The 202,390-nt window shown below is 31.8% G+C and overlaps 1 protein-coding gene and 1 long non-coding RNA gene across 4 annotated transcripts; one reads left to right on the top strand and one right to left on the bottom strand.

The window, feature by feature from the left end:
• Positions 1-19,981: 19,981 nt before the first annotated feature.
• LOC129985321 (uncharacterized) lies at positions 19,982-196,734 on the bottom strand. Of its 3 annotated transcripts, XR_008785551.1 has the most exons (5): positions 196,573-196,734; positions 173,980-174,064; positions 35,470-35,644; positions 23,080-23,160; positions 19,982-20,342 (listed from the first exon to the last, which is right to left on the bottom strand). It is a non-coding gene; the product is annotated as an uncharacterized LOC129985321 (long non-coding RNA). The 3 variants fall into 3 exon arrangements; XR_008785553.1 differs by lacking the exons at positions 173,980-174,064; positions 196,573-196,734 and adding an exon at positions 77,218-77,426; XR_008785552.1 differs by lacking the exons at positions 35,470-35,644; positions 173,980-174,064; positions 196,573-196,734 and adding an exon at positions 77,218-77,420.
• Positions 196,735-196,899: 165 nt separating this feature from the next.
• On the top strand, positions 196,900-199,451 carry LOC129983553 (forkhead box protein G1-like). The gene has a single exon (XM_056093079.1). It carries the CDS (start codon positions 196,912-196,914, stop codon positions 198,127-198,129), a length of 1,218 nt encoding a protein of 405 aa, XP_055949054.1. The 5' UTR covers positions 196,900-196,911; the 3' UTR covers positions 198,130-199,451.
• The last annotated feature ends 2,939 nt before the right edge of the window (positions 199,452-202,390 follow it).

The raw sequence follows: 202,390 nt of genomic DNA, 5'->3' as shown, positions 1-202,390 counted from the left end.
TCTTCTATCATATGTATCCAAAATAAATAAAATTGCACGCTAGCATTTTGATGCAATTCTTTTGGAAATAGTCGCTAAAAAAACGGAAAGCTTTTACCAAGCCAAATCGAACCAAACAGTGCAAGAAGACGCCAGAATTCGCTTTCATCAATTCTCCTAATGATAATTTGGGGCCAAGACTCGCGGTTTCGCGCCCAGTGATTAGCATCCCGCTAACGAATGGAATTTTAACGACGAATCGGGAGCTGTTTGATCCTCGTGAGGAGGAAAGGTGAATAAAAATAGAGGCGCGCGTAACAATTTGAGTGCTTTTCCACCTCATCACCCCGCGTAACAAACGTCATTGCGGCGAGGGCCCCGAGAGCACGCACGCATACATTGGGGCCACCCCTAAAAGCATCAAATGATCAGAGGGGGCGAGGGGGGGGATGTCACGTAAAAGCTGACAGCAAACGAGATTCTTTTAACGAGGTATCGCGCCGATTGGTGAAGGTGTCAGAGGAGAAATAACGAGCGGGCCAACCGGGTGGGGGGCTTGTTAATTCTCCACTCTTGCGGCGCGCCAGTGGCGGTAATTTATCGCCCTTTCTAGCCCAGACTGGAAGGATGGGGTTTTTAATGATTTGGCGACGAATGTTGCCACCTTCCTCCCCTTTACCTATCCTCCCTTTTTCTTTGTGACGAGCGTTTAAAAACTAAGTTTCCCATGGATTGTTTTCGCAAAAAGTGAAACACCCCCTTTGTTTTTTATTAATACTGGAACTAATAACATCAAAAATGAACGACTTTCGGTCTAATCTATTGCTACATATATCTATAGGTGTACTATGACATTTTAAACTGGGAATATGAGACTTGATATTTTTTTGAGAATTATTTTACGGAACTGTCATTCGAATTCACAATTTTTTTCACTACAAGTTGCGGTCCTCACTTTTCAGTTCATGCACTCATTTTTTGAACATCGGCACATGCATGGGGTCATTTTGACCCAAAATTCTGAGACACTTACCCCTTGTTTTATTGGTTATTTGTATAAAAATAAAATATGGTCAGAGTATATGAATATTTTTCAATGTAAATATTTCTATTTAAGAGACAAATCTGATTTTTAATAAGAAAAATCTAAAATTGAACTCAGCATTTTTCCCCATATTTTTTCTGTATTCATTTCTTTTTTCTATTCCGTTCATAGAAAACTTTTTATTTCTGAACCAAGTAGTCTTTTTTCCCTGATAAAACAATGTTGAAAGAATAAGAAAATCTGTATTTTACAAATAGTTTACATTTGAAATTTTTCGGAAGAGAAAAGGGGCTTAAACCACAACTTTCAACTTTTGTCTTTCATTTTTATATACCTACTCAAAAAAAAAAAAAAAAAAGTTTTACTTTTCGTCGTTCAGAATAAAAAGAATTTTTAACATAAATTTCAAGCCAATATATTCATATTATAAGCAAATGCATATAATATAAGGATTTGCTACTTTTTTCACTAGCAGGAAAAGACTTTTGATCAGATTTTCTTGAGCATTTTGTCCTGATTATGTGTCATGAACGCTTCCCAACATTTTTATCAATACCTGATGAATCTGAACTATCACCATTTTCACTGTCAACTGAAACGCTGGCGAGAAGATTTTGATCTCTGCTACTCACTTTCGTATGTTATCACAGAACAGAACGCCGTCTCATTCCCCCGTATCCGTAACCATTCTGGTCACTGAACGGTTTGATGGGCATGTTACGGGAATTTTATTAAATACGAAACTATTTACAGTAGAAAAAACAAAAATAGCTATGCACAGAATTTACAAATATATAAGAAATGATAATAAAAAGAAACTGTTTACAAAGATTTCCTACTTTGAAGTATTATAGAAAAGTTATTTGGAATAATAATATGCAGAAAGATATTTTGTATGAAAAAAAACACACACATGAATTCTGTGTTCATTTGTCATCATGACACAGTAGATGAGGACTAGGGATTGCAATACCGGATCAAAATTTCAATACCGGTATTCGGTATTCTTTAGATCTTAATACCGGGATACCGGTTTTAATACCGGTATTAGAAATTTTAGAAAAAGAAAGAAAACACAGGTGTTTCTTTGTTTTATTTGCCAGTTTTGTTAGAGAGTGTAAATATCACAAAAAGGAATTTGTAACTTATAAATTATAACAGTATATAATCACAAAAAAGTACAGGAACATCTCATTTATTTAAATCACAAAAAAAGTGTAAATATCACTATTAAGTCTGTGGTAATATTACAAATTTTTGAAATGTGATCTTAAAAAAACATAATGCATCAATTGTACTGTCATTAAGCCTGAAAAGTAATTTTGTGTAAAAATTATCAGCTTCGAAAACTCTCTTTCGTTAGCTGGTGGTACTGTTAGCAATGCGCGATATATTTTTTTCAAGTATTTACCTCTAAATCCCTCATCTTCAAATAAATCGATTTCTTGTCGGATGATTTTGGATATAGCTGATTTCTGTATTGTATTTTGGTTCGTTGAAATTTTTTTTATTTACCGCTAATTCTAATTTTTGTTCAAGAGACAATTCCTTTTCACTATCGACAGTAGTGAAAAGGAACATCATAATCTTCGATAATTGAACGGAATTCTTCTGATTGTAGATAAGTTTGTGCGTAAAAAATTTTAAGAAAATTTACTCTAAACTTAATCAGATTTGAATTGTTTTTTTTTTTTTTCTTTTCTTCTTTTTCATTTTCATTTTTAAAATCCTTATCATTATGTAAATACCATAAGACATTTTCTATTTCGGCATGACTTTCTTCTGTGCGATTTTTCAATGTAATATATAATTCTTTAGATAGTGATGTGTGCTGTTCTTTCAGTGACTGCAACATGAAATTTATTGTTACATTAGCTGTTAATAAATTAGAATCTCTCCGACATAATGCCTCAATAGTCAGTTTTATTGGAAGTAGAACTGATATAGTTCTGGATATTAAGTCGAATTCACTATCTGAAAAAATAATTTACAGGTTTAAGTCGATTATTGCTTTTTGGATTGGATTTCTCAGTTTCAAAAATCGTTCCATCATTTGGAGTAAACTGTTCCAACGTGTTTTAGAATCTAATATTAACATATATTCTTTTTTATTTTCAGTTAGTATATATTTTAGTAATATATCCTTTTTTATAGGGGAAAGTTTAAATATCTTAACAATTTTTCGAACTTTATAAATTATAGGAAGCAATTCTTGATAGATTAATATTTCATCGTCATTAGTAATATCTTCTTCAACAATTACATTGTCATTATCTTCATTGTCAATATCACTCTCACTTTTACTCTCTTCAAAGTTGGAATCTGAAGTTTCTATATCCACAGCATTTGGATACTTCTGTTCTTTATTTTTTTGGTATAATACATCTATTACTCCTAATTGAATTCCATGTGCATAGCACAACTGCTGATTTGCACCAATCAACTTTAAAACTTTTTTCATAATTGTTGCTCCATCAGTCGTTATGGATACAATATTTTCTTTCAGGGATAATCCATGTTTCTCTAATTTAGATTTAAGCAATTAATTAAGCCATTCATTAGCTAATTAATTTCGCCTGTTAGGGAGACATAAAAACAAAAATGTATACTATTTTGCTATGTTCGCGATCCCTGAACATATAGTGGAGACAATTTTAAAAATTTCTAGTAAATACCGAGAAACCGGTATTGAAACTTGTGAATACCGGTATTACAAAATTGTACAAATGGCTCAAAATACCGGTATTCGGTATCCCGGTATACCGGTATTGCAATCCCTAATGAGGACACAGCTATAAAAAATCAAATAAAAAATAATTTGGTTAGTGGCAACAAAGAAAAACTCTGTTTGACTGATATTTATGGATGCAAATGAACGATGAAGAAACTGTGAGGCTCTCCCCTTAGTCGTTGTGAGGACGACACTTGATGTTGAGAGCTGAGGGGGGGGGGAGGCAAGAAGGGATCTCTATTTTCACTGATATCCCGATCCTCCGGTAAAACATGAGCTACATTGTTTCATTGATTTCTGCTGTCATGATCTTCTTCTACTTCCATTATGAAGGTAACAGCAATAAAGGCGTCAATTTTGACACATTTCTAGAATTTCTGTACAAAAGGAAAAAGGATAGGATGAAAAAGATCCGCTTACCTTGACCGATGGGCTAAGTAGGAACACGACATGCATAATGTTGAGGTCGGGCAGATTTTGCAAACGTCTTCTGTTAGTTACTTCAATATCTGCAAGCAAAAGTTATTTTTAAAAAGTGTATATTATAAAACAATTATTCATATTAAACTACATTAAGAAACTGTTTTAATTTAGTTATTTTATTTTTATTATCTACTCTTCATTTTTTAAATTTATACATGAAGTTTGTATTAGCGATAAATGTTTCCCTTTGTTTCAAATAATGTTCATGAAAATAAATTTTAAATTATGTTTCTGGAGCTGCATTTTTTTATAACCCGATTCGATTAGATCGATTTATAGCTTTCTTTAGACGCTTAAAGCACAGAATGTTTATAGCATATTGTCGGAGAATTTTAATGGTATAAGTAGTAATTGAGTGAAGGAAAAAAAATCTTGGCTTAAAATTATTATGAAGAAACACCCATTTTTATGCTTGCTATTCTACGTGTCTTAACTCAGTAGGTCATTGGTGGCATATTGTGATTCAGCTGCAAAAGCCCGCGATATAGTATAATTCGTTTAAATAAATCTATAAGAACCTAAATTGCGAATTATATGTTGGACTGAGACAGTAACTTTACGTTCTCGGCGAAAGATAGGACCGGATTATCAAATCAGGAATCAAGCAAGTTCCTAAAGACCCGTATCTTTGGACCCGTATCTAAGAAATGAGATTTTTTTTCTACACTACCTGTCTTTGACGACCAGTTTGATTGCCTAGATTATTAACTCTTTAGGCGGTAAATTATTACTACAGAATGCATTTTTTTATTAAAAAAATTATTATTTGATACAAGTGAAAAGTATGAATTCAATATAGCCAATTTTCTGCAAATTTATTTTGCCTTTTTATATTACGAAATAAAAGCGGAAATGAAAATCCTACTTCTGAGTGAATGATTGGCAAAAGCACGAGATTGAATGTTTTGATGGGCGAGTATGAAATTCCATCGTAGAATTTAAAAACATTGTGCATACTGTTTCATTTATTTGTACATCAAAATGAATAAAACAGTATTTTTATAGTTAAGAGAAAAAAATTATACGGAAATGAGATTGATGTCATCAAAAATATAATTTTTTGAATCTTAAAAATCATGATAATTGTTTTTATTAGATATGAATATCAATTTTCATAGGCAAATCAGCAATTACCCATTTGGCGACGGTTAAGTCTATTTTTGAACTCGACTTCTTAACTATTTTATTAACTCTTTGCGAAGCACTGAATTCAGTTCAATTGTAAAAATATTCGGTGAAGCAGTCTGAAATTCGTAGGATAGTTTTCTTACATTTGATTTCTGCCATCGTCAATAAATAATAAAAGTGATTTCTATACCACGTACATTAGTATTTTATATATATGTTACGGCTAGGGATTGCAATATCGGACCAAAATTTCAATACCGGTATTCAGTATATTTTAGATCTTAATTCCGGGATACCGGTTTTAATACCGGTAACAGAATTTTTAGAAAGAGAAAGAAAACACAGGTGCTTCTTTATTTTATTTTCCAGTTTTATAAGTGAGTGTAAATATCACAAAAAATAATGTGCAACCTATAAATTATAATAGTATATAAAGAATCACAAAAAAGTAAAGGGACATCTTATTTATTTAAATCACAAAAAAGTGTAAATATCACGATTAAGTCTGTGGTACTATTAAAAATTTTTGAAATGTGATCTTAAAAAACATAATGCATTAATTGTACTGTTGTTAAGCCTGGAACGTAATTTTGTGCAAAAATTACCAGCTGTCGAAAACGCTCTTTCGGCATCTACGCTAGTTGATGGTACTATTAGCAATGCGCGATATACTTTTTCTAAGTATTTACCTCTAAATCTCTCATCTTCAAATAAATCATTTCTCGTCGGATGGTATTGGATATAGCTGATTTTTGTATTGTATTTTGGTTCGTTGAAATTTTCTTATTTATCGCTAATTCTAATTTTTGTTCAAGAGACAATTCCTTTTCACTATCGACATTAGTGTCATCATAATCTTCGATAACTGAACCGAATTCTTCTGAATGTGGATAGGTTTGTGGATAAAAAAATTTAAGAAAATTTACTATAAACTTAATCAGATTTGAATTGCTTATTTTCTTTTCTTCTTTTTCATTTTCATTTTTAAAATCATTATAATTATGTAAATACCGTAAGACATTTTCTATTTCGGTATGCCTTTCTTTTGTGCGATTTTTCAATGTAATATATAATTCTTCAGAAAGTGCTGTGTACTATTCTTTCAGTAACTGCAACATGAAATTTATTGTTGCATTAGCTGTTAATAAATTAAAAGCGCTCTGACATAATGCCTCAATAGTCAGTTTGATTGAAAGTAGAGCTGATACAGTTCTGGATATTAAGTCGAATTCACTATCTGAAAATTTTATTTACAGGTTTAAATCGATTATTGCTTTTCGGATTGGATTTCTAAGTTTCAAAAATCCATCCAAAAATCCATTCTAAGTTTCAAAATTCCATCATTAGGAGTAAACTGTTCCAACATTTTTTAGAATCTAACAATAACATATATTCTGTATTATTTTCAGTTAGTACATATTTTAGTAATATGTCATTTTTTATAGGGGAACGTTTAAATAACAATTTTTCGAACTTTATAAATTATAGGAAGCAATTCTTGATAGATTAATATTTCATCCTCATTAGCAATATCTTCTTCAACAGTTACATTGACATTATCTTCATTGTTAATATCACTCTCACTCTTACGCTCTTCAAAGTTGGAATCCGAAGTTTCCATATCCACAGTATTTGGATTCTTCTGATCTTTATTTTTTTGGTATAATACATCTATTACTCCTAATGAGTTCCATGAGCATAGCACAATTGCTGATTTCCACCAAACAACTTTCCAACTTTTTTTAATAACTATTGCTCCGTCAGTCGTTATGGATACAATATCTTCTTTCAGGGAGAATCCATGTTTCGCTAATTTAGATATAAGCAATTCATTCAGCCATTCATTAGCTAATTAATTTCGCCCGTTAGGGAGATATAAAAACAAAAACGTATACTAATTTGCTATGTTGGCGATTCCTGAACATATAGTGGAGACCATTTGAAAAATTTCTAGTAAATACCGAAAAAACGGTATTTAAACTTGTGAATACCGGTATTACGAAATTGTACCAATGGCTCAAAATACCGGTATTCGGTATCCCGGTATACCGGTATTGCAATCCCTAGTTACGGCTGTAACATATATATAGATTTTCAAGGTTATCTAATTTTGTGCTTTCATTTGATTTATTATGAAAGTGTCTCATTTTAAAATAAAAATATTGGTTAAATTTTAGAACTTTATTCTTAATATTTTGCGGTAGTTATTGCTCTGAAAATCGCGTGCAGAAAGGTTTTTTTGTTGTTATTGTTGCTCGATTTATTCAGAAGTCTGATACATTTGAATTTAAGCATTTAGAATGCTTTTTGTATGAATATGACAATTTTGTTAAAAATTTTATTTCATTTTATTTTTTCTTTACACGTCTGACAATGAAACCAGCTTCTGGAAGTCGTCCTGAATTAAATGTTTTGCTATTTTTATTTGCCGTATGTTCGTATGTATTACTTAAAAACTGTTTACAAAGGTAAAATATAGCACGAGGGCTTTTTGCAGCTCTTAATTAGGTAAATGAGGATTTCTTATGCCTCATGTTTTGAATTAACAAATCGAATAACCCCACTGAGATACCAAAAAATGCAACTTCTTTCTCTGCCGTCAACTGACCCTAAATGTTGGATTCAAGTTTAATGGCATTGGTCAGCCATCACACTTTGTAGCAGAAATGCTTGTCATTGTTCGATCATTTGACTCAAATGCATGGTGCATCCTGAAGCACAGGGGCAGATATTCAGTCGATCGCGATCGACCGGAGGATCACAAAAACATTTTGGGGTGATCGCCTTTTACTAAGACCTAAGATGCGCATACTAAAAGAAACATATTTATGGAACATCATATTCTCTTTATCTCTTGAGGAAAACGAAATTTCCCATTTCAAAATGACATCATTTTAAAAGCTCGTAGTTCAGAACCTAAGAATAACTTTTGGAATCTAATGGACGAAGTAAAGTATCCTAATTTAAAAAAAAAGTTGCACATCATTTATCATCGCTCTTTGACTCTACTACCTACCTGCGTGAACCTGCATTTTCAACGATGAGTGTAATTAAGACAACACATCGTTCCCATCTCACAGGCGAACACTTAGAATCCAGTGCAAGTTAAGCAGTTAGTTATTATACACGGAAATATGCAAGATTGGCGAACTGTAGCCTGATTCTACTAACTATAATTACAAGAACTAACTTTACATGAAAAATATTTATTTTCTAATGTATTTTGAATTGTTTAATAGTAAATGCATCATTTGATATTATTATAATTGTGGCTATTATTATATGTTTGTATCTATGTATTATTATCTACCTATTATTACTATGTTTGTAGTTGTGTAGGAAGTGCATATTCCATATTTATTATTATGTTATAAAACAAATATTGTAAACTTTCTTTTTTCAGCTCACCACACTTACACCACTGGGTGGACCGCAGCAAATTAAAGAAATCAGAAGCTGCCCGTACCCTGGAAAAGTTTGCCCACGCCTGTTGCAGCGCCCCCATTAAACGGCCTTGATTGTACTGCTACTCAGGCGAGTGAAAATTTTTTTTCCCCTCATGAATTCAAGGCAGTTTTAGTGTATTCCGATTTGAACTTTCATTGAGTGAACTTTCATTGATTTCGTTTCATTTCATTTCACCTCTGAAATACTCGATCGAGGTTCGAAACATCGTTTTTATGAGTGACATAAATATCCGATTTGAAGAAACTTTTCAATTCTGAATAATTTAAGGAATTTAGAAAATATCACTGCAACGAATGGATTCTGTATTCTCTAATTTATCTTAAGTATGAATGTAAAATTATTTCCCTAGGCCCATTCTTTGAAGATTAACATTTTTATTAAATTACTAGCCGCCTTTGGCGACCAACCGGTTCTCCAATCTAAATTCATGTTAACATTTTAATAATTAAATATTTTATGGAACTCCCATTTTAATTGCTTCTTTATTAAAATATTTTAAATCTTCAAATTTTAATAGTCATATAATTCACTCATAATATTATATAGGCCTTCAGCCATAACGTAATATGTATCTCTCTAATTTTCTGTTAGCTCCCGTAGAATATATGCTTTAAATTAAAGTGGAAATGATTAAACTGCAATCAATATAATAATATTTTTTTTACTGAAACGAAGCAATTATTTTAAATATGAGTACTGAAAACAGAGTCGTTGAGTATTTAAACCTTATGGGCACTAAAGAATATTTTTCTTAATTTATATTATATCTCAAGTAGTTTTCAACAAATTTTTCTCAGATTCATCATGAACAGATCGATTAATTAACGATGTTTAGTTTTAAATGCATCAAACACTAAAAAAATAAACAGAATCGTTTAAAAAAATCGGTCGAAAACAGGTTAAGCCTTCAAAACGTTCGTATCCGTTGAAAATAGAGTTGTCAACAATCAGAACACAATGCGCATGTGTGAACTTTCAACGCCAATTATGGTAACACAAATGCGTGAATTTTCTACTCCAGTTGGGGTAACGCTATGAAAATTAGAAATTTTTAATTTCCTTTATTCTGTTTTATTTTAATTCAAAAGTACTTTAGAATGAATCTGAAAGATCGATTCATTAACAATGTTTAATTTTAAATGCATCAAACATTAAGAAAATAGAATCCTTTGAAATAATCTGCCATGAAATTTCGTAAGCCTATCCTCTTTAACGTGGAAAAAAAAATGAAGCCTTACTTATTTGGCGGTGGGGAAATGAAAAGATTTTTTGGCGGGGAAGTTAGTTTTTAATTAATAATTAAAATTCTAATTAAAAATTCAAAAAAAAAAGGATCCCAGGCGCACATTCCCGACCTCCAAGGTATGCATGTGCCAAATTTGGTAGTTGTGGGTCGAACGGTCTGGCCTGTAGAGCGCACACGCAATCACAGTACACACACAAATTGAGCTTTATATAAGTATAGATTTATGTTTGCCAACGTTTTTTCCCCCATTTGTATTTAAAAATTAATGAGTCAGTCATGATATTGAGACTTAAGTTGATTCATTTTTTTCCTTCCTTTTTTTTAATGAGCTTACATTATCTCGTGTCTGGAAATAAATTATTTCCCTTTCCTTGCGTTAATTACTTTCGTCAATTACTTCCATTAATTATCTTCTTTATAATTATTTCAAATAATTGCATCTTAATATAACAGATAATTTAAAGGAATGTTTCGGTAAAGAATGATGGAAGTAGATATTAATAACTTATTTGTTCATTTATTTAAGATATCTTATTAACTCTTTTTTTAATCATTTGTTTCATTATTTATGTCTTTTCCAACCTCAGATTTTCCATTTCTAAAAGATACAAAAAGCCCCCTTTTTTTTTTCAAAATGAATAAATTTATTTTTTTATATCAACATAATGCATGCATTTTCGTATAAAAGGCTGAACAATTTTCGTGTGCTATGTTCTCAGTCTTTTCTTTCATTGATATCTCTTGAAAGAAAATGTTTAATATTCATTACAAACTCCAAACTTTAAAAACTCTACAATTTCTGATCTACATAATATCCTTGCATTTTACTTTTACTTGAAAAATAAATTAAGCAGTTTATATTACAGAACATCAATAAGCACCAATGAAAGCATTTCATTGGATCTATTAAGGATGTTTTAACTGTTCTTCCTGTTGATAAAGGAGACTAAGTGTGTGTATGTTGGCATTCTGTACAACAGACTTAGAGCTATCATATTTAGACAGATATATTTTATTAGGAAGAGAATGTGGAGAGTTTTTTGAAATTTTAGTTAATAAAACTGAGATTTTGGTGTTTTTACGCTACAACTTTTGGAAATATTATTGCGCAAAACTAATTTTTACACTATTTTAAAATTTAAAAAGTTGTCTTTTAAAGATACTAATTTAATTGTAGCGAAAACGTTTCTTAAATTTTGACTTTAAAAAAATATTTTTTCTGCACAATTTTTAACAAGTTTACATTATTGTGCTGAAATTCAAACCATTTTCATTGTTTGCTCAAATATTAAAACGTGAAGTTTTCTTCCGTTGTTGAAATCTGTGAAAGAAATATCCTGTTTAATATCAGTGTAATTTATATGACGAATAAGAAGGTAAGAGAAAGCTAAAAAGTTAAAAAATTGAGGAGCCGGTGACAGTTACGTTTCTAAGCGTTATATTGTCACGGGACCTGATTTTATTGGGATAGTTCACACACACACAATGAATAAGATAGTTGAGGGGCTACTAAAATAACATTGCATTGGTGTTTGTCACAATTTCATGCTTACAAATATTTTCTTGAAAGAGTTATGAGCCTTAAGTTACGCATAAGAGGGTTAATTGAAACTAAGTACAACCAAAATTCCTAGCGAATCAGCTGATTATCGAATCTAATTATTACAAAATATGTGATTTATTTTTGACAGGTTATTGTCCTATTGTATTATCACTTACTTCGCTTCAAATCAGCCAACACACCAAATTGTAAATAAGGTTCGAAAGGTAATGGAGACAGTTATTTTTTAATAAAGAGTTGTAAGAGCAATGCAATGAAAACGTATTCTAGCAATTGAATAGTCTAGCAATGATTCTAGCAATGAATAAGAATTTTAGTCAATACTTAAATTTACAGCTTAACATAATTAATTTTCGAGGCCGGTAGATTTTTCATGCTCGCAGTCTTGTGGCATCGTACTGACATCGTTTCATTCTCGCAGTCTTGTATCGTACTGACATACTTTGGATTGGCGAGGAAGTTGGCGCTTCGTTGGAGCACTGGCATTATTAGAGAGTGTTACAGAGTTTCGTTAAAATAGGTATAGTGACGAAACAACGATGGGCTTGTGGTAACTTCATAAAGCCAGATAACAACCTCCGGAAAGGAGTGTACCCCTTTTTCTAGTGGTCTTGTTACTCGGCTACAAACCCCAACATTGCAAGTCGAACCTCAAACTTGCGCATTGGTGACCCTAGTTCTGAACAACCGCATCCTTCGTTCAGCTGTCGTGGCTCTATCTACCGGCAGCAACCACTCACACACGCTCGCCGTCGCCCGCCATAACGCTTGGCGCGATAATCACGTTCGTCGCTTGCCATAACCGGCGCGATAAACTCCATCGATTCACTGGTGGGCGAGTATTGTGTTGATGATTTCATAAAGCCAGATAACAACCTCCGGAAAGGGATGTACATTTTTGTCTAGTGGTCTTGTTACTCGGCTACAAACCCCAACGTTGCAAGTTCGAACCTCAAACTTGCGCAGGCTTTTAAAATGTAGATTTACAGAAATAATTTAGTGAAGTTAAAAGAAATTCTAAGAATTTCTAATTGCATAAGCAATGAACTTTCTATGATAGTGTTTTTTTAGAAATTTGTTTATCTAGAAACTTGGCTAATAAAATTTTTTTAATTGGCCATCGTACTTTTCCTGCAGCTAATCGGCCATAGGTAGCTGCCTTGTCTACAGTTGGAAATCTATCACTGTTACAAGCATTTTTTCCGAGTTGGACTCTACACCTCAAACCAAGGTGATGTATGAAGGCAGAGTTACCTTGATAATGAATTGCTTTACTGACTAAATCAAGTAAAAAGTGGTTGCTGAAATTTAAAAATTAATAGTTTGGGTCACTCTGGTGGAAATTTGACGTTTAAAACGTTTAAAGATTTCTAAAACTCGATAAACTTGATAATTGATTGATTTACTGACTAAATCAAGTAAAAAGTGATTGCGGAACTTTAAGAATTAATAGTATGCGCCACTCTGGTGGAAATTTGGCTCGATAAACTTGATAATTGATTGATTTACTGACTAAATCAGGTAAAATGTGGTTGCGGAACTTTAAGAATTAATAGTTTGGGCCACTCTGGTGGAAATTTGGCGTTTAAACCTTTTCCAAAACTTGATAAACTTGATAATTGATTGATTTACTGACTAAATCAGGTAAAAAGTGGTTGCGGAACTTTAAAAATTAATAGTATGGGCCACTCTGATGGAAATTTGACGTTTAAACCTTTTTCAAAACACGATAAACTTGATAATTGATTGATTTACTGACTAAATCAGGTAAAAAATGGTTGCGGAACTTTAAAAATTAATAGTATGCGCCACTCTGGCGGAAATTTGACGTTTAAACTTTTTCCAAAACGTTTAGAAAAAAATGTACTGTATTTAATGTACTGTATATTTTTATGTACTATACTGTTTTTAATTACAAGGTATATCAGTCCCCAGCTCCATCAACCTCGGAACGCTGGTTTTCTAAATCAGTTTCTGTTAAGGGGAGCTAAGGATATATTACAATTTTTTTATATACTGCAGAGAGAAAAATTGAAATTAGACAGAAATAAAATTTACTTAGTGCAATAATCTTTTAGTGATATAGTTGTTTTACTGATTGCAAAATTACACTCAGCTGAATTATTTGAAAGGACTTCAAAGTATAAACAGTAATTTTTTTAAACTAAGTCCAATCACCATTTTCAAATGCTCTACTATTATTAGTAACCCGGCCTTTGTTTTTGCTTATACGATGCAAAGTATGAGGTTGATACAATATCTCCCAAAACTTATATGAAGTAAATTCTCTCTTCGGTCCCTTAATAAATTTGGAAAATTCTGATTTAGTTTTCGAAGTAGGATTTCTTAATGAAGAAGAAAAATAGGATATCAATGTATGAATCGATATTTCAATTATAGAAAATTATACATTAAATTTAATTTAAGCCAATATAATTCTCGTTAAAAATGAAAATGAATATAATAAGTATAATTTACAATCAGATTATTCTAAATGAATATCCCCTGAAGCTTCTGATTTTTTTTTCTGTTTGGGTCTGATTTACTCGTCTTTAAAATCAGTCTAAGTTTATAAAGCGTTTTCGACAGTCTAATGTCATGGTCAACGCCATAGTTTTAGCACGAGGGAAAGTGTATTATAATTGTTCGTTGAGCCAAAGGTTTTAAATATGTTTAAGATGTTTCAATGGCTTTAAACCAAGGGTGGGCAGACTTTCCCAGGGTGCGAACTACTTCTAATTTTTTCATGGTGTTGCGGTCCACCTAATGGCGTAGGTGTGGCGAGCTAAAAAAAGAAGGTCTATAATATTTATTATAACTTAACAATAAATACGGAATATGTACTTACCTACATAACTAAAAACATAACAATTATAGCAAGATGCAAGCATAATAATAATATCCACAGATATAGCAATATCAAAATAAGCATTTAATATCAAACAATTCAAAATATATTAGAAAATAAATCATTTCCATCTTAATTTTTTTCTCGTAGTTATAGTTAGAAGAAGACTTAGTCTACACACTGTCAGCCAATCTTGAATATCTCGCTAAATAATTGCTAACTGCTCATCTTGCACTGGATTCTATGTGGTCTTCTGTGAGACAGGAACTATATGTTGTCTTAATTATATTCATCGTTGAAGATGCAGATTCACACAGGTAAGTAGAGTCAATAGAACCATATTAAATGATATGGAGCTATTTTTTAAAATTAAGATATTTTACTTTGTTCATTAGATTCCAAAAAATTATTTTTAGGTTCTAAACTAAGTGCTTTTAAAATTATATCATTTTGAAGGAGAATCCGTTTTCGTTTGAGGAGAACTTCGTTTTCCTCAAGAGATAATCAAAATATATAATTTATATTTTCAGCTATTTCTTCCACATCAACATGAATGTAACAATTGATTCTAGTCTAGTACATTCTTGAAAACATCCCTCGAATTCGGAGTGAAGTTTACTATTTCATTATAATATTCATTTGAAATTTTTCGTCGGTGTTCCATAAATATGTTTCTTCTAGTATGGGAGTCTTAGGTTTTATTAAAGGCCGTCACCCAAAAATGTCTTGGCGGTTCACCGATCGATCTCGATCGACTTAATGCCCATCCCTGTTTTAAACGCATGCCTTGTTCCTGTGAAATATATTTTGGTTTTAATATTTAATATATGCATCCTGGATGGTTTCAGATATTTTTCCTTTTTATTTTAGTGGTCTCTAAGTATTTCGTTTACTATTGTTTAATTTTCCGAAATACGACATAAATAGCCAGTTCTGCAAGGCATTTTATTGATTTTATTTTTAGAGAAAATACTTTTGATTTTTTCCAAGCGGTTTTTGGTCAAGTTAAAGAATTAGGTATGTAATATACTAGTTCTCCCATAAATGAGACTTCCAAGTATTCACCAAAAAACAGAAAAAGTAAAATGTAAGCAAAAAAATGAAAGCACATTGTTTTAATAGCTAAAATGTTTTCCTAAAGATCTTTTAATTTTTTTCTGTTTTTTTTTATATATATATATTTGCCTTTGCTCTCTATCAGCAGATGGTATTTATAGTTCTGGAGCTTCCTTTTGCCTTTTGTTATTATAAATAAAATAAATAACCGAAGATAAATTTTTTTGATTTAAATAATCCTATGCTATGCATATATACCAAATTATTGTAATTCATCGACAAGTTGATAAATGAAGATTAAAGTGATGATTAGGAACTGGAGATAACATATTCAAATAATTTAACTCATTGTTGTTGTCGTGTTCATGAAAATGCAAAAAGTGAGGAAAGACAGTCTTAGATATCGTCAAACGCCTAGAGGACAATTGCCGCCAGCTTCGGTGCTTTAGGACTGTAAAGGGTATCCCGAAGTGGATACATCAGCGGTAACCAGCCAAGCTTTAAGGCATCTGCGGTAATAGATGGGCACTCGAAGGTGTGTCTTGGTGTGAGCTGAGTTTCCGGGCAGTTCTTGCAGAAAATATAGATTCTTGTACCATCAGGAAGGATCTTCATTCCCTTATAGTGATTTGTTCTTAGTATAGCCAGTTTAGTTGTTACATTTCTAGGGAAATCAAAGTCAGTGATTAAAGGCTTTCTAGACGGTTGGTTTATAAGTCTACACCTGGCCACAGTGTTCGCATTTGCAAGTGTAATGGTAGAACTAGTTTGGACAAGATTTAGAGCCTCTTTGGCCAAAGTATCAGTACACACATTACCCTCGATGCTGTGGATGTGCAGGTATCCACTGTGGCACACAAGATTTACTCTTGCAATGCAGTTGATCGAGTAAGTCATTTATGGTAGAGGTGATGTTTGCGTCTCCATTTCCGATGGCTTCTAAGGCCTATTTAGAGTCTGAGGAAACAACCAATCCCTTAGAAAGCTCCATAGTTTGAGATTTAGTGAGTTGAAAAATTAGAGCTTCTTTGACTGTCAAAAGTTTGCTGGTGAAATTGAAGGCAATCAAACTTGCGTTAATTTTAAGATTGACTTTTTCACCAAGTGGAGGAATGAAGAGGATGCCTGCTCCACCTCTTTTGAGGAATTTATCTGAAGAACCGTCGGTGAAAGCAACTGCCAGGTTCTCCTGGGAGAGCTTTTCTATGGTTTCTATACCCTTTTGTCTGAGTATAATTGGGTCCTCTTTTTTAGAGCAGGGTTGAAGCAAGTTCATATTAGTGTTCGCCTGTGGTGATCTTGGAAAGAGAGGTTCTAGAAGAAAATTTAAGGATAAGTACTCCAATTGGGTCAGTTTTCTAATATATCTATCCAACTGGAGAGAGTCTTTTAAGCCCGGTTGAACATTTCTAATCACTGAAAAGTCTGGTAGAAATATGATCATTGCTCTTGCAGCGAAGTCTATTGGTGAACTTGATGGTGGCAAGATTGCATCTACTCTGTATAGAGGGTAGACCACATTCCTGTTCCGCCTTTTCATTGTTGTTGGGGAGATGGCACCAATTGTAATTTTTGAGGCTCTATGTTGCACGGAATCCAATTGTTGTTTAATAGAAGTTGAAGCCGTAGCCCAAACTGGGGCAGCATACTTTGAGTACAAGTCTAATAATAGTACAGCATGTACTTTTCAAGGTTTTAGATCTTGAACCCCACATAGTTTCCTAAGAATATTTAATTTCCCAAGACTTTATTTGAAATATGTTCAACGGGTTTCGTAAAGCGAAGTTCTGGGTCCAAAATAATACCTCGGTAAGTAGGGATCTTTACAATTAGTTTGTCTTTGATTTTGATACTTAACCCGAAAATGCCTCTATGATGTGCATCAGTAGAAAAGATGCAATAATCCGTCTTACTTGCATTGATGGACAGTTTTAAATCGTCTGCCCATGTAGCGATGCCCTCCAGAGTTTCGTTCGGGGCATTCTCTGACACCCAACATTTAACACATTTCTCTGTAATTTGTAAAGAATGTGTAACCGGAAGTTATAAATCGATTTGCATAAAATTAATTTCTTTATTCTTAAAAAAAGTGAATATTTAACAACTAATATATAACTAGTATATAGAAAGAAATTTTAAAATGAAAATAAAAAAATAGAAAACAATACATTCTCCCCCACTTATTATAGCTTTTATGCGTCATGCGAGAGTAGAAGATATCAATCAAATTTTTTTTTTTTTTTATCTCGTTCTATTTCTTAGCATTTCAATTTTTCCATGATATAGGGACATGAAAAAAAAAGCGATTTTCGTTTTAGCGTTCTGTGATGTTTAGCATTACCAATGCATGAGATTTGGAAATGAGAAAGTTGGAATGGGAGCGCATAGATAACCCATGTACTTCGAGATTCTGTGTTATTTTACTGATGTCATATAATATTTGTAACGTTTCAGTTATATTTCTGAATTCAAATTTTTCGTCATTTTAGTCAGTGATATATTCCTAGAGTAAATGAAATTTAAAAACTCTAGGTTAATATCCATTCACGAAACAGCAGAAAAAAAACACAATGATACCAATACGACAGATTAGGAACTAAAAAAAATTCATCTTTATGATTTATGGTTGAAAAGATACTACTTCTACGTTTTCAGTAAATCCATCGTTTTAATAAAAAGTCGTTTATAGTTACTCACTTGTGAATTTGACGGTTTACAACGAATTTAATTAGATAATTAGATTACAAAAGATCATTTAAAAAGAATAGAAAATCAAACTTAAATGTTTGATTTGGACCTTTCACAGGGCGTAGAAGTTAACAAATTCTTCAGAAATATAAGAAGAAATATATATATATAACTGAAGAAATAATGATAGGTGAAGGAATGACGAAGAATTATGCTTGTTTGGAGTTGTTTCCTTATTGTACAGTTGCATCCAAATAACGTGCAATTCCAGGAAAACCATTCTTTCCTTTCTTCTGTCGATATCTTGAGGCGAATTTCTGACAGTCCGCTAATGATTAAATAATATAAACCTTACTTTGAAAAACGATTTTAGTTAGCTCCTTGCTGAGATGTACGCGTGAGCGAGTTTGATACAATTTAAAAATAGTACTTTCCCGAAGGTATATCACTGCGTGCCAAACCTCTACTCAATGCGTTTAAAGTTCTCTTTGTGCCTTCTTCAATCCATCTCCCGCAGGCAAGAGTTGCGAGTCTCTGTCAGCTCTTTTCGCGGCAACCGTAACTGTGTTTGTACTGCTGCCTTCGAAGAAGCCAGCCAAAGTTTGCACAGAAACAAAAACCTCCGTCCTATAATATTGAATAAATTGCAGCATCTGGAGAGCAAAAAACGTGAGGCGCCCTCTCCCCACAGGGCTGCGCTCCTCTGTGTTGATCGGGCAACCCAATTCTCCTCTATTTACGACAACCCTTGGCCGGACCGGGGCTTCACTAATGACAGGGGCGCCCGCGGTCACAGAACGCGCGCGTGTTTTCCGCCTTATTGACGCAATCAGTCGGCCGATGTTTGTGACAGCCCCGGTGTTAGGCAACTCGGGTGGCTGCAAGGCTCCAAACACGCAGACCAAATACGCCACCACGCAAGGGCGCAACCCTCGGGGGCTTCAATCTCTCTCTCTCTGTGCCATTTGATCTCTTCCCTTTGTGAACCAGGGCGATTAATTAATACCACAGGCGCGTTCATTAAGAAGCAGAGCCGGGGCGGGAGTTTTATTTTGCTGGGATGTAGCTTTGTCTTTGTGTGCGGCTCGCTAACGATCATTTCAGCCCTATTGACGGAGGATTGGATTTTTGGGCGAATACTCTTTCGCACTTTCAGGAAAGAGAGGGAAAGTTTCAAAAAGAAAAGGGATTTTTTTGTTGACGAAATAAAAGGAAGGGAAGAAGAAAGTCGGTCAATAAATTGCTTTGATAACGACTGAAAAAAAAGGGAAAATAGTTTGTTAGGTGCAAATGTTAAGTTCTCATATGTCTCCCAGATTTCAACAACACACATTCCTAATGGCGATTTTCTTTCCTTATAAGAGAGGATTTTAATAAAAATCTTCTTAAATTTTTATTGTTTAAGACCAATTTCTTTTATAGCTGAAACGGGTTATTTTTGCAACTCTATTTTTGATAGTAAAGTTTTGCCAAATTAGTCAATATTGATTTAATTTATAATTAAAAGAATAATCTAACTATTGAATAACTATTTCTAAAGATAACACTTGAAATAATTATTCACCAAAACAAATTACAGTGATATCGTTTAAACCTAGGCGATTTTCTTAACAGGCAGAAGAATTTTAGTGAAGAAGGAACTTCGTCACTCAAATATTTTGTTACACAGCCCTAGTTACGCTCATGGTCCACTTTTTAAAAAGACCCTTTCAGATTAAGAGCAGAGACGATTAAAGAGACCAAAGACATGAGGAAACAAATCTTTTATATGATTGTTTTATGATATCGTTTATATCGAAAAATTGAATCAAATAAAAAAAAAAGATTTTTATAGATTATAGAATGTGCTTTATCAATTTCTATAGGCCGCGGTTGCCTGGTGGTAAGGTCTCGGCTTTGGAACAGGAGAGCTTCTGGTTCAAGACATGATTCCACCGAAGAACCATCGTGTAAGCAGGTCTGGTGCACGTTAAATCTGTCGGGGCCAAACGTCCTTCCGCTGGTGTGGTGTGGAAGTTTGGAGAGGGAGTGCCATCTCAGGTGTCGTCTTTGTAATCTGGCTGTGGTTCAGAATTACAATGCCCATCCCAAAATAGCCTTAGTGTTGCTCTAAAACAGAAACGTTAATTTAACTAAATTAAAAAAATATCAGTTTCTTTTCTTATGATGAAATGTAGTAAATATTGGATATTCAAAACGAATTTGTAAATCAGCTTTGAGATACTTTAAACACACTTCTATATTAAATAAATTATTAAATAAAAATTTCAGTTTGGGCATTCGATACATTTTGCTTAGTAAAAGCACTCATATATTGTTCTCATGACAAAATGTGTGATAATCTTTTGTTCGGTAAAATGATTTTAGAGTACCTGGATATAGTCTAAGCGAATTGTCAGGAAAAACATCAAACTATGAAAAAAATTGCATAACAACAATATTATTAGAGTGGCCATTCAGAACGGGTCAGTAAATTTGTTCCTGAATATCTGACTGTATAAGAGAATGGAAAAGCTGTATATATCTCTTTTTTTGTGCTCAAATAAAAGGCTATTAATAAAAAAAGAGACTTAAAAAAGAAATTTATTGGTAATAAAAAAGAATGTGCAGTGAGCTATAGAACTTTAAGATAGTTCAATTAGGTCAGAAGTCATTTTTTTAAAGCTTATATTTGGAAAATCATTTTAATTTCTTTCTTTTTTAATTTATCAAATTACATTTAATTATATGTTTTACAGAAGGATATGCGTGGTAAAATTTTTTATCGACATCTGCATTATTTTTTTGAAAGATTCAGCTCGAGGAAAACTGTTGAAAAAATGGAACTTTCGAAAAATGACTTTAAGTGCTTTTCTAATTCCCGGACCGAAAAAAAATGGTCTTATTCTGAAATGTACTGATATGCGATTTCAAACAACGTTATAATTTTTATCAATCATTATCAATTTCCAAAAATAAATAAATGAAATTAAAAAAAAAAACTTTCCTTTATGGCGAGGGTTCACGAAAAACGTTTGTAAGAATGCAGGAATATAAAAGCATTTGCGGAGGAATCGGTACGGTTTACCATTTTTAAAGGACTGCATAGAAATCTCAGAACTAAGAAAATATCTGAAAGTTGAAAATAATGACTTAAGTACAGTACTGATGGTACCAAGTAATCTTAAAACTCTGAAGGACATGACGTCAAAAATTAGCAGTTTTTTACCAACTGTTTGAAAATTTGAAAGTGTTCGGATTTCTGTTGTTGTGAACGAAAATTTGGAGATATATTAAGAATTTAGCGGAGATTTTCTTTTAGTGATGGTTTAATAGGAAGATGAGGAGGAAGGACAGTTATTGACCTCTTTGTGGCCAATTCCCCCGAAGAGAATGTCAGTTTGACAAATCGGTCAATGTAAGAATGGACAATGCTAAAGTCAGAAGTCGGTCACCACAAATCCTGTCGATACTGCCTCGTTCGGTGGTTCGTAAGAAGAAGGTTCACGAAAGACGTTGAAGAGTGGGGCTCATTATTTTTATGGAAATTGAAAAATAAATTCAAACATTAGACAAACTGTTAATTTGAAATTTAGTTTAATTTTCACTTTTTCTGTAGATCAATCATTATAATACCATCTTAAATCATAGTAATCTTAACATTTTTTTTTTGTCCATGAAATCAGACAAATAGAAAAGGGCTTAATGGTATTTTATTTTTCGAAGGGTGCATTTTTTTGACAATATAGAATGTTTCGAAACATAATGCTTATATTGATCTGAAAATTGTACATTCATTTTCTTCTGTGTAATACTTAGCATTTAAGTGGATTTGCCGACATTTTACTCAAGTTAAAGGAAAAAAAATATATATTTTCAAAAATTTAGACTTTTTAAAATTTATTTCTAAATTATTTAAGTTATTTCAATGTTTGACCACTCATTGTATAAGCCTTTTTAATATTTATTCTTTTTTATTTGAATTCTTTCTCCCAGATTTATGACCTTTATCTGGGAGCAAACAAAATGGCCTGTTTTGGATATAACTCAGAAATGCGAGATGAACTTTTTCTGTTATTGCATTACTCTCCCTATGCTCCTTTCTTATGCGATAAAACAAACATTGCCTGTCTTAATGAAAATTGAATCATTTCTAGGGGCAATACCGCCTCATGGCAAACGTACATATCTGCGTTTTGACAATGATGCTTTGTTAATGCGATTGACATTTTGCATAAACTTTTTCAGATTTTGATTATTAAAAGTTGTAGGATCAATTTATTCGAAAGTGTTCTTTAGTTTATTCACTATTTCGGAGTTATTAAAGTCATGGATTGTAAAGGATCGAAGAGATTGCATACCGTGTTCTTTTATGCACAAAAAACTAATCTTACACAAGAATGGACACATTTACTAACTTTTTACTAAAAACAAAAATAATTAAATAAATGATTTCAGTAAAAAAAGTTAAATATATGACACATTCAAGAAATTTCAATACAATTTCAGTTAGAATTTCTTCTTTAATATCAAATGCTATTCTAATGTAAACAGGAAACGCTATTAAATATATTAGACAAAGTTTAAAGGCAAATAAACTAAATTGAGTTCTTAATTTAAGAACACTATCTCTGTAATTAAAAATATAAAGAAAAATTTAATTCATTCGAACTGTTGAAAAATTATTCTTGATGGTACGAGCAGCAAAGGCAAAATGTACACTGGATTCAACATTTGAATTGCTACGGTTCTTTCATATTTGCTACAAGAAACTGAACTGACCTTAATATGACGTCTAATAGAATAGATTCTTTAAAAAAATCATTTTTCGCTTTTGAGATTTTAAATCATCTTCAATCATGTTTACCTGCTTGCAAATGATCAGTCCAATTTCTTTTGATGAGCACCAGGAATGTGTGGAAAGTTGTTTCTCTGATAGTAGTAGTACCTGCGTAGCAAAAACATATTTACAGATTTCATGATCTTCACTCAAAGGCATGTTTTATAAAATGGTTGAAAACTGTTAGATCAATTATAAATAAAAGACATTTTTTCATAAACCTTTCGGCAAGAAATTAATAGTTTATATTATGAAAAAAACTATGAGCTTTAATGTTTAAATTGGTAAGATTAAATTAAATTCGGAAAATAAAATACTTACCACGATCTTTCTACTTTTTTAAATGCGGAGTATACAAAGAGTACGTTGGATACTGTATTCGACAAACCAACAGCAGTGATGTACCCAAAACTTTCTCGCATATTTTCTAATAAACCTGAATTTGTGTTTCCTCCAAATTTCTGTCACCAAAATTTGACAAAAACTATCATTGTATTCATAAAATTGCATACCAAATTCGATATATTTAAGTCATTACGTTTTTGAGAAATCGCTTTTACATGTTTTTGAAAATACGTACCAACAGACGGTCAATCCGTTTTGAATATGGCTGACATTTTGATCTGTCTACATGATGGATTTTAAATTTGTATACCGAAATTTATCCATCTAGCTCTTTTCGTTTTGTGCTAACTTATATTCGACTTTCTTCTGGATGGATTTCACTCAGAATTTAATAGAAAACTACCTATTTGGTGTAAAAACCATTTACCTCATTTCATCTAGTCTGGCGTGAAACATTTTGGAGTTTTCTTTGTCACAAACGGACAGCCGTAATGCCAAAAATGTTTTTTTCGTTCTCAGAGAGGTAAAATATATTGAGATTCGTGAAAATCTCGAGTTCAAACAAAATTTTTTAACGATTACATTACTTTCTCTGTACTTCATGCATTAGAAACTAAAAGTCCAGAGTCAAGATTTTCACGAATCTCCACTTTTAATCCGAAAAACGAGGTCTTTCTCTGAAGATGATCATTCAAAGGCCTTGAGCTAGACGCACGAATAAATTTGACTTTACACCAATTTGTAGATTCCTTTTAAATTTTGGATGAAATCCAATTGAAAGAAGTTTGTTTGTGTTAGTGAACAAAATAATGACATAACGCAAACAATGAGATGAAGGAAACCTGGTACAAAATATAAGCATCTAACGTGTAGATCCGTACGAAATTTTGAACTAAACCCTTTGATAGGATAATCACCTGTTTATTTGTATTTTCTTAAGCATATAAACGCGATGACACAGCGATTTAAATAAATGAAATATAGATGAAATGATAGTTCTGTGACAAATTTTGGTTACAATCAGTCAATGGGAAACGGATAAAATGGCACTCTCGTTTTTCTTCACAATGCTACGAAGAACAAAACACTTATGAGCAAGACACTGAAAATAATAAAATCTGATAATAAGTCCTCATTGATGATAATAACTCCTACACTGATAATAAGTCCTCATATCTTCCTACATTCTTGACAAATTCAGTCAAAATTTGACACACATGTCCCCCATCCACTGCGCTCATAAAAAATTTCTACGACTCTCTAAAGGGGATGAGATGGGGTTGAAAGTTGCAAAGATTTTCTGTTATAAAATTATAAGCAAAACAACACAAAAATATTTTCATGCCATCTTAAAATGAGAAAAAAATTGATTTTAAAGTAACATCCATTTTTCATTGAATTATTTTTCACTCATTTTTAATAATTTTTTAAAAGTTAATATAATTATTATTTTTATCATTTCCGTATTTTTTATCGAAATATTAAACCTATTTCTCTGTTAATCATATATATCATTCGCGTGCTTCTCCCAATGTTGATGTAAAGTTATTTTATTTTTATTTTTTATTTTTAATACCTGCTAAAAGTTTTTAGAAGCACGTACAAAATTAAACATTATCTCTTATAATTATTGCAGTTCCTGTCTTTCTTTCTTTCTTTTTTTTTTGATAGTTCAACCTAATTTTGTCTCATATTCTGGCAACTTTTAAAATTTTTTAAATATCACATATAGGCTCTCTCTTTTTTAAAAAAAAATTTTTTTTTTGTTTTCAATACATGGTTTTATTTTACATGATACATTTGTTAGACAGTTTCACATTGTTATATGCCGAATGGTGGAATTAAAATTATCGTTTGCCTTTAAGTTTTAGAGAAGTAGTTCATTATTATTAATTAGGAGTAAGGGGTTTGATGGCGCTTAAAAGACTGATCAGGAGAATTCGAAAATTGTTAGAAATAAAAGACTATGTTTTGTAATTTATTTTTTCGTATTCGAAGATTTTTCTTACAAACAAATAGAATAAATGAACGCAGGTGGAGCTACCGGTTCTGAAACTAGTATTTTTTAAAATTTCATTTATATGGCAACTAACTCATTTATATGGCCAATAACATTTTTTAATTGACCTACTCGTTGTTACCCTTAACCTAGCAGCCATAGGGTACTGCCGAGTTGACCCCTCTTTACGTGATTTTTTCTTTTTCGTGAAATAAATCAGGGTGATATAATTATGTTTTAAATTAAAGGGAAAATGTTAAAAAAATCCTAGTATAAATATATAATATAAAATAATTAAAAAACAGTATGACGGAAATATCTATCGTCATGCAAATTTGCATGTTAATTTAGGTACAAAATCTTCTGTGCTCCTATTCTAAATTTCTCGACTCATTATCGCTTTTATTATCAAAAAAATCTCAGATAAGTTACAAAAAAATATTCAAGAAATCGCACGTTTCTTCCAACCACAACAACAGCGGAATGATAAGTTCAAACCCGCTATAATGATTGTAACATTTGATTTTTTTTTTCATGACAGCTACATTTCTTACTATGCGATAGTCGTGAAGAAGATGCCAGCAACAACCCATTTACAATGCAGTTTTGAGCACAAATTTATATTCACTAATTTTATGATGGAAATTTGCTTCATCATGCAAAGAAGGGTTAAAAATTCATCTCTGCCTACAAATTATATTGAATTAAAGAACTTGAAATATATTTAGAAAAAGAAATAATCTCTTTTAGAGATTATAAACGTTTAAAAAAAGATACCTTAAAATGAATCACCATTTATACAGAATCCCTATTATAATCCCTTTGATCCCTATTTATACGGAATAGTTCTGTGATAATGGGATGACTGGCTGTAATTAATTTTTTTTAGGTTGAAACACCAAATATTTTGAGCGAATAACAAATGTATGGGAATAAGAAATCGGAGAGAAATTAAAAAAAAAATGTTTTGCTTAAGTGAGACCTCGGAAACCTCCAAGGCTTATACATATTTATTTTTTCGTATTTCGAAGATGCAAATAAAATCGTCATTCATTCCTTCAACACTAGAGCAGCCAACTCAGTTTTTAGTTTTAGAGTATTCATTGGCTCTTAGGGAGGAAAAAACTCGAACCAGAAAGTGTCCAGAAGACAAACTGAAGTACAATACAAAAATTTTCAATATTGTAGGAATTGTAAAGATTAAAGAGACAAAAAAAAAAATTGTTATGCTTAAGCAGAGTTACATTAAATATAAAATATGTTATAAATTTGTGCAAATAAAAACAAACGCTGCAAAAAATAAGCGAATTCCATGAGAATTTTATTGTAAGATTGGAAAACAGTAGAAACAACTAAACTACTGAACAATGAACCAAAAATAAAGTGTACTAATGAACCAAAAATAAAGTTTTTACAACACCACACAAAAGGCGAAATAAAACGTGTCAAATACTCAAAATTGAACAAACCAAATACTAAAGTGCAAGAAAGTAAGAAACAAAATCACGTTTCTAAAAAAATAATTTTAAAAAATCTAAGAACAGACAAAGCAAATCTTGAGATTTTGATGAAACTTCACATTTAAGGTTTTTTAAATCTCTTGAAATTTTTGCTATGCGTTCTTGATAAAAGAATTTTAGACTTACTTCAAATTTCGAAGCTAAACAATCAAAAGTAAAAGATTCAAAATGTGTAATCAATTTAACTTTTCAGTCTAAATTGTATCTAAATGATTCAAAATGATGTAAGTATACAAAAAATTCGAAGGGCAAATGCTTCAGCCGGTTATTTAAAAATATTTTTCTACAAAAGATTGCTAAGTTTAAAGAAGTATTTAGCTAATGACAATAAAATATTTTGTAAGGTTGATCATTTGTAGAGGGGAAAAAATGCATTCGATTCTTACTGTTATTATTGAATTGTAGTAATTATAGAATTGCAGCTGTAATAGAATACATATGGAATGAATTCTATAATAAGGAATTAATTTAGCGAAGCGAGTTTAGCTAAAAATATTGTTTCATTTATTAAGATTGATCAATTGAACCTTAAATCCGATGTTGATTTTAATTGTTAAATGGAATATTTTTTCAACAAAGAGTTTTTAAAAATCTATGATAGCCAGTATCTGCAAAAGACCTTTGCAATTAAAGACTTTTCCTAAGTTTTCTCTGCAGATTATGTTCGATTACAAGCGAGAGTCAGTTTTTGTAAATAGAGAAGAAAGAATGAAAAGTTATGAGAAAGATTATCAGAATTAGTTTTTTAAAAACGAATCAATTTTATTCAGAAGGTATGGTTAAAGTTCTTCTTAATTTCAAATACTTTCATTCAACTTGTTATATTTATAAAGATCGAAAATTGTATTCGATTTTTCACCCACTTCTTGAAGTGCTAGATGTTCAAGACTTCCATACTTATGTATTCTGAACAATTTTATGCTATTTTAGTATTTTCAGAGCACAGTTATTAATTATTTCAGAATTTTGTTAAATTGTAATTCCATACATGGCGCTACCTGGTGGTGAATTTAAGAAGTATTTAATTTCAAGATTCAAATGTATGTATTATAAAACTTTTGAAAAATTAAATAAAATAAAAAATATTTGCTTTTTAACATACCAATAAAATATATTTTAAACACTATTCCTATTAAATTTATTTTAATTATATACTTAAAAAAATTTATTTACAAAAAAAAAGCTAGATTGCTTATCATTGTGATTGTAATTTTTCTTAGTCATTAATTCACATTATTTTTCTTAGTCATTAATTTCAACAATCAGATTCAACATATTAGCAATAGCTTTAATATACTTTATCCAACCGTATACAAATCGTGAAGGAGAAATCTGAGCCAGTTCAAAGAAAATTTTGATCCTCACTTATTTAATCCTTTAATTTCTTATTCCGGGATTTCCGTGAATTAGAAATCTTTTTTTTTCTGCTGCCTTTCTTGATTTTCCCCTGTTTCTGTGTTTTATTATCAGAGATTTGAATTATGTCATTTATTAACAGGTAGTATTTAACAACAGTTCACATCATTTCAAAAGTATTGAACTTATTTGTTGAAACTGTTTCTAAATAGTGACATATAAAAAAAGTCGCCAGTCAGAGGGTTAGTGCGCATCAGAGTTGTTTAGCGGAATCAAATCTAGATCTCAAAACTCTCTGCAGCCGAAAATTTATTTTCTGGCCAATGAAGTTCCATATTTAGTAAACACAGACTTTAAACAAAAAAGCGTTAAAAGAAAACTCAAAATATACTGTCACATCACTGACTCAAATTATATATTAATTTGTAATTTGATTTTATTTTGATGTTTTCTTTCCCTCCGTAGAAAATTGGAAGCAATGTTTTTAATATCGATAATAGAATTTTAGAAATAAACTAAATCTTCTCATTATTTTGCAGTTTTGAAACGAACATTCCAACCTGTATTTTTTTAATGAAGTGAAAAAGCGAATCGCACCAGAATTACCGAAACCAACAAGCATCACAAAATAACTTCATTACTAAGCATTCACTCATTTATTTCTGAGAACAGATATTATTTCATTTTCTGTTTGTTAAAATTTAATAACCATTCCGCAAATTTTTCTTTCGATAAAAATATTTTCATTTCGGACCATTTAGTAATGAATTGGCAAATAAACTCATTTAACTGTAACCAATTTCCCTTTGTTCCTTCTCTTTAATTGAAACGAATGATGTGTTCGTTCCCAAGCTCATCCATCGTCCGCCAGGGGGCGTCGGGGTACCGTGAGAAGACACCGGGCAGATGTTCGGAAGCAGGCTTTCTAATTGGGCGACTCCGTGGTCTGCGTCGACTGGGGAAAAAAATAATGCACATATCTGCGCCCATAATCTGTGTGGTACCCATAACAAGCAACCTTTTAATAGTGCGACGGATTGTGTCATTAAATTTTATGATATCCAACAGAAGGGCGCTTTTGACATGGGAAAAAATAGAGCAGTTTTGATAATGACGCAGGTGAAAGTATTAGTAAGGCATCCCCATTTTTCTGGGGGTTTGTTTTGTTTTATTTGTTTAGGTTTATCTAGCACTTCTAAACTACAACGCAATGAATAAATATCAAAATGTATTATTATTTGACTGATATTACAGCTGGAACGTTTTATGTCACTCAACTGCGAATTTAATTTGTGCATTGTTTATGCTGCCCAACTGTAAACTGTGTAAGTTTTATGACATCTAACAGAAAGGGTGCTTGGACAAAGAAAAATATGGTAAAGTAGAGAAATTCCAATTATGAGCGAGAGATGTTGGCCGTTTGTTTAGTTTTTTTCTTTAGATTTATTATTTAGATACGTATGATTTCTTTAGATAATTCTAATGGACTGAATTAAAGTAGTAAATATAAATCAAAAATCGTTTCCTTATACTGTCAGTCGTCTAATATTCGTTTCTTTTGTATGTTTTTAGATAGAAACTCTACGTACGATGAGTATGTTTGAACTAAAACACTAAAGCATGCCAAATAAATGATCTGAATTTTCGTTCGGAGGCAGAATTGCGATTCTCTGATGTTCACAGAAAAGACCAGAAAGAGATGGTGTTTTTTGTTTAGTTTCGTCATAAAATGAAGGCTATCGAATATGCGTTTTGAATTCTTCTTTTGATAGATTGGAAGAAAAATTCGATTAAGTTCTACAGTTTTGGTGTTGATATAATATGCCAAATTTCATTTTTCTTTATTGTTAGATTGCTGCATTTTACACAAGAGTTAAATTGCAGCAATAGATCTTGATAATGTGACGCGGATTTTTATGTGTTTGTATCCTTCCCATTGCCACTATATAAGTAGAAAAGATTTTAAGGCTCACCAACATCTCGAGTCACGAAACGAGTAGCTCTATAACGAGTAGCGATTGTACAAAAAAAAAAAAAAAAAAAAAAAATCAGCACTAATAAATTTTTACATTCTTGCTGAAAGATTTAGCTCACAAAATAAATGATATCAACAATTTCAGTACAAAGACTGTGTTTTAAATCCCACCTGTTTAAATCCCACATATAAGCAGAGCAAGTGACAGATATATTCTATTAGACAAATTTTGTCCAAAACTGAATGTAAATATAAAATTTTTGTGTTCAGTATTATCTCAAATTATATTTAAACAATAAACATAGGGCATTCAGATCAGTTTGAAAGAATTAATTGGCAAATAAAGCTAGAGAAGCATGCGTGTTTGTTGTCAAAGAGGTTCCATTCTGCGATATTTTTCGAAACTTTGGATAGACGAGGAGTAAGACGATGTATTTAGGAATTATAAATATTTACATGAAATGAGCACTCGAGGAATTGGTACAGTGGCTGATGTGTGGTAAACTCGTTTTGTGAAAGTGAAAAAGGACAACTGCGAGCAGGCGCAGGCGAGGGGCTTCTATTAATTTCTGTTTCATTTCTCTTGCAGTAGTTTATTTTGAGGATTATGGCAACTGTTTTAGTATTTAGATAGAATAGACCCATAGAGAAGAACCTTGACTTTTCATCTTCTTAATACAGACGGAAAAATCTTCGTAATACTTAACCCTTCTTTGCTTGATTTTTGTTTTCTTTTTTAGTGAAATAAATCAGGGTAATATAATTCGTGTTCTAGATGAAAGGAAAAATGTTTAAGAAATCGTAGTATAAATATATGATATAAAATAATTAAAAAACAGTATGACGGAAATATCTATCGTCATGCAAATTTGCATGTTAAGATCAATACAAAATCTCCATTGCCTCTCTCTTCAAAATTTCTCCACTCGTTATCGCTTTTATTAGCAAAAAATTCTCAGATTAGTTGCAAAAAATATTCAAGAAATCGCACGTTTCTTCTAACCACAACAAACAGCGGAATGACAACTTCAAACCCACTCTGAGGATTGTGATGTTTGATTCTTTTTTACAGCTACGTTCCTTATAACGCAATAGTCGTGACAAAAGTTGCCAGCAACAACCCATTTACAGTACACCTGTTTTGAGTACCATTTTTTGTTCACTAAATATTATGATGGAAATTCCCATAATCATGCAAAGAAGGGTTAAACTAAATAATTTGAAATCTTAAAATTGTGTAAATTTCTATTGGTAACTATTTGTAAAATTCAGATACTTCAATTTTACTGAATTGGCTTTCAAGGTATCATTTCTGTGGATTTAAAACTCATGTGTTTAGGTATAATTTTACGGTGATTGAGAAAGTGCGAGAAAACTTGCATATTAAAGATTTAAAAACTGCAGCCTTTACTTTGAATTCAATTTTAAGTTTTAAACCGATTTTCTCTTAATTTCGATATTATACCTAGTCTTATCTATTTTCCCTAAGAGATTGCAATTATGTATATATTTAAGAATTTCCAGGAACCTTCCTATAAACTCAGAATTTCTATCAACTTATTGAATGGCAATCATTTCGCTAGCTTTGAATTAAATAATAGAGCAGTTGATTTAAAAAACGCATAGTAAGAATTGTTATTACATTAGAAACATAATATCCAACGAAAAGAAAGCGTTGAAACCGTTAGAGAAATTCAGCCTCGAAATATTGAAGATTCTACATGCTTTAGAGCTCCCTCAACCAAAAGGCTGGTGTGGAATGGATGTTTAGAGGGGGATGCCAACTCAAGTGTCGCCTACGTCATCTGATAAGGGTTCAAAATGACAAGGTCCGTCCCAAAATAGCCCTAGTGTTGCTTTAAAATGGGTCGTTAATATAACTAAACTGTAACTAAAACCCTCAATTGGGAGGGGGGGGAGAGAGAGATAAATTTGGAATTATGTTGCTTTTCCTGTGAAATTCGAAAACGGAACAAGCTGGATGAATGGACTTTAGTATATGACCTATATTAAAATTATAAACAGTATTAATTTTTATTTTTTGAACTTTTTAGCACTTTGAAGAAATTTTGCCTAAAATCTGTCAGCAGAACTTTTATTCAATCGTTTCTTCAGCTCAAAGTCATTTTTTTTAAATTTTATTATTATTATTATTATTATTTTTTTGCTTTTATAACATTTCTTTTGTTTACTGTATATATGAGAATGTAAAATAATACTTCATTTCAAGTTCTTATAAAAACAAATATATTTTGTGTAATTCAACCTTTTTTAAAATTTAATCTCCGAAATTTATATATATTAATGTTAGCCAATCAATTTGAGAAAAAAAAAATCCGTACTTCTCTTCTAAAAACCGTTCTTATCTATTACTGAGTTACTAATTTCATCTTAAAATGCAGCGCAGATGAAGAAAAATGTAATGCAGAGACATAATGCATTACCCATAACATGCATCTATTATCTAAATATTTCGGTGCCATTATCTCTATGCTCAAAACTCGAACTGATCTGTACGGATAACGTGAGATAAATTCTCTCAGAATGTATACATCCATTCCTCTATTCTCCTGCCGATAATGGCATAAACAAGATGACATGAGATAAAGTGACAACGAAAACCTTCTGCTTTGCTCTTTTGAGCGCCATAAATGGCCCTTCCATTCTCCGTCATAATGCACCGCCATCATTCCATACATGCAATATGAGAGATCCCGCAAAAAATGGACCCTCTTCTGACAAACACAAAAGCAACCCGGGGCCATAGGTTTTATTATTGGTGTTATCTGTTGGCGAGATCTGGTCGCGTGTGCGATGTTTATCTGGCGATGGTTGCCCCGCTGCTGAGAAAGCCATTTCATGCAAATAAAAGTTGAAGTGTACATCGAAGAGAAGGTTTGCTTTTGAGATGCTATCGCTAAGGTGGTGTTATTAATACATGAAAATTGGTATCAAGGGCCCGTTGCATGCATAGGGTCCCCTCTTCTTTTTTATGGGCCCATCTCAGTTTACAAATGAACGGAAAATATGTTTTGAGAGAACATATAAAAGGAACTTACGAAAGATGATTTGGGAGATTACGCCTTAATGCTTTTATTATCAACGTAAAAATGAAGAAGTATGGTTCTCATAACGTTGGGGTCAAATATATTTTAGGCTGAAAAAGAAGATTCATAGTTCCAGAATCAACATTAGTCAGAAAAAAAAAAATGCTTAGCGTTTCATTTACTACCGTTAGAAGAATTAGAACAATGCTTCATAAGTCTCTTAAAAGCATTTCAGAATAATAAAAAAAGTATACCTATTACGGTAATTATGACTAACAGGTTATTCTTAATAATAATGGGTGAAAATGATTAATTGATTTATCATATGGCCGGTTATCTCTAATAATAAAGATGAATGTGTGTGTGTGTGTGTTGGCTTTGTACAGGCCAGAATGGCATATAGCAACAAATTTGACACATATATACTTGTGGAAAGTGGGAATGTGGGCTTCGAAATGATTTTAAATAAAATTTTAATTAAAAATTTAAGCTGAATTTTTGTATTTTTTCGCTTCTAAAAATAGTATTGTGCAAAAATAAATTTTATAACATTTTAAAATCTAAAAAATAAAATTAAAAAAATTGTTTTAATGATACCAATTTAATAGTCATACGATTTTTCGATGAATTTTGGCAATTTAAAAAAATATTTTTTTAATTCTTATTTTCATCAATAGATTTACATTGTTACGCTGAAATTCAAACCATTTTCGTTGCTTCGTCCAATATTAAGTCATCTAACTTCTTTCCTTTGTAGAAATCAAAAGAAGAAGGGTTCTGTATAGTTTTTAAGGCGGATAAAAAAGTGAATTGACTTCAAAATTTGGCGCAAAGTATAGTTGCAGTCAAAGATACCGAATATTATTGATTCAAGTTATTGCATTTCTGAATTATTACGTTTGCATATAGATAAACAGAAGGCTCAAAATTTGATAAGTGTCTTTATTTTCGATGTTAAATCTGTGCACTAAATTGCTCTTTACTGTGGGAATGTATCGAGTTAACTTATGCTCTGAAGCCGGACTTAATGGGAATGAATTACTTTCAAAATTTGATAGAAATCTACCCTTTTGGTTGTATATCAAATTTTCTCCGTCTTGTTCAAAGCGTTATCATATTGACAGATAGAAGGCCAAAAATGTGTTTTTCAGACTCAGAAGATCTGAAATGTTGAGATTCGTCAAAATCTCCGAACATTTAAACATTAGAATATTTTCAAATTTTTATTTCTTCTATACTTCGTATACGTGAAAGTAAAAACTGAAGATGGATCGGGAATTTTGCCTTAACTTTTAATAGGTTTAATTTCATATTTAAATTATTGTTGATAATCTTATTAATTTAGAACTTTTCAAAAACCTTTGATATTTCGTCCATTCACATTGACTATATTTTGTTTGTTTATTTAGTAGAGGGAAAAAATTATATCCCCATTTTTAATGATACGATGAATTGGCATGCATGCAATATGATACATTTCACATCCTCCCTTTTCTCTTCTTCTTTATTGCTGTTCATGATATTTATCTGGATTTCTTGATATTTATATTATTAATTTACACCGCTATTTTTACTATGTTTTTCTATTAATTGATAATATTTGTTTCTGCATTCAAACTGCCACATTTTTAGTATATTTTAGGGTTTTGTTGAATTATATTACGTAATTTATTATGTTCAATTATTCTTTTCTCGAAATTTCTTTTCTTTATGTTTTGAAACAAGAAATGATGCGTGGGAAAGTGACTATTGATTGCTAATTGGAGAATTTTTTTTACATAGGATTGCTTAATTAAAAATACAGGGTGGTCACTAAAAAGTTCTCTGAGTCGTCATTAACTTAAGAATGGCGACAACTATTGTCAGAAACTTAATGTCTAGATGTAATAAAATGATGATGCGCTACACAATAAGAACGCATCCAGCGCCATCTGGTGGCAAACAATGGAATTAGTTTTTCTATCTCAAAAATCAGTACAAGAGACGGGGGAAAAAAGTCAATGACGGAATTTTTTAGCCCCTTTGTTTTAGTATGGAAAAAAGACGGCTCTAGCGCAATAACGCTGAAAACATGTGTGAAGCGCACATTTTTTTTTCTCTCGAAATTTCTGAAATTGTAAAGTCATAAAAAGTTTCAAAAGATCAAAGAAAAAAATCATAATTATGACAAGATACCTTTATTTATGGGTGTCAAACTTCTCTCCGTCGTCTATAATGTAGATTTGGGCCCTTGTTTGTTTTTCACGTCTCTATGTTTTTTTCATATGAGTTGAAATGTGTTAGTAGAAACAACAGAAATATGTTGTAAGAAGTATTGTAATGTTGGCACAAACCTTAACTTAGGTTATTCCTGCAAAAAAAGTATATTGGGTCATTTTCTTGTCAGAAAATAATATTTTCCCATTTTGTCCATGACTTATGACATCAAAAGATGTTACAACTCATGGACAAAAATGCGAAAAACAAATATACAATTTAAGTGCCCCGTTCTTATTATTTATGTGTACATGATGCCTTCTTGAACTAAATCAGAAACTCTTTATAACTTTTTAATTCATTTCCTTTATTTTGAATCGTTTTCAAGGTAGGAGCACTCATTCCGTTGCGTGCCGTCAGGGGGTGCTATAACCGTGTCTTACCGTGTGATGCACTCACTTAACTAAACCTAGACACCAAATGTATGGTATGGTTGTCGTTGTTTTCTACTTAATTTACTAGTTTAGTTTAAAATGTAAAGATAATAAAGTTTAATAACTAATTAAAATTTGCTAGTCTAGTTTTAAAACTATGTAGTTTAAAATTGGTTTCTGTAAAGTTTAGTGCTCTATGCCGCGAACGCATACACGCACACGCACACGCACGCATATATTAATAACAGACAGAATTACATTAGTGGATACCCTGTATATGTTATGAAGAAAAATTGTGTTCTCAAAGTTGTAATTCTAAATATCAATAATACTGGTGCTCTTCGAAAGTGCGAGAGGTCAAAATTCGAACGCTTGTAAGGATAAATCAAATTACCAAATTATATCTATTTCCTAAATACGAAATATACAAAAAAAAATGTATGATAATTGTCAAAAAATTCAATTGACAGCGTTTGAAAAATGTTTGTGTTTTAAGACTGCTTTGAAATGAGGAAAGAAAAAATAATTTGAAAGTAAGTCTGCCTGTTGTTGGGTCGTTTAATTTAAAAAATGAAGCAAGCTATATATATTAAATTTGGTTCATGATATTCATACCAATGTTATTAATCTGCATTAAATTTTGCATAAAATCAATCTAAGGAAAATCTGGCCATGTGCAGCACTGGTTCAGCATTTAACCAAAATAATTTTGAGGCCCCCCATTCTTTAATAAATCCTATGTAGGTGCATATATTTAATCTTCAAAAGGGGTGGAGTACATAAGCATCTTTCGATATAATGTTCATTTGAAATGTAATAGAAGATTTTTAAAAAATCGCATATTGGATCAAAAATCGTAAATGGCGCACAGTTCTCGCTTCATTTTTTTTTAGACTCTAGGAGATTAAATGCACAAATTCAAAGTAAGAAATAAGAAATCTGTGAAATTCAGGCTTTAGTGAGAGGTCCGTGACTCATCCCAGAATATTCGTTGATCAGAATTAATTACATTTAGCAAGAATTAAATACTATATACTATGAGTATTATCGCGCAAAAAAAAAATAATAAAAGAGAATGTATCCGCTTATAAATAATTTTTACTTTTTCGGATACAAAGAAAGAGTATTAGAATTCTTCAAAAAATTTAAACTCGAGATTTTGATGCATCTTCACGTTTCAAACTTCTTCGAACTTTTAGCGCTCATGTGTGTCAGCCTATAAACACGATAACTCACAAAAGATTTGAGCTACTTGGATGAAATTCCATAAATGAACAGATTTCTATCAAACTTTGAACAAAATTCACTCGCAGGCAATCTCACCATTCGAATAAAGATCATTTCAAAGCGCACAGAGCCAGATGGATACAATTTTAAATTAAATCGCACAGGTTTAAAATCTGAAGTACAGATGCTCATCAAATTTGGAAAAAATCCGTCGACGAGCTGAGCATCTGTCGGTTTGTATTTTTACAAACATATCAACTCTGTACTAACAAACATAAGTCCTTAAATAAATGAAATACGGGAAGTGGTCGTGTGAGTACAATAACAAATTGTACACATTTTTGTTTCAGTCGATTAGATAAAAGGTGTTCTAAAAATATCCGATTTTCTGGTACTTATGTTTGAATTGCTTATCTTGATGTGGGTTCTGCTGATGGCTCTTTCTCATTTTTTATATCCTATAACGTAACAGCCGCATAATGCGCATAAGTGATTACTAATGAACATCACATTTTGATCCTTGAGCCGCGAGTCAGCCCTAAACACACACACACACACACACACACACACACACACACACACACACACACACACACACACACACACACACACACACACACACACACACACACACACACACACACACATTTATTCGCGGAATTCTTTCGATATATCGAAACTTTTTCTAATAAAAATACAAGGTTGTTGAAAAAAATGGGCGTATCGAAATTTCCATGTATGGAAGTTCAATATCTTGAAATAATTTTTTCGAAAATAATCAGAAGTCCCAGCTTTTCAAAAATTTTAAAGTTTTCTATGCAGATATAATATTTTAACAACTTTTAAATTATCTGCTTACTTAATATTGATTTTGGGTTACTTAACAACATAAGTGTAGTTTCGGTAATTAACATTTTCTATAAATAGATAAATAAATAATATGACTTTTTTTATGTTAGAGCTACCCCTAGGTGTGAGTGCAATTTTGTTTTACTATTTTGGGTTATTTTCTAGTGGAACTGAGGAACATAAATCAGAAGAGAAAGGTTATGCCTTCTTTCCTCTGAATGGATTTCTAACTACCTTTGTTCAAAAACTGGTACACCAATATGCTCTTTCCCGATGAATTTTGCTCGCTTCAATTTTATTAGCTGCTAGAGGATTTCCCTATTTTCCTCAAGTAAATTGCAGATAGCGTTTTCTTGAAAGGTCTCACGGAAGGCAACCTTCCCGAGATATTGGACTAAGTCAGACTTTAATTTTGGATGTCACTTAAATATTCTAAAATCGTTTTGACCCACAGAAGTCGCCATATTTCAACCTTCATTTCGATCCTCTGACTTTTAGAGTTGCCCAGGTAAAATGGATTGAAATCACACAGAGCTTTCTTTTAAAAAACTGCCTCTTGAACGAATTTTCTATTTAAGATAAGATTTCGATTCCCGTGATAAGATTTTGGAAAACTTTCTGCACAGCTTCTCCGATCATGGTCCGATAATAAAAGAACGTAACTATTTTCCGCTTCGTTTAAAGGCCTGGATAGCCCAGTTGGTCGGGCGTTGGATTCATATCCCTTGTGTTGCGAGTTCGAGCTCTGCTGGCAAAAGACTCTGCGCGTGCTACATAGTGGCTGGTGTGCGTATAAATCTGTCGTAGCCATAAAGTCCTCCAAGTCGAGACAGTACCGCTGGGGGAATTGGATCAGATTGATCGTTCCCTGATTCAAGTCTAAATTACGATTAGTGAATGAAATGTATGAATGAAGTCCTCCCGGTGAAAAGAGCTGTTTCTCATGGTATGAATGAAGTCCTCCCGGTGAAAAGAGCTGTTTCTCATGGTATGAATGAAGTCCTCCCGGTGAAAAGAGCTGTTTCTCATGAGTAGCTAAGTTGTGTGCTTGGCTCTAGATAGCGCTACTGAAGCAAGAGGCGCTAAAACTCGTCTCAAAATCGCCGTCGTCATCACCAGCCTTGTTTTTAACAAGCGCTATGAACAATTTAAAAATGCAATAAATAATGAAGATATTTTTACATTTATCTTTAGTTCAAATATGAAATAAAGAATTAATTTCAGAAGAGAGCAGATAAATTGAATCAATCCCACACATACAGAAGATACATTTCTTAAGGCTTGAACTGCCGAGTGATATTTTGCAAGAAGGATGAAAATGTCGAAAAATTCTCAAATGGACGGATAATTCTAAATAAACAAAACAGTCCTTACCATAACACTTTACTGATGAAAATTTTCGAAACCTGTTTAAACTATGTGATGAAAGTTTCGACGACTTATAAATTAAGGAGCGAAGAAGGATTTTTAACCCCTTAACTTCCTATACTCCTTTTCCCTCCTTGTGGATTGGGTAAGTTCTTTCCAGTTGCATTCTCTTCTGCCATTCTTTCACTCACACAGTTCAATTTTTAATGAAGTTGGAGAAATTCTTTCCATTTCCCTACAAATGGAAAGAATCTCCGACTAACCGAAAGGATTTCTTTTTTAAATCAAAAATGAGTTTGTCAAATAAATAGTTTCTTCCTAAAATTAAAAAAAAAAGCAATAAAACATTCGACCTTTTTTTACAGCCATGATTCATTCTCCTGTGCCGCTCATTATTGGATTCTGGTTTTGAACATGACTTTGATTTAATAAATATTAATTTTTCCGACTCCAACCTCCTTTGATCTCTTGTTGATTGTGAAATGAGGTAAGTTTAACACGTCAAAAATCATCTCCCTCTCCCCTCCTTCCCAGTCAGGAGATAAAAATAAAAATCAGTACACCCTCTCGCAGATGAGAGGGTCAGCCGTCAATCTGTTGAACCTCCACTCGGGGGTTGGGCGTGTGGCCCTCTCAGGTGAAATGACGTCGGGATGCCCCCTCCGGTGGTCACGTGCTCGTAGGTCTCCATGGGAACTGTCACAGGGGGCACGCGACTCCTGATTCGGAGTATTTATGCGGGGCCACGTTCGAGTCGGCGGCGGTTTTAATTTGAGCATCGTGCTTTCTTTCAATTCCCGGCCAGGAAGCGTCAACTCGTGTTTGGAGTGGACCCATTGCGGGGAGAGAAATGGACGAAGAAAAAAAATCTTTTTATTTATAGTAATATCTGCCAGTCCTCGGATGAGGGACATTTTCGTATTCTTCTTCCGTGCCTTCCTATTCTCTATTGAAGTTCCATTTGGTTTTTTTGTTAAATTTAATAATGGGAAATGAAATATAACATATCGAAAGATATGAAAGACGCGTTTGCAAAATTTTATTGGAGCATGCTTTATTAGATTTTAATTTATTATATTAGAGTTTAGCGGCATTTAATAGTCAGTATTTAAAAATTAAATATTTTTTCGTACATTTTGTTTTTTTAATCAGTATCATGACCATTTTTTTATTATTTAGTTCGTTAGAGTGAAAAGACGATTGTGTTTGGAAAAGGGGCAGATAAATAAATAAATAAATTAAAAATTAAATACAACTGAAAATATCTTTTTAATTTACAATATAAATGAAATATGAAATAAAATCTCAAAACAATACATAGCATATGCCTGTACATATTCTTGAAATCGATATGAACAGATTTATGAGAGAGGGGAAAGCTGCAATGATAATTCTATGATCTATCTTATAAATAATGTTATCCCTATGCCCTATGATCTCTTCATGTTTATCATTCATTATATGCCTACCGTGGTTGGTCGATTCGGGCGAGTGCTTAGCTACTAACGAGCAATCGCGTGGAAAAATTGATTTTTGCTATTTTACACATATACAACATATTTCATTTATATTGTAAATTAATATGTTGTATATGTGTTATTGTATAATTTTTATTGTATAATTTTTTAATGTGTATTACACATTAAAAAAAGGTATTTTTAGTTGTATTAAAGAAAGCATTTTTTTCTAATAAAACTTTTTTTAACTGAATAAAATAAAGGAATGTCGTATAAAAAAATTTTTAAAAAATTATACAATAAAAATAGTTTATTGTTTTCAAAAATATTGAATAATTGTAGAGAACATGATAACTCAGTGAGATTTCTTTAGTTCGATTTTAACAATGTGTAGTTAAAATAAAAAAGACTTTATTGTTTTTGTAATTCTTCTTAGTATAAATTACTAATTACAGAAAAAGCAAATGTGCCAGTTTTTTTCCATCAGTTTTATTTCATATTATACTTTGTAGTTTTTCAAAAAATGGGCACTATCGAAGTAATTTTCAAATTTTTGTTGATAATCGAGAAAGAGCTTGGGAAGCTTGAATTTTATGATTTATTTCTAACATTTTTCAGCAAGTGTTGTCAGTTTGTTTAGACAAGATGTTATCAAGGAAGTGAAACTCAGTGCTTATTCAGGAAGTGGTTTCTTGTTTGCATTCATTATTCTTAAATATTCATCCCCACTTGGTTAACCGTGGGTCAACACTGATGATGAAGGAAATGTGTGTGCACTTCAGTTGACCAAAGAGACTTCTGTAGATAATGTCGCCATGGTCACTTCAAAGCAACCTCAAATGGATGCCGGATTTCGTTCCACGTCAGCTTTTAGAAGAACTTTCCATCGAAAATGATCCAATTTAGGGCTTCTTCTGAAAAAAGACTAGGAAAACCTCCAGTAACTAGCTTGAGAGAAGTCAGCAGTTGGATGTTAATGAGCATATTTTACTATTTTCAATTAGTGCTGATTAAGAGCACAGTCAAGAAAAAGAAAACCACGACCTTTTTCATTTAACTCATGTTCTTCATTCATGCCTTATTTTAACCCACTAGAGCTCATTTATAATAACTTTAAATAAAATTCAAAAAATTGATGCCGCAGATGCGATAAATCTCCAATTTTCTGTCCGTGCATTTTCAGGCTTCAAAAACCTCAAACGAAAAAAATATCCTATTCTTGCATGATTAAAAAAAAAAAGAAGCGAAATCTGCTATAGCAAATTTCAAGTGTGAGAAAATTATTATTTCTTTTAAGTCATTAATCAGCTTAAACCGGTTTGAAACAATCACGTGACTATCAGATTACGCATGTGTCGATATTTAGAAAAAAGATTTTTTTTTTTCTCTTCATTTCAACATCGGGCAAGCTCCAAAACTTTTTCTTAAGACTCACAGGTCTTGAGAAAATAAAGTTTAAACTTTTTTTTTTTTTTTTGCAAAAAAAAAAAAAAGTAAAACTTATTATTATTATATATATATATATATATATAAAGAGAGAGAGAGAGAGAGAGAGAGACCTTTCCATACCTCTCCTCGCTATTTCGTGTTGATTCTCGTTTTCATTTTTGTGTTTTTTGGGGCAATAACTTCTGACGACCCTGTCTTTTATTGTTCAGACAGGAGAATCGCGTACATGGTGTACATTCGCGCCAATTCTTTTTGATGGCGATAAGTCACTAAATGTGACAATCTCCTTTATCATTTTCTAATAACCCTAAAAGCGAAAAATTGATTCTTCAAAAGTGATAAATCGCCAATTTTTCTGTCCGTGCATTTTGAGGTTTCAAGAACCCCAAACCAAAACAACATCATGTTTTCATATGACAAAAATTTTTTGATGTTTTTTTTCTTTTTATATTTTTCCAGATAGCAAGAACAAATATAAAGTTATCTCACAGCTATTTGCATTTACTTGGCTTTGGGTGTTCGTTCTTTTGCTTGCTTTATCTTTCACGATTCAGATAAACTTCTTTAAAAAAAAGAAAAGAAAAAAAAAACTATTGAGAAAATTTTTTAAGGCATGTAACCATATTCAGAATGAATTTTTTAAAAATATTTTGTAAAAAGGTTTAAAAGAATATCGTTTCATTTGAAAAATGCTATTTATTTTTTTGTATTTTTGTATAAAATCGATTAAAATATCTATGAAATCAAAATCTATAGGTGAAAAGCCAAAAAATTTTTAAATTTGAATTTTTTTTCCCTAGAAAGAAGAAAAAGCAAAAGCTTTCTAAATAGAAATTTTTCAAATTATTAGTTTAAAATTTTGCAGCCTTAAGAAATGTATTATCTAATTTCTGAAATAAGAAATCGGTAGTACTCTTTAAAGACTGGGGTACCACTGAATCTTCGTAGCTACTCTCTGCGGTCTCTCCAAACGCCTGCAATTCTTCACTGTCTTTTCGCTTTAGCTGCATCCAACTGCCGACTGACTACTCCAAACACGACTCGATGCTTTTTCTACAATAAATTACAGGACTGGACACACAGCTCAATTCAGAAATTGCTTGAGCTCTACATAATACCTGTGCTTCGCTGAACTGATACAACTAATTTGCCACTGACTCGCTATCGACTCTCTCGATGACTCTATACTCGACTGTCTGCAGCTTAGACTGCTGGCCTTTTTATAGTTCCCGCAGCCGGGCAGAGAAGGTTCTGGAATAATCAGACATATCTCGGCTGTTCCTATTGACTCTATCACCAACATTCTGGAAGTCCTTTGGACTCTATCACCAAAATTCCAGTATTATCTATTTTGTCACAAAATTCGTAGCTAAGTCGCCAATGGTTGCCATGTTCGTCTCCAACCCTTAGGTCACTGATTCGGCATCCGATCAGCATCCAACAGAGCTGATCGTAAAACGGTCTTTCCAATGACTGAACTAACCATGCCGAGAAGCAACATTGCAGATTTGTATCAATATTTAATTTAAAAAATCGATATTTTAGACAAAAATGAATTTTTAACGCGGTTCTTAAAATTATAATCTTTATCTATCTTTCTTACCAGCTATAATTAATTACCTTAAATTGCTGTCAAAAGATGAATGGATTACTATAAATTGAAACACTTTAATTTTCAGATGGAACATGATTTAACATTTTCTCATTCAGTCAATCAGTCGATGGTTAACCATCTATCAGTCCGAGGTACCATCAAGCACTTGATAGCCGCAGCCTCCATTTTTCGTATTTATTTTCCTTGCAGAATAAACGACAACGTTTCCGCATTAGGTGCTCGAAGGGACTCCCCGACCACTTGCATATGTCACTCATCACCGGCCCCCTTTTCGCACGCTCAGTGGCCGTCGCCCCTTCGAGAGGTCCCGCTGCAGACGACCGATATTACGAGCGTTTACATTCGACGTCGGAGGGTCGAGGGCCCTCATAAGTGAGCGAAGGCCCTTGGCGGAAATTTTGTCGCCAATTGAAAACATGTTCAACTAAAAATTGAAATGATGGGAACTAGCAAAACCTGTGCGCTCAGCATGACAATAGCAATAAAATTAATCAATTTTTATGAACACTCATTCCTCTAGTTGATATGGGTGGGACTTCTAATAATAAGAATATATCATACCATACATATATTATAAGACATATAATTCTTTCAAATTCAATTTATTGTGGTAGAATGTCATTGTTGGCATGCAGAATGCTATAGTAGTTAGAAGTTAATTAAAAAGAAATGTCATTAATTTTGATATATAAAAATTTTGCAGTAAAAATGTAAGTATAGTGTAGGCTTAGAATCGAAACAGAATATTTGAATGCGAATTATAAAATTAAGCAGAGGATGAGGTCTCCCTAAAACTGTCACGCATATTCTCTAATTACGTTATTATTCTTGCCCCCCCCCTTTGACCTTGTACCAGGACATGAATACTACGAGTGTTTTTTATTTTCACACACGAGAGTTTTGCACTTCGTCCTACACAAAAGAAAGCCATTACTTGTGAATTCATTGCATGTGCTCTTTGATGAACAATATTTATGAAATATTGATCTTTGGCATGAATCTAGTGCTTGTGCTGAAACCTCCATTCAATAAATGACAATTCTTCAGTTCGATTCATTGCTGGAATGCGTTTAACACACAAGTACTAGAAAACCGAACGTGGTTTTTGGTGCCTTTTTTCCAGATCGATTGAAACTAAAATTTGACATAAAATCGCAACTGCAGTCACAAGACCTCATACCAAGTTTCGTTTCTTCAAGTCACTGTGTTTTTGAATTATTGTATTTACATTGGCTATTCGACAAAGGGCTAATCTTCCTGCAGATTTGGTTCCTGATTTGATACGACCTATCCTTCAGATTACAAAAATTGTGAGATATTTTCTGTCTTGCGTTTTGTAGCTATCGCATTTACTTTCATTCGAACAACTGAACTTCCTCTGAATGGCCTTCGTTCAAAATTTGATAGGAATCCACAAATTTGGTACGAAGCTCATGCATCAAATTTCATCTATCTGCTCAAAACATTTTTGAGTTATTGCTTTCACAGACAGATAGACAGATATAATTCCAAAAATCTTTTTTTTTTTTAACTCAGTGAGGTCATATTCATCAAATCTCGAATCACAATATTTTTCTTCGTAAGCATAAAAGAAAATAAAAGAGGTTGCGTAAGCAAATGTGGAGTTCTTAAATTTCACGTATCGAATCCATCGCATTTTTCTGTTATCATATTCACTTATACATGATCCGACAGACTATAAACTCACAAAAGTTATGCCCGAATTTTGAATTTTAGCGAAAGGATTTATTTTGAAAGTTTTACTTCTTTAAATTGTGGTCTCACAGAAAAACAGACATAATTTCGAAACTAAAAAAAGCTTATCTGCTTGATATATATATATATATATATATATATATATATATATATATATATATATATAAACTCAATTTTTTATACACCTCTTGCTTGCCTTCACAAAGGGCGGGATAGTCTTGTTGGTAGGGCTATGGATTCGCATCCCTTGGATTGTGAGTTCGAAACCCGTCGACCGAGGACCCACCGTGTTCATGGTAGCTGGCGCATATATAAATCTGCCGTAGCCATTAAGTCATCCGAGTCGAGACAATACCACTGGGGATACTGGATCAGTGGTGATCGTTCTCTGGGGCAGGTATAAATTACAATCTGTAGATGAGTGATTGAAATGTATGAATGAAGTCCGCCCCTTGAAAAGGGCTGTCACGTATGAGTAACTAAGAAGGACTCTCGACCCTAGATGGCGCTAGTGAAACAATCCAAGCTAATATTCGGCTTAAAATCGCCGACTTCGTCAGCAGGATTGTCTTTGACAAATGACATAAGCAGCAATAACATTTTCGATAAAAATGTAGTGAGAGGCGTTTAAACAGATTCAACGGCAAGAGGAGGTTGAGCAAATGAAAATGGCTGGGCTCATTTTGTGATGTGTGTCAATCAATACTTGAAAATACCTTAACTCTTTGGGTACACATTTATTTGAAAATATTTTTGCACTTGGAGCGATTTTCATTTTGTTGGCAAGTAAGAGCAGTGCATTTTATGACGTATCAGAACGTCATGCGCATGTTTGCCCAAACAAATGCAAACGTACTGATACGTCAAATGTAACGAAAGCGTACAAACACAGTTCGACTTGGATATGATGATCCGCAACTAACTATTTTGCTTTCAAATGATAAATTCGATTTAACTAGATTAATTAGAAATGAGTAGAATGAAACGTGATAATTACTGGAGAAGTACTAACTCGGAAATTTACAAGCTAGTTAAAGAGCCAGAAATTATTAAATGTATTGCAATACAGAAGATTATATGGGCAGAGCTCCACCATTCAAGCCACTGAAAGGACCTTCTTGTCTAAACCATTTGGTGCTCGAAGCCCAGCATTACCTTTTTTTTAAAATCTTTTTTTATCGAAGGCGACCAAAACTCAGGTTGAATGACTATTTGGAAAAATGCTTGAAAACTATTTAGGTGACAAATCAGAAAATGTTCTTCAGGTACAAGATGGAGCGTAATAGAATTCTGAAAAGTCAGGACCCATCCACGGCTGTGACACCAGTGAAAAATTAGAATTAAGATGGAGATGCATCTAAGAAAATAACAATATAGTTAATTGTCATAAAGAAACCAGCATTGAGTCTCTTGTCAACTCATTTCCTGTATTTTATTTCCTCATATACAACGGAAAAATACTATAATCAAAAAAATGGACAGCAAGATTTTGACTCATCTTCCCATTTCAGAAAAAACATATTGCAGAAATGATGTCCTTTTTCAAAGAACACGACAACTGAAAAACGCCTTTAGCTAGACAGATGAAATTTAGTATGTAGTCTTTAGACTCTTTTGTACATTTCTACCAAATTTTGAAAGACATTCATTCTCAAGAAAATCGCAAATCTATCTGTCAGTCCGGGTGCAAGTGGGCAACAAAATGCAAGAAAGGCTACATTTGACAGAAAATTTTAGCATCTAAAGTGTATCAAATTTCAAACTGTCGGACTTCGATCGGTACATTTTCATACAAGTCAATGCGGTCACTAAAAAACGTTTTAAATTCGGTAAATAAGATTTGATATAGGAATATGCTACTGAAAATTGCTGTCTTTGCCCTATTTTGGGTTCAATGAGTTGTAAAAAAAATGTGTCCAAAATACCCATGCATACCCGGTTTTTATAATTATATTACGAATAAAAAAACTCTCATGTATGGAATTTTGAAAATAAAAATGTGAGCGTCCAGAATTTTTATGCCGGAAAAGGGTGATTGTTAAAGACTCTTTTATTAGGAAGATTGCCAGAAAGTTTCCTTGAGACTATTTTAGCTTTTTATCAAAGACTAGAATGCTAATTTACAAAAACTTTGAAAGCTATAAAACATTGAATTTGATTGAGTATTTGAGTGAATGAATCAAAATAACGAATCAACCTCCTTCAAGATTCCCGGAACTCGTACATTCTTACTGCAGAGTGCGATTAACTAGCAACAAGTTTTAAACAAGACATGAAAAACATTTCATTTCTTTACTTCGAATTCTCAGCATCAAATCACTACCAGATAAATTATGAAATTCTAGCCCGAAATCCATTTTCTCCTGATCAGGTACCGAGTCGTGTTTTTTTAAAAAAAGTCTCCACAACTGAAAAAGGGCGCTCTTTTGGAAATAAGTTTCTCCGATGGAAACGATGCTTGAATTTAAATTAAATTCTACAGACGATTTCAAATGAAAAAGCGTATCCAGTGGTCGAGAATTTAATTTTACGTTTTTCATCTAAATAAAAACGAAACGAAGTTCTTTCTATCCGCTAGAGCTGTTTTGGTGAAATGCTAAATCAAAGTTAAAAGAAAAGAAAAAATATTTCTCCTCCACCCCACTTTTAAAAAAAATAAATAAAGAAAATATAGAAGAAGATTTCAATGTTTACAGTAAAAACGAGTCATTCGAGTCGGTTGCTATTTTCTGAAATCAACGTTTCTCTATGTTGCGGAGGGTTGCCGAACAAAAGCGCCAAGGAACGCCAAATGCAATCATTTTTTTAAACTTAAAAAGTATATGATGTACTTTTAAAAAAAATTTAATAAGCCTGCATTTAGAATAGTAATAAATATGATTGTAAAAATAAACTTAATAATTATTAGGCAAAATCGCCAATTTTTTTAAAAATAGGATTGATTCCACATATATTTTTTGAATGCATGAACATAGGATTTTTAAAAGCTTTGTTATTAAAATTTCAGTTTCCTTAATCATTAGCATAATGGTTAGATAAAATTTACTTTAAGTCAAATGCTCTTGTCATAGAGCTTTTGAATTAAAAAAATGGAGGATAAAAATTCTGTGTACTACAAAGTGTGAACATATATATTTTTGTTAATTAAAAGCGTATTACATCGTATTAAATATTTAAAAATGTTTAAACTCATTAGCAAAGAAAACAGAAAATGCATTCATCTCGAAATACATCGAAATTAGACTGAAATAGACTGTTATATTAGGAAAGACTTTTAGTAGAGCTAATTAAAAAAAAAAAAGATTTTAAATATTCATAAAATGACAAATTAAATAAGTAATTAACAATTTGAGATGGTTGCCCATCGTCTATATGCATTGCAAATACTATTCTGTGTTTTGATTGGAGGCATAACAGTTGCCAAAGTAGCATCATTCCAAAAGAAATATAAGGATTAATACCTTTAAAAAAAACTGTTTGCTATGAATAAAATATAGACTAAATATTTTTATGCATCTATCTTGCAAAATAAATTTTGTTACAAATTATATTAATATTTTTTTACCCTTGATGAGCAAAAAAGAAACCCTAAATTGCTACTGACATTACTCATTTTGAGTAAAGCATAGCAATCATATGCTGGCATTTATAACTTGAGGTCAAAATGGATGGACACTTAATAAGTAAGGAAACGTTGTCGAGTTTAGTTTTAGTTATGTTAACCTCCCTTTTTTTCAAAGCAACACTAGGGCTATTTTGGGACGGACCTCTCCATTTTGATCCACGGTTAGATGACGAGAATGACACTTAAGGTAGTACACCCTCTCCAAACTTCCACATCTCACCAGCGGGAGGACATTTGTTCCAGACCCACTTACACGATGATTCTTCGGTGGAATCTGGTCTCGAACCTGAATCTCTCCGGTTCCGAAGCCTCAAAAAATGGTGGAAATCAGACAAGGAGCAAACAGCACGGGGAGTCTTATATTTATTTCCGCACTTGAATGATGCCTGCATCGCAGTAAAGTAAAGAAAATCGGTAGTTGTATATTTACCTGTATGCGATTTGCGAAATATAGTTACGGAAGATCGATCTTTGACATGAAGCTAGGTACTGCCTTTAACAATGAATCGTTGACATGCGGTTGATATACAAGTACCAAAAAATCGAATTTAGTGGGTCGCCTCCCCCCCCCCCAACTCCTTTGAACCAAAATTTGATATAGGACAACAATTATGAAATCACATATTAAAACTCATTTATTTAAGTCCTTTTTGAGTTATCCTTTGAGTTATGTATAATGAGTTGAGTTGAGTTTTGAGTTATTACATGCATGAGAAAGAATATACCTACAGAAGTTGAACAGATTTTGTATCAAGTTTGATCCTTTCTTACATCGTAGATTCTTAACCTGTGTTTTGAATTTCGTTTTGTAGTTATCACGTTGACTTAGAGTCGAGCAGAAGGAGAGACAGATTCACTCCAAATGGATTTCGCTTAAAGCTTGATAGAACCAAATTTCTTGGAAAGGCTGACAGCACATCCCAATGGCCCGAAATTTTTCCCAATTATCGAGCTCACTGATGGATATAATTCCAAAAATTTGTTTTTCGTTCTCTTGGGGAGATCCGAAACGATCAGGTTCCTCAAAATCTCGAGTGGGATTTTTTTTTTTTACCATTATATTATTTTCCTCTTTATACCTTGCATACGAGAAAGAAAATTTGAATGGAAGTTCGCCATACGCATGAGTATTATGCCCTCTCTGCAATATAGGTCTACCGTCTACTCAAATCCTATTTATCTCCTACAAATAAAAAATGGTTCTCATCTTGAAATTGTGTATAAAAAAAATCTAAATGTTGATTTGGTACTCTCTTTTTACGAGTTGACATTCATCGATGATGTCACAACATTTCAAAATAGTCATGGATTGGTATAATCTCAATATTAGCTAAAAGTTTTATGAAATACTTTTAAATTAAAAAAAACATATAAAAGCCGTAATCAAAGACCTTTATAATAGGATCGCTTAGTAAACTCTTGTAGATGAGAAAGTGATGCTTAAAATCTTTCCAAGATGCGAAAATAGATATTTGGGGCTTAAAGGCCATGTTGGTTTAGTTTAGTTATATTAACTCTCCGTTTTAAAGCAACACCAGGGATATGTTTGGACTGACATCGTCATTTTAAATCGCGGTCAGAAGACGAGGACAACACCTGAGCTGGCACTTTCCCTCTCTCACACCACGCCAGCGGGAGGGCGGTTGGCGGAGACGGATTTGGCCGAGACCAGATGGGCTTACATGATGGTTCTTCAGTGGATTGGAGTTTCGAATCGTCCTGTTCCAAAACCCAGATTTTATCACCAGGCCACCGTGGCCCGCTATATGTGGTTGTAGAGGCACTGAGTGTATGTGAGAGAATTCTGGGATGGTTCTAACTATTCCGAAAATCAGCCGTGCTCACTTTCTTTAGACTGATTCTGGGAGAAACTCTGAGCAGATATCTATCTACAGGTCATTCAGTCGTGCTGTCAGATATTCTGTACCTAATATCTAAATATAATGAATACGTGCTTGAGGCATGCGCAATAAAGGAATTCCGATTACGTAGCTGCCAAAGGGCACAGAGCTGTGGGGAGGAGCGGTGGCATTTCGCTTAAAAAATATCATTAGTCCAGTTGACGAATAACTAAATTTGTAAAGAATACATATACTATGAATTAAAGAATAGTAGAATTATAATATGTTCTAATATTGATCTATTAAAATAATTATTAAAGAATTTAAAGTATAATTATTTGCGTATTTATTGTGGAATATTAATTAATTATTTAATCGGTTATGTTAAATTTCAATTGACAGGTTCTATAAAATAATAATTTTAATGCTATATTTCCTACCTGATATGCATTTTAAAAAATAAGCAGAAGCATTTATTTTCACAAAATTGCTAGAATTGCCATTGGCACATTGATTAAGATAAAAATATGGTAAAACGTGAAACCAAATTGACTAGTTATTAAATGAGGGCAAAATCTACCATCCCTAAGAACGCAACACTCTGAAATTCACCACTGGATATGCAACTAGTAATGCTTTATATGGAATGCAAATAAATAATTATTTCAGTTGAAAGTATTCTCTATTTGTCATGCTATCCAAGATATGCAATTTAATGCTTTTCGAATTCCTGTAGTCCTCTTCAGAAATGTTTACATTTATAAATTTTTTAGTAAATGTGGTCGCATTTTTAATGGGTTATTAATTCAGTTCTTTTAAAATTTTGCAAATATAATCTCACCAGTCTTGTTTCTAACTGATTAAATGGCAGGCTGATAAAGCTCAGTGCTTAACAACCTGCTGTTTAAGGCCAATAAATTTTATTATGAATACCTCGTGATTTCAACTTTATTATCGTAAAACAATTGTAAAAAAAGCACGCAAAAACGGATTCAAGGAAAGAAAGTTTAATCGAATAAGAAATAAATGAAAAGCTCAATCAGCGGGACGGTATTAAGACTAGATTCCTAATGAAATGGTTATTACTGAGTGAAAATTTCGTTACACGTTTTGTCATTTCACATGAAAATCATCCAATTTGCCTAATAGAATGGTCTTTAAATTTTTTTTTTTTACAGTAAACTAACGCGAATTCAGTGTGAGTGTGGAAAACATAGCCTAAACAGGCGATGAAAAGCGCCAAATGGCAATCTAGTTCTTGAATATGAAAGAAACAAGAACCTCTAATCATTATCTGTTAGAGACTGATTTGAACTGGAACGTATTCGATTACTCGCAAAAATGTTTAGAAACCACCAAAATGCCAAAACAAAAGGTAATTTTTTGACTTTTTTTTGCTGGAATTTTTTTTTATAAACACATCGAGGAAAAAACAACAACAAAAGGTTTCATATAAAATAAGAAATTTTATTCTGAAAAACTCAAAAACAATATTTCAGATCTTGGAGGAAAGGGCAAAACAGAGGAATATCTAGATCGGGTTTCTCGTCTTTAATCGAAATAAAGAGAGCGGGTAAAGAATTAATCATTTTTCTTCTGCTTTAGGGTTTTTTTTTCCTGAAGGATTCGTCTTCACGCTTGCGTTAAAAATAAATTACCAAAAGGAATTTAATCTCCTATTGAAGTGCAAAAGAAACGCCATCTTCGCACAGAAATGTTTACGACGATCATGTTTTCCGAAGACTTTATCTGTAAACAACGGATTCGAATATCACTGGATTTCTAGTTAAATATTTTTAATTGTTTCGTGTGTTAAAAGGTTTTTGTCGAATTAGAAGCTCCGAGAAATATAAAGTTAATTAACTGTCTTATGTTTTGTTTTTTGCTTTCTAAGACGTTTTTTGTTGCGGCGTCATTCAATTTATTTTTTTGCATTTCTTGATGACTTATTGAGGATAAATTAATGAACCGAATACATCATGTACTAATTAATTTATTAAAAACATTTGGCAATTAATGAAGTAAAGAATGCCGAACTTATCGAATAAATTCTACAGTCAATTAAAATCGAGTTTTGGAAGTTACGATAAGCATTCTTTCCCATTTTTTTAACGAAAGCATTCAAAAATTGCTGTGAATCATATATTAGCATACAGTACACTCCCGAGTATCCGGCCTAATGTGACAGAAAGACTGGCCGGATAGTAAAAAAGCCGGATAAGCCAGAGTTCTATGAATTCTTTCTTTGCCCACCAATACCAAAAGATAAAGTTTTTGTACCAAAACTAACTGTTATACTACGTATTTTCTCACTACTTAATGTGTTCTATGCCCTCCATTTATCACAATGTGAATGCTGTTGCGGCACGGTGAATCATAGAAGCAGCTGCCGGTTAACGTGTCGAGTTAAAATAGAAGGCTCTGTATTGGTAGTTTATATATGTTTATATACTGCAATGCACGTTTCAAGAATTGATTAGAGAAAAAGTAAGTTAAAGGACATAAACTGTTCACATCGTAACATAAATTCTGCAATGCCCAATTTAAATGCAGGAAACATAAACAAAACATTAATATAAATCGTAGGTATAGTTCTTAAGAAAATTGGCTTAAATTAATTTTATTTTTCATTGATAAATGATTATACAGAGATGAAAAAATAACCCTAATATAAGAGTCAAAACTTACAGTTTTAGGTATTGAGAAAGTCTTTAATAGATGACTTAATAGACGCCTTGTCTTCCTCATTTACTTACAATAAAAGAAAACTAGACCGGATAATACTGAGGTCGGATAATCGAGAACCGGATACTCGGGAGTGTACTACATTTTTATTTATTTTATAAAAAAAGTGATGAATTCGCGTAGCAGTGTTTTGAAATCTCAAAAATTCTCCAGTTCACTTAAAGAAATTCTTTAATTTTACTAACTAAAAGTAACAAGGAAAATTATCTTAATTTAAAGTATTTCATTTCCACTTACTAAATAACTGTAATGAACTAAAGAGCCTTTTCATTTACGTATACGTGCTGTTGATTTAAGAAAAATACCTTTATTTTCATCCAAATGTTGATTTAAGATCTCATAAAAGAATTTTTCCTGTAAAAATAGGAACATCCCTTCTCCTCCCCTACTTTTTTTTAATTAAAAAGGTTTTTATAATGAAATTTTATTTCCTTTTTTTAAAAGTGTTGCTAAAGGAGTTATTTTTTTCTCCAATTCAAATAATAAGCGAACCATAATAGCATGAGGGGAAAAACTCGAAATATATGGGAAATTCGTTCTTCGAGACTCCCACCTGAAGGATCTTCCTTCATTCACACGGACCTACTATTATATGTTAAATCAAAACACTGAAGTGATCAGTGGTGGATTCGGGCATTCTGAAGCCCCATTTGCAACAGCATTTTTTTAATTAGCCTGTTTCAAGCTCCTATTAGCAGAAGTAAGTGGAACTCCGTCAATCGGTCAATTTTTTGAGAGTTCATCTTGCCATCACTATATAGCTGCCGTTTCTTTTCTTTTCGCTACACAGCATCCCCGAACTTGGAATTTCTAGAATTCCCTGTCGGTTGAATGGATATAAGGGCAAAATTTATTAAGAAGAAAAAACTTTTAAAATTTACATGCGATACACAAAAAATTACTATACAATACAATGATGATAAAGGGAGTGTTCGGTGGGAAGTTCCCATAAATTTGATCCACCAGAGTCGTTCGAGGTCTTGAGTGGGTTTGTTAAAATGAAAAGATATAATGAGAGGACATCTAGTGTCATAATGACAGGGATCACCTACTTCATCGAAGTCCCAGTGATCCGATCGTTTAGTACGAAATCGCTTGAAGCCTATTCCAAGATGATGGGGTAAAGTAGACTTTGGGGATAAGTTGATAGATGTTTCTGCTAGTTGAGCCGTTGTCCCATTCTTTTTGCCATTGCTGTAGACTCAATTTATTTAATACACTTTTAAGATGACTTCTCGGAGCTGGATATTGAACGGGTGTACCTGTAGATTAGCCTGTTTGGTTAAGGAATCTGCAGCCTCGTTGCCATTATGGCCCACATATGCTTTTACCCATCCTAACTGAATGGAAGGTTGGTGAAGTAGAATGGCTTGAACATCCTGTACAATTGGGTTTGAGGTGGAAAATGAGCAGATCACTTTTAAACTGGACTCACTATTGCTCCATATTTTTGCATTGTGATCGAATTTGCTAGTTCATTTACATGCTTCCTTATGGCCAGCAGCTCACTTTCGTTTCGCCTATGCGTCGAATATCGCATATCGCCAAAGATGGATGCTCGAAGTATAGAATAAAAATTGGAACACCATCCTTGGCATCTAATTGTGATTTATAGTTCCAAGTTTCCATGTTGTGTATTTTTAACCCCTTAACCGCCGTGCCAGCGTGTCTTACGTTTAAGGCCGGTTTTATCACTTCAACTTATAAGCTGAAATTAGATTATTTAAAGCATTAGAATTCGACACAAAAACTATATATATAAAATTTTATAAAACGCTTCAGGTACTCAAAGAATTCTTAATTGAAGAGATGGGACAGCAAATTTCTGATACAGAAGGTGTCATCCAATTAGATCTAATATATAAAAAGGAATTTTTGTTTGTTCGTATTTCATGCGCTGCCATGCCATTCATCCGATGGCGATAAAACTCTGCCAACTTATTGCTTTGAATTAGAAAATCCATGTTTTTCACATGGCCAGTTGCATATTGGATGCTCACGAGTCGAACTGCCAAGGAATTTATTTGTTTTTGCAGAAAACGGAAAAACAAAAATATATTATCTACCCTAAAGTATACTTGAATAATAAAGAAAAAAAATATTTATATTTCTCTTTTATATATCATTAAATTTCAATGAACTTATTCCTTGTCGATAAGGAAATAAAATATCATTTTTTTTTATCATTCTTAATTAAAGAAGATAGCTATTTCGAATTTCAAACGATAATTCCAAAATTATTTCTTCTGCGGCAGCAACGCACCTGGTACCAGCTAGTAATAAAAAAAATCGATAAGGAGTTAAATGAGATTTAAAAATAATTAAAAGAAAAAGCAAGGGATTAAAAATATTGATTTTTATTTTATTTTAGTAATAGCTTTCATTTGTGATAAATTTATTTTTCATTATTTAGATACTAAAATGAAAGCTCCGAAGATGCTGTCTTGTCTGCACAAAGACGAGTGTAAACCCTGACGAATGTTTAGTTTAGTTTAGTTATAGTAACGCCCCGTTTCAAAGCAACAGTAGGGTTATTTTGGGATGAACTTCACACTTTTGAACTCCGGTCAGCCGACGAGGACGACACCTGAGCTGGTACCCTCCTCTCCACATTTCCACACCACATCAGCGGGAGAACGTTTAGCCCAGACGGATTTAACGTGCACCAAATCCGCTTTCAGATCTCAAACCTAAAACTCTTGAAGATAATTACAGTTCAGCAGACGTCACAATTTTCTTAATTTCCTTCTGTTGAAGTATCGGTTTCGGAACTGGAGGGCTTCATGCTCGTGACCCAATTCCACCGAAGAGCCGTCGGATAAGCGGGTCTGGTGCACGCTAAATCCGTAGATAGCCAAACGTCCTCCCGCTGGTGTCGTGTGGAAGTTTGGAGAAGGGAGGTGCCTGGTCAGGTGTCGTCCTCGTCATCTGACCGCTGTTCAAAATGACGAGGTTCGTCCCAAAATAGCCTTAGTGTTGCTTTGAAACGGGTCGTTAATATAACTAAACTTCTGTTGATATTGAAGTATTTCCAAGTCTCAAATTGCTACTTGTAGTTTTATATTTGAGTGATGGTTTACTATTTGTGCTATAGTGAATTTAATTTGTAATGCTGTAGATTTTGTGAGATCACTAATCGGAATAAATATTCTGCGAGATTCTAATTACAACGAGAACCTGACGGCGCATTTAGAGACATAGAATGTTCTAATTGATGATATTTGTTGCAGATTTGAAATAAATAGCTAAACTCTTGTACTGCAACTATGCTTCTGATACATTCCGTAATAGTTTCAATCACTGCCAATTTAGCTTCTCAGCAAAATCAGTTGCTGACTTGGTTTGCCTTCGCTTTTGGATGGCTCACAAAACCATTTTGGATAAACAAGAGATAAGAAATAAATGAGCGCTCAAGACCAAGATGCATATCTAATAAAATAGTTCTTCTAATTTAGCCAAAACTTTCTCAACTTTAAACAGCGAACGAACCTATGTACAAAGAGTACTGCTTAAAGGGAAATGGATTCAATTTTTCATTAAGAAAAAGACGCTGAAAATCAATTGCCCTCTAACTTACCACTATAACTATTGATAAGGTTAAGGCTTAGGCTATTTAACTCTAAATAATTCTGGAAATTGTACATAACATTATTTTCCTTCCCGATAGAACAAGATTATCTATATATTAAAAGGATATAATAAAGAAAAACCAATAATCAATTACACCAACCCCAAACACAGAATTCTAAATTAATTTTGCTTTTATTTTAGAATTAATATTGCTCACTATAGACAGACTAGCTGTTGGAGATTTCCAACAAGCGAAATGCAAATGCGGGTAGATATTTTCCCGAAAATGTTGATTCCCTCCTGGGAGGCATTTTACCCCCCACATACTCGAACTAAAATCTGATATTTATCTCAAGTGACCTGAGGTTACTTTGATTCACAGAAGCCGCTCTTGTACTCCGAAATCTTCATCAACTTGGATGACCGACAACAACAATCATTTCATAATTCAAATAAAATCTAGCTGGAGTGCTCTTCCCAAAACTTTATCACATATTCTTTAATAAAGACGAATTTGTGTTTTAGCACCATTTTTCCCAACCAGGTTAAACCAAAATTTGACTCAAAATTACAATTGCAATCAAAAATCATGTACCAAATTTGATGCCTTTAAATCGTTGTGATTTTGACTTATCGCGTTTACATGCTTCCGAAAATACAGGTCGTCAGACTTTCAATCCTTTTTGGATTTGATTCAAAATGGGATATGAGTATAAATTGTAAATGTTAAGTCTGCTTACCGAATTTCATCCATATAGCTCTCTTCTTTTTGTAGTCATCATGCTCACTTATATTCCGACAGCAGAACAGACGAATTTCCTGCTGCTGAATTTCATTCAAAATTTGATAGAAATCTACAAATTTTATTTAAAGACCAAATGACATGCGCACAGATCAATGCGTTTTTGAATTGTCTTTGATCACAGACAGACAAATGGGCAGATAAACGGAGATAAATTTTCCAAAAATGAGTTTTTCGAACTAGGAAAGGTCTGAAGAGAGGGAAAAATGAAACCTTTGAATGAAACGTTTCTCTGTATTTCTTCTATGAGAAAATAAAAAGAAACTTTTCCTCGCATTAAGAATGCACTTTTTTCAATATAATCGAAAGAAAAGTTTCCTATGAGCAAGGAGGCCGTTTGATAAAACTTGAATGGCCCACACTGTCATGCATATCAACAAGAGCTTTAAAAAGCATGTAAAATATACCTCGTTTCCTTCACAAGTGGTAAATTCAGTCCATCGGTGATTAAGCTGTTAACCTGTATTATTTTATTGTTACAGGAAATGTAAACTAGCTTGCTTCTTCTTCTTCTTCTTGTGTACAATTCACCACCCCGTCACCCCGTGAACGTAGCAGTATCGACAGGATTTGCTGTGGCCGACTGCTATCCATAGCTGAGTCCATCCGAAACACTGACAGATTCATCCAACTGACATCCCCTTCGAGGCAATTGGCTTCTAGCCGCAAAGTGGTCAATCACTGATCTTTCTTCTTCTCTTCTTGTTCACCATTTATTTATTAAACGAGGAACAGGCCATTACTCGAAGAAAATCACTTTGAAATTTTCAGTATTTCTCCCTATTCTCGTTTCACAACAATAAAAATCTAAACACTTTCCGACTTTTAAACAGTTCGTAAAAAAAAAAAAAAAAAAAAAAAAAAAAAAAAACAATTTTTAACATCATGCCCTTGCTTGCTTATACTTAATTCCTTTCTCGATGCCTTTCTCTGATGGGATCTATCATTTCATAAAAAATCTGCCTGGAAGAAATGCTTTCAAATATCAATCACTTTCAAATTTGGAATGGAAACGTGTTGTTCCGCCTTTCGTCAGGAATTCTTACAAGCTCCAGCTAATATACGTAGTTTTCATCATGGTTTCTATGAGCTTTCTATTATGTCAATACATTTTCTCTATTGTAATGAAGTGTCTCTCCTTTAGTTGTTTGGTTGATATCAAAAGCAACATCCACTGAAAGACTGACGGACGTTGAAGAATGAGATCAGTTAGAGTGAGATGTTTCACAATCAATGGCAATTGAAGTTGACAACGCCGGAAAAGCCATGTATGTTATTCTGGCCAGTAAACTTAATATATTTAAAAGTAATTAATATGAAAGATCCTAATTCAGTTTTTAATGTTATTAATCAATATGAATGAATTATGAATTATTACTTTAATGAATCTTTATATTAATTTCATGGGGTAACCCAAATAAGTATTAAAGCGATGCATTCATTTTATGGCGACGCAGCTACCTATTCGCCTGTAATGTCGACTTGAGATATTACTGACTATAAATTATCTTATTGAAACTAGATTTTATATCAAGGGTGGGCAAACTTTTACAAGGTACGAGCTACTTCTAATTTTTTCAAGGTGTTGCGGTCCACCCAATGGCGTAGGTGTAGTGAGATAGAAAAAAGGGTCTACAATATTTATCACAATTTAATAAGAAATACGAAATATGTACTCAACCTACATGAGAACAAACACATTCATAATAGCAAGATACAAATATAGCAATAATAGCCATAGATATAATAATATCAAATGATGCATGTAATATCAAACAATTCAAAATACATTAAAAATCAATCATTTTCTTCTAAAGTGAGTTCTCATAGTTATAGTTAAGTAGAAGACTTCGGCTATATACTGTCCACTAATATCCCGGTATATTATTACTAACTGTTAATCTTGCCCTGGATTCTAATTCTGGATCTGGTCGTCTTTTGAGAAGGGAACGATATGTTGTCTTAATTATATTCATCGTTGAAAATGCAGATTCACAAAAGTAGGTAGAATCAAAGAACGGTGTTAAATGATATGTAACTTTTTTTAAATTAGGATACGCCCCTTAAATTCCAAAAGTTATTCTTATGCTGTGAACAATGTGCTTTTAAAATGATGTCATTTTGAAGGAGAAAAACTTCGTTTTCTTCAAGAGATACAGAGAATATATCATTTATATTGGTGTTCCATAAATATGTTTCTTTTAGCGTCTTAGGTCTTCGTAAATACGATCATCCCAAAATGGCTTGGTGTAGGAGAAAAACCTCGTTTTCCTCAAGAGAGAGTACACTGTCCCATAAATACGTTTCTTTTAGTATGCGTGTCTTAGGTTTTAGTAACGCCGGTCACCCCAAAATGTCTTGGTGGTCCACTGGTCGATCGCGATCGACTTAATGTTTTATATGTTACACACACAAAATCATATATCTCGCCTTGTAATGAAAGGAAAGCCACGAAGCTACCTCTAAAGTATCAGAAAGAAATAAGAAACGTTAAAAGACGCACGTAAACGCACAAATCGACGTAAGAGGCGCTATCATCATTGTTTCTGTTAAATTTCCAGTTTCCAAGTCATAGTTGTTTATTCATTTTGAAGAAAAGATAAACATTTCTCACCAATTCTCTCACATGTATAATTTTTTAAAAACATATTTTATTATTATTTTCCCAGCCTACTCTCCCTTTTGGAAACAATGCGACAGTTTTGCGTCTTTTTCTTAATTAATTATTTATCGTGTGGAAATTCCTCGAGGAAACCCTAACGAACCTCTCCATCCTTCAGGCAGCTCGAGAGAGAGAGAGGCCCTTCCTTTTTTCGGTCGTTAAATCCGTTCGCAACAAATATGGCGACGAACTAATTACTGGAACGAGTGAGTGGAAGGCGAAGCGAAGAGCTTGTTTGGTTGTTAACTCGGCTGCCTTCTAATGTGTAGCAAACAACCTGACACCGAGCATTTTAGGCGCGGGCACCACCAAGCAAGCGGCCCGGTGCCTCAATTTACGACGTCTATTAAGGTATTACGTTTCGGGCACTTCGTTAGCGCACCGCCGGAAAATCGATGCTCGGTTCGTCGTTAAAGGACCTCTCTGTTTACTGACTCGGCTGGGGCTCAGGTAAGATTACAGGCAGACGGCGTTAACGAAGCTTCCAGCGTCATTGTTTATGCAGCCAGGGCTGTAATGAGGGAAGCGCCCCTGCCTGCCTCCCTTTTGCCAATTATAATGAAAATTTTCGTCAAATCGTGGAAGCTGGGGCATTCTGGAATGTTATTAGATTGTTATTGCGAAAGACGAGTCAGGTTCCTTGCTTCGCACGAGAGATGAGGATGGGATGGGGGGGGAGATGCAAGAAAGGGGTAGTCTCCTTGGGAGGAAGAGGAGTTTTTGATCTTTTGGTGAGGTGAGCGAGTTTGCACGGGGAACGTGTCGAATGGCGTTTAATAAAATTAGGGTGAAAATGGTTTTTGATCAGTGGAAATGTGCGGAAATTCTATTTTCTGAAACGAGTACTTTATTTCTAGATGAAATTTATTGCTTTACAGGCTGTCATGCGCCATAAAGAGAGAAATACAAGAAGAAATAAAACTCTTTGATTTGAAACTTCTAAAGTGCAAATGAGAGCTCATTAAATTATGTTAAAGAATTTCTATTAAGAAACGAAAATTACAGCAAATGCAACCATTCTAAGCGAAATGGGCGAACAACAGTTCATCAAATGAAGCTAATACGCGTCTAAAGTTCGATAACGAATATGACATCTCATATGAAATGGAATGTATATCACTAAAAAAGATAAACAGAAAAATAAATATCAAGTTTTCTTTAATTTGCTAGTTATAAAAGAAAATAAATAGAATAATGTTTGCTTGTGAAATAGTTTGCCTTCATAAAAGAGGCAACTGTCAATGCATCTGTGGAGACAAATGAATAATTAAAATATATGAACATTTCCGGTAATTTTTTTCCTTTTTTTTAAATGTTTAAAATGCATTAAAAATATAGCATATCTAAACAGAAAAAAAACAGACATGCATGATACAGCCATAAACCAATAATGATGAATTTAGGTCGTTTGCTTTACTGCGCTTCAAATTATTCTCATAGTATTAAATAATGAAAAAAAAAAAGAAGTTTCTTATTAAATAAGAAACTTTATGCAAACTGCGTTATACATATTTGCATTCATTTTGATGAAAAACGTTGTTCTGCCTTATAAATTATTTCTATTGAATATTTTGGTTGTTAACGAATGTATTGTAAGTGTGTAGGGATGGGATCTATGGCAGAAAGAGAAATGGAGAACTATAGATGATGATCGCCGATAAAAACTAAAAAAACACCAACCATTCATTTTCTCAATACAATGTGTTTCATTAACGTAATGAACATATTCATTGCTTGATCTCTTAAAATTTAAACGTAAAGAGAAAAAAGTAATATATTTTTTGTCCTAAAGTATAAAAATGAAATAAAGAAATCAATATTCATTTCGAAGAGCAATTGAGTGTACGATATTTTTTCTCAGTTCGTCTTTAGCCAACGCAAATAAGCTCGATAGTTTGCCCACGCGAGAACATGCCACGTGTGAAAAACAGGGTGTGCCCAAATCTAAGCTGCAAACAGACATCGTTTGGCCTTGCGACTTATTGATTGTCACTGCGAATGTGAATCTAATAGGAAATTGAACGCGTTTGAATTCGATTGGCACGTCTGTGAGAATCATTGGAATCTTAATCATTGGCAGCAAAACATTTTCGACTCGGAATTCACCGTTAAAAATGGTGGCTTCGATAACGTTTTTCGTCAATTTTTTAATGACCAATCGCGTGTCATTGCACAGCCATGGTGGGTTCAAATTCCGAAGTAAAATAACCGGAGATCCAACTTTCAGTCGTAGAAGGTGTGGTGACATGCCTGACAAATCCAGTGAGTTCAAAAACTCTGTAGGATAATTTACAGCTTCGTTAGCATCGCAAACTGTATCGATCAATTTGTATCATACCAAGTCGTCTGGCAACGATTGCTGTATCTTGAAGTTTAAATCGTCGACGTCCACATTTTTTGCTGCAAAAATGGCTCTTTCTGCCAGCCACGCATGATTTATGTATTATGTGCGTACATCTGGAAATATGTGGTCAATGAGAGCATTTTGCGAATCAACGACAGTGCAGAAATGAGTGGGCAATTTTATGCATCCAGTATTTTCATACACAGCAACTTTTCCATCACCGATATATAACAATTGGTCCGAGAATGTGTCAGCAGATGGATCTTGTAGCATTTGGACGCTCATGTTTATTTTTAGCTGGACATTTTCAACATTACGCCACAGTGGGGATGATTTCAAGCAAGCGTTGATCTCCTCATTGTACGATGAACGTGGATAGGAACACCCTAATTACCTAGCGTTGTGAAATATACTTTACGACCTATTCTCATACCTACCAAATACACATAAAAAATTTCATGAAAATCGGTCAAGCCGTTTCGGAGGAGTACGAACACAAACACCGTGACATGAGATTTATATATATATATATATATATATATATATATATATATATATATATATATATATATATATATATATATATATATATATATATATATATATATATATATATATATATATATATATATATATATATATATATATATATTTCTTAGACAGTTAAGAAAAATATGTATATGAAATGTTAAATTAGAATTAATAATTTCTTTACTATAAAGGAGAATGCGTGTGATTATGGGTGCCACTTGAACAGATTGTCTCATTCAGAGCTAACAAAGGTGTTTGACAAGAATATATTTTAGACGATAAGAATGCCTTCCTCAAAGCCATTTTATTAAAACTTTTAATCATTAAAAATTAGAAATCTGATTAATAAAAAAAGCGCATTTCGGATGTTTTCCAGAGTTAGCATTTGAAAATATTTGATCATAACATTTTTTACACTATTTTGAAATTCAATGTTATCTTTATAATAAATTTATTTCCCACGTCATTTTATTTCCGAATTAGAACAATTAATAAAAAAAATTGCCTCATTTTTAACAGTAGATCTTATTGTTGAATTGAAATTCAAATCGTTTTCATTCTTCCATCACATATTTATTCACGTGATTTTTTTCCCCACTGTTGAAGAATACGAAAGAAAGATTCTTCAATTATTTGGGCAGTTTACACGAAGAATCAGAAAGTGAAATGACTTTATTTAAAGAAGAAGTGCAGTTTGAAAGAGATTACCCAGACCCTTAAGTTGTTAATAACCATTTGATATCTTGAAACTCGACTCTATTAGGGGGTTCGTGTGTACAGATGTAGAATTATTCAAATAACACGTCTTTAAATTTGTCAGAATTTGATTTTCGAGATATTTTATAGAGGAAATCATACACATCCAGTTAGGCATAAGAGATGTGTTGTATTCATACGCTATTAATATTCGCAACAACCAAACTGTTCATCTGAAACGGATAGCAAAGAATAAAAGTTTTAAAAAATGCCTTTATCAAATCTCTCTCTAATAATAATAAAAATAAAAAAACTCAGGAAAAGAATGAACATTATTTAATTTAAATACCGTGAATTTACATCTACTTCTTTACTAGGTATTAGACATGGCTCATCTAACATAAGGTAAAGAAGATAACATATTTATTTTGCTCTTTGAAATGAGTTGTAAATGTTTTCCTGCCCCTATGTCTATTTTCATAGATTTTTAAAGATAGGAAAATCATAATCTCATTTATAACATTTTTTAATTTTTATGTGAGGAATATTTGGTATTTTTGTTTCTTATGATGCCCATAAAGAGCCTTCTCTTATTATTTTGTGAGCCTCACACTAGTACACGTTTTGTTTTGATTTTCAAAAAAAAAAAAAAAAAAAAAAAAAAAATTATCTTATTTTTTAATGACGCGGTTTAAACACTTTTTATACTTATTTCTTCTAGTCTTTCATGCTTACACTAAATAACAACAATTAAAAATAATACTGTCTTCCTTTCTCCATTTACCTGGTAGCCAATGTCAGTTTTAATCTTTCATAAATAACAAGAACTTCGCCAGGAACCGAGTTTATTCATCTTGCTTTGCAATGCTATGTGCACACCACATGACGGAAAATTCTCCTGTTGGTTATTTTTTTTATTTGTTTATATGTAAAAAAAAAAAAAGAAAAAACATAATAGTGAAACGAATTTTTCTAAATACTTGTACACTAGTTTCCAGAAAATATCTCTTTGAATTCTTGAATATGATTTATATGACATGGAATCATCGTTTTGTGACAGCGCAGTACTATTGATGTAGCAAAGGAATCAAAATCTGTCCATTGAGGACAAAATATATAATATCGATCATTTTTCAATGAAAACCAAATACATTTTGAAGAATTTTTGCCTTTCTTTTAGGAATCCAATTTATGTATAGTTTTTCATAAAATTTACATCAACTTCAGTCCTTTTGTATTTTACAAGATGCCTCATAAATAGATTTTAAGTTTAAATCAAATACACAGAATGGTCATTTTTGATTAAAAACATGTAAAAAAAGTCCGAAACTCAAGGAAAAGGGCCTTACATGTGCTATTTGCCGGCGAATCAAGTGAAAAAAAAGCAAATATACCGTATTGAATATACGACATAGATTTAATGGAATACAAATTTACAATAGCCAAACAGTATAGTTGTATGAGTAGCAATGCGAGAAAAGTGTGTCTATTTGAATACTTAAATTAAATTGTATTCATATGTCTTCTTGTCTTCATCGTTCTGCCATGTTTTTCGAGCAACAGCTGCGCTATAATTCAGAATCCTCTAAATCTGCGTTGTGCAATGTTTCATTTTCTTAATTCGCTTGCTATAAGAACGGTGATGTAACAACTGGAAGACAAGGGAAGAGGGTATATATATATATATATATATATCCCTGGCACCTTCCAGTGTGGGAGCTTTGAAGATAATACAAAGGTGGGCATTAAGTCGATCGCGATAGATCGGTGGATCACCAAGCCATTTTGGGATGATCGTATTTACGAAGACCTAAGACGCTAAAAGAAACATATTTATGGAACACCGATATAACATAAATGATATATTCTCTGTATCTCTTGAAGAAAACGAAGTTTTTCTCCTTCAAAATGACATCATTTTAAAAGCACGTAGCTCAGAACTTGAGAATAACTTTTGGAATCTTAATGGACGAAGTAAAGTATGCTAATTTTAAAAATGTTGCACATCATTTAACATCGTTCTTTGGTTGTATCTACCTGTGTGAATCTGCATTTTCAACAATGAATATAATTAAGACAACAATATCGTTCCTGTCTCACAGAAGACCACTCAGAATCCAGTGCAAGATGAGCAGTTAGTTATTATGTACAGAAATATGCAAGACAGTATGCAGACTAAATCTTCTGCTAATTATAACTACGAGAGCTAAATTTACGAAGACGAGACAAAACTAAAACTACGAGACGAAAACAATTTATATTTTAATGTATTTCGAATTGTTTGATATTAAATACATCATTTGATATTATTATGATTGTAGTTATTATTTTTATGTTTGTAATTATGTAGGTAAGTACATATTCGGTATTTATTATTAAATTATAATAAATATAGTAGACCTTTTTTAATACATCACTTCGTGTCAGAAAGACAAAGAGTAAAAAATGTCGGAATGAATCTATGACAAGTGATCAGTTTTTTCACGCCACATTCTACAAAGGTATGCGTAGTAGGAAAAAAAAAAAAAAATTACAGCGGCCTGTTGTTGTTCCGTCGGGACAAATACTTGCCATGAATCGAACAGCACTTTTCAGCCTTTCTACGCATGCGCTCGCTGCCTATTGGCTGAGTGTAAATCCACATTAAAAGCATTTCTTAAACAGAAAGTTACTCAATACAAAATATTCAACTGAATATTCATAGATTAATATGTAACAAAGGAAATAAGAACGATGGGATATTGGTAACAACAATGAACACGATTTGAGCTTTGCTTCAACAATGAAATACGCTGTTGAACAATAGAATATGCTTAAAATATTATAAAATATTAATTAAAAAATGAAAAACTATGCGCCATAAAAATGGATATCATTGGTATCCTTGGTATATAAGGGCAAAAAATATCATTTTTTGGAAATTATTATGAAGAAAGAGCAAAATCTCTTTCAATATTTAACTAATTAAAATTATAACTAAAATTTTCAAAAAGAAAATAGTTCCAAGATGTACACTTCGACCTTACAAGTTTATACCAATTGTAAAATCATGCCTATTTAAGAAGCACTATGTGGAGTGATAATCAATTTTTGAAAAGTACATTAATATTTTATTTAAAAGGTTTCGCATCATTTTAATTGGAATTTCTACCGCATCATTTCGGCGATCTTTAATCTATCTATACTTATATAAAGCTCAATGTGTGTGTGTGTTGGCGCTCTACAGCCCAGACCGTTTGACCTACAGCTATCAAATTTGGTACATGTATACATACCTTGGAGGTCCGGAATGCGCACCGAGTCCCTTTTTTGAATTTTTAATTATTAATTAAAAATCTAATTTTCCAGCCAAAAAAATCTTTTCATTTCCCCACCGCCAAATGGATAAGGCTTCAATTTTTTACCCACGCTAATCAGGTTAGGCTTAAGATTTTTCGGCCGATTATTTCAAACGATTCTATTTATTTTCTTAATGTTTGATACATTTAAAATGAAACATTGTTAATGAATCGATCTTTCAGATTCATTCTGAAGTACTTTTGAATTAAAATAAAACAGAATAAAGGAAATTAAAAATTTCTAATCTGCATAGGATTACCCCAACTGGCGTAGAGAAATTCACGCATTTGCGTTACCGTAACTGGCGGTGAAAATTCACGCATGCGCATTGTGTTCTGATTGTTGAGAATATTATCAACGGATGTGGACTTGATTTAAATTATTTTTAGATTAGTTGCATGCTTTTGTAATTAAATTGTATTTATGTCAGTTATATATTTTTTTGTATATGCTTATAGTTTTTACATCGTTTTTTAAATAGTTTTTTTAACCTGTTTTCAAACGATTATTTCAAACGATTCTGTTTATTTTTTTAGTGTTTGATGCATTTAAAGCTAAACATTGTTAATGAATCGATCTGTTCATGATGAATCTGAGAAAATTTTGTTGACAAATACTTGAAATATTACATAAATTAAGAAAGATATTCTTTAGTGCCTATTAAGTTTAAACGCTTAGTGACTCTGTTTTCAGTAATCATATTACAAAAAAGTACTTTATTTTAGTAAAAATTTTTATTATATTAATTGCAGATTAATCCTTTCCATTTTAATTTAAAGTATAAATTCTACGAGAGCTAACAGAAAATTAGAGAGATACATATTTCGTTATAATTGAAGGCCTTTATAATATTATGAGTGAATTATATGACTATCAAAATGTGAAGTTCTAAAATATTTTGATGAAGCTATTAAAGTAGGAATTGCATAAAATGTTTAGTTATTAAAATTTTAACGAACATTAAGATTGGCGAACCGGCTGGTCGCCAAAGGCGGCTAGTTAATGATAATTTTGAAATATTAAAGAAATCTTCTCCACTTTCAGTAAGTTCACGGACGTGCTTCAAAATCGTATCCTTAACTGCTGGAGAAATAATTAATTAACCAATCCATGGAACAGCAAAAAACAGAATAAAAGCTTGCTTTGAAAACAAATTTCCCTTTGAAATGTGTTATAGTAAAACAATCCTTTTCAAGGAAGTAAAAAAAACTTCCCGTCTGCCAGCGTTCTAAATGAAAATCAAGGTTTTCATAACTTAAACTCCAATTTATTAGCCACAAAGGACCGCGTCTCTCCTCCATCACCGTTTCGCAATCCTAAACAAAAGACCATGTGCTACCCGCATGCCCACAGATGGTGGGAAAGCAGACGAGGCTTTAAAATGATTCGTCCGCGGTGATTCGCTCGCTGTCAAGATGGATTTGAATTTCTTGAATCTGGATTTATTGGATCGTTTCACACGATTGTTGGTGATCGCTGAGAGCGAAATGCGTAGCGATTCTTCCAACTTCTTCTGATAATATTTGCAGGCTGGTTCCTGATTGCGATATGCGACATTCAGGGTGCAAAAATAAACTGTTGAACACTGCGCTACCAAATGTGGCTTATTGTTACCTCTTGGATAATGCGTGCTCATTAAGAAATTTTTTTAAACTTTTACAAATTAATTAATTAAAAATAATTGAAATATTAATTATGTTTTCAACATTTTCAGTGTATTTTATAGCTTAAGCATTTTAAATCATTTTAAAAAGAAAACAGTAATAATAATAATAAAGCAAAGCAAAGAAAGAATTTAGCTAAGCTATTTTTATTTTCGTCCAATTATTTCTGAAATTTTCACAAAGTTAAAAAAAAAAAAAAATACCACGTTTTTTTTATTGCTTTAGTTACTGTTATCATTGTGCTAATTGTTAGTACTGCTACTGCAGTACAATTACGAAATGTTTTAAAAATTCATACAGATAAGCGGTTGACGTATCACTAGTTGAAGAACTCATAACTAACGATTCTCAAAAGAAATATAAGGAAATATTTTGAGCGAATTGAGGACATTCATTTTATCAAGATAAATTGATTTCATGACATTTTGAAACCTCTTTAATGCCCATCCTGAATGTTTAATTTGGTTGGAGAAAGAAATCTTCCAAGCACATGCACGTCCGAGGGAAGATGATTTTGTATGCCGAGCCAACTAAATTTCTTTGAGGGGAATAACCAGCGCAAGGTATTTGTCACTATGCCACCAATATCCGTCGACTGAAAATCATTCTATTTGGTACTTGCATGTATTTTGATCAGAGACATCTATTGGTAAACATTGGAAGTATCCATATAAACGACAATGGTTTTGGTTTTACCAATTTACTATTACTTTAGTGTTATCATTTTGAAAGTTTCCCGTTTAATATGATTGAGTTATTCAGTGTATAAAGACCCCAATCGTGGAAGGCTCCAAATGGCATTTTCGACATTCATTGCTTTTTTTTAATTTGATTTGAAGAAATCTGCTGCCGAAGCCCATCAGACACTTTTAGAAACTTATGGTGGCGCTGCCCCGTCATATCCCAATTATCGGTTTTGGATTCATCGATTTAAAAGTGGCGATTTCGATATCAATGGAGAGACAACCAATTGCAGGTTTTTTTGGACAAAAAAAAGGGGAAAAGTTGTAGAAAATGATGGAAAATATTTTGATTGATATATATCGTACCCTTTTTTCTCAATAAATGCCTTTTTAAAGTGAAAAAAATGATCAAAATACATGCAAGCACCGAATATTTTCTGATGACAGATATTTTGTCATGCTCTACTCTTCTGCATGTTAAGAATTTATAATGTCATTGCATAAACAAGGAAACTAATATTATAAGTTATATTTAAATTCGAGGGAAAATAAAATCACGATCTCTGTCATAGAATCTTCTATTCACATAAAACGCTGAACTGGTCACGGAAGCCTTTTTTTTTTTTTTTTCATATAATCCGATGAACTGGTTTTACAATCTTTTATTGACAAAATCTGACTCAGTGAACTCGAATAATAGCATTATTCTGATCGATTCATTTTAACAACATTCACCGAAGTTTTCTTCCCCGGAAGTTTCTTAACGAGAAAATATACTTTTGCAGTACGGATATCCTGTCAGCGGTAAAACATGTTTCACCGTTAAGAGTTTTAGAATGAGTGTTAAGATTGTTTTAATGTAAAACTTAAAAAAAAAAAAAAAAAAAAAAACCAATGTAGTCAGGACTTGTTAAGCAATGATAGATGCGCTACAAATGATTTAAAATCCTAATGTCACAAAATATCTAACATAGGAAAATGCTACTCTTAAGGATTTGCCAGATAATTTTTGGTTGATTTTTTTTAGCTTTTTTTTTAAATGTTATGGGGCATGGCATCAGCAACTAAATATTTAAAAAAAATGCTTTTCAATAATTTTTGGTGAGATTATAATAATTATAACTTTTAAACAAGCGCCATGTCTACTTTTTGACATATAAACATTTTTTTTTAAAGTTAAGTATTTTAAAATGTTTTAGCAACATAATATAATTTCGCATTGATATTTAAATGCGAAATGGATATGTACTAATCAATTTCGTTATTTTTTTTAATAATAATATCCAAGCATTTTTGTGATTAACAATTAAAGCAATAAGATAACTTAAAAAAATTATTGTCATAATTATAAAATTGCGTATGCTTTGGTTATACAACAGAAATATAAATGCTATACTGTAAATGCATGTCTTAATCACATAAAGAACATTATATTTCAAGCATTTTATTTATTGAATTCAACATATAACAAAATTTGCATTAAAAACAGGCTGTTTTCTCAAAGCAAGAAAAATAAAGATTTTAGAATTTATGAGCTTCATTTTTTCCCTCCAAATTGTCTAAAATGCTATATAAGTATAAAACAAATTATAGAGAAGAAATTTTAGTATACATATAGAAAATATATTTTATTGTTAAGGTATATTATAGTTTTTATATACAGTAAATATTTTATAGTTATTTCCTTTCTTATCAAATACGGGTCATATTTTTTCCCCAAAATCAATACTTTCACTTTATTAGGCATTCATTGTGAAGTTTTCTTCTCTAACACAAATTTTAATCAACTGTTGTATAAAAATAGAGTAACCAATAAAAAAATTGGACTGTTTTCCAGTAATTTTAGATCGCAGAGGACATTTATCATAGAGGCTATTAGATGTTATTAAAATATTTTATTTATATTCATAATTTAAAAGCAAACAAATATCTTGCATGTCATTTTTATGGCATTCTTTTTAATTCCTGCAAAATTTAAATTGATATCTTGAAAAAAAATATCTTATAGGTCCTCGATTGTCTTAAGTAATTTCTCAACAATAGACCTGAAACGCATAGAGGTCAAGACATCAAACAAACATTAACTGAAACAATATTTAATCAAGTGCCTAAACATTGTTCATTTCCTTGGTTTTAAATTTTGCGAATCTTTTCATTGAATATGAAAAGAATATATTACGAGACGTGTACGATTTTTTGTCTTGCGATCAATATTTTTTTCCTTCATATATCAAGATTTAAAATGGCTTCACTCACAAATATCAAGATATAAAATGGCGCCACAAGGGGCAGCTTGTTGCAATCTCGTTGGGAATAATAACAACTTGCTCCGAATAAATTATAAGCTTATAATATACATTTTCCTTTTAAAATTGATACGAGAAACTATAAAAGAAAGAAGGCCAGGGACGGATTCGCAAAAGGAACAATTCTAAAGGCAGATGAAGAAGTGATAACTGAACTGATTTTTCATTTGTGATAGATGGTTGCTTAGTACATAATAGGCGGCTGATTGTCGTGAAATTAATTTCGCGATGATCCAAAAATTCTGCAGTAAAGTGCTGTTAATAATAAGTTGCAATTTTTAATCAACATCATTTTCTAATTCAAAAATTTTAGCGATGATTAAATGAATTAAAATTTAATTAAATACATAATATAGATACATTCTGTTAATTTTCAAAAATATTTCTGGGAAATTCTGCATATAAATTACTTTGAATAAACTGTTTTTATGTCATATCCAAAATAAATTATATCTAACACTGTCTTTAAAAAATACCGACAGATTTCAGCAAGTGAACAGGAAACAGAGTTTTATTATAATATATAGCCAGTACTTCAAAAATATGTTATGTTCTTTCGACTAAATAAGCATAAACTTTGACAAATCAGTCCGTAACTAAAAAATCAAATAAAAATCCCAATGAACTAGACTGAAAGGGAAAGCTCTTGAAGTGACCGGCGGTCAGCTTTTGGAATGAATAAACCATTAGTCGTATTAAGCATGCATCAGGCGGAAAACTTGGATAGATCTTTAGGAAACTCGGCAAAAACTAGTATTTAGCTGATACAAAATCCAGAATCAAGGTATTGTAACTTGCATTGCTAGACTGCATTGACAAAGGTTTAGAATTCCCCCCCCTCCCCTCTCCCCAAAATAGAACCCAAAGAGAATGAAGTTTTAACGTAAGCAAAGTAAGGCATTTTGTTAAGAATGGTTCTTGCTGTCAGAGACAATGGCACCTCTTTTCTTCTCTGAGTTGCTCTTTTCTTTGGTAGAAAACTTTTTTAAATATACTTCCTTTCAAACAAAACCTGAAAAAAGTGCAGGCTTACTGAATAAATTTTTGCAGATATTAGGGCAAAATTTTTAATGTCTCACGAGATATTTTTTCAAATATACCAAAGAAAGACCTATCATACTTCTTCTGGACAATCATCTGTGCCATCTTGATTTACAAATATTGGATCCCATCAAAAATATGGAGGATTCTTTTGATAAGAAACGTAAAAGATCACCTACACATAACATGAGTCTGTCTGTGCTTGGACCTTTCAAAATGTCCATCGCCTGAGTGAGGAATAGTTCTGTAAAGACTCTATCCGCGTCTGACATTTCTTCTACAGTGAAATAGGCCCTACCAAATGCTATAACGCTGTAGAAGTTTATGGCAAGCTTCTTCGCAACCGAAATTAAGCCATTTAATTAGGACTTTTTTGGTGATGGAGACTTTTAGACATCGGCCACTGCTGATCGCTCGCAGCCAGAAGTTTCTCCATGGAATGAAATGCCACAGAAGAAGCGCGAAACAATGATGCAAAACAGAAGGATCTTCTTTCATGTCGAAAAGAAGCCCTTCTGCTCCATAAGCAAGTTCACAAGTCTCTCTACTTCCACAAATGGGGAGTGAAGAGATTCGTGTGAGCCCATTTCCTGAAGCGGTAATACGAAAGTGATTAAAGCGGAAGCTAATAATAAGTGTCATTTTAACAAATTTGCCGACAAAAAAAAAATGTCTTGCAACCCTTAGTTGCAAAGTGACACACTATTAAGAGAAAGCACTGAAAAAAAAAAAGAAAGAAAGAAAGGGGGGGGGATTAACATAAACAAATAAACGAAGGAAAAGAAGTGCTCATCAATCATTTTTGGATGAAGAGGACAGCAATTGATACTGCATAGAGTTTTCTGAGTCAATCTTACCATTCAGGCTAGTTTCCATGTCGCAACTGATTAAAATAGGTTCACAACCATAGAACCCATTTTACAAACTACGTATTTGTAAAAACACCTTCACACATTAAATGAAGATCGCTTATCAGAATAATTTATGAAACAAGTGTATTATGAATAAACTTCGTAAACTTATTGTTGTTCCATAAAGCTTACAAAATAAATGAAGACACAAAAATATTATATTTATGTGTATTGTTAACATAAGGTATGTAACAAATAACGCCATGTAATATAACAACATACTCCATTGTGGGCAAGGGGCTGCAATATACATACATGTGTGTACAAAATTGTTAATATAGTTGAATAATCATTTAAAAAATATATTATATATCTTTAATAACTGGAAGAAGCTCTAAAAAGTGTTTCGTAAACATACTTGCAATCGATTCTTTAAAAAAATGAAGGAAAAAAAAGTGTAACAACTATTTCTAGTTACCCCTGTATCAATTTGATTCTTAATCCAATCTAAGCACAAGTCCTTGAGTTTGGACCTAGAATAAAGTTGTACCGCACAAGACCAACTTAATCTATGTACTGGGCTAGAACTTTGTAAGCTATATTCGGTATGCCCATATTTTTGTTTTCTGATGCACATTAAAACTATATGAATTTGATTCATAGTCCAGAGCAAGGAACATATTAAGTTCCTTATCTGACCAGGTTCTAACACATAGCAATTGGCCATAGTCCCATCCCCACCCCCGTCCCCGCAATTGTTCTAGTGTATAGCGTCCTATTGTGTAGCTTTAAAGAGCAATGTATGTTTGAAATAACGCATTTGAGTGCAATCAGCAGACGTAAATAATAATAAGAATTTCTAAATAGTTTAACGTGTTAACTCTTCCTCGTAATATAGTCACCCACATCGCTTACTGGCACAAATAAATAGAAACAACTGATAAATCATCCCACATATGCTTTCCTCAAAGAAAACAAAAATCATCTCCCTCCGAAATCACGTGATTTAACCTCAGTGAGTCACGGAGGCACCTCGTTAAAGCGGTCACAGTTTCCACATTCTGCCTGTTCTTCCTCGTAATGTAACACATATTACATTATATCCGGAGAATAAGGGCGGATTAATGAAATTTCCATTCACTCGGTTCGGCGGGAGGTTGCAGGTCACGTGGCCACCCCTTCTAACAAGTCCCGTCTCTTCGGACGGGTAGCGGCCCGCCAATTTTTCGGTCGGGTACCCCTTTTAATGGTGGGCAGCAAGAGGGTAGGGGGAGGTTGAGTTTCGGGAAGTTTATACCGGGGGGAGGGTGCAACAAGAGTCCTAAGTGGATCTGCTGATTGAATCCGGTGATAATCGGTAATGAAAAGCCGGCGATCGTCTGGAGGGTGTACCGGAAAATGATAAAGGATTTTTTTTAAACTTTTGTTCGGAGCATCTACCTGGTGTTTGATTTCTGGCATGCAATTTTAAAGATGTATCAGGTTTAAGAAAAATAAATTAGATAATTTCCGTTCAAAGAGAATGAGAATGGCAACGTGTTTACAATTGGAACTTTTAACAATCAAATCAATCTCTAATCATCCGCAACCATTTAAAACGTTACATGAGATCAGTAACAAACGATAATGCCTCAGAGTTGCTCTGTTCAGAAATACTTTCAAAACCAGGCACTATAATTTCATATTTTAAAAGGAATATTCGCAAAAATCACTTTTCAACAATTTAAATGATATATCTTGATAAAAAGCTTTCAAAAAATTTTATAAATTTAATCAATTCATCATTTTTTTCTTTGAAATATATATATATATATATATATATATATATATATATATATATATATATATATATATATATATATATATATATATATATATATATATATATATATATATATATATATATATATAAATATATATATATATATATATATATATATATATATATATATATATATATATATATATATATATATATATATATATATATATATATATATATATAATGGGTTTCAGAAAACAAGTGTCAAGAAAAGAATTAGAGCAAAATAACTTATTTGCGCAAGTTTTTCACACGGTGAGGTATTCTTCATATAATTGATAATTTTTCCTTGCACGTTAGAGGAGTTAAAAACTTAATTATTTGAGCTTATAATAATTTTACAGCACAAATTATTAATTTAATTAAAAGTCTAGAGTTACAAAATTATTCTTAAATTTCAATGTAAAATCACGAATTTTTAGAATTTTGTAACTCATTTTTTGAACTATCCTATTGATTAAAAAAAAAGAATCTTTCCGTAAAAGATTTATCTGGACAGAGAAAAGAGTGATCCCCCCCCCCCCAGTCTTAAGCAATAAAGGTACAGCTTGAATATGGTTTATGGTATTAAGATTACTTTTGGATTTTAAAATTGCAGAAGTAAAGGCGACATTTTTATCATGTTGTTTTATGCTTAATTTGATTTTCATTATTATGCTGTTTCAATAATGAGTCTTAAACAAATTTCATTACGTATAGAAGCATGAAACATACATAAGAATTTGGCTTGGCATTGAATAAATTAAATTAGTTACAAACTAAACTGGCTATAACAGAATTTTTACTATCACAATTATTTTCAAAATCTGATCACAAATCTTACGATACAATGGGTTTTCTCATAAACTCTGTTGATGAGACTTAGCTTCTTTAAGAATGTAGCATAAATTGTCACGATTTTCGCTATCAGTTTTCACTTGATATTTAGTAACCACTAAAATGTACTGACATTAAGGTAATAAAGATTGTATATTTGTGGTTATTAAAGTATAGAAATTATCATTAGTTTATTTGTTTCGTGTTATGGCAGCCAATAAGCGTAAAACGCACACACACACACAAAAAATAGTTTTTTAAGAGGTGAGCTTACTGTATCGGTTTCCGTGATTTCTTACAACCTAGGCAACCCTGCTTACGAAATCAGCTCCATCGGTATTCCGTACGGCAGCCCTTAACAAAAGGAGAGTATAACATGGATCCGCAAATTAAACGACAAATTTATTTGTTTCCCTAACAAGCGAACATTTGCGAAGAATGACGCACACATCACAGTTAAGCGAGTTACGGCATAGCGAGAGGAGGGAGGAGATGACGTCAACAAAAACGCCGAAAAGGAGAAACAAAGAAAATTGTTTCTCATCCGTTTTAATCATCCTCAGAACCCCCCTCTGAAAAAAAAAGGAAGAAAGTGTTCCAAGAAGTTAATTCTACCAGCGGCCGAACCACAGAATTACAAAAGGAAGAAATTAAATGAAACGAATGTGGAAACTCGCAAATCTAGCAGACGACTTTTAATCAGAGCGATTTAATTGGCGGTCGGTGATGACGTCAGGAAACGGCGCCAAAATAAATCTTCGTTCGTTATGATTTGAGTCACAACATTTTCCCAGGAATAACCGAAGGGAAAACGAATGAGCCTGGGAAGTAAAAACTGTTCTAGATACATGTCGACAATTTTGATCCCAATAAAATTCTGTAATCAAACATTGATTCTTTTTTTTTTTGAAAATTTTTTCTAATTGAAGCTATTTAGTTAAAAAAAATTTTTGTTGCCGAGATATGCCACGTTTAATTTCTTCAAAATTATATATCCGAATTTTTTTTTTTAATTTGTGAACACAATTTAAATTTGAAAATCTTTTTATCAAAATGTGTCTCAATCAAAAATCTGTTTTTTTTTATTATTTTTTTTATTCCGTAAACAATGAATGTACTAAATACTAACATATGAATTAACGTAATATGAACGTACTAACATAAATTTGTATAGGAATTTGATATATTTTTAAAAAAATAATTTATTTTAATTTTTATGTGATATTTCGGCATATTTATACTTTTCGTAAAATTTTAATGAATGCTTTTTCAACATTACAGATTGTTGAATCTATTATTTTTAGTTAATAATTTCAATGTTTAAGTTTTAAAAACATTTTTATTTAACGGAGTTTCCAGATTTTGACACCAAATTTTAAGTTGGTGTAAAAAAAAAGTTTTAAATGCTAGGAAAATATACAGTTGTAGTAATGTGATTAACTTTGAATTATAAATGATGAGCAAAAACTGTTAGCTGATAAATCTAAGAATTACACTCTTCTTTCTTTTGCCTTTGACCTCGAATTTTTAAAAGAGGAAGTTTTATGAGGTTTTACCATTGTTCAGAAGTTTTAAGGAATATTCATAATAATGAATTGAAAAAAAGAAACAAATATTCAATTTGAAATAAAATTCTAGTTCTGACAAACATAGTAATTGCAAAATCTGGATTTTTTTTTTTTTTTTTTTTTTTTTTGAAAAGGACAAATTTATTTCTTTGGAGCGGCTGGAATCTTAGCGAAATAAGGAATTCCAATGCCCCTTCTTCTTACAAACTAGGTGAATATACGGCAGTCTGTGCTGAGCATGTGCAGCTTTTACTGCACCAGTGCGCTCGTAAACGAAAAGAGTTGTTCGCGCAGTATTTAGATGGTGGTGCTGTTCATTTCCAAGTCCGGAATTGGACTTCCTCTCCATCAACGGCGGCTGTAAATAACTTTTTATACACTCGAATAATTAAGAAACAATTACAATGAGCTGGAACGAGTGTTTCCTCTGCGCGTATAATTTTAGAGAGCCAATAAAGTTTCAGTAAACGATCGCTTTCCCGAAACCACAATGACTTGGTGTCGCCAAGCTGCATTGTAACAGATCGATAATAATTTAGTGCGTTAATTGAAAGAGATGGATCATTTCGAACGCAGTTTCCTTGTCAGCATGGCGACTGATAGCTTTTAAAGGTTTGCAGCATTCATGATGGAAGACGGATCAAGTTTTAGTTAAATGAATTACAAAATTTTAATTGCGCAGCTAGAACACAATACTCATTATTTTCTGCATTTAAAACCATTTGTTTTAGGCATTAGAGTTAGCATTCAGAAATTTTAAAATTTAGGGCGCTTTAAAATTCGGGGGAAGTCTTGTTATAGGTTTAAAAATAGCTCAAAATATTAAGTGTGTTTTATGACCACTGAAAATTTAATATTATTATTTGTTTCATTAATATATTTTTGTTTAAAATAATTTTATAACTTTGACTTCACCCTCATTCAATTTTTTAAAATGCGCAATTAATTTCCAACTAAGTTTTTTTCTTTAATCTTTTTTTTTGTCATATTTCTTTATAATTTATTTTCTATGAAACAAAATATACTCGAAGAAAAATGCAATCATTGAAATAACTGACTTATAGATGTAAATATAGATCGAAAGGCAAGATGGAACCACTTATAAATTTATATCGGTATATATGTTCCGGATATGGTTGACACAAAAAGCAAAATAGGGGAAATAAGGTAAAGAATCCAAGCACGTATTTGGCAGATTTATAAAATTTTTTGCATCAAATATTTTAAGCGAACGAACAGGACTAATATATTCGAAACTTTCTCATACATTCCCTTGTAAACGTATTATCCTCTTCTCCCCCTATAAAAAGCGTGGACTCGGTCAAAGCCATAAAAGTCACGAGAACTCAGAGCATATACAAATTTGTGAGTTCTTTTTGATATCAAACAATTCCAAAAGTGCTTTCTAACTTTACAGTTTAAATAAATTAAAAAAAAAATTAAATCATGTTCTGCTTTTACTCTTGAGCTTTTTCCTTTCTCTAATTTCCTTGGTTGTGGCACAAAATAATGGCCATATTTATGTCATAATTTTATTATATCTAATATTGAGAAAATGAATTTACTCACTGCAAAAACGGGTACATTAACATTACTATAAAAGCTATATTAAAGAAAAACACCTTTAAAAATTTTAAGAATAAGTTTTTTTTTTAATGTGTTGCTTCAAGCATCATAATTTATTGAAATCCAACAAATGTTGTGCAGTAGCTTCGATGATATGATACGAAGAGGAGATTGGGTTTCGGTAGCAAAATTGACGTTCTCTGTATTTCAGATATCTTTGATAACATTACTTGCATATCAAAAATTGTCTACCTCTACCCTGTCTAAGGCACATGAATAAAATTGAACACTGTCGGGAAATGTGGTTGAGCCCTGAAGACCATCACCGACCACGGTTCAACCCTTCCTTTTGAGAAGTATGTCCCTTCATCGATGGGGGATAGCCAACCCCCCACCTTTTTTTTACCAACCAGGGTATCAAGAACCAACCACCATACTGGAAACTTCTCATCCTTATTTTTTAGGTGCTCCCCCCCCTCAATGAGAGATCTTATGTGTATATGTAAATTTTGATATTTAAAATCCCATGTTTATGCGTTCTATTTAAAAGTATCCTCGGAAATTAAATTTGCACTCACGAAAAAAAATAAGCAAAAGTAATATAAAAAATAATAAAAAAATCTAATCATTAATAATAATTTTTGTAAATATTTTCTGATAATTCAAATCATTATTTCCCTTCCTTGTGTATGAAAGACTAAGAATAGTAAAGACGAAATAATTTCCTTGAGAAGTTTGGTAGTTTCCTTTTCCTTTTTAGTCCATCTATGAATAGATGCTCTTGGCATGTATTTCGATACCTCGTATCAGAAAAACGGCATCTAAAATCAGAAATTACTACTGTGGTAATTTTTAAATGCTTTTTTTTATGTTTAAGAGCAAAGCGTTACAATTTTATTTCTCTTCAAAGGCTTAAAAAATTGTCATGACAACTGTAAATGAGTAAGTTTTGAGTCTCAAGTCTTAATTTGAATGTATTTAAAATGTGTTTGAAAGTAAAATTCAGCTGGAACTAATGAATTTTTCATATAAATAAAATTTTTCTTTTCTTTTTCATTTCTTTCTTCCTCAACGAGGATTGCCTTCAAACAACAACGTTTTCTTTCTACTCAACAAACATGATTTGTAAGTTTTCTGATTAGTTAAGCTGCTGGCACACTATGGAAGTTACGTCAAGGATAAGCCACTCTTTAAATGCTATGTGGCCTTGAGTGTAAGAGATGAAGACACCAATTTTCAATCCGACAATCGCAAAACGAAACACAGTGATAATTTTTATTGCTTTTTTAGACTACGAAGATTTTTTAGACTGATTACTAAATACAAAACAATATTCTAAAGCCTAGCTGATTGCAAATTAATAAATACTGTCTCAATTTTATGAACTAAATGATAATATATATATATATATATATATATATATGATAAATTTTTATGCAAAGTAAAAATGCCTTACTCGCAACTAACGTTGAATTTAAAAAATTGATTATTATGAAGCAATGCAGAATATAAATTTTTTGCTTGTTACACGACATTTTTACAATGTACTCTAATTTCATGAAATCTCTTTATATTATACTTCATGCTACGTCATTATTTATTCGTGAGCAACTGTGTACAAGACTATATTTTTAAATAGGTATAAGAGATAATTATTTAGATGCCTCGAAACATTTATACTATATTTTCAAAGTGATTTAATGTGGTATGTTCGTCAAAATTATCAAGCTTGTGTACTCGAACGTATTCAAAATAAACTCAAAAATCGCTTACATTTTGGAACGTTATTCACACATTTCTAATTATCACTTTTCAAGAGTTTTATATTATATTGCTTTATTGTATTTAAAAGTATTTTTTTATAATTTTGTACAAAATTACACTAAAATTTACACTAAGAATGTTTTATATCCAAGTTATTGAAACCAATTCTCTAGAACATGATTCATAATTAAAGGTTTTGTTATTTCAATTTGTCAAAATTTTCTACTCAAACTTAAATAGAGATTAAATTACGACGTACTTTTCCGCTTAGTTTGGCGATTTTTTTTTTGTTGGTGATTCGGTGAAAATAATTGAACTGTCGCCAACGGCCCCCAGAAGCGGAAAAGTACAAATTATAATTAATAAAAAAAATATCTGATTTGGAAAAATAAAGAAGGGATAAGGCAGCACCCAAATATGGAATGCTTGAAATCCCTAGGAAACATTTCTGTCCCTAACTATGTGATTTCCACCTAATTTTTACTTCAGAAAAAACTAATTTTCAGACACACAATAATTTAGTGTTTAGTTTTATTCGCCCATTTTCAATCGAGTAACTTTCCGAAAATGGCATCTTCCATTTTTTTGACGAATGATCGAATTATATTTTGAGAATTGCAAATATATGCTTTTGATTTTCTTTTTATTTTAAAAATATTTCTCCTGAAATATTTTAATATAATTTGTAAAATCCTATAAAGCTACCAGAATTCTTTTGAGGTATCTTATTTTTATTTTAAATGGTTGAATAACTTATTTTTTGCATATTTAAAATTATTTTTATTTGTTTCTTTGTAAATTTTCAGTAATGATAATTTTTAGCAATTTTTTTCAGAATTTAAGCAGCCAGAATTTTTACTTAAAAATATTTCACTTTGCTTATTAAATGTATTTTTTTTAAAATTTCAAACTAAAAATTGTGAAAAAAATTGAAAATTAATAAATTATTAACTATATGATTTAATATAAATAAATATTGCAAATTTTATCACATAAAAACAGATTTCATATGAAATTTAAATAAATTTTGCTTTGTAGTTTTAAATTTAATCTATCTGGATTAAAATGACTTGTAAAAACTTGTTTTTATTCATAAGAGGACCCAAGTCTATTTTTTCCTTTATAATCAGATAACTTGTGATAATACACTCAAGATATTTATATCTCAATAAATCAGATTTATTTTAAGTATCAAAGCTTATTTTATTTAGCTTGTTTGTATCTTTTAATCATAATCGTCCGGAATATGTCGAGTTAGTTTAGTTTAGTTATATTGACGTCCCGTTTTAAAACAACACTAGGGCTGGTTTGGGACGGACCTCGCCATTTTGAGCCGCAGTCAGATGATGAGGAGGATACCTGAACTGCCTCCTTCTCCAAGCATCCTTACCACACCAGCGGATCGAAATATGCCGAATCTGTTGGTCGGGCAAATTTTGATCATTTGAAAAGAGAGACAGAGAGAGGGAGGGAGATTTATGATATTTCATATGGCATTTTTTTTATATTATTGCGGCTATTCTGCTAATCAAAATTTATGTTGTATTACTAACCGGTTAATATATTTATCTCAACTCCACTAAAGAACAGAGTCCTTCGTAACTATTGTTTGCCAATGATTTACAATAATATATTAGTACTTTTATTATAGAGTATGCGAATAAGTTTCGTGGATTTCATTTCCACTATTTGAAATTTCCAATTATGGATATTTATTGGCAACAAAAATGACTAATGTGCTAAATGACTTGAAAAGACCCTTCTCCAATGACCTATTTCAAGTCATATAGCACCAGAACACCATTTCCTCTATAAATAGTAGCAAAGCATATAAATTTTAAATTATTAGAGGAAAGATTCTTTTTTGTTTTGTTTTGTTTCCGTCGATTTTCTTCATATGCATAATATTCTTGCTTAATTATATGCAAATGGAGTCAATCCATATTCAATGTTGTTCACATTTTTGAATGCAAAATTTAATGGAATTATTTTTTTAAATATTCGTCTGGTAGGTTTTCATATACTTGAAGAAATTATTTGAATTCATTTTCATGCTTAGAAGCCCTTACCGATACAATCAATTATTTAAACATACGAAAGGAAATCATTCTCCTGTTCAATACAAAATGAGTGACATTCACCTTGTCTCAATTTTGAAATGAATCATTGTTGGACAAGACATCTCTCTAAGTAGGGAGGATTTGCAGCCTAAAAATGCCCATTATTAGGAAGGAAGCATTAACTTCAACTGTTTCTTTACTCTTTTGATTCTCTCGTACACAAAGTATATAAGCTGAAAGTATGGTAACCATAAAAAAATAAAAAAAAATCAATCAAACTCGAGATTTTGCCGAGTTTTGAAGTTTCAAATTTCTCCGAGTAAGGAAAACACATTTTTTGTTTCTGTCCGTCGTTCTACCTGTCTAAACACAATAGCTCAAAAAAGCTTTGAGCTAGACGGATGAATTTTAGTTTATGGTCACCTAATTTGTAGATTTCTATCAAATATGGGGCAAAGATATTCAGAGGAATTCTGTCTGTTCGCCTATCCGTATATAAATTAACACGAAGAGTGCTGACTGGAATATAATTTGATTCACAGATTTATCATTTGAAGTATAGATATGTGTCAAATTTGGAAACAAATCCATCAAGAGTTTTATCATCTGTCGGTCTATTATTTCACATGCATATAAACAAGATAACCTGAAAACACAATGACTTAAGCATACCAAATTTGGTATTTAATTTTTTGACTATAGTTATAGTTCTGTATCAAATTCTGCTTTTAGTCGATCGGAAGTCGGTCAATGTGCCCATTCGATGTTCTGGTATATAAACCGCATTCCAGCGATTAATCGCCAAGAAACATCGGCAACTGTTGCACGTCAATAGGCTCTGATCAGAACTGTTGTTTCCCAATTGGATGTGGTTAATAATACACGTGCATATTATTAGAGAGTGTACGTGAAAGATTCGAAGAGTCAGTCCAGCTGGTTTGTACCGCATTTTCGGAATAAACTAAGAATCTATAAAAATGAAGAGTCTTTTTTTCCCCATAAATTAGATGTTAGCTATTTGGCCGTAGGAACATTTGGATTTGACAACTTTGGGCTAGATAAACGAAATTTAGCACATAATCTTGATATCTAGATTGTAACTCTCTATCAAATCTTGAATCCAGTTGATGGAAAATAAGACGGTGCAAATGCATACTCTATTCTTTTTCTTGTAAAACGCTTGAGTTTTTATCTTTGAGCTGGATAAAGGAAATTTGGCACATAAACTATGTACGACAAACTGTTTGACGCTCCGCAATGTTGCATAATCGAGCAACTCGACGGAAACTTATTCTTGCAATTAAAGTGATTTTGTACAGTATGCTCTGGTTCATGGCAGTATCGAATTATCAAACAGCAATACAGTTTTAAATAAGAGAAATACCGAAGAAAAATTTGATAAAGTACAATGGCCTTTAAATCAAGTTTTTTTTTTTTTTTTTTTTTTTTTGTATTATGGCAAGAAATACTACACTTGGGCGTTACTCTTTATAAAAATGGCTTTCATATAAGGTTGTATCTAGATCTCTTTTTCTTAATCTTTAAGGATTTTCTTAATCTTTAAGGATACAAATATATGAGTTTACCCAGCCTTTGATTGCTGATTTCGACAGTTTTAATAAATATATTTAATAATATATTAAGAAGCCTGTTCCCACAAAACTTTAGTTTTGTGTGCCATGACTTCTTCATCTTCGACCTTCCGAATATGGGTTTCTAGAAGGTTCATACCACTTTGAATGAGTCACTCGATTTGATCGCTAAACAACTTGTGCTGATTTCAATTGCTTCCGAGTACATTTTATGGATGAATTGTTTCGCAGAGCTTCTACCAAATCTAGTAGTCATGGAAAGTAGCGTTTTGGTCTCGACTGGAATTTCCATCATCAGTCTAAATAACCGATCGCGAAGAATCGATCAATGCCACATGAACGTGTCGACCTAATGAATGCGGTACTAAAGGTTGCCAATTGTATTAAGAAAATTCAATTGGCAAATTAGAGACTATGATAAATTAGAGGCAAGGCCAGAAGTTTGATTCAAGTAATTGAGTAACTTATGTCCACTCTTTAATCTATAATTTTTTTAGCTTGCTGCATCTGCAATCCAGCGCCAATCGAGCCGTCCACATTTGGATATTTGATTCAATGATGAAAATACGGATTGCTACCTGAACATGACTAGTAATGACCAGTTTTAAATTTGGTGGAAACTGTGTTAAACAGCTCTTTAGTAGACACAACCGGCAAGGAAGTAATCGACTTGATTGAAATCGACAAAACTGTACCAGAGATTACGAATAGATTACACAAAATATTCTTCTTCTGAAACTTCGTAAAGTCTGCTTTCAGGAAGTAGAATGAAATGGAGTAGAAATCAAGGCAGAAGAAAGTGTCATAGTAGATAACTCAAGATTGTGATCAATATGGTCATCATTAGACCAAAAGGTTCGGAATGCGATCAGCTTAATTGGTGTCGGTTACATGATATGATGAAGCCAGATTAAAGAGATCCAAATTGCGTATGTAAAAATACATGTGAGTCAATAACTTATCACAATTTCTGATTCGCGCAGTTTTTTAAAGTTGAATTTCTGATCCTCACTGGTTATTCTTTTACTCGGTACAATCTATGATATTTAATTTGCATTATTTGGTTTGGCATATTCCGTAATGTGACATCAAGTGAGAGGCTTTTGATGGGATATTTAGCCTAATAATGAAAATACGGATCACAATCTGAATGTTACTTGCAATGTCCAAAATATTATTTTAGATTTTGAAAGAGCTATGCCTAAAGAACACATTTGAAGATGCAATCGGTGACTGAATCGAAATTATTGAATGGAAATTATTAATTGAAATGGAATTATTGGAAATAGAATCGAATGGAAATTATTGAATCTAAATATTTTATGAATCGAAATTGGCAAAAAATGTCCGATAACTCGAAACAGATTACACAAAGCGTTGTGAAATCATTAAAAATATCAGTTCAAAGAGTCAGATAAAGAAGTTCTGGCAGATGAAGTTAAAATGCCATGGAAATAGATTGCTGATGCATTTAATACATTTATCAAATTTGCGGAGTCCATGTGTATAATCTGTTATGTTTAATGTATAACCATATGTAATCTGTAAAAGTACTTTTAAAAATATCAGAGATTTCTTTAAAACAATGAAGCTCAAGTATATCTTTCTTGCGATGCAACAGCTAATTAAAACTTGTTTAAAAATATCATTTTAATATATTATTTTGGCTTGAATATTCCCTTTGTCGGTCAAATTGGGTATCTAATATGTCCTTGATCTGAACTGCGAAGAATTAAGAAATTACTATTATACTTCAAATTTATTTTTTTAAAAAAAATTTCAGAATGAAAAAAAAAAAAAAAAGAATGAATTGAATTGATTTTGACTTTATTTAAGCACAGAACAGATGCATCTACAATATGATTTATTGCATGCTTTACTTCCATTTCTTGTTTTTATCTAGAAAATCTTTTGTAGCCAAATTTTAAATGTCAAACGCCATCGATTTTGCACCCGCATAGGAATGCGTGTTTTGAAGTGATATAATCTTCAAAAGACTTTTATTTATTGGTGTTTTGAATCGTTTTTTAAAAGCATTTGAAGCTTGAACTCGAAACACATATTTGGAATATATCATTAACAGGAAACAAAATATAAGCAGTTAAAAATACCAAAATTGCAAGTAAAATATCATAAATCGGTACACATAATCCGGTCAGTGCAGACACAATACATGGGGACAATGGGAAAATGGACCTCTCCTTACACGTGCCGTTCGCACGTTTTGTTTAGTCTGGGAATCATTTCCCTCCTCCTTTGCTTCACTTTCAATTATTGTCGTGATGTGCGAACAGAAGGGACAACAAAGCAAACTCTGCCGATCCAGATGCAGACATCATAACTCAAGCGATGGAGGAGGTGATAATTTGAAAAATGTTCTCACTGTAGAAGGCCGAAATGATGTTGTCTGGAACTATTTGAATTTAGGCATCGTTTGAAACAGTTCCCACTTATATACAACAGGTGCATAAACTTTAATCAGTTGTGATTGTCTTTTGTTCATTATTTCTAAGCTTAGTTATGTAAACATTGCTTTGAAATAATTTCCTATTGAATATTCAAAAATAAAATGCAGCGTATGTATTGCTCCGTTCGATAGATAATTATAATTGATTTAATTTCTTTCCTTTCCTTTTTTTTCTTTTTGTAGTAGGTGGTATCTTTTAAAAACCGAATTCTTATATCTTTGCTTGATTCACATGATAATAAAATAAAAGAATCAACTAATTGCCAGAATACTTGAACTGCAAAAAAAATTACAGCATTAAAGTGCTTATTAATTTTTTACATGAAAAATGTATTGGAATAGGCATGCTAGTAGTTTGATGCCTTGAATTGGTATTTTATTTCTGTGATTATATGCTGTTATAAATATACTATTTCTAGATAGAAAAGCATATTCTGCACAGTGTCGTTGAGCTCGTTCATCATTTCATTTATTTACTATTTTTTACTATTTTATCATTTTACTTGTAAGAGATGAATGCTGTGCAGTATGCACAATTATGATTCATATATGAATTGACTTCATTCCGGCACCAGGCAAACTGTATTCTTCGTAGATGCTGTTATTGTTATGCTGTTCTGATAACAAGTCAGACAGTGCGGAATTTCATTTTAAAATGCAATCTATGAATAATGACACACTTGAACAAAGATTAAATTTTCTTCATGAAGCCTATTATTCGATACTTTGTTTCAGAATTTTAATAAGTAGATAACGTAAGGATATTGTGCAATGACACAGATATATGATTTTATTTTGTCACATTGGACAATATCACAAAAGCATTATACGACACTCTTTGCTACTTGGAAATGTATTTTTGTTCTGTATATCAACACATATTAGCGCAACTTTTATATAAACAACAACTAATGAAATTTATTAGCAAAAATGAAAAACATCATCCAAAATCATTTCCACAGTCAATTTAATTTTTCAAAAAATAAATTTTTTTTGGACTTTTCTAGCGGACATCGTCCTGGAATTTTCAAAGCTCTTTTTATGATACTTTCCAATCATCATCGAGCCAAGCCCTATAATCTTACCAGTTTTTGATCAACTATTTCTTTCCCAATTGTCATATGTTTGTTTCGTTTACTACACGCATTTTGCATTTAATACTCTATTTTATTATTAAATTTTTAACTTCTTATCGTATACTTTATTTAAACGTCTTACATCCTAGCACTGCCGTAGGTTCTTGGCTTAGTTCAACAAATTTGCTAACGAAATGACGAAATCGTGCGCCATCTAATGTCACATTTTTAAATTAAATTCCCCTCAAAATTTAAAATCACGATTTCCGTTCCTTTTAGAGGTTTAAAGAAACTTTTCTATAGACTATTTCTTTTATTTATGCAGACATCATAAATTATTTTTACCTGGAATTTACAAAGAATTTTTTAAAACATTTTCCAGGCTTCAACGAAATACGCCATGCAGCCTATATTTAACTATTGGTCAATTCATTCGCAATTGTCCAATTCTTGTTTTATCTCTTGCATATATTTTGCATTTAACGTTCTGTTTTCATTATTAAATGTTAACCATTTTTTTATATATTGTTTATCCGTTTTATAGCCAAGAATGACCCTTTGGCCCTATTCCAATGCGGTCATATAACTTATTTCTTGGGTTACAGAGTTCTTTTTTTCACACCTCCACCAACATACACGGTTTACTAGCCTTCCAAAATACTCCTGTTCCCATTGTTGGGAAATATTCATGCTCTACTTGCAGAACATGCAGTGGTGTTAATGTTTCTCATATAAATTATCGACTGCGTTCGCCTGGAATCGAGCCTAGATGTGGCGGAAGTCTCACCCTGGAAGTAATGACGGTGCTCCAAGGACTGCAGGCCAGTTGATCCAACATCTCAACCCATGATTAGCTGTGCGCGGCATTTAATTGGGTGGCGAATCTTTTCCATGGGAACCGAGTCCTTTTCCCAGGGAATGGCTAATTGAGGGTCTAATTAAGTGTTTCATTCGCGAAACAGACGCGCCTAATGGACGGGTTGGACCGTCAACGCTCCGCTTTTAATTCGGGAGACCTGCCTTTTGTTTTGTGGGTGCTCACGCCGCTGGGATCGTGAATGGCAAGGAAGAGGTAGCCACGGACGTCACACTGCACTGCTGTCTGGTGGAAAACGAAAACAAAGAACGCAACCATTTCTTCTCCTATTGCACAGATGAAGAATGCGTCGTAAAAACCATCGACATACTGTACAAAGGAGATTCATTTTTAACTGGGCGGAATATGTTTCATACTGATTGGATGTCAAAATATATTTAATACCCTCATAACTGATATAATAACATAACTCGGATCTGTTTGTCAAACACAAATAACTGCAAAACTAAGGTTTATTTATTTTTTTTTTTTGTGTGTGTGTGCACGTAACTAGATTTTAATGTTATGTTGAATTCAGTGATTCAAAATGGAATATTTGTTTATTTGATAAAATGCAGGCAACTAAACTTTTGAATTCGTAAATTTTTTTAAGTTATAAAGATATTTCATGGTCCCATTTCTAAACTAACTTTTCCGAATCACTCAAAGTGGCAGAAAACCAAAATAAAAGAGTGTAGCAATAATGAATGACAAGCAAGAAATTTAAATATATTGTTTTGTAAAACGTTTCAAATCAAGGGTGCTTTTAAATCACATTTTGTTTACTTGTAAATTCTGCAGCGATGCTTAAAGACATCATTTTTTGTGACTCTACAACTTGTGGAAGCCACCTAGCTAGGAACAGTGAGCCGTATTTTAAATATAATACCAAGGAGAATGAATAATAATTATAGTATGAAGAAAATGGCTTTAACATATGCACCTATCACACGTATGGATTGTTAAGATTGCCAAAATGGTTAGGATTTACGTAAAGCGTATATCTACATAAATGAAAAGTGATTCATTAATGTGCGCATGGTAATCTTATATATTCTAGTAAATTATCTAGTTTGTCTAAAATTCCATTTCTAGTAAAAATCAGTAGTGCTGGGATACAACACATTGGTCCAGTGATAACTAGTATGTATTCATGATAACTTTCTTTAAAATTAAATTCATTTTTTTTTACCTGAAACTGAATTATATAAGTAACTAGTTGCCTTTGGCGACCTGTTGATACTACGGGGATATTGGTTATATTTAACCTCAGTTCTATTGTTTAGGCGTCATTTCCACGAATCCTTCAAATTGTCAGATATAAAAGTCATGTTATTGTCGTTGTCCTACATATGATCTATTTATTGCATACATGAACTTTTATGACGGAGACAGTCCCATGACAACTTTGCGTTGTTGAAAACGTAATGCGTAATCTATCTTCTAAATTTAGCATTATAGTAACTTCATTTTTTTTATTCGTTTTTTAAAACTATATAGATATTAAACAGAATCCTTCTTGTAATTATGAAAAAAAAATTACGCAATCAAATATTTGTTTGAGAAATGTAGCCGATTTGAGTTTCATTGACAACAACGAAAATATTATTATGAAATACCATACACACGTCTTTATTATAAAAGGAAAGAGCGATTCATTTTTTAATATTTGCATTCTTTATAACAAATTCATTTGGAAATATGTTTAAAAGTTTGTTAAATCTAGGCTAAATAATGATACTACTAAATTCACATCACTGAACGATAACTTTTTTGAACTTCAAGGACAATGAAAAAATAATTTTTGTGCGGAAATATTTACGAAAGTTATCACAAAAAGTTATTAAAATCTCATCTTATTTTTAATTAAATAAAATTTTAATTGAAATTTTAAAAAATGGCCCCAAGGTTCACATTCTCTCCCTTCAGTCTCTTCCAAATCTGAGTCAAACGGTAAGATCTGTAGAGCGCCATCGTTCACACACGCCCTTATAAATAATTATAAAGAGAAATAGCGATTCATTTTTGAGTATATTCGTTGTTTCTTATGAATTAAATTGTCAATCACTTTTATAGAAAGGTATTAGAATATAGATGAAATAGAACTTTTAAAAAAAGGGATATGTAGACCTGATGATGTGTCAGATCGCTTCCCATTTTTCGAATGATTGTTTGATATTGCGATCCCCTACTTTTTGATAATGACGATTTAATAGAAAGATCATTTGCTATGAACATTGCATCATGACATTTTCTGCAAAAGGGCGTCCATTTTAAGCCTTTTGCGAACTTTTATGAGATTTCTAGAATAAATTTTAATATATTAATATTAATAAATAAATATTTTTCCATAATGAGAAGTAATCATAGTTCATGACCTTTATCTTAGCATTATCTGTAATAGCATTATAATTCCATGTGCATTTCTAAATATTTGCTTCAGTCAAAGATTCTTAAATGATGGTATCCACTTCCTATGGGAGTCAGTGTCATAATATGGGATGCACTTTTCTTTTTTTTTTTTTCAAAGTACTTTTTTTTCCCAGATTCTTTTTTTCATGCATTTATGACAAAAAAAAAGTTTCTCAAATTTGACTTTAAAAGTAACTAAAACTAGTTAAGTAAGCATTTTAGCTTAGTTTTTATTTTATTTCATTCTTATTTTCAATTATTTCTTTTTATTAGCTTTAATTAAATCATCCCATTTTTAATTTCCAATTTATTGTATTTATTTCCTAATTTCAGAATCATGACAAACTTTTCACACGAAAAGGAGATTGGGAGGGAAAAAATCCTTTTAAAAAGGGCTTCGTTTGTACAAAGCTTAAGAACTTGTTGATTAATTAGAGTAAGCGTACAATCTCTTTCTGAAACAAAGAAATCCAATCGATGTTTATAATCACTGATTGCTAAGATTTTCTAGAGAGTTTTGATAATCTGTCAGAACTGTGCAACTTCAGGATATGAAACGGGTTATTTGTCAATCTAACGTCTAGCTTATGCCAATGTTTACGAGATTAGATGTGTTTCCCGCATGCATAGGAGATGCAAACATCGCCGTCGTGGGAACTAACCTCCAATACAAGCAGCGTGTTGTTGATTTCTTTGGCGTATTCCTGCCAATGGGTGCGATGAGGTGTCTCGAATCCAGTTGTCAACGAGCCGTCAAAATTGCAGAATCCAGTTCTCGCCGACCCGGCATGCGATGCAAACACTTCTGCAAATAGAACCATCATCTTGTATCGATTCCAGACATGTTCGGTAACTCGAACCCGCGGTTGTGTGTACAAGGGCCGGCTTTGATGTGTCAGAAAGCCAGAAGAATAAGATCTTTTCGAGACTAGGCAAGAGGAAAGCAAAGCAAAGACCCCCGTTTGGTGTTTGTTTTGCGGCCGGTCATGGCGTGTATCACGGTTGACAGTGAAGTCGGTCGGGACAACTCGGTCGATGTGTTTGTTTGCGTTTCAGAGGCTCTCAATCGCCTTCCTTTTCTCTGCAGAATTCCGCCACCGCTTTTTTTATATATTATTATTATTCCGTCTGGAAGATTCAGTTACACGCGGTCCGGGTGGAAATATTATTTCAGCTGAGATCGCTTGTGCAGTGGGTACCAACTCTGGGCAGAGTCAATTTGCTGGAAGGATTGCTTAACGCATTTTGACAGGCGATTCGGGTTTCACCCATTCGCCCCTCGCCTGATCTCCTTGCAAAACGGCTCATTGGGAAAGCGCGTGCCTAGCACAACGGACGGCTTGTGTGCAGTTAATGGGAAGCTTGTTCTGACCATCCGGCTTTGGGTGGAGTATTTCAAATAACTCCTGTGATTGCATTCAAACAAGGATCAACTAAAACGAGAAAACACTGAGCCTTGATTTAAGACAATTTCAATATCCAAATCTTGTGGATAGGATTTCTGCTATCTATGTGTAAAGCAGTGTTTGACTTATTATGGCTTCATGGAAGAATTCGGGACATGGAATTTATAAAAATAACACCAGTTCTTGATGAATGCAAATGTATCGAATAAACAGGGTTTCATTGATATTTTTATAAAACATGTTAATTGACACACAAACTGTAGAAGACTATTTCCAATACGAAAATACTTGAGCAATCTATGCAACAGTTCCAACACATGAGCTCAATACTCGTGAGTAAAAACACTGCACAATTAATTCAGGATTTGAAAAATTGAAAAAAAAATAATAATATTTATAACAATTATGTTTAAATTCTTACATTAAAGGGAAAAAGAAATAAATATATATAGCAAAAAGCAGTAATAAACTCTTCAATGTTGAAGAAATAAGGACGAAAACTAGAAAAGGCATTTAACATTTGTTACTTAAATGAACATTCAAAATCTTCAATCACATTAACACATTTTAATTCTCAGAGAAACTTTCAGACTTTAGAAAGGCTAATTTTGGTTTAAAATAAAACAAAGACTATTCATTCAAAATTAATATTACTTTGAAAGCTAGAAATTACAAAAACTAAATTCTCAGTAAAAAGATGATAGCCCAAAAGATGTTAAATATTTAAATAAAAGATTAATAAAAATTATATATATATATATATATATATTCCAAGGTTTATGTTCATTTAAATATGTGGATTTCTGTATTAGAGATATGCGATTTAAAATTTTTCACAACAAAATTTTTATTAATCTCAAAATATCTTAAGTAGAATCAATTATATATATATATATATATATATATATATATATATATATATATATATATATTATCTACGAATCTACTAGTAAATAGAAGAATGTTTCTAATAGAATATCATTTTTAGTAGAATGTCTAATCAAAGCGGCATTTTAAAGAGAGTCGAGAATATCAATAGAACTTCAGATCTCTAGATTAAAATCTAAATAAAAAATTTCAGATGAAACGCAAATATTATTGCTCGATGACGAGTAATCCCCCCCCCCCCACGAAACTTCTTTGATGAAGAACTTCCAAAGTGGCAGAGAAAGCGGTGTGAGTAATATCTTTTCTTCAAATGGATTGTTATTCTAATAAAAGACCGCCGCTATTGAAAGTAAGTTCCATTGAACATCAGTTGCTGGCAACAATGGAAAGACTTACGTGTCCAAACACCACTGATGGGTTCGGCGACATGGTCTTTTACGCACCAAAGTGATTGAGAATTGCCGTTAATTCGGTCACAGTGAATAAAACGAGCAGCAATAGATTGCTTCTTTTAACAGAGAAATAGTTTCTTTCTCCAGGCTCGCTTAATGAAATGAGAAATCAGCTTTTCTTCCATCAATCTGGCGATCAATGGATGGCTTTTTCGGACTGCATCGTTTTTGGAATGCTTTTGTGTTCCAATTAAACAAGCCGGAGTTTTTGCGAGTACGCAATGGTCTGTTCTTTTTCCCAGCCCGGATGAAACATTCCTTCCATTAATTGTCCTTCATTTACCCGACTCTGATTCTTCGCCACTTGACGGACCAACATCAAAAAGAATATATTTCAGAGTGGAAGGAAGGGGAGAGAGTAAGTGTCACCGAATTCGCGAACAATTAGCGACCGACAAGCGATGAGTAACGGTCGACTTTTTAACTGTTATCCGTTATCCCCGTGTCATTGACGAAACCATTTTTTCAACCTCTCTCCCTCCCCGCCTTCAAAAGACAGCGAGGCCAGGTTAATAAATAAAAAAGTAGAATGGAGACATGAAAGCAAAATAAAAAAAAATGGCGAAGCAGTAAAAGAAATATGGTGAGGGGAAAGAAAAGTTAGGGCTTCACAAATACTTGTCATATTGTAAGGAAACAAGTTAATGCCTTTTCACAATGGCGTTCTAATAATCCTACGTCAGATTTGGTAATAAATCTCCTTTTGGGCACCCTTTTTTTTTTTCTCGTCTCATATTTGGCGTTTGGAAATTCTTGGAGTCCAAACACGTTTTGATAGAAGGCGTCAACAAATTAGATTGACTTCTGCGAGCAGTAAGTCTTTTTTCGGTCTGTAGATTGTCCTTCTTCGAATGGCAACACTCGATCATGTGTCAAAAATCGTCTGCTGACAAAAATTATGCCTTCCATCTAAGTGCAACGGAATTGAAATACAAAATAGCCATTTCGCTCCTACTCACTGAAAGCTGTTATTAAACGCATCATTATATCTCCGTTATTTACGGATTATTGCATTTGTCACGTCAGTGCAGCGACGCAGATGGACAATCGAATAAAATGTGTCAGAGACGTCCAATCAAGAAAGGGAAATGTTATCTGCGATTACGCCTCAAATGAGTGGGAAAACTGAAAAGAAGTGTTTTAAATGTCAACACTCTTGTCTTTTGTTTGTTCAACTTAGCTGGCTCATTGCCTGGATCATTTTTCAATCTGCTAAAAATGAATTATTCAAATTATTGCTTTCTTTTTGTTGCATTATAAATTATAACAATATTAGTCGAGATGTTTTATAGTTCGAATTATTTGTACTTTTCATATAAAGCAGAAAACATATGCTTCTGTTAGTCTGTCGCACCAAAATGGTGAACGGTAACGATTTGAAATTAGAACACGGCATTCTTGGGCAATTCTAAATCATTTTTCTATTCTATTTTTGACTTTCAAGATTGATTAATTCTTAAGATATTTAATTAAAAGGTTAAAATTAGATAATTTTCGCTGCATGTCGCTGAGAACTACGCAACTATTTATCGCCCCAAAATTATATTTACGCCATTTTAAGGAGCACAGATTCTAATTTCATTACGATACAATTTTTTCTCTTAACAATAACAATCTTTTTCTCTTACGATACAATTAACAAATCCTTTAAAACTTATTTCAAATGCAATTTGTAACAATTAAATTAAACCAGTTTCTTGATTTTTCAAACAGGCAATTTATAGACACTAAGTTGCTGGGCAACGGTGAAAGTTTGAATCATTTTACCTCTATTTTTTGATATTTCCTTTTTTTTCACAAATATTCTTTGCAATACTTTTAATTGATTTTGAATGAAATCTAAGGTTTCTTCATTAAATCTAAAATATTGTTATTAAAAATCTCCTGCCTGCTTAAAATTTCAATTAATTAAAAATTACACAAGATTTTTGCGTTTTTCTGTGATATTTTCTAAAACTATCTAGGAAACTATTTTTTACACCATATTAAAGTTTAAAAAATTAGCTTTTCAGTGAGTTTTCATATGAATTCATTTCTGTATGATTTGTTTTTCTCATTTTAACAAATTTTTCAAAATTAATTTATATACAATTTGTAAAATATTTTTTATTGTTGAAGAATAAGAATACATAAGCAAAGTTCTCCTCCTTTTTGAATATGAGTCTTAGCTACGGAGCGCTTACAGTCAGATTGAGTCATCAAGGTCAATAGAATTTTGTTTCAGTACCAGTGGTGAAGGTAAAGAGTTGTGTAGCTAGTCTCGATGATGGTTTGAGCTGTAGGAAAGCAAAGGTACTGAGAATATTTTAAGGTGTTACAAGATGAAGGCTCCATTTACGAGTAACATACGGATAGGAATATTTTTTAAGGTTTTGAGTCATTTAGATTTTATTTTTCATAGTGGGATTTCTAGAGTTTCTTCTGAAAAATTTCCTAGAACACTCTTTAATGTAATTTTCTATTTTCGATATTTTTAAATCCTTACGGAGAACATCATTTAACATGAGCCATGGCTCATTTGTGAAGGTTTTGAGTAATTTGTTTTGCATAATTTGTGCTTTCATAAGATGAGTTTTGGCAGCAAGGCCCCAGATAGAGAAGCGTAGGACATAATACTTAATTACTGAGAGTGGGGAATTTCATCTTATTCACTAAATTATAGATATACTTCTGTTCAAAATTTATCAATATTGTATTTGGCATGATATTTTTAAAGTAAGCTTGCTATATAATATACTAGCAGAATCCTCACAACGTTGCCCGTGGCATAACATCCAAGAGGAAAAATTAGCTTTAAACTTAAGTCTAACTTCCACCTGATATGACATGGGCATGCCACGCAACATAAAACAAACATAAAAATACATTTAGAAATCATCAAAAATAATAACAAATCCATTTTTATAGCACACATTCAGAAATATTTGGACTGTTAAAAAGATAAAAATATGATATGTTCATAGACAAAACAATTCACTAAAAATATACAATAGAAAATCTGTTTTAAAATTTAAAAAAAGTAAGTCATTGTATTCACTTCCACACTTGTGCATCAACTCTGTATAATCTGATATGAAAATAAATTCAGCTTCCTTCCTAATATTTCTTTGTAAACTATACTGGTGGAGCGTTCACTTCGCTCCTCATGAGATTCATTCTGTCTCAATTGCAGTGCGATTTAAAGAGAGGCGGTTATTTCGCTCAACAGAAGACTTTCTTTCTCTAAGTTCTCTGATATTGGCTAATCGAACGTTTCTTTCTTTTACATTTTCATTATCGCCCAACAAACAAAGCGTTTTGGCATTTAATGTGCTCTGGCCAAGGTTGGATTCCCTTATTTTTTTTAGGGTATAATGAGTTTTGAATCGCTGTTTAAAACAGACGAAAACAAAGAAATGTATTGCATATGTATATTACAGCTCTTGCTATTTGCGCATACGCAGTTTGAGGTTTTCGCATCTGCAAAGCACAGATACTGCTGTTTTGCGCATGCGGGAATCGTAGTAGGAAAATAATTAAAATCATAATTATTAAACTCCTTTTTTATTTTGGCATGACTTCAATATACTAAAATCTTCCTCAATAAATGCCCTACGAGATGGTACAAATATCTTCAACATCAGTTAAGTATTTCTCGAGTTTTTCTTTTTCAAATATACAGACGGTTTCAGGAGACTTCATTTTATGTATGTATAGATAGATATACTTTTATATAATTAATAATTATATTTTTACATAATTTTGTTAAACTAAGCTCTAGAATAAAATCAACTTATTTATCCCTGAAAAGGTTGTTTTCAAATAAAGTAAAGGTTTGATCTTTTTTCTGAAATGTCCTTTGCGGAATATAACTACACAAGTTTCATCGGCATAATTACCATTTCTTCGATTACTGTAAGTCGCCGTTGGACCGATCTTGTGGCGTATTCTTTCTTTCATGAACCAAGATGGCTGCGTCATCAGCGAAGAAGCAGTTGGAGATATTTTTCATTTTAGAAAAGTTCTGTAAATCTTATAGAGTAATCGGCTCAGTATACTCCCTTGAGGCGTTTCCGGCATTGATGAGATCATCTTCAGAGACAGTGAGGTTTATTTTGATTTCAAACATATTTTTCAGGAAAAGAATGAGAGTCCCAATGAGGCAACGGAATAAATTGTTGGAAATAAGCTTGTAGGTGAAACCATTACATGATATATGATCAAAGGCTTTCCGAACATCAAGACAAATGGCGCTTGTAGAATTTGTTAAAACCACAAGCCAGTGCAGTTAGTAACTTATTAACGGGTGTTAAAGAATACAGTTGTGGCCTAGTCTAAAGCCATATTGTTTATCTGATATAATTTAGTGTTTATTACAATGATCTTTTAATCTACTGAGAAGAAATTTCTCGAAAATTTCGCCAAAATTGCTTAGTAAATTGATGGAGCGGTAATTGCCAGAAAATTTAGAGTTTTTGCCAGATTTTAAAAACATGACGACGTATGCTGTTTTCAATAAACAGGGGAATTGATGCTGCTGAAGGCATTTATTGAATATTTTGATGATGTCTGTAATCACATTCATGGACAACATTTTGAATATTTTATTTGGAATGCCATTTGGCCTAGCTGATTTCTTTTTTGCATGGACTTTCTTGAGGACGATAAGGATATCATTAGTCAGTTTAATATTGCTATTTTTGCATTTTTAAAAAAAAATAATTGGTTGACAGGATATTTTATTTTTGAACTATGGTTGTTGTCGTAAGGATAAGTTTAGACTGAAATGAGTTTTCAAAGAAAAATTTGAAAGTGTTAGTGTTGCCTAGAGGTGTATATTATAGAAATGTGTTTCACGCCGCACGTGGCCCGCGGTGGTTTGGTGATAAGGTCTAGGCTTCGGAACCGTAGATTTCAGGTTCGTGACCCGATTCCACCTAAGAACCGTCGTGTAAGCGGGTATGGTGCACGTTAAATCTAACCGGGCTAAACATCCTTCCACTGGTATGATGTGGAGAGGGGGGGTGCCGGCTCAGGTGTCGTCCTCGTCCGCGGTTCAAAATGACGAGGTCCGTCCCCAAATGGTACTAGAGTTACTTTAAAATGGGACGTTAATATAAATAAACAAACAAACAAATTCAGGCCATACGTATCAAGGATTGGGCGATTAGGTGAAATTTTCTGGTAGCTGAGTCCCTTTATTTTGAATTTGGAGTCGTAAATAATCTGCCAGTTTTTTTCTAATTTGATTCATGAGCTTGATTTTATAGTGATACTAGGATGTAAATTTCCTAAGCGGCCCGTTAATCAGTTTAAATTTTGAAGATTGGTTTATTGCCAAGAGGACGGTGTTGGTAAATGTTTTTATTGTTTCATCAATATCTTAGCATATTAATAATAGGGTTTTCTGCAATGAAAGTCTTTATTTATACTCTAAATTTAATCTAATTAGTGGTTTTGATAGTTTTAGAATTGGCTTGGATGTTTGCACCGATATTGATTTCGAAAAAAACAGGGTTGTGATTGCTAATCAATACATTCAAAGAGTTAGATAAAATGTTTTTAAGGATATCAAAGTTCACAGTGCAGAGCTATTTGTGCACTCCAGAAAATGGGTTGGTTCAAGAAGTGCCAGCAGAATTAAACCCTTACTGCTGATTTAGTCGTGGATTATGTTTTCGATTTTTCCTAATACTATTGCTTCGCCCCTTCGGGCACCACAGATATGGGGATAAGGAGCCTCCAGAATGATGGTTGCTTCTGGCCACCCAGCAGTAAGAACCAACCACACTAGCAATAGTGTGACGCAATTCTCCTCCACTGACGAAGCGACGTGCCTTCTATGGGACCTGATGACACTTAGGACTCAATCACCGATAATGGCACTTAGGACTCTATCATAGTTTCCGCCAATATTGCCGCGGCGGTCTCATGCGAATAGGAGTAGTCAGCTATGATTACTAATTAGCATTGCACCGGACATTATGTTCAGCGTTAAATTCGTCGATCGAAATGCATTTGTTGTTTGAGTTGAAGATGTTCTCGATGTTTAGTTTTTGAGTTGAAATATTCCTATGAGGGGTCAGGGATGTCTATAAATGTTTCAGATAGTGATTTGGTTACTGTTTCGAAGATGAATGACAACGGTGGTATTTTCAAAAGTTGGAGAAGCTATGGACGTAAGATGATGATCAAATGAATTCCTAATGAGTGGTTCCGATGTGGTTTTGACGACAGAGTAGCTAAGTATTTTCAGCTTATCTACAGGGTTAAAGTGTGTTTCTTGAGTGGCGAGAATGCCGAGTTTCCATTATCGGACAAAGTGTTTAAAGTTTTAATATTTAGCCTTGATACTTCCAACATTCCAGTTAATAATAGTTAAAGTACTATGACGTTGGCTGTTGAATTTTATTTCTATTTTGATCTTTTTAGAATTTTTCCGTCTGTATAAAGAATAAGGACACCATCGATGTCATCAGAGCTGATATTTAGCTTTAAAAAAAACATCCTGGTTTGATGGCGTTTTATTTGAAAACTGGATTGTGCGGTCTAGGAACTGGCTTAAATGGTTCATTTTTAGTCGGGCTTTTTTACACTTTTGGAAGAGCAGTTGCTCAAACAAGCATTCGGTGAACAGCTTTAAATTCAGAGGATTTGCCATGCACCCAGTCAAGTTGGCTGTGGGATTTCCATTGCAGTAGAGGCAGAAGGCTGGGATGCCCTTTGCTTTGGGGCAATCTCAAGAGCAATGATTACCTCCGCATTTTAGGCATCTTGGGTTGATTCTGCATCGATTATTATGATGACAGAAATACTGACATGTGTTGCATTTGCTTCCTTGCCTTCTTCGCAATTTATGCTATTCATTATTATGTATTATGCGAGTTATAATATTCGTCATTTATATTTGAAGTCCCTTCATATTTCTTTATTCTAAATTTATAAGAACAGTCCATTTTAGTAAGAGGAATGCATTTCAGTAAGTTTACCATACATTTCCTCTTTGTTTTTATGACTGTTTTACCAGTAGGGCATAATAAAGGCAGGTCTACATTTTTTGAACCTACTGTTCTATCTGTTTTAGATTTCTTAATATTAGAAACATTAAGTCATTTTCATATTTGAATTATATAGAGTGGGTTTTGACCATTCTAATATTATGCAACAACTATTCAGCCGATTTATTATGACTGCAGTAATCGTTATTTTTCTATTCATTATCTTTTGCATATTTTTCCAATGGCTTTATTTAGAAAAAAGCTCTCAGAACTTATTTAAATTCTATAAAATGGCACTTTACTTTGCAGGTTCCGACTATATCATGATGATGAAACGGTTTTAATTACATTTTGCTTGTGATTTAATAATAGTGATGTCTGAATCTCTTAGGCAAACGGCCGCTTACCAAAAATTTCATTTCAGTTCACTCAGATCTCATTTCTATGCGCACACATCATGCGCACATATATGAGTATGATGTTAAGCAAATTGACTTCTGAAATAATTAATTTATTTTTTCGACTACCAAAATGTTTTTTCATTAAAGGGTCTTGATTCTTACTCTTGTGGAAACTCGAATATAAAAAAAGATAGAAATATATAACGTGCTTTGACACTAAAAGGTGAAAAATTCAAAAAAGTGAAGCTATCGATTTGGCTCGTGAATGTTTCATCTCAATATATATTATAATACCCTAATGCACGTGGTTCAGACATCGTTCTTATTGCTTGTTGTCAAATCGCAACAATCCAATATAAACAGACGATTGTACGGATAATTCGTTTAACTAACAAGTGGGAATGCAAAATTTTATTAGAAATGACATGGTGAAAAAGGGTGTGTCTCCTAAACCATTCTGTCCGAGGAAAGATATGTAAACAAAATCCAAATTCTGGCGTCAAACAGAAAGTTTCATCAGATCCAAATGAGGCCTTACCGTCGCCAAGTAAGAAATGAAAACGATCTTTGACTTAAATCGTTAAAGCATAAAATCCATAATTTTATACAATATAAAATAATGAATTTCATGAAATAAAAAGAAATGACTGATAAATTATTTCATAAAATAATTAAATGATACAATTTAGCGGTAGTAAATGCTCACTTTAATTTTTTGTAAACTGCTTTTATTTTATTCATGTTTCAGTCTTATTAAATAACTAGTCATTTTTGGCGGCCAGCCGATTCGCCAGAAATAATAAAGTTTGAATGACATATTTATCATCTCAGTCTCTTAGAATGCAAAAAAAAAAAAAAAAAAAAAAAAAATTGAGCAAAATATTTTTGCAACTTCAAATTTGGATAGTCATATAACTCATACTATTATAGAAACTTTACGCCACTGTCTTCATTATGCTAAATATCTCTCTAATTCGCAGTCAGCTGCTGCAAGATTTAAATTTGAATTTGAAATGGAAGTAGTAAAACTTCAGTAAATATTAAAACTTTTTTTTGTAAAAAGCGAGTATATATTTTTTTAAAACATGACTCGAGAAAATCAAATCCTTCAGTATTGTGATCTTAGACGTACCCCCAAAAAATATTTTTATTAATTTAAGAAATATTTCAAAAGAATTATTCAATAAAATTTTCTCTAGTTCATCATAAAACTCAATTTCGTCTTCAAAAAGATTTAAATGCGGTAAATAGTATTTATTTTATTTCATTTCAATCCATAAATGTATTTCTGAAAAAAATTATGAAGTCTACATTTTATACAGTCCTTCGATTCTATAAATCATATTCGGTAAAATCGTCTTCTGCGGTAAAACCTGACCATTTCACAAAGCTTTGACTGTCCTGAATCTAAGAAGATCAACAATTTCTTTATTTCAGACAATCCGTTTTGGGGAAGGTCCAAGTGCTGATTTGCTGATTTTCTTTAAAACGGTCGAAGAAGAACTCTTTTATAGAATCGAGACATTCAAATTTTGATGCGCCAGTCAGTTTTATAAGCAAAAGAATGAGACTTCTTTTATTTAAAATATTATTGTCTCAAGATTATTTTATTAAATATGACTGACAGAATAGAGGATACGTACAAAAATTTCAAATTCGTAATGAATCACAACATTTTAATGATACTAGTTTTTAATAATACTAATTTTTTAATGATACTAGTTTAAATGCTTTGCTAATTTTTCCTGCATTTCAGCAATTTAAAAAAAAAATATTTTTCTTTAATTTCCAACAACAGATACATTGTCTTCCTGAAATTAAAATCGTTTTCATTGTTGTATCAAATATTTTATCGCTTTTTCTTTCTCCCACTGTTGAAAGCCAAAGAAGAAAATTCTGTTTAATGTCTGCTTAGTTTACAAGACAAATAAAAATGCGAACTTAGAAGGAAGATGAACCGAAACGCACTTTCTCTTTTTTTATAACCCAGTGATGTCAAAGAAATGATCTCCAGTGGAGAGATCGTGTACACAACGAGCGAAACATAATGAAATTAATTAATGTTTTTAATATTAATTTCACGGTAACAGGGATACAAAATTATATTTAAACGATTTAAATAAAATTAACTGTAACTAATACCCCCGGTGAACCAGCTAGTGGCCCTACGCGACTAATAAATAGATAAATATATCATTTGATCATGGCACTAAAATAATATATCCATAGCAAATTTGGGGGCCGTGGTAGTCTGGTGGTAAGGTCTCGGCTTCGGAACCGGAGGGCCTCAGGTTCGAGACCCGATTCTACCGGAGAACCGTCGTGCAAGTGAGCTTGGTGCACACTAAATCCATCAAGGCCAAACGTCCTAAAGGTGGTATGGAAGTTTCGACAGGTGGTACCATCTCAGGTGCCATCCTCGCCATCTGACCGCGGTTCAAAACTACGAGGTCCCCCCAAAATAGCCTTAGTGGTGCTTTAACTTGAGGCGTTAATATAATTAAACTAAATTAACCATAATAAATTTAGGACCCAACAGATCTAAAAATAAGAAATCCAAGACTGTTACTTTATTTTCTTCACTTCATTTCGAAATTAAAATAAATCATTCCATAATATGCAAATATATCGAATGTGGTGGGAAGAACACACACTGTTGTTGGTGAATTCTGTTGCTTTTAAAAGAAGTTGCAACAACTTTGTTAAAAAAATTTGGTTATATGCCCCGCAAGCATTCCTGATGTTCAACATTTCTTTTCTTTCTTTCTTTCTTTTTTTTTAACTTTAAAAGGTTTTACTTTCAATTACTTCTGTTTCTTTCGAGTGACAGAACCCAGTGCTAGGCTGGCGTGGGCGACGCATCCCCTCGCCCCTTCACTAGCGGTGTTGCTAGATTAGCCAGCGTAAACAGTGTCTGCTGAGAGCCGCGAAAGGGATGCCCTTGTCAGCAGGCGCGGAGTAAAATGTTTATGTGTTCAAGAGGTGATTGAAGCCCCGGCAATCCAAGTTTCTGTCGTCGATCCATTACGCGCCCGCCAACCCTCCCTCTATCTAACCCTTGCACAAGTGGAAGACATTAGCCCGCCGGAGAGGTAATGGACCTCTAAAAGTCACCGTAATGCACGAGGCTGAGAGAGAGGTCCGACCCATTTGTAGATGGGTGTCACCAAATTCTGCAATCTGTGTTTGTCCACTGTTTATTTTGAAGTAGAGATAGTAGATGGGCGCTATATTTCAGGCACTTGGATTGGATGAGGGGATATGATTTGAGGATGACAGCAACGCGAGAACCACATCGGGTGCACGGTCGAAAGGTATGGCAAAAAATGTGTCTGTTCAAAATTCCACCAATGAAATAATGCTTGATATCAAACTAGGAAAAAAAATCCTTATTATTCATAAAAATGATGACTTTTTCTTGGGTCAGAATGCTTTTAGCAACGGATAAACGTATTCATTCGTGCATTTTGTCTTGCGTACAATAATAATGACAAAAGGCTGTGGAAAGAAAGAATATATTGAATTTCTTAATATTGTCAAAAAAGGAAAAATGGTTTCTTGAAGCAATATTAGCAGCAATCTTTAGCTATCAGCGTGTTCGCTCAGATTTTTGACTTTTAAGGCCTAAAGCCTTTAATATGTAATGCATTTTTTAAAAACATTTTATCTTATTACTTAATACGAATGAAAGAAATGAATATAATTGAATTATTGTCTTACAAATTTGTATTAGGACAAAAAAAGTGTGAATGCTACGAAATGAAAGTGAAAATGAAAATCCTGTTTATATATTTTTATCATCATTTTAATGTTTATCACATAAAGCCCATGATTAAATATTTCGATGCACTAGTTTAAATTTCCTCATAACATTAAAAACATAATTACAGGTTGCAAATTGCATTTAAAAAATTTATGATAAAGGAAGGAAAAAATGGCAGAGAAATAAAATTGATTTTATTTGAAAAATAATTTCAAGATCATGCAAAAATCATTTTTGTGAAATAATAATTTTGGAAACTGTAATCACAAATTCACATGTAAGCCATACTAATTACGTATCTCGGGATGGATAAACCTATTTTAGTGCTCGGTAGAAGCCTCTGTTTGATGCCTATTTCGTGATTTCATTCCTCTGACTGAATAGAGCATTTGATGACACGGCACACACTCTCCACAGAATTTTTAACAATACTTTGCAGTTCCCACGTTCCAGAACTCCCTGAATCCGAAAAGCACCATTTTGAAATGATGTATGTCTTGCTATCTATGAACATAATTATTGAAAATGGTTTTGAACCTGCTTGACAGATGAAATTTGGTGCGTGCGTAGTCTTTCCCTCAAATTTGCAGATGTCTATCCAATTTTGGACGAAATCCATCCTCAGGAAGTCTATTCCTATGAGCGCAAGTGAACATAATAACTGCTAAAGGCAAAGAGTTAGTTAAATAAAATTTGGTGCTCAGATTTACCTGCTAAAGAGTCGATTTGCTTTAAATTTTAAGCCAAATCCACCCATGGATCTATCGCCTTGTAAACACGCAAATGCAATCTCATTCGCAATCATGCAAATTCTAATCTCATTCCCAAGCATGCGAATACAATAGTTCATAAAAGCAAAATTTTAATCGGTGATTGAAATTTGACTTGAAATCTTATTTCTAAAAGTGTAGGACTGTATCAAATTTTGACTTCAATTGATCAACGAAAAGGTGTATAAAATACATGCTCGATTTTCTTCGCTATAATACTTGGGCACTCGTATGCAGGACTCTGAAAAGAAAAATTGGCATGTACGTTGTGCATAAGTTTTAATGCAAAATGTATGTAAAATGTTTAAAACTTATGTCCAATGTGCATAAGTTTTAAAAAGGGCAAAGGATGGAGAATAGCGGCTCTATTAGGGTATGTGTTCAGCGGACACCACTCCCACTGATTTCAAAACGGCATAGATGTTTTTAAATGCCCTCCAATTATTCCTTCACTAAGGGTAGGGATTGGAGGAGAGAAAGGAATCGATCAATCTAGCCAGAAAACATTGTAATGGGCAATGAAATCCGATTTGAGACTTTTTTAAATCCTAAAGCTAATGCAATACATAGTTTCGACATCATCATGTTTACTTCGAACCTTATTTTTATAGAATTATTGCTTGATATTAAAAGAGAGCATCTGATTCGTTATATTTAATTTCCTTACACTAAATTAGATTGGCACAACATATCCAAGAAAATTCCTTGCATATTTGGTGCCTCAAATTTTTCATAATCACCGAATTTCGATGAACATTATACCCATCGTTCAATGATCAAACATGGAAAATGGTTTGAAAATTTTTAAAAATAATAAAGAATGACATCAAACAATTTTTTTTTCAAAAATTGATTTTTTAAAGAAAAAACTGCACTAAAAAGAACACTTTCTGCATCACTTTTTAAAGTGAACTGAAACTATAAACTGAACAAAAACCAAAATCTGCACTGCATTAATTTAATGTCCTTCCGTTACATGCCCCATTGTTCTTCTCAAAGAGCACAACCAATCCCATGAATCACGTCCAGGTGTCATTGTGTCTGTCGTCAAGGAACTCTGCATCCCTGAAATGACACTGAACAGAAAAATGCCCCCCCCCCAGCCAACACTTGCCTTTTATTCGTTTTTTCCATCCCATCCCTGCTCCCCCCCTCACACCCTGAGCACGCGTAATCTTTGTTTCTTCCTACAATGACACGAACTTCCGCTCGACAAAGCCTCTCACTGTTGCAATTCCTCACTTATTGCGAGAGCTCTCACTCTTTCTATCTCATGTTTATTTCTTCCATTATCTGCTAATGCAGCCCATTTATTTTCAGAGCTAAGTGCCAGACGGCCACATGATGATGGAGCTCTCGTTGACATTTTTAATTAAAATACCAGGACCATTGTTCGCCAACCTGCCTGCTTTTTTCCTTTCATGTTTCACTTAACATTTATTCTCTTCTTGGCGACGGTTTTTGTTTGTTTAATCTCAAAACTGTGCCGGGATAAATCGTTTGCTATTTGAAGCGGATGTGTTATTTAAACTAGATTTGTTATTCAGAACAAAACAAAATTAGATGAGTTTTCATTTCAGCGTTGATTAATTTTGCAAGTACAAAATAATACGAAGTTGCTCAAATTGCGATCAACATATTTGTAAATAACATATGATTTTGTTATTGTCAGTTCATGGCGGCAATGATTATTTTAAAGTTCTACATAAAACAAAATAGAGTTTACAAATCAAGTGATTCGTTCAGATTACAGAATGGCAGATTTTTCTTTTTTGAGATTCTCATTTTAAAGAGAAAATAAATAATAAATATTTCTCCATTAGAATGAGATTTTTAATAATTTTGTATTTTCCACTTTAATAAATGTTACAGATAACACAAACAAAAATCAATTTTATTCAGAATGCAGTTACTTAATAAAAATTGTTTAGCTATCGTTGAAACTTATCAAATGGACATGAAAAGATTGATTTAGGTAAACAACTTTATTAAGTTTAATAAGAAATTCTTTTATATCTTATGACTGAATTGTTCAGGTTTGTGATGCTTACAACGAGAAATTGATAAACTATTTAAAAAGAACATTTTCTGAATCTTATTTAATTTTCTTCTTTTGAAGTTCAAGCATGAAATTCATGTGTTAATAAATGTCCAAATAATAAATAATTTATTGCATACATACGTTCTGTTTTATTTATTGAAGAAATTTCATTTCTTATTTCAATTTGCTTAAAAGTACACAAAACATTTCAAGGAAGTAAGGAACATTTCATTAGACGAAATTACGAATTTGATATCAAAATAGCCGCCTTTGGTGAAAGCATGTTCATCTGGATTATTGGCTTTCTTGACTGTTAAATTATTATTTATCTTTCTTGTCAGAAAAATTATGAATTTATGCAAAAACGAATTATATTTTTCTAAGTTTTCATTCTAATAACATTTACGTAACATTTTTTGAAAGCTGTTGAAAGCTAAATAACCTATGCAAACTCAAATTTAACGTAAAAAGTAACAAGTTATAAAAAAAGGGATTTAAAATAAATCCAAGAGGCAATTACATTTCATTTACAAATTTCTTGACTTTAGGGTTAAGATCATTACTGCCGGATGGCAGGGAAAAGGAGAGGGGAGAGGGTACACTCTACTCGTCATCATAGTTAAAATTCCTTAAAATTCTAATGTCCGAGATTTCAAAAACTCCGCAAACATGTTCTTAAATAATTTACACAAAAATAAAATTGATAGCACAGCATCTATACCACTACAACACAGCATCTATATACCACATTTATACATCCACATACATTTATATACCACTACAGCTTTATCGTGTTATTTGAATCATAGATATTACAAAATAAAACACACACACACACACATTCTTTAATTAGCAGGCAAAGCTACAATGAAATGCCCGCTTTAGAATGTATACCTTTGAAGTGGATTGAAGAAAATGTAGTACAGTGTTATAAATATTTGTAATAATGGTACACAATGTAATAATAGCTCAATACAATAAATATAAATATTTATTGAATGTAATAAAATTTTATTCAGTGAATTGACTGTCTAAATCAAAATATCAGTTGGGTTCTACAAGAGCTAAAATGAGAGGTCATTTGAGACAAATATTACTATAAACAGCATAGGAAATTAAAATAATTTTAAAATGCAAACTTTTCAGCAGAGTATTAACCCTTATTTGTATAATTTCTTTTCTTTCTTTCTTTCTTTTGTGAAATGAATCAGGGAAATATAATTCCTGCCCCAGATGAAAGGAAAAAGTGTTTAAAAAAATCCTAGTATAAATATATGGTATAAAAATATTTAAAAAAACAGCGTGATGGGAATATCTATCATCATGAAATTTTACATATTAAGCTAATTACAAAATCTTTAATGTCCCTCTCTTCTAAATTTCTACACCCATTATCGTTTTTATGAGCAAAAAATTCTCAGATTAGTTATACAAACTATTCAGAAGATCGCACGCTTCTTCCAGCCACAACAAACAGCGGAATGACAAGTTCAAACCCGCTATAATCATTGTGACATTTTTGATGCTTTTGACAGCTACGTTCCTTATGAGGCAATAGTGAAAAAAGTTGCCACCCACAACCCATTTACAGTACACCTGTTTTGAGTACCATTTTTTTTTGTTCACTCATTGCTATGATAAAAACGTCCATCCTCATGCGAAAGAAGGGTTAAAATGTGCTCATCCTACGAAATAAGAGTCCTTCTGAGTACAACGGAAACAATTATTTATTACGATAACAGAAGATGCAGTGGATGGTGATGCTCTCGTTGCTTTTCTTCTTAGAAAGAAAGTTTACACAGATCAAGTATTAACACCAAGTTTTGTGCGGAAAATCTCTCTTCAGTGGCGTGGACATGATGACTCTGCCCTTACAATATCTTTTTTCGGCTTCCTTTTCAGTATTTGCTCTGGAAAGAGCAGTCTCGTGATGCAGCCAGCACTTTGTTATTGGACCGAAAGTATGCCTGAAGAGGCAAATTGCAAAAGCTTCTCCAGTCATTTTGTGCATTGATGTGTTTAGATTATTTTTCCAAGTAGACATTTATGGGATGAAAGATTTCTCTCAGATCCCGGGATAGGCAGTCGAATTCTTCTAAGTTGAATTGCAATATCAGGATTATGTAAGTCAGCCATTCGTACAGCTTACCAATAACCAACTTAGAATGAAACGAACAGGAGGTATCTTCCCCACACTTTCTTGCATGCTTCCTTCTAAAAGTGCCATCCCCCTCCTCCAGCATCAAAATGATGGTAAGAACATGAATGCTACGAACGGAAGAATTTAATTTTCACAATCCCGCCCATTAGCATTTTGTGAATTGTAATGTACTAAAGAAAATCGAATATGCTTTTTAAAAGTTTTTTTTTTCTTTTCAAATGATTAAAATTAAAAATGGATACAGAGCTTCAGTTTTAGCAAGAAATATCAAATACTTATTTCCGTTTTTTTTTAAATCATTGAATTTTTGTGTTATCGGGTTTAAATGCATGCAAATGAGCAGATCAATGGAGGGTCTACCCATACGAAGATGGAGTTCAATAGTTAATACGGATCTAAACTTTAAATGTTAAATCTATAAGACATATTTTATCCACTTACTTCTTTATATCAATAGGATAATTACATTTTGTAATTTATTATTAGTTATTTTAATATATATTTACTTTTAACAGAATGACAAATTTCTTGTGTTTGGATTTTTTTTTTCAAAATTTGATAAAATTCTACGAATTTTGTACAAAAATTCGTAGAATAAAATATACCAAACACGTAGTTTTATTTGCAGAATAAAATATATTTTAATTTTTTTAAAACTAAAAAATAAAATATGCCAAATTTTATTTTATTATTATTTTATAGTTTAAATGTGTTTGATTATCCAGTTTCTAGAGAGACTTAATTCTAAAAATATGTTTATGCCATTCAAAAGTTTCTGAAATGTGGTCATTCTTTAAAATCTAAGGCTTGAATTTTTTGAAAATCACAATTTTTTCCTCTCTTTTTGTGACATTTTTTATGGTTTTTTTTATGAATATTTTTTTTTGTAATTTTTCATTGTATCTTTTTATATAAGACAGAAAAAAATGCAATGAAAGAAAATTATTGGAAGTATGTAATTTCTACTGTAAATTAATTAATAATCCTAAAATATTAATTCTTTATACTTGCATAGACTTTGTAATTGCGTTGATTGGTTTTTTTGCATTAAAATACAATCAAAATTTATATTTATTTATTTATTAAAATTATTATTCATTTTACTCGAATTCTTAATGCTTCGATAGATTCCTTTTCTGCTTCTATACAACATTTAGCACATAAAAAAATAATCTGGACTCGGGTTTCACCTCTCTCAGCGTTTTTGAAATTATTTTAGTTCTGAATGGAGCCGAAACAAATGGAAGTTTGTAGGCTAAGTTTATTCTCTTACGAAGAACTATGACATAAAAGCAAAATTAAACTTCGATGCTTCCGGATTGGTGATGAAATTTCTTTAGACAGAAGTTATTCATTACCAAAGAAATTCGGAGAAAGAATCAATATTCATTTTAGAGAGGCATTCTATTTCTCTACTATTCTGTTATGATTCCTTTAAAACTCGCAAATGTAGCCAGCCGATTTTCCTAAATTGATTTCCACCCCCGTAAGTTGGCTTGAGTCCATCTTTAACAAGACATTTTTGTCCTTCCGTCTTAATCTTTTGTTGATATGAAAATATAAACAAATAAAACAAGAAAACTACTCAGGATTTTTTTTTTAAAATTTGCAATGGAAAAAGTTTTGAGGAATATAAGTTTCGAGGTGAATCACAAAAGATTTAAAATTAAGAATCCACGTGGAGCACAAGCATTGACTTCTCAACATTTTAATGCATTTGTTCCAACAGAAAAAAAAGATATTCGAAAGTCATTTTAATTTGACGCATTTCAATTCTCAGGTTCTTTTTTGTGGCGGTCCGGAAACAACTTTAAGGTGGACCACATAGTTTGGAACAATGGTCAGATGCCAGTATCCAACTTTCCAAATATTCCCGTCGCACCAGTTTGAGGTTGCCTTTATTAAATTTCTTACTATTTGTCTTTATATATATATATATCTTCCTAGTGCTTTTAGTGCCGATTTGTCTTTACTTAATGTTTTTTAAACATTTCATTTATCTCGACTCTTTTCATGCTTGCAAAGATGGAATTTTGTAACTGGTTTTATATCCACTGCTTGACGTGCTGAAGATTAAAAATCACGATTACAAAACGGTATTTTAAAATGTCTCGATCTTTGTTATCAATCAACTATTCATTAAATTAAATTTTGATATCAATATTAAAAGAGGAGTGAGATTTAAAAGTTCTGGTTTAATATGATTTGACATGTTGTATTGTTTTTGAATGTGATCGCTACAGTACAACAAGGAGTCTCAAATGCAAAGGGGCTCTTTGTCAGTCAATCAAATAAAGGAAACGGATACATGCAAGAAAAGTGTGCAATACTGGGTCGATGCAATTTAAGTTTGTGAAACCGGAACAACACAATAACATGAATAACGACACGAGAAGCGTGTACAGCTTCTGGCAACAAATCTTTTGAACACTTATTTTAAGTTTTCAATAGATTCGTTGTCAATACTTCGTCCTACTTACCCTTATATCCGATATATTGTGAGTGTAACAATGCTATTCGTGCGAATGTGTTGTTATGGTATTGTAAATTTGAATTATATTCCCACTTTGTGTGATATATCCATTTCAACCATTTGGTTCCCTACTGAAGAGACCATGATAGCCGGTGGAGAATTGAGTGTTGTTGTTTTTTTCATCTCTAGAATATACTGAGAGAACTTTTTAACAAAACGAGTTAGTTTCCCATTCGAAAACATTTTTAATTTGATCAACATGATTTATTTCAGGTTTATTTTTCATTTTAATAAATGTATGATGTTTACCTGTTTTATATTTTAATGAACATGTTTACGTATTACGACTCTATACACTACACTGACTCTATACACTTTGTACAAAATTTTGCAAATATCAAGCGAGCGCAATGCAATGGACAGGAACATGGTCAGTTATACTAGACAAAGTGTTAATATTATATTAAAAAAACAAATTATATTTAATATGATTTGTATTTTTAACAAATATATTTATTTGATAACTAGGCTAATATCATTTTTTTAGATGAAATGCATGTGACCTCCTCTCAACTCAGTAGTCATAGCTTAACTTATCAGAACGGAAATCCGTCATTGCCACTCATGGTCCCCCTTTGTATTTGCGACTTCTGTTTTAAAGATCGCTTGTTCTTATATGTCTGCCATATATTTAAAGTTTGTTCCGTGATTTCAAAAACACGCTATATTGGTCGGAAGGGATCCACTATCTGCAAACGTCTTCCTTATTTCTTGACATGCACCGAGCCCACGCACGGAACAAATTCCACCATAGTCGCGTGGGTGGTCGAAGGCCCTCCTATCTGATCACTGCTGTCCGCAAATTTCCTTCTCACTCACTCTGCTTAGCGTAATCTCTGTTTATCCGGGCTCCCAGTGTCCCCGCAGCCGCGTCGTGTCAGTGCGGGGCGATGACGCTGCGCGGTCCATCCAGATCTGATTGTGGACTCATGTTACACGAGCACCCAAGTGTTTTAAAACATTTCCCATCAGATTCACTTGTTGTTTGGATATTTAGGGGAGGTCGTCAACAGCGATAAGTGCGGCAACTAAGCGAGAAGCTGTCATTCGCACGAAAGCGCTGGGGCCTTTTCCTATTTTCACACGAAGAACCACGCAGTTCGTAAAATAAATAAATAATAAAGATAAACTTCATAATCAAACAGCAATTTTTCCATGACGTATGGTAAAACAACTCGATGATCGCACTTTTGGAAGCTGCACGAAGATACTGCTTAGTCACATTTATGACCCAGTAAAACCTCTTTTCACCTACAATAACGAAACAAAAGAGTTTTCATAAGTCCGAATGAAAACCTGCATTTATAATCATATGATAAATAAATACAAGTGCACCTTCAACTTCTGAAGAAAATTTTTTGTTTTCGTTTAATTTAGAAAGGTGATTTAGCTTAGCTTAGTTATATTAACATCCCGTTTTAAAGCAATAAACATTAGGGGTATTTGGGGACGTACCTTGTAATTTCTAACAACGGTTAGACGACGAGGACGACACCTGAGCTGGCACTCCCCTCGCCAAACTTCCACATCACTTTAGGATTTTGACATCCAATTTCTAAAGTGACATGAAGTTTATTGTGTGCCATTATATTTTTGAAATGCAATTAAACAAAATGAAAAACGAAAAAAACGAACAGGTATTTCCCTTTCTACAGGTAATTCCTTAAGAAGGCGAAAATATTTGATCCTCACTAAGATTACCATGTATTAGTTAGAAAGAACCAAAATGGAAATTGTTTTCTGAGTTCTAAACATTGTAATTTATAGCTTTTTCTTACTCTACCATGCAAAATGAATAAATAATAACTATCATAATTTACCATAATTTTTGAATTTTTTTTTTTAATTCTAAGAACTTTTCATGGATTTCTTTAAATCCATATACTGAGAATCTGTGCTATATAAAACAAAGAGTACAAAATGAGGGTTACATACAAAAAATTTATATTGTGCGTTATGTATTTTTATCATTGAATTATCTTCTTAAAATCAAATTTTTCTGAAGCAGTGAATCCACTTAATTCATTAAATAATGATTGTTTCTTTGCCGCTATTAACTGACATTAAAGATAGAATTTTATGTATTTATTTATTTATTTTTGGTGTAGTCGAGATGGATTGTTCCATTTGTTTTTCAAATAACTTGGTTACAAATTAATTTTGTTGCGCCAGTTCAAAATAGATCAGAGCAACAAAATTAATTTGTAAAAATAAGAAGTATACTTACTATTTTTATCAACACAAAATGCAGTTAAAAATTTAAATACATATATGCAAAATTCCATTCACAAAAAGGTTCTAAAACAATCGCATTACATTTTATGTATTCCATTCGATTCGATATCCTCGTTCCTAGAAAAATTCTAATTTAAATATTTTTGTTCCGAAAAGCTGTAATAACTAAACTAGACAGATTATCTGATTATCAGAATTTCATTGCAGCGTTTTTTGTATCCTTAGCTCAGTGCCCAGACTGAAAGATGATAATATAGGTTGTGAAGTTAGACAAAATCAAACCATGTATCCATGCACGAAGCAATAAATGCAAAAAGCTATTAAAACGGAAAAAAGAAAGTGCCAAAGATGGGGAGACATAGTTACACATGTGAAATAAAACATAGTTATATGCTTCAGTAAGTGTTTTATCACTTTTTCACGTTACTCTCAAAGATAAGAGTGATCATGCTTCATGCGTAATAAATGTTGGAAAGGGTCGATCTTCAGAAACTTTATTTTAGAAGTAAAACTTTTTTTTTTTTTTTTTTTACTTTCTCGTAAAGGAAGTTATATAAAGAGAAAATAACTAGATGACCAAGAAATTCGAACTCGAGATGTTGGCGAATCTCCACATTTCAGACCTTCCTCCCAGAGTTCGAAAAACACATTTTCAGAATTCCATCTGTTTGTTTGTAAACACGTTAACTAAAACACTTTTCGAATGAGAAAGATGGAACTCGGTATGTTAGTTTTCACTTTAAATGTGTAGGTTTCTTTCAAATTTGATGCGAAACGTTTTCGTAGGAAGTTTATTGCTTGAGTACAAGTGAACACTATAATTACAATGTTTAAAGAGATGGATATAAAAAATTTGGTCCACAACTGTAACATTTAAATCCACTTTAGCTCCGCTTACCGTTCAATCCACTTAAATTCACCATTAAATCTTACTATGGATAATCCATCTATTGATTTATAAATTCGCATGTATGTAAAAGCGATAACTGAAAGTCTCAACGACTTCGTTTATTATTGGTCCGGGCCCTTTAAACTAAAATTCTTTGTACATGCTCTTTTCTTTCTACTTCTTTTTTTTTCTCTAAAATTCTTTATTCTTATGCCCTTTATACTTCGGTGCGAAATGTTGGCTTTTTCATGTCAACAAAAAGGCATCTAAAATGCATACCAGTTTCTTTTCGCTGTACTACGAATCACAAAAACCGCATCACGTAATAACTTGTGAAATTCACGTTCTTGTTCGACGCTCTCAATTTTTATATGGGTTACGGAGAGATCTAAATTTAATACGAAATATTTATGTCAGTGAACACCGGGACGTTTGATATCTGGATAAAGCTGGAACAAAATGACTAGGTTCATCCCAAAACAGCCCTAGTTTTACTTTAAAATGGGACTTTAATATAACTAAACTAATAAAATAGTTAATAATGAAGCTGTTTCTTATTAATAGAAATATCTTAAAGCACCTAGAGTTTCTTTTATATTTCAACCATTGCTTCTTCTTTTGAAAGCAAATTTCTTAGTTTTATGCCTGAAATGGGAAAACTACGGTCTCTTGGAGGATTTATCCTGCCTTTCACAGATTTTAAAGTAATAATATATTAATTTTATAACTATTAGAATTTCTATATTTCTTGTAAAATTTAACTTTTAGAAATACAATCATAGTAGCAGAGTACAGTTGCATTAATAAAATTTTTCAATAATATTTTCTGTCTTTAATAACTTAATTATATTGGATTGTGAATGTTTTTGCTTCCTTCCTAAGAATGTTCGCCCATCCCTTTTCTATATTGAGGATATTTGCAATGAGGTATTTGCATTTAGGAACTTTTTCTTACTTGAAGTTAAATTTTCTTTGTTAGTTAAAATAAAACAAATTATAAGCAGTTTGACTGTAATGAAGCCTCCTGTAGAGAAAGAAAAGATTTTTATGGTTCATTTTAATATAATATGATAAAGTACATTCTTTTAGATTTATATATATACTTTTAAGTGTCCTGGAACTTCAATCATTTAAAGCATAGGCTTGAATTCTTATTTTATAGTAAAGATCTAGTCTTGAGAGCATTTAGGGAGGTTAGTTTAGCTTATTTATATTAACGTCTCGTTTTAAAGCAACACTAGGGCAACTTTGGGATGGACCCTGTAATTTTGAACCGCGGTCAGACGATGAGGACGACACTTGAGCTGGCACCTCTCTCCAAGTTGCCGCATCACACCAACGGGAGAGCGTTTGATTCCCGACGGATTTAACGTACACTAGACCCGCTCACACGACGGTTCTTCAGTGGAATTGGGTCTCGAACGTGAAACTTCTGGTCCCGAAGCTGAGATCTTACTACCACGACACCGCTGCCCCTGAGCATATAGGAGGGTGGAAAGGATAATTCATGAAGAAGAAAATCATTGGTTCTACTTATTTTATAGAAAGCTCATGATAAATTGTAACTTTAATCAATGATTTTGTTTATTATGAATAACATTTCCATGAAATTTCGTAAAAATAACACGAATATTCGGAAGGGCAGTTGAAAAAATTCCAAATTCAAATTTAAAAAATATAAATTTCTAGAAACCCCTTATCCCATAGAAGGCAACTCAAATTTGTTTCGCTGCAATGCGGATATCGTTTTTAGGATTTTAATAATATTCAATTAGAATTTTTATAGTTGAAGTTACAATATGTAAGTAGACTCAGGATGATATAAGAAAAAGTTTGTCATATTTTGTAATTGCGATGTTAATGATTTGCAACAATTATTCATTATTTCTTCGAATAAATTTTTGTATACTCTAAATATGATTTTTAAATTTGGAATATAAGAAAAATTTGGAATATCTTGAAAGTATCTTTATGTCTTTCCGAATATCCATGCATTTAGGGAAAATGACAACAAATAAAACGATTGCTGGTAGTTTATAAGCATTATAAGCTTAGTATATAAGCAAAGCATTATAAGCTGTCATGTAAGCAAAGTATATAAGTAAAGCATTATAAGCTTTGCTTATATACTTGCTTATTTCTAAGAAACAAGGTGAGTCGAAATAATTTTCTTCTTCGTCTTTTCTTCATTGTGAAATGAGAATTCCAGTATATTATTTACATAATTGAAAGTTAAAAGCGATTTGTTTAACCTTTCCGGAAAAATTTAAAAAAAAGTAAATCTGAGAGTCTTGATTGCTTTTTAATATACTGCATGTTTGTAATATGTTTAATATTGTGTATGTTCGTATAGTATATGTAATATAGTATTATGTTTGCATGTTTCAAGCAAAGCGGGTGGTTTCCATGTTGATTAGGTTGATATGTATTGGTGGCTGATGCTGTATTTGATGCTGTATTTGAGACATTTGGCGCATTCTACTTGAGGGCTTTGGAATTTATGCCAGTTTCCGATTTTCGGAATCGGGAAATGCCATTCGCGTGTTTCTGCTAGGTGGAATTGCTCTTTGCTGACATTATCTAGTATCCCCGTTTGCGTTTGAGTTGGTCCGGTTTTTTTTTTTTTTTTCTAATATAGTGTATGAACAAAAATATGGTGACATTAATAATTTTATTTTGCAAAAAATATCATTATAAATTTAAGCGTAAATGCAATAAAAGAAAAGAAAATGCTACATTTCCATGATACTAAATGCCAATCTGTTATGCAATATATTGGATGCCAAATTCTTTGAGCGGAGATATATGGGTGCAATTTTTTCTTTGTTGGTTTACTTAATTTTTCTTACACAAACGATCTTTTGATCGCCAAAGAAATAAAAACTGATATTATGGTGAATGGCAAGATTTGAAAGTTGTCTGATTCTTATCTGGGGGCGTAATGTTACGGTAGTTAGGTTACTCATAAACGTATATGTTTAAATTTTGCCCCACCTGTTTATTTGCCATATTTTCTTCATATAAATGGATAAAAGAAGTCAAGGGGGAAAAACCCATTGACTTTTACCACGGGAGAATAGTGGCTACATTTAGTACATAAAAAATGGGCTGTTTTTTTTTGTAGGAATTATTGCTATTCTTAATAAAAAATAAATAAGCGAAAATTAAATAGAATGATAATTAAATTTTCACCACTGGAAAGAATTTTCTTTTTAATTTTAAGATATTGTAATAATTACAGGATAATTATTATCTGCATTTATTATTAGAAAATATCAAAATCGCGAACCTCATTTCTGCAATGAACAGTACTGGGAATAGTAATTTTGGACGCATTTAAAACATTTTTGTCTGTACCATTTGAGAATATTTGGTTGTATAACAGATACTATGAAAATTGATTACAAATTATAAATGAGGTTCTAGATGCCAGCACACAATTAAAAGATTTTTTTCGACTCTTGATCGAAGGTTTTTCCAAACTGCATGAGAATAAAACTAAGATTGCAGTTAACCATTTTCGAATAGAATTTTTACACAAACAGTTAATAGTTATTAAATCGTATTAATGTAATATTATTTAATAATTATTTATTTAACAAATGCCAAGAAAAGGAATCAATAAAACAAGACAAAGAATAAGCTATGTACTAAGGGAATTCGAGGATGAAATATAAATTTATTTTTACAAGATTTGGTGCACAAAAGAATGGACTCATTAGAAACAGATACTTTAAAGATTTTTAAACAAGTTAAGGATTGTAAAACAGAGCATAATAACATGGTACGAATCCTTATTATCTTGGAGGAAGTTTTCGGTATGCTCTTAAATAAAACATTCTTGAAGGCTTCTCGCAAAACAAAATACAATTACTCAATTTCACTTTGAAGTGAAGTCGGATTTCTTGTGATCAACCAACCCATACATATAATCACAAAAAAAAAATGTGTACTTAGATTGTAAGAATGAAAAAAAAAATAATAATAAATAATAATCTAAACATAACTTGACAACATCCTGTCTTTGGTACACTGCATCGATAAATCTGAGATGAAAATTGCCAGCAAATGTATTTGAAAAAATAAATTCTGTAATGCAGCCGTTCTCTTGCAGCATCAGCAGTCTCGTAATTTCCATTTCTTACCAGCTAAAGAATTCCTTTGATTTTGTTAACTTTCTTTACCGTAAGAAAGGACCACCGCCATAAACATAAATTCAAAAATGAGCGCCAACAATGAAATAAAGGAAAAGAAAATATGGCTAGGAAGACAAAAAAGAAGACAGCAGAGAGCTTCACTAACATAAAAAGCAACTTTTAAAAGCATTCCAACTCTGCCAGAGTGATTTAAAGCGGCCAATATTGTGCCAACTTGGCGCAAAAAGACGCCATTAATGGCGGCGAATGTTTATTTGCAGATGTTTCTTTTTTTCAGCTACTGAAAGAGGGGGAAAGGGGGGGGAGAGGAGAAAGAGATGCAGATACAGTATATAATTAAAGAATTGAGCGAGCTTTGTTATGTGTCATGCTTGACAGCATGTTTGGATACGGCAACAAATACAAGATGGCTTCGACTTTTTTTGGAAACAGAGCGCGCGGTTTGTTTATTTTTGCTCCACGCTGCGAAGTTAATGCTGCACAGGAGTCAATCTTTAAATATAAATTATTTGAAGACGGAAGGACAGAAAATTGAAAAAAGGAGAGGAAAGGAGGAAAATGCGTATTTGGTGGAAAGAACTTGAATAAACAGTTTTGTTATGAATAAACACAAAGCACGCCATAAAGCAATTTCCGACGTTTGCTGTTCATATTGAGCTTATATATAATTTATCTAAACTTTTATTATTAATGTCGGCTGAAATTTTATTTATTTATCTATTTTTTTCTACTTATTTTTTTTTCTGCCGCTTTTAATAATTTGAAGGAAATTTTGAGAAGAAAGGCTATGATTCCAGGGCAAGAGCAATGCGTTAAGAAATGACTAAACATCAAGAGAAAATTCTTGATGGCCTTTCAGATGACTGTGCGCATGCCGCAAGACTTCAATCGAAACTATGCACAAAGACAAGAAAAATTAAACTTCAATCTTCAATTTTTTTTTTTTTTTTTTTTTTTTGCACATCTGACATGAATACTTTATTTTAATATAGCGGTCTATAGCGTCTTCAGGGGGAAATAATAATAAAATAAAAAAAAAACGCATTAAGATTCTGGTGCAGATTTATTGCTTCTAGTATCTAACTTAACACGATACTGCTTTTGCAAGGCAAGGAAAGACAAATCCTTGGTCTTGCGCATTGGCCCAGCTACTAGGGCGCGTAAAAGCATTTTCCAATTGAAAAAAAAGCATCTAAATATATGAAGGAAAAAAAAGAAAGAAAGAAAAGATTCCATTGTTTTATATAATTTTTTTACATGTTTTGTTCCTGTATTTTTTTAAAGCCATAGTATAAAAAGAATTGCGGTGGGTATTATTACATAAGAAAAAAGAATTAATTATCCATTTAGAGAATAACTTCTGATGGAACAAATCACTTAAAATTTACAAAAAAGTGTGATATTTCGATCATTTTCATAAATTAAAAAAAGGTAACAATTTACTTATTTGTTTTAGTGATTAAAATATTCCTTAAAATATGTCTAAAATTTTGAAATATGCCAATTAAAATGTCTACAATTTAGCTCAAAAGCCTTATTATTTGAAACTTGATTAAAAATCATATTTTATAAAAAAGTTAACTAGTGTTACGCGCAAGTTAAAGAATTGAAAAAACGCAATTTTTATATAAAAATTTATAAAAAAAAAATAATTTCAGTAAGATTTTTTCTTATTTCGTTACAGCTCTCATAAATTATTTTAACACTTATGTACTATCCTTAAAACGGCAAAGATCTCATCTGTCTACTGAAGTGATGCATGCATTCAAGGATTAAATTAAAATTTCAGAAGAAAGAAAAATCAGAGCATAAATACGCAGCACATTTTAATTTCATGCTTAGTCTTTGTTGTTGTTGTTGCTTATGGCACTTGTCGTAGAACAAGCCCTCTGATGAAGTCAGGGATTTTAAGTCGAGGCTTAGCTCTCTTGTTTCAGTAGCGCCATCTAGGCCCAAGAGTACGTCTAAGCTACTCATGCGTCACAGTCCTTTTCACCGGGACGGACATCATTCATACATTTCATTCACATATCCACAGACCTGAATCAGAAAACGATCACCTCTGATCCAGTCCTCCCAGTAAGTCCTCGACTTGGAGGACTTAGTGGCTACGAAAGATTTATACTTACACCAGCCACCCTGCACAAGGAGAGTCTGCGACCAGCGGAGTTCGAACGAGTAGCCTTTCAAAATAAACTATGCCTTCTCATCTTCATTCATGCAGAAGTAAGGATGACGTTTATTCTGTGTGGACAAAATAATTCGTGTGGTTTGAGTGTTATGCAACGAAACGCTGTTGACTGCTATGAATAAAATTTCTCTAAAAGTATCCAAAGTGACTTTCTCTATTGGCGGATTGATATTATGCTGTTTTGATTTTGAAATTCGGGTGCCTTCCCCACACAGCAAACCCAGCGTTAATCACGAACTTTAAAAAAGCTCCAATCAAAAGTAAAAATACAAATAATTTCAGTACGCAGTAAAGACTTTTAAATATAGAAACTTAGTATTTATTAAATCATAGTGCTTGTGCAGATCGTCTATTATAAACAACATTTGTTCAGACATTACTGCGTTGGGTGTGTTGTTGGGGGAGCTATACGCAATGGCCTTGGCAATATTGCAAATTCCACGCCTTGCCTTCCTCATTTCATTACGATAAAAGAAAACAAGGCCGGATACTCTGGAGTGTACTGAAATTAGAAGGCGAAAGTAAAGTCAAATGCTGGTTGCCTACTTTTAAGAAATATTAACATGGACAAAAAGATTAAGTTATTTTAATTTCAATTTATCCTCAGTTATTTATAATTTGTATTACCATTCAACTAGTTGATAATGTTAATATAAAGAAACGTAATCATTCCAATGCATATATAAAAATATATATCTTTATTTATAATAAAGATGAGTGTGTGTGTGTGTGCGTGCGTGTAAAATTTTTTAAATTAGGATTTCAATTAATTAAAAATTAAGTGAGATTTTGGCGTTTAACCGCGATCATTTCTTACAATATTACAGTACAAAACTGATTTTTACAGCATCTTAGAATTAAAAAAAATAATAATCTTTTCAATGATATAAATGCTTTTAACTATAAATTAATTTTCTTTTTTTTATGAATTTTTAAAAATATTTTTATCACATTTTTCAACAATCTATTTCGCACAAAATGGAAATAAAATTTAACTTGTATGAGCACGTTTTATCAATGCGTTGCCATTACGTTGTCAAAAACAAAGTGAAAGATTCAGTTAACTTTTACTGGAAATTAAACCTAGAAAAGAGTCACTTTGAGCACGTGTCTGCATAAAATGAAATAAAAATGAGAAATAATATTTTTTTAAAAAAATGAACACATGAAAAAATTTTCTACGATATTTTACAATATCTCTATTATAAATTCAATAAATTAGTTTTATTTTAAAGCAAGCATTGTTTAATATACGCAAGGTATTCACTCTATCATGGCCCAACAATTAATTTGTAAATCTTTAGAAATAGACATACATTTGCTAAAAAAATGGTTTAAATGAAATAAATAATTATATTTTATGTAACTTGAGTCAATAAATTCTCCGATGAATTACGAATTTTAAATTTTTACATAGATCTCCTGCCCTACGAATCATATTTAACAAAATATTCTTGAGACACTGATATCTTAAATTTCAAAAAAAAGTTGTACTCCAATCCACTAAATCAATCACTGAAACTGACAGATTTACGAAAATTTGAACATTACTATTTTATAAAAACGGACGATTTTAGATCTTTCCATTCACCAACTAAAAGAAAATACGAAAATCAGTGCTCGAAATTTTTCCAAGGCTGATGGGTCCAAAATTATGAATTTGTAATAACTAAAGATTTTGTGATGAAATAATTTAGAATGATAAAATTATATAACTACATAAAATTTTGAATTAAAGTTATATAACTAAGTAATGAAAATATTTCAACAGTTTTCAGATCATTTTATTTTGGACCAGCAAGGTCTTTCTTCTACCAGCCTTTCTTTGTGCCTTTGTTGCTATTTTTAAAATAATAGCATCAAACAATTTTGACTAACAAAAAAAAAATATTGAAAAAATTGCATTTCGGTTAGTTCCCTAATAACCGATAATCCTTTCAAGGCTTTTTATGCAATCTTAGAAAAGAAAAAGTAAGAATATAGGAAAAATGAAGTAGTTTCCATATTCATATTAAAACGTATCAAATGTGCAAATACACTGCGTGCAAAAAAGAGGAAGAATACTAAATATTTTTTGAAAAATTAGGAATCTTTTATTTTTACTGAAGTTATTTTTGTAAGCAATATTTTACAGATCATGTAAAAAAAATATCGGTTTCATTACCGTGATATCTTTATTAGTTACAAAGATGAATGTGTGTTGGCACTCTACAGAAGAGATCGATTGACCTGTAACTACCAAATTTGGCGCGTACATGCTTTGAAAAGTAAACATATGCCCCTCAGAAAGATTTTTTTGAAATTTTAATTAACTAAAAATTGAGCAGAAATTTGGATTTTATCCGCAATAACTTTGAAAATATTATCGCACAAGAATAAATTTTACATAGATTTAAAATTAAAAAAATATTTTTTTTTTCATGATACCAATTTATTGGTCTTCATTAGAAAGTTTTGAGCCCACAATGAGCGGAATATATGTAAGAATGTTGAAGTAATACATTTTTAATATCAAGTAGTTAATTCCACTGCATAATGAATATGAAATGATACATTGAACGATTTTTCTGAAATGAAAGATAACCGAATTCTCCAGCGCACCAGCTAGTCCCTAAAGGCGAATAATAGTGAATGGATTTCTGTTTAAAGTGTATTTTTAATATACGTTTGGAAATTTTGTTCAGATAACAACTACAGTTTAATATCGCAAGTAAGCTATGAACTATTTATTGAGAAGGTTCAGTTTTAAATATTGTATATTTACTATAATATATGTAGTTGTTAAAAATATATTGTCCTTTGTATCACTTGAAAACTGGTTTCTTAATAAACAAATTTGGATTTCTTATTGAAGCAGAGAAACAGTTATTGAATATTGCGATGTTTCCGAAACGATAGAAAATATCCTGACGTATACATAAAATTCCAATATTGAACGTTAATATTTTCTGTATTCATATATATATATATATATACTGCGTAAAAAAAGAAGAAGGACGCTTGATTTTGTAACAATAACCGAAAAATATTTTATTTTTACTAAAAATTTTTATTAGAAACATATAACAAATATTTCAAAAATACAATTTTAACATCAGAATTATGATGTTCAAACATAAAATATTAATGGCAACAAAAATGGTTTCTCTTTTTTTGAAACTTTGTAAAAAAAGTAGAAGGACAGCATTATAATGAATGAAAAAATAGTGACTTTAATAAGGAATGGTCTTCCCATTGGCCTTTATAACTTCAAATACTCTGTTTGGAAGTGAATTGTATAGAGTTTGAATTTCAGTTTGACAAAAATTGTCCCACGAGTCATTCAATGCTTCTCGAAGCTGAGTTTGCGAATCAAATTGCCTTCCATCAGTATAAACTCGACGAACTAGCATTGCCCAGATGTTTTCCACTATATTAAGGTCAGGACTTTTGGCTGGCTATGGTAGTCCACTATATTTGTTAGGAACAATTTTTGACTCCAGTCGCGGTGTGAATGGAAGCTCCGTCTTGCTGAAACTTCCACTCTTCACCCCCCCCCCATGTCAGAGGCATAAGGAAGAAGCTCGGAATTCAGCACTTGAATGTAGTCTGTATGTTTTTGCCTACCATTTAAGAAAACCAGACTTGTCCTTCCTCCGTATCCAACAGCCAACCAAACCATTAAACTCCCTCCTCCCATTTGTCGTGTTGAATAGTATTCGCCTTCAGTCCCCAGACAACGTCAGTAGTGCTGATATCCGTCTGGATCGTCTAAGTTAAATTTCTTTTCATCGGAAAATATCACAGAAGTCCATTCTGTAGTCCAGGACATGTGCTCCTTAGCCCACGCTAAACGGTTATCAATGTGAGCTTGTTTCCACTTAGGATGATGCTTCCGTTTTTTGAAAATGAATTTTTTAAATCTTTTAATATAGTTGTAAACTGTTTGTTTCGTCACATGATTAAGTCCTGCGTGATTTCTTGCCTTTGAAACACTTCCTTTGTTCTTCTTCAGCACACGAGCAAGTTTTCTTTCATCACGTGGTGTTAACTTCTTCGGTCTACCAGTCTTCTTTTTATTTCCATTTTTATAAGGATTTCTGATAGAGTTTGAAACTGTATTGGGGATCACCTGCAACAATCGAGCAATCTCTCTGACACCTTTACCATCATTTTGATATGCGAAAATTTGCCCTTTTTGCAAATCGTTCAAAGGTGTTCGGAGAAAAAACGTAACTTTTAAACAAATTAGATTTTTTTTGACAGAAAAGGATAAACAAAGTACAAAATCACTATTTAAATAAAGAACAACTCACTAAATTAAATATATTAGCAAGTGTCCTTCTACTTTTTCTTACGCATCGGAAATTATATATACTAATTTTCTTAATAATATTAGTAGTAGATGTTTAATTTTTGCCTAAAATGAAAACAAGGGTCATTAAACTAAATTTGCATAAATATCTGGTAGTTAGGAGAAAATAAGAGATATTAATTGGTAAAAAGACACTGTCCTTCTACTTTTTTTACGCAGTGTATGATTGGTTTCAGTAAAGAGTTTTTGTTTTAGCTGAAGCTTAATCACTTCTGTTTTCAAATTGCAGTTTAAATGTTAGGGAAAATGGCAGAGAATTAGGAAAGGCATTGTACAATGAACAGAACGGCGTAAGGATTCTAAAATAGTGTGAGTTATATGACTGTCAAAATTTGAAGTTTAAATTGATTTGCGGAGAAAGCCATTGCGACTACGCTACATGAAATATGTCATGGAATTTAAAATCTAATTTATTTAAACAATTAATTTCCTAACTTTTAGTTCAATTCAGCCCATATCAACATTTTAAAATATTTTCTTATCTCCCGATCCCATTCCACTTTTTCTATTTAATTAATGCAACAGAAAGCTCAGTAAAAAAGCTTTCGTCAGCGATTCCCACGCTCCGAGTGAAGGGATAAAGTCAAACATATTCTTTTTAAAAGACCCCTTGCCTGTGATTGACAGGTGTAGAAAATCCCTATCAAATAATAAGGAAATATAAGCACTAGGAAAATTATTTTCTCTCTCTTTTAGCTTTCCTCATTTCGTTTTGTGTCGTTCTGTGCTGCGCTCGTCGCTTTTGCTTGTTCATAAATCATGCCTATCTGGATGAAATAATAAAACGAAGTTAAAAATTCAAAATGTCTTCTCTAACATGGGCCACGATTCTGTTTCAAAAATTATATATATATAAAGAGAGAGCTCCTGACATTAATTAAATAAAAAAAAGTTGAAATTGGATCAGGAAATAAGAGAGCCTTTTAGAATAAAATTATTATGGGCTAAATTAAGATAAAAATTAGGAAATGAATTAGGATTTAATTTAGATTGAAAGGTATCATTACATACATACATACATGCACACACAAATATATATAAAGCATAATGCTTTGCCTGTGTTATATATTAACACGATAACTACAGAAATTCAGTGATTTGAATGAACTATGGTGCTTTTGATTAGATTTTAGCCAGATATTCTAAGAAATGTAAAAACCTCGAATGAATTCGTTGATAGGTCATCTGGATGAAGGTGGGGGGTAATTGTGGCATTTTCATTTCCTCATAACTTCCTTGAGATAGAAAAATAAATCAAATGAGCTGTTTTAGCGTTTCTTTATGACGAACAATGTTTGTATTTAAAGCCCCCTGATCTTGCCCCGTGTGTTTTCTTTTTAAACATCACGTTCAATTGTTAAAATGAATGAGATTTATGACAGCACATGCGGTAAAAATAAAACTTATAGATCAATGGATGGAAACGAATAGTTGGAAAAATGGAAAACTAACAGTTAATAAATAATGGAAAACTAATAGTTCAATGGATTTTCCAAAAAATAAGCAGAAACATTGCTTTGAAAGTAGAAAATTATTATGGAGCTTGTAGGGGTTAAAAACGGTGATAATATCAAATTTGATAGCAAAATTAAATTAACAAATTTTTAAAGCATTCATTACTTCAGTCATTTTCAAGCCACACCTCATATAACCTATCTCAAATCTACATCCCATTTGCATTTCAAATAAATTTAAATTTTTAAAATTTTCTTTTTAAATATAATTATAAAATTTAATCTTTCCCAACCAGTTGCATAAAAATGAAATTTCTCTGCGTTTCATTTCCGTATAAGTGAGTTTTTTTAAAAAATAAAAATAAATTCGAAATGCCAGTCGTATCTAGAACGACTGCTGGATGAGTGACATTCAAAATTCAGACGCTAAGTGTCCGTCAGAGGGCATGCAAACATGAAACAAAGAAGGCCACAATATTATATAAATATGAGCCATAAGAGTTATTTAAAAAACAATAATTAAAAGATCCTTTGAAGTTCGCCGGCGATCGTAGTCAAGACAATTCTTTTCCCAGAACGAAACAGAGTGAGGGGCTGAGTCAGGAAACGCTCGCCCATCAACAAGTGGATCTAAAAATAGAACGTTTTTCTTCCGCGAGGGTTGCCGGGACGGAAAAATCGGTCAGTTAACTGTTATGAGTCAGTCAAACTGTAGCTAGTTCAATTTAGAACTCATCCAATTCATTTAGATGTAAACGGTTCCAGTGAATCAATCTACTTTCTTCAAAACAATGATTTTTTTTCCTTCAAAAAAGTGATATACGTAAGTTGCTACGAATGTGTAAAAGTTTCAGGAGCTTTAAAAATAACAATTTTTTTGCAGTGAACAGGTTCTTGTGCGAAAAAAAAAATTCAGAAAAAAGGTGTTAAAAGCTTACTGTACAAGCGCAGTGTAAGTTGTACAGTTTACAGAATACAGTTGTACAGAAATAATGAATCTCACTCCAAAAGCAGCACTAAATAAAGAAATAGAACTTAAATTAAAATTAGGCTATAAATAAAAAAAAATCACTTAACATATTAAAAAAAATCTCAAATTTATTCTAGAGTATTTACACAACTCAATATTATCATCGTTCACATCCCTTTTATTATGTTGCCAGGGATGGTAAGTATTATATGGTAATAAAGATTAATAAGCACACGAACTGAACATTATATAAAGCAGGGATGGGCATTCGCGATCGACCACCAAGACATTTTAAAGTGGCCGCCTTTACCAAAACTTAAGATGCGCATACTAAAAGAAACTGTTACATTCATGTATTACCCATTTGGCAATGTTGATGAAGAAGTAACTGAAAACATGTTATATTCTCTTTATCTCTTAAGCGAAACGAAGTGTCCTCATTCAAAATGATACAGTTTTAAAAGCACATAGTTCAGAACCGAAGAATAATTTTAATCTAATGGATGAATCTAATGGATGAAGTAAAATGTACAAATTTAAAAAAAGTTGCACATCCATTAACATTGGTCTTTTGGCTCTACTTACCTGTGTGAACCTGCATTTTTAACGATGAATATAATTAAGACAACACATCGTTCCCGTCTCACAAACGACCCCTTAGAATCCAGTGCAAGATGAGCAGTTGTAGACTAAGTTTTCTGCTAACTACAACTAACTTTAGATGAAAATGATTTATTTTTTAATGTATTTTGGATTATTTGATATAAATGCATCATTTGGTATTATTATATTTGTGGCTGTTATTATTAAGCTTGTATCTTGCTATTATTATTGTGGTTGTAATTATGCAGAATATGTAGGTAAGTACATATTCTGTATTTATTATTGTTTCAATAAATATTGTAAACCTTTTTTTATACATCCTCACACCTACGCGAATGGGTGGACCACAGCAACTTGAAAACAATAGAAGTAGCCCGTACCCTGGAAAAGTCTGCCCATCTCTGATATAAAGGAATGGCGCATGCGCCTATAAACTATTTTCTCCTCATATTATATAAACATTAAATTGTGAAATCCTTTATCTAATAGATTGTTATCAGTTATTTCATAAAATAACTAGGAATTCAATTAAATAACTAGGTATTCGATGAAATAACTGGATTATGCAATTCAACGGTAACATACAAAGCATTCGAAACGTCATTTTCCTTGTTAGGCTATAAAGTGAAATAAATGGAAACAATATTGAAAATTTTAATTATATATGTATATTTTATTCTATAGCTTTTTCTAACCCTTTCTGTGCACTTTAATAGCAATGCGTGAAATTCGTTATTTATTTTGTGACTCAGTTTACCTTACAACGAGATTTTGCGTGAAAGTAATAATAAGTCATTATTATTATTTTATAACTCAATGATTAAAGTGGATTGTATTTACTTTCTGGAATACGTAGTATAAAGAAAATAGAGTGTCAAAAAATTCGAAGTGAAGTGTCACCACATTTTAGACCTACCTGATTTCGAAAAACACATTTCTGGAAAATTCTCGCATGTCTGTTTGTCTGCCTGTGACAAAGATAACTCAGAGACGATTTGAGCTAGATATCTGGTATACGGTCTCTATACCAAATTTGCAATTTCCATCAAATTTTGAGTAGAATCTGCTCAAAGTATGTTCGACTGCTCGAATATAAGTTGACACGATCAACTATAAAACGAAGAGAGCTTGATAGATAAGATTCGGTACTCAGATTTAACATTTATTTATCGCTACAATAATGTTAAATCCAGGTTAAATTTTGACAGATGTCAGAGAGTTTACCATCTGTCGGTCTGTGATTTCTGAAACATGTAAAGGCGATAACTCAATGATTTAAATGTATCAAATTTATGAGATTTTGTGATTACAAGTGCAGTTTTGTATGTCAACTGAGTGAGAAAAACGTGTCTAAAGAACAAATTCGGTTTTTGGATATTATCTTGCTCATACTTGGGATTTATAGACATGATAGATTAAGTAAAACTGCTAAATTCACGCTAAAACTTAACATTTCATAACTATTGTACTCTAGTGCAAGAGTGTGCAAGAAGGTTTTTATTAGACCACTCCTGTTGGTTCAAGTCTATTTGATTGCAAAAATCAATTGAGATATGTCAAAATAGACTTGGATAATGAATAATAAATTATTAAGATGACCATTAGAAAATAGATGATTAAAATTATATAATTAAAAAATGACTTGCAGAATCGTAGGTAAATATAAGCAGTAGATTGCTTTACAAGAGGATTCCGATTTTGCTCAGTCCAGCTCATGTGAAATCTTAGCTCTAGCTTTTCATCTATGCTCCCCTAAGCCGATGAATAATTTGTTTTAATAGGGAAATGTGAAAAATATGTCATTCTGTTGGATACTGTTTTATATATTAAATGATATATATTTTAAAAATATCACACGAATTAATGTGTTAAATCCTTTTAATTAAAAAAAAAATCAATGTAATAATACAGAATTATTAGCATTTATAATGATTAAATTCTTAAATCAGGAAATCCTACCATTACTAATTATGGAGAGGTTTCTAACAACATTTTCATTGCTTCTTAACTTTTTTTTCTTATTAGCTTTTTCTTCTTCTTCTTCTTCAAAGAAAAAAAAAAAAACGATTTTCTTCTTCGTCATTTGGTGAATAAGAAAAATTTACACGTTTATAATTGGACATATTAGGAACTCAAACTGCTTAAACTATGAGTTCAGAATTCTACACTTTTTAAAAATATAATACACTCCCGGGTATCCGGCCTAATGTGGCGGAAGATAACAAAAAACCCGGATAGGCCGGAGTTTAATGAATTCATTTCGTTGCTCACAATACCAGAAGGCAAGGTTTTTGTACCAAAATTCAATGTTATAATACGCATTTTCTCACTTATTATTGAGTACTAAGCCCTCCATTTATCTCAAGCCACGTAGAATGTGAACGTGGCATGGGGAATCATAGAAGCAGTTGCCGGTAACGTGTCGAGTTAAAATAGAAGGCTCTTTACAAGCAGTTTATATACTGCACTGCACGCTTCAAGAGTTTATTAGTGAAAATGTAAGTAAAAGGATATAAACTGTTCACGTTTTAACATAAATTCGGTAATGCCCAACTTAAATGCAGGGAACATAAACAAAACATTAACGTAAATCGTTGGACTCATTCTTAAGAAAAATGTCTCAAACTGATTTTATTGTTCACTGATAAATAATGACACAGATAAGAAAAGGGAACCTAAGATAAGAATCAAAACTTATAGTTTTTTTGGCTTTGAAAAAGTTCTTAATAGATGACTTAATAGACGCCTTGCCTTCCTCATTTAATGACGATGAAAGAAAACTAGGCCGGATAGTCCCGAACCGGATATTCAGGAGTATTCGGAAATTCAGTTGAAGGAATTATTCTATCTTGTGGGATATTCAGGACGAGATCTTCACACAAACAGGAGATCGTGTTGCTAACATTTCTTCAATTGTGCTTAAGCAGGGGTGAATAAAGTAAATCAACACGTTAATAGTTAAAAATATCATTTGCTGCAGAGTAGTAGTTTGGAGTCTGGTACGGTGAGAATAATTCTCTCAAAGGAAAAAATAAATTACAAAATTCGTCAGTTTTCTGTTTCGAAAAGAAATTTCTTAAATGATTTCTTAACAAATGCATGCTGTTTTAAATGGATTGCGCCGTATAATACAATTGGTCATTAATATTATCTCTAGAACTGGGCGTTTTTATATCAAATGCTAAGGGAGAATAAAAGCATATTTGAACTTTTGTTACTAGTTATAAAGTATGCATCAATTATATTGATTATTTAGAAGAGGGCTAAGGAGACTTCTCCACGGTAGGGTCTATTTCTAGTTTTTTCAAGGTGTTTCGGTCCACCCAGTGACGTAGGTCTACAATATTTATTATAACTTAATAATAAATATGTAATATGCACCTTACATAACTACAAATACTATAGTGATAGCCACAAATATATAATATCAAATGATGCATTTAATATCAAACAATTCACAATACATTAAAAAATAAATCAATTTCATCTAAAGTGAGTTCTTGTAGTTATAGTTGGTAGAAGACTTCGGTTGTATACTGTTCATCAATCTTGAATAACTTGATATATGTATACTAAACTGCTTCTCTTGCACTGGATTCTAAGCGATCGTCTGTGAGACGGAAACGATATGTTGTCTTAATTGTATTCATCGTTGAAAATGCAGATTCACACAGGTAGATACAGCCACAGAACGATGTTAAATGATATGCTACTTTATTAAAAAATTAGGTTACTTTACTTCTTCCATTAGATTCCAAAAGTTACTCTTAGGTTTTGAAATCTTTTTTTTTTTTTTTTTAATTATGTCACTTTGAAGGAGAAAAATTTCGTTTTCCTCACGAGACAAAGAGAATTTATAATTTATATTTTCAGTTTTTCCTATCACATTAACAATGCCGAATGGGTAACTAAGCTCATGAATGTAACAGTTGGTAACTAGTAAATTCTTGAAATCATCCCTCGAATTCGAAGTGAAGTTTTACTATTTCATCATAATCCATTTGAAATTTTTCGTCGGTGTTCCATAAATATGTTTCTTTTAGTAAGCACGTCTTAGTCTTTGTAAAGACTGTCATCCCAAAATGTCTTAGCAGTCCACCGGTCGATTGCGATCGACTTAATGCCCACCTCTGATTTAGAATTATCTCGTCAAAAGCATCGAATTAGAATATTTATTGTATGTAAAATATTGAAGTGATCATTTTTCTTTTATTTAGCTCCAATAAATCTGAGAAGTAGAATTTTTTAAAATTCTACAATAAATCTCCTCGATTCGGTTGTGGCTCTTCTATCAAACTCTTACGGTTTTACTCTTATATGGGAAATAAAAGGTTAAGAAAAATATAATAGAATAAGAAAATATCAAACATTTCAAAAAGTAATTATCGATCAAAATATTCATTGCTTGTAAGAAAGAATAGATAAAAATTCTTTTCTATTGATATTAAAATTATAATAATATTAGTTGATAAGAAAATGTTTATCGAAAATCAAAAACTTGAGTCGCTGTATCTTCGCATTCAACTCCTTGTAGTAAACTTGGAATATCGCATTCAAGTCCTTAATCCAGCTTTCATTGTTGAGAACACTAATGGCATCGTTATGTATATTATATCTGAGCATCAAGTTTTACTACTAAATTTTAGTTTCAACTAAATTCAACAGAACTTTAAAAAATTTATTTAAAAAGTAAGCAATGAATATACTTTAGGAATCCTTTTAATTTCACGTCAGATTCAATTATAAAGTTTTAGATAACCAATTCATTATGTTTTTCAATTGCCATTTGTTTTTTAACTTAGGAGGAAATAAGTAAGCAATATACTAAAACTTAAACCTGGTTTTCAACATTCAAACATAGTGAATGTACTAAATTTGGATTTTACAGGGGAGCTGTGCATGAAAATACGAATAAACTGATAACTCGAGTCAACTTATACTACCAAGTTTCTAAACAATTCTATTTACCAATTTTCGAGTAACTTTTGGGAGCACATTTCAGGTACTTAAGTCTCCTTAAGAATATGATTAGACATCGATTTATATTTTATGAGAAAATTAGGAAATAGGCACTTTATCATCTTAGTAAAACGACTGATTCTATAACATTAAGAAGACTTCTTTCAAATCTATAATTCTTGTTCTATATTCGGTTTTAAAGCTTACTATTTTCCTGAATATTTTCAGTAATGCGTATTTCATTCAAAATGAATTCATAGTTATGTATAAAAAATGAAAAAAATTATCTTAAAAATACGTTATTTTTGTTGGAACTTTTGTTACTTAGCGACTCTTTAGATGGACTTTAAATATATTTTTATTTCATTCGAAAATGCATTTTAGAGGAATTGCAAAGATATCGAAGCCATTTTTGTCATTTTACACAATCAAGCAAAGGTATTCTATTCACTCACATTGTGGAGAAACACTTCACCGCAATAAAAGAAAACATTATTTCTCAAGAAATCTTTCAGTCTTCTTTTCTTTTGGCGATTCCTCGTTTATCCTTGGCGATGAAACTTGCAGCTGTGATAAAAAAGAAGATAAAAAAAATGTTCTCTGGGAATGCTTTGCTGTCGAGCTGGTGATGCAATGAATCAATCGCGCCACCATCAAACGTTCCGACAAGTCAGAGGTCAAGCTGGGTGCACAGAAATTAAAACGTCGTCGCTTCGTTTGGTTTGACGCCTCGAACACCGTATTTGCATCGGCCCTCTATCTTTCCTAGGAACTTTTTTACTTCTTTACTTCCTTCCCATTTGTTTGAGTGTTGCAGCTCGTTACGGCTGCTTGTTTTCTGCTCATAAAATGAACTTCTTCTTTCCATCTAAATGGTTGCCAAACAGAAGCGGGCTGGATATCTGTCTTCAGAGAGGGATGCATTTGAATAACGAGCCGAGGCAATTCGAAGCTCACGTGTCCATTTCAGCACGCAACGGGAAATATTTACGGGACCCGAAAAAGAATCCGATCGCCTGCACTGGAAAAAATGAATCTTAAGAGTCATGAATTTTTGTTATCATGTTGTTTGATGAGCACAACACCAAAAATAAATATAAGAATGGATTCATTTTCAAAAAAAACATTACAAATACACTAACACCTGATGCGCAAAGTTATTCAGCTTTGTAATGATCGTTTCCGAACCAATCGTCTCATATAGTGAATACATTGTCTCTCATGTTAAGGTTACTCAGGTTGTAAAAAATAAGTTGAGCAGATTATTAAACCGTTACATAACGGATCTTTAAACCTGATCTCAGTACGGGTTGGCAGCTAATAGCAAACAGTTGAAATGTAATACTTAATTGAATCTTATGAATGTTTATCATTTAAAACTTGGTATACAAGTTCAGTTAAAAAGCGTTTTTTCGATGTAAAAAATAAAATTTCTGTGCAATCCTATTTTTTAATTTACAAATTTCAAGGAATGTTTGAGGATTTCAACCGTATTCCAGTTTGTACAGTATAATTCGGTAAATGAATTGACACGCTGCGTGTCAATTTTCTCAGTATAATTTCTAGTAAACCAAGACTAAGTGAGCTCGAACATATCTTTAAAGATGACCACGTGCTAGAACTATAACCTGTCACCTTTTGTGCCATGGATCATAAATGCATCCTGCCCCACGAATCACGGACCCAAGATAAATGATGGTAACCTGTCAAATGGAACGAAGGCACAAAAAAAAAAAAAAAATACCGGCAAGCTAGGAGGCAAAGAAAGATTTCTTATCATGTTAGTGAATGTTTTCCAATTCTTTTCGATTCTCAGACAAAAATAACGCAATATTACGTATGGAATCAACCATAAGCACGGATTTTATTGAATCATTCGGTATTTATTGCAAAACAGATCATATTAATGTAACATTTACCATAAAAATAAAATACAAACAGGTTTGTTCCAAAGTTTAAAATATATTATTAAGAGATTTTGAAGCGAATGCCAAAGTATTGAATCATTTGGTAAGAGGTAAAGATTTGACCTCCGCATTTTAAACATATTTGGAAAAATTAATTATCTATTGCAATGATTCTTCATTCCATTCAATGTAGACGATAAAGTTTCATGATAAAAATAAGTATTTAATGTTTGATTTTTCAGTAATGCTGGAGAAAAATATCATTTGCTTTACGTCATTAATACTGGAATTAAGATTTCATCTGTTTCATTTTTGAATCATTCAGCTATAACTATTAATAGGAACTGAAAAAGAATATACTATCAGTTTTTAAAATACTTGTGAGAAGGTTATAACGATTATCTTATTATTAATACGGTATATTCTGAGTCATGCGGCATCTATCAGAGAATAGTCAAGTTTACAAAAAGCTCCAAATTTACGACGTTCATTTAAAAGATCCATTAAAATAACAAAATTTATGTTTATTATACACAACCTACAGAAATATATAGAAATCATTCTACATGTCATCAATATGGTAAAATATAATTCAAAACCTGAGCAGCAGCTTATTTTATCTTTTGGCAAGATATTTGCTATCTATGTATATAGTCAATTGACTGATCATTATAAAAATCAGTTTCGTGACAAACATTTTCTTTGCATATCAAAATATTAAATCTTTCCGATAGAATTTAATAATATTTAAAAAAAGAAGCAACTCCTCAAGAAAGAGACACCTGCCAAATTTCAATGGTTTGGTCTTAATGGTTAGGAAGATTCTCATTTTTATGCACATTGGCACAGAGAAAATACAATTTTAGAGAATAATTTGATTTTATTTGAGACAATGAAATAAAAAGCTCACACTCTCGGTTAATTAAAATTATTATAAAATGCAGAAAAAAAAGAGCTGAAGAACGGACTGGAATGATTGAAGGTCGATCCTTTTCATATAATGATGCCAATAGATATGTCCCTTTTTTATTTAATTCATTTTCGTCAAGCTATTACATTTTAGTCCAAGAGAATAAATTATTTAAGGAGAATTATGGATAAATATAAAAAAGAATTATGAGTAAAAGTGATTTTTTTTTCAAAACTGGCAATATAGATGATATAAAAAATAGTTAAAGTTAGAAATTGAAAACAACATTTCAACCCTTATCTTCTGAGTCACTTCAGTTATCGAAAAGCTTTAACTACACAAACTGTTCGTTTTAATAAGACATTAAATCTCTTAACTGTTATCTATTGTTTTTCTATCCTCAATGGTTGGGAAATTTTGAAGAATTAAAAATGTCAATCCCCCCCCCCATTTCCACCCCGTTTAAGTTACTATATGATCCATTTACAAACACATCCGATATTTTTATCCTCTTCATAGCATATCCTAAGCCGATTAAAACTTAATCTAAGTATCCTGTTAGTGCGTATGAATCTGGTATATGTATATATGAACACACTCACCTCATTTGGCGAACCCATAGTTCTGCAAGACTGGTCATTGCTCAATTTTCAATTAAATATTTTATGTAACTTTATGGCAGCCTCAGCAAATAATTAAACTTCAAATTCTGATCATCAAGTAACTCATGTTAATGAAAGGTTTCACATCGTTCTATTCTGCCTAAATTTCTGTTATTTCATCTGGAATTTGAACAGTAAATAAAAATGGAAATGATTCATGCTGAAATTATACATATTGATTAAAAACTTGAGGATAAAAAATAGAATCATTTACCATTGAAATTTTATGTGTACTAGAAAGTGCATTTCATAATTTGTCTCGGAGAATTATTCGGTGGAAATTTTTCTAATTCAACAAAAATTCAGCGTGCTATGATAAACCAATGGGAGAGGGTCTTCCGAATTTTTCTCGCTTACTATTAAAAATGTTACGCTCCCCCCCCCCCTAGTTAAGAGCTCACCGTGCGCCACGAGTGCTCATCATTTTATTTTCGGAGTTCCTGCATCCGAGAGCTCTGTGTTAAGTAATATTATAAAGAAAATCGAATATGCATTTTAAACATCTTTCTTTTGATCAACAGAAAATGCAATATTTGACACAATTTTAGTAATAAGATATATAAAATTTCATTCATCTAAATTGTTGTGATTTTGAGTTCTCGTTTTCACATGCAAGTGAATATACAGAGCGAAAACGAATAACCTCTTGATAGATTTGACTTAAAAGATTTCTATTAAGATGTACACTTCAGATGTTAAAAATCTGAATCCATTTTTACTTATTTGTGTTTTGAGCAATCACGTTTACCAGCATGCACAGCACAACCGAGGGCGTATTTATTTGAATGTTTTATATCGATCTACATTTTTGCTGCTAAATCTGAATACCATATTTTATTTCCTTAGTTTTGTGTCTTGTTCCTATGTGTTCACTTGTACACCAACGTCCAATCAAATATAAATGTTTCCCGTGAATGAATTCCGCTCAAAATAAGAGAGAAATCTACAAAATTTGGGTATAAAGACCACCTTCTAAATTGTCTTGCTCCAACTTTTGTCGAATGATCGTGTGCAGGGTTAGGCAGATATAAATAAAATTAAAATAAGGATAATAAATCTCCTCCCCAATTTTGGGTAGATCTAAAACTTGTTCATTCGTAAATCTCACATTCTAATTTTTCAACGACTGCTGTTATTTTTATTTGAACACTTCGCGTCGGGGAAATAAAAGAGAATTTTCGAACGATGGGAAGAGTGAGGCATTTTTATGCATCCAATTATGTCATATTACAGAATAGTTTATATTTATAACGTTTTCATCATTGTTCACATGTGAAATTAAATATTACGTATATAGAAAACAAAATAAAAAAAAGAAATTAAAAGGATATTTTAAACTGAAACTTAATGAACGCACACACAAACACACACCCGTATTTAAATACAAGACGTATCTTCACACTTTTGTCAAAAGCAGTGGAAGAAAATTCCAGGATGAGACCTTCGATTCATGTAGATTATTCGATTGTTTTCTTGTAGAAACATGAAAACAATTTGATTTTCATGCTATCATTCTAAAATAATAATAATAATAATTTTAAAAATCAAAATAATAATGGCAATTTTCTAATGTATACCAACCATGTCATATTCAATTATGACAATTAAAATATTATATTATTAATGGCAATTTTCTAAAATCTGGGTCAAACGTACAAATACTTCTACCAATAAACTTTTACATGATGTCCATCACCATCATTCATTAAAAGAATCCATTAAAAATATTTATAAGTATTTATAGTCATCGAACGAATCCAGATGCATGCGAATCCTAATTTACATCACATGATGTCGGGTTGGATGATGGCAATTTTCTAATATATTCAATCGTGTCATATTCAAAATATCAATGGCAATTTTCTAATATTTCGATGAGCTAAAAACATTAAGGAACTTTATACAAAAATATAAACATAAAAATTGGGGCAATTGTATGTTGAACCGATATTTTCTTTTCTTTGTTGCAATATGAAAATGATTTGATTTTCATGTCATCATTAAAAAAAAATGGAGGGGGGGGGGATTTTTAAAAGGGTTATGGCATTAAAATTTAGTCTATTGAAAATACAATTTTTTGAATTTCAAGGTTCTGTAAAATATTTTTTTTTTGTGCTTCAATATTTTCGACATTTAAAGTGAAAAAATATAAAAACTTTGCTTTATTCTTAATTAATCAAAATTTTAAGTAAAAAAAAAAAAAAAAAAAAAATTACAAAATTTTTCAGATATACATTCCCACAGACCAAAGTATACTTGCATGATATTTTGTAGCTCTAGAGCTTATGATTTGCTCTACACATACATTGCTAACATACAAGCATTATTACTAAAGATCAACCGCTTTTGATGACCTACTGGTTCATCGGGAGTATTCATTGTGCTAACATTCAATTAAATCTCTTATGCGTAACTTAATGTACATGATTCTCCCAAGAAAAAGTTTTTAAACCTCAGATTGTGTCAGATATTAAAGTAAAGCTATTAATTATGTTACATACTATGGACTTTACACCTACTCTATTTTTTGTGCAAGTGAGATATTCTAAAAGAGTCGAGTTCCATAGTGACATGGTGTGCCTTTGAAAACGTAATTATCGGGATAATCTATTTTTTTAACTTCCGCGATAATGATATTTCACATGTACTATATTAAATCGAAATTTTCTTCCTCAGCTTTCAAAAACAGAAGGAAATCACGCGATTAAATATTTGACGGAAAGACGAAAATACTATCAACTTTGATCCAACGATAAACTTGCACAACAAATTAAAGAATTTGCGAAAAAAAATGTTAAAAAAAATTAAGAAAAAAGGAGCATAACATTTAATCTGGCATTGTTAAAAAGACAATATTTTTAAATTTTAAATGGGTGTAAAAAATCATTTTTATGAAAGTTATCGCAAAAAAGTGCTACATTTTTTCTTAATTTTTAATTAATTGAAATTAGAATTCAAATTTTGCTGCGAGGTGTGAAGATTCATTCCTATCGTGCGGATTGCCAACATACGCACCTCACCTTTATCGTGCATTCTGTAGTCAGCAAGCCCTGTCAGAACATATGAAAGGTACAACTAGAAATTGGATAAGAATTGTTAGTTCCTTAGTGAAAGTTAAAAGATTACTATTGGATTAGAAGAAAAACAGAACTATAAGTATCAAAAGCAAAGGAAGAGAAAGCGTGGAAGTTTTGCGTCATTTTTCAGAGGTGCTTTCATTTAATTGACTGTTGACTGAACTGTTTTGTCTAAAGAACTTGGGCACAAATATTGTCGTAAAACTTTCAGCAACTAATTATGATCTACACATCATAATTAGTTGGAAAATAATACTATGTTGTGTTTCGGAGAATGCGATTCTTGACATAGCCGAATTTAAAAGAATTATTTACGTTATAACTAAGAGCAATTTTTACTTGGGAACACAAGTTCAACTGAATTACTATCCTGTTGATTGTTGGACTAGACCACTTACAATCGTATCTAAAAAGAATAAAGTTTATTATATTTACTAAAGCCCGGTGCAATTAGTTTACATTTAATATAATTGATATAGTCATATTAGTGAGGGACAAGAATTTAATTCTTATATGTCTACCAATATTTCAGCATAACTCTTAACACATTGCGTATGGCGCTCTGCGCGCTCGACGCGCTACCAGGGTCCACACATTTTTGAACTCTCTAGAAGCATGTTGGCAATCAATAGGATGCATGTATGCACATTTTTAATTTGCATTTGTTACTGTATTTATATAAAGTATTATTAAATATTACTATAGATTTTATACATGTATTTGTTATATAAGATTTTTTTACATTTTTAAAGGCTGTTTCCTCACAAATTATAGCACGAACTTTGAAATAACAAAATGTACAATAATAAAACCCCTTTATAAGGTACAGTAAACGATCGGCACAGATCTACCGACGTACTGGCTATACTGACCGATTGCTTCCACATGCTTGGAATGTCGACATTCAGTTATTTTGCTAATCATCTGTCATAAGAATGCGTAAGACTTCGTTACCCTGGTAACGTAATAAAAATATTTGCCTCTGGTTGGTTATGCCTCAATTCGGCCGAAAAAACATTAAAAAGAGATATCTCGTAACCCGGCCACAGCGTTCGGCCTGCTAAAAACGAGAAATCTCGTGACCCATGCGCAATGTGGTAACTAACAAAGATTTGCTTATTGTTGAATTTGAGGTTTCGAAAAATTCAGGCAACAACTTTTAAACTTTAAAAAATTCAATTTTGTTTGGCACGAGAATATTTAAAATATTCTATGAACTGATATTTTTTGATGTTCTCAGGACTGATTTACTCTAGGTTTTCCCGGTATCTTTGATTGGTATGGTGTGGAAGTTTAAAGAGGGGGGCAGCTCAGATGTCGTCCACGTCATCTGACCGCGGTTCAAAAATACGAGGTCCATCCCTAAATAGCCCTAATGTTGCTTTAAAACGGGACGTTAATGTAACTAAACTAAACTAAAGTTCGGTATCTTTACCGTGATCTTGCTTATAGATGGGTCGTAGTCTGTGAATCATGTCAGAATTGATTATAAACCTGAAGAAATTCGGTAAAATGATTACGAATGTGGAGGACGATTTCCATTTTATTTGTGAATGACCTGCCGAAAGCGGAACGTGCGCGAAGCAGGGACCTGGCTGATGACCTGGAAATCCTGTGTATCAGTGCTCTTCCAAACGAGTGTTGGGACCCAGCGCTTCCATTCAGCTGATGAGGGATATCCTCACTTACTGCCAGAAGGTCGATGGACTTATCTCTCGTGCTCCCCTCAAAAGCTGAAATGAAGCTCACTTGCTGTAATAGGAATGCTTAGCCACAGAGGTCACATCTTTAACTTTTAAATGCAGAATGTTGTCATAACCCTTTATAGGGCATCATTCCGGGAAATTGACAAATAAAAATTTTTAGGGTTATGTCATGATAAATGGATGAGGTAAATACTAAAATATCAAAAGTTCGTTGATTCGTCATTCAATTTATAATATAAGGGGTGGTAAATATGCTTACCAGAGAGTGTTCAGGGGATTTACCACTGAGCGTGTTAAGGGTAAAAAAACATCATCGAATGTTCAATGGTAAAGAAGTAATTTAAAACAACTTTATTCAGTATTTTAGTTATAAATCACGGAATTGTTTGGAATTCAAATTCAGTATGTCTTACGTTAAAGTTCGAAGCTCATTTTGCGTTTTTTAGATGGCTGGGCAGATTGCATAAAAATAAAACTGTTCCAGTCTGATGCAGTTTTATTATTAATATCTTAGTCACGTCTTGCATTAAAAAAAATCTAAAATGTCGTTAATTATAATATTCAAAAGTAAATATATCAAAAATGAAATCAAAATATGCATAAAATCATTAAGTTGAAGATTACGAATTTTAAGAAATTCCAACTGCATCAACAGTTTTTGTTCATTTTTAAAAATGAATGTCGAAATTAAATTAAATAAATTCACTAACAAATAATGATAATTAAACATTAGAATATCTTAGACATAAGGAACACAAGACAGTGGTGTTGAGTTTTTGAAAACTTTTGCAAGTTTTAAAATTTAATGACAAATGCTGGAACTTAATGTCTCTGCGAAAATCTTCGCATCGTGAACGGGAAGCGACAAGCATATTTGCCACTTTTGAATATAAATGATATTTAACTGCAGATGTGATGCATTTCTGAGCATTAAGGTAGCTCGATCGAATTTTCGGCATCCGATTACCCTATTTATCATTTTAAAATACTTTTTTAAGCCCTCATAAAAATTTTTTTTCAGGTGATACCAGAGAACTATAAAGGGTTAAGCAAGCAATTTATGTTCTAAAATATGGCGAAAACAAAACTGAAGCTCCACTGTTTGTTGTGCAGTAGGAGACATAATAAAATGTTAACAAATCCATTTGCAGCGCGTTCATATTATCAAAATCATCCAGTTCTAAATCAATTTACATCCTGCAGCACGAGTACGGATAAAAATAAAAAAAGATTTATGTTTTTCATTCGTAACAATACGTCTTTTTTGCTCTGTTTATATAATTATGAACAACATATTTTATTTTGTAATGTGGAATTTAAAATTGCTATAAAAGTCTGTACATGTATCACAGTTGAGTATGGCTACAGCATGTTCAACATTTTTTTTTACTCAACTGAAGCCCATGGTCGCTTACTGGAAAAAAATCTGTTTCTTAACCGTAACTTAAGGGAAAATATAGCTTTTAAGGCAACTGTATTATGATTTATTGAAGAAATGAAAATCAAAAACAATCTTAAATCATTCATTTAACCCTTTGCAACCAGAAAAGTAATTCGATGCATAATTATTCACCTAATATAAGGACTTGTTTATTGCTCTGAAAAGTATATATATATATATATATATATCTGTGTGTGTGCGTGTGCGTGTATGTGTGTAATTGTTTTAAGTTGAATTTCCCCGAAAATTTAATCTACATCTTCTTAACACTTTTTAGTTATTTTTTACAATCAAAATTTAAAAAAAATAATTAAAAAACAAGTACCACCTTGAATGATACCTGAGAGAACACAAAGGATTAAAGGTTTATTCTGAATGAAAATAAAATAAAACGGTAAATGTAAAATGTCTTTTAAAAGTAAAATGTTTTACCCTAATTAAGTGGGAAAAAATGTTAAGTGAAATACGCATCTAATAGCTTTTTTAACATTATTTTTAGTTCGTAAAATAAAATGGACCTTAGTTATACTTTGCCAGCTTTTATGAAATAGTAATAAATAATTTAATAAAAAATAGCAATCGGAACAACATTTTTGCTTCATCAAGGAAAAGGGCGAGGAGAAATTAATTAACAAGACAAAGAAGACAAAATGTAATAACAATAACCAACAATTAATTCATTTTTACACTTCTAAATACTTAGGTCATGAAAAATGGCGTGGTCATAATGAGCAGGACGGTTTATATATTTGTATTTACATTGTTTCATTTTGATTTGCTCCTGTGGATGTTTAATGACATATCATAAACTTGTTAACTCATTTAGAACTCTGCCCCAATACAGACAACATTTTGCTCCCACACTACGAAAACTCTAATAATCCTGGCCTTGCTCATGAACTCAAATTGCAATCGAAATAATTTTAATAATATGAATGACTTTAATAATAACCATGCAGTGAGTTTCCCTTCCTCTTCTTACCAATTTGACTACCCATTTTTTTAAAATCTTTTTCTCTGCAATCGCGAAGAAAATGAAGACAATAGCTTCTGTATTAGACATATCTATTCGAATTTTTTCAAATGTTTTTAAACACCGTGGCTAGGACATGATGGTCAAATACACCAAAAAAACTACTCTTACTTAGATCTGTTTAAGCTGATTTTAAAAGGTTAGTGGGATGTGTATGTTCCGTTGGTAGTCAGAGGGTTAAGAGATTCATACAAATGGAGAAGTGGCTGACTTTAGAGATCTTGCAATGCAATTCCTAAGAAGTGAGCAGCTTCTATAGCAAAACTTAACACTGCATTTTCTGAAGTAAAAATCACCTGTTATTCAATAAAAATGACCACTTAGGTTTTTCAAAGCAGTGCGAGATAGCATTCTGAATAGTTTCCTTTTCTTTTGCGCTAAAAATGGAATTTTGATAGCATGAAACAAGTAGAATCAGTTCGCAACTCGTAAGTTATTTTATTAAATTATGAAATTGCTAGTTTCGCCTAGGAGCATTGTTTAAATTTCGAATTTCTTTTTTCATTTTCACACTTTTTCAATACCTGGCTTGCTTTAGATGTAAAAATTTCATGTTTTTAAAGATAGAGTTTTGTAATAGACTTTTTACTTATTAGATTTCTGAAATTTTTTGCACTTATATATTCTCGATGACATTGCAGTATTAAATCATTTTCAAACATTCATTTTCAGTTATTATGATTATTTTGACTTAAAATTTTAATTGATATAGAATTCGGAATCAGACAGGGAAAAACTTGATAGGGAGTTTGAATAACAGAAAAAAAGATTCCATAAAATGCGTAATGATGAATTTTGATATTTTTAAAGCAAAAATAACAAGACAATAATATTAATAATGACTTTAAAACAATTTAAAAAGATGATTTTTTTTAACTACTGAAAATTGAAAATGATTCTTTTTAATCAAAATAAGGGGACCGTGACAGAATTGAAAAATTTTAAATAACTTAGCAACCGCCAGAGCATTAAAAGCAAACAACAACAGAAAGAGGATAAAAAAAAAAAAAAAGATTAACGCATATTGTGAACAGGCCATCCCATTGGAGAGTCTAAAAATAAAAGCTACTCGAAACAAAAGCATGCAGGTTCTCAGGAAAAAATTTTCAATTAACAAAGAAATCTCAACAAGCAATTATAAACACCTTCATCTAATTATTATAAAGGGATAAGAAATTTTGTTTTTTATTATATTATTTAGTAAACCGCCTATATTTGCAGATGAAAATGAATTATACAAGACATTGTGTATTCTGGAACAAAATCAACGACGAGGCAATTAAAAATTGTATCAGATTGCATTTTTTTAAAGACAATTCCTTTGAAAAATAAAATCATGAGTAGGTATTTGAGTAAGTACTGCAACTGCAAGTGATCCTGTTATTATTACCATTATTATGCATATTAGCGTGGCAAGAGCGAAACCATTATGAAGTTTCGAATTTATGCGTCATATTCATTCTTCGTTTTAAGCTTAATGATGTACCCAGAAAATACATGACAGAAAGTAAAACCGAGAAAGAGAGATTCTGCAACTCTGAAAATAGCTTGCTACATCAGGAAGAAGCTAACGGGAGGAGTCATTGACACGGATAGCGGCGATTCCTAGAGTGAGAGTCACGGACAGGTGAATAATACATATTTGTCATTTCCTTCTATTCCTTTGACCAAAAAGTAAAGCGATAAACGAAAACGAATAATATCGAGAATAACAAAGGTGAAGAAGAAACCAGAGGGAAGGGCCTCTTCAAAGCTTTCTCGCATACTTTCTAATAAAGGTATTGTCTTATAGAACGCCTTACATAGTTCTGTGTACAATAGCTATTATTATTAGCTAAATATGAACCCTTGGCGTGAATTTTACTGAGTCTATCAGGTGATCGTTGGCGAGTTATTTGGCAATTAATCCCGAAAAAAATGCGTGTGTTAGACACGTTTTTCCCTATCCAATTGAAACAAAAAAATCTGACATAAAACCTTTTCTTGTCGTGTTCGACCTGCTAAAAGGAGAAATCTCGTGATCCGCACGCAATATGTTAACATCTTCTAAATTTTAGTTATGCATTTTGGTCAACAACTGAAAAAAATCTATACCCCTATGAAGTGTCTATAGAATATACTATGCCACATATTTAATGTAAATATATGAAAGTATATATTTTGTATGCAGAGAATGCCAAATGAAGCATATAGTGAATATACTGTATATGCAAAGAAAGGATTGAGTCATACAGGCAATCAATCTTCGGCACCGCATGTCTCTGGTACTCTACTTCCGAAATTTATTTTTCTTGGATTTCATTTCATTTCTCTATAAGCAGTTAAAACATGGCAATACTCCCAACATAATTTATATAATACTAATATTCTTTTTTAACTATAAAGTAAAGTATATTTTTTAAAGAATTAGAAATCAACGTGAAGTAAAACTTATAAAACATAATTCATTTTTAATGTTGTTATTATAAAGTTCAAAAATTGAAACGACATTTGATTTGAATCTGAGTAAGTCTAAATACACGGTCCTTTTCATTTTCGATGAAAGTATGAAATTAAATTATTTTGAAAGTACGGCAAAACATTCCGAGATCTTGATGCCGTTGGCCAGTTGCATATTTTCCCTCATTAATACTCCGGCCCTGTATATGCAATGTATATAAAATATTCTATATATGCAAGATATACAAAATAATCATAGAATATATTTCAAAAAATAGAATAAAAATAATTTTTATTCATATTAAAAATAGTAGAAATTTGACTTCTGCTCTGTTTTTCCGTTCATCCAGTCGTACATATAAAAATAGCTTTCGCGGCTCACAAATTTGAAATTTTGTAAGTTCGGCGTTCTTTTTGGGGTCCCCTGGCAGAGAGGACGGCGAGCTGTGAGAAAGTGGTCGGTTTTCTGGGAAAAACATCTGGGCCCGCTTCAACGAGCAATGAGTGGATCCATTAGACACAATTACAGAGCGGCTTCCGCAGTTCTTACAGCACCGACTCATGTCGCCCAACGCTTGCAAATAATAAAATTCGCCCTCTGATTTCATCGACACCCGGGGAGCGACTGCATAGCGCGACAAGCGGAGCCCTGGCTGACTTGCGAGGAAAACTATTTCCATTGACTCGAAAATTTATAAAAAATATATTATTAAAGAAAGCATTCGTCCGATTTGCTTTCTTCTAAAAGCAGATAAGAAAAGGGGGGGGGGAAGCATTTCAATTGTCGAACATTTAAACTTCTAGTTTTTATTTTTTTAAAATCTCTTTATCTTTTTGTTTTATATGTCCAAGAGTGCAAAAATAAGTCTCAGACTTTATATCAGCCCTTCAGGCAATACAATCCACGAACACCAAAAATAAAGAAATCTAGAAAATTAAAGAAAACTTGAGAAATGCTAAAGAGAACAAATGGATCAAATGAAACTGGATGAAGGCTCACATCGGAATATGCGGAAACGAGAGAGCTCATGAATATACAATGAAGGCTGCACAGAAAGACCAAATAGATATTGTAGTTCCGAAATCACTCCAAATGTTAAAGAAGGAAATGAGAAGAGAGGCGACTTCGCGGTGGCAGGATAGATGGATCGTGTCGAGTAAAAAACGCATAGCATATGAATTCATATCGGAACCAAAACTTATAAAAGGAATATTTCACCCGGTGATAGTGCAAATGATAGCGAGGTATGGAAGATTTCCTGAATACTTCTACAGATTTGGAAGAATGCAAGACAACACATGTATATTTGGGGAAATGGGCTTGGTTAAGCACTACATGACAGAATGTGTCGAGCTGAAAGAGACTAGAGGGAGACTCATTGTGAACAGTGATTTTAACACAATATTACAATACCCTGGGAATTTGAAAATATAAAAAGAAACGATGGGAAAGATTTCTAGCCTTTTACCAACAGTTTGAAGGTTCTTTGATCTTTCGTTGGCCGTTGTTTTCTTATGCAAAAATTTGGATAGTTAATGAGCATTACAGCCAGTCACAATAAGCCTTGTTTACACGGCTTAGTAATGGGGTGACTGGTTGTAATAAAAAAAGTATGAAATAAAAATAATAAAAACTACTTTTGAATATATCTGTCTCTGGACTCATTCATTTGAAAATTCAATGCGCTATATATATATATATATATATAACATTTGCATGTAATCTTTACTCTAAAACTTTTATCAAAGTTTACTAAAATTTAAATTTTTATCAAAGTTTGGACGACATTCGTCCCCAAGAAGGCTGTGCATGAGCAATTCCTCATGGATTTGAACACGATTTCTCAAAAATTCAATGAGCTTAGATGGCTAAAATCTATTTAATCATTAGAGTTGACGATCTTCAGATCAAATTCTATAATAGTTTGTAATTCTATAATAGTTGATTTTTATTTTCTGGAGTATGTGACTCAGAGATTTGGACAAATTGAATTCGCCGCGTCATCAAACTTATGTCTGAAACTTTCCAACCAGTTGATAAAAGTGCATATTTCTGGCTTCGTTGTCTTTCCATCGTAGAATGAACGAGAAGTTCGAAAAGGAAGGAACAAATTTCAGATGACGTAAAATGCAACGAATTTCATAATTTTTGTTAAAAGCTGCCTTTTGATGAATCTTTATAAGACTTCATAATATGATAATTGTATTAAAGGTAAAATGCGCGATAAACGGAATTCAATGTAAGAGAGACTTGAATCATTTTTCTCTTATATGACTAAAAATAACAGTTTACATTTTTATTAAACTTATAGACGTGACGCCTATTCAAATTAAGTTTACATTATCTATAAACATTAAGATAAGAGAGTTTAGTAAAAAAAAAAAGACTATAATTGCATGTAAAATGAATCACGGTCAAGATGGCTTTGTACATATTTTCTTATAATCCAATATGATATTGTTCTCAATCCTACTCTTCTGTTTCTAGATGCGTTGTAAAGGAAAAGAACCGAATCTCAACAATGCGAATTTGAGGTTTTTAAAGTTTCAACACTGATAAGGCTGATAATAAAGCTGCTGCTCTTGACAATCTAAAACCTTTTCTGACTTTCTAATGGATAACTTCGTAATGTTATAATTTTTCTTCAGCTGTTATTCATCGGTACCATTGGATAGGTCGATTTTTATTATTGGCACTGCAAAATAAGCCACAACTTCTTTCACTGTCAATAAATAGTTCATTATTGTCATATAGTTCATATTATAAAAAAACATTTAACAGTCAGAAAAATATTTTTCTAATATCATTCCATTCTTCAAACTTCGTAAAAGTCATTAAAAGCCTGCATTAATTTATTGTAAACTTAACTGTATTTTGTAACTGATTCTTCTGTATTTCTAGGATGTTCTCACAGAGGACACTCTAAATAACAGGACGAGAATCTTCCAGTACGGTGATTGGCCCTCAATTTCTTGGTAGATGCATAATTGAGCATATGGAGTCGAGTGACCTCCAGTCCTATGAAGGGACATAACTCCTACAGGAAAAATTATAATGTGGCCGGTTATTACAACTCAGCCTTAGCTTCCAACTCAACGCAGATGCAACGATTACCATTCAAGTTTCTCTATAAGGATTAAAGCAAATCAGAGTCGGGATGAGAAATCACCGGTTCAGTAATTGGTTCTCTCTTCCCTGACGGGTATAGCAATATTGCGGAATCGAATCTATCTTATCTTCAGAGAAGTAACTTCCCTCTTACGGGAAGGGTTGTGCCGTGACTGATGATGGCTATTAAGACTGACTTGTAAATCTCGTCAGCATGCTATCGCACTGGAGGTCACTCAACTCCCCCATGATGTTTTTGACAAGGAAGAGCAACTCCGAGAAAGTTATCCTGCATAAATAGGAATATAAGAGTAAATTTTTCAACAATCCTAGAAATTTGAATTAAAAAAATTTGCTACCAGAGAACAGCTTATGCCCGTATAAGGATTGATGATTTACTATTTAGAGAGTACAATAATCTCTCCTAAGCTGTTTTTATTGGTTCATTCCGTAAAAAAAAAAAAATCACTAGTTGTTAAATCGATTGAGTTGAAAAGTTTTCAATTTCGATGACCCTTTTTCATTTAAAGTTTGTTGTTACTATTGAAGTACAATAAGTTACTATCTTTTGAATTTATTCTTATTTTCTTTTTCGTTGTCTTTAAGCATGCATCGTTAGATGCTGAATAATATGTGGTATACATCCATTTCATTTAATCCAACCTAAATTCCATTAAACGGTAAACATACTGATAATATCTTTGAGTGAAACGTGTTACACGACATGAACAAACAATATGGAAACACTTACGTTTATGCCTCAATACTATTTCCTCAGTTCATTCGCTGAAAATAAGAAAATTTTACTCAGATGATGCAATCGCTGAGTCAAAGCAGATTTTCATATTGCGCTTCTTGTGTGGCATATTTGGGGTTTTTCTTTATTTGGAGATCAGCTGATCGCCTGCAACATTTAGTTAAAAATCACCCCTTTCATGTACACATTATATACATTACGTGATCAAACAAATTCAAAAATAAATAAGTGTTTTAAAAAAACATTAAATGAACAATTTTTTTTAATTTTCAAAGTGTCTTTAAATAAATATCATCAATGTTTAAAAAATTATATGCAGATAAAGATTATTCTTTTATGATTACTTATTTCATACCAATTCTATTTAAATCCTGTATATTTTTGTTGTACCATTTCCTATACAGCTTATTACTATAATGCTTATTGTCTTATAAAGCTAGAAGTTTCAAAAATCAACATCTTTCATGTACACATTATTTACATTACATGACAAAACAAATTCAAAAATAAATATCGTTGGTTTAAAATCATACACATAGAAAGAGAGAAAAAAAAAATGCTATATAAGTAAACTACAAAAATACTTCTTGCAGCGAAGCATTATATCTGCAGAATACCAAATTTGGCTTTTCGTTGAAGATCATTTTTATACTCCCAGCTGCATTACACTGTAGAAGATGATGAATTTGTAAATAGGATTCTGCGAGTGGATTTATGTTTCTTAGCTTGGTATCTGATTTCTCCACTACATTTAGTGAACACTTATTATTATTATTATCCAAACAACAATTATTAGCTCCAATGGAATGACATATAAACAGCTGACCATATCCTGTTTTATTATTATTATTATTATTAGAGTATAGAAGTGAGATCAAATGGTATACGAAAATAATAGAGACCCCTTCATTGGGGTGAATTAACCTTAGGGACTTACCGGGACATATATGTCCCACTGATATTTTTAAATAATACAAAGGGATAAATAAGTAAGTGGGGTATTTATTGAAGTGAATAGCCTAATTCTTTTCTGTGATTTCATTCATGTGTTAGTGTAATTTTTAACTACATCTTAGTAATAAAGTAGTAATAAAGAAACCTGAATAAAACCTATATGTGCCATGAATAAAATTACCATCTGTAAAAACTGCTTTGCAATGTATCATATATAGAAATATCATGAATAATGTTAGATATCTAATTGGTAAAAATTTTCTTGCAATAAAATTGTTTTAAAATATTATAAAAACTAGAGGTCCAACTTTTAACTGTATTTTATACGGTCACTCAACCCCAATGGGACACATGTGTCACATTCAAAAAGACCATTGGGACACATATGACCCACCTCAAAATTTTCAACCATAGTTAATTTTTGTTTTTATTTTAGCAGAATAGAGCTATTTATATTTTATTTGATTCATTAGAACCCTAAATTATCTTAATTTTGGAAAATAAAAAACTGGTGTTGGAAGGGTTCATTTCAGCTCCCATAGATGTAAATGCTAAAGCGGCATTATATTCCCGGATATGGAATCCATAAATGTTTGCTTCAGCAGAAGTATCACAGAGTAATTTCTGTAATAAATCGGGAACTTCTGATGATGTTGAAAGAGAAACTTTCCCATTGTGACAAATTTTCGTGTATTTTTTTGCTGCTGTTGATATCTTGTTTCCAATAAAGAACATTACAAAAAGTACACGCCTCAGACAAAATGTTCTTTGTTAATGTTATTTTGTTCTAATTAATGTTATGTTCTTAAATATCAAATTCCCTCGACAAGTCATTGCAATTATTTATCTAGCAACGATTAAGCCTGCTATCGCGGTCGATTAAATTTTCCGCTTGACGCTTGTTTCTGTCATTCAGATTTCTTTTTGATCTTCTTTCCTCTGATTGAATGGAGGTTTTCAGTCAAAGCTCTCTTGCGAGTATTCCTAATTATAATTTGCAGCTCCATTAAATAAGCATCGATACGATCCAGTATAAAAAGTTCGACTGAAGAAACAATTTGAATTGAAAAGATCGTAAGGAGAATTGTTTATGTTCGACGTTGGCATTCGGCAATAAGTAATAAGCCCAAATTCTGTGCCACATACGTTAGGGATTTTTATATAGAGAGTTTTGTCGCTCTCTTTTAAATTTTTGTAAGTTGAGCTTCAGAACAAAGTATAAAAGTAAATATGTTTAAGAGAATGTGAACACACATTTTCTTTCTAAGCATATTTATATATATCAGTGAGAAAATGCTTGCATCTGCTTAGCAAGTATTTTTTATAAAATACAAAAAATAAGAATTATTCTTAAAAACTCTTTTCGGAAAATGTTCCCAGCATTTTATATTACTCAACATGGATAATCACCCATTGGTTAGTTTTAAAACTTGATTGCATGTTTAATAAAATGACACAAGGATGCCAAAAGTGCCAATTTAGATTCGAATGCCTTTAGGAACGTGTATTGAGGGAATAAAAAAACTAGTAGATAAAAAAATAATACAAATTTTTATATTTAAATACATTTATGTGTGGATTCAAACTGATATTTTGCTAATACGCCTAAGAACAGCTTTAGAACCCTTTCTGCACTAAACAAATGGCATTTTTTTTTGTGAATGATACCTTTAGCAAAGCCGTATCATGCCATTAGAACCAAAATGTTGGTTTAGTAGAGCTCTTTTTTATCATCTTTTGTAAATTTTAGTGAATATACAGAATACCAGATGAACTGACTTACATTTTAATTAAAGGTTTCTAATTTCATTCTATCACGAAACTGAAAATGAGTGATTTCAATAACTTACATTTTTTTTTCGATACTTTATATAATCGAAAATATTTATATAATCGAATATATATATTATATTTCATTTATTTCACTTTTTCCACAATAACAATTTATCAGTGAAACGACCCAGAAATACACACAAAAGTCCATTATTAATTTGCATAAAAGTAATCTCACAGCTTGATATTTGAAATATCCTTCACGAATGGAAATGTTGCGGTATTGTTAATGAGATTCAAAAGAGCAAAAGTCGTTTTTTGGCAGATGGCAGGAAATCAGAATTCGATAAGCGAGATATAAAGTTCAGATTTGCCACATCTCACTGTCACTGACTGATAAAGCAAAATCCTTGTTTCCTGATATTAACCTTAGGATTTAGCTTTAAAAAGCTGATGAATGTGAATGTACACGGACTACAATATTGTTACGGAACTTCCTCCACTAAGTCCGCAAAGCCGAGTTCGATTGTAGCGGGTGTATGGAGACGCATAGTCAGCAGGCCTCGTCGGCCACAAACAAATCCTGTCGATACTGCTACATTCAGTGGTAGCGGGGTGGTCGGAAGAAGAAGTCAACAGGCCTCAGTAACAAACGACAACATATACACAGCAGAGAGTCTCATGGCCTTTTATAGACAGGACAGAGAAAGTTGAACTATTAAGCATATCTCGTTTCCTACTGACTCTATCGCCAAAATTCTTGCAAATTCCAGTATCATCCATTTTGTCGTCAAAGTCGCAAAATGGTTGCTAAGTTTGTCGTCAAGCCCGGGTTACTATTGATCTGACATCCAATCAGCATCCAATAGAGTTGATCATAACACGGCCTTTCCTGCAATGGAGTCAACCATCCCGGTAAGCAATATTATAGATTCGTAACAATATCTACTTCGTCAGGTTAAACTACAAGTTGAGTTAGTTAATACTTCAAACTCAAGCCTGTTGAGTTTGAATTGCTGATGTGACAACCCAGAGAGATAGATGTTACTACTTGAATTAAATCTATATTGAAATAACAGGTAGAGATATAGCTATGATTCCAAGCTAGTTTATTATTATTATTATTTTAAAGTAAATAAGATAAAATTGTTGCAAATTCTCAAAATCTGGAAGTAAATTTTCAATATTTATATTATTTTTCTTTTAAATATTTCGCGGCGCGTGGCAATCATTAAAGATAAATAAGTAATTGATAAATGCATTCAGAAAAACTGAAAACATTTTTAATAATATATTAATTAATATGTGATGATTTTACTTACATTTTATGCTCGAACAATGGGAACTCTATGCTAATTTTGATCCGAATTAAATATTGAAGTGAAGAAAAAAAATAATTTTTTACTAAAACTTGAGAATGATTATCATATATTTTGAAAAATGTAAAGCAAAATAATTAATTAGCTATTAAAAACATTTCATCACAAGATATTTTGCTTTAAATTTATTTATTTATTATTTTACCACCGAGCTCTTAGCCAAGAGATCAGTTGAGTATATTTTTCCCTGGGATGAAAATTACAAGCACTACATAGAAAACTATATTTTTAATAAAAAATAGATAAAATAATACAATCCAAATGAATGATCCGTTTTTGAGAATGGCGAATCTTTCATATGATACTGCTTGTCAGATAACATTGTGGCAACGCATGCCGTATCATTTTGAATCAAAATTCCGAAATTTGTCTTAAATAGCTCATTGGGCTGCGGTAGCCCGGTGGTAAGGTTTCCTTAAGGTGGTAAGGTTCGGAACCGGAGGGTTTCAAGTTCGAGACTAAATTCCATGAAAGAACCGTCCTGTAATCGGGTCTAATGCACGTTAAACGCCCTCCCGCTGATATGGTTTGGAAGCTTGGAGATGGGTATGCCAGCTCAGGTGCGTCATCGTCATCTGACCCCGGCTAAAAATAGCCCTAGTGTTGCTTTAAAACGGGAAGCTAAAGTAACTAAATTCAAGTAATTCATTGCTTGAATTTAAATGGGAACTCGTAAGAGAATGCTTTAGTTACCAAATGTAGGTTTTAATGGCGTGATGAGTTATTATAATGGAAGAGCTTCCAAAAGGAGCTCTTTTGCTCCACAGTCGTCACAGAGCAAATAATTGTTAGAAAATATTGTATACCATTTTGAGTTGAGAAATTACATCTTAATTGTAACATTGATGTTAAGATAAATATTTGCATCTTTAACTAAGCTGACTATTTTATATCTAAAGAGGAAAAAAAAAAAAAAACATTTTTTCTTTTAATTGTACAGTTTCCCCATTTTTTTTTAAATATGCTCAAATACAAAACGCGCACATGTAAATTATTTCTATTTCTATCTGACGGAAATAAAAATCCCAACACCAAAAAAAATTATTGTAGAGTAATGAAATTTGGACAATGCATTTGTCTAGTTAACATGTTTAATTGCTTTAATTTTCAAGGTCACAGGTTAATTTAAGCTCAAGAAGATGCATTTAAAATGTGAAATGCTGTTACATTCATAGCCGGTGTAACCTCCAGAATTTTGAATGCAAACGGGCATGCATTGTGTCATACAGATGCCAAATGGTATGGAGTTCCATGTTTGTTGTACTCGTTCTGTCTATACTGGGACGGTAAGTGTTGGCTGTGGATGATGCTGGAGTTGTCGCCCAATGATATCCCATACGTGCTCAATTGGATACAGGCCTGATGATCTCGCAGGCCAAGGTAACTTGTCGACACTCTGTAGAACACGTTGCGTTACAACAGCGGTATGAGGACAAGATTATCCTGTTGGAAAACTCTGCCTTGAATGCTGTTCACGATTGGCAACACTACAGGTTGAATTACTAGAGTGATGTACAAATTTGCAATCAGTGCTTTTGGGATAACCATGAGAGTGCTTATGCTGTCAAATGCCATGACTGCCATGAGAGTGCTGCTCCTGAAATTGCTCCCCAGACCATGACTCCATCTGTAGGTCCAGTATGTCTAGGCAGCAGACAGTTTGGTTGCAGGCGTTCTCCTGGCTTCCTTCTGATCAACACACGGCCATCACTGGCACCAACGCAGAACCTGCTTTCATCAGAAAACATAACAGATTTCCACTCCGTCCACCAATGAGCTCTGGCTTGACACCATTGGCTTCGCAAACGGCAGTGACTTAGAGTCAGTGGAATGCACGCTATAGGGCGCCTGGCTCGGAGCTGTCCTTGAAGTAACCGATTTCTAACAGTTCGTTGTGTCACTGTGAAACCAACTGCAGGTCGAATTTCTGCCGCAGACACAGTACGATGCGCCACAGCCGTACCCCAATACTGCGATCTTTCCTCTCAGTAGTGTCACGTGACCGTCCAGAACCCGATCTTTTTGAGGTAGTACCATCCCTTGACCACTGCTCCCAACAATCATGCAAAATGGATACATTCCGACCAAGTGTTTCTGCAATATCATGGGGAAAAAAATCCACCTTCTTGTAGGCCTATTACACGACCTCGTTCAAATTCGATGAGCAGTTGATAGAGACTTTTTCGTCTTCTTAAAGGCATTCTTGGCTATCATCCACTCAATACGCCACATTTCAAAGATAAATAACGCTCACGAACTTTACAGCTCGCCTTTAAAGCAAACCTGATATGCAAATTCTAAATGATGCCACATTTATGCGCGAAGCGCGAATTTGAATTGATGTGAACTTTCAGATGTATAAACACGCCTACCAAATTTTGTTTATCTAGCACGAGTCCTTCTTTGGTGTTGGGCTTTTTTTTTCCGCCAGTGAAATAATGAAAGATGATGTGTTGGCATTCTATAGGCCATGCTGTTTGTCCTACTATTACCAAATTTAGTGTATAGCATAATCTGGGAGACGGAAATGCTCCCATCGGTGCGATATCATTGAAATTTTAATAATTTTAGTTAATTAAAAATGAAGAGAAAATTTGAACATTTTCCCTGATAACTTCGAGAAACTTCGATTATTGCACAAAAATAAATTTTGCATCGTTTCAAGATTTAAAATTAAAATATTTTTTAATGATATCAATTTAATATTTGCGCATTTTTTTCTTGCATTTTGGCATTATTTTTTTTATTTTTATTTTATTTTATTTTTATTTTTTGCCTAATTTCAGGCAATATATTACATTGCTGTCATGTCATTTAACCCGTTTTCCTTGTTTCGCCAAATACTTTCTCGACTAGTGTATTTTTATTTTCTCCATGGTTGAATATTAAAGAAAAAAGATTCTGTTAATTATTAGTATAGTTTACTAGATGAATTAAAAAGTGAAAGTACAGTATCGAGAAATATAGAAAATAAATGATACATACATTTTTTTAATAACGAAAAATATAGAAAATAAATGATATATACATTTTTTTAATAACGAAAAATACTTTTTTAATAACATTATGATGTCATCGGAACGATTTCCATAACAAAAGTTCGAATATAAAACGAATAGAGCATATGAAACTAAATGAACTCGCCTTATTGTCCGATAAGTTTATAATATCGTGTATCAAGAAGATGAAGACGGTCTCCAAAGGCGCCTAGATTAAAGTGTGTATGTGAGCTAACGCTCTACAGGTCAAACCATTTTGTTCAAATTTATCAAACTTAGTGCATATATACTTTGGTGCTTGGATATGCGCACCTCGGAGTGATTTATTTAAATTTTAATTAGAAATTTAATTAATTAAAAATTAATTTGAATTTTAGCGTTTCTAACTATAACTTCCGAAAATATTATTGCGCAAAAATGTTTTTTGCGCCATTTTCTCATTTAAAAAAACTGTTTAATGACACCCATTTAAGAATCTTGCAAAGTATTCCTGCATCTCTGCAATTTTTTAAAAATATTTTTAAGCCTAATTTCTATTATTATATATTATTACTTTGAATTCCAAACTGCTTTCATTATTTCATCATCGCATTTTCTTTCCATTGTTGAAAGCTAAGGAAGAAGGTTTCTATTTAATGTCACTGCAGTTTACAGGCTGAAGTAAAATATGTATATATACAAAAAAGCAGCAGAACTTAAAAGGGAAGTGAACTGCACGTTTGTGTTTTTGGTCTATGGTGTTATGGGACTGTCCTCTATTAGACAGATTCAAGTACATAATGAATACGTTAATCTATTGAAATAGCATTGTTTTAATATCTGACAACTTGATGGGCATGATATGAAATCTTAGTGATTTAACTGAAATATAATCGATATTTCCGACAAACTAGCTGGTTATCAAAGGTGATTAGTAAAATACATATTAGAAGTTGATGGATCACATTGTGCAAAATATTGTCGTGTTATTCAAAATGAGGAAAATACCATGATTAAATAGTTAATGTTGTGGTTTATATCATACTTTAGAAACTATTTATAATTCTCATCTGTTAAATTTAATTAACTTTTTTATTAAATAATTAGCTGGTACCAAGCGAGTTTCTGCCTCAGAAGAAATAATTTTGGAAACATCGTTAGAAATTTGAAATAGCTATCTTGTTTCATTAGGAATGATAGAAAGAATGATGTTTATTTCCTTGTCGACAGTGAATACGTTCATTGAAATTCGATATATAAAGGAGAAATCTAAATAATATTTATTCTACTTTTTGACTTTATAATTCAAATAGGCTTTAGGGCAGACACTATTTTTTGTTTTTCTGTCTTCTGCAAAAACGAATATATTTCTTGGCTGTCGGATTCGTGAGCATCTAACATACAACTGGACATGTGAAAAACGTGGATTATCTAGGTTCAAAGCAATAAGGTGAAAAAATGTTATCGCAAGAGGAGGAACGATACGGCAGCGCATAAAATACGAACAAACAAATATTCATTTTTACATATTAGGTCTATCAAGAACAAATGGCATCATCGTTTAAAGTATGCCACTTTTTTACAACATACTGAAGTCAATTTTTTTTTCTATCTGTCATACAATAAACTATTGTATAAAAGCTAGAGTGCTAGTGGATTTGATATATTACTTTAGATTTTCTATTCTATTCGAGTGATATAGTATTTTGTAGTTTGTTCTGAAAATTGAGCTCTTTCATTTCGAGATGTCACTAAAATGTGATATACGGGATAAATAGCTGTCTTTCTTTGAAAAACACAATGCTTAAAAACATTTTCTAAACAATTTACCCTTTTCAAAGCATCTGAGTAATTCACAAAATAGTCTCAGAATTTTTTTTAAATGCTTCTTAAAAGTTGCTTCTCAAAAAAAAAAAAAAAAAAAAAAAAAAAAACCTATACAACAAAGGTTTCGACAAACGTAATGAATAAAATTAAATACTAGAATTCTTAAGATGGTTCGACATACTGCTTTGAAAAGAGTTTTGCAGCATTTTTCTGATTTCATGTAAAATATATTATAAATATTTTATTTTATGTATTATGCTATATAAAATCTATATTATATAGATGCTATATAAATGCTTTATAAATATCTATGCTATATAAATAAAATATTATATAGCATAATATATATAAAATATATAATTCTATATAAAATCTAGACAAAAAATTTTGCTTTGTTTGTTGGTGTGTACATATTTCGGTTATTTAAATTCTTTGACGGAAAACAAGCAACTAGAAGTTTATATCAAATCCAATATGAGAAAGATGGCCATCATTTTTGTCAGAAATAAGGGTCCATTCCACAATAAATTGCCTTGTTTTTATCTCTGTTATTCGGGATTCACCTATAATCAGCATAAAACCACTGTTTTCGTGATATGTTTACATTTTCACTCTTAAGCATTGTTCCGTTTGCTCTCTCTCGAGAATAAACTAATTTATTTCAGTCCAAACTATACACAATATTTACTGGTTGTATTTAGAAACGCGTGCAGGATAAGTCGCTTTTATTTAAAAACATTTTTAAAACCCGAGATATCTTCATTTTTCTGATCATTTTGTAAACTCATCAAGTTTGATGGATGATATGTTTGGAGAAAATCGCTGGAATTTATGAAGGATAGATTACCCCAAAATCCAATCGCATGCATCATTTCAAAACGAGTATAAAGAGAAAACATGACAGCGGTCATTTTTCGAAAACATTCTTATTCATTTCAAGAGTATAATTTTTTTTTCTGAAATCTTTTCAATATGCAAAGATTCTGAATGGAGACTGAACCTCTGTGATTAACTATCGACCTTCTTTTGTACATCAGATATTTATTTATGTTCTGTGCCAAGTTTTACTATAAAAATTAATTTAAAAAAATAATTAATTTGCTTAGTTTTTCTAAAGTTTAAAGTTTTTTTTTTTTCCTATACCTCTTTTCAATATCGCAGCGCGAGCCTATAGTGGAAAAGATATGATGATTCCCACTCTTTTTATGAATTTTTTATCCTGAATTTTCAGTATTACATTTGAATAAAAATATGAGAGAATGAGAAAACTGCAATAGCTCAAATTATTCGACAATTGATGCTTTTTGTTTCAAAAAAGTTTTTTGTTTAGTTCTTTAATAGTCGATGAATAATTTCATTGAAATAAATAGAGGATTTGAATGAATATGTCAGTAGTGACAAAAGAAAATCGAAATTCAGGAGCGATATCTTTTCTTCTTTCTTTTAACCCTTTCTAGGGCCATGGGAAGTATGCTTCCCATCAAATGTATCAATCTTTGTATGAAATGATGTAGATTGGCATAAGTTCTTACAAATTCTTTTAGTAAGTCAGAATTTTAGATGCTTCAGTTCTTTATCTCAGACAAAATGATGTGTGTTGATTTGTTACTTAATTATTAATGAACCAAATGAATTAATTATTCAAATTAAATTTATCTAATAAGCTAAATGAATCCCTTTTCTTATTCTAATTTCAAGCCTAAAAATATTTTAACATAATATGACTAGAAAAAAATGGTCCTTTAAAGGGTTAAAATAAAAATCATCAGTAATAAGCAAAAAAAAAAAAAAACATTTACACATTGTATATGAAATCAGATGTTATATAATGTCACGGTAAATATAATAAATGGATGATTATGATATTATTGATAATCACCAGGGGCGATTATTCACAATCAGTACTGATTCTGAATAATCACCGGTAATCCATACTTATAATGAATGTGTGTGTGTTGGCGCTCTACAGGCCAGGCCGTTTGACCTACAACTTCCAAATTTGGCATATATATATATATATATTGGAGATCGGGATGTATTTTTTATATTAATTTTTATTTAGAATATTTTAATTAATTAAAATGTAAGCAAAATTTTGGCGTTTTTCGGCGTTAACTTCCGAAAATGTTAGAGTACAAAATTAATTTTTACATCATCATAAAAATAAAAAAGGAAAAAAAAAAACCTTTTCAATGATTCCAAAGTTTTAACCTATTTTATAGGTTTCTATTTTTAATGAATTTTTAAAAAATAGTTTGATTTGTATTTTCCAACATTTTATTTCGAACAAAATGAAAATAAAATGTAACATGTATTAGTAACCTGTAAATGTAACCTGTACGTTGTGTGTTAGTGGAAAAAATCCACTTTTATCAGCTCGTTGCCATCACGTTGACAAAAACGCAAAATAAAAAATAAAGTTCGCTCTTACTGCAACCAAGCGTAGGACAATGTAATGTTCAGCACTTGTTGTATGAAATGGAATAAATATGAAATCCGATGATCTAAAAAAGAATGAATACGAGAAAACGTTTTCAGTGGTGTTCTAAAATAGCTATATTATTAATTCAATAATTCAGTTTCATCTAAGATGTACATAGTTTAATATATATTCAAGATATACACTCTAATCAAGGTTCAAACGATAATTTCAAAAATTTTATTAATTGGCGAATATATCTAATCTCCATTCTGAATTTTTATTCTGTATAAACTAAACTATTACATCCCAAAGTCATAAAAATATGCATTTTCAGAAATTAATATCAAGTAACTTCAGTAAACCGCAATTATATTGCCATGAGAGAGACAATTTGTTGAGGAAAGATTGTTTTGTTGAAAATGTTTTCCCTCGACATGAGACATGCTATGTAGAAATAACACAATCACTTCTAAAATTTATTATTACACTGTAAGTATAATATTAAACTCTTAGAATTAATTATTATTATGTTACTTCTTAAATTTATTATTATACTATAAATGTTATTACTTCTAAAAGTTATATTATATTATTACTTCTAAAATCTATTATTATTCTATTACTTCTAAATTTATTATTATACTCTAAGTATAATATTAAACTCCTATAATTAATTATTTTTATGTTATTTCTAAAATTTATTATTATATTATAAGTGTTATTACTTCTAAAATTTACTATGTTTGCCTCCTGTCATAAAGGTTTCCTCGTGATCTGTTCGTCCCGTTTCGGGCATGGTTGTTCTTCATCTGTGTTCTATCTGTGAAATATGTGAATGTGTCCCCCTGGAAAAAGGGGTTGTGCAAGCGACTGTGACGCATGAGAAGCTAAGACGTACTCTTGGTCCTAGATGGACCTACTGAAACAAGAGACGCTCACTCGGCTTAAAATCGCTGACTTTGTCAGCAGACTTGACTATGACAAGTGCTATAAGAAACAAAAATAACAACAAAATTTATTATTATAAGTATTATTACTTCTAAGATGTATCATTATTCTAATAGTTCTAAATTTATTATTATACTATAAGTATTCTACTCCACAATTTGTAAGATAGCTTAGTTTTAAATAATGAATTGAACGCCTTAGGAATAATTTTATATAGAAAAACCAAAATGCGGGTTTTTCTTATTATAAAACTGTGTCCAATTTCTAACAGTTAAATTGGGAAGAAAATGGGCACAATATCACAAAAAAGGAAAAATTAACTTCCCTCAGAACATTTGGCAATGAAATGTGTTCGATATCCAAAATTAATGCATAATTGCACTTTTTCTGTCCTTTCAATGACCAGAAACTAGAAGATTTTTTCCATAAAATTCTCATTTGAATTAAAATTCACATCAAAATTCAGTTTTAAATAATCTTCCTTTTCATTTGCTGAGCAAAATGGGAATAGAACAGTCTTTACAATTTACTTTTGAATAGATGCTTATTGCCATTAAAAAACTCATAAATTAATAATAATGGAATCAATAATGTTTAATAATTTTGAGGAGAAAATATATTCTAAATAATTTTGAAACACAATGAACGTATATTCTAAAATTTTGAACACATAAAATATTTTTATGAAATTATTACTTTTAAAAGTAAGAAAATGAATTCAGTAATTTAATTTTTATTTCAAAGTTTAAAGTTAAAATTAGTATTCCTCCACTTAGTTTCTGCTAAACGAAAATAGATATTTTATATCCAGTGATGCTAAGCTCGTTTTGGCAACAACAGGAGAATAAAAGAAAAATTTTTCTTTAAGAGTATAAAATCGTAAGAGTCAAAAGAATTGAGATAGAGAGAGGATTTAATTTTGAATTCTCTAATTGTGTTTACATTCCTGAAATGAAAAGAAAACTCTGGTTTTGAGAAAAAGTTTTCTTTTTTTTTTATTCCGCAAACATTAATTTAAATTCTAAATTTGAAATGAATGAAAGCGGGTATTAAAGCACTCCATTTCTACTAGCATGTCAACAATATTATCAAAGGAAAAACAGCGCAACCTCGAAGTGAAGCTTGTTTATCCATTTTCTCTTTTCAAGTTTGCCTTACATTTTAACTGATAGCTTCAAGAATATTTGTAAATCTCCAACATTTTCATTTAACTCGTTTTGTATTTTTACAGGGAAAAAGAAATGAAAGAGGCTTTCCGCAGTTTGAAAATTCTTCAGTATGCATTTTAGAATGTTGGATTTATCCTATGTATTTTCCCACGATATCACATAATTTATAGTATTTAACTATAGGTATAAATTTTAGTTTTGATTTTAAATTTGATAGAAGTTTTTCAATGTGTCTTCTCATATGATATGAAATAAATGTAACTATTATCTCATAATTTCCAAAGAGTTATTATAAATAACTAGCTGCCTTTGGCAACCAGCTTGTTCGTCCAGATTATTGACTTTTTAGATAATGAAACGATTGATTTGGAATGCATTTCTTTAAAATTTGCAACATGTTATTAGATAGTGCGAAGTAAAAATTCTGATTCGGTACAAAGAAGGAGATTTTTTTAATCTTAATTTTAACAGTGGCAAAAAATACGCGATTTAATGTTTTGAATTTCTTCACAGCATTTCTTAGATTGAAACCAAAGTAAATTTAAAAAAAAATATATTAAAAATTAAAAAAAAAACATTGTATGGGAACGAAATAAATATAATTAAAAATGTAATTTGTTTTTAATTTTAAGGAAATGTGGAAACCATTTTTGTCTGATGATAGTTTTGGAAGATTTGAACATCCGTTTTCATGGGCAAGGCATAGCGATCATCTCTCTATCTGACGATGATTAAGCCTTTTTTCGCTCTCGGTAAAGTGGACGCTTGGTTCGGTCATCTTGACTTCTTTTACATACTCTTTTCTCTGGCTTAAAGTATTTTTTGGTGAAATGACAAGTCTATTCACGATAAATTCTAATATTATTTTGCAGCTCAAATAATTGTTTAATCGAAGAGTTAAATTAAGTGCAACTATAAAAACTTTTAATGAAACACTTTGAAACGCTCGTATGATGCTTTGCTTACATTTACTATTGTCATTTGATTATATATATATATATATATATATATATATATATATATATATATATATATATATATATATATATATATATATATATATATATATATATATATATATATATATATATATATATATATAGGCATTGTTTGAATTTTCGACAGAAAAGAAACAAGTTAAAGTGACGAGTGAACCTTAATACAAACCTCTAGTAACCTTTACTCGATGTATTCTTGTAAGAATTGATTAAATGGGCTAGTAATAATATTTCATATTCAAGTATTATACCATTTCTCGTGTATTTATTTAGATGATTTGAAGCATGAAATAGACATGAAATCGAAAATTTTTTCCAGTATATCAAGAATATATATATAATCACTGATTATTATTCCAGAAAACTGTGGACTTAATCAGGGTGTCATAGTTGCTCTGGTCATTATAAATGATGTGTTTTTTTTGTTTGTTTTTACAACTCTCCTGTTATTCTTGCAACTCTACAATTTATCACAATAGGAATCGTCTGGTAACGTTTTCTACTTTCTTGAGTTGAAACGCTGCGAATTTAAATTCCAAATTTCAAGAGTCATCCACATTTTAATCTTTGCGGAAGAACTATATTTAAATGAACGCTCTCTGTTTGTGAACTCAAAAACAAAACGAAGAATAAAACTCGATTCAACGGTGTCTATACTAAAATAGCAGATTTGTGTCACATTTCGTAGGAAATCTGTTCACTGAAACTTGTTTATTCTTCAGAGTTCATGTGAAGAACTCAAGTAACAATGAGCTCAAAATTTACTTTGAGGATTTATAAGTTTAGATATGTATTAAATATTTCTCACAACCGTCTAACAGAGAATGTATAAAGACATTCTCAATTCTTTTGGATACACAACGGAATATCCATACTGTAGAAGTATATGAAAAAAAAAAAATAACAATAGACACTTCTTTAAAAAAAGAAATGACGACCACATGTAGTTCAAATTTTACTATTTTTCATCAAATAGTTTAGTAGTTTTCGAGTTTAAAACACTTCAAAGAATTTTTTTCCTCTTGGGTAAGAGAAAGAAAGATATTCCAACCGAAAAACCACCTTAGTGCAAAACTGTTGTCCAAAAGACATAAAGACATAAAGTTGTCATAAAGACATAAAATGGATTCTATTCGAAGATAACCGAACAGACTTTATCAATGAATCACGATGCTCAAAATTCTTATTCACTTAAAATTTAAAGAAATAATAATTTAATAAATATACAGGTCTTTCAGCCACTCCATGGAGTTTCCATGCCAAATATTCCGAGTAGTTTGTCCTTTCTGGAAGAGAATGCTCTGTAATGAAATAATACCGGACAGTTGCAGTTTTTTCACTTGGTGCAAAGCCCCCCGAAGAGAGCAGTGAGATGTGCGTCTGTAGCACTCAACGACTTCCCACTTAGCTCGGATGAACGCAATTCATCGCCGCGCTTCCCCCCTCTCACACAACTGTTGTAGCACCGACCTCACTAAAGACAATTGAATGATACGCGCTTCATCAGCGCTTCCTCACGCAACTCGCCCTCCACTTCAATCACGCCGGCTCACAATGTCCGATTTTGCAGGCAAAAGTTCACTTTTCGCTCGTACGGTCGGACGGCTTGGTGGCTGAGAAAATTGATTTTTGTCACAGTTCATTCGCTTAAGAGAGAACACTCTTAAAAAAAAAAACTGTTCTGCAATTCTATATATTCCAAACTTTTAGAGCATTTAATCAAAAAGAAATGAAACAAGTAATGATTTAATCAATCTAAAATAATTACTTGTTTCATTTCTTTTTGATCATCTAACCAGAAGGCAACTGTAAAAACTTTGTAGAGATTTTGGACAGGAAAGGATCACTATAATGCTTCATATATGCAATGCTTTTTCTTGTAAGGATCCTAGAAAAGAATAAGCATCATAATATAACACAATATTAAAAAAAAAATTTTAAAAAGAAAAAGAGGGTCACCACCAGGTTTAGTGTAATGTTTTTTTTTTTTTTTTTTTTTTTTGGCAAACATCTTAGAAAGGAATGGATCACTACTGTTTAGTGCAATGCTTTTTTTCTCCTTTTTATGTTAAAGATAATAGAAAGGAATGGGTCACAGTTTAGTGCAATGTCTTTCTCTTCTAAAGATATCAGAAAGGAATAGACCGTAAAGGGTTTATACAATCGTCTTTAAACTGTGATTAGTAATTCCGTTTATGGTCGCTAAAAATCAGAAAGTCAAAAACAGAATTTTTTCTATCAATTTCTTCAAAATTTGTAAGCGATAAAAATTAATTAGAGATGATATAAAAAAACTAATTATAATTTTCTAAGTATTTCTTTACATTGAATTTTATGTTAGCTATTTTTAAGGAATGTTCCAAGTTTTTTTTTCTTTGACAGAAAATTAATTGTCGAAATGTTTTTCATTGAAAAAAGATTGGGAAACGGAAAATGTTTAAGAAATTATATTTCTGTGGCAATCTCGTGGTTTCTTGACAAGATTGAGTCTATTCCATCAAATATCCTTGAAAATCCATATGGTCGAACCTCAATTTGTGAAGATTCAAACATCCTCAATCTTGACGAAAAAAGGAAACCTGAAGATGGAAAACACGCCAATGGAAGCCCAAAGATTGAAGATGGAAATGACCATCTTTGCCATTTGCTAAAGGTTCACCTTCCCTTACATAAAGAATAGACAGCACTGCCATCATCAGAAAGTTTTAAATCGAGATTTTTTTGAATTTCTAGATAGCGCTGGTGTTGAAATACATTTTTGGGGATAGGTTTGTTTTCATGAATGGATTCAGTCAAAGATTTGACTGTTTGTGTGTTCTATCTGTTTATGTTTTGTGACTGCCTTAAGTTAGAAAAGACCTTATCTAGACAAATGAATATTAGTGTAGTCTGTAAAACCAAATTATAAATTTGTAGTAAATTTCGGTTACACAACGGTTTTTCACGATGTTTCATATTAAAATGATGAATATTTACACAAAGAAACACAGTAAGATAAAAAAGGTCAACACCTAAATTTGGAAAATTATAGAAAAAAAGATGATAAATAAAATGAAAAACACACACACACACACACAATTTTGCATCATAAAGAACAAAGAGCAAAAAATGTCGGAATGAATCTATGATAAGTGATCCATTTTTACACACCAAAAAAAAAAAAAAAAAAAAAAAAACCCCGCCAAATTTTTCAAACGCATGCGCAGTAAGAAAAAAAATATACAGTGGCATGTTGTTGTCCTATCAGAACAATGACTCGCCATCGATCGCACAGTATTTTCCAGCCTTTCTCCGCATGCGCTGTCTACTAACCGTCTTATAACTGGCCGAGTGTAAACCCACCTTAAATATCTATCATTTTTCGATCACGAATGTGCTTTTATCAATGTACTGCGCAGATTCATATATTAACTTCTGTTTGACAAATGAAATACTAATATTCACCATTTTTTAAACTTCGATTAGAAATGAAAAACAATTCTTTTGCTCTGAAACGAGGATGACGCTCTTTTTCTTTTCTCTCTCTCTCTCTCTCTCTCTCTAGTTTTCGTAAGGATGACATTCATTTTTCAGACAAATATGGAAATTTTTTTAAAAAAAAGACTCTTTTTCATTCATTTCATGCATTATATTTTTCTATACGAAACAAAATAGATTCCTCACCAAAAAAAAAAAAAAATTCTTTGGATATTATTGTGATATATTTGAATATCTTTCATGGTTTATTTCTCTTCGTGTCTTTTTCCCAATATCAAATACTTCGTAAAAATGATAATTATAGTCACAAAGCAATCCTAATTATAGTTGAGGCCTGAGCATAAAGTTTTTTTGAATAACCCATCATTTTATTGTTAAAATATACCTACAGTAAATACGTGATTGCCACAATAAAAAAATTTAAAAAAAATTCTAAAAGTCGTTTTTCTATTCAACCTTTCGAGAATGTGAGCGTTTTGGCCCTTTGACGTTTCTTTATAAACATAAAAAAAGAACAGGAGTATTCATTGCTTGGCTAGTGAACTCGCTCAAGTCATAAGATGCGCAAAGTAGATAGAGTCGATTTTTCTATCAACATAGTAAAATTTTTCCATACATCTAGTGATTCTAAGTGAACTCTCATACAATGTGGAGATTGCGCTACATTGCTCTAGCAATACTGGACGAAGTTTTCCAAGTTCGAACCTATTTTTAACTACTCATATTTTCCGAGTGAAATGATACCTTTTCTTTTTTTTTACATCAGTTTCACAGTAGACACATAAAAAATTAACAAGGCAGTTTAAAGCGTTTCATTGCACTGAAATTTGAAACGGCAACAGTTTTGAATAGGCGAGTGCAAATCCCATTTCAAAATCTCTTAAATAATACCAAGATATAAAGCTTCGGAAAAATTTAAAATAATTTAGAATTTCACAATTATACTTGTCTACTTTTCAACATTTTTTGGGGGGAAGAGGGAATTTAAACTTATATAGGAATTAGAGGAATGATAATTACGATATCATTGAATCCTTCTCCGTTTTCATAACCATCGAATACACCTTTGGAGTTTGAGACTTCCGTGACTATTATTAGAATACAATTTCGTTTTAACATCACGGGAAATGATGCAGCTGATAAAGTGGCTAAATCGTCAATGAATAGTTTAACATCATATGTCCTTTCAATGATTTTTACGCGTAACCTTAGAAGTTGATTATTTTTTCGTTGTTTCTTTTGATCACCTTAACTATTCATTTCCAGACTATATATCTAATAAGACTTATTTAATAACTCATCTTAAATACTTACAATAATCATTACGAAATCGAAAGTCGCCCAGAAAGTAGATAGGGAATATTTCAACATTTTTTAAAAAATAGTAAAACCTATATAAAGCGAATAAAGATATAAAACCTAACACTTTCTTTTATAAATCCTTAGAAGCTGAACGCAACTGATAGTGTTGTTACTATCCTCTTCGCAATGATTTATTATCTTTTTGTGTGATTATTTCGACTGTGGTTTCTTGGCCAGCTTATTATACATCATTCCTCATACCTCACCTGATGATCTACATAATAATGCAACATCTACGCAAGATTCAACAAGATATGGAAGTTCCATTCTTTGATATTTGTAATCATTTCAGTTTGTGCATTTCGTAAAGGAAAAGGAAAAAAGTTCCATCACAGAAAATTGTGAAATAACCTACAGTTCGATACAAATGGCACGTACAGTCATATGTGTCACGATTCATTTATTATGAGAATGCACAAACATGCGCCATTTATTTGTCTTAAAATATGTCCTATAAGGATTCAGTGCCATTAAAATCAACTAAATTAAATTAAAATTTATGGGACTTTTTTTTTTTAACAAATGTCACAATGTTTGTGAAAATTATTTTCCAATTTTAAAGGGGGTTGAAAGAGGTGAGGAATAGTGGATGTCACTCTATAAATCATAAGCCGAATCTTATCAAAAGTTTAAAGGAAGTTTGTCATGTTTTGATGATTCAACAAGACTTCATTGTATTTCTTTGTCTTGGATAAAAATGAAGCTCTAAAAATCCGTTAAAATGAACCAGATTGAAAAATTTGTAGCAAATTTCACAATTTATGTGACAGCTATTTTCGCATCAATGGAGCCCTAAATAAAATATACATTTACCGAGCCGGTTTTATCAATGGGTAAAGTGTTTTGAACCAAGCATAGTATTCACAACCCCTCGGGGAATAAGAAAATTTATATTATTTTTTTATCTTTTCGTATAAAAAAAATTGTAGGTTTATTTGTTTGTTATTTCCTGCCTGAAAATGGACGGTGGAGAAGGAATTAGAATATTCGAACTATATTTTTCAAACAAATGAAGTCATGCGTTCACATATGATTTTGCTCGAAATAATTATTGTTACAAAGATAATTGAAAAAGGAAGGTTACAAACCCGAAAATTAAATTTAAACGACCCGCGCTTTATTTTGCAATATATATATATACATCCTGTTTGGACTCGAAGCATTCTCAAGCTAAAATATCCTGAGGACATATTTTTTAAAAACTTTTATTTTCATATTTTAAGCTTCAAAAGGGAGAGAAATGTTATTCTTTTTTAGTAGAAATCTTTATACATACGAAACTGCGCTTTGAAGACGGTTTTTCAATAATTTCAAACAGTCTTTTTTGGTATAAAGGACAAGGCAAGACAGTATTTACATATACGGCGGAACTCTTAAACAAGTGGACCGTAAACAGCTATTTTCCACGGCTCTGATTTCGAGTTTTCTAAAGATTGGATACACGCATCTTCTTGTTGCCAATTTTAAATAAATAAAAATATATATTTATAAAGCAAAGAAAGAAAAGAAAAAAAATATTTCGGAAGTTTAAGTTTCTCGGAGACTCAATTTCTGGTTTATTTACCAAATAGTGAGGCATGTTTTGAGAAACGGAGTGAGCAGCCGAAGGTATGCGATCGCTGGTGCATAAAAACGCAGTGGCCGGCACGCTCCACGGCGTTTGAAAGGCTTAATTTGTGTGGGTCTGCTTAATCTTCCGATGAAGGTGGAGAATTGATACTCTCAAAACATATTAACTCACCGATTGGAAACGGCAGCACAAAAGGCACCGATGCCTCGGGACGAAGACTAAATAAACTGGCAGCACTTGCTTTCTCTTTTCTCATTTCATTTTTTTCGGCATTCATTTTTTTTAATAACATGACAGACTGGTCCAAACAAATACGTCCCGAATAATGTGCTCGTGCCACTGGGGAAACAATACATTTATTTTTCCAGTCAACTCTCCCTCCCTCTCCTCCCTCCTATTTTTGAAAACATTTTAAAAGAGCATTTCATAGATGGGTTAGCTGGTCAAAAACTTTCTACATTTTTCTTAAAAATACGTTCCCAGAAATACAAGAGAAATCAAAGTTGACATATATCTTTGACATAAAGATTAAATTACAATGTGTACAAATATAAAATTTGTTACAGCACTTACTGGCTCCTGAATGCAGGTATCTAAATGCATCATTATACTCCAGACGCAATAGGACGGGTTTTGAATAACCATACTGCGTAACTACCTAGATCGGAAAAAAATTATTAGTCTAATTGTCAAATAAATGAATTTATAAAAATGCAAATTCTTTGAAATATATAATTAATGTTTGATATATTTTTTTAAATTTTTTTATATCATCATAATTTGTCTTATTTGTAATTAGGGATGCCAAAGGGGAAATTTCAAATGTTTTTTATTTGTAATTAAGAAAATCAAGAATTATATTATTTAAAACATTTTCTCTGTGATATGTGTACTAAAAAATAAAAATACATCAATTTGATAGAATTTAATAAATAAAAAATAAAGCTAAAATAAATTATTATAACTTGTTTAAGCTTAACATTTGTTGAAATGGTTATTTCAATATTCTGTGATCTATTTCCCTATTTCTATTGAAAAGACAACTGAAAACCTATAAGATATCAAAAGTTCTAGAGGGAACTATTCATTTGGCGAAAGCTTTCTGATGAAAATTATATTTCATATACAAAGACATTTTTCGAAAGAATAACCTAAATATCATTTTTTCAGGTATTCAACATAAAAAATAATTCTGAGAAGACAATTAATTTCATATTAATTATATAAGTTTTTCAGGATATTCTATCATTTTTTTCAAATTAAATAACAAATAACGAAAGATATAATGAACTATAAAATAATCGGTCATTGTAAATTTGGTTTTATAGAACCAGAATAAAGAAACTAACGTTAAAGCGGCACACATAGGATTTATTTCTAATCGAAGAGATGAATATAAAAGAAATTTCATAATGTTAAGATCTTAATATTAATTTTGTTTTATTCTTCTTGAATGAACATTAAAAGAACAATAAGAAATATTTGATTCATAATTTGAAAAATCATGTGTCTCCTGTTTTCAAGTGCACATCGTTTAAAGACTTTCTAGAAGGTCCCCGAGTTCACTTACTAGATCAATTAATGAAATGTAAAAGACAGATGCAAGAAATCCTATTTTCAATGTTTCTTTATATTGAAACAATCCCTTAGAGTTTCCCCCCTTTTACACCTCCGATTGTTTTGCTTCAAATTACCTAAAATTTCATTTTCGAGGTTTTTAATACGAGGAGTAACTTAAGACAAATAAAAAAGCATTGGTTGTTTCCAGAAGGTTTTTCGAAAATAATATGAAAATAAATATCAAGAGGACTATTCTATTTGTATTTGTGAATTATAAGGAATAAGATGACAGTTTGACGAACGGCGAGACGTGAGCTGTTGAGTCCGAATTTGTATGCCAGCCCTCAAACTCAAAGGAGTTGAGAACGGAGTTTCCATCCCCCGTTACGACAGAAAATAGAAAGGAAATTCCAATTAAGCGAATTATTACTAAATAATAAAAAACGATTTTTCTCTAGAGGTGTGTTTTTTAAAAGCTTTAATTGCTGAGAAGTTAAAAGATGACAAAAGAAATGTCTGTGCCCCTGATTGTGAATGCTTTTCGGTGATTGGCTTTCATCGACTATGTTCTCGTGTCCAGCCTTTATGAAATTAGAAGAGGAAAGGGAGGAAACTCCTTTTTCTTATACCACAGAATAAAGAAACCTACCTTCGCATTCAAGCTCATCGTCTCTTTATTATTTTTTTTAACTTATAAAGCAGAATCGAATGCCACTCTGCATTTCTGAATTATTTTTATTCTAAATAAAGTGGGCACGGAACGAAAGAAGCAACGAAAAAAAATCAAGACATGTCCAAAATTGAGACTTATCTCTACTAATCATAAAAATGAATATATATTTATTAGAGCTTTACAGACCAGATCCTTTAACCTATAGCTACCAAATTTGACACACATTCATATATATATATATATATATATATATATATATATATATATATATATATATATATATATATATATATATATATATATATATATATATATATATATATATATATATATATATATATATATATATATATATATATATATATATATATATATATATATATATATATATATATATATATATATATATATATATATATATATATATATCTTGAAAGAGCAAGAGATATGCACTTCTCAAAAAAATTGTGAAATTTTAATTAATTAAAAATTAAGTTATATTTTGGTGCTTTTTTTCGCGATAACAACCAAAATATTATTACGCAAACACGAATTTTACCCTATTTTAAAATTAAAAAATGTTTTGATACTGATATCTTATCTTATCTTTTGATACTGATATCTTTTTTCTTACTGATATCAATGTAAGAAGCGTGCAAATTTTTCTAGAATTTGGCAATTTTTAAAAATATTTATTTGCCAAATTTCCAACAATAAATTACATTGCTCCCTTGAAATTAAATCCGCTCTTTTATTGTTCCAACAAATATTTAATCACGAGATTTTCTTGCGTTGCTGAAATGGCCGCGGTGATTTGGTGGTAAGGTCAGAGTTTCGGAACCGAAGCGTTTCAGGTTCGAGATCCGATTCCACCGTCGCGCAAGTGGATCTGGTGCACGTTAAAACCCGGAGGGGTCAAACTTCCTCCCGCTAAAATGGTGTGGAAGTTTGGAGAGGAAGGTGACAGCTCAGGTGTCGTCCTCGTCAACTGACCGCGGTTCAAAATGATGAGGTTCGTTACAAAATAGCCTTAGTGTTGCTTTAAAAAGGGACGTTAATATAACTAAACTAAACTTGCATCGTTGTAAATTATCGAATTATGGTTACTAACTTCCCAGCTTATCCAAAAAATGAAGTCATAAACCGAAAGACCAAACTCATGACAGCAGATCTGGAAGATGGGCATTTCTGATTTCAATAGCTACAAGACGGCACGGGACGTGTCTCCGTTAGAAAGCTTCTTGTACACAACGAAAATAGCTTGGCAATTGGACTGGATCAGGAGCCTCGAGCTATATCTTAACGATCTAGTTGGAATGAAATATAACCGATATCACTGGCGAATCAGCGGCTCGCCAAAGACGAATAGTTTTTTAATAAGATCTCAGGAACAGATATAAGTTGTATAAAAATACTGATCTATACAATGGATTAAAACTATGAATATGTAAGCATAATTAACAAAATCAAAATAAATAATTAACTACTTTGTAAAATTGTCTACCAAATGTGTATTAAATAATAAATACCTATTAATAACGTGTAATAAAAATATTACACATTATTGATAGCTGTAATATTTTTATGTAAATGGGAAATAAAAATATTAAATATCTATTAATATTTTTATTATTAAATAGCAAGAGCTAAAAAGAATATGCAGAGAGAGTTAAAAAACAATGAAAAACAGAAAATCACAAAAGAGTGGTTGTCCATTCATTCATCTCAAATATTCTTTGAAAATGATCCAATTTATTTTAATATACAATAGGATTCATATTCAACTGAGCTGCATACTTTTATCTTCATTCAGTCAGAAGTATTTTCTATAAGAATTTTACCGAGCTTTCTATTTATTTTTCATGAAAGCCTTGCAAATTTGTTACGAGAAAAAAAATGTAATATTATATTTTTACTTTTTCGTATTGTAAAATGTAATGCTTTTTTTTCTATTCTTTTTTCTGTACCAATATATTTTATCTAGAGAGTTCTTTGTTGTTTGCAAGTGCCCAGTATCAACAAGTGTCGTTTGTTCCTTCGTGCTAGGTGGGGTTGCTCTTCGGCGGCCCCGTCAAGTTTCCCGCATGACCTCTGGCTAAGTCGTGGTATTGCTTGCATTACCAGCTAAAAATAAAAAAAAAATTTAAAAAAATTTAAAAAAAAATGCGCAAGTACATGTTCGGTAATGTTGCTTAAATTTGAAGCCAAACTTGAATGCCATCGGGATGTCTGAGTTTAGCAAGGAATCGTCAACTATGTCCGAAAATGTTCGAAGATTGGGATGTGAAATGATTTTCCCGTTTCGAAATACTTACGGTTGAGGGTCATTTTTTCCACTTAAAAAGAAAGTTGTCTCATGTGAAATACATAATTATTGACATTCATGTTTGGTTAAGTTTTGAAAGTAGTCATTAGGGACAAGATAAAAGATAATAGCATGAGAAAAAATGGTAGGTATTAGCACAATTGCAAAAACTTGTGGAAGATAATAGACTTAAAATAGAAAAGGCAATAACCAAAAAGAGAAAACACGTGTCAAAAAAAAAATCCGTTCATTTCATCCTCTTTTCTTTTTACTTGCTCGTATACGAAATACACATAGCGAAAGTTTTGCAACAATTAAAAAAAAAAATCCGTTCATTTCATCCTCTTTTCTTTTTACCTACTCGTATACGAAATACACATAGCGAAAGTTTTGCAACAATTAAAAAAAAAAAAAATCGAACTCGAGATTTTCACACATTTTAATGTTTCAGATCTGCTTGCGTGCAGAAAGAATATTTTTGGTATCATATCTGTCTGTTTGTGAACACGGTGCGATAGAAAGCTGAAAATGTTTATGCAGTCTTTACACCAAATGTGTAGATTTTTCTTAAATTTTGAACAAAATGGATTCACTGGAAGTGTGTCACGTTGTCGAATTCCTTGAAGCTAAAAACGAAAAGAGTTAAATGGATAAAATTTGGTACACAGTTATAACATCCAAAATGTAACTCATTAAATTTTGAAGCAAATCTATTAACTATCAGGTGGCTTATACTCGCGATTAATCAAAAATTTATACGAATGAAATTTGGCATGCACTCTTTTTTACCGAAATTGCAATTCTGTATCAAATTTTGGTTTGTATTCATTTTGATTTTAAAAAAATCTCTACTTGCACATTTGGTTTCCTTCACTATTTACGAAGCTCAAAAATCTCGTGAACAGGAATCTCATGTCAAATACATAATTATTGACATTCATATTGGGTTTAGTTTTGAAAGTAGTCATTATTGACGAGATAATAGCACAAGATAAAAGGTAGTAGCATAAGATTTAAAAAAAAAATGTAACAGATGATTGTAGATTGTAACACAAAGTAGAAAATAATCGACTCAAAACAGACAAAAAAAAAAAAATGCGATCATTCGCAGTGTTTATGACCATTATTCAGCCAGTGAGGGATTCAAACCTTTACTGCAGAGTACGAGGGAAAGTTTCTGAGGGGTGACTTCCATTGCCTTATAAGGTGTTTTAATTATAAATCTAAGCTTCAATAAAAATCTTTTTTTTTTCTTTCTCCCATGTAGTTAAACTTTTTTTTTTACTTCACTTGTAGTAGATTCTGAGCTCGACATTCTTTAAATGAATGTTTTTCACGCTGTGTTGTGAAATGACTTAATTTATCTTCTCGGAAGACGTGCAATGAGATAACATGATGCTTTTAGTATGCAAGCGTAAACTGATCTTTTTACAACGGTAGCAAAGAAACTATTACTCATCGATGGTGCTTCCATTCAGTGCATAAATAAAACTTCCAAGTGAGCATCCCTGTTTTCCAGATGACCCACTTAGGTTTCAGCCACGCCCTCTCCTCAAAAGAGACGTCTATTCGACTAAGCGTGTCAGAAGACAAACTAAATCACCGGTAAGAAACGTTTTGCTTTGAATTGGCCCTTATTCTTCTCGACCTGAGCTTTTACCCACATCCCAAACATTGGCACAAACTTCTGTCAATAAAATGAGAGGTCATCCATTAGATGCTCCATTTCAGTTCAATTGTACATTTAAACACAGGTTAGCGAATCAAAATGTTTTGAATGAACTCTTCAAGTGTTTTGTCTCGCTTCCACTGTCGTCTGCCAGGGCGAGATCCCAAACAGAAGACTAAGGATGCGATTCGGTCAATCTCCGCCATTCGGTTGACAACAGAATGGATTACGCTGAACAAATGAGCGTCTGAAAACAAAAATTCGGCCCATCCCATTTAAAGGTTGGAATGATATCCTTATTTTATCGTCAATGTTTAGAAACCAATACACAATTATTGATTTTTTTTTTTTTTTTATCTGCCGTGAAAGCCATCGAAAAGTTCGGCCTTGAGCTTTTAAGGCCTCTCCACATCACGGACAGTCCGGAGGTTCATCAAACCATTTCTGGAACATCTATTTGTGAACACGATAAGTCAAGAAACAGCTAAATGAAGTGAAGAAATTCAGAAGAGGCTAGAATGATGTGCTCGGTTGTTTGCAGTCTTGTTTTAATGGAATCTTTATTTATGTAATTATTCTGGCACATGTTCTAGGGTGTGTGTGTGTTTTTAAATGCAGGATTATAGCTATTAAAAACTTTGTATGTTTCTGCTCATATTCTTCAATTACCTTCTAGTAGTGCTTTTTTTTTTCCTTCATGTGTTTGTCTTGCTGGATCTGCTTTACAATTTCACCTTGTATTTCACTTATTTTTCACTTTAAATAATGGGATAGATATATGATTTTAGATATTGGTACATTGTTTGATATGACTGTACAGTATACGATGTCTTCTGTCCTTTGGGCATTGTGATATTGTGTTTATGCTTATGTGTGTCATTGCTTTCTCTATGTAATTTTCATCTTAATTTCTTGAACCCATCACTGGTTTGCTAGCTATTTAATTTAAATATTTTCTTTTACTCAAATGAACTATAATGTATGCCCTTATTGATTGCAAGCCTTTCCATAAATAAATAAGGGTTCTCTTCCCGGTGACCTTTAAGATCTTACGCCCTTTCGGGAAGGCGGGTAGTCGTGAGGCAGACCAAGACCAAGTCAAGAATCAGCTAAGAGAATAAAATTTGGTTTTCAGAGCACAAAAATTACTGATATCCATTAGTTTCGGACAAAAAGTAGAGGGAGATTCTAATAACTGGAATTATAGATGCATGTCGAAAGATAGGTTTCTTTTCTTCTTTTTTTTAAATTTTTAAGCTGATTATAGAATTTGCTCTTTTTAACAGAATGTTGATTTAGGAAGGGTCATTTTTTAAAACATCGGATTTTTTAAAAACTGGATGTTAAAACATAGAGAAATAGTTTGTCGACTCTCTGTGTAGGAAAATGAGACATTCCAATTTGAGACAAAAATAGAAAAACCATTTCACAAACTCATTTACCAAAATTACTCCGACATGAAATAATAATAATTAAAAGGTACAATAACTCTTAGTATTAAAATAATTGTTGGTATAGACGTGTGCTTTTTTTAAGCGACGATAATCACTTTTTAGAATTATTAATAACAATAAACGATTATTTATAATAATATAATTAAATTTTGTACCTAATAACTCGAAAAACAATGTTAGTGTTCTCCTGAGACTTCTTAAAATCTCTTCTAAAGAATATTCCAACTTCACCGCGCATCTAATTGTTAAGCTTGGATGTCACGAGTGCACAGATTTTTATTTTGAAAGTTACGTCCTTCAGGTTATAGCAATGGTAAACTAGTGCTTTATTACTTACATGGCACGGCGAACAATTGTTACAAAATACCGATCTTTGGCCTGAATCTAACGTGCGATATTTGATGATCTTTTTAAAATTAATTCCTGCCATGCGGTTCCTACCCGAGTCAATATATATTCTTTGTTCCGAGAGATTGAAGCCAAAATTTCACAAAGGTCCACAATTGAAATTACAAGGTTACACACCAAATTTCATTTATTTAAATCATTGCATTTACAGGTGGCTTAATTATGGGCCTACAGACAGTCAACCCTTTGACGTGTTAAAATCACGGCTCTTCACCGATCATAGCGCCAATAAACCTTAAAATACCCTCCGTTCAAAATATATATACTCTCCGCTTTGGCGAACAGCTGGTTTCTCGGAAAATTTGTGATTTTTAATTTCAGTTAAATCACTTATATATAATTTCATGCACATGATTTTGCCAAATTGTCAGTCAGTAAAACCGTATTGTTTTAATAGCCTTACATATATATTCTGTTCCTGGTGCACATCAGCTTTCCTGATGGTAAGCAGTCTGCGACATCATAGTGCTATTAAGTACGAAATGGCTCGGTTCACCTCTCTTCCGACTTTGACGAAATGAATCAACAAACAAATGCAGATTCACTTTTGATTAGTCTTTTAAACTATATATTTACTAAACAGGATCTTCTTTAATTTACAATAATAGAAAAAAATTCCCTGGATTGAAATTTTAATAATTTTGAATCCAGGGATTTCTATTAAAGCAATTTGAATTTCAGGTCAACAATGTAGTCTGCTCTTGGAAATGAGGCAAACAAGAAATAAACAAACAAATAAAAAATAAGATAGCAAAAATAAAAAAAAATTTCACGATTATTAAATTAATGTGATTGGAAAGATTTAAAAAAAATTAACATGGTAGAAATAATTTTAATGCAGTAATTGTTTCTTATTTTGGAAAAGATCTCAAAATTCAATCAAATTTTTAATTTGTTAATAATCTAATCTAATTTGTTGCATTCAAATTCTTATAAAAATCGCTTCAAGGTGAACATTTCCACTCTCTAAAATAAATATGTGTCAAATTTTTAAGTTCTAAGAGTCAAATCGTCTGACGTGTTGAGTGTCAACACACAAACACACACACACATGCACGCATTCATCTTTATTATTAGTAGAGATATATACATTTTAATGATGCATATATTATCTGTTAATGCGATGACTGGAATAAGATGCGATGACTGACTTTTGAACAGTCCGGCGTATGTTGGAAGAAGAACGAAAATCTGAAACTAGTTCGTAAATTAGCCATCTAGCTCAAAGGAGGTGGAGATGGCGGAGGTTTAAAATTTTTATTTTCCAATAAAGAAATTTCTTACATTTGAAGACAGAAAAATCAATAAAATTTAGCGATAGAGTGTCTCATTAAAATGAGTGACTTTTGTATTAAAAGTTCTTCGAAGATTGTAATTGCTTAGAAGGTAAGGACAGAAAAGTTATTTTCTGTCATTTTTAACATATCTGTAATGCCAATTTTGAAAGAAAAGAAAAACTTCTATGCATAACTATTTTCCTTACTTTGAAATTGTTTAAATGAATATGGAGTGGCGTTGAATAGCTCGAGGAAAATTAATTAAATTAGTAAGATAAAGGAGGAGAAATATTTATTGGCAACATTATGTGAAAATGATCTGTCTTATGCCAGGTTTACACTCGGCAAATTATAAGACGGGCAGTAGACAGCGCATGCGCAGTAAGGGATTGATTTATGTTTGCCCTAATTTCATAAGATTGATTCAACCATTCCATGCTTGGCTATAAATTGCTGTTTTGGCGTCCAGGAATTTTTCTTTTTCACTGGGTATTGCATTAAAATGATCGATATTTACGCACAAAAAAACATGGTAGAATTAAAGAAAAAAAAAACATAAACTAGCTTTATAAAGAAGAACAAAAAAAAAAAAATGTCGGAATTAATCGGTGATAAGTGATCAATTTTGTTCACACCAAAAAAAAAACAAAAAAAACAAAAAAAAACCGTCAAATTCTACAAACTCATGCGCATTAAGGAAAAAAAATATATACACTATACAATACAGCGGCATGTTGTTGTCCTGTCGGGACAATGACTTGCCATCGACCGAACAGCATTTTTCAGCCTTTCTACGCATGCGCTGCCTACTGGCCGTCTTATAACTGGCCTAGTGTAAATCCGGCATTGAACAATTCCAAAAGGGATTCCAAATTCAGGGGGTTTTTTAATGTGTTTTATTGTAAGCTTTATCTTGAAAACGAGAATGTGATTGTATTTGTTATTTTAGAATATATTTAGCAATTTAAAATAAATCAAATTATTTTCTAAAACTATTTTCTTCGCACCAATCTACATAAAAGAGAGAGTCTTCTGAGCCACTAGAGATTTGGCAGGTGTTTGTTTCTTGGATAATTGCTTCTTTAAATATTATTAAAGGCTATCGGAAAGGTTTAATATTTTGTTACGCTAAGTAATTTTTATCATGAAACTGATTTTTTATAGTTGACAAACAATTTAATCAATAATCATTTCAGTAAAAAGTGTAAAATAGACTGCTGCTCAGAGTTTGAATTATATTTTGGTATATTTATGAGAAGTAGAATAATGTTCTGGATATTTTTTTGTTTTGTTTTCTACAATAAGTATAAATTCAATTATTTAAATGTCCTTCCTTAAAAGAGCCTCATTGATCCAGGGCTTGCGTTCATTCGACACTCTTCTAGTTCGATGTCTGTCTGCCTCATTACTGAGGGTGTACTTGTATTGAAGGAAAAGACAACCGTCATAGCTTTAACACAGAATGTTAAAAAAATAATCATATTGTTCTTTTTATTCTGGCTAATATTATAATAGGAATATTCAAAAATGTAATAGATAAGATCTTTATTCCAATATTAATGAAGTAAAGCAGCCGGTATTTTCACCCTAATGTAATTGAAACGATAAATTCCTTCTTTTCATCATAAAACTTTGATCTCTGCCTTTAATTGGAAGGTTGATAAGGATGATTCATTTCTCCAAGTGTTTTTAAAAGCACTAAAGACCGTCAATCTTTAGTGCTTCACGGCAGATACAAACTTTGGCATTTGCTTAAAAACTTCAAAGTTTCTCAATAATATAAACTTTGTAACAAACCTATATTTCTATATTATTTTTATTATATTTATTACCCTTATGAATTATTTATTTCACAATAAATACGGAATGGTGCAATAACAATAAAACCTTTTTCTATGGTTGTTTCAACATATAATATTTCATCGTATTTGTCTAAGCATTGCAAAGAATTTTCATCTCTATTTTATATAATAAAATATAGACGAACTGTCATTTAGATTATAGGAAAAGGCCATTGCCTTCTCACTTGTCCAAAGGAATTTTTGTGTAAACATTTTAAACAACCAATGGGCGTGCCCAGCGCCCAAACTTTCTCTCACACTCTTTAATAAAAGTATGATACTTCTCCTCCCTGATGAAATGGTGGACTTTGACTAAAGTCACGAGCGCCTGGCATGGTATTGGCGACTAAAGTTAAATATTGATCTTTGGCTGAAATTTAGCATGTTTACATAATCTACTATTGGTTACTTTTTTGGCGATTTTCCTGGCAGCAATAGGTATCCGGAAATTGAATTTATTTTTTAAACGCCTTATTTCGTATTGTTTATAAACTATTTGTTTGGCCATCGACTCTAAATCAAGATTGGAAATTCATAAAAGTGCCTCAAAATATTAAAAATGCTAAACACTTTCATTAAATTTGAAACAAAAGTATGAAACGAGTTATTAAGTCTAATATTTTTAAATGTAAAATTATTAATTATCAGAATGAAAGGTTATGCTTTGAAAGTCGACTGCGCATTTCAACAGATTGCAGAGAATTATAAAATAGAATGTGTAGTAAAACTTTATTCATTAAAGATACTGTGCAGCAAAATTAAATTAAAAAAACTATTCATGAATAAAAAGAATATATTTAAGAAATTTTATTTTTTGAAGTAAAATGGAACATTTGAAGTCTATATTAGGCTAAAAAGTCATCGAAGGAAAGTGTTGAAATCCTGATTAAGTTTTAATAAATTAAAAATCTAATTAGAATTTTGAAATTCCTTTCAAACTAGCCTATGTTATTCAAAAAGTGATGAATTGATTCGAAATTTAATAATAAAATAACTTTAATTTAATGAATACCAAATTTGATCATTCTAAATAATCTTTGGATCTAGAGTGCCCAAATTTGAGACTGACCCTACCCAAATTGAGATGAAATGATCCTACAGAGCCATTTGAGGGATTTTTTAATCGAGAAATTTACTTACAGTATGCCAGCCTTAAAACATTATTATTAAAAAAATTATTTTAAGTCCCAAAAATACTAAATTGTATAGTTTGAAGAAAAAAAAATAAAGTTCTCAGATACATGTCCGTTTTAAACAGAAGCAAGCCTTTAATTTCTGATTTTGAATATCCATTGTTAGAATTAAATACGATAGATTGCAAAATATCGCAATTTTTTGATAAGCCTTTTTATTTGAATGGGGGCAACTCATGTTTGCGTTATAGATATATATGCTGGAAATCATACTAACTTCAATTTACAAATTTGTTACAAATTTTACAAGCAAATATTTTAAAACAGTGTAAATATTTAATTGGATATATAACATAATATTTATTTAGATATCCAATTATATTTAGATACGGATAGTTAGTAATATTGATCACGTGATTCTGTTGTTACGTAGAGCGGTTTTATTGTCTGAATCTGAAGGTGAACAAGTGGAAATATTCAGCATTTCATCTCAAAATGAGCCTCCCCCCCTAAAAAAAGAGATGATTAGAAAATGCTACCAAATCAAGGTTTATGAACTCCTCCAGTCACGAACAATTTCTTTTATGAACGAATTTTCTTATTTAAATGTTTTGAATTATTTTATTTAAAATTATGTTAAATATACGGACATAACACGCATTTCGCTACAGTTTTCTGAAATACTTTAAAGATAGATGTTTAATAAAAATTAATAATAAAATAATATAATTCCAAAAGTTATAATAGTTTATGTATTAATATATATACTTACATAATAACAATTATAATAGTTATTCAAATTGGACCACAAGCAGTTGACCGAAGAAGAATAGCTTAGACAGAAGTTACAATCATTCTATTCGCATTATTGCAACAATCAAGTGAGTGAAGAAAAATGCCTTTTTTAAAAAGCATTCATTTTTGTTTTTGTTTCAAGAAGAACAAGGATTCAGGTTGTGTGTTTTTGTGTCATATAAAAGATATATTTGAGTGCATATATAGTATTTTGATCAGAATTCGAAAGTCAGAAATCCTCGTCTTTTGATTGTGTAGACTTGTGTGAGATCTTCTTCCCAATTGTAAATTTTGAGACAGTTCTCCATGATAATATATATATATATATACATATATATCTTCAAAATAGCAATAAATTGTCGTAATGGCTCTATCAACGATGGGCTAAATTGTGCTCCAAGAATTGAATGCTATTAACAGCGTGCCGTACTAGAAGTTTGGGAAGAGGGTCAATGGTTGTTTTAAAAATTTCTGATCAGTTCGTTTTAATGAGAGAACATTTTTTATAGCTCCCCCCCCCCAAAAAAAAAAAACACTATAAAACTCATTCTCGAATTATAATCGTGCCTTCAATCGCCTTTTTCCTATCTGTAGAAAGATTCTGATTGACATTTTTCATACGAGACTAAAAGCGATGTCTTTCTATCTGTACAAGGATTTAAAAATGGTTGTCATTGTACATGACCTTTTTAAAATTTTGTAGCAAGGTGGCAGTCTCATGATTTAGCTTCAGCATGTTTAAGTTCCCTTTTTCAAAAACATATTTAAATACTAATGATTGATTTCAATTGGATATTAATGTTTACTCTCGATTTTCGATATTTTTTTTTATCAATGCTATAATCTGTGAGATATAATTGATAAAAGCATGATTTCATTAAAAGTATTTTATATAAAATACGTTAATAGAAATGATTCTCTATAGAACTCCCGAAGTTTTTACTTTAGTTAAAAAAAAATGACTCTAAAAGTACCATCTGGATATATTCTATGACTAAAAAGAAAACGTCGATTCAACAATGAAACAATAGACTCAATGAAAAAGAATTAGTAACTAAAGTCAACAATTCTATTTCTCCAAATGTTTATAATTTTTTTAAATAATATTTTTTTATTTGTAATTTGTCTGAATAAGCATGATTTAAAAAAAAATCAATGTTTTAGATAGTCCGTAGACAGCTACCTAGAAACGAACAGTTCAATGCAATGCATGTCCTATTTTGCATGCTTTGCAGTGAATTTGGAACCTTTACGGTGAAACGAGCTTCAATTAGTTCTGTTTCATAAGAAAAACATTAGTTTATTTATTAAATGTTGAATTTTTATAACATAGGAAAATGTGATTTTGAATTCTTTTGTCTTCTTTAATAAATCCGGATTTTCTGTCAAATCTTTACATTAATTGTTTTCCATTAGCACGCCGAGAGTTCTATTTCTAATCTCGGTCATTTCTTTTAAAATTGTTGATGGAAAACAAATAGTGATCACTGAGGAACTCCGTTTTGTATGGGAGTTCTGGCAGAAGTGCCCAATATGCGTTCATCTATCAAGTTTCAGATACAAGAAGAAAAAGTTGCAAAACATTTAAATTTTCGATTGATTATTAAAAGAAAATGACAATAATAACATTAAATGAACATTCTTTATTATTTTAATTTGTATCTAACCAGTGTTTATAACTTTTCAATGCTCTATTATAGATAAATTAAGAAAACCTACAAATTAGGTTGGTTTTACTATCAGATGATACTAGGCAGCTGCCTAGGGCCACCCCATTTATATCTATCAGATAAAACTGCAGTTCTTTCACAGATAGGTAGCAATTATTCTCGAACCTATTTAAGTAAAGAATTGCAAGTAAAAGCGAGACGAATTTCTCTGGAAACATGTCCGCAATGAATTTCCATTCATAAATCAAAAATATTTGAATTCAATGCCCGAGATATATTCATCGCTTTACGTGGATCAGTATCAATAATCAATTCACAAAAGAGGTTCTTTGGAACTTGAAATGAATAAAAGCAGGCACTTGATAAACTGTGTTTCAAGAAAGACTGATTGTCCTTGCAACAGTATGAGACCCTACAAGAAACAACTGCATATCTTGACAACGTTGCAAATAAAATCAAATATTCACGAGAAAAAAAAATTAAAAATTAATTTCTGAAAATAAATAAAAAAAATTGTAATATAGAGTAATCTTTAACTGGAAATACATTATTGAATTTAAGAAATTATTAAAGCTTGAGTTAAGAAAGAGTGATGATAGCTTGTGAGGAAAATCATATTTAAAAACTTTGTTTGTACCTGTTATCCTTCCACAAACCTTGCTATATATGGGTTTTTTTTCTACATTTCGAGAAAAAGTTGCTGCAAATCATATAAACAAATCTGTCATTACTGGTACCGATATAAGAAATCAAACTGTGCTATAATTAAGGAAATTAAAACTTCACAGAGTTTATTTCGATTTCAGTTATTAAAATATATCTGAAAATCCGACAAAATTCTTATTCCATCCGACATTTTTATTCCATCAACTCCTTAATACAAAAATCTACCGTAGATTCTTTTAAATGAGTTGCTGCAATTAAGAATTAAAAATGAAAGAAGCTCATATTCGAAAAAAGGTTTGGCGTTAAATGATCCTAACAACTTCTATAAAAGAAGCAAGAAACGAATACAGACTGCTTTTGCTCGACTTGAATACATGCTTTCATTTAAGAATGTCACTCTATACACAAAATAGGATGACTCCTTTCTGTTTTGCAACGAATCTGTCTTCGATAAACGCACTAAAACAAAGGAAAATTCCTTTGTCCAATAATAGCTTTTCGCAGATGCTTTCAGTTTTTGTAATATTCATGTTTTCATGCGACAACTTCGGAAATTATAATCCAAGGAAAGAACATTTTTAACGTCTTAAAAAGGCTTGAAATATTTTTAATATTTCCTCTGTATGAAGAAGCAATGTACAAATAAATAAAATCAATGATGAAAAATATAAACAATATTTTTTGCGACGAATTTAGCAATTACATTTATTAACAATTTCTTTTATTATATTTCTTGTTTTAATAATTACTTCTTTAACCGCTATTTTTAAATAATTTATACAAAGGTTTCATTAAACATATTTAGCAACTTGCATATCATAAAAATTTATGTTTATACTTTCTTGTATAGATAGACAATTTTAATGAATTTCGGAGTGTCAAACCTTCCTCCATTTGTAAAAACAATTTTTCGAAATTTTTTTAAAATTATTTATAGTTTTATCTATTGGCAAATAAGATTAAAATAACTTATAAACATAATAAGCTTCGTGGGTAAAAGCATATGGTCCATTCGGCTAGTTAATTTTAACACATTTTCTGTCTGTTTATATTTCTATCGGCTCGTTTGTATCAATGTTTGACAAATGGATTGATTATTTAAACAAAACTCAATATTGGTTTCATTTCAATGCAATATGAAACTACATATTTAAAGAGATTTTTTTAACAAGTGGTGTACATAGGATAGTTATGGAAATGCTTATGACTGGATAATCTTCCAAAATAAAAGGAAAGAGACATCATACTTATATAAAATTTATATACAATTTCTGTAATTAAATTTAACAAACATATGCTTAAAAAACTGTAGATATTTTAAATTTGATTAAAGCGGAAATCGCACATTCAATGATGTATTGAAGTCCGCTGCATACGCGTGTATTAAAATGACACAAGAGCAAGGCAATATATAAAACTCTATTTTAATCCAAACGCGTTGGAAAAAGTGCGTTGTTTGCACTCTTCCGTCTTATTTTCGTTCTCTCTCTCTTTTCCAAAGTTTCTTCAAAAGCCTGTTTGGAAAACTGGATATTCTTAAAACTGAACTCCGAATCATTCAGATTTCACTATACAATGAATAAAAATATTATAAATATTTTGAATCCCTGCTTTTAGTCAATAGCCTTTCTCACGTCATTCAACAGAAATTTTAAATATATTTATTAATTTATTTCCAAATAATTGTGGCTATAATTATAAATACATTTTCAAAAATGTATTGAAAATATGAAAAGCAACAATCAGAATGACATCAATGTATCAATTGCTTTTAAATTATAAAATTTAGGGAATCGGGTTCTTTATCTAAAAGTTTCCGAAAATGATCACCATAAGTTTATAAAATCACGAAACAAAAAGAAAATAGCATCCATGATAAAATATCAATAACAAAGCTGATGAATGATTTTTTTGGAAAACTGTGTTGAATGTGTGGACGCAGTCATCATCCCTCAGATTTCAAACGAAAGATTTCAGATTCAAGGATTTCATCCCTCAGATTTCTTACACTGAACTCATCATGTAAAAAGGAAACGTACCCACCTCGTTCATTTCCCCCTATACTATTTTGAATAATTAAAACAATTCAAACGCATTCAGTTGACGTCTCTTGAACACTACACATCACAGACATGGACTGAAATTTGGAACACATTCACATCGTTTGTTTCGCGTTCATCGTTTCAGATTTACATCGTTTCAAATTTCATTTTTATTTGCACTATTACCTTCATTAACGCATACGTAGGTGTAAAATGTCAACATTTTCTTCGTATTTTGAACGTTTTAGAAATATGCATTTATCAAATCTGGAGAAATAAAATTCAAAATGGATTCCTTAAGGTAAAAATTTACTGTAAAAAAATTCTATTCTTTAATCAGATATTAAATTTCAAACAGAAACTTTTTCCTTTTAAAACTTTTATTTCATACACATAAAAGGACCCAAATGAAAAATGAGTTAGATTTATAAACAATCCTGTAAGAAATCACATCTTATCTGCCGTAGTTCATTCCATTCTTTTCCAAGGCAATGAGCGAATAACTTTTGCATTTTAGTGGATGATGTATAGGAGTAAAGTAAAAACTCGGATGCTCATTTTTCAAATTTCATTCTGAAATTTTTAATTATGCGCTGCACAATGGATTATAGAGGATTCGATTTGGTGCAACAAACCTCACGTTCCTATGTTCCATTTAAAATAGTAAAGCTGAAATTCATAAAACGGTAGTTCAATACGTAACACATTTATTCGATAAAACTTATTTAAAAAATCAACTTTTTAAAGAATAATAGAAATATCTGAAATATAACTTTAAAAAAAACTAGCAGACATAGTTAAAAGCCTTTTTTTTTTTTTTAATTTTAAGATAGTTAAAAATCATTTTTTTTTTCTCTATGCATTATAGTTTCCGAAATCACCATTGTAAAACATTATAATTACTAACTTAAAAGTAAGAGCGACAAATCGTCAAAAGTAATGTGGGATACTTGCGAAAGATCTGTATGGATATACAAATGGCCCACAAAGATGCAATCATGCCAATGGAACTATTTGCCACTTTATGGCCTTTCGAATTCGGTATTGGAAGCCAATCATAAGTTTGTGTTGTTTATCTTTCAAAAGTGAGTCAACGCATATCCAGTTATAAAGAACGCAATGAAGAAGTTTGAAAAATGGAGCATGAGAATCTTTTTGCAACAATTTTCAGAAAAAAACTGTGACTGTAAACGGATCATTAAAGTCCATTCCTTTGAACTTAAATGAATCTAAGAGTGATATTCTTGCGTAAAAATCTTCTAAAAAGTTGAACTGAATGTGTTTACATTTCTAAAAAATTTTAGATAGATAATAAGATGGTTATAAATCATCTTAGTGTTATTACAAATATGTGACGTATTTGATCATCAACATCCAAGGTTCATGAAGACAAATCTACATAAATATTTATACATTTTTAGAGTGATTCAATAAAAACTTTAAAGAAGTCAATACCTTGGAATAAAAATGACTGACATGAGCTCATTATTTGAAATAAAAAATATTCTCTACTACTTTTAAATTTTTTCGTCTTTCAAAATGCCGCATGTAAACATGTTATAGATTAAAGAAAGTGTTTTATCGCTTGCCGAAGAGAAATATTCTATTCTATAGCTCAAAAACTTTGTGAAATGCATGATGGCTAAATTTCTAAGAGCAAAATAAACATTATTCATTTGAAAGTGGAAAACCGTCGATCATTACTTCTGCATGGGAAAAAGGTTCCATACGATTATCGGAACTGCGTAAAATATTTCTGAAATGAAAGATAGTAACTAGAAAAAAATTTCTCGACGTAGAAGACAGTCGCAAAGCCTTTAAATACATTTTTAACAATACAAAATAATATTATAAGGCCCTATTTATAATTTGATAGCTATTTAAAAAACATAAAGTTCATTTGCTTTTGCCGATTTTGCTTTTCTATCATGGAAATCACGATGCAGACTTATTGTCCAAATAAAAAATTATCAGATTGGAAATTTAAAAAAGATAATTTTTACAGTTTCATAAAACAGCCCGTAAATCGTTCTAAAAACGTATAAACACCCTCTGTATTGTTGTAATAAGCTGCACTATATTTTTAAGCAAATAAAAAGATGAAATAATTTAGGGTCATAATTAAGATGGAAAGTGACATTTTTATAATTTCAGCTTTTTTCTGTCGTCTCTTTTTTCATTTTCGATTCTTGGTGACTGCATTGAATGACAATTATTTTAAAAATAACTGTGCGATAGAGTTCATTGCCATCTTCAGAGATTTATTATCAGCAAATCTTCGGCGAGAAATCTCTCGTATTTTAGTAAAATAGCAATATATAATATATAAGCGAGTATTTATACAGACAGTTCATTCTCAGAATTTAGTAACAATGTGAAATCAAATTATTCTGGGAATCACCTTTTTGCACAGTACCCTTTAGCGTAGTGCAATCGCCAAAAATGGCTTATCTCGGGATCCTGAAACGTACAGTAGACCATTTTTTTCAAGTTATAAAATTTTACAGTCATTTTCTAAAATAAAATAATTATTATTTTTAAATTTTCACCAAAATTAAATTTAAAATGAATCGTATTCTCAAAATGTAAAGTCAAGATGTGGAGTTATTATACTGACAATATCAAAATTCAGATTCGTAAATTGATATTAAAATACTTCATGACGAGGCCACCACTTTTCATCCAATTTATTCTACTTGAATGACGTGACTTTACTTTAGTTTAAAAGTGACACAAAGGTGTATACGCACTAGATTCACAATGCTGTCATGTTAGCAAGACAGAAGAAGTCCCTAAAATTGAAAACTGAGAAAAAATAGGTACCCATTAAATTTTTAAATTTTATTATCACTATTTTATTTGATATAGACTTTTTAAATAAAAAAAATGCATTTTATAATAAATTTTTCTTTGGATCTGGGTGTAACTTATAAAACTGATGAAATCATAAAAGAATGTGCATTCATTTCTAAATGGATGGAACCATTCATTCTCGATTTTATTTCTTAAGAGCTGGAGCTTGGAAACTACCTCTAAGAAGTGAGTGAATGAAAATCGCCCAATCATTGATCGTAAGAACTGCCTTCTGATTTGTCCTGAGAAAAATTTAGTTTTTGTCATTTTAGCCTCCCTTTTATTTATAATATTTCGGAAACAAATAATAGTATTTTTCGAAAAATTGACTTTTATTCTCTGCATTTCTTTGGATTTTTTTGGAAATTATTTGTAGCATTCAGTTTGCCTTATACAAAAAAAATAAATAAATATTTTTGATTAATACTTGTTTAAAAATATTTTTATGAGATAATTTTGTTTTATTAAAATCAAAGCATTTTAATTTATTATAAAAAAATAAATCATTTAACAATTGAAAAATGCAATGAATATTATTTAAGCTACAATGTTTAAAAGCACGCACCATTTTGTTATTTTTAAACTTAAAAAATGAAAATGTATTGACACATACTTGTGATGGATGGATGGCACATACGTGTGATTACTAAGAAGGAATGGATGAGGTACTGCGATATGACTGGCAAATGTTCCTCGAAAGAATCACAATAGTTATATTTATATGACAGATTCACTAAAATCTGGCGTTTCGGCAATATTCTGAGTTAAGCAATTTTGTGTTTAAAGAAAAACTTTCACATTTTTCGAATTTATTAGCTTACCACGATTTATTGAAATCAATATTGTCCACAGTTAAACTCTTCTCTTGTTTGCGTCCGACTTCGTGCCAGTGCAGGATTACTTAAAATCAAATTCTTTTTCACATTCTTAAAATATTTTTTGAAAAAAATGGATTGCAGAATATCTTTTTACTTCGTCATTTGCAAAGAAAAAATGCTGTCATCGCCAAAAAATTCGAACTCGAGATTGGACTCATCTCGCCGTTCCAGACCACCTGGAGTCCAAAAAAACGCATTTTTGGAATTGTTTTAACCTGTGAATAATATTAACTTTAAAAAAAAAGCTTTCAGATAGAAGGAATAAATTCGATGTGCAATCTTTATACCAAATTTTTAGATTTCGATGCAATTTTCAGAGTAAAGTTGTTAAGTGTAAAATGTCATTGCGCATTTCTAGCACTTAAAAGTATAGATCTGTAGTCATTTTTGAACTAAATCTATCAAGAGATGGGCCTTCTGTCAATTTACATTCTCTTGCATAGAAATGCAATCCCTCAACGATCAGATAAATAAAATTTGTTATGCGAACTCGTTATTAAAATGGCAGTTTGAAGTAGTTTCAATTGCAATATCCATTTTGGTGTCAATCGGTCCATCAAAAAAGGAATATAAAGTGCACGTTCGATTTTCTTCATTATATCATGAGATACAAAGCGCTCCTATGCAAGATTCTGAAAATAAAAATTTGAGCAGTGGTGGCGCATGAATATTTGAGCACAACACCTTTATGACGTAGTTTGACCCAACGCTTTGGAGACATGACTCTTGCTTATTAGTTTATAGACATTCTTCGGAAATTTAAAACAGTGGAGACATTTGAAATCATGGCTTTATACTCCTTTCAATGTGCATATTTTATATAGTGAATAAAACTGCACATTTTAGTAATTTGTACATTTAGATGGGAATTTTGTATCGCTCAACATAACTGTTTCTGACGTATATTAAAAAAAATCAAAATGGATATCGCCAAAAAAAAATATCTCCTGTATTGATTATAGATAAGACTTCTTTCGCTTGATAACAATTTTCCTAAATATATTTTTCAAGCGTATACAAAAAATAATTTTGAAATAAAAAAAGATGAAAAATGTTTTGTATACCTAATTTTATCTTGTAATATTTCAAATAATGGAACAATTCAGTAACGCATGCGCTTTCATTAAATATCATTAAATGTATTTTTTTAAAAAAAAAACTACTAAAACACTATCACAGAGATGTATCAAAATAAAATTTATCAGAATCATTTCTTATAATATGTATGCTGCCCCATGAATGATATGAAGCTACATTTTTCTAAGCTATAACTGATCATTAATTAATTAATTTGATAAAATTAAATAAAGGCAACAAATAAATTTTAGCAAAACAGATGTTTGATTATATTTGAAAAAAAAATGGGTTCATTTTCATACAATTTGTCTTCAGATAAATATTTTAATAATTTACTTTTTTAGTAAAATGATAATGTAAATGAATATAAATATTAGGGCCGATTAGAGGAATTAGGAAATGAGATACATAAATGGCAATGATATTTCAATAATATTTCCGTTATTACGTATCAAATATATGGACAAATTTTTGTGTCATAACTGCAATACAAATTTATTCTTTAATACAATAAACAATATTTTTTTTTGTAAAATATATGAATTTATAAATATTCTTCAAATACAAACATTAAACCTGTGAACAACGTGTGAAAATGAGTTATGGCAAGGGGGGAAAAGCACTGAAGTAGTTACAGCATTGTCTACTCTTCAGAGATTCAGTATCATTTCTGGTGACATACAGTAACGATAAATTTGAGTATACGATAAAAACGAATTGTATAAAATTTTGTCTAAAAATAAAATATATATATATTAAAAAGATAAGCATCGGCAAAATATTCTCGTTTCAGAATATAATCAAAGAACTGTCAAAGAAACGACTCTACGTTAGGACATCTATACTATACAAATATTATGCTTACCTCCAAATAGCGAAGATTTCTTGTGGGTACTCCGTCCCCCTCCGGAAAAAAAGGGGGTTGTGTAGAGATTTGTAAACAAAAGAATGCCTCCCCCTTCCCCCTCGGAGAAGCGAAGTTCAAGGGTGTTCAAGCCATTCGCCAGAGCTGTCCTCTCCCACAACACTGGACGGTCGGCAAACACTCTTCGCGAAGGGTAACTGCCCATAGACGCCATTGGTCTAAAGTCGCTGAAAAGGCGGGACTAAAGGCGGAGCTGGGGTGCGGTCTCGAAAGACCGGCTAGGCGAGTGAGAAGGCGATTGGGGCAGAGTGACGGCACATCGGCAGGGAGTCGTATTTAATGTGTCGTTTGCGGTCGGGTGCGACTTGTTTAAAAAGTTTCTGTTGCGGCAAATCCGCTATGGTACGCATCGAGGGCACAGCGGAAGCAATGGTGGTGCCCAGACGAACCTCTTTCTCGATCAGCAGCCTCATCCACGGCGGGGAGAATGACGAGAGCGTGCCGGTCGGTGGCAGCGCCACCCCGCCGGAGTGCCCGCGGGACTTCAGCCGGCGAGACGTCGCCACCCCTCCCGATTCCAAACCGAGCAGCACCCCTGCAGAATCCCCGGTGGCTTCCACACCACCTTCGCCGGCTAAATCCACAGCGGCTACAACAACAACACCAACGAAATCGAAGGGTTCAGATGATAAAAAGTCGACGTTCGAGAAACCTCCCTTCAGTTACAATGCCCTCATCATGATGGCGATCCGACAAAGTCCGGAAAAGAGACTGACGTTAAATGGCATCTACGAGTTCATCATGAAGAATTTCCCTTATTACCGCGAGAACAAGCAAGGCTGGCAGAACTCTATTCGTCACAATCTCAGCCTCAACAAGTGTTTCGTCAAAGTACCCAGACACTATGATGATCCTGGGAAAGGAAATTATTGGATGTTAGATCCTAGTTCGGACGATGTTTTCATCGGTGGAACAACTGGCAAACTTCGTCGGCGGACGACAGCTGCTTCTAGAAGTCGCTTGGCAGCTTTCAAGCGTGCTGGCGCACCTGTGTTCCATGCTGGACTCAATCCTGGTCTCCATCCTCACGATAAATCCGCCTTGGGCTGGTCCCTGGCAGGATATGGTGGTTTCCACACACCTGGAGGTCTCCTGTCTTTCAAGTATCCCTATTCAAGCCTAGCCACAAATATGACAACACTTCAGAACCCCAAACCCACGGGATTCAGTGTGGACAGACTCCTCGGGGCTGAATCTGCCGCAAATCTGCACGCGCCTTTATGGTCCAGTCTCGCTGCCTGCCCTCCTGGCTGTGCCCCCCTAGGACTTGGTGCAGCTCAGGGCTACTCGGCGATGCCTGGATGTGGCTACCTTTTCTCGTCTCTAGTCAACCCTGGACAGGCCCTATATGACCTGCATGCCCTAAGGACAGTCTCAGCCCTGAATTGCCAAGCTGCTAGCCAGTCCAGAACTGTCAGTCAAAGTTCCACATCAGCGAGTCCTGAGAGCTCTACGACCATCTATAAGCCAATCCCAATCATGTCCAAACAGAGCTAGTGATGTGTAAGTCCCAGTGCTTATTGTCAAGTCGTGTAAATAAAATTCCCGCTTAGAATTGTACAGTGTAAATATCTTGCCAGATTTTTCCTATGCAAAAAAAGACATTCACATTTTTGAACTGTGCAAAGACGACAAAAGACAGACTTTAATGGCTCTTGTAAAAACTCTTGCTCTTGTAAAAAGAGTGGACGATCAACTTAGCAAACTAAAGACGTCTGAGTGACAGTTTGTGGACCTTTGCTCCTGTCATATAAACTCTCCTATTTATTTTTATTTTTTGTTCGAGGGCAAGATCGAATGCGAATCCTACATATCTATCAACAGGTAACTTTAACAGTTTGTTCAATATAAAAGCAAGTTCCTTAGATAAGATATCTTAGAATAAAAGTGCATACTTTTATGCATATAATATTTAAAGGAATATGTGTGCATCTTTAAAAAAATGTCAGTGATATATAGCAGAACAATTTTCCACAGTAATAGCCGATTCTGTACTTTTCTTAAAAATTTGTTTAAACTACAGACAAATTCTTAGTGCCTTTATAATGATAAATTTTTTTCCTTGTTAATTTTGTTATGCTAATTACTTTTGAATCTTTACACAATTATTCTTATGAATTCTTTCTATAATTTGCTATATTCCTTTATAAATCTTTAAAGTGTTATATATTGATTCTTCGAAAATCATTCGATTCTCTATTTCTGTTTATACAAACCATGCTATCCTAGTAAGGTTATTATGCAAACTATACAAAGTTCCTGGACTATAAGTATTATAGATGGTGATTTTTGAATTGTTTTACTTTGATGATCTTTAAAATAGAATGCAATAATTCTACACGAATTTTGAATGTCTAATAATAATCTTTTTCTTACATCTTAATTAAAGTGTAAAATGAAATCTCTTAATTATTTTACTGGAAATATTTCATAGTGTGTATTCATGAATGTTAAAAATAAGTACTTAATCAGTTATATGCACGTGATTTTGAATATGTTGTACTGTATCCGTGATATATTGCTTTAAACATTTCTTTTGTGACTCAGCTTAAAAGCAAAATATAGATGTTATGACAAGGAATATAATGTGTTTTTATTTCTGCTACTGAAAGGTAAAACTTTTCAAGATTTTATGTTATTTTTTACTAGGACTGAGGTACCTAAAGTCTGAGCGCACACAAAGTTTATAGAATATTCTAAAAATGACAAATATTTCGCCAGTGTGTTGCCACTGTATTAATTGCCATTGAAACTTGCTGAATTATAGACAGTATATAATTTTATATAGAAATGAATAAAATATTGACATTTAAAATTCATGTTTACGTTTCGTTTTTCTTTAATTTCTACAACAAACATAGATCATTCTTTTAAGTTCACATTAGCTTCATAAAACAGTAAACAGACATCCATTTTCAAAAATATTATTTTCAGTATTTGAATAATAGTAATTATAACAATGAATTTTTAAAAGGAAACTATTGTAAGAAATGAAGCACATTCGTGCTTAATAAATATTACTTTTAACATGCGATGTGCGTATTTGATCCCACCGTGTTATAATAAAGCTCCAATAACAGATATGGTAACTTTTTTTTTCAGCAAGACATTTAAAATACATGTTTCTGAAGATTAAATTTAATTTCTTTTTAATGATGGAATGGGCCGTGACTTTATATGAAAATATTATGATCTTAACTATTATAAAAAGGTATCATGTTTAAAAAAATAGGCATGTCACTAAAAGTGAAATATGAGAATGTTATATAAAAATAGTTGACTGAAAAAATTCATACTCGTAACAATCTTTCTCAGATAGAAGAATTTAAAAAGTGAAAAAGGCAATGAAGTTAAAGATATTGACTATCAGTTAAAGAATATTAACCATCAACATAAAAACTGATTTCATATTTTGTGCAAGATTTTTTTTACATATTTATGTTAACCAAAGACAAAATGACACAGCTTTTTCGTAGGTATAGATTAAACAAAATTTAAATGCTCTGTAGTTCATACTTTGAGTTCATCAGTAGTTCATCATAAATATTCAACTTTTGACAGATCATCATTGATACATCAATGTGAAGAAAACGTTTCACGGCTAGATTTTATTTTTCACGCCAAAATTAGAACTCATAGAAAGCATATAGTCTCATATGTCAATTAAAGACAGTAACTAGCTCTTTAAATAGATTTAATAAATTGCATTTATTATTATACTGTTAATGCAGACACATTGTTTCATTAAATCTGGAGTCATTCTTTTCCCCCAATGACTTCTTTTGCCATGACTGCTTTTTAAAAAAAATATGTATAACATTTTGTAGGAGAAAAAAAACCGAATTAATTGTTCCTTTTCATGTTTATTTAGATAACTGAAAGCAACTGAAGGCACAAAATCTGAATTGTTCTTGTATGCATTAAAAAAGATTACATATAAATATAAATTATTATATAAAATGTATTAAAAAAGAAAAAAATTACACAACATACATATTTAGAAGAAGCCTTTTAACATCTTAACTTTAACATCTGCATTCATTTTGCAAATGCAACTCAGAAGCTTCAAAGTAATGTCTTACAATTACCTTTGCACATTTACCTTTATTTTTTTAGCAATTTACCTCTTCTTAAAAACAATTATTTTAGCAGAAAAATCTACATAGGATGATTATATCAATCCATGACTTGCAAATTTTTTATATATATATTTAAGATTTAAGAAAAAAATAAGAATTCGCTGCTTGAAAGTATATTTAGGAAATAATGCTCCGTGACATACTTTTAGCACAAAAAGAAATTCACATATTTCAGCAAAGAAGAATTTTCTTGAATGCATGTGTCAGTAAAACATTTACAGATTTTTTAAAAATAAAATTTGCAGGCTCAAAGACTTGGAAACTATTTCATGAAATCGTAACAAGATTAAAAATTATTTCATGTTATTGTAAATATTGTTTTTTCCATCCTTGAAACGTAATCATCATTTTATAATGACATTTCCTTTAAATTAAATTTGTGAAAAGAAAGCAAAATTAAATGAAATAAATTTCTGAAAAAATGCATTCATTATGCATCCTGTAATGGAAACTAACCACCTGAAGTTGTGCCCCTTGTTCAAATTTCTGCTCTTCTTTTGATAAAATGCGCTTCAGTAAAAAGTCCGAGTGTGTTCTTTTGAAGTTCGAGAATATAAATTTTTGCAGTTTAAAGATCTGTTTTTTGTTTTTTTCATTTTCAAAATCGTGCTTTTTTAACAAATGAGTGAATTGAATTTTATTCGATTATCCTTTCAAACTGATAGTAGTTAATACGTCATTAAATTTAATTTGACATTCAATTTATATAAACCTGATTTTATAAACAAATATTCTCATTTTCTGTTGAGATATTTGACACCAACTTATAAATTCTATACTAGTTAAAATTTCCTCAAATCAATGAAACGATTATTTGCAGTAATGACGGTGTTTCACGTCAATTATACATACGTAAGCGTCACAGCAGTTGTTCATAAGAATTTATATGACGTGAAAGTTCTTTTAATAAGATGAATGGTTATGAAAAAATTTTCTTTTTCCTTTAAGAAGCTCTAGAAATTAATTTTTATACTTCGCCAAATCATTAAGTATCAACAATCGCTAACGAAATAACTATATTTTGTGTCATAAGCACTGCGTTTATATGAGAAGTAATAAACTTCTTAATCAACGACTGAAACGGAACAAAGTCCTGCCTTATATTCAAAATTAAAATGAAATCATTTCTTTTTCTTCATTCGAAAGCAGTTATGGCGGGCTTCTGATGAATGGTTTTATTTCGGTTCTATTTATTGTCTGAGAATGGAGTTTAGTGTATGTCAAAAAGTCCTTCCACTTCTGCCAACAGAATTATTGAATTGAATTTTAATGCGCAGGAATGTTTATGATGATCATTCGTTTCTTTGCATGCATAAACATTATCTCTTGAGAATGATGACAAAAACTGATTCCTTATGAGAGGTTAGATGAGATAATTTTTTAGAAAACATAGTCTTAGTTATTCAGAGTAGAGAATTTTGATGGTGATATCATAGGCTCATTATGTTTTTAATAAAATAAAAACCTGCCCGATAAACTAAGAATTGATCTCATTGAATACGTAAACTGCCTTTTAGTAATGTTTTCCGTGTTCACTTCATTCAAAATTTAATCAAATGACGCTTACTGACTTCGTAAGCGTCATTTGAGTACAATCTTTACTTTTAAAATTGAAAACG

The sequence above is a fragment of the Argiope bruennichi genome, chromosome 9 (assembly GCF_947563725.1).
Source record: "Argiope bruennichi chromosome 9, qqArgBrue1.1, whole genome shotgun sequence".
Taxonomy (NCBI): Eukaryota; Metazoa; Arthropoda; class Arachnida; order Araneae; family Araneidae; genus Argiope; species Argiope bruennichi.
Note: the sequence above shows the minus strand (reverse complement) of the source record. Positions and strands in the feature narration are given on the sequence as shown.

Bases quoted from the DNA above. Each gene is read 5' to 3' on its own strand.
- LOC129983553 (XM_056093079.1), top strand. From the start codon at position 196,912: ATGTGTCGTTTGCGGTCGGGTGCGACTTGTTTAAAAAGTTTCTGTTGC.